The sequence below is a fragment of the Narcine bancroftii genome, chromosome 4 (genome assembly GCF_036971445.1).
Source record: "Narcine bancroftii isolate sNarBan1 chromosome 4, sNarBan1.hap1, whole genome shotgun sequence".
Taxonomy (NCBI): Eukaryota; Metazoa; Chordata; class Chondrichthyes; order Torpediniformes; family Narcinidae; genus Narcine; species Narcine bancroftii.
This window is the reverse complement of record NC_091472.1, coordinates 262,372,278-262,598,867: the sequence shown is the minus strand read 5'-3', so window position 1 is coordinate 262,598,867 and position 226,590 is coordinate 262,372,278. Positions and strand designations below refer to the sequence as shown.

The window sequence follows — 226,590 nt, the reverse complement described above, 5'->3', positions numbered from 1 at the left end:
GCACCGCCAGATTTTATCTGAAGTTATTTTTATACATTTTGGTTTGACCATGTAGAAATTACAGCACTTTTTATACATAGTCCCCTAATTTCAGAGTACCATAACGTTTGGGACATTTGGCTCCACAGGTGTTTGTGAGGACACAGGTATGTTTAATTACAGGTATGAGAGAGGTATGGAGATGATATGGTGTATTACCATCCCCTCAACATATTGCCTCATGCTGTGGATCATCAGAAGAATTTTCCACATTTACAGAAAGTGCATGTGACTCCTCCATCTTGTGGGAATCTGTACTGATGGATATTTTCATTGGCCAAGCCCTGGATTGCTTAAGGTGGGATGTGAGTGGAAAAAACAAATCTGAAAATCACTGTTTTAATCTTACCTGATTGACTCATTATGTGCACGGTTTCATAACTCCAAAGGAAATAGGCCAATGACCATTTTTCTCAAGCAAAATATTACAGTAAAAATTGGATCTAGACCAATGGTTCTCAACCTTCCCTTAATTAATTCCTTACTAATCACAGAGCACCTATGGCATAGGGATGTCTTAAGGTGGAATGTGAGTTTAGGGGGGCAGTAAAACTCTAATAATCCTCCACACTTTGGTGAATCTTGACCTGTAGATTTAACTGACTAATTATATTATTCTATTAATATTTTATTCTTAATTAAATTTCTTTATTATTTATTGAACAGTGGAATAATAATATTTCCAATAAACTCAGTAAGTTTAAAGGGAGTGTGAAAAACAAAGCCCCAGTACATTTCAAGGGATGATTGGTTAAACAGAAACAGGGGAGTTGCAAGGGAGTGTGGGAAACAACACCAGATAAATTTCAAGAGACACACAAAAGATAACAGACTCTGGAATCTGGAGCAAAAACAACTTGCTAGAGGTTGAAGAACTTCTTACATTTACAAGAAACAATCCCTTGAAGATATCTTCAATGGACGGATCTGACCTGAAACGTCGACCATTCTTTCTCTCCCACTGATGGTCATACATTCTTCCCATTGAGTTCCTCCAGCAGATATTGATTTTTGCTCCTTTTCAAGAAAGAATGGGAAACAGAACCAGATAAGTTTGCTGGGAGCATGGTGAATTTAAATGGAGCACGATAAATTTAAATAGAGGGTGGTGAATTTAAATGGAGCATGGGAGGAAAGTCAAGTTTATTGTCATCTGATTGCACACGTACAACCCGACCAAACAGTTTTTGGTGCAAAGCATGTAGACACACCACCAGACATAACACACATACAGACAAATAATACATATGCAAGCCAAGAATCCATTTATACAAATAAATATTGTTTCATGAATGTGAGAGTCTCAGATGGTTAGCATGAGCAGTTCCTTTGTGCTTCAGCATTCACACTGCCTCCAGGAACAGTGAAGAGTGGCAGGAAGTGGAAGTGAGAGGGAATCTGGGGACTGAGTGGAAGGGAGCATGGAAAACAGAGTTCAGGGTGAGCAGAAGAGAATGGAGGAGTCAGTCTCCCATGAACCAGATGCTGAATCATCAAGATTTCCGAATTAAAAACAGAAAAGGCTGGAAATACCCAGCAAACCAAGCCACATCTGTGGGAAAAGAAACAGAGTCAGAAAATAATTGGAGTTTTACCATTCAGTACAGGCCAAGCAATTAGTCTGTGCAATGCTGTTACGGTACCAATGAGCTAGGTTAAAATCCAGTGCTGCCTCTAAGGAGTTTGCATGTTCTCTCTGTGTCAGCGTTTCCTCCCACCATCCAGAAATGTATGAGGCTGTTAGGTTCATTGATCTAGGATTACTGTGTATATTTATGATCGATCATGTAATTTCATATTAGTTCACTATTATATTTTTCTTTAAAAGTACTTGTTCATCTGCAGCAAATAAGAATTTCAGTGTATTCTGTGTGTACATTGTGTGACAAAGAACTCATTAATTCGATGATGGTCATTATGTTAATTGGTGGCTGTGTATTACCACTTATTGTACATAAATGGTAAATAATCAAAATGGGAAGTTGATAGGCTTATGATGGCAAAAAATACAAAGATAGGTGGAGGAGCAGAGAATGTTGAGGTAACAGGAAAGCTGCAGAAGGACTTAGATAAGGAAAATGGGCAGAGAAGTGGCAAATAAAATGCAATATCGTTAAGTTTATGGTCATGCACTTTGGTAGAAAAAATAATGGGCAGACTATTTTAAAATGGGGAGAGAATTGAAAATCCCCAGATGTGAAGGGACCAGGGACAGTTATTCAGGATAGCCTGAAGGTAAACCTATGTGTTCAGTCGGTGGTGAAGAAGGCAAATGTAATGCTGGCATTCATTGCAAGAGGAATTGAATATAAGAGCAGAGATGTGATGTTGTGACTTCATAAGGCACTCGCGAGACCTCACTTTAAGTACTGTGAACATTTTTGGTCTCCTTATTTTTAGAAAAGATGCTGACATTGGAGAAGATTCAGAGGAGGTTCACAAGAAAGAATGATTCCAGAAATGAAAACGAGGAGCGTTTGACAGATCTTGGCCTGTTCTTGATGGAATTTATGAGAGTGAAGGGGGATCTCAATGAAACATTTTGAAAGGTGAAAGGAATGAACAGAATGGATGTAGAAAGGTTGTATCCCATGGAGGGAGAGTAGGACAGGGGTAGGCAACCTTTTAACATGAGCGGGCCGAATGGTGTGCCAGTGGTTGATGAGCAGGCCACCCTGATGTTACCATAAATAAATAGATAGATAGATAGCTAGATAAATGGAATAAATACGATGATGCATTTCAGGACAGGGCAGGCATCTTCTTTACAAAAAGCATGTGGGCGTCCAACCCAGAGAGAGGAAGTGCAACACTCTGAGAGAGAGTCCAACACAGAGAGGCAAATGATTGCAGAGAGACAGAGAAAAGGTGCATATACACACATAGAAAATGTCTCACAAACAGAAACAGAGAGAGAGAGAGAGAGAGAGAGAGAGAGAGAGAGAGGTCGATTTTCACAGACACAGGTCCCTCACAGAAAAGATGGGTCTCACGCAGAGGAGAAGGCTCTCACAGAGAGGGGGGAGAACAACACCATGAGAGAGGGAGAATGACATCAGAGGAGGGGGAGAAACTCACTGGAGCATCTCGTGCAGAGGGCGGATGTGTGTCATGCAGAGAGTGGGAGGAGTCTAGTGCAGAGGGCGATGAGGGGTCTCCAACACAGAGGGCAGAGAGGCTCACTAGTGCAGAGGGTGGGGGGGTGGCCAGTACAGAGGGTGGGAAGGGGATTTCAGTGCAGAGGGCAGGGAGGGGTCTCCAGCGCAGAGGGTGGGTAGGACTCCAGTGCAGTCGGGTGGGAGTATATCCATAACAAAGGGTGGGAATTGCAGGGGAGCTGTGCACTGAGGTGGAGCTCACACCAGAGTGGCGAGTAGGAGCCACACACAGAGTGGGGAAGCCATGCATCGAGGTGGAGCTCACACAGAGGTGGGGGGGTGGGGTGTGAGCTGCACACTGAAGTTGGTAACTGCACACAGAGTGGTGGGGGGGAGCCTTGCACTGAGCAACCCAGATCTGGCCCATGGGATGTAGGTTACCCATCCCTGGCCTAGGACAAAAAGTTACAATTCAGGATTGAAAGTGCGGCTACTAAAAAAGGAGGTGAGAAGGAATTATTTTAGTGTGAAGGTAGGAAGTCTGTGGAATTTGTTGGCAGAGGCAGTTTTGGAGGTTGCCATTGGGTGTTTTTAATGCAGAGATTAAAAGGTTCTTGATTATCCAAGTCTTAAAGGTCATGGGGAGAATGCTGAGCTGCAGGGCTAAGTAGGAAAATGTAGCAGCTCTTGATTGAATGATTGGGCAGACTCGATGGGCTGAATAACCTATTTCTGCTCCCATGTCTTATGGTCTTAAAAGCTAAAATGCGACAGGGAAAAAGAAGAGGGGGGATGTGGAACTAATGGGATTGCCCTGTTGAGATTCTCAGATGACAAGGAAAGGAAATGGACATTGACATGAAACTTATGGAAGTAATGCTACCTTGCATGGGAATTAGTTTCTGAAAGTCAATCCTTTTCTTGTTAGATGAAGCTGAATTTCTAAAATATACCACAGCTCCTTACTGTTTCAGAACTGAAGATACAAAAAAAATGCAGATGCTGAAATTTGATCTTTTTTGGAGATATAGCAGGGTAGTAGGCCTTCCGGGTTCGAGCCCATGACACCCAAATACATCAACTAACTTACAAATCCCTACGTTTTTTGATGGTGGGAGGAAACCAACGCACCAGACATGGGGAGAATGTACAAACTCCTGCCAGACAGCACTGGATTTGAAGATAGGCCAGTGGCGCTGTAACAGTGTTGCGCTAACAGCTATATTACTCATGCCACCCTATTTATTTATTTTTTTAAATAAAAACAGAAAATGCTGGAAACCCTCCTCCAGACCTGGAACCATGCCAGTGGGTTTTAGATGGGTCTGACCACCAAGCTAAATGATGGTTGACTTTAATACTTCAGACATGTGGACCAATCAAGCAGTGGCTTCTGCCTAATCATGCGCTGAAGGAACTTACAGATCCTTTCCAGCAGCACCCCTCCAGTGAAGAAATGGGAGAACAGCATACCTTTCTCAGCAAAAACCTAGAAATACTGGAGGAACTCAGCAGATCTCACAAAGTCTCTAGGGGGTAAAGATATTTAACCGATGTCTCGGGCCTGAGTTTCAGCATCATGATCAACCAGCATTCTGACAGACATAATCGCCCACTTGGCACCCTCCCCTTCAGCCACAGGAAATGGCAAACTTAAGCCCACCACCATTTGGGGCCCCAAATAGTCCTTTCAAGAGAAGCAACACTCCACTTATGTATCGTTGGGAGTTATTTACTGCATCCGGTGCTCCTGTTGTGGCTTCCTCTACATTGGAGAGAGTGGACACAGACTGAGAGATCACTTCACCAAGCACCTTTGCTCTGAATGCATCAGTGACAGGGATCTCCCAATGGCCAACCATTTCAATTCTGTGCTCCTCTCCCATATTCACATGTTTGTCCATTGTGTCATGTATTAGTCCCACCAAAACCACCCATAAACTGGAGGATCAACATGTAATTTTCTGTCTGGGACTCTCCACCCAGATGGCATTAGCATCAACTTATAGGGTAACCTCTCTCAGTTCTCCCTCCCTTCCCTTTCCCCTTCTTCTTCTTTCCTCCAGCTCTCCACCACCTTCCCTCCCCCACTGCTTGCAGGTGTGCACTTATTACCTCCTGCCTTTGGGACTGTGCTCCTTCCCCTGTCTCTCCCCTCCCACCACTTTGTTCAGGTGCCTGCCTACATTTTTCCATACCTTGACTTAGGGGTCAAGCTGAAATGTTAATTACGTATCTTTATCTTTGCTATATAAAGTACACTGTTTGACCTGCTGAGTTTCTCCAGAATTGTGATTTTACTTTAATAGAGTTGCTTTGTTTTACACTGTTGTTTTCAATATTGAAGCTGTACCTGGAACAAGAAAAGGTTCTGACCACGACCCAAGAGAGCTGAGCAACATGGAGGATGATTTTACAAATTTATTTAGAAACAGATTGAAACTATCAAAATTGTCTGTCATGTAACAGCTCTCTCGATGACCAGTTCAGTTCAACTGGAGTCCATGCGATAACTCATTACAGTGTTTGGTTTCACAGAAATTTTACAACTGAGTTATTAGCATAATTCACTCCTGGCCAATCCTGAATAAAACTTCCCTTCTTCTAGCAATAGAACACTTTAATAAGCTGTGATTGAATTTGTGACCAGATGGTGCAGACTCTGGGGGTTTTCTAAGTAATGAAAAACATTCCACTGTTTAGTGTTAGCTGTTGGAAGCAACATTGGGTGGTTGGAAATAAGGACAGGCTGATTAGCTCCCATAAGAGTATTTTATATGTAAAATATTACAAAGCTTTTTAGTGTTTTCTGAAGGCCACCAGGGAAGAAAGCAATCAAAATGAGAGCTGTAAACGATGTCTTGAAATCTCCTCCTTTTTTATTTTTACTGCAACTTCTAATGAAGATCTTTGGAAGGTGGAAGAAGCTAACCTTTTCCCACTACCAATGAAACCTGGCTCTGAATTTTTAATTTTGGTTGCAAATTCATCAGGAATGCAAGATCTTTCAGAAAAATCTGTGTCCACACTGTATCAGCGCAATAAAATTAATCATAGGACATAGAATATGGAACTTTGCACCATAGTACAGGCCCTTCAGCCCATAATGTTGTGCCAACTGTTATCAAGTCAAGTTTATTAACATCTGATTGTTTCGGTACAACCTGATGAAACAGCATTTTCCAGTGCAAATCATGCACACACAACTAGACATGATTCACATGTAGACAAACAATACATATGCAGGTCAGATAAATTAATACTTTATACAGATAAATTAATATTGTTTCATGAATATGAGAGTCTCAGATGGTTCATGTGAGCAGTTCCATTGGCCATACAGCATTCTCACTGCCCAAGGGAAAATAAAATTGTTCCTCAGCATGGTGGTGCTGGCTCTGATACACCTGTATCTCATTCCCAAGGGGAGCAGCTGAAAGATGTTGTGTGCAGGGTGGAAGGGGTCCTCAATGATTTTGTGTGGCCTCTTCAAGCAACAATCCTGGTAGATCACATTGATGGGGAGGAGACCCCAGTCATTATCTCTGCCTCTCTTATCATCTTGTGGATTGACCTCTGATCCATTTCTCTGCAGCAATCATACCACACTGTGATGCAGGGGCCAGGATGCTCTCAATAGCGATCCTGTAGAAGGATGGGTTGATGGTCACCAGTAGCCTGGCCCGCTTTTGTCTTTTCAGCAAGTGCGGTCGCTGTTGACAAGAGAGGAGATGTTGTCTGTCCACAATACATCACTAGTTAAGTGGACTCCAAGGAACTTGGTGCTCTCTGCTCTGCCCATTACAAATTTATTGATGTGTAGTGGAGAGTGGTCGCTTCTGGTCCTCCTGAAGTCCATGATCATCTCCTTAATCTTGTCCACATTGAGACTCAAGTTATTACTTTCACACCACACAAGAACCTAATCTTTCCTTATACCCAAAACAGTCTTTCTTTTTACATCTTGTTGTCTATCTAAAAGGCTTTTGAATGTCCCATTCCACCAGCTCCACCACCACGCCTGGCAATGCCATCCAGGCAAGCACCACAATGTGCAAAAAAAAACTTCCTTTGACATCTCCTATAAGCTCTCCTCCACTCCCCTTAACCCTATCTTAGGCCCTTATGATATTATATTCCTCTATGAAGACATCCCTTATCCTTTGTTGCTCCAAAGTGCAAAACCCTAGCTCTGTCAACCATGCTTTATAAGACATCCAGGCAGCATCCTGGTAAATCTCTTCTAGACTCTCTCTAAGGCATTGGTATCCTTCTCATTATGAATTGTGGAATCATACAAATCAACAACCTGAAAGAAGGCTATTCAGCTCATCTCAACAATGTTGGGTCTATTTGGGTTGCACAGTGGCCCAGTCATTGGAATTACCGCAACTCCAGTTCATCTTGTCTTCTGGAACTGCCTGTGCAGAGCTTGCATATTCTCCCTGTAACCAATTGGGTTTCCTCCATGTGCCTTGGTTTCCTCTCAAAGTGAAACACATACTACAAGTTGCTTATAAGGTGGAAGCGTAGTGGAAATGGTGGGAATGTAGTGAGAGTAGAAGTCAGGAAGATTGTGATTGCTCTGTGAGTTGGATGGAGTACCTGGCCAAGTATTAAAAATCTCTGCTGACTAACTTAACAATGTATTCATGGGTATCTTCAATATCTCACTCCAGCAGGGCATGGTACCCACCTGTTTCAAACAGGTGTTAATCATACCAGTGCCCAAGAAGAGTGTAGTAACCTGCTTTAATGACTATTGACCAGTAGCACTTAAATCAACAGTGATGAAGCGTTATGAAAGGCTGGTGATGAAGCAGATCAGCTCCTGTCTGAGCGGTGACATGGATACATTCCAGTTTGCCTATCGTAGTAATAGATCTATGCTGGGACTATACAAAGCCCTGGAACACCTCGACAGCAAAGATACATCAATCAGGATGCTCTTTATTGACTACATTTTGGTATTTAATACCATCATCTCCTCAAAACTGATCAGCAAAATCCAAGACCTGGGAGTTAACACCCCACTGTGTAATTGGATCATGGATTTCCTCACCACCAAACCATAATCAGTGAAGATTGGTAAGAACCTCTCCTCCACAATCTCCATCAGTACCAGAGCACCACAGGGCTGTGCTCCTAGCCCCCTGTTCTACTCACTTTATATATATGACTGCGTGGATCGGTGCGACAATAACACCTTCTGCAAATTTGCCAATGATTCTAGGGTAGTGGGTTGTATAAAGGAAGGGGATGAGTTAGCATACAGGAGGGAGATTGAAAACTTGGCTGAATGGTGCACCAACAAAAACCTTGCACTCACTGTCACCAAAACTAAGGAGCTGCTTGTTGACTTCAGGAAAAGTAAGCCAGTGATCATTGGGGGTTCAGAGGTGGAAAGGGTGACAAATTTAAGTCCTTGGGAGTCACTATCTCAGAGGATCTTTCCTGGAACCAACACACCAATGGCATCATGAAGGAGGCACGTCAGTGCCTCTACTTCCTCAGGAGTTTGCGGAGGTTTGGTATGACACCAGAAACCCTGGCAAATTTCTACAGAGGTGTGGTGGAAAGTGTGCTGACCAGCTGCATCATGGTCTGGTATGGGTACACCAATACCCCTGAGTGTAAAGCCATCCAAAAGGTAGTGGACACAGCCCAGGGCATTGTATGCAAAACCCTCCCCACTATTGAGTACAACTACAGGGAACACTGCGGTCAGAAAGTAGCAATAATCATCAAAGACCCTCACCACCCAGCATATTCTCTGTTCTCACTGCTGCCATCAGGAAAGACATATAGGCACCAATAGGCTTGCACCACCAGGTTCAGGAACAGCTGCTACCCTTCCACCTTCAGACTCCTCAACAACAAACTTAATTAGAGACTCATTTAAAGGATTCTTACTTTGCACTTTGCTGATTTTATTTTTGTTCTCTTTGTGTTGAACAGCCAGTTTGTTTATATTTGTTATTGCTTTACAGTTTTTTGTTTGTTTACATGTGTACATTCTGTATATTTTTTTGCATTACCAATTAGAGGTAATTCCGTCACGTCTGCAGGAAAAAGAAATCTCAGGGTTGTATGTGATGTCATGTATGTACTCTGACAATAAATCTAAATTTGAATCTGAAATCTGAATCTAAATTTGAAATCTGAAATAAACTCAGCAGATTAAATGGCTTCCTTCAACGTGATCAGGACATTGGGAAAATTACGTTGATCACATTTTCTGACTCTTGGTTACAGAATGTTACAGCTTTTTGAATGGATATTCAGATACTCTTAAAATATACAGGAGTGTTCCCCTTCTTTCACCTTCTAGGCAGTGAGTTCGAAATATTTACCATTTACTCAATGAAATAATCTTTTCTCATTTTACCTCAAATCAATCTATCATTTAACTTAAATGTCCTGCTTATGCTCTTTCTGCAAAAAGAATTAGATTCTCTGTTTAGTTTTTCCAGGCATCTTTTAAATTTAGATTTAGGACAATTTGTTCAGAAACATTTTCCAGCTGCTGTCATGATCTTATTGTTAGATGTTTTAATATAAGTAACACAAAAGCCAATTTGCACACAGAAATCCATGTAAACTGAAATATGATAGCAATCAGATTTTTTTTTAGTGCTTGTTGACTAAGGAATGTATATGACCAAGAAACCAAGGACAATCAAGGACAGTGCAAAGGTGCTGCAGATGGTACTAATTCATAGCCCCAAGACCCAGGTTCAACCCTGACCTTAGGTCCTGTCTCAGTGTAGTTTTCTTTTTCTCCCTGTGACCATGTTGATTTCTGCAGCTGCTCCAGTCTCCTCCATGTTCTGAAGATGTGCTGGTTGGCAAGTTTACTCTTATGTGACAAAATGGAGTTGATTGAAATATGAGTGAGAATAGGTTACAAGGAAATAAGTGAGTGAATGTGATTGCTTAGGAACTGACATAAATAAATGTTCCGAATAATCTCATATGAAAACATAAAGTTGCAGAAATTTACTTAAACCATGGTGTCTACAGACTTCCATTTTTTAAATTCTGAATGATCTCATTCCTGGTTATGAAAAAAATATGATAAAGGTGGCAACTCCATGTTTTTCAAAATACTGCATTATCTTTTACATCAAGCTCAGAGAGCAGGTGGGGTCTTGGCTGAACCTTCCGTGTCAAAGTCACTGATGGTGCAGCACCCTCTCAGCTATAAATAAAGTGCTGGAGAAAGTCAGGGGATCGAGGAGGCCAAGCAGGGAGGTGTGGAGTTTGGAGACAGCAGGTGAAGAGAGTAAGAATGGAGCTATGTGGGGGGAGGGGGGGGAGGGGTGAGCTGGAGACTGATAGAACCTTCTCACCTATGCCCCTCGTCTCCCCCACTCCCATATAGCTCTCAGTATCCCCCTCCTCACCTGCTTTTGCCTTATCACATGCTTGAATTCCCTCACCCCACCCCACCTCTTTATGCTGGCCATTTCCCTTGTTACAAACTAACAACTCTCTCAATTTTGTTATGGTCTAAAGAGATGTTATTAGCTCTAACAAAGGAACAGCAATGGCAAAAATTCACCAGACAATGGTAAATTCAAAATAATAGTTTTTTTTAAATTAAACAATAATAATATGACATTCCTTACTTATCTCTAACTTAAACTCTAAATTTAAACCCCTGCTATGCACAAATGTAAATATGTCTGTGTGTGTTAAATTCTCAAACTCTGAAAAGCCCATTTTAAAACTTCACCATCATTTTGGGCTTGCTTGAAGGTCTTAAATTTTGTTCAGAAATAATTGTAAAGCATTTTTCGATATCAGGCCTCTTTCCTCACAATTCTTTCAATGATTTGTCTTTCAGAGAGATTTTCCTTCATATGTGTGATTTCACAAACTCCCTCTTAACTTGCCTAAGAGTTCTGGAGTCTGTTTAATAGATGTTGGAATCTGTGTTCCAAATGATGAAACTTCCCTCTTTATCTTAAAGAGACATTTAGAAGTGGGCTAACTTATTTCAAAGCCACTTCTTCTGTGTTACCCCTTTCCAGGAGTAACATAGGCAGCTTTCTCCCCCTCTGCAGGAAATATTCCTGCTGGTCAGTTCTACATCTTAAAAGTACGGCAGGTTTTCTTCAACTGACCTCTTTGTCTCGTATTTCAATAATATATTTCTGGCAAATTTCTCATTTCTTTCTTTGAAGTTCATAATATCTTTTCCCACTGATGTGCTAAAAGCATCTAAGTCCATTTATGCCTCCATGATGTCTGCTCACATGAACACAAAATGGCTGTACATTTATATAGATGCTTCTGAGATATTGTTTTCAGTATTTCAAGAACCATCATAAATCCTTTCATGTCTTGGCTTCAACTTCAATCAGCAGCCATTCTATCTTTGCAAATGGCTCTCCATCTTCCATCTCAAAGAACCATGTATGGTTTAAAATGCTAATATGTTGTCTTTGAGCTGAAGCCAGCTAACAGCTGCAAAGAACCCTGTGTATCTGCATTATGTAAATGAGCCCTGTCCACCCAAAACAAACTTTTACTAAAATATATATACATAAATATAATCTTAACATTCGATTAATGATTAATCATTTGTCAACCTTCCCTTTGCCATCAGAGATGCTCCTCATTCCACTAATTTCCTACATCAGTTTAATTTTTGCTCTAGGGTACAGCATCTGTAGTCTCTTGGGTTTCAGTACTCTGTGCTGGAACACAATTGCCAGATTTAAGTTCTGTGTTCGTGCTTCTTCCTGACTCAAAGTGTGACCCAGAGAATCACAAGTAACAGTAACAACAGCTTAATGTGATGAGAGCAGGATATTGTGAAATATATCTTTAGGTGAGGGGGAAAAAGTTGTAGTTTAAAAGTACTTAATCGCATCCGCTCCTGAATACTTTTGCATTCTATGACTTGCTTGACAGTCACAAAGCAATCAGAAAATCAGGCATTTGTCATAATATCTCTTGAGACTTTGCCATCTTGCCCAGAAGAGGAAAGATTTCACATCCTTGGAAGGGAGAGTTGGCTTATTTAAGCCTTACCCCAAGGATCCTGATGACAGGTATACTTTCTCACTGCTTAGGACCAAGCACAGTGCCCTGATCTTGTGATAATCAGTGGTTCTCAGTTGTATCATTTTGTGACCTCTTGTCCTTTTCATATCAAGCCATAATTATTTGAATTAAATTGATATTGTTCACATAATCCCAAAGACAGAAATAAGCTAAAATTTGATCTTAAAAAATACAGTGGGGTAAACATCTCATAGTGTGTTGGATGGCTTTTGCACCAATGTAAAAAAAAAATGATGTCCTACAATTGATGCAAATCCTGCATAAAAATGACAGGCTCTGATGTGTTGCATTGAAATTAGAAAGGACCATTTAATAAGCTGGTTCTGATTGAAGGTTTCAGTAGCAGCCTGGGGGTACAGTCAGAAAATGAGAATCATGCTTAGCTCAATTACTTGACAGTCAGTCAACTTAACTGCTTGTCTGAGGAATATTTGCCTGTGAATATTTTTGAAGAGAGGTGACATTGTGCGCAACTGAGGCAGGACAGCAGGAATGTGGCATACAGGTACATGAAACATATATTCTCATTGTGAAGAGAGACAGGATGGTCCCTGAAATTGCATACAATGACCATGATTGCAAATACCAGAGGACATTGGTTTAAGGTGAATGGGAGGAAAGTTCAGAGGAGATGCCAGAGTTAGATTTTTACACAGAGAGCAGTGGGTGCCTGGAATGCATTGTTAGGGGGGGTGGTGGAGGCTGGTACAATAGAAACATTCAAAGGACTCTTAAACAGGCACATGGATGCAAGAAAAAATAGTTATGAGTAAGAGAGGGAAAAATTAGATTGTTGTGGAGGAGGTTTCTAAAGGTCAGCACAACGTGGTAGGCAGAAGGGCTTGTACTATGCTGTAATGTTCTGTTCAATGTACAATAAATCCATAAAATTTAAACATAATCCAGGTAATGCATCAGATTCTTGCTGTCTGTTCTTTATAATGATTTCAACATCTAGGAACAGACTATTGGGTGAAAAATTGCAGGTGCTGGAATCTTCAGCAAACAATGAGAAGCCAGAGGTACTCAATGGGCCAGGCAGCATCCATTAGTAGAAAGGGTCAGTCAATATTTTGGGTCGGGAATGGTGCATGGGTTGAGGCTGTCCCAGAGGAAGAAAATGTTTAGGTGTGGTCAAGGTGTGGAAAAAGGAAAGGGAATGAAAATGGTTGACATCTGCAGGTGTTGGATGAAGCAGTGGCCTAATCTATAACCCTGTTCTATCTCTGAACATTTCAACAGGAACCCTAGGTTGTGAGTGTCTACCACTTATAAAAGCCAGTTTTCAATTTTTAAATGGGAAGTGGTCTGGTTAAAGGAGAGATTGATAGAGACTGGTGCAAGTTGGCATTCAGGAAATTAATCTGGTAGAACATCCGTGGAAAAAGGACTGGCTAACAATTCAGGTTGAAAACTCTTTGTCAACCTAAACATTGGCTACTTCTTTTTGCAGAGATGCTGCTTGCCCTGCTGAGTGGTCCAGCACTTTCTTTATTGTTTCTGATTTCCAGACTTGGCATTTTATTGATTTTTATGGAAAGGAACAGGAACAACAATTAGCATTAGACCGGAAGTCAATACAGAGGATCATTAAAAGGACTGAGAAGATCACTGGGGTCTCCCTTTCCTCTATTGATGACATTTATATGGAGCATTACTTAAATAGGGCTCAAAGAATTTATTGAGGACCACTTTCATCTGGCTCATAGTATCTTTGACCCACTATCATCAAGAACAATGTACTGGAGCATTGAAACCAGGAATGCCAAGCTGGGGAATAGCTTCTCCCTGCAGGCTGTAATATTGATGAATAGTATCCTATAACTGAGTAAGTCATTGCAAACTATTAATATATATTATTTTAAATAATATATTTATGTATGTATGTATGCGGTTATAATGTAGTGTATTGTGTATGTATGTGCGTCTACAATGGTCCAGAGAAACATTGCTTCATTGGGTTGTGTAGGAAGTCAGATGATGATCAATGAACTTAAACTAAAGCTAAATTGAAGGTTCTGGGTGCCAGAGATGGAGAGGAGGGGAGACCGTAGGCATCTAGAGGTGACCAGTGACAGTGGGACAGAAGAGCTGAGACATGCAATTCTGCAGTCAACATTCAAGGGTTTCAAAACATTGCAAAATCTTTTGCAAATGGTTTAGATCAGTGAAGATATTCTCAATCCTAAATTTCTTTAGCTCTAATCTTACAGTTGTCAATAGATATGTCCACTTTAGGTATCTAGTATATTTCCCTTTTAAGAGTAGAATTGGCAAATTTATCACACAGAAGGAGTCCACTCAGCTAATTTACTTCATTGTAATATGTAACTGCCAAAATATTTGGCCTAGAAGTCAGCCTGAAGAAAACTGAGGTCCTCCATCAGCCAGCTCCCCACCATGACTACCAGCCCCCCCCCCCCCCCCCACATCTCCATCGGGCACAAAAAACTCAAAACGGTCAATCAGTTTACCTACCTCGGCTGCACCATTTCATCTGATGCAAGGATCGACAAAGAGATAGACAACAGACTCGCCAAGGCAAATAGCACCTTTGGAAGACTACACAAAAGAGTCTGGAAAAACAACCACCTGAAGAAACAGACAAAGATTAGCGTGTACAGAGCTGTTGTCATACCCACACTCCTGTTTGGCTCCGAATCATGGGTCCTCTACTGGCATCACCTACGGCTCCTAGAACGCTTCCATCAGCGCTGTCTCTGCTCCATCCTCAACATCCATTGGAATGACTTCATCACCAACATCGAAGTACTCGAGCTGGCAGAGTCTGCAAGCATTGAATCCATGCTGCTGAAGACCCAACTGCGCTGGGTGGGTCACGTCTCCAGAATGGAGGACCATCGCCTTCCCAAGATCATTTTATATGGCAAGCTCTCCACTGGCCACCGAGACAGAGATGCACCAAAGAAGAGGTACAAAGATTGCTTAAAGAAATCTCTTGGTGCCTGTCACATTGACCACCGCCAGTGGGCTGATATTGCCTCCATCCGTGCATCTTGGTGCCTCACTGTTCGGCGGGCATCAACCTCCTTTGAAGAAGACCACAGAGCCCACCTCACTGACAAAAGACAAAGGAGGAAAAACCCAACACCCAAGCCCAACCAACCAATTTTCCCTTGCAACCGCTGCAACCGTGCCTGCCTGTCCCGCATCGGACTTGTAAGTCACCAACGAGCATGCAGCAGACATTGACATACCCCTCCATAAATCTTTGTCCGTGAAGCCAAGCCAAAGAAGAAGAAGAAGAACATGTACTGAAATGCAGTGAGAAAGTTTGCTTTTCATGCAAGCCAGCTAGTCAACCCATACATAGTATATAAATAAAAATACAGGGCAGAGGGAAAAGTAGCAGAGGGAGAATTGTGTCCCTGCCAGTTGAAAATAAGTTATGCACCCTAATCCACCTTCCTGCGCATACTCTGTAGCTCTGTTGGATTTAGAACCATAGTACCAAAGACCACCACAGCATAGAAACAGACTCTTTGATCCATCTAGTCTGTGCCATACTATTATTCAGACTAGTCCCAGCCATAGCCCTACATACCCCTCCCATACATGCATCTATCAAATTTTTCTTCAAAGTAAAAAATGACCCCTCATTGACCATTTTAGCTGGTAGCTCATTCCACACTCTCACTGCTCTCTGCATGAAGAAGTTCCCCCTAATGTTTCCTTTCAACATTTTCCCCTTTCACCCTTAACTTTGAGAATCAAAAAATTGCAAATATTGGAAACCTGAAATGAAAACACTCTTGAGTTCAGGGCAGTATCCATCAAAGGTGAATCAGATTTAATAATTTGGCTTAAAGACCCCACTACTTCTAACCTTCTGAATGTTTTCTGAATTAAAACAAATCAGCACCAAGACCAATAAGATGATAAAAATATCCAGATTAATAGTTTCTGAATGCTAAAGATGTATGTTACTTGCACCTCATTGTTACTTTTAATAAAGTTGAGCATCCTAGAAATTAAGCACCATTGTCTTTGGATATAGATTCATTGTCTCAATGCATTGTTTCATTCTATGCTCCCTAGAAACTGGCACACTTCAAACTTTATAATTTGTCACTTTATTTTCATACTTAGTGCATGGCAGTCACTGGCAAGAACAGCATTAATTGCCTCTTTACGTCAAAAAAACATGATGAGGGGGTTAGAAAGCATGCACAGCCAGCACATTTTTCCTGTGGTGGCATTAGCAAGTAACAGAAAACATCCATTTAAGGTAAGTCGACTCTTAAGAGTGTGGTGTGCCTTCTTGAACAACCTCAGCAGTGGTTTGATGCAAGTCATTGGGTTGCAAAGCCAACTCAGTGAGACAGTCATCAAGGCATAAGATAGGAATCTCACCTGACTGACAAAATGGCCTGACACATGAATCCTGCTAAGATTGGAATTGCCTGTGGTGGTGAATAAATATAAGCTCTACTTCCTCAGAACAGGTCATGTCTGACACAGCACTCATTCCTATAAAACTGTTAATGGCCAGATACAAAATTAACCGCCTCTGGAATTCCAGATTTAGGATTCTAGTGTCTTTTATAGTCATATACATAAAATACACAAGATTTGTTTTCCTTTGTTGCCCTGTAAAGGCACATAAAGAGGTGTGTCAAGACAAGCGTCAAGATCAAGATGAGAAAGAGAAGCAAAAGAGAGGCCTTTTAGAGACATCGAGTGTCTGTTGATCCCACCACCTCCTTCCACTGCCCCATGCACTCTCGTGACATCAGTAGCTGCACAGGTCCAGTTCAGACCAGTCCAGTGTGAACCCAAGCTTGAGATGTCCAAGGCACGCTTCTTGTCCCCTGGTTCTGACACTCAATGTGATTAGGAAGCTGTCAGTGCCCAAGGCACTTCAGAAGTCTAATATCAAATTTTGTCGTAAATGAATTCAAATTCAGTTCCAGCCTCCACCACCATCTCTGGCAATGCATTTCAGGCTCCCACCGTTCTTTGTGTAAATGAGCCTAACTCTGTTATATCCCCTAAACTTTTCTTGACTTACTTTAAATGGATGTTTTCTGTTACTTGCTAATGCCACCATAGGAAAAATGTGCAGGCTGTCCATGCTTTCTAACCCCCTCATCATGTTTTTTTGCACTATCTTGTATTTATGTATAGTTTGATTTGTCTGGATTGTATGCAATTAAAGTGAAAGTGATAAACAGTTCATTTTAATTCAAAATTCTGGCTCAGGAAAATTGAAAAGTGTGTATCGACAGCTTAATAATTAAGTCACATGGAGATATGGATTGGAATTTCTGAGTTCACATCGGAATGCAGCATTCAAGGTTTATAATGTTATTCTGGAGTGGTTGATTTGCAATATTAATCAGTCTAAGCCTATATTCTCTTGATCTTAGAAAAAAAAATGGGAGCTGGTTATATTGAAATGTACAGAATTTTTAAAGGATTTAACAGAGTAGATGCTGAATCAATATATCGACTGGATGGAATGGTTAAAACCATGGTTCACAATATCACAATAAGAGGCTACTCATTTACCACAGAAATCAGAAGACATTATTTCATAGGGAACTGAATCTTTGAAATTATCTCCCTAAAATCCCATGGAGGATCAGTCACTGAATATATTCAAATCAGAGATCAACAGAATTTTAAATAGGAAGAGAACCAAGGGATACTGGGTTGTTGCAGTAAAATATCAGCTATATTTTACTGAATGGCTGAAGATGCAAGAAGGACCAAATTGCCTACTCATCCTATTTCTAATGTTGTTACCAGGTTTTCACATGGACATTATTACCCTTATTCCTTGTTAGACTTCACAAAGGCACATAGACAGGAGACCAACTATATCTATAAAGAGATGTATACTTAATCTAGGCTTGTACAGCAGCACCGTCATGGGTGGAGTGTGGAAGGGGGTAGATAAGTAGCCTTGAGTTTCGCCCTTTTTGCCCCATGATTATGTAAAAATTATGTGAAGTTAAGGACACATCCTCCAAACGATGGCACTGTTTAATTTTCTGCTCACATTACTGAGGGGCCAGTTTCCAGATGTCATAAAGTGATGAGGGATCAAAATAAGGAGAATGAACAGGCCCTGGGAGCTGTACTGAAAACAAAGGAATATGGCACAGAAAGAGCGGAAGGAGGCAAAATCAGACACAACCTCACCCATGACTTTCAGCCCCATTGCCCTCTGTCTCCAATCCATTATTACCAGAACACTCCCTCACATCTCATGCCTATGTACTAACTCAAAGGGAGGGACAAGGTTAAGGGCAGTTATGAGGAATAGAATGTGAGTGATTAACAGATGAGATTTAGGGAACAAAAGTTGCCCATGGCTTTGGAATAATGAGACAGAGCCAATTGACGAAACAATATTATGCATCTTTGATCTGCAGAGGATGAGGATAATGGGATAATACATTAAAACAATATAAAAATGAAGTGTGCATATTACACATATTATACATATATTTGTTGCATCATTTATTATCTACTAATTCTTAGGTCTGGTATTTCTGCGGTGGTGGCACTAATCAAGGTGACTCTAAATGTCCTGCCTGACATTTTCTACACTATTGATTCAAACTATTATTAAAATGCATGGTTTGTTACACAGTTTCCCAAAAACTTTTCCCAAATGACTTTGGTGGGGTGAAGGGGTGGAACACAGGTTGGAAGTGTCAAAGTATTTAGCATTTTACTGAAGAAAGATCACTGGAATAAGGTTACTTATTGCTTGATCATCCATCAGAGATAGATTTCTGTTGAATGAATAAGTTATATTAGTAAGTATATCATCATAATATTTCCATATTTATTATGGTTTCTGAATCTTTGCATGGTAAACGTATATCCCAGAATATTTCAGGTGTACTGCCATTGTGAGGTTACTACAATAAAACTCCTGGTATCCAACACCTATGGTGATTAGTAGATGCCAGATAAGTGAATTTTCCGGTTGCTAGAGTTTGCCTATAATAATTGGTGAACTAACAGCAAGGCACACCAAATTTAAACATCTGTATTTTTTACCAATTTATTTTTCACAGTTTTTTTGCCGTTTGCTTGAGGCTGCCAGTTGTTTGAATTCTGGTTGACAGTTTTTTACTGTAAACATATTTAACGTAGCTGTTTCCTACAGTGAGGAATAGATTTACCCTTTCTTATTTTGCAGGGATAAAAATTGGGCAATGGAATATGTGACATTGATAGGATTTTAGCCTCATCTTTTCAACCTGTAGGGTAAAAGTACAGTAAAACAAAAATAGTAGGCAAAGAGAATTATCTGAAGGAAACAGTTTTATTACGGTAGATGCCTTTTGTAGATATTCTTTTTAAAAAAGATAGAAAATAACATGGGAGTACAGCAGGTCAAAGTGGTCTAAAGTGCTGAGTGTGGCAGATGAAAGGGGAAGAGAAATTCCAAAGAATTCAAAAGTTAGAAGCTGACATCCGTAATGTGTAAATCCATCTGGTATCACAAAGTTAATAACGATTACATAAAAGAGGTAAGGGAAGCTTACGAATGAAGTAAAATCAAGTCAGGAACATCGACACTTGGAAGTATGATGTGGTAGCGATTAGTGAAACAGGCTACAGGAGGGATGTGACTGGCAGCTAAATATTCCTGGATTTAGTTGCTTTAGGTGTGATAGAACTGGGGTGGGGGGGGAAGAGGGGGTGGGCTTGCACTACTTGTTGGAGAAAATAACGGTGCTTAGGTGCAATAGAATAGAAGGCTCATCCAGGGAGGCTATTTGGGTGGAATTGAGGAATGAGAAAAGGGAAGTTACAATTATAGGGGTGTATTATAGACCACCGAATTGAGAACGCGAATTAGAGGAATAAATTAGTAGGGAGATAGCAGATATTTGTAATAAGCACAGGATAGTGATTGTGGGGGATTTTAATTTTCCGAATATTGATTGGGAAACCCATTCTGTGAAAGGGCTGGATGGGTTGGAGTTTGTAAAATGTGTGCAGGTACATGAAGGTACCGATTAGAGAGGGAGGTGTGTTGGATTTACTGTTGGGGAATGAGATGGGACAGGTGACAGAGGTATGAGTGGGGGAGTACTTCAGGTTCAGTGATCATTGTTTCATTAGCTTCCAGGTAATTATGGAAAAGGATAGGTCTGGGCCCAGAGTTGAGGTGTTTGAGTGGGGAAAAGCTAGGTTTGAGGAGATGCGAAAGGATTTACAAGGGATGGATTGGGACAATTTTTTTTTTCTGGGAAGGATGTAATAGAGAAATAGAGGGTCTTTTAAAGGAGAGGTTTTAAGAGTACAAAATCTTTATAAACCTGTTAGGTTGAAAGGTCAGGTCAAAAGTTTGGGAGAGCCATGGTTCTCAAGGGATATTGGAAACTTGGTTTGAAAAAAGAGGGAGTACTACAATAAATTGAAGAAACAGGGAAAAAAGATGTTTGGGTACTATATTGAATGTAAAAAGAATCTTAAGAAAGAAATTAGGAAAGCTAAAAGAAGGTATGAGGTGGCTATAGCAAGCAGGGTGAAAATAAATCCAAAGGATTTCTACAAATATGTAAATAGCAAAAGGAAAGTGAGAGACAAAATTGGTCCAATAGAGAATCAGAAAGAACAAATGCGTGTGGAGCCAAAAGAGATGGGGGAGGTCTTGAACAATTTCTTTTCCTCAGTATTTACTGAGGAGAAGGATATTGAACTGTGCAGGGTAAAGGAAGTAAAGGGTGTACATATGGAGACTATAGTGATTAAGAAAGAGGTAGTACTGGAGCTTTTGAAACATATAAAGGTGGATAAATCTCCAGGTCCTGACAGGATTTTTCCCAAGACCTTGAGAGAAGTTAGTGAGGAAATAGCGGAGGTTCTGGCAGTGATTTTTCAAATGTCATTAGAGACGGGTATAGTACCGGAGGATTGGCGTGGTTCCTTTGTTTAAAAAGGGTTTGAGGAGAAAGCCTAGCAATTATCAGCCTGTAATTTTGACGTCTGTGGTAGGTAAATTGATGGAAAGCATTCTTAGAGATAGTATATATAAGTATATGGAGGGACAGGGTCTGATCAGGAAAACTCAACATGGATTTGTGCATGGAAAGTCGTGTTTGACAAATCTTGTTGAATTTTTTGAAGAGGTGACTAGGAATGTTGATGAGGGTAGAGCAGTGGATCCTGTCTATATGGACTTCAGTAAGGCCTTCGATAAGGTTCCGCATGGGAGGTTAGTTAGGAAGGCTAAGTCCTTGGGTATTAATTTGGAGAGAGTCAAATGGATTCAACAATGGCTGGAAGGAAGGTGCCAGAGAGTAGTAGTAGATAATTGTTTGTCAGGATGGAGGCCGGTGACAACCAGTGTACCTCAGGGTTCGGTATTGGGACTATTGCTGTTTGTCATATATATTAATGATCTGGAGGATGTGGCAGTAAATTGGATTAGTAAATATGCAGATGATCCTAAAATAGGGTGAATTGTGGATGATGAAGAGGGTTTTCAAAGATTGCAGAGGGATTTAAACTGCTTAGAGGAGTGAGCAGAAAGATGGCAGATGCAGTTTAATACTGGTAAGTGTGAGGTGCTTCATTTTGGAAAGAATAATCAAAGCAAGACATATGTGGTAAATGGGAGGGCATTGAAGAATGCAGTGGAGCAGAAAGATCTAGGAATAATGGTGCATTGTTCCCTGAAGGTAGGAGTGCTTGTGGATAGGGTGGTGAAGAAGGCCTTTAGTATACTTGCCTATTTAAATCAGTGCATCAAATATAGGAGTTGGGAAGTAATGATGAAACTGTACAAGGCATAGATGAGGCCAAATTTAGAGTACTGTGTGCAGTTCTGGTCACTGATTTATAGGAAGGATATTAACAAGATAGAGAGTGTGCAGAAAAGATTTACAAAAATGTTGCCTGGGTTTCAGCATCTGAAATACAAGGAGAGATTGAGCAAATTAGGTCTTTATTCCCTGGAACGTATAAGGCTGAGAGGGGATTTGATAGAGGTGTTTAAGATAATGAGAGGGATAGATAGAGTTGATGTGGAAAGGCTTTTCCCATTGAGAGTAGGAGAGATGGATACGAGGTCATGGGTTGAGAGTTGACAGGCAAAGGTTTAGGAGTAACATGAGGGGGAACTTCTTTTCTCAGAGAGTGGTTACTGAGTGGAATGGGCTTTCGAGAAAGGTGGTGGAGACAGGGTCAATTTTTTCATTTAAGAAAGAGTTGGATAAGTATATGGATGGGAGGGGGATGGAGGGATATGGACAGAGTGCTGGTAAGTGGGATTAGAGGAGGGTACTTGGATCAGTGCAGACTAGAAGGACCAAATTTGTCTGTTTCCGTGCTGTAATTGTGATATGGTTATATGTTAATTAATGGAGATGATAGAAATTATCAAAGAAAAGTTTTTGTTGTGGAATTATCATAAACTCAGATGATTAAACAAGGAATTAAACATGATTTTGGACTGTTGATTGCAGTAAAAATGATTGTGGCCGAGGAGGCTGGTTGAGATGATAGACAATATGAGTGCAATATTTGTAAGGGACAACGTGAGGTCTGAGGATAATGATCCTTGTCAGGAGATGCATGGTGAAAGAATGCAACAATTAAAAAAAACTAATTAATGTGTAGACTGTAGCCTCCTCCATGTGCATCTTCTTCCCATTGAGGAGCATCTCCACTTCATTGTCTCTTCAGCACCCTCCAGGCCTATGATGTTATTCATCACAGCAAGCTATAATTGTCTAGTGAACCTGATCTGCAGTTTATTGCAAAACCCCTTCTGATATGTCACTGCAGTGAAAGCATCCAGTGAAACACAAAGACTACAGATGCTGGAATCTTGAGCAACATGAAAGAAGCTGGAGGGACTCGACAGGTTATGTAGCATCCAAGGAGAGAAAAGGAAAACCATACTTTTGGTTGGGACCCTCTTTGATTGCAGAAAAGGCATGTGTTTGAGCTTTCGTTGGTTATCTCAGTGACCACTTCAACGGAGACATGCATTGTGCTGTTCTGCTCCTTACCTATTGTCATTGTAATTTTTGGACCCATCGACTCTTAGAATCAATAAAAATTAAATAATGTTGTAATCTATCCTGAGGGGTTAAAATTATCCGTAGAGTTTTTTCTTAGTAACCACAAACCATCTCGGATGAATATTATTCTTAAATATGTTTAAAAAGTAAGAATTATTAAGGATATAATATGTTGGTAATAGAACAAATATGATATTGATGTGAAAGATTCTTTGTCTAGTAGTTGAAAGTGAGAGAGAGAGATTGGTATGAGAAACAGAGATTAATTTAGCTGGAGCTGTGATGATATGCCACACGAGTGATTGAGCTCTGCAGCATGCAAAAACATTCAGTGAGAGCGTAAAAGCCAGTGAAATGAAGGCATAGACATAGTCATAGGTTTGGGACATACACAATTAACAAATGAGATATAGGAAATAACAAAAAGATGGAGCGACATTCAATTGCAAATGATGTGGTACTCAACATGCATCAAAACAATGCCAAGCCTATGGAAAAGTCTGTAATGAGACAAAGGCCAGATTCACTATTCAAAGCAATGTTTTTTTAAAGGGTAACAAAACAGAAGTGAAATTGTACACAGTATAGATGAAAATGTCCTCAGTGGTACACTTTTCATTAGCATGAGAGTGCAGGAAGATTATAAAACAACAGATATTGAATGGCCAAGCATGAAGAGAGTGGAGCAGGACATTTGGACTATGTCAATGCATTCAAATGAAACAAATATTCCTTTGTAGTTGGACACAGGGGGAAAAGTTAATTTGATCTGTGAGCGCGAAATCAGGGCACTGAAGATGAACCATACATCCATGCAAATCCTGTACAGATCAAAGCCTATAATGGACAGAGCATCGACACGAAAGGTACATATAAGCAGATTGTAGCTGAAACAGAAAAAGGACGCAGTTCTACAGAAAGTCATCAAGAATCTGAATGAGAGTGGCCTAGAGGTGAATTACAACATTAGAGCTGAGCTGAGTGTTTTCAATGGGCTTCTACTCAGATAGAGCAGAATTATCACTCCTCAATCACTGCAACAAAAGATGCTGCAACATGGCCATCTTCCTTACCCATAATCCCCCTCGCTGCTGGAACACCAGAGCAGTTCCAGGAATGTGGGGGATTATGGGTAAGAATGGTGGCCTTTGGTCCTGCCCCAACTCTACTCCCCACTGGCCTGATAGCATTTGCCCACTGGCCCATGACAGCGTTCTGACTCCATGCTCACCCCTGCCCCACCAGCCCCCACATTGGCCTTTTGGAGACCAACACAGGGAATGAGAATGGGGAATGGACCATTTGACCAGGCAATTTAGGGTCCAGTGTGTAAGGGGGTGCAGGGACTCGCTACAAGGGTAGGATACGTGGGTCCCAAGCAGCCCCAGTTTGTAAACCCCTATTGACAGGATGGTTTCCAGCTGCGAGACCTGTTTGAAACATCACGCAAAGCAGATAAACAAACCCATGATAATAACTGACCTACCAGCAAAACCATGACACAAAGTTGGGACTGATTTGTTCCACATGGATGGAAATAATTTCTTGCTGGTTATTGACTATCTATCAAACTATCTAGAGATTGCGCTGCCACCTAATATTGCTTGTGTGATCAAATATATGAAATCGATCTTTGCAAGACATGGAATTCCTCAAATTGTCTACAGTAGGGGTCTCCAAAGTGGTTGATATCGACCCCCAGGGGTTAATGGGACCATCCAGGAGGTTGATAAATGCCAGGGGGGTAGATAAAGATTCAATAACATGGGGAGAGGGGGTGGATAACATTGGCCTCCCTTGCCTGTTTCAGCACAGCTGCCGCTGCACCCCTCCCCCATTCCAGCACATCCACCATGCCAAACTCCCCCCAAGTATGGGGTGGGGAGGCTTACCTCCATGAACAGTGCCCTGCCTTATCACACATGCACCAGCTCGTAGCACACAGCCTGTCGACCCAGGATGCTGCATTTAACAGATAAGTGCACTTTCTGCCCCTTAATTTGTCCTCCAATGGGGGGGGGGGGGTGTAGGGCCTGCACTCCCAAATGGAGGACAAAATAATGTCTGGCTTGAGGTGGCACCAGACAGAGGATAGAGGGCACTCCAGTCTAAAACTAGATTTCTGGCCACCTTAACTAGTCCCCCCCTGTCCAGCCTTACCCCCCTGTCCAGCCTTACCCCCCCATCCAGCATCCCCTTATTCAGCACACCCTGTACAGCCCCTCCAGTTCCCCACCCATCCAGCTCCTCCGAGACACCCCCCCATGACCGTGCCCTCCGCCCCATGTCCAGCGCCAGGATTCCATGACTGAGGGTCGATGATGGACCATATTTCCCTGAAGGAGTTGATGGTCTAAATAGTTTGAGGACCTCTAGACTACAGTGACAATGGACCATGCTACAGTTGTAGAGAATTCCAGAACTTTGCAGAGGAGTATGCTTTTGAAGATGTGACTTCAAATCCTCTGCATCCACAGTGAAACAGTAAAGCAGAGCCAGGAGTTGACATCATTAAACAATTGCTCAATAAATCACAAGACAGTGGCTCAGATCTGTATCTAGCTCTATGGAGTTACAGAGCTTCGCTACTTGAACACGGCATGTTACCCAATGGACTTCTGATGGGATGTAGACTATGCACCATACTTTTCTACTCTGCAGACCCAAACAAGAACAGAGATGTTGAAGATGTCGAACAGACATAAATGCATCTGCAATGGAGACAAAAAAGCGAACTATGACGAGTCAGCAAGAAGCTTAGGGGCACAGGCATAACATGGCACAGAGAGAGACTTAGATATTCCAACACTTGGGACAAAACAGGCTACTGTTCTGGAAGATGTAAATCCACTGTCCGAACAAAGGATGGCCAAATACTGAGAAGGAATCGAAAGAGCCTGTTGAAAATGCAAGAGACACTGCAGGAACAGACAAATTCAGAAGATCCAGTCTGCACAACAACAAACGAAATACCACCACTGCTAGACAGCAGTGGACCAGCAGAGTCAACACAAGCACCTGTGTTGAGATGATCCAATATTATCAAAGCACTTAACAGATTGAATCTCTAAAACAAAAAGAACTGCACACTTAAAAAGTTTGTGCTGCTGATATTTGTGTTAACATTCATGTTGAACTGTAAATTTAAAGTAATACTGTACCAATGTGTCACCTTGTTAGATTAAACATCTCAAGAAAAGAGGATGTAGTGATATTGTGCTAGTGACACTCCTGACGGCTAGAGTGAGTCAGAGATGAGTTTTTTTTTTTGCAGCTTTGGTTAGATTCAATATTCAAGATGCCTCCACACGGTCAAGAATGAATTCCATAGCTATTAAACTATAGTTGTTTTAAAAGAATCCACAGTTCATTATTACAATAAAAGAAACATCACACATATCACAAGTCCTGGAAATATTCATGGCATCTATCAGCATTGAGAAACAATGTGGTGACTACTTTAAGCTGGAGCATTCATTATTTCAGTTCTAAAGCAGAATCAAAACATTAGCATAACAGTCTTCATAGTTTTTGTCTGATACTTCTGATTAACTCACTTTGTTATTTTTGATTTCTAATACTTATACTTCCTTTGAGTATTGTAAATGATCATGATGGAAAATTAGTAATTTATTAAAATTATTGCAGTTTAATTAATCATCCTAATTACATCTCTTAGGCATTAAAATTTACATGTTTTAATCATGAAATTATATGCAAAACATGCATTATTCAAATGTTTTATTTGAAACACAAAAAAAATTCTGACAAATGGATTCAGGCATAAAAAAATTTCCTGAACATCAAAAAGCATGTTAAACTACTGATGCACAAGCTGAAAGACATTTAAGTTTGCAATTCCCACATCACAGTACTCTATAATGTTTGAGATGTAAGGTATCATGCAGGATGGAAAGTGACTTTCAACTTAGTGACTTGCAATCAGAGGGCACAATGATGTTTGGTGCTCAAGGTATAGGTTAACTTCGTTTACATAATGTGAAAATTATTTTAATTTTATTTATTTACTCAGAGTATGTGGACATCATTGGTAATTCTAAGATACACTGTCCACCCTTAATTGCCCTGAATTGAAAAGGCAATGAAAATCAACCAAATTGATCATTTAGGAGAAACACAAAAACTGTAAATGCTTAAATCTTGAGTAACCCACAAAATGCTGAAGGAAATCAGCAGGTCAGACTGTCCATGTTTTGTGGCCCAGGGGTGGGCAACCTTTTAATATTTAACATAGACATGCAGGGTGGTAACAGCCCATTTCAGCTGATGAGAGCGTACCGGGGGTATAGGTTAATTGAGTGGCACCTTCTCATGGGCTGAAATGGCCTGTTACCATTATGTATGTCTAAATTAAAATTAAAGGGTTGCTCACCTCTATCAGCAAGATCAGGTAAGTGTGGGAGATTGTAAAAACACAGTGCTGGAGAAACAGTGTATTTTATATAGAAAAGATAAAGATACATAACCAATGTTTCAGGCTTGAGCCCTTCAACAAATTATGGAAGACATTTCAGCAGGTGTCCAAACAAAATGGTAAGGGGTGAAGGGTGGCATGATCCCAAAGGCAGGAGGTAATAGATGGAGAATGGAGGGAGGGCATAGCAGCAAGCAGGGGGAGATGGGATGGGATGGCTGGGTGAAATGAGAGGAAGAGGGGTGGAGATCTGAGGGAAAGGAGGCAAGGGGAAGGGAGGGAGAAAGGTTAGCAGAAACTGGAGATGATTATATTAATACCATCTGGCTGGAGGGTGTTTGGAGGCTTTTTGTTTGGAAGCCCACTGAAATTTTTCTTTATTTTGATGAAGGGCTCAAGCCCAAAATGTCAGTTATGTATTGTGTGTTGGGAAGGGTATTATGTTCAGTGGGTTCACAGAGACAACTCTGGACACAAGTGTTACAATCACACGTGATTTTAATTAACAAACAGGAGACAAACAGGGGAGTACGTTAAACGGTACTCGATTACTATATATCTTAAACAATGATATAGACATCCACATCGGACCTAAGTTGGACTCCAAAGCAGTGGCCACTTATACACTACAAGCTCACACACTTGAGTGCACACTCTACTGAAAGGGACTTTCACACAGAATGGTTCCCCATTCCAACAGGGATGCAGCTCTCTGCAAGTATTGATCTATCAAAATACTATGACTCAGCTTCAGTGCAATGTACACCTTAACCCTGACACAACTGGCAATGTTGTCCACAGTAGCGACCTGGCGTGGAGCAATGTCCGGGGCTTGGACCATGAGGCAGAGAGAGAGAATGTGCCATGCATCAATGTTTTATACAGTTCTGATCTGGGCTTCAAGTCAATAATGACCCAGTTGATGTAAATGAGCCAATGGCAAGATGTGCATTAATGGATGCCCAGAGTCTAGCCTTCATGGACTGGTGATGTTACTTCCGAATATGTTTCAGTCAGGGTGGACGCATGACCGTCCACAATACACACATTCCAGACAGGCAGAGAGTCCACATTTCCTCCTCATACAACATTCCACCCTTCAGAAGTCACATTGCTCTGCAATCATTATAAAGATAATCAATAACTATATGTACATGTTATAACTATAAAAAAAAGAAAAGAAAAAAAAGAACAAAATAGATGTTAAAAAAAATGAAGCAGATCAATATATACAAGTGCCTTCTGCATGATGGACAAGGCATATAATCAAGTTAAATGACAATGACAATGTTTCACCAGCTTCCCTAACCAAACAGGGTCGCTGTGTTTCTAATGGAACACTGATCCCCAGTGTCAGAGGGGAGGATAGAGAAAGAAATCTGTCTGGTCACCGATTTGTGTGCTTAGTCTCTCCGACTTGTCTGGCAAATGTGAGCACCCTTACCACCAACATCTGCAAGCAGACAGTGTAAGATCATCCATCAGGTGCCAGAGCCCTGCCCTGGCTTGTACGTCCCATGCCTTGGCCTCACGCTTGAGCACTCCTTAAGCACAGATGGGCTTCACCGTGCTATCCTGTGGTGAGGCGGCGGGCAGGCCGGCAGACATATATCCAGAGTGTACCTGGGGTGCACCGATTTCCTGGTCTGTCGTCCGACATCAGGATGCCATTCCTGCTCGCATTCTCTTTAAATGGGCCAGAAGGAGTTGGGACTGCAAGATAGCCAATTTGTGATTTTAAATAAAAGCTCCTGAAGCACCCACCTCATGAGGTATTTGTTTCATATAGCATGGTAACAGGCCTTTTCGGCCCACGAGTCTGTGCTGCCAAATTTACACTCCATTAACCAACATCCCTAGTGTGTTTCAAAGAGTGGGAGGAAACCCTGGGAAAAAAGCATGCATTCATGGGGAGAACATATAAACTCCTTAGCGTGGGACTCAAACCCAGATTCAGTCCCAATCGATGGCGCTGTAAGGGCATTGTGCTAACCATTACATCAACCATGCTACCCTTGTCAGATTAAACAAAATTAAACGTTTCTTTCTCGTGTTTGATCCATGACACTCCACTTATAAACTGTAACTTTGAAAGAGTGAACAGAAACTCCAATTCCCTGAGTGTGCTTAAAGACATTATTACTACAGCTCATGGTGCCATTAAAATGAAAAAAAAGCAAAGGGTCCATTACAACAGCTGCACTTGGAATGTGCAGAACAAAAGATGTGGTCTAATATCCAATTATGAAGTTTCCATGTCAACAGCTGCCATATGTTTGCTTGAAAGTTCAATGCATAATAAGTGACACTTGTTCCTTGCTGGTTAAACAGGATGGTGTAGGCAGAAATCAATGATGAAATTGGAGCAGTCTGTTTTAATGAGCATTTTGTAGATCCTCACATTGAGAAGAAGAACAGCTTGAAGGGTAGTTTTCACCTGTTGGGGAAGGGGGGCTGGGGTGTTTCAGAGGGCTCAAAAGATAATTTAGTCAGTGGGGAGGTCTAGAGGGGAGACTGGTCCAGGTCAGAGTGGGGAGTGCACAAAAAGCTCTACCACCCCACGGGACTTACCCCCACAATGCTCACTCCAGTCTTTGTGAGTCACCGGCAGGGGGCTATCATCAAACTTTGCCTCAGCCCTGCAAACGTGACTGGATGCTTCCCGCTCACTGAACTCTAATTCCTCCAGGAGGGTAAAGGCTTCCTAGATGGTTTCCCTGTCACCAGTCCAATGAGGTGTAAAACCACCCCTCTAAGGTCGGGGCATGCGGAGCTGACTAAATAGCCCGCCAAGGCGCCAGTCACCTTTGTGCTCCCTGGAAAATTGTGCTCGTTGATGCCCCCATAGATACCCATGATCAGTGCCCACTCCCTAACAATCCATGTCCCTTTGCCAATCTTGTGTCACTGTGGCTGGCCATGTAGGCCCCATACTAGGAGGGCAGGGAGCCTGGCCTGAACCACAGTTACAACTTATTCCCATAGGGTGGTGCTATCATTGATCTCTTCTGGTGTCACCCGCGAGGCATTGCTGATCATCTGTTGCTCAGAAAGGTTGTCCAGGGTGCTCGCTTCCCAATGAGAGAGGGTGGCATTTGGGTTCCCCCCCCCCCCATCCCATAGCCATGGCAGCAGCATAACTAGGTGTTTGCCCAGCCTCTAGCTCATTTACCTCCTTGGTGGCACAGTCATGAATCTCCATTATCTCACAGTGATCACATTCGTACCCATTGGAGGTCCCCCATTTATGGCTACCTCCCTATTTTGGAGGGTGGGCAGGGTGATCTCATGGAAACTAGTGGGGCATGCAAAGGCACAGGCACGCGACGGGGGGGGGGGGGGAGAATGAATTTCGTAGGACTCAGTTTCCTCATGATCATCACCATGCATACACACATACCCATCCCTGAACCATGTGTCATTCCCCTACCCCTGCTGGACAATGGCTTGGATTTGCCTGGGTCAATCTGCCAGCCAGATCCATGAGCTGCTTGCAGCAACTGTGCTTCAATCAGCTTGGAAGCTGCCTCCAAGACGCTCATTCCTAGATTGGTCACTCCCACTTGGGCCGTCTACACTGCCTCCTGTAGTGCACAAAAGTCATGTTGCAGGGATTCAATCTCCTTATCTTTCTGGGCACCCTGGTTTCTTAAATAGGATATCATACCCCACTAGTGCCTACACTGAGATATCAGTAACCATAGGGCTCCCCCGCAATTCTCCCTGGCCTCGGTAAGCTCCAGTTCCTCTAGGACGAAACCATGTGGTTCCCTATTTTTGTTCTGCGGGGTCCAGCCTGTCAATCCAGTTGATCGACCAGCAAGTCATGGCTTACCAGCCACGCTGCCAAATGGTTGAGACCATGACAGTTGTCGGACCAGCTGGGGATTTTATATTCGGATCTTCAGGTTTCTTTCCTATTTTTGTGTTGCCTCCTGCTGTCTCAGTTGGTGAGCAGGTACATAATCACACATGCCCCCAACAGGACACACACACACAAACACACACTAGTTTTACGATCTCCCACATGGTTAATACTCCATATGTGTCCAGCGAAACTTTTTGAACTCTACTTGTTGCACCAGTTGTCGTTTTGGAAAGAGTATCAAGTTTGGCGGGTTTACAGAGAGATGAGTCAGGACAAAAGTGTGACAATCACACATAACTTTCATTAAAACACAGAAGACAAACAAGGGAGAATGTTAAATGTTGCTCGATTACTATTTCACTTAAGCAACAATATAAATTTTCAACTTGGACCTAGGTTGGACTCCTACTATAGTGAACCTATACTTGACATGCTCACACACTTGAGTACACACTGAAACAGGGTCTCTTGCGCACACACCTGGTTTCCTGTACCAATGGGGTTGCAGTTCTCTGCAAGTATTGATCTATCACAATACTACAACTCAGCTTCAGTGTAGTGCACACCTTACCAACAGCACATCCAGTGATGTCCATAGTAGTGACCTGGCGTGGACCTGACCAGGGCTTAGACCATGAGGTAGAGAAAGAGAATGTGCTATGCATTGATGTTTTATACAGGTCTGATTTGGGAATCTAGCTAATAATGCCCCAAAGTGATTTAAATGAGCCAGTGGCAAGGTGTGCACTAGTGGATAGCCAGAGATCAACCTTGATAGACAGTTGATATGACTTCCGAATAAGTTTCAGACAGGGAGGACACATGACCACCCATAATACACACATTCCAGACAGGCACGGAGGCCACATTTCCTCAACACACAATACGCATCTTTATCATTGCTATATAATTACATTATTTCCCCTACTGAGTTTCTCCAGTATTGTTTTTACTACAACCATGAAGACTTTCATGTTTTACTCATGTTTCCCTTCCTCCGGAGCGCACAAGGTGAATTTTTACTATATTACAGTAGTATCGCAATTATCTATTGAAAAATTCCAAACATATTACATTACAATACTTGAAAATTACATTTTTAGCTACCATAGTGAGATTCAAACACAAATTTCTGGATCAGTGGTTAAGAAATGTGGATGTTGTCTCAGTTACTAACCAAAATGATTTTCTGGCCATTTAATTTAAGAATATATAGCAATTGTTGAATTCCAAGTTTATCATGAGTAAAATATTTTGAAAATATCAATGGAACAGTGTAGGAGCAAATAAAAATACCACGCTGAGTTGGTGTACAAAACAACAGGTGATTTATTAAAATTGATGCACAGCAGGAGACCAGTCAAAGCTACTCTTCTAAGCATGGTTTTGGTACAGGTTTTATACAGAAATGTTATTAAAGTAAAAACACAAGAATGCTGGAAAAGCTCAGCAGGTGTCATCGCATTCATTGGAGGTAAAGATATTTCACCAACGTTTCAGGCCTGAGCCCTTCTTCAACTTGATAACTTAATTTTACTGCATTGATTACAGAATGGGAGGAACAAAGATATAGTTACTGGCAAAATAAAGGTTGATTATAGAATAGGATGCTCGATTATCCATTAGCTTAACTTTGTTTACCATGAGTCTAAGCTTCTGTACAACAATGGATGGATGTTATGATTGTAATTTACTTAACAATGAATCTATTTTCCCATTTCAGCAAAGAGTCCATGCCATATAGATGCTTCCGACACTTGGGTATTGGCTGTATTCTTGGACAGGTCTTTGATTCCTTGTTACCACATTAGCACAATCCATATCCCTATTTACTAGTTATAGACTATTCTTTCAGAATCAGAATCAGGATTTATTGTCATGAACAAGTCATTAAATTTGGTGTTTTGTGGCAGCGTCACAGCGCAAACATTTATATTATAACCATCTTTATGACAATGACTATAAAAAATAAAATAATAGTGCATAAAAAGTAAGGCAATGTCTTGGGTTCATTAATATTCAGGAATCTAATGGTAGCGAGGATGAAGCTGTCCTTATGGCACTGAGTGCTCATCTTTGGGCTCCGGTGCCTTTTTCCTGATGGTAGCAGAGTGAAGAGGCCATAGCCTGGGTGGTGGGGTCTTTGAGGAAAGAGGCTGCTTTTTTTAAGACACCGCCTCATGTAGATGTTTTCGATGGAGTGAAGTCTGGTGCCTGTGATGTCGCAGGCCGAGTTAACAACCCTCAGAAGTTAATTTTTGTCCTGAGAGTTGGTCCTTCCAGGCAGTGATGCAACCAGCCAGAATGCTCTCCATGTTACATCTGTAGAGTTTTATGAGAGTCTTCGGTGACTTACCGAATCTCCTCAGACACCTCACAAGGTATAGCCGCTAGCGAGCCTTCTTTGTGATCGCGTCAACTACAATACTGTTGTTCCCCTACATCAAACAAAATATACACTTTTAATATTTACCAATCAAAAGCATCTCATTGTAATAAATTATTTTTTGAATTGCGAATGTCACTTTGCATCACTGATTTGTCATAAACAGGAATGTGGTCAGGTAATTTGTTGGTTGATTAAAGAAGGGGTCTCTATTCTACAATGAGGGCTGCTGCAGTTATTAATATCCATGTACAGTAAGATCCCTGATATCCAGCAGCTATAGGGATTGATAGATGCTGGATAATCAAGTTTCCCATTTGCTTGAAACTCACTCTTACAATATATCCCCTCCTCCAAGTTTACAGATTAAGGCTTTTTAATATAATTAATAATATACTAATAATGATAAAGATTCTTTCTTACTAAGCAGGGATAAGGAGAGACTAAAAGAGCATTCCCAATGGTGAGAAGCATTAACCAGCTCTTCATCCTGGGTAACAGAAAAGCTGTTTCACACAACTTTAATCAAACATCTGCTGGAAGCAAAGCATGACCAAGGCCCTCTACTGGCTGAATATCTGCTCCCATCTTCAGCAAAGGCTTATCTGTTACTTCAGAGAACATAGTTCTAAGGAAGGACAGTGACACCGGCATGGATGTATTCTGATGCAAGTTTCAAGGCATTACATCACACCCATTGGTAATCGTATCTCAACCCATTTGGTGAAACATCCCCCTCCAGTGTTTTGACCTGTTAGAGGAATATAAATATAGATATAAATGTGTTCATTTGTCTCTCCTTTATGAGCAGCTCAACCTGCTGCTCACAGCTCCAGTGACCTGAGTCAATCCTGATAACCAATGCCATCTATGTGCAGTTTATGTGTTTTCGCTGTGGCCTCGAGAGTTTCCCCTGGGTTTGCCATTTTGCCTCCAATATCCTAAAAATGTGCAGGGTGTAGTGTTCATTGGCCACAATAAATTGTGTGCAATGTGCTGACGAGGCAGGGTTAATGGGCATGTGGTGAGAATGAAATGGGGTTGGGTAGGATTAGTGTAAATGTTGGTGCTTGTCAGCTCAGTCACAATGTGCAGAAAGTCTATTTCTATGCTTCATGATTATATTTTTAGTCTTGCAAACTATAAAATGAATTATTGATAGCAAAGAAGAACCACTTGCTCTTAATTATCTTTCTCCTAAGTATCCAGTAAAACTGTTGGTTTATCATATATGGTTTTGAACAGTGCATTAAATAACATTATAGAAATCTTCCATGTTTAGCTAGAATAAGGTGTGTTATTTGAAAGATGAGCTGAACAAGAAGATACTTTGTCGGATTTAAGTTTATTTTCTTGGAGGCAGTTCAGTGCTTATTTTATTTCGATCATGTGTTAATTATCTTCTAAAAAATTATTTGACCTAAACCACATTGTCGACTACAGTGTGCTTTATAGTAATCATTTTTTTATCACTTATTCCTTGCAAATAACTTATGAAATAACTGATTACTAAAGTTAGTTGGCAGAGATTACATTTCATGGACTTTATTATATCAGATAATTACTTTGAAGGTGATGAGCAAGATGTGTGTAATCTTGTGAAAAATGGCACAACCTGGCATAAATTTTTTCATGCCACTACTTAAGATGGAAACATTTTATCATCTTTTTATTTTGCTCATTTATTGTTCTCAGAATTCAAATATGGCTATTCTGGTGGTAGATCCCAGACACATTTATGTGGTTAGTAATCCATCACGGTCAATATGTCAGAACAGAAAGCATGAGTGATACAAAAATTAAGAATCATTTGACAGAAAGACAAACTTGGTACCTTTTGTAACTGCAGGATATCCCGTAACATGTACAGTCAATAAATATTATTGTAATGCTGGGAAAGTGGCAGTCAATTTATATGTGGTAATGTAAAGCCACATAATAAGTGTCAGAAAGTCTGTAGATTGCACTTAACTGTTCTTCAGGATGTTAAGAATATTTATCTTCTGAAACCAGGAGAAGAGAATAAGGAAAATGTGAATAAGCTGTTAGAGCTGTAAGCAACACTTTCAATGACTTATTGGCTTATGATTGCATTTGAATATAAAGAACTTTATTGAGAAGTTCTCTCAAGCAGCAATCATCAAGTGGCAATTCTGCCTCACCCACAGGAAAAAGAATCTCAGGGTTGTATGTGATGTCATGCCTGTACTCTGACAATAAATCTGAAATCTAAAAAAAAAGATAGGTTATGATCAGAAACTACATACCCCAGAATATAATGTCTACAGAAAAGATAGGGAGTTCAGTGTCAGAATCAGGTTTGTGTCATGAAAATTGTTGTTTTGTGTCGAACAAGGTGCAAAAATTATTATAAATTACAAATTTTCATTTCCATGTGATTCTATTGACCACCGTGGTGTCATCAGAAAATTTGTAGACAGCTCTTGAACTGTGCCTAGCCACATACTCATGGCTGTGGAGAAAGTAGAGCAGTGGGCTAAGAACACATCTATGAGGTATACCTGTGTTGATTGTCAGTGAGAGATGTTGTTACTGATAACCACTGACTATGGATTTTCCACTGATGAAATCAAGGATCAAGTTACAAAGTCCCAGGTTTTGAAGCTTGCGATCCAATACTGAAGGAATGATGGTGTTGAAAGCTGAGCTATAACTGATGAAAAGCAGCCTCATGTAGGCATTGCTGTTGTCCAGCTGATCCAGTGGAGAATCAATGAAATTGCATCTGCTGTTACAGTGGGCCCAGGTCATTGATTAGGTTTTGCTGAGGCTTTAGTTAGTAGTAGCCATAGTAAAACAAACATCAGTGATTAGAAAGCATAAAATGAGAAGCGTATGTTAAACTGAGATAAAATGCAAAGAATTAAGAAATGTTTAAATATTTTGCCTTTCAGCAGTTTCTGCAGAGACCCCTTATATCTCCCTGGGTGTTATTCAGAGATGAGAATAACTTTCTTCCACCCACTTCTGAAGAGTGGAAGATGCCTTTGTGTAAAATGGTGATGGAGTTTCAATTGCACACTGGGTATCACATAGTCTTGGCTGAAAGAGGTCTGGATATATGTCCATGTTATGTTTGTTCTTTCACGAAGAATGATTTGATTTGGGTTTAAGACTTAATCGACTTTATTTTCCTTGACCTGCTTCAATGGACATCCAGTGACCATGCCCGCGACTGCCTCATATATCACTTCTGATTTCTCCCCAGCAGTATAACTTGCATGCTGGGAAAGATAGTTCTTATTTACACATCTTTCCCCTTGAAAAAAATAAACAAACAAACACAATACTATGTCGACATAACGAAAGTATCTAAATTCCGTGGTCAGTCTCTTTCCAACAGTTTTTATCTGATGACTTCTGGCTTTAAGAAGTTGTTCAAGTTCATTAAGGGCATCTGCAAGATTCAGCTGAAGTTGAGAAATGTGTGATGTTTCTGTTTATCAGCAAGTTAATGAACAGTCACCAGTCACTGTTGATTTTACTGTTGCATTTCCTCAACATTATGATAGGTCACCAGATGCTGAGAAATCACTTCAGAGGAACTGCTTATGTGAGCAGAACTAACTTTAACTTCACGTAAAATATGATTTCCTTGTGCATCTTCTCGTTCCATCAAAAGCACCCTATTCTGCTGTGAAAGATGTAACACTTGCATTTTGTATCTCTGATACTCCCATTTGAGTAATGAAGCATGCTTATTCAACTCATCAATGCATATTTGTAAATAGCAAATTTCCTTCAAGGCATCTTCTAATTTAGCTGAGAGATTTGCCACAGATTTCTGTACATGTTCATATTCTTCATGCTGGTGCTTCAGAAGTGTAGCTTTCATCTCCACTTCTTTCATAGTTACATCAAAATATTTAATCACTCTTATTTTCCTGTTTTTCCAATACCAATTGATCATGGCTTCAACGTATCCATTACACAGCTCTGCAATCTTCATTCCAGGCTTCACAATCTCGGCCACAGCTGCTGCAGTCGGCAACATTGCTGTCAGTTCCTCTTTTGATAGTGTGGCGTACATAAAAAAATTGCATTTGTATACAAGTAAACAAACAGAAAAAAACAATGTAAAAAGTATAAAAACTACATCAATATTTACTTGTAATACCTCTTTCTATTGATAGAAATGATGTCTGCAATCATGCCAAACACTTGTTGAAATATTTGATAAAATAATAAAGGAGAAAAAAGAAAAAAACTAAAAACTACAAACTAAAATTAATCTAATCTAACCCCTCCCTGTAATCAAGGTTACCTTAATGCTTAATAATTAAAAAAAAAATCAATAATATGGAATCACTGGTGACCTCCAGAGAATCACTGGAACATACAGTAATTATTAGTTCTTCCAATTATAAAAAAAATTCTAAGAATTTCCTTCACAATTTCACAAATTGAAACTTTCCATCTTTAATATTATATTTAATTTTCTCTAAATGTAAATACGACCACTGAGTATGAGTGGGGGATAAATCACCTTTCCATTTCAATAAAATTGCATGTCTGGCTATCAATGTGGAAAAAACAAACTTTTTCCTGAGATCCTGATGAAAGTTTATCTGAATCACTAGAAAAACCAGACAGAGCAATTAATGGGCAGGATTCCAAATTTATCTTGAGAATTCTTGATAAGAGTTTGAAAAATATCTTTCAAGAATCTCTCTAAATTTGGGCACTCCCAAAACATATAAATCAGAAAAGTTTCAAAAATTTTACATTTCTCACATAATGCATCATATCTGCATAAAAACAAGATAATTTAAGTTTGGACCTATGAGTTCTGTGTACCACCTTAATTTGTAACAAGCAGTATCTTGCACAAAACGAGGAAAATCTGAAAATGCTACATTCAAGTATCGTTCCCAATCTCTTTTGATCCCAGACATGGGGACAAAATTTAAATCCAATAAATTATTATAAATACATGATGTTAATCCACCTGAAAATAAAACTGTATAATAACAGATCAAGAATTTTAGTGTTAGAAATATGTGGCAAATCCAAAAGCTTACAATGAACAGAATGTCTAATTTGTTAATATCTAAAAAGATTATTGGAAAGATTAAATTTAGTGGATAATTGTTTGAAAGAGGCAAAATTATTTTAAATAAAAAAGATCCTTGAAATGTTGAATACCTTTTCTATGCCATTCCTTGAAACCTACATCCAACAAAGATGATTGAAAAAGTTGGTTATCTGTAATTGGACTAACCAGTGAAAAACCATTAATTTCAAAGAATTTCCTAAACTGAGCCAAAATTCTCAGTTTATTTCTCATTTATTAATTATTTGATAATTTAGAAAAGGAAAATGGTCAAAAGAATCCTAAAATTGCCAACATAGAGGTTTTTTTGGTGAACTATACCCAGGAGGGGAGATTCACTGATTTGCCCAGATGTAGTAATGAAAGTAAATGATGCATATTTATCACCCAGTAATATAATCTAAAATATGGCAGTGATAATCCTCCATTTAGTGTGGTCTTTTGGAGATAGGTTTTATTTATACATGTATTTTCCCCCCTACCAAATATACATAGAAATAGCAGAATTCAGTCTTTCAATTAATCTCTGAAGGTGTCTGACGAGGTTGGGTATACAAATAATTGAATAGTTGGGACTAATTAGGGATAGTCAATGTGGCTTTGAGCACAGTAGGTCATGTTTAACAAATAGAGGTTTTTGTGGAGGTTGGCAGGAATGTTGATGAAGGAAATATTTTGTCTACATTGGCTTTAATAAGGCCTTTGACAAGGTTCCTCGAGGTGAGATGGGATTTTAATAACTTTTTTTCTTTTTTATTTGTATTCCAAATTGAGGAGAAAGGAATAATATTGTTCAATATGTTATAATGTTAGACATTGTATTGTGTATGGCAATATATTGATGTTTCTGTTTTTACTATTCAATTCTGTATTTTATTTTCCTCAGGTATTGTTTACTTATAATATGTATAATAAAAATATTGAAAAAGAAAGACAAGGTTCTTCATGGGTGGTTAGTCAAGAAGGTTCAGTTGCTTGGTATTGTTACGAGCCCAGAGGACCCCAAAACCCAGCAGCAATAGATATTCACTAAGACAAATGGTTACTTAAACAAAAGTTGCTTTTAATTATCTTTAAATGTGAAAATAGAATCAATCTTTAACTTATCACTATTGACTTACTTAACATAACTTAACCCACCTTCTAATTCCAAGCGTACGTATATGTAATGTTCAGAAAAGTTCTTTGGTTCACAGTTCAATCTCACTTCTCATTCCTCCAAGTTAACTGGTTGCAGGCAATTCATATTCTGTGCACAGAATTTAACATTTATAAAGTTCACCAGGCTTTGGTGGTTAAAAGGTAAATAGTTACTGCTCAGGAAGGTTCTTGTCAGTTTTTAGAGAGATTTGTTGTTCCTTTTTAATCAACCACTTCAGTGTCTTGCTAACGAAACCTGCCCCTTCAGGGTTCTCCAGATGATAACCTCTTTTTTTCAAGTCACCACAGAGTTCCTTTTTGTTTCTCTTATTCCAAGCGAAACATTCGACAGCCAGTCCTCTCCTCTTGCATGAACCACAAAGACTTTGACCAGGCCATCTTGCAAATGGGCTTTCCATAAGCTTGTCAGCTTGTCCTGTTCCAGTCTCAGCTATTTCTGCTGGATCTGTGTGTCTCTCTGTGTGTGTGTCTCTCTCTGACACACAGAGAAAAGCCTGTTTGACTCTCTCTGCTTGTAAAACCACATGACCCTCTTAGAACAGCAAGTTCTTTTCCAGACAGAAAGCGGCTCCGACAAAATCTTTTGTCTGTTACCTTTTGTGAACAACAATCCAAGAAGTCTCTTGAGCACTCTTCAAAGTTCTTGCAAAAGCTCTGAAGTCGATATGTCTAGCATTAGCAGAGCTCCAGTATTTCAAATAAGATCTGTTTTAAAATGTTTGTATGTAATCTACTCGAACAAACCTTTCCTAATTTATCTCTCAGAAACATATCTATATACTTTATATACATTGTCACAGTATTCATGTGAGTTATTAAACTGGATTTGATATTGGCTGAATGGAAGAAGCTAGAGAATGGTGGTGGATGATTACCTCTCTGTCTGGAGGCCTGTGACCAGTTGTGTGCTTCAAGGATTGGTGCTGGGTGCATCATCCATTTCAATGATCCAGCCAAGCTATTCACAATGGAAGCACTGGGGGCCAAAGCACATTTAAGTAATGCTTTGTTTCCTTTTCATTTCATACAGTCAGTGGGAGAGAAGTACGAAGAAACAAAAACTTGACTGCTTCACAGGGAAGGGGTCCAATAAACTTTGAGTAGCGTCCTAGGGAAGGCATAGTCGAAAAAAGGTTGAAAATGGCTGATCCAGATGATAATATGCAAATTGGATCAGCAAGTTTGTAGATGACATAAAGATTGAAGGTGCAAAGAATGTTTTTATATCTTGCAGAGGGATCTAGACCAGCTGTGAAAGTAGGCTGCAAAATGGCAGATGGAATTTAATGCAGACAGGTGTGAGGCATTACATTTTGGACGGAGAAACTGTGGTAGGACATACATGGAAAATGGTAGGGCACCAGGTTTTGCGATAGAATAGAGATGCATAATACCTTGAAAGTGGTGTCATAGCTAGATAGAGTTGTAAAGAGAAATTGTGGTATATTGGCCTTCATAAATCAAAATATTGAGAAAAGGAGTTGGATGTTATGGTAAAGTTGTAAAAGGCAAAGGCATTTGACTATTCTGTGCAGTTTTAGTTACCTAACTACAATAAGATTGAAAGATGAGAGAAGATTTGCTTGGATGTTACTGGGACTTGAGGACATAAATTACAGGGAAAAGTTAAACAGGTTAGGAATTTATTCCTTGGAGTGTAGAAGAAATAGGGGAGATTTGATAGAGGTATTCAAAATTCTGATGGGGATAGATAGATAGATATGGTAAATGGAAGTAGACTTTTTCCACTGATAGATACAACCCAGAAAACATGGATTAAGGATGAATGTGGAGACATTTAGTGGGTACATTAAGGGGAACATCTTTACACAGAGAGTGGATGGAGTATGGAATGAGCTGCCAGCTGAAGTGGTGAATGTGGGCTCAATTTTAGCATCTATGATAAAGTTGAACAGGTACATGGATAGGAGGGGTGTGAAGGGTTATGGAATGGGTGCAGATGAGTAGAACAGGCAGAATAATAATTTTGCACAGACTGGAAGGGCCATTGAGAACAGAGAATGTCCTGAGTGGTGCAGATACCTTGATGATTGCCACTGTTTTCTGACAATGGTGGGGAGAGTTTTGCCTGTGATGTACCAGGCTTTGTCCACTACCTTTTCCAGTGCTTCCACTAACCCATATTGGTGCCCCCATCACTGGCCATGATGCAGCAGGTCAGCACACTTTCCACTACTCATTTTTTGAAGTTTGCCAATGTTTCTGAAGTAAAGGCACTTCTCCACAAAAAATCCCTATTAAAACTTTAAAAGATCAGAAAATGGCTTTAGAAAGGAATAGTTGGACACATGCTAAAAGTTAGTTCTGGGATTCGTTCAGCGATACAACATAAAGTTTGGATTTGCATGATATCTACATTCTTTCATCACAGAGGTTTACTAGCCACAGGCTATCGCTTAAGACAGTAATGTCTCATTGAGCAATATATCAAAGTCATCCCATATGATACATTCAATTGTTATGGGTATGCTTGCAGTTAAAGTACTGCAATAGAGTAAAACCAACACTGAGTTCTAGGAACCAGATAAAACCAATAACCTAACATTCTATGCAGAGGATTTGGAGGAAATTTAGACATTTTTTATTTTAGCAAGTGCAATCATGTTTTGTTGGAAGATGGCACCATTTTATAGAATCATGAAAATCTATGCCACAGAAGGTGGTGGAGAAGGAACTGTTGAAAAAAACCGTAAAATTGCAGAGGGATATCGACAGATTGGGAGACTAGGCAAAAATATGGCAGATGAAGTATAATGTTGAGAAGTGTTCGGTTCTACATTTTGGCAGTAGGAATAAATAGGCAGAGAACTATTTGGAGGGGAGAAAATTCAGTCCTCGGAGGTGGAAAGAGACCTGGGCGTCCTCTTGCAGAGAAATCTAAAAGTTAATGCCCAGATGGGATTGGTGGTGAAGAAGGCAAATGTTCTGGTAGCATCCCTTTCAAGAGAAATATAGAAAGGTGTTAATGAGACTTTATGGGGCACTGGTGAGACCCCATTTGGAGTACTGTGTACAGTTTTGGGCCCCCCATCTTAGAAAGGAGGTGATGTTGTTGGAGAGGATGCAGAGGAGATTGAATAGGATGTTTCCCGGAATATAAGGGCTAGCGTATGAGGAGTGTTTGGCAGCTCTTGGGTTGTATTTGTTGAAGTATAGGAGAATGGGGGGGGGGGGGGGGGCGAAGGGGAAATCTCATAGAAACATTTTGAATATTGAAATGTTTTGACAGAGTGAATGCTGATAAGATGTTTCCCTTGATGTGTGAATCAAGGTCAAGGGGTCATAGTCTTAAAATTAGAAGTTATCCAATTAAAACAGAGAGGAGGAAGAATTTCTTTAGTCAGAGGGTCATGGATCTGTGGAACTCACTTCCACAATAAGCAGTGGAGGCCAGATCTCTGGGAGTATTTGAACAGGAAATGGATAAGTATTACATTAGTAAGGGTATCAAAGGATATGAGGAAAAGGCTGGAAATTGGAACTAGGTGTGAGCTTAGTGTAGAGTCACAGAACAGACTCAATGCACCTAGTGGCCTGCTTCTGTTCCTTTATTTTGTGATCTCGTGGTGAATGATAAACTCTCATTTAACAAAGCTATTAAAGTAGTGTATATGAATCAGTCTTGGTGGACTCACTACCTCTCTTTAGTCGATGTGAAGCCGCTTCTGATAAGCAAATATTGTGAATGTGACAGAGGAATCTGGGATCTGGGTCACAATACATCTCCCAAGTATTTGAAATTTAATGGATGACATTGATTTTCCAAGAGGATATATGGCATCATTCACACTTCCACATTTTAAAGGAGTACTGTTTTTTTTTAATATAAACACTTTTTACCTCCCCACTCAGATTAATCAAACTAAACCTGAATCAAGAACCTCCAGGTACTAGAATAATTTTTATCCAGCAGCTATCAGGCTTTTGAACCTCCCTGAATTACTCCAACTGTAAACTGGAGTTATTGAGTGCTAGTGATCTTCCTGACCATGAGAGGGAGTTGGAGTCTAGTTTGTTGAAACTCAGGGATTCAAGATGGAAGCTTTCACATTTTGTCTGTATTTTAGCTAATATAAGTATAGTTGTTTTAAAATAATCCATATTTCTTACTACAATAAAATAAAATTCATATGGTACCAGGAGTGGGGCAAACAGCAGGAGTGTTCATACCAGGAGTGGAAGATACACCTGGAATGAAAGAAACACCTTGAGTGTGTGGAATGTGTACAAGTCACTATCAGCAAAGAAATGGAAAATGTGAAGGCTCCTGATGCTGTAAATTAGACTGGAAATGTTGACCACAAGAGAAGGCTATACAAACAAAGATTAATGCTATAACTTCAAGCCATTGGATTCAATAGAAAATCTAATGCAGGAAAGATTGCACTGCTACTTACCATGGTTGGACCTCAAGAACAAGGGTTTTTGCGAGGCACAAGGTCAGGACAAGTTTGACAATGTTATTGAGAAGTTTGATGAACACTGTTCACCAAGGAAAATGAAATATTCAAGAGGTACATGTTATGCTCATGCACGTAGCTGCAGGGAGAGAGCTTTGATACTTTAAAAGAAAACGGATTTGAAATTAAAAGCAAGATTATGCAAATTTGGATAGCTGCAAGATTCAATGATCCGTGATCAAACTGTTTTCAGGGTTATTGATTAGAAAGTAAGAGATTATGTAAAGGTCAGGGAACAAATAGCGGGGGCACTGACAGTGATTTTTCAAAGATCACTGGAGGAGGGGATGGTACCACAGGATTGGAGGGTTGCAAATGTTGTTCCATTGTTCAAAAATGGCAGTAGGTGTAGGCCAAGTAATTATCGGCCAGTAAGTTTGACTTCGGTGGTGGGGAAGGTTATGGAGGGTATTCTTCGAGATAGTATATACGCATATCTGGATAGGCAGGGATTGATTAGGGGCACCCAGCATGGGTTTGTAAAAGGAAAGTCGTGTTTGATGAACCTTGTTGAGTTTTTTGAGGACGTGACAAAAAAGGTGGATGAAGGTAGAGTGGTGGATGTGATCTATTTGGATTTTAGTAAGGCTTTTGATAAGGTTCCACATGGAAAGTAAATAAGGAAGGTTCAGTCACTAGGAATTAGTAGAGAGATTGTGACATGGGTTCAGAGGTGGCTGGGAGATAGACAGCAGAGAGTCATGGTGGACAACTGTATGTCAGGTTGGAAGCCTGTGACAAGCGGGGTGCCTCAGGGATCGGTGCTGGGTCCCTTGTTGTTTATCATTTATATTAATGATTTAGAAGAGGATGTGGTTAACTGGGTAAGCAAATATGCAGATGATACGAAAATAGGGGGAGTGGTGGATAGTGAGGTAGATTTTCTTGGATTACAGAATGATTTGGTTTGTTTGGAAGAGTGGGTTGAAAGATGGAATTCAATGTAGACAAGTGTGAGGTGTTGCATTTCAGTAAAAATAACCAGAATAGGACATATACAGTTAAGGGGAGGACATTGAGGCACACAGAGGAGCAATGGGACTTGGGGGTTATAGTACAGAGTCCACTGAAGGTGGATTCCCATGTAGACAGGGTGGTTAAGAAGGCATATGGTATGTTGGCCTTCATAAATCATAGTATAGAGTATGGGAGCTGGGAGGTGATGCTGCAGCTGTTTAAGGCATTGGTGAGGGTAGGTTTGGAGTACTGTGCTCAGTTCTGGTCTTCAAATTATAGAAAGAATATAGATAAGGTGGAGAGAGTGCAGAGAAGGTTTACAAGGATGCCTGGTTTACAGCATCTGGATTACAGGAGAGATTAAGAAGACTGGTACTTTATTCACTGGAATGTAGACAACTGAGAGGGGATTTGATAGAGGTATTTAAAATTATGAAAGGAATAGACAGATTGGACATAAACAGACTCTTTCCCCTGAGGGCAGGGGAGGTTGGAACAAGAGGCCATGAGTTAAGGGTAAGGGGGCAACACTTTAGGAGAAATATTAGAGGTGGCTTCTTCACTCAGCGAGTGGTGGCAGAATGGAATGAAATGAACTTCCGAATGAGATAGTTGCATCAGGGACCCTTCAGTTATTTAAGAGAAGGTTGGATATGTACATGGAGGTGAGGGGGTTGCTTTTCCTGCTTTCTCTCCACTCTTGCCTTTATGCCCGGGCGCAGTAGGTCCAACCTTAACTTGCACCTACACCTCATCAGCATCTCCACAGTCTCTGAAGGGACTCATTTTTTTTCTTCTCTTTCTCTTCATGGTAGGGACGCCACATTATGGTGTGCCTCTTTGTGTGCCTTTATGGGCAAACAAAATTAAACATGTTTTGTTTATTTGTGTATGTGACCACAAAGGAACATTTGAGCCTCATATATTATGGGTTTTATAGATCTGGGAAGCTGCAGCAAGTATGTGGTATCTGTACATGTCAATAAATTTCATTCATTCATTGATTTTCAAACATTCCTTACTTCAGATTGCCAAAGGCTATGTCGGAGTACTGGGGCCATAATGAATTTTGTCATTGATGTCTGCCCTTGCTCAGAGGTGGCTCCTAGCATGTAAAGAATTATCCATATTTTCCAGGATCTTGATGAAGGCATTTATTATTTGAGATTTGGGGCAGTGATGAATCATGTGTGGACAGGGGGCAGGCACATTAAATCGGCCTGCTCTCTCTGATGCCTCAACAAATGAATCAATGATGACTTAAAGCTCCACCACTTTATATACACATGCATTGTCTGCGACTGCAGCTCGATGACTGATGTTGAAGTGTTCTTAGTTTTGCAGAGGTGGTGACAAAGGCTGAACAACTTTTGTGCATCCACTCTCCACTCCAGCTAAAGCTCACAGTAGTTGGTGTGTAGTATTGTGCTGAGTAAGATTTAGAAGGGGTTTGGAGTAATTACACTGCCTTGCTTGATCTCAACGTGCTGGAACAGGGTGTGAAGTGTCTTGATTTGCTTGTCTCAATATTGAAGATGAAGAATGGAAATTAAATATCATTGATGTGTGCTTCTGCAGCCATTCTCATGATGCTACATCACCATGAAGAGCATCTACCAAACACTTCGGCAAGTCTGATTATCTGTCTATACTTCTATTCCCAGCATACAAGCAGATGGACGATTAAAGCTCCAGTGGTGAATACATTGAAAGAATATTCGAGGGACGCAGAGAAATGCCTGCAGGACTGTTTTGATTGAGTGGACTGGACCATATTCATGGACCCATCCTCATTCTTGAATGAATTGGGCATGACTGTGACTGATTTCATCAAGACCTGAGTGGACGAGTGTGTGCCCATACCGTGAGAATCTTCCCCAGAAACCCTGGATGAATCAAAAGATTCACAACCTACTGAGGGTGAAGCTGATGGCAGATAAGACCGAGGATCCAGATCTAAACAGGAAGTTTAGGTATTTCCTATGTTGGCAGAAGGTTGGATCAGATACTATGCAGTAGAAAAGAGAAAAAAAGTGTGTCAGGGAGAGTCTTAGTTGAACAATTCCTCTCTCTGAAGGCACTGACTTCCTCTTTGTCATTGAACTTTGCTCTTGGCCCTGAGCAGGTGAGGAGGTTGTCATAAATGTAGCACAGTTTTATAGATAAGCATTGCACTCGCTTTGTCTTCAACAATTCATTCTCATAGATAGTCTGAGTCAGAAAATATCTACCCTGTGACTGCAACCTTCATGATCTTTAATATGTACCTTGAAAGTTTTGCCTCTAATCCTATCTCAAATGTCCAGTAATGCTTGTTATAGTTGATGAGCAAATAACCATGAAAATGACACAGTTTGATAAGATTTATTCTCTATTAACGATTGGCTTAAATCAGATAGTACGGGCACATGGTAACAATCTCCCACACCAAGGAGACCAAATTTGTCCTTGTTCTTGTTTCCCATCACAATAGCTTTACAGGTGACAATTAGATGTCATCATACTGAATGGGGGAGAGAAACGATGATTGCAAGAAACCAAATGCATTGTCACCAACCTACTTCCATCTTTCTTTGAATAGATTTGAAGGGGCCTTTCAGTGATCACTGGTATGACTAATTCTGACCGAGATAAACCTATCCAACTTTAGGCATTGCAAGTTATATTAAGACCAAATAAATGTAGGATAATGGCTGAAATAGGCATTAAAGTTTAGTTTAAAATATAAAAGAAAGTAGGAATATACAAAATATTTGTTCCCAACCTATTAACCTAGCATCAGTGAGTATCTAAATATGGGTCCCTTTCCAATTAAATTCATTATTGTTTTATCTCTTTGAGTGCAGATATGTTGGATTTAGACACTAATGAGTAACATACCAATATTGTATTTCAAACAGTCACATTTGCAATCTGTTCAGAGTGTTGAGATTACAATTCTGTGTGAATCCATTAACTTGACATTTGGAACAATTTGAGCTATTTACCACTCAAAGTAATGGGTAGCACATTTAGCACAACACTATAACAGTGCCAGCAACATGAGTTCGAATCCAGTGCTGTCTGTAAGGAATTTGTACACTTACCCAAGTCTGCAAGGGTTTCCTCCAAATGTTCTGGTTTTTGTCCACTATTCAAAATGTACTGAGGTTATATTTTTGTGCTGAAAGAGCCTGTATGTCTAAAAAAAACTCCATCTATCACTTCTCAACCGAGTTCAGCATTCCATCAACATCTCTCTGTAACCTTTGGCAAACCTCCAAAATATCTATAACATCACCAATCTTTGCATCATCCGCAAAGTTACTAATCCATCCTTCCACCTCTGCATCCAGGTCATTATAAAAATCACAAAGAAGTGGGGTCCTATAACAGATCCTTTCTGGAATACCATTGGTCACCAACCTCCTTGCAGAATACAAACCGCCTACAACCACCCTCTGTCTTCTCCAGGTAAGCCAATTTTTTAACGACAAAGCAAGGCCTCCTTGTATTCCATGTCTCCTTTCTTTCTGAATGAGCCTTGCATGGGGAACCTTAAAAAGGCCTTACAGAAATCTATGTACACTGAATCTACCACTCTATCTTCATCAATGTGCTTAGTTACATCCTCAAAGAATTTAATTCAGCTTATGATAATCTTTTGTTACTGTTTGAATTTTGGTGTTGGCTTTTGGCACATAGGCTTCACTGATGATCTCAATAAAACTCTGCTTATGAAGTATAGTGCCCAGGTGTCACATTTGTGGCCCGAAATGTGAAGTTAATAAAACATCAAACACAGGTTTTATCAGGTAAACTTCTCCGAGTCTTTATTCTCCAGTTTCCTTTGTCCTCCTGCTTGTGCTCTTATCTCTCTCTCATACCACGTGACTTCCGGTACATCTCATACATATTCATTATCATGACATCCCTCCTTTAATCAGAAATAAACTTTACCTTCACTTACCAATATCCCTCGGAAACATACAAACATCGTAACTAATGGTAATACTATAACTCAACTACATAAAATTTACTTCCTACAGCACTCATACATGCACTTTATGATATAAGATTAAAATACTGTCCAAAAGTTCTTATTAAAACTATGGCACAAAGTCTTCGTATTGTTTGAGCACTTTCCGGTTTCGTTTCGGCCTGCCTGCGATATTGTCGTCGCTTCTCGGTTGTTCACTCTCAGCATCGGAAATACTGCTCGCCACGGCTTCGGGTGTTTCTGGCGCTCTAGTCACTTCATCAGGAGTGCTGGTAACTGCCTCTGGAACATCATCAGGTCTCTCAGTTTCAGCATCTCGTATTGGCCTTTCAACCTCTTCGCTCGATGTATCTCTGGACTGGTACCTTTTTACACCTGATACATTTCTCTTATACAGGACTCCAGTCGGAGACTTGACTGTCACCATACTGCCACTTCTTGATACGACAGTATAGGGTTGATGGTAATAAGGTGTGTCTAGCTTACCACCAGTTTCATGCCTCACTAGAACATTATCTCCTGGCACGATGTCTGAGTACTTGGCTCCACGTTTCGAATCTGTGTACAGATTTGCTGCACTTTTCTTTTCAGCATCGTGGTCCCTCATCTTCTGGTCGTCTCGGATTTCCTTTATTTCCGGCATTTTTGTGTGGATTTTTCTCCCAAAAAATGCTTCTGCAGGACTTTTTCCAGTGGTTGCATGAGGCATTGCTCGATAGACAGCCACATAAGATAACAATGCTTCTCGCCAATTTTGTCCTTCAGCATGTGCAATCCTCAATCGTTTTTCAATGGACTGATTTTGTCTCTCTACTTCACCGTTGGCTTGCGGCCATTTCGGAGTTACTTTATGATGGTGGATACCTGTGGTCCTCATGTATTCCGCAAATGTCTCTGAAATGAATTGTGGACCATTGTCAGAGTATAATGTAACAGGTAATCCATATCTTGCGAATATCTCTGCTAACGCTTGTATTGTTTTTTCAGTGGTTGTGGACTTTAACACCACGTACTCATAGTATCTGCTGTAGTAATCTATCACTACCATAATTGATCCACCCGTCGGTAAAGGTCCAAGAAAATCAACAGCTACGTCGATCCATGGTCCTGTCGGGAGTTGCGTACTCCGGATCGGTTCTGGCGGATTACTCCTACTTGTGATTTGACATCCGTGACAAGTTTTAACAAATTTCTCTGCGTCTTTATCACAACTTGGCCACCATACCTTGGTCCTGAGGTTTTGCTTGGTACCAACAATACCTAGGTGTCCTTCATGCGCTAAGGATACGATCTTCGGTCTCAATCTTTGCGGTATCACCAATCTGCAACCTCTTAATACACACTGTACGATGCAACAAAGTTCGTCTCTAATGGGAATGTAAACCTTGTGAGTACACTTGTCCCATTGTCCACTCTGTATGCATTCTCTTACTTCCATGAGTTCTGGATCACGTTCGGATTCTCTCTCGACTTCCTTCGTAGTCACAGCTTTCGGTGTCGACTGAATAGCTACGAAGCGTACAAAGCTCTCTGTTTCTGTTCCCAATTCTGACATGGATTGTGGACCACCATCCTTCACCAATCTGGACAGTGGATCTGCAATGTTTGTTTTCCCTGCAATGTGGATTACTTTATATTTGTAGGGTTGTAGTCTGAGTACCCATCTTTCTATTCTGGCACATGGTTTGGATCTAGGTGCATAGATCACCTCTAATGGCTTATGATCTGTGATGAGTTCAAATTCAATGCCATATAAATATGCATGGAACCTCTCACAGGCCCATACAAGTCCGAGTGCTTCTTTCTCTGTCTGAGAGTATCTTCTTTCCACATCTGATAACGATCTGCTGGCATAGGCAATGATTCTTGGTCCTCCATCATGCATCTGGACCAACATGGCTCCTAAACCAACCGGGCTGGCATCCGCTATGACTTTGGTTGATGCCGCCGGATCGTAATATCCAAGAGTTTTTGCATCTGTCAGGCTTTGCTTCAATGCTGTGAACGCTTTCTTCTGCTCAGATCCAAAATGAAATGGTACGCCTTTCCTGGTTAGTTTCCTTAGTGGTTCTGCCACTGTAGCGAAATTAGGAATGAACTTTGCACAAAAATTGACCAATCCCAGGAAACTCCTCACCTCTGTTGCATTCTGAGGTGCACGTGCCTCTACAATAGCTTTCACCTTGGCCTCTACAGGGTTTAATCCTTCCCGTGTAAGTCTGTGTCCCATGAAGTCCATTTCTGACACACCGAACTGGCACTTGTTTCCATTCACGGTAAGACCTGCCTCCTGTAGTCTAGATAGTACACGCCTCAACCGTTTGTCATGCTCTTCCTTCGTTGGTGCATGGACTATGATGTCGTCAGAAATGTTGGCAACTCCAGGGATGCCTCGAATCACTCGATGGATTTCATACTGGTAGATCTCCGAAGCTGCATTAATTCCAAATGATAGTCTCTTGTAACGATACAATCCACAGTGAGTCACAAATGTAGTTACATCTCGGGAACCTGGATCCAGCTCTAATTGATGATAGCCCCATTTCAGATCAATTTTTGAGAATACCTTGCTGGTAGTTAGTTCTTGAAGTATTTCCTCCAATGTTGGTATAGGGTGTCGTTCTCTAATTATAGCTTCATTGGCCATTCTCATGTCAACACATAGTCTTATGTCACCCTTTGGTTTGGGCACAATCACTACGGGACTGACCCATTGTGTCGAATGTTCCACAGGTTCAATAATGTCTTGTTCGATCAATTCTTTAATTTTGGCTTCGACTTTCCCACGAAGTCCAAACGGAGTTCGGCGCATTGGTTGTGCCTTGGGTTTGACCGTTTCATCTACCGCTAGCTTCAATTGTCGACCTTTCAGCTTTCCTACTCCTTGGAAGACTGCGGGGAATTCTTGCTTCATATCCTCGTATGACTGAATTGAATTGACACAAGCTCCAATATGAAGTATTGCCAGGTCTTGCACTGTGCTTCTACTCAGCAATGGTTCTCCCCTCTCTTCTATGACCATAAACTCTGCTTCGGTGTACTTATCTCCAGCTTCAACAGTTGCAGTAAAACATCCAATGGTCTGCAATGGCTTGCTTGCTGTGTATGGATACAGTTTCTTGAAACACTTCTTTGAGATACATATGATCTTTTTTCTTTTCAACTTCTCCCATAAATGTCGATCAATCACATTACTGTCACTGCCTGAGTCTACAATGACCTGCACTGTCAATCCACCAATGATCACTGGGACCTTCTCATGATGTACTTCATTCAACATAAATTGGTAACAACTCTGTTCCTCCTGGGTATCATCATCGTCACCGTCTATCTGGCGAATGGTATCTTTCTTTCCAGGATACTTTCCTTTCCCCCAGGCTTTGTCTTTGGAAGTTGTACTCTTCCTCTTCTGGTCTGCATTGGACTTGCTTTTGCACTTCTTTGCAAAGTGGTCCTTACCTACACACTTTCTGAAAACTTTGCCTTTGGCCGGGCAATATGGGTCTTTTCCAAAGTGTCCTCGGTTTCCACATCGATAACACTCCACGTCCTGTGTCGGCGTATATCTTGGCTGATTATGGCGATGTGAGAGCCTCTTAATTTGCTGGCTTGAGTTGTCTTTCAGGGTCATGGTATGAAATTGCCCTTCAACAGCCTCTAATGCAGCAGCAATGGTTAAAGCATCGGTGAGTTCCAACTCACTCCCTCTTTCCAGTAGACGTCTTCTGAGTTTATCTAATCTGCAGTGCTGTACGACTTGATCCAGTAATTGGTTGTCCAAATCAGCTGGCATGTAATTGCATCCAACAGCTAGATGGTGTAGTCTCGTCACGCACTGAGCAATTGTCTGGCCATCTTCTTGTCTCGTTCTCCGAAACAAATGGCGTTGAAATGTAGCATTCAGTGTCACTACATAGTGTCTTCTTTGGCTTGGCTTCGCGGACGAAGATTTATGGAGGGGGTAAAAAGTCCACGTCAGCTGCAGGCTCGTTTGTGGCTGACCAGTCCGATGCGGGACAGGCAGACACGATTGCAGCGGTTGCAAGGGAAAATTGGTTGGTTGGGGTTGGGTGTTGGGTTTTTCCTCCTTTGCCTTTTGTCAGTGAGGTGGGCTCTGCGGTCTTCTTCAAAGGAGGCTGCTGCCCGCCAAACTGTGAGGCGCCAAGATGCACGGTTTGAGGCGTTAACAGCCCACTGGCGGTGGTCAATGTGGCAGGCACCAAGAGATTTCTTTAGGCAGTCCTTGTACCTTTTCTTTGGTGCACCTCTGTCACGGTGGCCAGTGGAGAGCTCGCCATATAATACGATCTTGGGAAGGCGATGGTCCTCCATTCTGGAGATGTGACCCATCCAGCGCAGCTGGATCTTCAGCAGCGTGGACTCGATGCTGTCGACCTCTGCCATCTCGAGTACCTCGACGTTAGGGGTGTGAGCGCTCCAATGGATGTTGAGGATGGAGCGGAGACAACGCTGGTGGAAGCGTTCTAGGAGCCGTAGGTGGTGCCGGTAGAGGACCCATGATTCGGAGCCGAACAGGAGTGTGGGTATGACAACGGCTCTGTATACGCTTATCTTTGTGAGGTTTTTCAGTTGGTTGTTTTTCCAGACTCTTTTGTGTAGTCTTCCAAAGGCGCTATTTGCCTTGGTGAGTCTGTTGTCTATCTCATTGTCGATCCTTGCATCTGATGAAATGGTGCAGCCGAGATAGGTAAACTGGTTGACCGTTTTGAGTTTTGTGTGCCCGATGGAGATGTGGGGGGGCTGGTAGTCATGGTGGGGAGCTGGCTGATGGAGGACCTCAGCCTTCTTCAGGCTGACCTCCAGGCCAAACATCCTGGCATAGTGTGCATTTAATGCATCTACCGCTTTCCGGTTCTCATCCTTTCTTCCAGTATTTAAAAGTGTCTTAAATGTTTCCCGAACTGCGCGACCAGCAGTGAAAAGAAGTAACGCCCTTCTCTGCGCTTTTTGTTCAACTGTACCGGTATCTAGAAATAGGCCACGACTGTCGGCGTAGGATTCAAATTCTTCCAGCCATGCCTTCCACTTTACACTTCCAGTGCTTGCATCACCCGTTGGGTCAAAATTAGCAATTCCACTATGTGTTAGAAAGTCACCGTCTGCCCCAGCCATGAGGAAATATTCCAGCCCCAAAAGTACTGAGCAAAGAGAAAATTCTTATCACCTTGAAGTTGTCTGTAAACCTCTGTAATCTTGTTTAGTCTTTAATTTTCTTCAAGCTTCTTTCATCCTCGTCGCCAATGTCACATTTATGGCCCGAAATGTGAAGTTAATAAAACATCAAACACAAGTTTTATCAGGTAAACTTCTCCGAGTCTTTATTCTCCAGTTTCCTTTGTTCTCCTGCTTGTGCTCTTATCTCTCTCTCATACCACGTGACTTCTGGTACATCACATACATATTCATTATCATGACACCAGGTACCTTATTGATGGCATTCAACAGTACAGTAAGATATAGAATTATCACATTTTGATACAGCTGAGATGCTAATCTAGATTTAAAAAATGTTATTTCCAACACTAGCCATTTTCTAATTCTAGTCATTTTAAATGCATGCTACCCAATTACACCCAATAAACCAAGAATCCCATACGTGTTGGAGGGTGGCAGGATACCAAAGCACCCAGAGTAAAACCATGCGGACCCACCTCCTCTGTTTTCTTTCATTAGCATCTGCGACCTGTCGCCCAACTCACATGTAATAAACCCCTTACGAAAAATGGCCAAACGAAAGTCAGAAAACAGGACCTTTCAAGACAGGTGGGAGGCAGACTATATGTTCATCATTTTAAAAGACAAACCTGTTTGTCATTGAAGCAAGTTGTTATTTTTTTTGACTTGTTGGCTTGTGAAAAAAAAAAATACATTTAGAAGGAGCTTAAAGGCTATAGAGAAATATTATTTTTTGAATATTTTATTTCTCATTTGTTAATGCTTCTTCTGGAAAGAGTTTAACCAAAACTATTGTTAAACATTTATTTTAATTAAAAAAAGTTTAACATTACATATGTTGAAAGAAGAGAAAACATGCAGATGTTGTTGAAAATTTTCAATAAATATTTAGTTTGGCCCACGACTTAGGCCAAGCTTTTAATATTGGCCCTCTGTGAATTTGAGTTTGACACCCCTGGGTTAGAACAAGAGATTAAATGCTAAAAACAGAAATTATGGATATCTGCAATAAAATCAGAACATTAGGGAAGTATTTAGCAAATAAATCAGGATCTCTGGAGAGATAAACAGAATTTACAATTTAGAAGAGAACAGTTCTGTTAGAATGTCATAACCTGAAATGTTAAGTCTGTTTCTTTCTCTCCAAAAGCTGCCTAACCTCCTGAGAATTTCCAGCATGCTGTTTTTATTTAAGATCAGTGAATTTCCTTCTTAGAAAAAAATACTAGTAAAGCAGGTGGGTTTTTAAACCAGTAACTACATACATACCAACACTTGTTCAACTGATTAAGTAATTAATTGAATTTAAATTCTTTTCCTGTGTTTTGAACTTTCATCTTTATATTTTTATTTTGGCCTTGCTAATTTAGAACCATCACATGACAATGTTTAACAAAAAGGAAAGGAAAAGTAGCAAAATTAACTCAGTATTTAATGAAAACCAAGACCAAAAAAACCCCAAATTTCTGAAACTCCTTTGATGAGATCTTCCATCTGAAACATTAATTCTCTTTTGTCATTGCTTCCAGCATTATCTGTTTTTAATCCTCATTATGAGCTCCTGTTTAATTTAGTGTGAGTATCACTTTAAGGGCTAATACCAGCTGCAGCCATACACAGCTGTGGAAAGACTGGGTGGCAATGACTAGTACTGACTGGGCCCAACTTTGGTACTTTAGAGAGGAGAAGAAACATTTGTTGCTTTTTCCAAGGACACAACTGGTGAGAGAGTCAAGTGGGTGAAACACTGAAGAAACTGAAAAGTATTGACCACCAAGCCATCTCATTGGTCACAGAAGTGGAGTGACTGTGTGAAAAAAAGGACAATTTGGCTGATTCTCATGGTCAGGAGGATTATTGAACCTCACTGTGACCAAAGGAAAGGTCACTCAGATTGACCCGTACCTGGGTTTTGGGTGAATCGTGGAAGTCAGCCGTTTCGTTTCCCCCATGCAAGAAAAAGGGTGGTGGGGGGGTGGTTGTGACAACTGTTCGAGCTGTAGCATTCTATGGTTCTAAAATATTGCCTTTGTGAACTTCTATTGCTGCTGGTCTGCGATGCAACATCCTTCATTGTTAAATTTAGATGACCAAAATCCATTTGGTGTCCACAACTTGAAGTTCTTCAAACTTAATTGGGAATTGCATTGGCATTGTATAATGATGCTAATAATCTTAATGAGAGTTTATTGTCATACACTTAAGTACAATCCACAGAATTCTTGCTTGCTACAACTCCACAGGTATATAAAATACACCAACAAAGTGGTTAGCACATCATTATTACAGTGCCAATGGCCTGTGTGTGAATCCAGTTTGCATGTTTTCCTCATGTCTGCTTGGGATTCCATCGGATGCTCTTGTTTCCTCCCACACTCCAAAAAAAAAACAAATGTACTGGATTTGTAGGTTAATTGGTATATTTTGGTGGCATGGGCTTGTGGATCAGAGGTCTGTTACGATGTCTCCAAAATTAAAATAAAATAAATGACCATGCTGAACATCTAAATGAAAAAAAAATGAAAGGTTTGCTGTATATTCACTCTTGCAATTAGTGCAAAAAATGGTTGGAATGTTGCATTGGTGGTCATGGAGTTGTGTTATATCCTGAATCCTGAGCTTTTGCCTTTGTGTCTAATATATCTTTAAGTAGAAAATCTCATCTTTTGAAGTTGGAACTGAAGTATATTATTGGCTCAATATATCAAGAGCTTTACATCTGCTCTATTTATAATTTGGACTGTTTGGTCCTGAAAAACAATCGTTGTCAAGTTGAACCCCCTTTTTGTCATTGAAATCACTTACCTTGACAATTCCTTAAATAAAGCAAGCGGAGATAAAAATGACTCCAGCTTTAAGCTCTGTGATTATGGCCTTCAGATCTGACATATTTCTCAAATGTGACAGTGGAGATCTGCAAAGATATTTTTCATCTAAGCTCTATTACATGCCAAGAATTGTTCTACTCTATTTCATTTACTCAAGTCTAACTCAGAAAATTGATGACACTGAATTTCCACAGAAACCCCAATGGCACATCAAGGTGATCAAGTTTCTCAAAGAAAATACGCAGAATGCTTTCAAAAGATTATAATGAAGCGAGGTCTTTTTAACTAATGGCACTGGTTGGTTTCTTGATACCTAAATGAGATGAAAATGATTTCATCATTGATGAAGTTTTTCAATGCAGTAATTTGCAATGAAGCATATAGAATGGAATAAACTTCATATAAATAGTTGGCATAGCAGTTAGCGATCAGTACCAGGGTTCGAGTCCTGCACTGTCTGTAAGTAGTTTGTCTGTTCTCCCTGCATCTGCATGGGTTTCCCGGGGGCTCCAGTTTCCTCCCACCCTTCAATATGTATCACGGGTTGTAGGTTAATTGCGTGTAATTGGGCTTCACGAGCTTATGAACTGAGAGAGCCTATATTCATGCTGTATGACTAAATTTAAAATTTAAATTTAAATATGCCATTCAACCCAACTGTTCAACACCAATAATTAAGTTTCCAGCAAGACCATGGTGAAGGTAGTGGTGACCACAAAACTATTTCAACACCAACCATCTGGATTCAAATATTCTCTATCTCCATGTTATTGATATCCTTCTCAGAGCTGGGTGACCACAACTTCACACACTACTCTATGTATGGTCTCACTAATGCTTTGTATAGCTGTATCACGAGCTCCCAACATTGGTTCCCTGCCTAGTCAAGGTGTGAGTGCCAAGTTCTGCGGGCTGCTGGATACTGGCTCATGGGAAGAAGATATTGGAATTGGAATTCGAGAGAGTGCTGAAGCAAGAAGGGCACCCAGATGGCTGAAGGCTTCCTGATCATATTGGAGGTTTGGATCTGGAGCTTCGGCTACTGATGGATTGTACAGGTGTCTGCATGACTACAGAGGCTGTGAGAGCATTGGATGCAAATCCACGGACACTCAGTGAGTCGGAAGGGACTTTCTTTTGCTTCTCTTTCTCTTGTACTGCAAGAGGTCTGGGTGACAATAATAGCATCTCTTTGCCTTACGGAAGGCAGGAGGAAATTTTGTGCAATATTACATATTCTGTACTATTACATGATAATAAAGGAATCTTGAATCTTGCATCCTGTGGAAAACTCATGTTTGAGCAATCCTTCACAGCACCTCTGTGATCTGCTGCTGCCTGATGAACAGAGGGCTTCCAGAGACAAGTTGAGTAGGACCTCCATTGCATAAAAGTTCCTGAATTCCCAACAAATACAGAAGGCCAAACCCATCAGTTTGCTGGAGTCCAGCGGTGAAGCTCAGGTCTGCTGTAGAACACCCTCATGGATTGTGTTCCAAACCAGATCTACTTCAGGCCATAAAACCTAAGTAACTTCATTGGAGGTTGTGGGGTCGTTGATCAAAAGCGAAGAGGAAAGGCAAATTCCTTCCTTTTTTTCGTCACTTCATCTTAGTTTACAAGACTCTTTCAAGCTTCCTTTTATAGTCACATGAAAAAAAAACATTAAAAATCTAACGTATGATATATTTAAACTTTTATCTGCCATAAGGCAGATAAAGAGGAACCATTAGCTTTTCCCAGCACCCCTTACATTTCGAGAGAATGAGAACCAAAAGAGAGTCCCTTCAGAGGCATTGATTGTCCATGGATTCACCTCCAGATCCTCCTGCAACCAAGGTTTCCCTTTCCTCTAATGACATCATTCACTGGGAGTGTTTCTTAGATAGAGATCAAAGAATTATTGAGGATCCCTACCATCCATTGTGCAGGATCTTTGACCTACTGCCATCAGGAAAGAGGTACAGGAGCATCAAAATTAGGCGGAGAAATAGTTTTTTCCCAAAGGTTGTAACCTTGGATCTCCTATAAATGAAATAAATAAATTATTCCAAAATATTTAATCACATTTATTTTATATTATGTTTTATGTATATATGCGATTATTATGTGGTGTGTAATTTGTGTCTATGAATGTACATTGTTTTGTCTGATTGTATATGTATTGCCAGATGATAATAAACTTGAGCCTATGAATGGAATGTTGCTGAATTGGAGTTTATTTAGTCATGGAGAGAGATTGCAGAATTTGCATTTGTTTTCCCTGCAGTTAAAGACTGAGACCTGATAGAGGAAAGTAAAACTATAAAAATATTGATTTGGAAGACAGATTTTTTTCCCCAAGCAGAGGTATCTAAAACAAGAGGACAAATATTTAAGGTGAGTGGAAGGAGTTTTAAAAGTGATCTGGGGGAAAGCTGACTGGTATGGAGGTGCCAATGCTCAGGCCAAGAGAAAAAACACAAGAGGGTTGTTAACTTGGCCTGCGACATCACTGGCATCAGACCACTCCATCGAGGACATCTACAAGAGGTGATGTCTTCTGAAAGCAGCCTCTAGCCTCAAGGACCCCCACCACCCAGGCCATGCCCTCTTCACCCTGCTACCATTGGGGAATAAGGCACAGGAACCTGAAGACGAGCACTCAGTGGCACAAGGACAGCCCCTTCCCCGCTGCCGTCAGATTCCTGAAGGATCAACAAACTAAAAACACTGCCTTACTTTGACTTGTTGTGGCCTATCTTTATTTATTTTTGTAAGATGGTTTGTTTGGAATGTTTGCACTATGATGCTGCCACAAAACAAAACATTTTGTGTCATGTTCATGGCAATAAATTCTAATTCTGATTCAGAGCTTCTCAAAAATAATATTTTTTAAATGATACAGCATGATGAAAATCCATTCTGGCCCATGAAACCTGTGTCACCGAATTAACTGACCAACCCCATTCATTTTGGAGGGTGGGAAGAAACCAGAGAACTCAGGGGGAAAAAAAACTCATGCAGATCACGGGGAGAATGTTTTACTGGCAGCAAGAGATTTAAGGCATCTTGGCAGACATGTGAAAAGCATGGCGTCGGTGAATATAAACCTAATGTGGGCAAGGGAGATTAGTGGAGATGAGCAAAGAGTGGCCATGGACACGATAGACTGAAGGGCCCGTTTAAGTGCTCCATGGTTCGATGACTCCATGTCTTTTTAAATCCAGAGCATAGATATAAAAGTTATAATATAGTTAAGTTGGACAGAAAAGAGATAAAGAACATCTGCAGGTTGGATGTTTGTCAATAAGATCTACACTGCTGTCCCTTTTTTTTGTTCTCAAACTGAGTATTGCAATACAATTAAGCAAGTCAGAGGCCTGGAGTCTCTCCAGTGCAAAGATGGAAGGAGAAAAGGGAATTTCACGATTGAATGTGATATTATTTGCTGTCGTAAGAAATGTTCTTGTCCTGCAGTGAAGGAGCAGCCTAAATATTTCAGTTTCTTGCCACCAATATTTGGAGACAAAGGTAAGAAAAAAAATCACTGTGTTAAGTTCATTTATAATAATAAATCAGTCTTTTTCCATGAGTTTGGAATGAGTTCAAAGATTGTTGTTCCTGTTCACAGGGGACAACAATTTAACGAGGCATACCATTTATAAAGATAGAACAGAGGCCATTACAGCAGCAGACAGGCTCATCAGCCCATGATTTTGTGCCACCTTATGTAAACCTACTCCACAGCAAACTAATTTTTCCCTATCTCACACCTATAACCCTCTATTGTTCCCTTACACCCATTTGCCTACCTAAGAGTCTTTTGAATGTCCCTATTGTACAAGCCTACACCACCACCTCCGGCAATGCATTCCAGGCACCCACCACTCTGTGTACAATGCTTACCTCTAATATATCCCCTAAACTTCACCTTAAACTGATGTCCTTTGGTATTTGCTATTGTCAACCCAGGAAAAGCCCTAGCTCTATCAAACTTATTCTCCAATGCAAAAAGCATCCTGGAAAATCTCCAATGCATCACTCTAAATATCTACATCTTTCCTGTAATGAGGCAGCCAGAACTGAGCACAATATTGTAAGTGTTGTCTAACCAGAGCCTCATAGATCTTCAACATCATTTCCATGGCTCTTGAACTCAATACCCTATCCAATGAAGGCCAACACAGCATACACCTTCTTAATTTCTCTATTACCTTGAAGGATCTATGTCTTGGACCTCAAAATCTCTCTGTTCCTCCACACTGTTAAGAATCCTACCATTAACCACATACTCTGCTTTCAAATTCAACCTTCCAAGTACATCACATTCACACTCCGCCCAACTCAGCATCGTCTCTTTATTCTTTTGTAATCTACAACAATCTTCTGCATGATCTACAACACGTCTGACCTTTGTATCACCTGCAAACTTACTCACCACCCCTCCACTTTTTCATCCAAGAAACTTATAAAAAGCACCAAGAGCATAGAAAATCCCTAAAGAACACCACTTGTCACCAAGCTCGGGGCAGAATATGTTCCAGCTACTACTATCATCTGCTTTCTTGGATTCCATGCCTCATGACTTTCTGAATGAGCCTACCACGTGGGACCTTGACAAATGCCTTACTTTCATCAATCTCCTTTATTACCCTCTTGAAAACGTACCATAATTAGATTAATGAGGCATGACACTGCGCTCTCAAAGCCAGGCTGACTATCCCTGAGAAGACTATGCTGCTCTAAAAGCTCATAAATCCTCTCCCTAAGAATCCTCTCCAATAGTTTTTTTCCCCACCAGGATTCTCCCTCTTCCCTTTCTTAAACAAGTGGAATACATTTGACACCTCCAATCTTCCAGAACCGCTCCTGTGGCCCGGGAGGACACAAAGATCACTGCCAATGCTCCAGCATTCTCTTCCCTCACTTTCTGTAATAACCTAGGATATATCCTGTCCAGTCCCAGCGACTTAACTATCCAAATAAAGAGGATACAACATTTCCTCTTTCATAAACTAGACTCCAACATATTCGGCTGCTTTACACTAACCTCACATTCACCATTGTCCCTCTTCTGAGTGAACACTGAAGCAAAGACTTAATTTAGGTCCTCCCCTACCTCTAGACACATGTTCTCCCCTTATCCCTAATAAGTCCTACTCTCACTTTTATCATTCTTTTGTTCTTGTTTTGTTTAACTTAATCCTACTTGCCAAGGTCTTCTCATTCCCCCTTCTAACTAAATCTTTTTTAAAATTCCTTCCTAGCTGCCATAGAAATTTCATGAGCCCTTTCTAATATATGCTTCTTTCTGAATAGATGTCCTACCTTTCTTGTCAAAATTGGCTCCTTTACCCTTCCTTATTTTCCCTGTCTCATTCAGATAATCCTATCCAGGACACTCTGCATGTGGTTCTTAAATATCCTCCATATTTCTGCTGTGCATTTCCCTGAGAATATCTGTTTCTACTTTACTCTCCCAAGTGCCTGCTAGTGGTAAATACCTCTTCCCAATTAAACACTTCCCCATTTTGTCTACTCCCATCCTTGTCTATAGCTATGCTAAAGGTCAGGGAGTTGTGGTCACTGTCACCAAAATGGTCACCCACCGAGAGGTCTGTCACCTGACTAGGTTAATTTCCCCAGTACTCGATCCAGAAAGCCTGCTCCTCTCATTGGCTTATCATCAGACATTTTGTAAAATCAAAACTTTAGGCTCTTTGTATGATTTCTTGTATCATTTGTGACATGATAGATGAGGTGATGGTAAATATAGACACATATAATTTAATTTAATATGGTAACAGGCCCTTGTAGCCCATGAGCCTGTGTCTCCAAAATAGACCAATTAAACTCCAATCCATGTACATTTTTTTAATGGGTGGGTGGAAACTGGAACCCCTGGAGGAGACCCGCATAGGTCATGGGAAGAATGTACAAACTCCTTACAGAGAGCACCGAATTCGAACCTGGATCACTGTTGGAGTAATAGCATTGTGGTAGCCACTATCCTAACCAGGCTGACCAGTGCTAACCATGCCACACACTTATAACTATTGTAGACATGTGGTTACAAGCTGACTGACTGGAAACTCACTATTATAGATTACTTGATATTCAATTAAAAAGGCGAAAAGTAAAAGGAATTGGAGTATGATTATTAATCCAGGGCAGTTTTGGTGCAGTGATGATCAGTGAAATGGAGGGAGAGTTTGGTGGAAGTCTCCAAATGATTGCTTATCCCACAGATTGAATTAAAAGGCAGATACTGGAAATCTGTAATAACAGAAAATGCTGAAAACACTCATCAGGTCAGGCAGCATCAGTGAAAAAATGTTTTGATTCATGTCAAACCCATTTCATCAGTTCTCTTTCCACAGATGCTGCCTGACCTGATGAGTGTTTTCTCAGCTTTTTCTGGAGTCAGAAAGATACCAGGTTAGTTCATTCCTGGGGAGGGTGGAGAGATTTACAAGGATGTTGCTAGGATTTGGGGGTTTGAGCTCTTGATAGGGGTTGAGCAGCCTAGGGCTTTATTCATTGGAGTGCAGGCGGTTCAGGAGTGGTCTCATTGATGTGTAAAAAAAGAGTGAGAGGAATACATCAGGTGAATACAAAGTCTTTTATCCAGAAAAGGGGAAATTGGTAACTAGATAACATACGTTCAAAGTGAGGGGGGGAGAGATTTAACAGGAACCTGATGGTAACTTTAAAAAAAACCCACAGAAGGTGGTGGGTGTATGGAATGGATGATTAGAGGAAGTGAATGAGGCAGGCACTATTGCAATTTTTAAGAAAAAAAGATGCATACGGTACATTGACAGGATTGGTTTAGAGGGATATGGACCTCACACAGGCAGATGGGACTTGTGTGGGTGGGACAATTTGGTCAGCATGAGCAAGATGTGCTGAAGGGTCTATTTCCACGGTGTATGACTATGATTTAATAACAAAGCAACAGCCTGTCACCAGGAGAGTCATAGCCAATGTGCTTGATTAAAGATGAAGTTTCTGCTGATTTTTCTTATTCAGAATAGTTAATCATTAAGAGCCCAACATTTTAGTTTTGGTCACTTAAATCTTACATTCATCATCTGACCAGCAGTATTCTGCAGTCATCTGAAGAACATGTCTGCCCTGCCAATGTCAAATTATACAGAGAGAATGTTGTATAACATCGAGAAAATGCTGAAGTACTCTACCCTCCAATCTTTACCTACCTATCATCTCTTACTTGTTAGCTTATGTACCTCCACCTTCCTCTTCCCCACCATCCCTCTACCCAACTTCATATTCAGGCATCTTCCTGATTTTTGACACTCCTAAAGGAGGGCATAGGCCCAAAATATCAAGTGCCTTTTACTTTCTATGGATACTGTGGCCTGTTGCGTTTTGCCAGCATCTGCAGATTTTCTTGTTTTACTTGATATCTTCTATACTGATTTTATACCATTGCTTCAGAGCACTGTCAGCTTTCATTGGCTTTGTTCCCATGCACAAATATGTGTTTAGGCTGTAAAAAGGCGTAATTTATAACATGTTAATATTAATAAAGGGATTTGCATTTTAATTCAGGAGTGTTTATCTTTGAAAACAGATTATTGGATTAAAAGTATCAGTTCTTGTTCATCTTGGTTATAAATGAGAAATAATTGATATTCTGCATTTGGGCATACGAATGAATTCGTGAGGAAATTTGAGAGTACGTTAATTAAATGACTAGGCCTATTTGTTCATTTGGATCCTAATGGATATGGATTTTTTATGACTACTGAAATGTTATTCTTGGGCTAAAATAATGAATTATACTTCCTTAATCTCCCTAGTTTTTGGCACAAGAGGCTTTGGCGAGCAGAGGCAAATGAGGTACTTGAGTATAAAAGTGCAGGAAAAATCTTAAGAGGGAAATCAGAAGGGCTAAAGGAAGACATGAGGTTTCTTTGGCAGATGAGGCGAAGGAAAATTCTAAAGGCTTCAACAAGTATATTAAGGGAAAAAAGGATAGTAAGGGACAAAATTGGTCCCCTTGAAGATCAGAGTGATCTACTATGTTTGGAGCCATAGAAAATGGGGGAGATCTTAAATGTTTTTTTTTGGATCTTTATTTAGCAGGGAACTGGAATAGAGTCTGGAGAAATGAGGCAAACATGCAGCAAGGAAATGGAGCCTATACAGAATAAAGAAAAGGAGATGCTTGCTGTCTTAAAGCAAATAAATATGACTAAATCTCCAGGGCCTGACAATATAGTCTCTCAGACCTTAAGGGAGGCCAGTACAAAAATTACAGGGGCCCTGGCAGATATATTTAAAACATTCTTATCCACAGGTGAGGTACTGGAGAATTGGAGGTTAGCTCGTTCAAAGAGGATCCAAACATAACACAGAACATTATAGGCCAGTGAGCCTGAGATCTGTAGTAGGCAAGTTATTAGAAGGTGTTCTAAGATCAAATAGATAAGTATTTGGATAGTCAGGGACTGATTAGGGATAGTGTTTACCAAATTTTATAGAGTTTTTCAAGAAGGTTACCAGGGCAGTTGATAAAGGAATGCAGTGATTTTATCTACATGGAGATTAGTAAGACCTTTGCCAAGTTCCCAAATAGGAAGTTAGTTAAGAAGGTTCAGTCACTCAATATTTATAGTAAGGTAGTAAACTGGGTTTGACATTGGCTTTATGGGAAAAGCCAGAGAGTGGTGATGGATGATTGTCTCTTGGAGTGGAGGCCTGTGACAAGTGGTATGCCTGTGGGATCACTATTGGGACCATTGCTGTTTGTCATCTATATCAAAGATTTAGAATGTTAATATAGTATATTGTGTCAGCAAGTTTGCAGATGACACCAAGATTGGAGGTGCAGTGAGCAATGAGGCAGGCTTTCAAAGCTTGAAATGGGATCTGGACCAGCTACAAAAGGGCATGTGGAATTTAATGTGCTGAGTTGTATCTTGGAAGGACAAGCCAAGTTAGGATATCCATGCTAAACGATAGGGCACTAAGGAATGCAGTGGAACAGAGGGATCTGGGAATAGAAATACATAATTCCTGAAAAGTGATATCACAGGTAGAAAGGCTCATAAAAAGAGTTTTGACATGGTTGCCTCCATAAATCAAAGAATTGAGTATAGGAACTGAATACTATGGTAAAGTTGTATAAAACATTGGTGAGGCCAAATTTGGAGCATTGTGTGTAGCTTTAGTCACCAACTACAGGAATGATATAAATAAAACTAGAAGAGTGCAGAAAAGATCTAACAGGATGTTACTAAGATTTGAGGAACTGAGTTGCAGAGAAAGGGTAAACATGTTAGGATTTTATTCCATTGAGTGTAGAAGAATGAGGGGAAATTTAATGCTAGTACACAAAATATAGGTGCATTCAAATAGAACAAATGCACATTGGCTTTTTCCACTGAGGTTAAGTGAGATAAAAACCAGATTACACAGTAAAAAGGGCAAAAGGAACATGAGGTGGAATTTATTCACACAGAGAATGGTGGGAGTGTGGAGGAAGCTGCCAGCTGAAGTTGTGAATGCAGATTCAAATTTAATATTGAAAAAAACATTTGGATAAGTACACAGATGGAAGGTGTATGATAGGACAAGGCAGAATAATAATTCAGCACACACCAGAAAATCTGAAGGGCCTGTTTTCTGTGCTGTAAGAAGTTTAAGTGGTCACATCTTCTGTTAAGAAGTAAATTCCTTTCAAGAACATCAATCAAATTTCCTTGTAGCCGAACTGCTAAAATTTCAAAGACTACCATTCTGTAGAGCCACAATATTTTCAACCAAGGGAAAGAAAACTTAGAACTCAAAATGTGATCAAATATTTTGATCATTCTACAAGAATTAATAACATTGTTCAGGTTTTCTATCGTACACTTCCTTACAATGTTAATGGAGATCATTTCAGCTTTTATCTATGGATTATCCCTGTCCCAAAAGTAATTTTCCATTTAACCATTTCTTGCAACACTCCCACCAAGAGCTCCCATCTACACTTGGGGCAATAAATCTACCTCGATTTTGGGATTTGGGAGGATACCACAGCACCTGATGGAAACATATGCCATCACATTAAGAATGTGCAAATTCTACATGAACAGTATCAGAGACTAATGATATCATGAAGAAAGCACGTCAGCACCTCTGCTTCCTCTGGAGCTTGTGGAGGTTTGGTATGAAATCAGAAACCCTAGCAAATTTCTACAGATGTGTGATGGAAAGTATGCTGACCAGCTGCATCACATGTCTGATATAGGGATACCAATCCCCTGAGAGGAAAGCCCTGCAAAGGGTAGTGGACACAGCCCAGCATATCACAGGGAATACTCTCCCCACCATCAAGAATATCTACAGGAATATGGTTTTTGGAGAGCAGCAGCAATCATCAAGGATCCACATCACACAGCACACCATCAGGAGAAAGTCCTGGGCGGCACAAGACTTGCACCGTCAGGTTCAGAAACAGTTGCAACCCCTTCACCATCAGACTCTTCAACAACAAACTCAATCAGGACTTTTTTTCTCTCAGCATTGTACTGTCAGTTTGTTTTCAATCTGCCCCCCTAAAGACACATTCCACCTTAAGTATCCCCTGTCATAAGTGCTCTGTGATTAGTAAGGGATTGCTTAAAGTGGTATGTGAGTGGGAAGGGAAGTTGAGAACAACAGTTCTAGACCTAATTGTTACTGAAATATTTTGCTTGAGAAAAAAATGATTTTGGCCCATTTCCTTTGGAGTCATGAAACCATGCACATAACAAATCAATTATGTATGATTAAAACAGTGGTTTTCAAACTTTTTTTTCTTTCCGCTCACCTACCACCTTAAGTAATCCCTTACTGATCACAGAACACTTATAGTATAGGGATTGCTTAAAGTGAAATGTGAGTTTAGGCAGGCAATTTTTAAACCTCTGATTTCAACTGTGAGGCAGCATCTGATCTCACTGTCCCATTGGGCTGCTCATCCATATCCCTGATCTACTTTCCCTTCCTAATCAGATAAACCTGTATGATATATTCAGTGGAATTATCATGACTTAAATGACATAACTATATATCCACAGATCAATTTGTGTTTCACAGTGGCCACCTTTCCACAATGTATACAATCCATTAATTCTATGTGAATTTGTATTTATCTTGATCCCTGATCCTCTCAATTTATTTGTCATCAAACTTCAGCATTGTCTCGTCAATCCTTAGATTAAAGATAATGAAAAGAATGTCTATCACAGGGCTGGGGTATTTTCAACAATTGAATTAAATGACCACATTCCTGGTTATGGATGACCTTAAAAATAAAGTTTTAAACATTAGATTTTTTGAGGTAGTGTTGAAAATTTTACATTCTAAACCATATTGAAGCCTGTGTAAAGCTGATTAGTAAATTTGCACAATAATTGTAAATCATTCTGAAGCAATGTCTATTGGTAATTATAAGCATTAATTAACTCGACAGCTGGCACAGAAATGTGTTATTAATGAATGTAATTAGATTGGCGACATATTTATCATGAACTGGGTACAGAATAATTATTGAAAGAAATTTAAAAAGTTAAATCTCAAAAATTCCATTTTTATTTAAAAATAGCAAGAGGGTCCCTGGGTCAGGCAGCATCTGTGGGAAAAAAAAATACAGATTAATATTTTGGCTTTTCATTAGGTCAAGACAAAGTTCAGAAATAAGCATTGTTTGTGTTCCAGAGAAGGATGAGGACTGGAAATAAAAAGATAGAGGCTGAGAGATGAAGACATTTCAAATGATAATGCTGTAGGAGAGAGAGCATGGAAAAGGCTTGCTAAATGCATTTAATAATATTATCTGATTGTAGTATTGTTACTTTTCCCCCCATTAAGTCTATATGGCAAAATGCCATGGGTGTTTTTTGCATTACTAACTGGGATGAATTTTTTTGCGAGTGATCTTGGAATCATAGTTGCTCCCTTTTCTTAATGTCTTCAGGAATTATCCTTAATCTTCATCTGCAGCCAACAATCTTTATTATAGATTTTACTAATAACCTCATTTTAAACTTATGGACTGCAATGCTAATACGTTTGAAAAGGTTTGTAAATTTACTATTCATTAATTAATCATGATTTATAAGAATTACTACTATTGATGGCTTAAAATATTAACTTGACACTTGTGAATGATGAGATTTAACTGTTGGCAATTCTTCTAATAAATGCAAAGCAGTAACAGGATAAAAATGGTGAAATATCGTAATCCAACCAATCAACATGCGATTCGTTTTTAATTGTCTGTGGCTTTTTGCAGGTGTTTACCTGCAGTCTAATGATTAGTTGATGATTTAAGTAAACCAGGAGGAAAATCTAATATGTACCAGTCAATAACTCTTAGTAAAGTTCAGATTTGTTGACTTTGAGAAGGGTTAACGGCCTTGGAAAATGCATTTTCAATAGACTGGTTTTCCTTTTTTAAAACCCTCTAGCATCACATGCAATTTTCTTCTTGAAATTTAGTCCAATTGATCTCATTAAGTTTCATCAGAGCCAGACAAAGTTTGGAAACAAACAACTGAGTTTAAAAAAAAAATCCAGATATTTGAAGGTATATGGAGACAGGCTAGTTTTGTCATCTCTCTTAGTAAATTAAATCTAAGCTTATTCCATATTTGTGACTCTCTGGAATTCCCATTCCAAGTGGTTTGATTTGAGACCTGTTCATCTCACACCAGAAGCCACATATGAACATTTCAATGCCTTCCTCTAGATCTGTGGGTAACTTGCACAACTCCATTTATAATCCATAGAACACTACAGCACAGCAACAGCTTCTTTGGTCCATTTGGTCTGTGCCAAACAATTATTTTGCCTAGTCCCATTGACCTGCACCCGGTACATAGCCCTTCATATCCCTCCCATCCATGTTCTTATCGAAAATGTTCTTAAATCTCAAATTGAGCCTACATTCACAATTTAAGATGGCAGCTCATTCTACACTCTCACCATTCCCTGTGAAGAAGTCCCTTTTAAATATTCTACCTTTCACCCTTAACCCATATTCTTAAACTCTTGTCTCACTTAAGTGGAAAAAGCCTGATTGCATTTAGTCTAACTCAGTGGTTCTCAACCTTTTTCTTTCCACTCACATACCACTAAGTAATGCCATCAGTGGTCTGTGTTTAGTAAGGGATTGCTTAAGGTGGTATGTGACTGGGAAGGGAAGGTTGAGAATCACTGCTATAGACCCGATTGTTACTGAAATATTTTGCTTAAGAAAAATTGTATTTGCCCCATTTCCTTTGGAGTTATGAAACCATGCACATAACGAGTCAATTAGGTACGATTAAAATAATGTTTTTCTAACTTTTTCTTTCCACCCACTTATCACCTTAAGCAATCCCTTACTAATCACAGAATACCTATGGCATAAGGAATACTTAAATTGGTATATGGGTGGAAAAAAAAAGAGTTGAGAACCACTGATCTAACTACAGCCTCATTATTTTGCATAAGGTTCAAGATCTACAACATGGAAATAGGCCCTTCAGCCCATTGAGTTTACACTGACCATCAATTACCTGTTTTACACCAATCTTACAAATATGACAGATTGCCAACCTTCATTTAAAAAAGTTAAATCACAAGCTAGAAGAGCAGAAGTAGGCCAATCGGTCCAATAGGTCTGCGCTGCCAGTTAATCATGAGCTGATCCTTATCATTCAGCTCCACTCCCTGTTCTTCTCTCTGTAAGCCTTGATGCCCTGACTAATCAAATACCTGTCAATTTCTGCCTTGCTTCCATTGCCGCCTATGGCAAATGAAAGTTTAATTCAAACTTAATTTGAAATTATATTAATGATGAAATAATTTGAATAAAATGAATATGGGAACCTCTGACTCATTGCTACTGTCAGAGTTCCCACCTGCTTCAAAAGGGCATCAATTATTCCAGTATCCAAGAAGAGTAGAGTGAGCTGCCTCAATGACTAATGTCCAGTAGCACTAACTACTATGATTATATGCTTTGAGAGGCTGTTCATGGCCAGAATTAACACATAACTACGCAAAGATCTGGACCTCCTGCAATTTGCTTATCGCCACAATCGTTCCACAGCAGATGAAATATTGCTGATACTCTCTTCAGCTCTGGCAAAAGATGTATCTCCTTCCATTATTTTAACTCTACTTTTCTCTAGACACTACTCTATTTGACATTTTGTAAGATTGTTGTTTATTATTGACTTGCCTGGATAGCACACAAAACTTTTCAATGGGCATGCCACAATTAACAATTCAATTCAATTGAGTAGTGCAAAACATAAATGCAATTCATTATTTTCATTGTTGGTCACGCTACTTCAAAAAAATTATTTGAAATGGAGTTTTTAGGGTAATTATTTATTTTGTATTCACGGAAAAAAAAAGTGGTGTTTTTACATTCCTATTGAGCAAATGTGAACTCATTAATTTACAACGCTATTGAGTGGCCAACTGTTCCTATTTTGCACTCTTAATTTCCCTCTTCCTCTTGATCTGGTGGTTTTTAATGGAAAGTTTTTATTCATGGGTTGATTGCATAACTTGAAGATATTGACTGAGTAATTTCATGGAGCGGAGTCCACCAGTCATTGATTATGTTCACATGATGACTTAGTTGCCAATCTAAATGGCATCTACAAATGATCTAGCTGTTGGTTCAAATCTCATAATAACAGCTTCATCTATGAGGATTTTAAAATAGAGTGATATGGAATTAATGCAGTAATATCAGTGGAGATGGGTAATGAATTGTTTAACTACAATTCTAATACCCTGCTCTGGTTTAGAGATGATTTGCTTTACAGCAGCAAGAAGCATGATGGTTAATGGTGCTATCTTGCAGCTCCAAGGATCTAGGTTTGATTTTGACCTTGAGTGCTGTCGGCGTGGAGTTGGCTTGTGTGTTACAGTCTCTTGACATCCAAAAGATATGTTGGTACAGACCTATCACCAATGTATATAGTTATAGTATCTAGAGTATAATGACTGTGCTTACAGCGATTGGCTGAGAGCTCAGCCACGCCTACTGTCTGGGCCTTAAAGGGTTGTGTCCCTAGCCAGGTCGGATCATTCCGGACTGGTCGGCCACCTGTGAAGAGCTCCTGTCTTTTGCTAATAAAAGCCTTGGTTTGGATCAACAAGTCTTTGGTTCTTTCGACGAGCTCTACAGTATGTAAATTGATTCCTGTGGATTACCATTAATAATGGTAAAGGGAATTGATGGAGAGAATAATTTGAAAATAATAAGGAAGGAGGAACGAATGTGATTACTCCCCTGAAAACTGGCTTAAACCCAATGGCCTGATTCACTGTTTTCGCTGCCATGATATGTTCAAGGGTAGTCAAGGATGAAAGTGCTGTCCACATGCCAAAAATAAACTTTAAAATTTCATCCAGATTGTCCTTTATCATCTCCAAGGTCTGCAAATCATGCTTTCTCCACTAAACCTGTTTCTTTATTACCCTATTATCTTTCCATTTTGGCTTGGCTTGCACCATCATTCATTTTGTTATTTAATCACTCCTGTTCTCCATCCTACACACATCAAAGAATTACAGAGGCTTGCACACAGGGAGGTGGTCCAACCTGCAATACTTGCATCGATTTTGCCAACCATCTCTTCAAAGTTGTTGCATGCAACCGCATTCTCCTGCACAGAACAGCATAGAACAGACCCTTCATCCTATCTTGCCTCTGCTGACCTAACTAATCCCATCTGTCTACACATAGTCACTCTATTACTGCCTGCAAATTCTTAAACATTAACATTTGATAGTGACCTACCTAGGAAATTCTTCCTGGCTCTGCCTGGTGGAGGATAAAGTGAGAGCAATCAAGGAGGTCCCAAGGCCAAAGGGCATCATGGAGTTTAGATTATTTTTGAGCATGGTGAATTAATATAGCAAGTTTCTTCCTGACTGCTCAAGGGTTTTTGCCCCACTGTACAAGCTGTTGTACAATAGGACCAAGTGGCAATGGAGTGAAGAGCAGGAGGAAGCTTTCAAGGATGTAAAAGAACTCTTCCACTCAGTGAAGCTGCTGGTTCACTATGATCCAGATAAGGAGAGCAAACTTTCATGTGATGTCTTGCTCAATGGAGTAGGTGCAGTTCTCTCACATCTAATGGAGGATCATTCAGAGAATCCTTTTGGTTTTGTTTCACATACCCTAATGGCTGCTGCAAAGAAATATTCACAGCTGGACAAAGAAGGTCTGGCCATTGTTTTTGGGGTCATACGGTTGCATCAGCAACTCTCTGGAAGGCAGCTATGCTCACCACTATACCACTGTCCCTGAACACCTCTCTGGTCATGCATTCACAATTTATATGGATCATAAACCACTGATGAGACTGTTCAGTAAGACCAGATGCATCCCACCTCAACTAGGATACAGCATTGAGCCCTCAAATTGTCAGTAGAGCAGGTGGGGATAATGCAGTCGCCGATATGCTGAGTAGTCTACCTTTACTGGAGACTCTGAATGCTACACAAGTGCCTCCAGATACGGTGTTTTCATTGGAAAGGCTATCAGAGACACCTGTAAAGGTGACTTGGATAAAGCAGTGGACAGAGAGGGACACAGTCCAGTCTCAAGTCAAGACTTTCCTTTTGCAAGGATGGCCCAAGATCATGGAAGGAGAGGAACTGAAGCCTCTGCCAAAAGTAAGACAGAATTGAGTCTGCAGGATGATTGCATTTTCTGGGGGGCGAGGGCCATTGTGCCTCCCCTGGCTGTTCAAAGATTGTGGAGGAAGTTCATGAGACTCATCCAGGGGTGTCTCGAATGAAAAGCCTTGCAAGATCCTATGTCTGGTGACCAAGAATCGATCAGGATCTGGAGGTCAATGTCACCAGCAGCTCCTTTGCAATGATGGGAGTGGCCTTTCCTCCCCTGGTCAGGCTACATTTGGACTTTGCTGGCCCTTTTATGGGGCAGATGTTTCTAGTAATGGTGGATGTGCATCCTAAATGGATAGAAGCTCACAACATGGGCATTCAACCATAGACAAATGCAGGCAAGTGTTTGCAGTCCAGGGTTGCCTGACATTCTAGTCACTTATACTGGCCCTAAGTTTACCATTGAGCTGTTCAGTGAGTTCAGAAAGCAGGATGGCATTCATCACATTTGGACGGCCCCTTTCAGCCTCAAATAGTTTGGCTGAGTGGGCTGTTCAGACAGTGAAGGAATGCCTGAAGAGGATGACTCTCTTAGCATCAGGCTTTCATGCTTCCTGTTCAAATACAGCCTTACACTGCAGACTACAATTGCACACACTCCAGCAGAGATGCTGAGGGGGCATAGACCCAAGTCAAGATTGGACCTGCTATGCCTGGACATAAAGGCAAGAGTGGAGAGAAAGCAGGAAAAGCAGAAGGAGGTACATGATCAACATGCATGAAAAAGACAGTTAAAACCAGATAACAATCAGTAATGGCTACCTAGGGTACTTCTTAAGCAGAATGGGCTGTCTCCTACGTTGTTAAGCTAACTGACAGATGTGTTTTCCGCAGACATCAGGACCATGTCCACTTGGGTCATACATACTCAGAGGCGAATAGTTCCATGGAGTTTCCAATGGTGAGAACATACTTCTGTAGAAGTGTGTTCCCCAGTAACTTTGCCAGAGAGAAGGAGATGCTGGCAAAGAGACCTGGGTCCTCTGAAGAGGATAGACATTCCCATACAGACACACAGACCCCTCCTATGCCCCCAAACACCAGATCCACCCAGAACACCTTAGTCAGCGGTGCCTATTGAGTCATCGAGTTAGTGCACAGATCACACCGCACTGGCAAACCTCTTGACAGACTAAATATTTGATTGGACAGTTTATTTTAGTAGACTGAGTGGGAATCTGCCAAGTTTAAAAAAAAATGTTTTTATATTATTCAAGTGTTGCTGAGATATTATTATATACACAAACTAATGTCACCATTTTTTCTTTCTATTAAGGGAATGTTTGATTCTGGGGAGGAGAGGTAGGAGAGGAGAAGTGTTGTAATATGAGCTGTTTTTAAAGTGAGGCTTGGAGGGGCTTACTTCCTTTCTGCCTTCCTTACTTCCTGTGCGATTTGTGTTCAGCTTGTAGGCCATGCTTTGTGTAAGAGGAGCAACCACAGAGGAAGAAGACAAGCCTTTGTGTGGGTGTGGTTTTGCTGTTCCAGGTAAAGTTTTTCTTTTGAGGTTGAAGTTAATGAATGTTTCTTTCTCAAAGTAGAAGTTTCCACAGCCAACATTGCTATATCCTGAAAAAAATAATAAATAAAAATGAATAAACTTTGATGGAGAGGTGAATGATGCCAGCATTCAATATTTGGTTGGCTGTTTGCTAGCAGAATTTCAAGGTTTAGAAATAGGTATCAAAATAGAATTGTTTGAATGACTCTACTTGATTCAGAATAGAATTCTGCTTTCTTCCAAATATTACTTCAGTGATTTAGCAATAATGCCTTCCAATTAGATTTCCTGCAATGCATAGATGACTCAGATAGTCATTGAATATTTGAAGGCAATGTTGGACTGATGCTGCTTGTGGTCTATTCTTATTTGTTATATTCCTTCATTCTAACTCTCGTGCCCTCTTTCCAATCAACTTTCAGAAGGTGAAGAGGATCAGATGTAAGGACAGAGGCTTTTCAGAATGGATATTTTGAGCAGTGTTGCTCGTTGTGGTTTTTAGAGAGATGGGAATGATATCTCAGGTGCTGTAAATTTAGCATTTATCTAACAGCTATCCGTCCGTCAGTGCACGTTGGCTATGGCAACATCATTTGTCAATCAACATTTATGCTTATCATGGGGTTTAATGAGGCTGTTGCACATTTTTTTTTCCTGTATGCTTTTAGCTTTTTTTTAAATATCCCACGTAAAAATGCAACACCTCAGTTTGTTCAAAACCCAGAATGATCACAGCAGTGTAATCATTACCACAGATCGATTAGTATTCTGCCAATGCTCACAAAACATTGCAGTGTGGTCTGTTCAGGATTTGAGATGAAGCAGATAAGCTGCCCTCACTTTGATTTTTCAACTGAGCCTAGCAATTTGTTGCAACCTTGTCATAACAGTAGTCTGTAAGATCTTTGAACACCGATCATATTCTGGAGTAGTGCTAAGGTGAGGACCTCAATGCAATTGCTCTCACTAAAGAGTTAGTGTTGATGGAATGCACCACCGAGTTCTGAAAGAAATTATGGAAGATGCCTTCACCAAAATTCTCTGGACTCTGGGCAGGTGTCACTGAAAGGCATCAAATGTAGCTCCACTGTTTAAGTAAGGATGAGGACAAAAGGCAGGTAACTTTTGACCAGTAAACTTAACAACCGTAGTCAGGAAAATAAAGCTTTATGCGATCATTTAAATAAAATAATGAGGCATTTGAATAGAAATTATTCAACCAGGCAAATGCAGCATTGATGCAGGAATTACTAACTAATTTACCTGAGTTCTTGGAGGATATAATGTTCAGAGTAGATAGAGGGAGATGGGTGGGAGTGATATACTTGGATTTCCCGAAGGTGTTCGATAAGATGCAACATAAAAAAGCCTGCGTGAGAAGGATGGATGGAGATGGGACAAGAATCGGGAGGCATAGCCTCAAGATTCAGGGGAGTAGAGATAGGATAAAAATTAGGAGGATTTGCTTCCCTCAGAGACAAGTGAGTTTATGGAGTTCTTTGCCGAGGAAGCAATAGAACTTGTCAGTTTAAAAATACGTAAAATGAAAACTGATAAATATTTGCATTGTACGAGAATTAAAGGTTGTGGAAAAAAAGAAGTCAAGTAGAATTGACTCTACAGCCATGATCTCATTGAATGGTAGATCAGGCTTGGTTGAATCCTGCTCCTTTTTCTTGAGTTCTTTGTTTTTAAATTTAGACATACAGCATCCATGAGCCTGTGCTGCCCCAATTACACCTAATTGACCTGCAACCCCCATATATATTGAATGGTGGGAGGAAACCCACACAGACACAGAGAAAATGTACAAACTCCTTACAGAGAGTGTGGGATTCGAACCCAGGTCCATATTGCTGGCACATTAATAGCAATGCACTAACTACTACACTAGCAGTGCTATTTATGTTCTTGTGATCTTCTTCCAGAATTAAAAAAAAAGATATTATCAATTAAATATAGCATTAAGGATCACTTCAAAACATTGCACAGTTTAATGAAGCGCATTTGAAAATGTAAGCAGTGTTGTAATTTTGGACATGTAACAGCCATTATCCACACAGAAAGATCCCCCCAAAAAGCAACATTGATTTAATCAGGTCATCAGATTTTGTGATCACAATTGAGGACAATGATGGACAAGACATTGGCGATGAGCCATTTTACTTCTTGAAAGGAGATTAATATCCATATGAGACAATACCGAATATCTTCTAGAAAATATCAGCAGAAGATGGTATCAGATTAAGTTTTTATACAAATGCTTCTGGAGTGGAATTTGAGCCTATAAGTTTCTGACTCAAACTTGTAAACTCTACCAGTTGCCTTTACAACAACACAATGAAACGAGGACCTAAATCAGTCACTTGATAACCAATTTAAATTTTTTGGATTTCTATTTTGTATGGTTTAATTTTTTAAAAATTTAAATCAGTGGTTCTCAACCTTTTTCCTTCTCCTCACTCTAAGGGATTCCTATGCCATAGGTGCTCTGCGATTAGTAAGAGATTGGCTAAGGTGGTATTTGGGGGGAAAGAAAAAGGTTAAGAACTGCTGATCTAAATCCTGAAACTCTGTTTTGAATTATAATTTTTCTTGTGAATTGTTAATTTCAAAAGCACTCTCAGTATCTTCTTAAAATCCTCCAGAGATTGGTCTGGTTAAACCTACTTCTGTTTGCTTCTATTGATGGTCAATCAGTACTATTTCCATCATAACTTCTCTTTTGCAGATTCACCTTGATCATGATATATGAGTCATTATTTACCTAATAGACTGTAACATTATGATTCACGTTAAATTATAATAATTATTAAACATAACTAAATTAGCAAACCGAGGGAGGACATACACAGTAAATGGTAGGGCACTGAGGATTGCAGAGGAGCAAAGAGATCTGAGATTACGGATACATTGTTCCCTGAAGGTGGTGTCCCAGGTGGACAGGATTGTTAAGAAAGTTTTTGGCATCTTAGCTTTTATAAATCAAAGTATTGAGTATAGGAGTTGGGATGTTATTTTGAAGTTGCTTTAGACATTGGTGAGGCCAAATTTGGAATATTGTGTGCAGTTCTGGGCACCTAACTACAGGAATAATATCAATAAAATTGAGAGAGGAAAGAGAAGATTTACTACAATGTTGCCAGGTCTTCAGGAGTTGAGTTACAGGGAAAGATTAAATAGGTTAGGACTTTATTCCTTCGAGCAAAGAAGAATGAGGGGAGATTTGATAAAGGTTTGCAAGGTTATGAGAGATATAGATGGAATGGATGCGAGTAGGCTTTTTCCACATATTGGGGGAGATAAATACGAGGTCATAGTTTTAAAGTTGAAAGTGAAAAGGTTTAGGGGAAAGTTTTTCACTCAGAGTGGTGGGAGTGTGGAATGGGTGGCCATCTGATGTGGTAAATGTGGGCTCGACCTTGAGCTTTAAATATGGATTGGATAGATAAATGGATGGGAGAGGTCTGGATGGTTATGGAGTGTGAGCAGGTCAGAGAGACTACCAAAATAGTGGTCAACACCGACTAGAAGGGCAGAATAGCCTGTTTTCTGTACTGTAGCATTCTATAGTTGAAATTACATCAGAACATTATGGTCAGCAGAAAGAGAAGGCTTTCATCTCATTCAGCAACACCAGGTTTGAAACATCACCCAAGAATAGAATGCAATTTCATTCTTTTTTTAAACTTTATTTATTTGTTCAAAAAAAACAAATAATATATGACATATACAGCAATTAAACATGAACATTTTTTTTATATATTAAAAAAAAAGAAAAAAAAGGAAAAAGGAAAAAAAAAATCCCCCCCTTCAGCCAACTCTCCCCAGGAGAGCCATAAAAAAAGAAAAAAGAAAGGATATTTAAAAAAAGTTAAATATACATATTAAAATCTAATCAATATAAATTGAAATGTAAATATTCTGTGTATAACAGCCACTTATTAATAAAAAAATATAATTATCATGTGAAAAATACGTAATTTTTCCATTATTAAGCAATATTTCATCTCATTATGCTATCTATTAATATCAATCATATTTGTATCTTTCCATGTACTAACAATACATTTTTTTCACTACGGATAAAGCTAAATATACAAAAGCAAGCTGAAACTTATTTAATCCCAAGCCTTTCAGAGGTTGCAAACCACCCAATAAAAATACTGTTGGATCTAAAAATATTTTAATCTTATACAGATATTCTAAAAACGATTAGATTTTCTTCCAAACAGATTGTATATGTATACATATACAAACATATACAAACAGCATGAAAAAAAGTTCCAACTGTATCACCACATCTAAAACACAGATCTGATTCATTAAAACCATATTTTTTAAATTTTTCAGGTGTCAAATATAATTGATGTAAAAAAAAATGTAATTAATCATTGCATAACATGCATTTATCAATCTAGTTACACTATCATAACAGATATCTAACCAATCCTCCAGAAAAAATAAAACCAATATCATAACCCTTCTCTGGTACCTTCATAAGAAAAGTCTCAAATTTAGTCATTTTAGGTAAAATCATCTCTCTACCAAATATACATTTTACCAAAGATCGAATTTAATAATAAAGAAATAAAGGATTCTTATCAATACCAAAATCTTCCCTCATCTGATTAAAAGATAAAAACTTACCCTCTTTAAAACAATCTCCCAAATTTTTCACAATGCAATAAACTTGATAGATGGCAAGTATTTCTGAATTTGAAATACATCAATTTTTATTTAAGTGGAATATGAATTTGTTACAACAATATAATGTGCCTATACTAAAATATTTAATGAAGTTATGGATAAAGAAAAATAAAATGATAGGTTCGAGGGGTAAATTATTTGCTTTGACTCCGTTGTGCAATTTCATTCATCAAACATGTTCTTTAAATTTTTGTGTAAACCTTCATTCAATATTTCTGGAGTAAAACACAAAAATCTACAAACAGTGTGATTACATCTGATTCAGATGTTGTCTGCTTTTTCCATACATTAAAAAAGGGCTCAGGCCCAAAACATCAATAATATATCTTTACTTTCCGTGGACACTGTGAGACCAGTTGAGTTTCTCCATCGTTTCTGCAATCAATATTACTGACCAGTGACTTCTTGCAAAATTCTTTATTTGATGTAATCTAACTTCTTTACTTCAGATTTTTGCTTAAAAATTATAACGTAAATGAATATAAATAAAAGTAGATCTTACACATTCAAAGAATTCGTAACAGTTTTAATTGTATGTTTGCTGGGAGATTTTCTAATAGACCATACGCAACTTGTCGCACACTAGAATTCTGATTCCAGACCTAAATTTTGTGCTACTTTACAAGGAAATACAGTCTGTACATTCATTTCAACCAGAAGAGTTCTTGAAATGATGACTCCCAACACACTCAAAATCAAAACCTCAGTTGTGTCCCAGGTGGACTATGAAGACTATGAAGACTTACTTGATGACTATGAAGAATCAATTATTTGTCAAAAGAAGACTTGAAGATCATTGGAGGTGATTCAAATAATCTAGAGCTGTGGGGACAGTCTAAATTATGTTGGCAGGGGCATAGGAACCAGTGTTAGGTCAGATGGAACAGTTGCTGTAAAGATGGATACAATTATGAGTGAGTCTATAAGGAAGGACAGGCAGTGGATAGGGCATAAATACAGACAGTTGGATAGTTTGAAATATGTTTACCTTAAAATGAAAAATATTAAGGATATGGGTGTTGAACAGTGAAATGGATCAGTATAGGGAGTTAAGATGTGGTGGCCATTACAGAGTCTTAGCTGACACAAGGGTTTGATTGGATGCTTGATGTTCAGGGGTTGAGATGTTTCAAAAGGGATAGGAAGGGAAGTTTTAAAAAAGTAAGTGGGATTATAATCTGGGACAGTATCAGAGGAAGGGAGCAATTGCTCTATTGGAATTATTCCATGGGACCCTAAAAATAGAACTGGGCCATTGAAGAGCAGATAAGTAAGCATGTTTTGGAAAGGTGCAAAAGTGACAGGGTTGGTTTTCATGGGAGACTCAGATTTCCCTAATATTGATTGATAGCTCCTTCAAGCAAAGAGTTTGTATGGGTAGAATTTTTTGCATGTGTCCAAGAAAGGATCCCTTCACAGTATGTGGACAGGCTAACTTGAGCAGAGGCCATATTGGATGAAGTACTGGCCAATAAATCTAGTCACGTGAGTGGGTGAGCACTTCACCGATAATGACCACAAATCCCTGATCTTTAACGCAGTTAGGGACAAGGATAAGAACAGGTGATATGACAAAGTATTTACTTAGGGAAGGGTTAATTACAATGGTATTTCACAGGAACTTGCAACAGTTATTTGAGAACATTTTTTGCAGGGACATGCATGATGTGAATGTGGAGGATGTTGGGGCACCACTTCCAAGGAGTGCTGGATAGATTTGAGACAAGGAAAGGCTGGGAACATAAAGGAACCATGGTTGACGTGAGGTTGAACATTTGTTCAAGAGGAGGAATGAAGTGTGCACAAAGTTTAGGATGGAAAAAAAAGGAGGCAAGATCTTGAGAATTATAAGGTAGCCAGCAAGAAACATAAGAATGGCCTTTGGAGGCCTGGAAGGGGTCATAGGAAGGTTTTGGCAAGTAGGATAAAGAAAACCCCAAGGTATTCTACACATATATGAAGCATAGGAAGATAATCAAAGTGAACACTTTCATGGGAAAACAGGAAATCGGTCCTGGAGGAGGAGAAGATGGGGAGGTCATTAATGAATATTTTGATTTTTGTGCTCACCAGGGAGAGGAACTTTAATGACTGAGAGGTCATTATGGAGCAGACTAATGTGCAGGAGCCGCCAAGTGAAGAACATGGTAATTGAAGGTTCAGAATGTTCACATCTTGAGAAAGAGCTCAGGCATGAAATGTCAATAATCTTTACCTCTTATTGGTGCTGCGAGACCTGCTGAGTTCCTCCAGCATTTCTATGTTTTTACTTGAAAGTTCAGAAAAACACCAGGATAGACAAATTCCTGGGGCCAGATGGACTATACCCCAAGGTTACTATGAGAATTGACAGAAGAGATTGCTGGGGTATTGATGATGATTGTTGCATCTTCCCAGACCACAAGAGTGGTATTAGAGGAAGACAAATGTAGAACCTATGCTCAAGGAAGGTTACGAAGAGAATCCTGGGAATTATAGACCAGTGAATCAGTGATAGACAAATTCTTAGCGACAGGATTTACAAACATTTGGAGAAGCATAGCCTTCTCAGGGATAGTCAGCATGAATTTGTGAGGGGCGGGTTGTGCCACACAAGCCTAATTAAGTTTTTTGAGGATACAAAACAGATTGGTGATCATAGAGCAGTGGATGTGATGTATATGGTATATAGTAAGGTGTTTGGAATTGGAGAAACTTGATTTTCCATCTAGGCACTTCGATGGCATGAACATAGACTTATCTATTTTTTGCTAGCCCACTCCCTTGTTCTTCATCTCTTCCCATCTGTCTTTCTTCCTTCCTCCAGCTCTCCAGCCCCTTCCCTCTCCATCCAGAGAACTATCCCCCTTCCCTTTGTTTGCTGATGTACCCTCCCTCCCTTATCCCCCTATTAACTCTTGCTTGTGTTCCTTCCCCTGTCCTTTAAACCATTTTGTTTGAGCACCTGCCTACATTTTGCTCATCCCTTGAAGAAGGGCTCAATCCTGAAATGTTGGATATTTATCTTTATCTTTTCTACATAAAGTACACTGTTTGACCTGTTGAGTTTCTCCAGTACAGTGTTTTTACTTCCAAGATTGTGTCTGCAGACTTTTATGTTTTACTCCTCTCTTCTCTCCCCTTCCTCAAGCAGGTATGTGCTACACATTGAGGACCATAACATGACTCCACAAAGAAGGCTGAATGCATGCAGAACTGTCATTTGTTTTCAGTGATCGATGCATTGTACATGTCATAAATATTTTTGCGCACTAAAATTGAATTCTCACCTAAAGTGCTTTCTGCTGAAGCAGATGACAAAATGCCATAGTTAATTCCGATCTGTTAACTTTCTTGACCATTTTGGTGTAATGTTATATTTGTAGTGTTGGTGTTTCTGTGGACGTGAATCCTTGATCATATCCACCTAAATGTGCTTTATCTTTTGGCTTTTGTTTTGGTTAGACAACCTACAATATTTTGCATGCAGTATGTGCCAGCAGAAGCTCTTAGCATTCCGTTTGTTCTTCTTGCTGTCATGTTTTGGCATGGCGACAGTTGGACCAGAATCCTTTTTGGCAGCTGTCTAGATTAATCGAGGTGGGAGAGACCGGGGTGATTGACTGTTTTAAACTCACAAAACCCTTGTTGAGTTGTTTCCCGAGAAATGTCCTTTCAGATGAGTGGTCGTCAAAACTCCCCTTTCCCTTTTCTAGGGGAACGAAGCGAGTGGCTTTCACAAAGCTTCCAGACTCTTTTGTCGGTCAGTCGAAATGACCATCACAATGGTCACGATGGGAAGTAAACAATTTCCCTTCAAAAGTGCCCTTTACTTTGGCCATGGTGAGATGTAATATGTTGGTCACATGGTTTCTGCACCTGTGTTCCTGGCACACTTCCTCTCTCTTCAGAAGTAGTGAATTTGCGTTCACACTGTCCCTTGTTTGTCAACCCACAATCTCCAAAGCTTGCAGGGTTTACAGCTTAATTTGTTCTCTGAGAGTGACATTCCCATTCAAATGAAAATGAACTGGAAGCACACAATACTGTGAAGAAGCACACTCCCACGTCCTCTATAATCTCATCCTATCTGTGTCTGAGGATGACAAGTGTGCTGCCTTCAGGAGAGTGAATCCAAGGAAAGCATTGGCCAGGATAGAGTACCTTCCCGAGTATTAAAGGTCTGTGCTGATCAACTTACCAAGGTATTCACGGGTATCTTCAATATCTCACTCCAGCAGGGCGTGGTATCCACCTGTTTCAAACAGCTGTCAATCATACCAGTGCCCAAGAAGAGTGTAGTAACCTGCCTTAACGACTATCGACCAGTAAACAGTAATGAAGAGTTATGAAAGGCTGGAGATGAAGCTTATCAGGATTTATTCCAGTTTGCTTAACGTATGACTGATGCCATCTCACTGGCTCTACACAAAGCCCTAAAACACTTGAACAGCAAAGATACATACATCAGGATGCTCTTAATCGACTACATTTTGACACTTAACACCATCATCCTCTCAAAACTGACCTAGGAGTTAACACCCCATTATGTAATTGGATCATGGATTTCTTCACTTCCAGACCACAATTAGTGATGATTGGTAAGAATGTTTCCTCCACAATCTCAATCAGTACTGGAGCACCACAGGGCTGTGATCTTAGCCCCCTGCTCTACTCACTTTACATCTATGATTGTGTAGCTTGGAATGATAATAACACCATCTACAGATTTGCTGACGATACCATGGTACTGGGTTGTATAAAGGGGTGGGGATGAGTCAGCACACAGGATGGAGATTGAAAACTTGGCTGAATGATGCACCAAAAAGAACCTTGCATTCAATGCCACCAAAATTAAGCTGATTATTGATTTCAGGAAAGGAAACACAAGGGTGTATGATCTAATGATCATTGGGGTAATTAGAGGTGGAGAGGGTGAGTAAATTTAAGTTCTTGAGTGTCACTATCTCGGACGATCTTTCTTGGACCCAACACACCAATGGCATAATGAAGAAAGCACGTCAGCACCTCTACTTCCTCAGGAGTTTGCGGAGGTTTGGTATGACACCAGAAACCCTGGCAAGTTTCTATGGAGGTGTACTGACTGGCTGCATCATGGCCTGGTATGGGAACACCAATACCCCCAAGTGTAAAGCCCTCCAAAAGGTAGTGGACACAGCCCAGGACATCACAGGCAAAATCCTCCCCACTATTGAATACATCTATAGGGAATGCTATCGTCAGAGAGCCGCAGCAATCGTCAGACCACACCATCTAGCACATGCTCTGTTTTCGCTGCTGACATCAGGAGAGGTATAGGTTTCACAAAACTCACACCACTAGGTTCAGGAACAGCTGTTACCCCTCCACCATCAAACACATAAACAGCAAACTCAATCAGAGACTCACTTAAGGACTCTTATTTGTGCACTTTATTGATAATATTTTGTTCTCTCTGTATTGCACAGTCAGTTTGTTTATATTTGTTATCTGCTTATGTTCTTTATTTGTTTACATGCTTACGCTGTGTGTAGTTAATTTTTTTAGGCAGTACAAGGACTGCCTAAAGAAATCTCTTGGTGCCTGCCACATTGACCACCGCCAGTGGGCTGATAACGCCTCAAACCGTGCATCTTGGCGCCTCACAGTTTGGCGGGCAGCAGCCTCCTTTGAAGAAGACCGCAGAGCCCACCTCACTGACAAAAGGCAAAGGAGGAAAAACCCAACACCCAACCCCAACCAACCAATTTTCCCTTGCAACCGCTGCAATCGTGTCTGCCTGTCCCGCATCGGACTGGTCAGCCACAAACGAGCCTGCAGCTGACGTGGACTTTTTACCCCCTCCATAAATCTTCGTCCGCGAAGCCAAGCCAAAGAAGACAAAGAAGAGTTAATTTTTGCACAACTAATCACTGATAATTCTTCCGCGCCCGCAGGAAAAAGGAATCTCGGGTTTGTATACGACATCACATATGAACTCTTGCAATAAATCTGAAATCTGAATTTGAAAATAAAGGTGGCTTGTATGGCATAGGAGTTAGCACAGAATCATGGAGCTGGGATTTCCAATTATTGGATTGTTCTAAACCAGTGGCTCTCAACCTTTTTCTTTCCACTCACCTACCACCTTAAGCAATCCCTCACTAATCACAGAGCACCTATGGCATAGGGAATACTTAAAGTGGTAGGTGAGTGGAAAGAAAAAAAGTTGAGAACCACTGTTCTAAAACTCATGTGGTTCAGGAATGGACTCTAGGGATGAAAGAATATTGTTTTTACCTCCTCTTGATTATATGTTCTCCAAAAACAGTATAGTTAATCCATAAACAACCCCTTCATGACTCAGTTTGAGAATAATTATAGAAGGCAAATTTAGGGCTGCAGGGTTAATGTAGTGGATAGTGCAACACTATTACAATGCCAGTGAATTGAACATGGTGCTATCTGAAATAAGTTTGTATATTCTCCCTGTGTCTGCATGGGTTTACCTCTGGTTTCCTCCCACCTTTCAAATCATAAGGGAGTTATAGGCTTATTGGGTGTAATTGGGCAGTACAGGCTCTTTGGCCAGAAGGGCATGTTAATGTGCTGTATGCCTAAATTTAAATGTAAAACTGTGAGCCTTTCCTTTTATGCCCATGTCCCAACAATAAAGACTATGTGGAGGCTATCAACTTTTGCTCAGATCTGACTCTCTAGATGCAACGCTCCCCGCACAACCCTTTTTTAAACCTCTCCAAATGTGGTCTCATTTAAATCTAACCTTCCAGTGTCCCACCTCCCATCAGCTCCTCAACACAATGCTTGATGCATTATTTCCTCACCATTAACATCACAACTAATTTTAATCATTTTATGATCGGTATTCAAATTCTGAGCTCTGAAATGTAACCCTCTACACCTTTACAATCATTATACAGCACCCTTTTGAAACTTCCTCACAATCCATCTTTTAAACCACTTTTTGATCATCTACCTTAATGTTGATTGGTCTCAAGTTGAGTTTGATAATGGTTTAATGAAGGAATTCTTTTTTATTTTTCACACTATGGACCATATTAACCAAAATACACACAAACATTTCCCTCTTGAATATACACAGTGTCATTTTCTCCCCCTTTCCCTCTCCCTTCCCTCCCTCCTTCCCACCCCCCTCCCTACCCACTAAATGTTCAACATATACAATAAACCCATTAAACAATGTCATCACACAATGAAAATAAACAAGAAAATTGTGTCATCTACTGTTACACACTGGGTCAGTTCATTTCGTCTTCTTCTCATTCTATCATTTTAGGGGGTGAAGGTTTGCGGTAGGCCCTCTCTGTTATGTTCCATGTACGGATCCCAAATTTGTTTGAATAATGTGACTTTATTTTTAAATTATGTGTTATTTTTTCCAATGGAATAAATTTATTCATTTCCATGTACCATTGCTGTACTCTCAGGCTCTCTTCTGATTTCTAAGTTGACATTATACATTTTTTTGCTACTGCTAAGGCTATCATAATAAATCTTTTTTGTGCTTCATCCAGTTTGAGGCCGAATTCTTTACTTCTTATATTACTTGGAAGAAAGATCTCTGGATTTTTTGGTATGTTGCTTTTTGTGATTTTATTTAATACCTGATTTAGATCTTCCCAAAACTTTTCCACTTTCTCACAGGCCAAATTGCATGTACTGTTGATCCCGTTTCCTTCTTACAGCGAAAGCATCTATATGATACTGTTGGGTCCCATTTATTTAACTTTTGGGGCCTGATATATAGCCTTAACAGAGAAATTCTTCAATGAGCTAAAGAAAATAATAAGGAAATTATTATGGAAAGGGGGGAAAACCGAGGATAGCGCTAGATAAATTAACAGAATGGTACAAACAAGGGGGCTTACAGCTACCAAACTTTAAGAATTATTATAGAGTAGCACAATTAAGATATCTATCAGATTTTTATCAAACAAGGGGAAAACCAGATTGGACCAGGTTAGAGCTAGATAAAATAGGGGAGAAGGTACCAGAACATATACTTTATAAGTGGGATGAAAAACTGGTACAATATAGAAGTTCACCAGTACTGCACCACCTGCTCAACATTTGGAAGAAGATTCACGTAGAAAGGAAAAAAAACAAATTACCAACTACCAAAATTATTATTGACGCAATCCCTTTCACAATAGATAACCTTTCCTTTAGAGAATGGGAGAGAAAAGGGATCAAAAGAATAGAACATTGTTTTTTGGGAAAAAACATTATCTTTTGAACAAATGAAGTACAAATACAGAATAACTCACAGTGCAATGTTTGCATACCACCAACTGAAAACCTACTTAAAGGACAAATTGGGAAGCAGGCTGAGGTTACCAGCTTTGAATATGTGATTACAGACACAATGATAATTAAAAGATTTATAACAAACATGTACATCAAGCTGCAAGAGAAAGAGAATGATGAAATAAGCTGTAAACCCAAACAAAAGTGGGAACAAGATCTAAACATAAAGATAAAAATATGAAAAATGGGAAAAGCTATGGTCCGGAACTATGAGAAATACAATAAACACGAGGTTACGCATGATACAATATAATTGGTTAATGAAGGAATTCTTAAGATTTAACATGTTGGATTTTTAGTCCCAATTCACTAGGTATCAAACCTGTCAACTTCTAAGTTTAAAAAAAAATTAGACATAACAGGCCCTTCCAGCCCAACAACCCTGTACATTTTGATGGGTTGGAGGTAAATGGAGTACTCGGTGGAAATCCACGCATACATGAGGGAACTTACAAACTGCTTATAGGATCCTGGGATGTTGATGCTGAAACATTTGATGGAATAGTTAGCATTATGGCTTGACAGTTCATTCGACAGTTTTGCTTTCTCATTAATGGATGGGAAGGTGGCATGTAGTAAACATATTCACAAGCAACAAAATGGAAATGTCTGTGACATTTCCATGACATGTCTCTCCATATGACATTTTCAGTAAAATAAATTAACTACATTATTGGACAGGAACAATTGATTGCTTCTTGTCAGGAAAAAAAAAAATGGTTTCAATTGATTAAAAAATACAATGTCTTTTTATCTAATGAAAAATCCTTTTGCTCTTTTTCTGTGGATCTTGCAGCTACGATTCCCTAGCCCTTCCCTTCCATCTTCTATCAGAGAGTTACCCTCTTTCCCATCACTCAGCTCTTTCTCTCTTCTACCCTCCCACCTGTATCCATCTATGACCTCTTATCTCTCAGCCTGCTCTACTCCCGCTGTCACTGCCACCCTACTCTTCTCTTCCACCCTCCCCCTAAATTTTTAACCAGATGCCTGTCTGTTTTTGCTTCTATCTGTCAAAAGGCCCCGACCCAAAACTTTGGTTACCCCTTTCTTCCTGTGGATGGTGTGGACTACTGAGTTTCTCCTCTCACACCCCACCACCTCCACATTTCTCCCAAAAGTCGAGGGTTAATTTTTACTCTTGGCACCAAAAACATTACTCATTGGATCAGGGAAAGGTCACTTGGTCCATCACCTCATGCTATAAAACTGAAGTCTCCTATCTATCTAAAATAGAATATTTTGGGTTCAGTGCTCCCAAATGAGTCTTACTATCTGACAAATATTTAGCACCCTGAGTATGAACATAAGATTATCTTAATAGCTGCAGCATGGTGAGCATTTCCATTTACTTAATTGTGTTTATTGACTCACTTGTGATAGCAGTTATTTTAATTTGAAGGCGGTAGGTAATAATGATAATTGAAGTCTTTCACTGAATCCATTCTGTCATTCCCAGTGCACAACTGCTCAGCTTCAATGAATAAACACTCTCTCAAATGCCTGGATGTTCAGTTTCATCAATACTAATGACTAAATGAGTCCAACAAAAAACAACAAATCCCTCTTTGGGGACCAAATTGACTTAGTTTCTTTTTTCATTCAATTCTATCTCTGGAAACAGAATTAAAATTGCTTCTTTGATAAATTCTGTCCATTTCAAAGCCTGTCCCAGTGAAGCAATCCTGCAACTTCCTTATCATTGAGGTAAAATCTTCAGCCAGAAATTGTCTCCCTATTTCTGATATGTGCTCACTACATGAAAGAAAATGCCAATTCATTGCATAAAAATGAAAAGTGAATAATAAAACAACTGTTGTGATAGTACAGATCTATCACCAATGTACATAGTGTATATAGTTACTGTATCTAGACTGTGCTTACAGCGATTGGCTGAGAGCTAAGCCACACCTATTGTCTGGGCCTTAAAGGGTTGTGTCCCTAGCCAGGTCGGATCATTCCGGACTGGTCAGCCACCTGTGAAGAGCTCCTGTCTTTTGCTAATAAAAGCCTTGGTTTGGATCAACAAGTCTTTGGTTCTTTCGACGAGCTCTACAATTTTATTAGCAAAAGACAGGAGCTCTTCACAGGTGGCCGACCAGTTCGGAATGATCCGACCTGGCTAGGGACACAACCCTTTAAGGCCCAGACAGTAGGTGTGGCTTAGCTCTCAGCCAATCGCTGTAAGCACAGTCTAGATACAGTAACTATATACACTATGTACATTGGTGATAGATCTGTACTATCTCAACTGTAAAATAATGTGCGATGTAAAACATGAAAGTCTGCAGATACGTGATTGAAGTAAAAACACAATGCTGGACAAACTCAGCAGGTCAAACAGTGTAATGGTAGCAAAGATAGATACATAACCAACATTTCAAACTTAAGCCTTTCCTATACCTTGATTAAGAGGTCAAGCCCAAAATGTCTGTCATGTATCGTTATCTTTGCTATATAAAGTATTGCATTTTTACTTCAATCACGTCTGCGGACTTTTTTTTTGTTTTACCACTGTAGCTCCGGTTCCTTGTTCAGCATGGATATGTTTCATATCCATTGCCAGAGGACGCACATGACATCACATACAACTCTGAGATTCTTTTGACTGCGGGTGAGGCAGAATGAAAACATTGGCAATGCTAAAAAGAGATACCAAAGATACATATGTAAACCAAAAAGAAACTTAAACAAACTGTGCAAAGTAAGAGTCCTGAAATGAGTCTCTGATTGAGTTTGTTGTTGAGGAGTCTGATGGTGGAGGGGTAGCAGCTGTTCCTGAACCTGATGGTGCGAGTCTTGTGGTATCTATACTCCCTGATGGTAGCAGCAAGAACAGAGTGGATCCTTGATAATTGCTCATTCTCTGTAGATGTTCTTGATGGTGGGGCGGGGGGAGGGAGGGGGTTTGCCTGTGATGTCCTGGGCTGTATCCACTAATTTTTGCAGGGCTTTATGCTCAGAGGTATTGGTGTTGGGCTAAAGGGTCTGTTTCTGTGTTGTATGACTCTATGCCTCTAATGGCATTGATTTAAAGCAGATACAATCAGTATGCTTCATGGGCAACATTAACATTGGGCTAGGGTGTGCTTCATTTCATATTTTATGGTTACATAAAGAAGCCCTATTATTTTCCTTCATCTTGTCAATGGAACCTGAACTAAATTTTTCCATTACTTCCTCGATCGCTCATTTGAGCTGTGTGGGTTCCAATTTCTTCCTGATCCTTTTACACTTCCTTACTATTCTGCACAACTTTAACTAAACCTTTAAGCTGGTGTGCTTGCTTCTAATTTTGCTCTGGCATGAAGCTTTGTTTTTTCTAATAACCCCATGAGTCTCTTTCAGGAATTTTATTGCATTTTTTTGGTTCAATGGAAAAATAAATATTTGCACATTTAACAGTCTGTGCTATCAGCTGAGATAACAATTGAATAAAGGAATATTCCTATGATATCACCCACTAAGACGGTGAGGAATGTACTCCTAGTCCAAATCGGCAGGATTCAAAGATTTAAGAGCAGCACAGTTGGTGTAGCAGTTAGCACAACGCCTTTACAGAGCCAACAATTGGGACTTTAAAATCCCGAGCTGTTTGTAAGGAGGTGTACATTCTCCCTGTGTCTGTGTGGGTTTTCCCCTGGGGCTAAGATTTCCTCCCACCATCGAAATGTACTGGGCATTGTAGGTAATTGGGTGTAAATTGGGCAGCGTGAACTCATGGGCCGAAATGGCCTGTTACCATGCTGCATGTCTAAATTTAAAATTTAACTTGTTACAACACAGGAAACATGATTTTACATCCAGCTGTTAAAAATTTGAAAGAGCAGTGCCGTGGCAGCTAATAATTTTTCTTGTTATAAAAAATGGTTACCGTGCTGTATGTCTAAAAAATTTAAAGACTGACTGCATACTGAAACAAGCCTGATCATTATTACTTTGATCAGCTTGGGAATAAATTAACTTTTGAGAAATGTTATCAATATAATTATCAAGACCATTGACAGATGAGCAGTCAACGACTCTGCTTGTCATGGTAAGATTGATATGCTTTTAATAATTTTTGAATATGTTTCAGGGCTTGTGAAATTCTGAGGCATTTGTCATGTTTAAGCAGATTGAACAGGTGTTAAGTGTGAAGTGTTTAACTTAAACGGTTGTCAAGTGACTTCTGGAGTTGAAACTTGGTGATTCCAGTTGGAAGCTTCGATGCTCTACAGTAGTGTGGCCAAACATTTTGGTTGTGGGCCACATGCAGAAAAATATAAGGAATCACAGGCCAAACAATATTATATCCAGCAATTTTCAAACAGTTACACGGGAAGAAAAACAATGTTTATAGACCAGAAATTCCCTGTGGATTTGAAAATTCATTTTTAAAATCAAAATAACTATACAACACTACTAATCAGTTTAACTGTTGACATTACAGTAGTTTATTGATGAGCTCACATACAGTCAGCATTTCTGTATCTGCTGCTCTTAAACTGAACTTAAATGAATACAATAGCTCTTGAAAACTCATTCACAATGTGATGCAAAATTAGAAGCTGGGTACAAAATAAGAACAGGAGAAAAGATCAAGAAAGGGGCAAGGCAGTCTCCAACATTCCTCCACAACTCTCAGTGCATACAATTCATGGCCCAAGTGTCCACCTTGTGATGCAATGTGTAAGCCTGTTAAAGATAGGCTATCAAAGTTAACAGATGGCTTACAAATCAAACAAACACACTTTCCCTTGACTTCTGTGAAAAGTACGCATTTTCCCAACGTGTCTGAAATTTTCAGCACTCCCTTGAGGTAGATGTTTTTTTTTAAACTGAGTTAAACATTTTTATCAACCAATGGTCAGTCTAGCTAGCAGTTGCTCAAAATGGAGGCGACACCTCGTGTTGAAACTAAAACATGCAGTGCTATTTATGGTTAGAGACCATATTTTAACAGGCCACTTAAAAATGGACAACTGGCCACAGTTGGCCCTCGACCTGTAGTTAGGCCATCCCTGCTTAACAGGGTTCTAAGCTTAGTCAGGAACTGGCTCCAGGCCCGAAATTCTTCCTGCTTATAAGTGTGGGTCTGGAAGAGTAAAGTACTGGGTTAACTGCATTCTAGGGCAGGTCAGGTTCCTTCAGCTGGATGAAACCTGTGGGATAAAGATATACACTATTCATATAATTTGAAGTTTCAAGTTAAATATGTTAAAACTTATTAAGTTATGTAAGAAGTTCATAAGAAATAGTGCAGGACAAAATATTTCCAACAAGATGAAACAGGGTTTCTCCAAACCATCATGTGCACACACATAATAAACACATTTATACATAAAAATATAATATTAGGGAAATATACATAAATATTTGGAATAATTTACTTGTTTCATTTATAAGAGACGCAAGTTTACAGGATCTTGTTTATCAATCTTACAGCCTGCAGGACTAAGCTCTTTCCCAGCCTGGAAATCCTGATTTAATGCTCCTGTACCACCTCCTCATGGTCAATGCACAATTTACCTGAATACACACAAGACTAGAATGGGGGCAGGATTATGCATACATAAGAACAAATAAAAGAGGAGCTGGAATAGGCCATCCTACCCATTGATCATGCTCCGTTATTCAGTAAGATCATGGTTTTTCTGATAATCTGCTCATTTTCACCTACCTGCCTTTTCCCCATACCTCTGAATTTCCCCACTATGTAAAAATCTATATTGTAGTGGCTACTATGGTAGAGCTACTGATAAAAGAAGCAATCACACACTAGGCTAGTCAACCAAAGACTGGTTTATTGAAGCTTTACAAGCGGCTTTTATTCCCTGCCTGTCCCGGGCTCCACGGGACAAGGTGGGACCTTGTTAAGGGACAGCTGCTTGTTAACATCCCGTGCCTTTCAGCAGGGGACCCAGGTGATCAACGTGCCGTCCCTCGGCACTCAGTACCGCTAGCATGCCAGGCCTTAGGCAAGTCTGTGCACTACACTGACAGTGTCAGTTCGCATTACCGTGCTGAGTGCCCACTCAGCCCGCTACCAGACGCTACCCACTCAGCCCGCTACCAGACGCTACAATATCACCTTATCTTAAAAATATTGAGGCCTCCACTACTTCAGTGAGCAGAAAATTCCATAGATTCACTGCCCACTGGGGAAAAACTGTTCCTCCTTATCTCTATTCTAAATCTACTTCCCTGAATTTTGAGGTTACGTTCCCGAGTGGAAACAATCTACCTACATCTTATCTATTCCTTTTGCAATTTTATGTTTCTAATAGCTCTCCTCTCATTCTTCTAAATTCCAGCGAGTAGCGTCTAAGATGACACAATCTCTCCTCATAAACTAACCCCCTCATCTCTGGAATTAAGCTGATGAACTTCTTCTGCGCCACCTCCAGAGCTACTACATCCTCCCTCAAATAAGGAGACTAGAACTGCATGCAGTCCTCAGATGCAGTTTCACCAGTACCTTGTACAGTTGCAGCATAACCTCCCTGCTCCTAAATTTAATCCCTCCAACAATGAAGGTCAACATTCCATTTCACTTTTGATAAAAGGTAAAATGTATTTTTCTCAGCTATGAACTACGTTGTTTATATATTAACAGCACATGTAAAGTGTTGTCAGAGGTTAGTAAAATAAATTTTTCTACAAGAAAACAAAGTGCAGATCAGGAAATTCACATCAACATTTCAATTTTAAAAAGCATAATATGTGTTAAAATGTAACTACAAACACTAAAATAAATGTTTTTTGGGAAATGTTAAAGCATTGTTTTCACATCTATGAACTGTCATGTTTAAATATTAATAGCATTTGTAAAACGTTTACAGGAGTTTAAAAATATACTTTACAACCAGAAAACAAAGCGTGGATACGGAAATTTGCATTTAAATTTCAATTTCATCAAGGATAAATAAATGCTAAAATGAAGCTGCAAACATTGAAATAAATGCTTTTTTGGGAAAAGGTAAAACATATTTTTCTCAGCTATGAACTATGTTGTTTATATATTAACAGCAAATGTAAAACGTTGTCAAGAAGTTAGAAAAAATAGTTTTCTACAAGAAAACAAAATGTAGATCAAGAAATTCTCATCCACATTTCCATTTTAAAAAGCATAATATAAATGCTAAAAATCCTTCTTGATAGTATGTTGCACCCTGCAAACTAAATTTTTGTGATTCATGTATGCACACATTCCCAAGTCCTGTGCATGGCAGCATCCTGCAATTGCTTTCCATTTCAATAATAATCTGATCTTCCATTTTTCTTTCCTTACAATTCTCTATGTGTTGCTATGCTGGAGAGGAGATAAACAAAGTAGCAAACTTGCCCCATTCATGATCTAGTGAGGTCCACTTGTATATTGATGAAGCTTGATTTTACGTCGGGTTTGGGATTTGCTCTATCATTATCAGCCATCTGTCAGAATAGCCTACTCAAGCTCATTAACTAAATTCAAACATGGATGGTTTCTTTGACTGAAGCACGGAAGAGTGAAACAACACAGAAAATAAGCATTTTTTTTTGTTAAAGTAAAAATTGAATCAGAAGTATTAACAAAATAATTTTATGGAATGGAAAACAATGCAAAGAACATATTAAATATTCAGGGGAAATAATGATTGTTTTCAGAGCACAATAACTTATAAGAGACGGGTGGCATATTCATCCATCTGTTCTGAACAAAAATGTAAGAAAGTGAAAGAGATCTGACCTTTAAAGGTTAGGGATACAAAAAAAAATTGACTGGCACATTAACAAATAGATAATATTAAAATATTTGGCTTTGGTGAAAATATCACTGCTAATTAAAACAGCTGTTTAGCCTTTGTTGAAGAGAAAAGGACCTTTGTCGGTTACTCAGTTACAGCCAGCGCTCCATGTCAATTTTCCTGCAAAAGATTATTTAACTCCTGCGATTCAGTCCTGCTTAAGATGTTTACACAGCTCTGAAGGTTGTTGGCACATGCTGACAGTTCTACAACCACTGGCCTCCACACACATGCATGTTTCCTTAAAAAGAGATCAGTGGGTTCAAGGGATCACTTGAAAAATGTCGGAAAATAGCTCATTGCTAAGATCTCAGATACATAAAACATGGAAGTGATTCCTTCTGCCTACATACCTATGCTTATCTCAGTTTCCAGTGCTCAACACATTGACATGTGTGCAGTGACCACCTCACTGACAAAAGGCAAAGGAGGAAAAACCCAACACCCAACCCCAACCAACCAATTTTCCCCTGCAGCCGCTGCAATCGTGTCTGCCTGTCATGCATCGGACTTGTCAGCCACAAACGAGCCTGCAGCTGACGTGGACTTTTACCCCCTCCATAAATCTTCGTCCGCGAAGCCAAGCCAAAGAAAGAGTGACCTTATATGAGAAACATTTTAAAAGATTCAAACAGTGAGTTCTTGATGCCTACCTCGTCGAGTGACAAAAATTAGTTCCTCAAGGCCATTCATAATATCTGACACTTGTCCTTACACCCGTGTCCCTGAGCTAACAGAAAATACTTCTTACCATCTACTCTTTTTGAGACCCTCATAATTTCACGTATCTTAATGAGATCAGTGAGAAGGCCAGATATGTGGCTTTTGGATCAGGCAATTCAGAAAGATCAGACACAACCTCCAGAAGGCTATTATCGACACAAAAATCAATTCCGGATGAACCTGAAGTCTCAGACAGACACTAGACAGCAGTCGCAGAACTTGCATGCCATCATATTCCATAAGGTGAAACAAGGTCACTAATTGTAATACAGCTCATCTGGACCAGGTCGATGCTTTCGCTATTTGCTTCAAAAGAGAAAACAGTGAAGTACCCTCAAAAGCCTCGACAGCCCCTGCCAGATCTGTGCTCCTAGTTTCTGAGGTTGAGGTGAATAGAACCGTCAAGAGGGTGAATCTTTGAAAAATGTCCAGTCCAGACAGTGTACTTGTCCATGTCCGTAAAACTTGCGTAAACCAACTGGCTGGAGTTTTTGCAGACATTTTCAATGTCTCGCTGGTTAAGGGCCCCACCCACTTTAAAAGGACATCCATTGTCCCGGTGTCCAAGAATTGCAAAGTGACTTGCCTCAGTGATTATCATCTTGTGGCACGTACACCTACCATGATTAAGTACTTTGAGAGGTTGGTTATGGAACAGATCATCTCCAGTCTCAGTATGAATTTGGGCTCAATTCAGTTCAATGATGATCACAATGGGTCAATGGTAGGCACCATCTTGATGCCTCTACACTCAGTGTTACATCACCTGCATCGCAAGAGCACCTATGTCAGGCTGTTGGTCATTGACTATAGCTTGACGTTCAACACCAGTAAATCATATGACAGAACTAAGGGATTCCAGTCATCCCCTGTGACTGGACTTCTTCATTGGCAGACCCCAGTCAGTGCAGATTGGCAACGTAACCTCCTCCTTACTGACAATCAACACAGGGGCACCCCAAGATATGTGCTTCACCCCCTATTCTATTCCTTGTTCATTCATGACTGTGTAGCCATATTTAGCCCCAATAATATCTATAAATTTGCTTCAATACCACTGTTGTTGGCCAAATAACTTGAAATAATGCCAGAGTAAAAGATGGAGATCAAGAATCTCAATTGGTGGTGTCAGAACAATCTTACTCTCAATGTTTCTAGGACCAAGGAGGGGAAGGGACTTTAAGAAGTGTAAATGAGGACTGCACACCTGTCTGCATTGATGAGTGAAAGTGGAGAGTTTTACTATCTTTAAGTTTCGGGGACTACATAAAACAGAAAACCTCTCCAGGAGCCAGCACATTGTGGCAACCATGAAGAATACACAACCACACCTATACTTTCTAGAAGTTTGAGGAGATTTGGCATGTTCCGGTTCAGATGTTGGTGGTGCAGGAGTGGCTGCAGTGGCTTCTCCGAACCTGATTCTACTGCATCAGTTAAGTCAGGTGCTGTGGAACAATTCTTAATTGATGAACATTGGATGGTAGACTGCTGTGGAGATGTGGAGCAGTGGAAATGAGTGAACTGTGAAGTTAGGTACAGACCTACAGAAGAAAGCTACGGGGCTACTGTGGTGATTGGGCCTCTATTGTGGGGATGAGACCTCCAGACTTCGATGTTGTTTGCTGCTGGTGGCCGAAGTGGAGGTGCTGTGGCATGCTTTGCAGCAGTGTGCCAGAGCAGGCTGCGTCATGCATCTGGCTGGGAGGATCTGGAGGTCTGTGTGCTCTACAGTGGAAGTGTCAGGGAGCCCAGAGCGGCTATGTCAAGTTCCTGGCCCAGAGGTTCTGGAGGCTGTTCCGTGTTGGTGAATGGAAGCCTGAGGCAGGTGGTGGGGTCACCGAGGAGGTCATTGGGTCTCTCTATTGCTATTGTGCCGAAGCTTGCAAGCCTGTGTGGCGGTTCTTCACTTCAAGCTACTAGACTTTTTAAAATCAAAATGCAAATTGTCTCCACTGTGACTACTGCCTAGTCTTTCATCTTTTACTGTACTGTTTGCACTGTTTTTAATTCACTATCGGACTTGTCAGCCACAAACGAGCCTGCAGCTGACGTGGACATTTACCCTCTCCATAAATCTTCGTCCGCGAAGCCAAGCCAAAGAGAGATGTAGCTCTGTGTAGATGTGTTTGAGCCACATGCAGCTTTTTTGTCTGGTGTAGGAATGGCGTAGTCTTGTGTTCTCTACATTGTTTTTGTGTAATCTCATGATGTGTTGGTAGCATAATGGTTTGGACGAATGTTATCTTGTTTTTTTACTGTGTACTGTTTACAGTCTGGTCTTAAATGACAATAAAGGTACTATGTCATATTGTATGTCATCGTGCACGATATCAAACTTCTACAAATGCACTATGGACAGTCTACTGATGAGTTGAATCACTGCCTGGTTTGATAATACAGTGCCCAGTGTTTCAGAATACTATAGAAGATTATAAACATAGCCTGGTCCATCAGAGACTCTGACCTCCCAGCATTGAATACATCTGTCTGAGGTGCTGCCTCAAGAAGGCCAACATCATAAAAGACCCTGGTCACAACTTCTTTACACTTGCGACTTTAAGCTGAAGGTGCAGAAGGTATATCTGGGTTCAAGATCGGTTTCTTTCTGAAGGTATCAGTATACTCTCCTTTTGACACCAATTATGGACTCATCCAAAGGCACACTAAGGAATGTTTGCACCATTGTAACTATTGAACTGTGTTTTTTAACTACCTGTCTTTTGTATTTATTAAAGTAAAACACGTAAGTCTGCAGGCACCACGATTGAAATAAAAACACAATGCTGGAGAAACTCATCAGGTCAGACTGTGATCTTTATGTTGCAATGATAAAGATGTATCACCAATGTACATAACCAAAGATATGTTACCAAGCCTGAAGCAATGGTGATGTATCTTTATCTTTGTTACATGAAGTACACTGACCAGCTGAGTTTGTCCAGCATTGTGCTTTTACTTTTGTATTTATTATCTTTTTAATTTAATTTAAAGTACACCATTGAGTTTGTTTTCAGTCAGCAAAATACCCATTTAGTTACAGAAAGTAAGGATTTTGGTGCATATGTATATTGCACAATAAACTCATTGTCTACACTTCGCAAAGGAAAGCAAACCAAGCAAATTCTGCTGGTGATTTCTAGCTTTTATCTGTTGTTGAATTCGACACGGTCTCCAGCTTGAACAGGAGCTAGAACCGAGATTTACAGTGGATTCTCTAAGCTCTGAAAAGTAAGCCTATTCATTCAAAAGGAGAGGGACAGCTGTGAAATATAATTTAAATTGATTTGAATTATGTATATTTTAGTGTATTAATTGCTTAAATGTGTTTTTAAATTATTCACTTTTAAAATATATTAATTGTTTTGAATTGTTTAATTGATCTTAATAGTTGATGGCATTCTGAAAAATCCAAGTTATTAACCATAGTAACTTTAATAATTTTAAAGATTGGGTTTGTTCGAACTTGCTCATTTAATGCTATTACATTGAACAAATCCTTGAATCTACACAGGTAAAGTCCCTGACAATTCAGAATAGCTGTGAGAGAGAACGATCCACCTCTGCCATCAAGCTCTGAGTCAAGGAGAGGCCTATGGTAATCTCCTGCAGTCCTCTAGAGCATTCAGGTTTCTTGAACTCTTTCCTTTTACAGATCCTCTATTCTGAATGCGGAACACTGTCTGTCTTTCCAGCTGCCAAGATAACATGCTGAGCTTTTCTTCCTTCATCACATTTTATGACCAATAAGTCATTATTTCTTGACAGGGATGTGGATGGTTAAATAATTGTGTCAGGTTGGTCATTTTGATCAGGCGCAGAATTCTAAAAGTTACAGTGCAGGAAAAGACCTTTCAGCCCATCAAATCTATGTTGGTTCTATATAAGAGCAATCTAGTTTCAGTTCCCTGTACTTTTCATAAGAACATAAGAAATAGGAGCAGGAGTAAACCATCCAGCCCATCGAGCCTGCTCCGCCTTTCAATAAGATCAAGGCTGATCTGATCATTGACTCAACTCCACCTACCTGCCTTTTCCACATATCCCTTAATTCCATTTTTATGTAAAGATCTATCTAACTGAACCTTAAATATGTTTAATGAAGTAGCCTCAACCATTTCTCTTGGTAGAGAATTCTGCAGATTCACTACTCTCTGGGGGAAAAACAGTTTTTCTTCACCTCCATCTTAAATCTACTCCCCTGAAGCTTGAAGCTGTGTCCCCTAGTTCTGGTCTCACCTACCAATTTTCCTGCCTCTATCTTACCACTATCTTTTCATAATTTTATGTTTCTGTTTAATTACATATCCAGATCCTGCTTGACTTTACTTCCTATTATGTTCTGACCCAAACCACTTGCAGTGTAAAATGTTTCTTTTCATGGAACCAAAGAACCCGACAGCAGAGAAACATGCCCCTTAGCTCATCTAGTCCATCCAAATTATTATTATGCCAAATCCAATTAATTTGCACCTGGACCATATCCCTCCATGCCCCTCCCTTCCAGGCACCTATCCAAACTACTCTTAAATGTCAAAATAGCATATTAATCCACTATTTCCACTGGGATCTCCTTCCACATCTAACCATTCTCTGCATGAGGAATTTCACCCTAATATTCCCCTTAAAATTTTCACCTTCCCCCCCACCCCCCATGTATCCTATTCTTGACTAAAAAAACACAATGCTGGAAAAACTTAGCAGGTCAAACAGTGTCTTTATATGGGGCTCAAGCCAGAAACATCGGTTATGTATTTTTATCTTTGCTATACAAAGGACATGGTTTGACCTGCTGAGTTCCTCCAGCATTGTGTTTTTACTTCAACCATGGTGACTGCAGACTTCTGTAATTTATTCCAAGTTCTTGACTCACCCAACCACCATTGAAAAAGCTTGCTATTTGCTATATCCCACATAATTTTGTACACCTCTATCAACCTCCTTTATTTTCTGATGCTCCAGTGAATAAAGTTCAAACTTATTCCACCTTTCTCTATCCTTGGAACTTTTCTCTGTACTATTTCAATCTTCTTGATATCTTTCTGTCATTACGGTGACCAAAACTGCACACTATATTCCAAATTTGGCCTCACCAATGTATTATATAACGTGAACATAACTCCTGTACTCAATACTTTTTTTTGTGAAGACCAATGTGCCAAAAGCTCCATCTATCTCACACTATCTGGCTGACTCTAGTCTGATGTCTGGTGTATGCCAGAGAAGGGTTGGGAAATAACAACTCAGCAGCCTGGGTCAACCATTTAAACAGGAAGTTGTGATCTATATTGAAAGAACATTTCTTAAATTCTAATTAATAGTGTAAAATATTTATAAAGCCTTACTTATCATAAAAATGTAGTTATCAAATATCAATGAAAGAGAAAATAGATGCTGAAGATATTTTAAAATCGTCTTAAATGAAGTGTTTCTGCAGGAAATCATCTTGATTTTACACAAAGATGGGGATCATTGAGCCCATAATACTTTAACTATCTTGTCAGTGGTCCACAACTTCCTTTGAATGAAAGTTCCACTTCCTAAGCGGAATTCGTTTAGAGGAATTTCCTCTAAATTCCTGATTATTCCATTTAAAGTGTTACTGTTTCCCTGGGCACAGCCAGGAATTGAGCACTAGTAATATGTATTTATTTTGTGGGTGAACATTTTAACTTGAATGTCTTAACATCATTCAATCCTCTTCCAGCAATCCTTAGTGAAAAGAGCCCCACCCCAAACCCCCAATGGGTTGACCCAGCCAGGTTTCACTTCCCTGCTCCTTGTCTGTGAAACTTGTTTAAAAAAGAACGTAGTGGAAGAATTTTTTAAAAATTTACTACATGGTAGAAGCTGATTCCAGCTATTTAAACACGTGCCACCCATTTACATACAATTGACCAACAATGTTTTGGAAGGTAGGAGGAAACCAAAGCATTCGGGGAAGACACCTGCAAGTCATGCGGAGAATGTAGAAATTCCTTAATGACAGCACTGGATTCGAACTCAGGTCACTGGTGCTATACTAGCATTATGCTAATTGCTACGCTAACCATCCCACCCTAAAGACAGCCACCACACTGTTCAAGATTGTCCTGGCACTCACTGAGCTATTAAACAGGATTATAGCTGACCTCCAGCTTCTCATTGTCTGTTCAGAGTATTTCTTTTAATGGGCAACTCTGCTGTGTTCCTCTGTTGAGATTAAACATATCCAATTGCTGTAAATTAGAGCGGACCAACCTCTTGAGGCATGATATAGTTTTTGATATAGTATTGGAACCATTAGCTGTTGCTCTCCAACTCTGTAGAGAATTTAATGGTATAATTAGAGGAGGCATTAAACATAAAGTATCACTTTATGTGGACAATTTATTGCTTTTTATTTCAAATCCAGAAATTTCTATACCAAACATACTAATTTTGTTTGATAGTTTTAGTTAGTTCTCGGGTTACAAGTTAAATTTACACAAGAGTGAACTTTAACCCTTAAAAGATATTTTTCCATTTAAAATAATGAAAGAGCATTTCATCCCCTACTCATGGTTACATAATGTAATGTCCTATTTAAGTTTAGAAAAAGTTAGATATAACATTAAAGATAGAAAGTTTCAATTTATGAAAATGTGGGGCCAATCCTTAGATTTTTTTTATAATTGGAAGAATTAACAATTATTGAATATTCCTGTGATTCCTTGTCTGTTCTCCGGAGGTTACCAGTGATTCCACATTATTGATTTTTATTTTATTAATTCAAAATGTAACCTTGATTAAAGGGAGGGGTTAGATTAGTGTTAGTTTTAGTTTTTTTCCTTTATATTATACGTTATTGCAATAACTGTATTGACTTTTTTTTGTGTGCGCTTACTTGGAAACAAATGAATTATTATGTAATTGTCAATTTTGTATTTACACTTAAGTTTAAAAAAAAGTATTTCTTTTAAAGTATCATTTCATACGGTTTGGGCTCTTCAGTCGTCTTAGTTGTTCATTGCCCATTCTCTGTTCTTTCCAGAACATTGCAACTTTCCAGAATACTCCAGATGACAACTATTTGATTTATGGATAGGTGGGGCTTTGAGGGATATGGACCAAATCCAGGCAAATGGGATTAGCCCAGAATGCCAAATTGGTTAGCATGGTTTATTTGGGCCATAGGGGTCATCTGGATGACTGCTGTAAGTCCCAAATGTGGTGAGGATGGTAGGTTTACTTCTTTAAAACATGTTAATGAACCAAAACAGCTTTTACAAAAATCCATAGTTGTCATATGTGCTGTTTATTCCAGCTCTGGTGCTAGTTAGGCTCTCATCTGCTGAGGTGAGTTTTAAATAATTGGCTCCAAGTCAACTATCCCATTTATCAATTAGCCTAATTTCTAGGCTACTGTACCAGTGTGGTGCAGGTTGCTTGAGATGGAGTTTAAGGCAGAGAAAATTGGAGCTTTGGTCATGATTTGGGGCATTCTAACCACAGGGAAAAGACAAACTTGCCTAGCATAATATGTACACAGATGAACCTAGAAAGGGCTTCTTTTCTGCACAGTGGGCTAGATCTCAAAAGGAACACAATTTCTGAGGAACAACAAGGAATATAATAAACAATGGGGACTGTAGATAAAAACGGAGCCTTTCAGCAGTTGCATATTTTGCCATTTATTGGACGTTCTATTCTCCTGTCTCTACTTAGATTATCATTGTTTCTTTTGCTCTGGTGCAAACAATTGCTGTGAGTTTAAGTATCTTTATTAAATGCATCTGCAAGTTTCCTTCAAACTGGAAGCCAGGAAAGATCAGCTCCTGGCAATGCTTAAGTTATTCTTCAAATCTGGGTCTATATTTTTGCATCTGTAATTCAAACATTAATATCCAATTTTTGGAATTATGGCTTCCTAAATAAAATTTTTCATGATGTACTGACAAATCCAGAAAACTTGGTCTACAAATTAAAGATTTGCCAAGTGGAAAACAAGGAGGAACTGTTTAGTCTTTCATGCAGGAGAATGCAATATCACAAATGTCTTTCAGAAATTCTACACTGTTAACTATAAGAAGTGAATAGGAATTCAACATTCTTGTCAACATTTATCCCTCAACCAATATTATCTGCATTAATAGTTATTGGTCATTCTTTCTACAGTCTTGTTTTGCACTTGCTGGATATTTCTTCTTCAACATGGTTAGCTAGCTATTTAGCAATGCTGTTACAGTGCCAGCGATTGGGACTGGGGTTTTTAAGGAGTTTGTATGTTCTCCCTGTGTCTGCATGGGTTTCTCCCAGGGGCTTCAGTTTCCTTCCACTGTTCAAAACGTTAACGGGTTATAAGTTAATTGGGCGGCACAGGCTTGTGGGCTGAAATGGCCTGTAACTGTGTTGTATGTCTAAATTAAAAAAAAAATTAACTGAGACCACTCTTCATAAATAATTCAAAGGCACTAAAGATCTTATGAAATTGTGGAATATATTGCACATCCTTCCTGACTTGTATTAATTTAGTGTTGTTTGTAGAATTTGAGAATCTTAAGTACTAACTTTTAACTCTCTCTAGGCCACTTAAGTGAGCAGCTGAGTAATTACCTCATGTAAAGATTATGTGAGTCTGTAGACCTATAATTACCTTGTTGCTTGTAATCGGCCACAAGCACAATGCCCCTTGATTAGTTCATATACTGATACTTATTCAAAATATTTTTTCCATGAATTAACCTTTCAAAGTTCTGGTGTGGTACAGGCAATTGCTAAATCTTTTGCTGGGTTCCTATTCAAGGTACATATGAAAACATCTTCCTTTAAATAATTCTACATAAATTGCTTGTTTTCTTTGAGATCAAAGTCTATCAAAGTTGTTGTTGAAACATTTAATCAAACAAGTATTGCATTTCCTAGTTGGTGCTCCATATCCATATAACCATTTACAGCACAGAAACAAGCCAGTTCGGCCTTCTAGTCCATGTCGAACAATTTCTCTCACCTAGTCCCACTGGCCCACATTCGGCCTGTAACTCTCCATACCTCTTCCATCCATATACCTATCCAATTTTTCCTTAAATATTAACATTGATCTTGCTTCTACCACTGTGTGAAGAAATTCCTCCTTGTGTTTCCCCTAAACTTTTCCCCTTTTACTCTCAATCTATGCCCTCTTGTTTGAATGTCCTCCACTCTCAATGGAAAAAGCCTATCCACATTGACTCTATCTGTCCCGCTTATAATTTTGAATACCTCTATTAAAAATCACCCCTCAATCATCCACACTCCAGGGAATAAAGTCCCAGCCTGCTCAACCTTTCCCTGTAACTCAAACCCTGAAACCCAGGCCACCTTCTCGTAAATTTCCTCTGTACTCTCTCTATACTGTTTTTATCCTTCCTGTAATTCGACAACCAAAACTGCACACAGTATTCCAAATTTGGCCTCACCAATGCCTTATACAACTTCAACATAACATCCCAACTCTTGTATTCTGTACTCTGATGTATAAAAGCCAACATATCAAATGCCTTCTTCAGCACCCTATCTACATGTGATTTAACTTTCATGGAATTATGTACCATGACTATCTGAGTAGGTAGGACCAATTGAATAGATGAATATCTGTCCTCACCATAAGCATAAGAATATAAGTTTCTTTCATAGCTAAGTTTCAATTTTACAATGATCAAAAGTTGTCCTTTGTTGAATGTAGTTGATAAATACAGCTTATTTCCATTCCACCAGCTACCAATGACCAGTTGTTCAATGCTTCGACTAACAGCTATGGAGAAATTATTCTTTAATTGTGGCAATTTTTTATGTGGGAGTTCTGGCTTTGTTGGGGTAGCAAGTCCTTAGTTAAACATTTGGGAGAATAGAGGTGAAGGTGCAATTCTGGATGTTAGTGCAATCAGGAACCCATCACAGGAGTGCCAAAACAAAGGGAGAAAGCTAGCATTGTTTAAATGTAAATATTTAAGCTGCTTGAGATGTTGAAGAGTTCCAGTGACATTGAATGATAGTAAAATCCCCATTATCCATAACTCAGGTAACCAGCAACCGGCAAAAAAGAATTGAGGAAGTAAATAAATAAATTATAAGATAAATAAAAATTTTAATTAAAGGTCTAAAATTTTTAACTTACGTATTCTCTGAAGTAACACGTCCAAGTTTGGCGATGGTGAGAGCAAATATTCAGCCAGTAGAGTGCCTTGATCCAGCTTTGCTTGTAGCAGCTGTTTGAATGAAATTGTGTTTGAATAAAATGATGTCGCCCAGGAAGAAGAGCTGGTTGATGCTGCTTGCCATTGGCTGCCTGTTTAGTAAGAGTCTTTATTAGTATGTTATTAAATATATTAGTAAGACTTTATCTTGGGGAAAGAGGTTAATTATCTATAACGTTTTTGTTTGTCTTTCGGATGGTTCCATAGGGATTCAGCGACAGTTAATTTTTTTCAATGAATATAACTGAAAATAATGTAAAATTATTTCAAATTTATATATTCATGCAAGTGAAGTTTGTTCAGTTTAATTACAGTGCAGTAATTTTGCCTTTAAACTGTTTATTCTCAATGATGATATATTAGTTAGACATTGTAGGAGGGAGCCTCAGGTAACCAGAAAATTCACGTATCTGCAATCTACAAATCCCCTTTGGTGCCAGATCCCAGAGGTTTTGCTGTAAATACTAATCCTTTGTTCAATGACCAGAAGCATACCATTGGCTCCAATGTGAACTATCCACAAAATGCATAGCAGATAATTGTCAAGTTACTCTAACAGCATCTGTTCACAAGTGCAAGTTTATACCGAGAAATACCACCAATATAATCACCTAATTAGTGAGAATAGATGACTCGGCAGGTGATGTGTTGTAGTTGGAAATTGTAGGTGGTAAAATTGACCATATCTGCTGCTAGTGTTGGTAGTTCAAGGTACTTTTAATCAAGATCAATGAAGTCTGAGTTACAAACTTTTTGACACCTCATAGAAGGCAAGGTATTGGCTGGACATGATATTCCATGAGGGAGTCATACCACTTAGATTAAGTATTTTCAGAATGATGAAGAGTCAGAGACACGGTGGTGTGATTGGCAGAGAAGTAGGTAGTGGGATCAAGAGGATTGTCCCAGAGGAGCCCCAGTCCTTCCACTTTTTTCAACAGGTACAATGTTGTCAAAGGGCTCAGGTCCAAAGTGTTGGTTATCCTTTACTTCCTATAGATGGTGCATGATTTGCTGCATTCTCCAACACATTCGTGTATTCCACTGTTCTCGTTCCCCATTTGGGTGATGATGGGGACTGTGGGCCTAGTACAGGGTGCCAGTCAAGGGGACGGGTGGGGGAAGAAAATAAAAATATATTATAATTGGGGAAACAGAGTCAGATTTCTGAAGGCTATGATGCATATCTGGTGTTGGGGTTAAGGACATCTCTCTGGGCTAGATAAAGATGTTGGAGTTGGAGGGAGAGGATTCACCTGTCATTGTCCATTATTGTTTTTAGACTGCAATGTTGAGAAAATACCAAAAAAAATTGGCATAATTACAACCATTGTGATTGTTCACAGTGGGCGCCTTTTTAGACTGCAAGTGGTTGGACATACAGTGGAGTGGATAACCGTCAATGAATTTTTCCGGTACGATTTACACTGCAGGCTTCTTCCAAAAGGTTTTAGGGGTCCTGCAGGATAAATTGCAGTGCAGAAATTGACTTGAAATTCCTGTACATTCCTTTTTGGACTGCCTGTGTAGTGGCAAAATTTCTTGTTCATGCCATTAAATGCCTGCAGTCTAAAAACCATGCTGTTACACACCAGTGACATAGTTAGAACGAGGAGGATTGTGAGAGGCTCAGGGCAAATTTGAAAAGCAGAATCACAAGGATGATGTTTCTGAATCATGTGAAAATTGGCAAAGGATAAATAGGATTAGAATCATAAATGTGTGGAATAGAGCTTTGTGTGTAGAAACTGATTTGGAACCATGTAGACTGGCACCAGTACTGTGGAAAGAGAGAGCACTTCCATTGGGTTGGGATTCACCTGAATTGTGTTGGGACCAGTGTTGTAGGCAGTGCTTTAACTAAATAAGAGCTGGGGGGTGGTGGGGGGGAGCATTCTGAGGATGGTATAATTAATCAAGGTGAAATGTGAGTGCGGTGGCACAAGATGGTGAAAGGAAAATTGACAAAGTGAAATATTCTGTGGCAGGAAATGTGAACAAGAGGAAAATTAAAATCAGGAATTCATAAAAACAATTAAAAAACAAAGCTCCCTCCCCCCTTCCATTCATTCGAGCACACGGAGTTGGACCAGCTGAAATCTAATGTGTATTAAAGCCTATCGTTCCTCACTCAGTCTTTGGAGTCATTGATGGTGGGTATCAATGATGTTGAAAAAGAACTGGCTACAAGGGAAAGGAGCCAGAATAACATTGTTAATCAAGGAAGATATCAGAGTGGCATTGATTCATGATAATAATGTTGTGGATAGAGGTGCCACAGGACTCACACCACCAAATTCAGGAAAAGCTGCACCTTCAAACTCCTCCACAAACTCAATCAGGGACTCATTTAAGGATCTTACTTTTGCACTTTATTTATTTTGTTTCTCTTTGTATTGCAGTCAGGTTGTTTACATTTATTTATTTGTTTACATGTGTACATTGCATAGTTTTTTTTTGTATTACCCATAGTGGTAATTCAGCCTCAACCACAGGAAAAATAATCTCAGGGTTGTGTGTGATGTCATATATGTACTCTGGCAATAAATCTGAAATATGAATAGTAATGTAGGATCCTACTGGATTGGAATCATGAAAAGCAGGGGAGAGAAGATACAGGTCTATATGTTACATTTGCCTCCAAAAGGTGACTACTCAAGAGGGTGGTGCACAAATGAGGATATATCTAGGGCATATTTGAAGGCAACTGAAATGGTCAGAGATTTTAATTTCGGTATTGCTGGGATAAATTAAATTGGCAAGGGTATTGTTGAAGAAGAATTTGTTTAATGTATCGGGAATTGGTTCTTCGATTATTATGTTGTGAAACCTATCCAGAAATAGGCTATATTGGATTTGGTCATAAGTTACAAGGAAGGATTTATAATGAAAATTCCCTAGGAGATAGTGACCACTATATGATTATCGTTGAAAATGAAAATGCTGGAGAAGCTCAGCAAGTCACACAGCATTCCTTATGCAGTAAAGATAAAGATACATAACCAATGTTTCAGGCCTAAGTCATTCATCAGGGCATGAGGTAAAAGCAGACTGGCACCTCAATAAAATGGTGGAAGAAGGGCAGAGGAGGTGAACATTGACACCTACAAGAAGTCATAGGTGGATATTGGTGTGAGGGCAGAGAGAAATAGCTGAGAGGTGATAGGGGGAGGGGATTACTCTTTGAATAGAAAAGAAAGTGAGTGTAGAGCTGGACAAAAGGAGGCAGAGCAATGGGGAAGACAGGGGAGTGCCTAAGTGAAGATGGAGAAGTTGATGTTAATGACATCTGCTTGCAAAGTGCCCAGAAGGAATATTAAGTGCTGCTCCTCCAATATACAGTTGGCCTTAGTTTGGTAGTGCATGAAGACATGTTGGTGTGAGAGTGGGAGATGGGTGGTCACTGGAAGATCTCTTCCATTGATGAGGACAGAGCACAGGTGTTCCCAGTCTGAGTCTAGTCTCTGCAATGTAGAAAAGGCAGCAATTAGAGTACTGGATGCAGTAGATGACTCCTGCAGATTTACAAGTGTTGCTGCACTTGGAAGGACTGTTTGGGGCCCCGAATAGTGGCAAGGGAAGAGGTGTGAGTTCAGGTGTAGCACTTTCTGGGGACCCAGGGGTAGGTACCAAGGGAATGATAGTGAGAAGAGATAAGCGAACGAGGGTGTCACAGAGGGAGCAGTCCACGAAGAAGGCAGAGAGGGGATGAAAGGGGAAGATTGAATCTAGTGGTGGGATAGTGTGGTACTTGACTTAAATTGTGGGGATAATATGTAGGATGCGGAGGCTAGTGGGGTGGTTGGTAAGGATTAGCTATTGTCGAATGATCCTGAGTTGATAAGGGAGCTGAAGGTAAGAGGACCCTTAGGAGGCAGTGATCAAAATATGATAGAATTCACCCCTGCAGTTTGAGAGGGAGGTTAAAACAGTTATGTCACTATTAGTATGGCGACAAAGTTGATTGGAAAGGTACACAATCAGGAATGACAGCAGAGCAGCAATTGCTGGAGTTTCTGTGAGAAATAAGGTAAGTGGAGTACAGGTACATTCCAAAAAAATAAGAAATATTTGAATGGAAAAATGACACAACTGTGGCTGACAAGGAAAGTCAAAGCCAAAGTAAAGGCAAAAGAAAGGCCATACAAGGAAGTGAAAATTAGTGGGAAGAGACTAGACTGAGAAGCATGTAAAAGCTTATATATAGCAACTAAGTTGGTTATTAGGAAGGAAAAGATGAGCTTTGAAAGGAAGCTAGAAAATAATACAAAAAAAAGATGCAAAAAGTTTTTTTTTAATCTATTAAGAATTATAAAAAAAAGCGAGTGGAGGTTGGCGGTAGTCCAGAAAACAGGGAAGATTTTGGGATCCAGCAGCAAAAGACAAAAGCATCAATAGGAAGTGATACAATTGATTTTGAGAAAAAAACCTTTTGCGTCAATTCAAATGTAACAGTCACTTCTTTTTAATAGAAATATAACATTTAGAGAATGAAGCTGGCTAATTAGAAACAGGAAGCAAAGAAACAGAAAATAGAAAAAAACATCCTTTAGTTAAGTGAAAGTGTGAGCAGATTAAATTAACAAAATCTTTGATATAATCTGGTCCTTGCTTCACCTGAGAGCTGCCCTTCAATCTTCATTTGAAAATGTTATATTCAAATACGTCCCAATCATTTTGTTCCTTTTTAAAATATATTTTTAAGTTTAATGTATAAATCCTACATACAGTGTCTTTAATAAAACAAATAACAGGTCATATCATATACATAGAAAACAAGCAAAACTACATTTAGACTATATCTTGATCTGAACCAGGGGTGGACAACCTTTTAAAAAAAAACTCGCATTCTACCTCAAATATCCCTCTGCCATAAGTGCTCTGTGATTGGTAAGGGATTGCTTAAGGAGGTATGTGAGTGGGAAGGGAAGGTTGCGAACCACTGTTCTAAATCCAAATGATACTTAAATATTTAGCTTGAGAAAAATTGTCTTTGGCCCATTTCCTTTGGAGTTATGAAACTATGCACATAACAAATCAATTAGGTTCGATTAAAACAGTAGTTTCCAACTTTTCCTTTCCACTTTTCCTTTCCTTTCCAATCTCATACTAATCACAGAGCACTTATGGCATAGGGAATACTTAAGCTGGAGAGTGAGTTTAAAATAAAAATTACCCATCCCTGATCTGTCTAATGATATGATCTCCAATTCCAGTCATTGAGGATGATCTTAAATCCAGTAGGTCAATATAAATGGATGATATTAATTCACCATGAACTGTAAGTCAAAAAATAATTTGAATATTTGAGATTAGATAAAAATCAGAACGCTTAGACGGAACAAAATGCTTAACTTATAAATATCTAAAAAATGTCTACTAGGAAGATTAAATTTTTAATAACTTTTGTTACATGATGTATACCATTCCTTAAAACCTGCAGCAAGTGCAAATGGTGGAAAAAAGATGTTTATCTATAATGGGAGTAGCAAGAGAGAAACTATTATAACCAAAAAAAAATCTAAATTGAATCCATATCAATATTCTCAACCTATTTTTCATTATTTGATTGTGTCAATTTAGAAAGTGAAAAGGGTAAAAAGGAACCTAAAATTGCCAACATAGATGACTTTTTAGAAAACTTCAGTTCCATTTTTACCCAAGAAGGGCGATTCATAAATATATCAAATGGTAACAATAGGAGTAGATTATGTATATTAATTGCCCAATAATAAAATCTAAAATTTAGAAGTGATATCCCCCCATTCTTTTTAGTCTTATGAAGATGGGCTTTATTTATTTGTGGTTGTTTTCCCTGCCATATATATGAACAAATAACAATTTCAGATGAAGACTGATACTCTATTCTTAGCTTGATTAATGATTCTTCATTTTGTGCAAGCCATTGTCTATACAATTTAAGGTGATACATACATCCAAACTCAATTATCTAATTTTTATGTAGATATTGATCCACTATGTGAAAAGTGTAAAATTTTTGAAGCTTCACTGATTCATATGTTTTGAGAGTGCCCCAATTTAGGAAAAAAAAATTATAATTTTTATCAATGATTTTTAAGATCAAAATAGAGTCATGCCCTTTAATTGTTTTGTTTGTTTTTTCTCGTGAACCACATATGCCTCTGTCTGCAGCCCAAGAGAAAATTTTAGCTTTTATCATGTTGATAGCCAGATAAACAATTTTAATGAAATGGAAAGATAATTCTTCACCTACCTATTCACAGTGGTTACATGTCGTAATGTCCCATTTAAACTTGGAAAAAATTACATACAACATTAAAGATAAAAATTTTCAATTTGAAAAGATATGGGGCTCATTCATAGAATACGATCATGATTGGAAAATTTAAGATGTTTGGATTCTCCGTAGATTCTCTGTCTAGTGTCTGAAGGTTACTATTTGATTCATGTCTTTACAACTTTTTAAATAAGGGAACTTTGATTAGAGGGAGGGGATAGATTAGATTTAGTTTTTTTTTCCTTTTTTAAGAATAACGTTAAATATTTTTATATATGATTATCATAGATCATATCATTAAATTAGATAGAACTTATCTTTTGTTTACATCAATGGATTGTCTAATGTAGTTTTACTTATTTTCTATCCAGAAGTATTTTTAAAGAAATATTGTTAATAAACAATTATGGACAGGTTTTGATTTACATTTATATTTAATTTGTGATATGTATATGATATGACCTGTGATCTGTTTTATTAGAAGACTTTGTGTGTAGGATATGTATGTTAAACTCAATAAAAATGTTAAAGAGAGTTGCCCCTCAAAATGCAGTAAGATTGAACTGAGACAATTCCCAATAACCATCATGACATGATCCTGCCTTTTGTATCTGGAAGTTGACAGGATGAGGAATTATTAACAACCAGTAAAAATCCAAACAACTATTCAAGTGTCCATGGCCCTATGAATAACAATTCCTCTGCCTCAAGATAGTACAAACAATTTTCTGAAACCTGAAGTGTGAAAATTTTCCAAGGATCTCAAGGATGAAAATGTAATGGATTTTCTGATGCATTTTATCCTTCAGAATACAATCTGTTTAAGGACCAGAAAATCTTAATGAGCTATTTCACTGTGAAAACAACAGAACTTCACTGGCTCGGATTTAATCAATTGCTGATGTTTTACTTAAACACCAAAAAGTAAGGGAATTATGTAAGCCCATGTCTTTGTAAGTCTGTATCTGCTGCTAGTTCTCCTGAGATAAATGCTTAAATTCATAACTTATCAGTATATTTTTGACTTTGGTTCCACTGGAATTTTTTTTCCAATTACACTGGACAACAAAGATTTTGCTTCCTGAATACATTTGGGTGTAGTTTATGAATTTTGGGCTGCTTATTACAAAGATCACATTTTAAAATTTCCTATCATGTACTGTTTTCTTGACAACCACAGAGCCCCAGTTACATCCAGCTGATTGACAACATGCTTCAAACAGTGCCACATGTCATTGAAATTTCATATACTGCATTCACAGTTGGACGTCTTCCCTGTTGATGTTGGTGCAGTCAGAGACAAACGTGGTGAAAGATTTCACCAGGATATTGTAACCATGGAAAAGCGGTATCAAGGCGACTGGAATCCATCAATACTGGCCAGCTTGCAGGACACTGATATGAGAGGCGTCAGATGCTGAGTAAAAATGAAAATCAGCAGGAAAACATTTTTTACGTCAGTTGAACTAACACAATGTGTCAGTGTCACTATGCGATTAAACAAGGTAAATTCAATAAAAATTAATGTTTCTCCAACTTTCTACATGATACAGCATATGTAAAATTAGCTTTGTGTTCAGATTCAAGTTGACTATCATAATCCCCATTTTTTTTTCCAGAAAGCAAAACTTTAAAAAAAAAATTGTCTTGTGTAATTCAACCAGTTTGAATCAGTTGGTGAAATAGCACAATGGTATTTTTCTTCAGTAATTTTACACCTGACAAGCTCTATGTTTGCAACGTAAATGCTGATTTTTGTATCATGAAGTTGCACAGCACAGAAACAGGCCCTTTGACTCATTCAATCCATACTGACCCACAAGTACCCTCTTACATGAATTCTATATGAATCCCATTTTATTCTCCCCACATTCCCTTCATCTTGAACTTCTCCAGGTTATACTACTCACCTATACCTTTGGGAAATTTATAATTTCCAATTAACCTACCAATCCACACAACTTTGAGATGTAGAACATACAAATTCTATATATTCATCTCCAGAGGAAAAATTTACGTTCAACTTCAAGTTTATTGTCACATATACAAATGTACATATTCATTTTGTGAGCAGTCCAGTTGATCAATCCATACAAAGACCATAGTAACACAGAACAAAGTACAAAGTTACAGAAAGGAAGTTAATGCTGTCTATTATGTATCTCCACCTGCTATGTTTGGAAAGTATCAGGTTTGGTGAGTTCATAGAGAGAAAAGACTGTACACAATTGTTACAATCAAATGTAACTATTGAATGCACAGGAGACAAACGGGAAAATGTCAAACAATACTTCATTACTCTATGACTAAACAACTATATAGACATTCACATCAAATCCAAGTTGGACTCCAATACCAGTGACCACCTATCTCCTTGATGGTCCAGCATGCATACGCACCTCACAGGCAGATTTTTAAACACACTCCTGATTCCCTGTATCAACAAGGATGCGGCTGTTTACAAGGATTGATCTATCACAGTACGATGGCTCAATGTAAATATAGTGCACACCTTACTAATGACTCCTTCAGCAATGTCCACAGTGATGACCAGGCATGGAATGATGTCTGGGACTTGGACCGAGAGAGAGAGCAATGTGATATGTATCTATGTTTTATATTATTCTGAGCTGGGAATCTGACCATGATGACACTGAGTCATTTAATTAAGCCAAAGGTATGTTTGCATTAATGGGTGGCCAGAATGCAACTTTAATTGACAGGTGATGTGACTTCTGAATAAGTTTAATACAGGGAGGTCATGTGACCCACCACAATCCATAGTGTTCCAGATAGGGAGGCCACGTATTTCTCCACAATCCACATATAACACCACATCAACACAATTCATGCAGACTGGGGAGCGAGCTCCATCTTCCTCCAGAAGTGCATGTCCATCACAAACATAATGAATAAAGGTTTCTTGACTGTAAAATCAAAGTGGTATGTTATAACTGTAAAAACTTCTAATATAATACAAATTAAGTGGATTGGTATATTCACGAGTGCCTTCCTTATGAAATATAAAGCCCATTATCAAACTCAATGGCAATACCTCACCAACTTCCCACACCTGACCAAACAGGGTTCTTATGTTTCAGATGAAGCAGGGTACTGTTTTGTTACCTAGGACGTGAGAATGCTATTTCATCAGGTTTAACTTGTCCAATCAGATGACAATAAACTTGACTTGACTCTGCCTTTCATAATTTTATACCTTTCTCTAAGATCCCTTGTTTTAAAAATAAATTCCAGCGTGTACTGTCTCAGACGACTCAATCTCTCCTCATAGGCTAACACCTTCATCTCTGGAATCAACCTGGTGAGCATCCTCTGCACTGCCCCCAAAGCCAGTACATTCTTTTTCAAGTAAGGAGACCAGATCTGTACTCCGTACAGTGTACAATGGTAAATAATGTATATGGATGTATGGCAGATGAGCTCAGATATAGAAAACTATTCATAATTAATATTTGGAAAGAACTGCAAGCAAATGATAAAGAGGAGTATGGTATGCAAGCCTTCACTGATCAGGGCATTGAGTAAATTTACAGTTACATAAATCTTTGGTTCAGTCACACTTTGAATATCATATGTACCTTTGGTTGCCCCAGAACAGGAAGGATGTGGATGTTCCTGTTAAATCTCTTCAGGTTCACCTTAAACCTATGTCCCTTTAATTCCTGATTTCCATCCTCTGGGAAAAATACTCTGCATTTACTCAATCTCTTCCACTCATGACAATAGAAAGAGGCAATTTGGCCCATGGAATTTCTGCTGGCTCACAGAACAATCCCAGTCCTCCAATATTTTTTCCTCTGTAACCTTTACCCATATTCTCTCATTTATCTACATACTGGGAGTAACATTGGGTGAGCAAAGAACCCACCAATATACATATCTCTGGGATGTGAGAAGAAATTATAACATCCAGAAGAAATCCACACAGTGGCAGGGAGAATGTGCAACCTTCACACAGACAGCATCACAGTGGATTGTCAACAAGGCCATCTCCCATCCATCGATAACTCCTCCTGCCTTAGAAAGGCAGCCAACAAATTAAAAGACATCCCATCTGAGCCACTCTCTCTTTATGGAGATTTATAAATATGAAATTCTGTACTGCCAGATTCAAGAATACTTTCTTTCCCACCATTAACAGACTTCTGAAAGAACTCCAAATGAGTAAAATGATTTTGCCTTCACTCCATACCATCTGATCTCTACAATGTATGAAATGTCAACTAGTCAGAATTAATGATGCAGTACAGTAGAAGGCTGTTCTGGCCCATGAAACCTATGGTGCCCAATTACACTCAATTAACTTTCCAACCCCATAAGTTTTTGAAGAAACCGATACATCTGAAAAAACCCCCCACCACATCGCAGGGAGAATGTAGAAGCTCTTTGCAGACACCCTGAATTCGAACCCTGAATGCTGGCACGATAATAGTTTTGGGCTAACCACAATATTAACTGTGCCATCTGCTCACAAAACAACCTCTATCATTGCAACTTGACAATGAACTTCAAATAAAACGTGAATGAGAGATTAAACTTGAACCTGGATCAGTGGCTCTACTAGCCCTAAAGCAACATAGCTACCAATTGCACCATTGTGCCACCATAGCTGTTCCCATCCAAAGGATCAAAAGCACAGCTTACATTCACATCAGGAGATGTTTGGTTATGTTTGAAAAGAACTACAAAATGACCCAGAAATTGCTCTTTTCATTTTAGACTCTCAAAAATGATAATTTTTCACCAAAACAATCCTTAATGAAAGGAATACAGAGTTGTAAATGCAGGCTTTGTAAAGGTATGAAAAAAAATCACAGAAATGAATTGCAAAAAAAGCATCTTATATGAAAATAAGTACAGTGCACAAAAGTGCTGGAGAAACTCAGCAGGTCATGCAGCCTCTACATTTTCTGCAGCACTTTTGTGCGTTGCTGTACAATCAGAGGATATGCAGATTTTCCTGCTTCACAATATTGAAGTATGTGTAAGGACAATAAGAAAGGGATAATTATAGGAAAGCATTGTGGTGAAGAGTTGACTTTTGGGTTGACAAGATGTGACAGTCAATATGTCCAAAATCTCGCAAGAAGATGCTTAATAATGGAAAGTTACAATGTATACAACATTCACACTAACCATCCGAGACTCTAATATTACTAAACAATATTTATATTTTATATATGTGCATTTGTCTAGTGTGTGTTTTTTTTCTGTATGTGTGTCATGCCAGCTTATGTGTTGGCATGTTTTGCATGGAGGACTGGAGAACACTGTTTTGTTGGGTTATACTTGTGCATTCAGATGATAATGAACTTGAATTCTGGTCTATTTTTGCTTTCTAAATGTAATCAATCAATCCCTTTCCCATATGATCATAAGGAATACATTTGGAAGTGGGCTGATCAGTTTGCCTGTTGTTATATTCAATGAAATTATGGCTAATTACATAACAACGTAAGAACAAAGCCATCTGGTCTGTTGAGCCTGCTCTCTCATTCAATGATCTCTTGATAGGCTCATCTCCACATACTTTCCTTTTCCTTATATCCCTTAATTCCCCTATTAAGTAAAAATCTATCTAACCTTGCCTTAAATATACAGTATTTACTGAGGTAACCTCCAATGCTTTAATGGGCAGAGAATTCCACAGATTCACCACCCTCTAAATATTCTCCCCTGAAATCTAGAGGCCATGACCCCTAGTTCTAGTCTTTGCTACCAATGGAAACAACTTACCTACCTCTATGTTATCTCTGCCTTTCATAATTTTATACCTTTCTCTAAGATTCCCCTCTCATTTAAAAAAGAAATTCCAGTGAGTACTGTCTCAGATGACTCAATCCCTCCTTATAGGCTAACACCCTCATCTCTGGAATCAACCTGGTGAGCATCCTCTGCACTGCCCCCAAAGCCAGTACATCCTTTCTCAAGTAAGGAGACCAGATCTGTACACCGTACTCCAAATGCAGCTTCACCAGTACCTTGCACAGTTGCAGCACAACCTCCCTGCTCCTAAACTCAATCCTTATAGCAATGAAGGCTAACATTCCATTTGACCTTGACAGTGTGCTGCACTTGTAAACCAACCTTTTGTAATTCATGCCCAAACACTCTCAAGCCCTTCTGCATGATAGTATACTGCAGTTGCTTGCTATTTAAATAATAATTTAATCTTCCAATTTTCCTTCCAAAGTGGATAACCTCACCTTTACCAACAATGTACTTCATCTTTCTGACCCTTACCCAGTCACTTAATCTCTCTATATTTCTCTGCAGAATCCTCTGCAGTTATCTTTCATCTCAGCCACTCTTTCTTATATATTCATATCCTTTGATTCTCTAAACATTCAGAACTTTATTGCTCTTTCTCTCTTGAATTTGTTCAGTGACCAAGCTTTCAATTATGTTTTTTTACACAGCAATCCTGTGATATTTCTGTAATGAAGACCCTCCAATATGCTGGCATTGGTCATTCACACTGGAATGAGCAAAATCTGCAATTTTCTGGGTCAGTGTACCTTTTTACACAGCATGCCAGCATTGCTCTATCAAAAGCGGTAGGATGTCAGCTGTATTGTATAACATATACGTCCAACATATCCTTCAAAGCAAAACAAAATGGCTCTTGACTTGCTTATGGTATTAGCAGTGAACATGTATAGCATTCTTGAGGCCAGCTAATTTCCTGCGCATCAAACATGAGTTCATGATGTGCAGATGGATGCAAAATCCATCCAAGCAACATATTAGTGCGATCAGAAATACTTTAGAGGAGAATGTGAAGAGAAGCAGGGAGCTGATTGAGACAGAAACACACATGGACTTTGGGTGCTGTAGACAAAGACATTTCCTTCTTGTGAGTCAATTCTCACTGCTGTTGGATAGAAAAATGTGGAGGGGAGAGAGACCACATGGGGCTGTGTTCTGGTCTAATGTCCTAAACAATTTTGATGAAGATGCGTGGATGGGTCATTTCCATATGCCTTGGGACACTTTTGACTTTGTATTGGTTTTCACTGAGCCACATCTGAGGTGCAAGGCAACAAACTGGCGACAACTTTCGGAACTTCGGCTAAGACTTACCATTGCTTTGTGGTGATATACTACCCTATGTGAATGTGGCCTCTGTCTGTGTGTTGGTATGCCAAGTTACAGGAACATTGAAGAGGGTCCTATTAAAGGTTACGGAGAGAAGGCGGGGACGGGGTACTGAACTTTAAGATCAGCCATGATCTCGTTGAATGGCGGAGCAGGCTCGAAGGGTCGAATGACCTACTCCTGCTCCTATCTTCTATGTTTTTTTTAAATGTTTTGTTGACCTGCAAAGTGGTGCATGACTCTAGGAGACAATGGACACATTTGCAGAATGGGGGTGTCCAATGTGTGCTGGTGCCATTGATGTCACATATATTCTCATCAGGCCCCCTCACCACCCCCCCCCCCACCCCATGAAGACCCACTTGCCTACTGCAGTAGGAAAGGCTGGCACTCTATTGTTCTACAGGTGACTGTAGACCACAACTACTGGTAAGGATCATGCCCTGAGTTACAATTATTGCTCTTTATTAATTAATTAATGTATCTATCTAAACATAGACCTATTTTGTTGTTCCAGCTCATAGATATGAATATGGGTTTGCCTGGGCATACCCATGATGCTTGAGTTTTAGCCAACTCATCCATCTACAGAAAAGCCACAGAACAAGGAGGGTAAGTTAATGTACCCCACTGTACAGTGATTTATGTGTCATTCTCAAAGATTGCATAAGCCACTTACGCATCTATATTGTTCTGCCTACAGAAATCCAAAACTATTAATGGAGTGGAGATTCCCATGCATCTAATTGGAGACCCAGCTTACCCACTGAGGAAGTGGTTGATGAAGGGGTTCACTAACTATAATGCACTCCATCAACCTTGGCAAGGATTGCAATGCAAAATGCATTTGGATGTCTCAAAAGTTACAGGAGGTGCCTGGCTAAGTGACATAGTTGCTACATGTTGTGTTTTACACTGTATAGGTGAGATCAATAAGGAACACTTCGTGCCTGAGTGGAACAATGATCTAACTGATCTCCCTGAGGAGCCTGATCAAGTTGCTTATCAGGGTGCATAAGCAATCTCCAGGTAATCTGTGAGGCAATTATGTACCTTCTGTAAGAAATTAAGCTAATAAATGACAGCTTTTAATAGATGTATCTAGTGCACCTGTCATAGAATAGTAGTGAACAGGAGACATGTAAACAAAAATAAAAATTTCTAATTCAATTGCATTTAACTTCTTACTATGATTCAAATAAAGAATCTTAATTCAATGCAATTAGCTATTCACAACTGTGCAATAAAACATACATCAATGACCACTTGTAATAGTTACATCACTGCAACAGCTGGAGGAGGGAGGAGGACAAGGGTGATTGAAAAGACTCATATGTCTTGTCTGCGTGTTACATGAGGTCACTCTGCTGTGGTGTCTGATAGCAATACTGGTTATGGGGTTGATTGTGGTACTGATGCATGGAAGTTTGTGGCAAGTGACATGGGAGGTTGATGCTGTCGTGCAGAGGATGACATGAGAGTCATCATGCCTCTCATGAGTAAGGCCTGGTTTTGTATTTCTTGCTGGAGATCTTTGAACATTTGTCCAAACCCTGCCATTTTCTCTGAGCGGGTACGCCTTGCGTGCCGCCATCTGTCTGCCTGCCTTGCGTGCCGCCATCTCTGCCTCTCTCTTCATCCGCTCCTCATGAGCTCTCTGCCGAATACGCTCTCTCTCGACATCCTCATGCTCCATTGAGTGAAACATCTCCCTCATTTCCTATACCTTGGTAGGTTTCGATCTTTTAGGGAGCTGGCACCCTGGAAAGCAATGGACCACAAGCTACATTAGTAAGACCACTCTTTACGGGCAGACATGCCTACAAAACACATGACAAAATGTGTTGATCATGAGAAGAAATACATTTTTACCTGGTTGATCTTGAGACACAGATGTTGTATTGTTTGACTCAGTTTCCATGCCTCTTGGGACCCCGGCATCAGGACTGCTGCTGGAGGAGTGAGAAGCATCTGGAACCACATCAGGGGATGATGGATCGTCAGTGTTGCTCCTTAGTGGCTACTGGGTGTGCTCAATGGCTTGTTCCCCAGATGGCATAACACATTTCAAAAAACAGCCAATCTAATTCCGACCCCCCCCACCACTCCATCTGTTGTGGTCATTTACCTGATGTTACTTCCTATGCAGGCATTTAAGCTTGCTAATCACCTGGAACATCGTGATTAAACCCCCTTTCTCTCATTTTTAATGCGAAACAATCTAATATCAGTCCATCCCTCACAGTGCCCGTAATGTGGCAGTTTATTTTGTTCTCTGCATGGATGCAGAGGAGCTCACGAATCTCAGAATCACTCCAGTTGACAGACATCATGGTCGAGGGATGCTGTTGGCTGTTTGATAACTGACTATTGGTTTCAAAATTTCAAATTTCGCGCTGAAATGGCTGCACATTATGTGTCATCAAACATCATCGCAATGACATATTAATTAGCCAAGTTGGTCCCGGAATGCCTGAAGTACAGTTTACACTGCAGGCATTCTTGGAATTTTACTAGATCCCTTTACGGTAAAAAGACAGGACTGCAATGACACCCCCATTCCATTTCTATGTTCCACATGTTCCGGAACAAAGGAGAAAATGTCCCAGAATGAGATGGCTGTGTAAAAAACATAAATATCTCTTGGTTAGAGAATTTACTATCTACCAGGTTAAGAAATTCTGCCTCATCACTATCTGGAATAGGTGATCCCTTATTTTAAAACTGCTGTCCATATTTTTGATTCCCCAGCCAGGAGAACTATTGTTCTTCATTCAACATCATTATTTTGTTTTTTATTCTATTACTTAGTATAAGGCCAATCTGCTCAATTTCTCCTCGTAAAACAAGCCTACTAATACTTCTCTTGCTTCATGCCTGAGAGGTCTGCAAATGCTTCACAAAATTTAAATGATTTAGTCATTAAAAAAAAGGAATAATGCAGAAGTTTGGTCATGATAACGACTAAAGGGCTGTTCAAGATTATTTATGTTGGAGAAGACAATAATTGAATTATAGAGAGGACAATAGGAGACAGGTGCAGTCTTCTTTCTCTGTTTTACTCTAAAATTCTCAGCAGGCAACTTTTTATTTCAGTTTGGGAGATATTCATCAGTCATTCAAGCCTTTTTCTTGCACTCTATCATGTTAACTAATCTACTTTAACTGGTACAAAGCATTCCAAACAAGAGATGATACATCAGATTGCTGCAATATCAAGTCTGTATATCTGCTTCCATCAACATTATGATGCTAACATTGCAAATCTGTAGTAAAACATCCATAAAAATAATTGAAAATTTAGACTGCTGTCTATCTGAGTTGATGCAAAATGCTGATTCCATAGGATAGGTAATGAGCCTCAGAAGGCAGTGTAACTCTGAACAACACTTTATCTGTGGAAATACATCTAAAATAAACACGTTATGACATTTGGTGCTACATCAACTTTGCATAAGCTAAGATACGATTGAAACACCAGGACTTTTACACTTCAAAACAATCGTAGCTCTTGCAGAAGCCGCATCTCAAGCCCATGTACTATTGGTAGCTGAAGTTGTTATTTTAGAATGGTGCTCAACAATTATAAATTTTACAATTTAGACAGAGAGCACGGTAACAGGCTCTTCCGACCCACAAGCCCATGCCACCCAGTTACACTTAATTCATCTACAACCCCTGTATGTTTTTGGAAGGTGGGAGGAAACCCATACAGACACTGGGAGAACATACAAATTCCTTACAGACAGCTGGCACAGTAAAAGTTTGGCACTAACTGCTACACTAACCTTGCCAGGCCATGTTAACCCTTATAGACTGAATTTATTAGGACAAGGCAACTTGTTTGTTTAAGGTGAAAAATTATTTTGTTGAAGATGAAAAGTGACATCTCCGATGAAGTGTCACAGATTTGAAACACTGTTCTCTTTCTCTCCCCAAAATATTGACTGGGATACTGAATATTTTCGACACTTTTGTTTGGATTAGCACACATAACTACCTTAAACATTAACACTAATTACAGGTCCAGTCACACACCCCATAACATACCCAACTCCATCTGAATATCTAACTGCTTCCAATCCCCAGCGCAAGCTAAATTTGACATCTGAATATCTAACTGCTTCCAATCCCCAGCGCAAGCTAAATTTGAATGAATTTTGAATTTGAATCATCTCAAAATATCACACACACACACAGACACACAGACACACACACACACGCACACAGACACACACACACACACACACACGCACACACACACACACACACACACACACACACACACACACACGCACACTTCAAATTTAACTTTATATTTATATGTGATTATTATGCACTGTAGCAGCGGCTACACTGCTAACTGAAGGATCGCACAACCAGATGGGTTGAGTTCAGTGAGCAAAACTGATTTATTGCAGGCTGCCTGGATGGTCTCATACTCCCAGCCTGGACCTGGCTGAGAACCATGCTGGGGGGCCTCAACGTCACCGGAATGTCACTTGGGTTGCCAAGTGCGGGCTTCTGAGCCCAGTGCCGAGGGCGGGAGGAAACCCCCGACAGCGCCATTTTGGCCAGCTGCCCCGCCGCGTGTGCGACAGGTGGGGCTGGTCCGCGTTCCAAATGGTGTACCGCCACACAGCCTCCCCCAGAAATGGCGCTAATGTCCTTTTTTGCTGGGCGGCCTCGCTTCTTGGGTTGGGCCACAACTACTGGCTTCGTGGGGTCGAGGTGGGCTGGCTTTAACCTGTCCACCGTAAACAGTTCCCTCTTACCACCGATGTCCGGTGTGAAAGTGGATCCTGAATTCTGGATGACTTTGTATGGCCCTTAGTATGGTCTTTGTAGAAGTGCTGTGGATGGGCCCCGCCTGATAAAAACATACTTGTCACATTTGTGGCCCGAAATGTGAAGTTAATAAAACATCAAACACAAGTTTTATAAGGTAAACTTCTCAGGGTCTTTATTTTCCAGTTTCCTTTGTTCTCCTGCTTGTGCTCTTATCTCTCTCTCATACCACATGACTTCCGGTAATTCTCATACATATTCATTATCATGACATCCCTCCTTTAATCAGAAATAAACTTTACCTTCACTTACCAATATCCCTCGGAAACCTACAAACATCGTAACTAATGGTAATACTATAACTCAACTACATAAAATTTGCTTCCTACAGCACTCATACATGCACTTTATGATATAAGATTAAATAGTGTCCCAAAGTTCTTATTAAAACTATGGCACAAAGTCTTCGTAACGTTTGGGCGCTTTCTGGTTTCGTTTCGGCCTGCCTGCGATATTGTCGTCGCTTCTCGGTTGTTCACTCTCGGCATCGGAAATACTGCTCGCCATGGCTTCGAGTGTTTCTGACGCTCTAGTCACTTCATCAGGAGTGCTGGTAACTGCCTCTGGAACATCATCAGGTCTCTCAGTTTCAGCATCTCGTATTGGCCTTTCAACCTCTTCTCTCGATGTATCTCTGGACTGATATCTTTTTACACCTGATACATTTCTCTTATACAGGACTCCAGTCGGAGACTTGACTGTCACCATACTGCCACTTCTGGATATGACAGTATAGGGTTGATGGTAATAAGGTGTGTCTAGCTTACCACCAGTTTCATGCTTCACTAGAACATTATCTCCTGGCATGATGTCTGAGTACTTGGCTCCACGTTTCGAATCTGTGTACAGCTTTGCTGCACCTTTCTTTTCAGCATCGTGGTCCCTCATCTCCTGATCGTCTCGGATTTCCTTTATTTCTGGCATTTTTGTGCGGATTTTTCTCCCAAAAAATGCTTCTGCAGGACTTTTTCCAGTGGTTGCATGAGGCGTTGCTCGATAGACAGCCACATAAGATAGCAATGCTTCTCGCCAATTTTGTCCTTCTGCGTGTGCAATCCTCAATCGTTTTAAAATGGACTGATTTTGTCTCTCCACTTCTCCGTTGGCTTGCGGCCATTTCGGAGTTACTTTATGATGATGGATACCTGTGGTCCTCATGTATTTCACAAATGTCTCTGAAATGAATTGTGGACCATTATCAGAGTATAATGTAACAGGTAATCCATATCTTGCGAATATCTCTGCAAATGCTTGTATTGTTTTTTCAGTGGTTGTGGACTTCAACACCACGTACTCATAGTATCTGCTGTAGTAATCTATCACTACCATAATTGATTCACCCGTCGGTAAAGGTCCAAGAAAATCAACAGCTACGTTGATCCATGGTCCTGTCGGAATTTGTGCGCTCAGGATCGGTTCTGGCGGATTACTCCTACTTGTGATTTGATATCCGTGACAAGTTTTAACAAATTTCTCTGCGTCTTTATCACAACCTGGCCACCATACCTTGGTCCTGAGGTTTTGCTGGGTATCAACAATGCCTAGGTGTCCTTCATGCGCTAAGGATATGATCTTCGGTCTCAATCTTTGCGGTATCACCAATCTGCAACCTCTTAATACACACTGTCCGATGCAACAAAGTTCGTCTCTAATGGGAATGTAAGCCATGTGAGTACACTTGTCCCATTGTCCACTCTGTATGCATTCTCTTACTTCCATGAGTTCTGGATCACGTTTGGATTCTCTCTCGACTTCCTTCGTAGTCACAGCTTTCGGTGTCGACTGAATAGCTACGAAGCGTACAAAGCACTCTTGTTCTGTTCCCAATTCTGACTTGGATTGTGGACCACTATCCTTCACCAATCTGGACAGCGGATCTGCAATGTTTGTTTTCCCTGCAATGTGGATTACTTTATATTTGTAGGGTTGTAGTCTGAGTACCCATCTCTCTATTCTGGCACATGGTTTGGATCTAGGTGCATAGATCACCTCTAATGGCTTATGATCTGTGATGAGTTCCAATTCAATGCCGTATAAATATGCATGGAACCTCTCACAGGCCCATACAAGTCCGAGTGCTTCTTTCTCTGTCTGAGAGTATCTTCTTTCCACATCTGATAACGATCTGCTGGCATAGGCAATGATTCTTGGTCCTCCATCATGCATCTGGACTAACACGGCTCCTAAACCAGCCGGGCTGGCATCCGCTATGACTTTGGTTGATGCTGCCGGATCGTAATATCCAAGAGTTTTTGCATCTGTTAGGCTTTGCTTCAGCGCTGTGAACGCTTTCTTCTGCTCAGATCCAAAATGAAATGGTACACCTTTCCTGGTTAGTTTCCTTAGTGGTTCTGCCACTGTAGCAAAATTAGGAATGAACTTTGCACAAAAATTGACCAATCCCAGGAAACTCCTCACCTCTGTTGCGTTCTGAGGTGCACGTGCCTCATCAATAGCTTTCACCTTGGCCTCTGCAGGGTTTAGTCCTTCCCGTGTAAATCTGTGTCCCATGAAGTCCATTTCTGACACACCGAACTGGCACTTGTTTCCATTCACGGTAAGGCCTGCCTCCTGTAGTCTAGATAGTACATGCCTCAACCATTTGTCATGCTCTTCCTTCGTTGGTGCATGGACTATGATGTTGTCAGAAATGTTGGCAACTCCAGGAATGCCTTGAATCACTCGATGGATTTCATATTGGTAGACCTCAGAAGCTGCATTAATTCCAAATGATAGTCTCTTGTAACGATACAATCCACAGGATTGTGGATTTCGGGAACTTGGATCCAGCTCTAATTGATGATAGCCCCATTTCAGATCAATTTTTGTGAATACCTTGCTGGTAGTTAGTTCTTGAAGTATTTCCTCCACTGTTGGTATAGGGTGTCGTTCTCTAATTATAGCTTCATTGGCCATTCTCATGTCAACACATAGTCTTATGTCACCCTTTGGTTTGGGCACAATCACTACGGGACTGACCCATTGTGTCGAATGTTCCACAGGTTCAATAATGTCTTGTTCGATCAATTCTTTAATTTTGGCTTCGACTTTCCCACGAAGTCCAAACGGAGTTCGGCGCATTGGTTGTGCCTTGGGTTTGACCGTTTCATCTACCGCTAGCTTCAATTGTCGACCTTTCAGCTTTCCTACTCCTTGGAAGACTGTGGGGAATTCTTGCTTCATATCCTCGTATGACTGAATTGAATCGACACAAGCTCCAATATGAAGTATTGCCAGGTCTTGCGCTTTGCTTCTACTCAGCAATGGTTCTCCCCTCTCTTCTATGACCATAAACTCTGCTTCGGTGTACTTATCTCCAGCTTCAACAGTTGCAGTAAAACATCCAATGGTCTGCAATGGCTTGGTTGCTGTGTATGGATACAGTTTCTTGGAACACTTCTTTGAGGTACAGATGATCTTTTTCCTTTTCAACTTCTCCCATAAATGTCGATCAATCACATTACTGTCACTGCCTGAGTCTACAATGACCTGCACTGTCACTCCACCAATGATCACTGGGACCTTCTCATGATGTGCATCATTCAACGTAAATTGGTAACAACTCTGTCCCTCCTGGGTATCATCGTCGTCACCGTCTATCTGGCGAATGGTATCTTTCTTTCCAGGATACTTTCCTTTCCCCCAGGCTTTGCCTTTGGAAGTTGTACTCTTCCTCTTCTGGTCTGCATTGGACTTGCTTTTGCACTTCTTTGCAAAGTGGTCCTTACCTCCACACTTTCTGCAAACTTTGCCTTTGGCCGGGCAATATGGGTCTTTTCCAAAGTGACCTCGGTTTCCACATCGATAACACTCCACGTCCTGTGTCGACACATATCTTGGCTGGTTATGGCGATGTGAGAGCCTCTTAATTTGCTGGCTTGAGGTGTCTTTCAGGGTCATGATATGAAATTGCCCTTCAACAGCCTCTAATGCAGCAGCAATGGCTAAAGCATCGGTGAGTTCCAACTCACTCCCTCTTTCCAGTAGACGTCTTCTGAGTTTATCTGATCTGCAGTGCTGTACGACTTGATCCATTAATGGGTTGTCCAAATCAGCTGGCATGTAATTGCATCCAACAGCTAGCTGGCGTAGTCTCGTCACGTACTGAGCAATTGTCTGGCCATCTTCGTGTCTCATTCTCCGAAACAAATGGCGTTGAAATGTAGCATTCGGTGTCATTACATAGTGTGCATTTAATGCATCTATCACTTTCCGGTACTCATCCTTTCTTCCAGTATTTAAAAGTGTCTTAAAAGTTTCCCGAACTGCGGGTCCCGCAGTGAAAAGAAGTAACGCCCTTCTCTGCGCTTTTTGTTCAACTGTACCGGTATCTAGAAATAGGCCATGACTGTCGGCGTAGGATTCAAATTCTTCCAGCCATGCCTTCCACTTCACACTTACAGTGCTTGCATCACCCGTTGGGTCAAAATGAGCAATTCCACTATGTGTTAGAAAGTCACCGTCTGCCCCAGCCATGAGGAAATATTCCAGCCCCAAAAGTACTGAGCAAAGAGAAAATTCTTATCACCTTGAAGTTCCCTGTAATCCTCTTTAATCTTGTTTAGTCTTTAATTTTCTTCAAGCTTCTTTCATCCTCGTAGCCAATGTCACATTTGTGGCCCGAAATGTGAAGTTAATAAAACATCAAACACAAGTTTTATCAGGTAAACTTCTCAGGGTTTTTATTTTCCAGTTTCCTTTGTTCTCCTGCTTGTGCTCTTATCTCTCTCTCATACCACGTGACTTCCGGTACATCTCATACATATTCATTATCATGACAATACTCTGCGGAGTACAGCTCACTGGGGACGTAAGATGCCCGTGTGCCATGTCTGGGTGGGCGTGGGGGTGTGAAGGTGTCCAACTGCTCCCGGAGCCAGGGAAGTAAACTGTGCGGTGACTGCTGGGGTTTGACGAACTCACCGGGCAGGTCTAGCTAGGCACCGTAGACCAGCTCGGCTAATGACATCTATAGGTTTTCTTTGGGTGTCGAGCAGATGTCCAGGAGCACCCAAGGCAGCTTGTCCACCCAGTCAGGGCAGGTGAGGCGGGCCATAAGTGCTGACTTAAGGTGGCAGTGCAATCGCTGGACTAGCCCGTTGGCCTGTGGGTGATAGGCCATGGTGTGATGTAGCTTGATCCCCAGCCTGTTGGCGAGCTGTGCCCAGAGTGCGGAGGTGAACTGGGCACCCCAATCACTGGTGAGGTGGTTCGGGATGCCAAACTGGACAACCCAACCATTCAGAAGCGCTTGGGAGTAGGAGTCCGTGGAGGCATCTGGCGTCGGGATCGCCTCAGGCCAATGCGTGGTGTGGTCTACCATTTGAAAAGGTAACAGTTACCTCGGGAAATGGGTAAGGGTCCAACGTTGTCCACATGTATGTGGCTGAACCATTCCTGGACGTGTTCGAAATCTTGTATGGGCACTCTGGTGTGCCTGTGTACCTTGGAAAGCTGGCAATGGGTGCAGGCTTGGTCCATTCCGCAATCTCCTTCTAAAGCCCACACCAGACAAAACATTTTGCCACCATATGGACAGTGGACCTGATGGAAGAGTGGGAAAGGTCGTGGATATGGTGGAAGATTTGCCTGCGCCATTGCTGTGGAACCACTGGTCACGGGGTTCCCATGGAGACATTGCACAGGTTGGTGCCCTCACCATGAAGAGTTGGTAGGTCCTGGAACCGCAGGCCCATGATGGCAGTCCTGAAGGCCCGCGTCTCCTCGTCGGACTTCTGGTCCTGGGCGAGCTGGTCGAAATCGAGGCCTGGTGTCAGCATGCAAATGGGCAGTCATGAGAGTGCGTCAGCGACCACGTTGTCTTTCCCCACCTTGTGCTGAATGTCGGTGGTGAACTCCGACAAGAAGGAGAGGTGACGCTGTTGGTGGAGCGACCACGGATCTCTTGCATAGCAAGTGCCTGAGTGAGGGGTTTGTGGTCGGTAAAAATGATGAAAGGCCTCCCTTCTAAGAAATAGCAGAAATGACGCACCACCAGGTACATGCCCAGCAACTCATGATCTAAAGTGCTATACTTGCGCTCTGGCGGGCGAAGAAGTCGGCTAAAGAATGCCAGTAGTTTCCACTGTCCATTCACCTGCTGCTCCAGTATGGCGCTGACGGCTATGGCAGAAGCATCGCCAGAGAGTGCCATATGCAGGTTGATGCGTGGGTGGACGAGCAGGGTAGCCTTCGCGAGGGCATCTTTCATGGCTTTGAATGCCCTGCTGGCCTCTGGAGTCCAGCTGATTGTCTTGTCTTTGGCCGCGATGGGGGCAAAGAGTGGCTGCATGATGTGCACAGTGCCTGGAATGAAGCGGTTATAGAAATTGACCAAACCCACAAACTCCTGTAGCTCCTTGAGGTTGTCTGGGTGTGGGAACTCCCTGACTGCAGTGACCTTCGTAGCGGCAGGTGTAGCTCCTTCAGCCGTGATGGTCTGGCTCAGGAACTGCATGACTCTTTCCTGAACTGGCACTTGGCTGGATTGATCGTTAGGCCGAAGTCAGCCAGTCGGGAGAAGAGGGTGCACAGGTGAGACTTGTGTTGTGCCCAGTCTCTGCTGGCAACAAGGATGACATCCAGGTAAATGAATATGAAATTCGAATCCCTGCCCACTGTGTCCATAAGGCGCTGGAAGGTCTGGGCGGCGTTCTTGAGCCCAAACGGCATGCGTAGGAACTCGAACAAGCCAAGGGGGGTGATGATGGCCATTTTGGGTATGTCCTCGGGGTGCACCGGGATTTGGTGATACTCGTGCACTAGGTTGACCTTGGAGAATACCCTCGCACCATGCAGGTTGGCCGTAAAGTCCTGGATGTGAGGGATCGGGTAATGGTCAGGTACTGTCGCGTTGTTAAGCTGTCGATAATCTCCACAGGGTGCCAGCCGCTGGAGGCTTTGGGGACCAGGTGGAGTGGTGAGGCCCAAGGACTGTTGGAGCGTCGAATAATCCCCAGCTCCTGCAGATCCGAGGACCCTTCCTTTGCTATCTGGAGCTTATCCAGCAGGAGCCGATGTGCCTTGGCATGGACTTGTGGGCCTTGGGTGGGGATGTAATGAAACACCCCGTGGCGTGGTGAGGCAGCGGAGAACTGCGGCTTGAGGAGGGACAGGAACCCATCCAGGATATGCTGAAACATGTCCTTGGGCGTCCTAGCTGTGGCCATCTGCAGCTGCTCTGTGCGGGAGGCGTTGAGGCAAACGGATTGGAAAGTACAAGCATCTACCAGTCACCTACCTCAAATGTTGACCAGGAGTCCATGGGCGAGGAGGAAATCGACACCCAGGATGGCGGTTGGCAGGGACAAAATGGTGGACCTCCACGAGAACTTCCTATGGCTGATCTGGAAGTGGACTTTCTTGTCTCCATATGTTTGGATCTTCATTGAATTGGCTGCCCAGAGGAGAGGTCCTTGAGGCCGGTTCCGGGACTCGATGACTGTGGCTGGGATAACGCTTATCTGGGCTCCGGTGTCGACGAGGAAGCATTGGCCACTGTCTGAATCCCGCAGGTAGAGAAGGTTGTGTTCTTGGCCTGCCACCGCAGCCGTTAACAGTGGCGGGCCTGCTCATTTCCCTGCAACAAGCAGGGCTGACGACACTTCTGAGCCTTGGTTCCCCATCGCTGGTGGAAGAAGCAGAGGCCTGAATGGATGGCTTGCTTCTGGTTATGCTATTTGAGGTCCCTGCAGGGGCCGGGTGTTCCATTGCAGCACTAGAGGAAGGCTTGGTGTGGTCATGCCCATGACTCGTAACCTGCTGGACTGCTGAGCCATCCGGGAATCTTTTGAGCCATAGTTCCTGAGCCTTTTGAGTGACATTCTTAGGGTTGACAAAGCTCTCCTGGGACAGTAATGGCGGCTGTCTTCAGGCAGATAGTCGAGGAAGATGCGCTCAAAGAGTGGGAAGTTGGTGTGATCACCCATGAGCTTGAGCATCTCGTCCATCAACTCGATTGGTGTTCTGTCCCCCAAGGTGTCGATGCGCAGCATCCGAGCAGCACGCTGGTGCCTGGAGAGGCCAAAGGAACTGGTAAGCACCCACTTGATGGTCCCGTATTTACCTTCCGCGGGTGGGTGCTGAACAAGGTGCAGCACTCCTTTGATGGTGGCTTGGTTCAGGGCGGCAACCATATGGTAAAACTTGGTCGAATCCGATGAAATCTGGCGGAGGTGAAACTGAGCCTCTGCATGGCTGAACCAGGTCTCCAGCTCCTGAAGCCAGAAGTCAGGGAGCTTGATGGGTATAGCGTTGATTGAAGACGTTTGAACCTGTTGGGGTCACCAATTGTAGCGGCGGCTACACTGCTAACTGAAGGATTGCACAACCAGACGGGTTGAGTTCAGTGAGCAAAATTGATTTATTGCAGGCTGCCTGGCTGGTCTTATACTCCCAGCCTGGTCCTGGCTGAGAATCATGCTGGGGGGGGGGGGGCCCCAACGTAACCGGTGCATCACGTGAGTTACCAAGCGCAGGCTTCTGAGCCTGGTGCCGTGGTCAGGAGGAAACCCCCGACAGCGCCATTTTGGCCGGCTGCTCCACTGTGTGCGTGATAAGCAGGGCTGGATCGCCTGCCTAATGGCATTCCGCCACAGCACTATGTATTGTGTGTAGATGTGTGTACACTGTTATCCTAAGAAATGCTATTTCGTTGTGTTATCTATGGACACAGAAGAACTTGAACTTGAACGAAGTTTGCTGTGATGTACATAAATGCATTGAACTGATGCAATGAGAGTTTTGCTTGATGCAGATGCCCAGGCCCATAAAACACACAATATATAATAACATGTAAGAAGAGAAGAAAGAAAGATAATATACAATGAAGAGGAAAAATAATAATAAATAACAATGTTTAAAATAAATCAGGTGATTGTTGGAAGTCTTGAAGTAGTGTAATGTTAAGAGTAATGCACGGAGCTTCAACTGCCTGATAGTTATTGGAAAAATAATTGTTCTTGAACCTAGAGGTGCTGGTCTCTGTACTTCCTGCCTGAAGATAGCAGTGAAAAGAGAGCATGGCCAGTGGGACTGGCATCTTTTATGATATTGGTTGCCTTCTTGAAACAGGGCCTCTCATAATTGCCACATCGATAGCATATAATCACAGGCTTGACCCCAGGTCTGTCTCTACACCTATGACTGTATGCCTAACCACATTTCTGAACTATTCTCCAGTACATTTTAAATTCCTTGCTTCTGAAATGTTTTTCTTTTGTCAGAGGTCTTAATTCCAAACTTCACTACATTGAGGATATCTATGAGGTGGTGTCTTAAGAAAATAGCCACTATCCTCAAGGATCTCCACCACGTAGGCCATGCCTTCTTCACTCTTCTAACATGGGAAAAAGGTAGAGGAGGCTGAGATAGAGCACTCAGCGGCACAAGGACAACTTCTTCCTCTCTACCATCAGATTTCTGAATGAACAATGAACTACAGCCACTACCTTCCTTTGTCTTTTTCTTTCCCTATTTTTATTTAAATGCAGTTTATAGAAACGATAGCACTGCTGCAAAACAACAAATTTCATGACTCATGACAATAAATTCTGATTCTGATGCAGGTATCTGATGTTGTTTCGTTGAGTACACACAGTACTGAGTAAACATACCAATAGATATTCCAAAGATCAGAAGGAAAGCTACAAAGTTTGATTTACCCTTGCTGGGCAAACTGATCATTGAACTGAGTGCAAATCAGACAATCGGAAATAAGCTGCGTGATTTACATTTGATTTAATTTGCGAAAATCCCTGAAGTCTATTGTGTCCAATATGAGTCATTCACAGATGAATTTGGATTCAGGATCTTAGAGAGAGGCATCAGGTGCAATAAGTTTTTCAGTTAAAGAGACCTACTTGAAGGAGATTCCCATTGCCCAATATTCTGTGATCGGTTTAGCCAGGTTCTCTTTTAATTAATGCTAATTCAAATCTCAAGCAAGAACAGGCCATTAAACTCCTTGTGCCTGCTCCACCTTTCAAAACATTCCGACTGATATTTTACCTCACTTTCCTTCACTAACTGCCAAATTCCTCATTCATATGCGGTATGCAACTATGCTTCAATCAATGTTTCACAGCACACGCGAATCAAGAGATTCAGACCATCTGTGGACTACTTATGCATCAATAAATATAACTGAAGTCATGACTAATTTTCCATTATAAGCCTTTGGTTTCCACTGCATATGTTTGAACATAGGAAGCGGAGTTGCCAGTGGAATTTGGCTAGCTAAATTGTTTCTTTACCTTTAACCAAGTATTTTTAATAGAAGTTCATATTTCCATGATTCTGTAAATGCACATGGTGGAATTCATGTTCAAAAGATCACAAGATCTTTTGCACGCTGGCCCATCAAGTCTGTTTCACCATTCTAATCATGAGCTGATCCATCCACCCACTCAGCCACACTCCCTGGCTTTCTCCCCATTACCCTGACTAATCAAATACCTGTCAATCACTGCCTTAAATACACCCAGCAACAAGTTCCACAAATTTATGACTCTATGACTAAAGAAATTTTTCCGCAACTCTGTTTTAAATTGATGCCCTTTTATCTTGTTTAAAAATTTCCAACCATGGGAAACATCCTTGTCACATCTTGGATGTTGCAATATTGTTCAAGCTGAGCCAAGAAATTTGGTGCCTATTAATTTTAGAATTATAAATGTGTTCAAAATTCTTGCCCAATTTATACATAATAACAAAGAGAATTCATTTTCCCAGACCATTTTCTACATAGATTCTCATCAATCTAAGACTGATGAGAAGAAACATGATGCATTTTTCTGCTTGTTTTGATTAAATGTTTTTCCCACTGTTGCAGCGAGCATCTGAATATAGGTAAATGTTTCAGCAGAAGCCTGGTTTTAATGTGTTTTCATTATGTGTAGGGCATCATGTCATGCTAAATTTAGTGTGAGCGTAGCAGACTGTATAAATAAATGAGATGTTGATTCATCCCACTGGGCAAGCCATCCTTTGGGATTGGCTCGATAACCTTTAGTAAGATTTCTCTTTTTCTCATTTTATAACTGTCTTTGCTTCTCAGTGTATTTGAGCGACGAGGCACAACGCGCTTTTTACATCTTACTGCATCATCCGTTACTATCATTCTGGGAGTTTTATTGCACCCTGTTTATTAGGTTTTTGTGTTCCAATTCATTGGTTCTTCAGGGAACATTTTGTTCTTTGTTTCTCCATTAATAAAACAGGATCGGAAACTTAAATGAGCCACCACATAAGCAATGTGACTCCAAGGCACTTGCCAGAGGCTGGATGTTCATCTGTGAATGACTCATCTTTAGATTGTAGGACACCTTCCCACATATAATGGAGGCAAGTCAGGAGTGTGATAGAACACTCTCCATGTTTGTGACTCTGATGGAACTTAAGTAGTTTCACATAATCTAATACAAAAGCAACCCTTATGCTGGTGTATAGGACGATCTCAGAATTTCCACCTAAAATGTAGGTTTAAACTGATACCATTTGCATAAGATGACCCCAAATCTCCACTAACCACAGACTAGAGAATGCTGTTAAGTGCAAGTCACAATATTTCAACACCACATGACACTGTAAAGGTTTTTAATTTTTTTAGCATATTTTAAAATAAACCACTATCGGTTCCTGTAATAAGGAGTTTAAAGCCTATACAGAGCAGATGTCAATCACACTAGGCAGATGGACCCAATGGGGTAACAGTGAGACTTTGTTCATAAGTGATAGGATATGCTCAAGATTATGTCGGAATGGGGTGGGGGGTACGAAGACATTGCTGCTGAGAGTCAGATTTTAGACCCAATGTATAAGATTACCCTTATTTTAAGGTGCTATCTTTAAGTTTTGGATTGTCCTGGATGCTGGCATAAATGACAGTTAGCACTTAGAATATCATATTATTTATTGCTGTGACTACAGCACATAACATGTGCAAAACACATTGCAAAAATAATGCCACTGCTTCTTTGACAGAATGTTTCAAATTCATGACCTTGAGGAATATGGGCAGCTGATACATGTAAATATTACCACTGCATATTACACATTATCATGTCCTTCGAGCAGAATTAGGCCATTTAGCAAGTCTACTCCACTTTTCAAATAATGGTTGATATATTTTTCATTTCAAACCGATTCTCTTGCCTTCCCCACGTAATCTTTGACATCTTTTCTAAGCAAGAACCTATCCATCTCTGCTTTAACTAAATCCAATGACTTGCCCCCAGTAGTCTGGGGCAATGAATTTCATAGATTCACCACCTTCTGGATGAATAAACTTCTCTTCAACTCCATTCAAAAGAGATATCCATTTTCTCTGAGGCTGTGCCTTCTCATCCTGGACTCTCCCCCTCTCTTGGAAATATATTGGCATGCAGTTCCAAATATCACTGGACAACAAAGATTTTGCTTTCTGAACACTTTTGGGTTTATTTTATGGATTTTAGGCTGCTGATCATGCAAATCACCTTGAAATGTTCCCATCAGGCACTTGTTTATTAGATATAACCTATTTCTGTTTTTACTGTCATATTTTAAGTCTACTTCAGGGACACAAAGCCAATGAAGTATAACATGTCATCAAAAATTTGGACTTCTTCCCTGCCGATCTTGGTAGAGTCAGTGACGAGCACGGTGAAAGGTATCACCAGGACATTGCAACCACGGAAAAGTGGAATTAGGGCAACTGGAATCCATCAGCTGGCTAACTATTGTTGGACAGTGACTCAAGAGGCATCAGAAGCTGAATACAAATGAAAATCAGTGGCAAAACTTTTTTAAACCAGTTGAACTAAAACAATGTGTCAGCATTATTAAGGAATTAAACATGCTAAATTCAATAAATGTTAATTTAAAATTTCTCTAACTTCCTACATTATACAGCAAATATTAAATTATCATTGTGTTCAGATTGAAGTTGTCTATCATAATCTCCAATATTTTTTCAGGAAGCAAAACAAAATGGTCCATTATATTGGATCTGCCAATCAGGGAGTACAGTTTCAGTAGTAGTTCAAAAAGGCAACTCAATTCCACCATTAGGGACTTGCCGATGAAGAGAAGATTTGGATCAATGGCCCGATTGCTATTCAGTCTAGATTCATGAACTGACGAAGATTAATTGGACAATGAACTAAAGCGCTGACTCAACACTTCTCTGGATTGAATGTCATATGCTTTTGCTTTGGTTGGTGCTTGATCACTGCTGTTGGATTTGGCTTTAGTACAAGAAATAGAGGGAGAAATTGTTGGAAATGCAACCAATGTTGCAGTAGTGGCAGCCCACGGCGTCCCGACACACAAGGTGGCATCTGAACGTCGTGATCCTGCTGGCCTATCCATGGCCGGCAAGCTGGTGATGTCATTTTTGCCGGAAGCGGCATAACAACCAGGCCCGTGTCAGTGTCCTGCTTTCACGGCCTACCATAGCACACCCTACAGAATCAACTGACAGGCTGAAGAACACTACAAAATACCTGGCAAGGTAACAGGCAGAATTAAATGAGGAGAGAGAGGCAAAAAGTGGAGTACAGATGATCCAGGAAGAGAGAGGGTGGATATGGAGACAAAGGTGATGATCCTCTGATGCTATTCCACTAGCAATGTTTGATAGGAATGCAATGGAATTCATCCCAAACCTACAGAGATTAATGAGTGGGTGTGAATAAGGAGATTCTAATGAGATCCAAAATCCAGCTGTTAACAAGATGAGAGCAATGGCTGAAGTGCAGGATACAATAGGTTTCCCATAACATCCTGCACCAGTGAGCATTCTAATGATGACCTTGTGTGTCTTTGCTTTTGAGGCAGTTTTAAGGAGGTGGTGACCGCAGGTTAGGGAGAACACAAAGGACACTCTGAAGTTTTGAATCATGATACGCCATTCCTCCATGGAACCGTTAGCATAACGGTTATCGCAATGCTATTGCAGCACCAGCTACCTGGGTTTGAATCCTATGCTGCCCTCTAAGGAGTTTGTATGTTCTCCCCATTACTTGTGTGGGTTTTCTTCAGGTGCTCCGGTTTCCTCCCACCCTCCAGAGTTGGTAGGTGTAATTGTGTGGCACAGGTTTCATGGGCCATAAGGCCCTTTTACTGTGCTGTATAATTAAAGTTAGAGATCAATGGCACCTACGGTAGTGTAGTTAAAAGCTCACACTTGACTGGAGGAAGAACTAATGCTTTTATTAGCTTACAACACAGAGGGGTTCAGGGTTTAGGCTGGAAACCAGGGTTATATATGGGCCCCCAGTGGGAGGGGCTGGGAGGCGGGACCAGTCATCAGTCCGGGACACCTCTAGTGAATCCTAGTTCACTACACCTACAGTAGTGAAAACTTTCCTGGAAAGTTTTTACCTGTGAGGTCAAGGTAGTATCATTAATGTAGATAAAGGTCTGTGATGATTTGGTGGGGCTATCACTTATGGAGATATTATAATATGTTGGAACAAGGACACTACACTACAGGAAACGCTTGTTAAATGTTCATGGGATGCTAAATTTGTCGTGCAGATTGAACATACATCATCTGTAATTCAATTATGTCTAGAGCAGCAGGGAAAATAGACACATTACAACAGCATATAGTTTGAACACAGGAGAGAGAGCACCACAGACCAAGTTAAGATCTATGAAAGCAAGCCCAAATTTGAAACCTCAGTAAAAACAAGCCTTGATTGTTGTGGCAATCACAAGGACTGCTTCACAGCAGCTGCATCGGACATACAGACATTTTTCTCTTGAATATATACAGTGTAATTTTCTCCACTTCCCCCCCTTCCCATTTATTCAAAGTTCAATCTATAAGATACATTAAACCCATTAAACAATGTTGTCACTTAATAAAAATAAACAAGAAATTTGTGTCTTCTACTTTTACATACTGGGTCAGTTCATTTCGTTGTCTTCTCCTTCAGTCATTTTAGGTGGTGGAGGTCTGTGGTAGGATTTCTCTATTGTGTTTCATGCATGGTTCCCATATTTGTTCGAGTACTGTGATGTTATTTCTTAAATTATATGTTATTTTTTCCAATGGAAGACATTTATTTATTTTTATGTACCATTGTTGTATTTTCAGGTTGTCTTCTAATTTCCAGGTTGACATAATATATTTTTTTGCTACAGCTAGGGCTATCATAATAAATCTTTTTTTGTGCTCCATCCAAATCGAGTCCAAGTTCTTTATTTCTTAAATTACTTAGAAGAAAGATCTCTGGGTTTTTTGGTATGTTGCTTTTTGTGATTTTATTTAATACTTGGTTTAGATCTTCCCAAAATATTTTCACTTTCTCACATGCCCAAATTGCATGTATTGTTGTTCCCGTTTCCTTCTAACAGCGAAAACATCTGTCTGATACTGTTGGGTCCCATTTATTTAACTTTTGGGGCGTGATGTATACCCTGTGTAACCAATTATATTGTATCATGCGTAACCTCGTGTTTATTGTATTTCTCATAGTTCTGGAGCATAGCTTTTCCCATATTTCATTCTTTATCTTTATGTTTAGATCTTGTTCCCATTTTTGTTTAGGTTTACAGCTTGTTTCCTCATTCTCCTTTTCTTGCAGTTTAATGTACATGTTTGTTATAATTTTTCAAATTATCATTGTGTCTGTAATCACATATTCAAAATTGCTTCCTTCTGGTAACCTCAGACTGTTTCCCAATTTGTCCTTCAAGTAGGTTTTCAGTTGGTGGTATGCAAACCTTGTATCGTGAGTTATATTATATTTGTCCTTTATTTGTTCAAAAGATAATACTTTATTTCCCGAAAAACAATTTTCTATTCTTTTGATCCCTTTTCTCTCCCATTCTCTAAAGGAAAGGTTATCTATTGTGAAAGGGATTAGTTGATTTTGTGTCAATATTAATTTTAGTAGTTGATAATTTATTTTATTCATTTCTACGTGAATCTTCTTCCAAATGTTGAGCAGATGGTGCAATACTGGTGAATTCCTATGTTGCACCAACTTTTAATCCCACTTATATAGCATATGTTCAGTTATATTCTCCCCTATTTTATCTAGCTCTAATCTGGTCCAATCTGGTTTTTCCCTTGTTTGATAAAAATCTGATAGGTATCTTAATTGTGCTGCTCTATAATAATTCTTAAAGTTTGGTAGCTGTAAGCCTCCTTGTTTGTACCATTCTGTTAATTTATTTAGTGTTATCGTCAGTTTCCCCCCTTTCCATAAGAATTTCCTTATTATTTTCTTTAGCTCCTTGAAAAATTTCTCTGTTAGGTGAATTGGTAATGATTGAAATAGGTATTGTATCCTTGGGAAGATGTTCACTTTAATACAGTTTATCCTTCCTATCAGTGTTAGTGGTAAGTCTTTCCAGCGCTCTAAGTCATCTTGTAATTTTTTCATTAATGGCTGATAATTTAGTTTGTATAGATGGCCGAGATTATTATCTAGTTGTATACCTAGGTATCGAATTGCTTGTGTTTGACATCTAAATGGTGATTTTTTCTTAAACTTTGTGAAATCCACATTATTCATTGGCATCGCTTCACTTTTATTTGCGTTGATTTTGTACCCCGATACTTCTCCATATTCCTTCAATTTCTTATGTCATTCTTTTATTGATATTTCTGGTTCTGTTAAGTATATTAAGATGTCATCTGCAAATAGACTGATTTTATATTCCTTCTCTTTTATTTTTATCCCTCTTATTTTATTTTCTGTTCTGCTAGTGGTTCTATAGCTAACACGAACAGTGAGGGAGATAGTGGACATCCCTGCCTTGTTGATCTGCTTAATTTAAATTGGTTTGATATATATCCATTTACTGTCACCTTCGCCAATGGTCCCTTATATAATGCTTTAATCCAATTAATAAATTTCTCTGGTAGATTTGTACCTCTGTAGTACTTTGAATAAATAATTCCATTCTACTCTTTTGCTTTCTCTGCGTCTAAAGCAACCGTCACTGTTGGAGTTTTTTTTCCTTGTACTGCATGGATTAAGTTAATGAACTTACAGATATTGTCCATTGTTTGTCTTTTTTTAATAAATCCAGTTTGATCTAGTTTTACTATTTTTGGTACACAGTCAGCCAATCTGTTTGCTAATAGTTTAGCTATTATCTTATAATCTGTGTTAAGTAGAGATATTGGTCAATACGATGCTGGTGTAAGTGGATCTTTCCCCGTCTTTGATATTATTGTAATTATTGCTGTTTTGAATGAATCTGGCATGTTTTGTGTTTTTTCAATCTGGTTTATTACTTCCAGGAGAGGAGGAATTAATAAGTCTTTAAATGTTTTATAGGATTCTATTGGGAGTCCATCATCTCCCGGTGTTTTATTGTTCGGTAGTTTTTTTTAATATCTCCTGTATTTCTTCTATTTCAAATGGTTTTATTAATTTATTTTGCTCCTCTGCAATTTTGGTAGTTCAATTTTAGTTAGAAATTCATCTATTTTGTCTTCTTTCCCTTCGTTTTCTGTTTGATATAGTTGCTTGTAGAATTCCCTGAAGTTTTTGTTGGTCTCTGTTGGGTTATATGTAATTTGTTTGTCCTTTTTCCTTGATGCCAATACCATTCTTTTAGTTTGTTCTGTCTTAAGCTGCCATGCTAGTATTTTGTGCGTTTTTTCTCCTAGCTCATAATACTTATGTTTTGTCTTCATTATGTTGTTCTCCACCTTATATGTTTGTAGTGTTTCATATTTTTTTTTTGTCTGCCAATTCTCTTCTTTTAGTTGTATCTTCCTTTATTGCTAATTCTTTTTCTGTATTTGTTATTTCCCTTTCCAACTATTCTATTTCCTGATTGTAGCACCTGGTGGTGCTGGCTCTGATACTCCTTTATTACTTTCACAATGGGAGCAGCTGAAAGATGCCATGTGCTGGGTGGAAGGGGTCCTCAAGGATTTTGCATGCCCTCTTCAGACAACAATCACGTTGATGGTGGGAAGAGACATTCCATTGATCCTCTCTGCCACTCTCATGGACCTATGGATTGACCTCCAATTCATTTCTCTCCACCAACCGTACCACTCTGTGATGCAACTGGCCAGGACACAACCGCAGTACATTGCTGGAGTGCCGGCTTATGTTTAAGATTCAGTACCTTGAGTGGTCTGAAGACCCACTCCTCTCTCTGAGAGGCCAATGAGCCACAGCAGACATGAAGCAATAATGTCCAAAACCAGATGTTAAAGCTACATTGTTTGCAGCTCCCATAAAAAAAGAAAAGAACAGTAAAGTCATGAATAGTTTGATGATACAACCAGTTATTAAGGTCTTAAGGTCAGAGTGAAACATTTCTGTTATTATGCAGGGAATTAGCAATCTTCACTCAAAGGTAGAATAGGTCAGTGAGTAAGCAGTGGAAATTGTTCAACAGAAGGAAAAGATTCAGTGAACACATCTCGAATATTTCCCATTGCAATTGAAAACTGATAACCAACAAAGAGAGTTCATAAGAGCAAAGGTGCAAGGATAGAACCAACAGAAGCTGGTAAAACAATTGTTTAAAAAAATGTGTTACTCACCCATTACATAATAAAAAATTATGAACTGCATCAAAGTTTCTCAGTGGAAAGTCTGACCTGATATTCCAAAGACTTTCCTCTGATCAACAATTGGCAATAAAAATCAGATGTTCTTTTCTTTAAAATGTGATTATTATATGTCATTTCTGTCTTTTGCTTTGATTGTGAATCTTCCTTAAATTTGCCCACTTGCTGAAGTTTGTCTCCATTCTGCATCTTTCACATACAATCAAGCAAGGTTTGATTTTATCCAACATATCCGAATCAGAGACAGAGCTGTTGCCACACAGCTCCAGAGACTTAGGTTTAATCTGGACATTGGGTTGTGCCTACATGCAGTTTGTATGCGTTCTCCCTGTGAATGAATGAATTTCCTTTGGGTACATTTGTTTCCTCCCACATCCCAAATATGTTTGAGCTGGTAGGTTAATTAGCCAATGTGCATTGCTCCTAATGACTGGAAATATCTAGGGGCAACTGATGAGAATGTGGGGAGAATAAAATACAGCATTAATGTACAAATAGTGAAAATAGGTAGTTGCTAGTTGCTGTGGATTCAAGGGGACAAAGGGCCTGCTTTCAATGTTGTATCAGACCCAATCATAGAGCATAATGATACAAAGCAAATCTGCACCATCATTCAAAGACTTTCCTGAAGTTTTCTTGTAATAACATGCACTGATATGTTTTCCTCCATTGTATAGCCCTTACCAGTTACTGTAAATATGAGGTTGGCCCACCCAGTAATGACTCATCCGTTAAGCATCCTCCCCTTTATCCCTGGCCATAAAGGTCGCGTTACCTCCTCCTTTTCGGAGTTCTGTACCTGGATCTGGGCCGTCCAAAGTCTTGTGTGCATTAAAGCCTATTGTTCCTGCAGCCTATGACACTGTGGTTATTGATAGTGCCTGTCAATTTAATGCACACAACAACACCTCTCTGGTAATGGAGAAATTGCTGCACCCTGATCGGTTGGAAGTGGACCCCCAACTCCCAGGAGCATCGGAATACTATGAGCAGTGGATCATAAATTTCTCAAGGCCGTGGCCGAATTGGTGGACTCCATTGAGTAAAAGCTGAAGGTCCTACAAGCAAGAGTCGGCCAGAGAGCCTTCCAGGCCATAAAGAGCTGTGCTACTTACACAAAGACGATGGTTGAACTCCGGATCCTCTACAAATCAAAGCTCAACGAGGTGTAGTCACACTACCTTCTGGCATCCTGAAAACAGCAGCCTGGTGAGTCGGTGGAAAATTTCCTTCACGCCCTGTTTGTGCTGGGAAAAGACTGCTGCAGTAGCCCCACGACTCTTGTGTCAATGGCCCAGTCCATTGAAGACTTGGTCCAGGATGCCTGTGTGTTGGGGTTGAGGCCCGATTACATCAGCAAGTGTCTTCTGGAAAAAGGACTAATTACCACTGAAATGGGCGGTGCAGTTGACCAGAACACTGGACTTGGCCCAGCACCATGCAGAATCGATAGCGAGAAAAAACAGGTCCACCACATGTGCACCACTGATGCCACCATCTTGGCCATTGGCGCCTGGAATTGCTAACCTAACCGCTGCACTGTGGCGACCGAGCACTTGAAGTGCTACTTCTGTGGGCAAGCGAAGCATCCGCGATGACTCTGCCCAGTGAAAGGTGCTACCTGCTCCGGCTGCAGTAAGTGGGGACACTATCAGCGGGTCAGTAAAGCCAGGTGCTCCCCATGAAGCAGCGCAGCTTGCACGACCGACGAGCAGGTCCCACCTTCACTTCCGTGTGCATGGCGAGTGGAGAGCCATCTTACCTGCCACAGCCCCCGACCTCCGCATGGACAGCACTGTGGCTGCCCGCCTCACTGACGTCACTTCTGTCTGGCTCCATGACTCCACCCCTTTGGAAGGCGCCACTTCCGTCTTCTCCCTTGATCTCAGCAGCGATTACCATATGGTCAACATTCAGGCTGCCACTCAGGGCCTCTCCACCACTGACCAGATATCGGATGGTTAGTGTGAGCAGTTCCTGTTATATATGTTATATCTTTGATTATGCTGAACCAGGCCAATCCTCATCTGATAGCACACTCCATAATGGAGATAGAGGTGAATGGGCACAAAATTAACTGTCTCTTCAACAGTGACAGTACCGAGAGCTTTATCCACCCTGACTTGGCCTGCAGACTCTCGCTCCTTGACTGGCTGACAAGCTGCTCCATATCAGTGGCTGCCAAGGACCACCCTATTTTTCACATCTCACCCCAATGGGATTCGTTATTAGAAATTGAGTTGCCCGGTACACCCTACCTAAAACACACTCCAACAGTGCCAACCTCCAACAAGGTACTGAAACCTCCCCTTCTAATACTTTTACAGTCAGCACCCTGGCACAGACAGTCTATTCCCCGCACACTCATATGGCCACTCCACCTCCAGACACCCATCCGGCAGCACAGGGGTGAATGTACTGATACGTTTTCCTCTATTGTACAGCCCTTACCAGTTACTGTATATATGAGGTTGGCCCGCCAACTAATGACTCATTCCTTAAGTGCCATCCCCTTTTTCCCAGGCCATAAAGGTGGCATTACCTCCCCCTTTCCGGCAGTCCTGTATCTGGATCCGGGCCAGCCAATGTCATGTGCATTAAAGCCTATTGTTCCTTCAGCCTATGTCTCTGTTGTTATTGATAAAGCCGATCATACTGTACTTCCACTTCAACACACTTTCTGGTGTTAATCGATAGGATAATTGGGAAAGTATTCAACCTGTAATCTTCCCAGTCCAGAACCAAGGTCAACTCAACCTCTGCCATTGAGGTGCAGTACACAAATGATGCTTTACACATGCATGCTACAAGGCTGAGCTTCAAGTCACTTCAACTCATTTATATAGCTTGTGAAAGATTTTCTTAGAATCTGAAGGTTGTCTATTAACCCTCTCTAAGAGTAGAGCAACAGTATAAGGATGACAGAGGTCCATTACGTGACCCCGAAAACATAAACCATTTTACTTTTCTTAGGTGTCAATCTTCAGTGAAAGAAAACAGTGTTAAAATTCATCATCACTTTGAATACATAAGAACAGCCTTTAAAATCTGACACTGAGCTCATGATCCATCAGGGAGTCGTAATCCTGTTCCCCTGTATGCACTTGAGATCTAGATTGTCCATGGGAAGCATCTCAATGTCACAACAGAAATGCTGTCTTACTACATCTTTCAAATTCATTGCTTGAATCAATGATCCAATGTTAAAATTCTTCTTTGGCTAACATCTCCAGAATTAAGCCCATAATTAATTTTGACATAGAGCTGTGTAACAGCCCCTTTTGGCCCACGAATCTATGCCACTTAATTACATCCAATTGACCTGCAGCCCGGAACGTTTTGAAGGGTGGGAGAAAATCCAAGAGGAAATCCAAGCAGACACGGGGAAAATGTTCAAATTCCTTTCACACAGCGGTGTATTTGAACTTGGGACACTGGCTCTGCAATGGCATTCTGCTAACCACTACACTAACCGTGTCACCCCTTACAGTCACTTCTAACCAAAATATAAGTCTGAAACAGAAGTTCCAAAAAGAAATTACCAAGAAGACTACAAGGATGTTGTCAAAACTTGCTTGCATAAGTATAACATCCCCAACAACTTGTGAGAGTCTCTGATCTGAGGCCACTCAAAACAGAGAAACAATATTCCAGTTGACATTGAGAATATTTCCAAGCATTGGGTAAATTCAGATGTCCAGTATAAATTGTGGAAGGAATACAACATTTCAAACACTACCTGTTAATCACCTCCTGTTCCATCAGTAGAAGAAACCACTGCTCCAACATGCATTTTAAGGGTCACATTAAAACGATGGGACTGAAATGGAATCAAGCCATCCTGAAATATGAGGAACTAGTTTTAAATGCTAGTTTTTGAGATGCTCTCTCTGGTTTCCTCCAGCTCATTGCTCCTTGCTGCAGATTCCAGAATCTGCAGACTTTTATGGTTTTGACATCGATGAACCTGTTGGGTATCTGTCGATATTTGCATGGCTTCTGATTTAACATGACCATTACTCTTCCTGTAGGGTTAATCATGTCACATTTTTGACTTCAAACCAAATTGTAAAAGAATAAACTTAGACCTTGAGTTGGACTGCTGCAAATGTGTGTGGCTCCTTCCTTCTGTTCACCCATACCATAAATCTATGGCTTGGGTTCCAGTCTTTGACAGGGATTTAACAAGACAAAGCCCAGACATTCTAGCACCTACACTTAACAATTTTATTTACTACACTTAAAGCACCAAATCTTTGCAGAATATGAGTCCTTTCTACCCAATGCAAGTGTATCAATGTTCACGGAGTCAATGCAGATAATAAATCTCACCTCACAGTCTCTCCTTCAATGCGAGTGATTCCTTCCTGATGTAGGTACATTGAAAATGCACTGTTGTTATGTGAAAAAATGCTCATAACGTTCAAACACAATTTTATATTTACTCGGATCCTTGAAGTCATAGTAAACTGTCAGGGTAAAACTCTTCTCATAAAATAAAATATAATATTTTTTATTAGGCAGACAAATATATTTTGAGGCAAGTCAATAAAAATAAGAAGGTGAATCCATTTTCAATGGATTTATTTCAAGAGGTGCTTAATTACGGCGTAAATTAATATCAAACGATGAAAGGTATTTTCCTAATACCACTGAATTTTTACAGCAGACGGAGAAGAAAATTGCTACAATTTATTTCATTAACTATTGATGCTTAAACTGATCTCATTGTTTCCGTTGAAAATTCTGATTGGAGGTATGTGGATATTTATGAGATGAGATCTTTTACCTGGTTATTTAAACTCTCATACTTTCACCGATAGGATTAATAAAAGCATTCAGGCTTTTCAATTGCGTTTCACAGACATAAGAACAAATGTTTGATATTTTAGAAATCAAAGCAGAATTTGACCATTCAATAAGAATCACTGTTAATCTTTTACCTTAGTAAGAATTTCTTGCATGATTTGTATCCCTTGATTATATAAAAAAAAATTAATCAATATCTGCCTTGAATATACATGACCTAAACTCTATTGCCTTTGAAAAAAATAGAGAAAAAAATAAAGATGTCAAACAACAATGGTCCCAGCCCTGATCCCTGTGGCACACCACTAGTCACAGGCTTCCAGTCTGAGAAGCAATCATCCACAACTACTCTCTGGCTTCTCCCCTTCAGCCATTGTCAAATCCAGTTCACTACTTCACCATGAATACACAGTGCCTAAAACATCCTGACTAACCTCCCATGTGGGACTATATCAAAACCTTACTAAAGTCCACGTAGACAACATCCACAGCCTTTCCTCATCAACTTGCCTGGTAACCTTCTTAAAAAACAACTCTATAAGATTGGTTAAACATAACCCCTCAGGCACAAAGCCATGTTGACTATCCCTAATCAGTCCATGACTATCCAAATAATTGTATATCCTATCTCTTAGAACACCTTCCAATAATTTACCTGCTACTGACGACAAACTCAACAGCCTATAATTTCCATAGTTACTTTTGGAGCCTTTTTTTAATTAACAGAATAACATGAGCTACCCTCCAAACCTCTGTCACCACACCCGTGGCTAAGGACATTTTAAATACTTCTGCTAGAGCCATTACAATTTCTACACTTAGCCTCCTTCAATGTCTGAAGGAATATCTTGTAATGCCCTGGGGATTTATCTACCATTACTTGCTTTAAGACAGCAAGCACTTCCTCCTCTTTCATTTGAACATGTTCCAGGACCTCACTGCTTGTTTTCCTTACTTCCCATGACTCTTGTGTATTTTTCTGAGTGAATTCTGAAGAAAAAAAAACATTTAAACATTTAACATCTCTTTCGGCTTCAAACAAAGCCGATCACTCTCAATTTCAAGGGAGCCAATTTTGTCCCTTTTCATCGATTTGCTCTTAATATACCTGTAGAAGCCCTTAGGATTTTCCTTCACATTGTCTGCCAAAGCAATCTCATGTCTTCTTTTAGCCTTCCTGATTTCTTTTTTGAGGTTTTTCTTGCATTTTTTTATACTCCTCAAGAACCTCATTTGCTCCATATTGCCTATACCTGTTATTCACCTCACTCTTCTTCTGAACCTGATCCTCAATATCATTCAAAAATCAAGGTTCCCTATGCCTGCTAACCTTGCCCTTGATCCTGACTGGAACATACAAACTCTGTACTCTCATAATTTCACCTTTGAAGGTCCTCCACTTACCTCGCACATCCTTGCCTGAAAACAACTCATCCCAATCCATGCATTCTAGATACTTGCTCATTTCCTTAAAATTGGTCTTTCTCTAATTTAGAAATTCAACCCAAGGCCCAGATCTATCTTTCTTCATAATTAACTTGAAACTAATGGTGTTATGATAACTGGACCCAAAATGTTCCCCTTTACATACTACTTTCACCTGATCTGTCTCGTTCCCTAATAGGAGATCGAGTATTGCATTCTCTCTAGTTGGTACCTCTATATATTGATTTAGTAAACTTTCTTGAACACATTTCACAAACTCTAAGCCATCCAGCCCTTTTACAGTATGAGAGTCCTAGTCAATATGTGGAAAGTTAAAGTCTCCAACTATCACAACCTTAGGTTTTCTGGAGCTGTCTGCTATCTCTCTACAGATTTGCTGCTCCAATTCTCATTGACAATTGTGTGTGGTCCATAATACAACCCCATGAGTGTGGTCATACCTTTCCCATTCCTCAGCTCCTCTGGTCTGTCCTGCCTGAGCACAGCTCTGATATTTTCCCTGATGAACAATGCCACTCCTCCCCCTTTCATTCCCCCTGTTCTATCACATGTAATGCAACAGAAACATGGAACACCGAGCTGCCAGTCCTGCCCCTCCTGCAACTAAGTTTTACTAATGGCCAAATGTCATAATTCCACGTGACAATCCAGGCTTTAACCTCGTCTGCCTTTCCTACAATGCTCCTTGCATTGAAATAGATGCACCTGAGAACATTTCCACCATGTTCAACCCACTGACTTCTAAATATGCATGCATGTAATTTTAACATCATCTTTTGCCTCCTCCACTCCTCTCTCTGCTCTGTTTCTCTGGTTCTCCTCCCTCTGCAAATCTAGTTTAAATACACCAGAGCAGCATTAGCAATACTTCCTGCAAGGATACCAGTCCCCTTTCAGATCAGATGCAAACTAACCTGCAGGAACAGGCCCCTACTTCTCTGGAAGAGAGCCTCCTATTTCGAATCTCACTAGCACATGTCATGGGAAGGAATCCTGAGATCACTACCCTGGAGGTTCTCTCCTTCAATCTAGCGCCTAACTCCCTGAACTCTCCTTGCAGGTCCTCCTCACCCATCCTACCCACATCATTAGTTCCTACATTGACCCACGACATCTGGCTGCTCACCCTCCATCCTGAGAATGCCGTGAACTTGATCTGAGATACCTCAGACCCCGGCACCAGGGAGGCAGCATACCGTCCAGGATACTCGATCTTTTCCACAGAATCTCTTACTGTCCCCTTAACTATGGAATCCCCTATCAATACAACTTGCCTCTTTTCCTCCCTTCCCTTCTTAGCAACAGGACCAGACTCCATGTCAGAGATGTGATTGCTGTAGGTCATCCCCAACAGTATCCAAAATAATATACTGGTTATTGAGGGGGATGGCAACAGTGGTGCCTTTCACTGCCTCCCTTTCCCTCACCTGACTATCTCTCATCGACCCTACTCCTGTCTCCTAGGTGTGATAGTATCCCTGTAATGCTTGTCTATCACCTCCTCTGCCTCCCAAATAATCCAGAGTTCATCCAACTCCAGCTTCAATTTCTTAACTCAGCTTATCAGGAGCTGGAGCTGGATGCACTTCTCGCAGATGAAGTTGTCAGAGATACTGCTGACTTCCCTGATGACCCACATTTTACAAAAGGAGCATTCACCTGCCTTGGCTGATATTCCCATAGAGTCAACAACTATGTGAACAAAATATATATCTATATACCTTGCCTGTGACTACCTGCTACATCCATTTTGTTCCTCGAATAGGGGTGGCCCTTTCTAATGAACTCCAACTATTCCTCACCTCTTACCTATTCTTGCAGAAGTCTGTTGAGCCAAAGCCTTACCACTCTGACTCAGCCCACTCCAACGATGACCACTCTCACTTTTGTCTTCAACTTTTGAACTCGAATTCCCAATCAACTGCTATCTGCGGATTCTCTCCTTTTTTAACCCTTTGTCTTCAACTATTGAACTTCTCTTTCCCTTGGACTGCAAGGGCCACCCAGCAATTTCTGATGATGGCAAATCTGTCTGCCTTACTGCAAACTAAAACATATTTCGTGCTAATATTACACCTGTTTTATTTCATGAGAATAAAGATATCTTGAAAGAAATCTTGAGGTCACAAGTATATTCTTCTTCCGGTACAGAGACCAAACCTGAAGAGGATAATCTAGCTGTGGTCTCACTTGTGCTTTATAAAGGTAGTTAAAAGAATTTCCACTCTTACATTAACTCGTCAACAATAAAAGCCCTAATTGCTTTTTTAGGTCTGCATGTGAATTTTCTGCGATTCATATGTGAAATCACTCAGAAAACTCTAAAGCCAACATCTTTCAATCTTTTTCCATTTCAAAACAACTTAATTTTTCTCATTTATTTCCAACCAAAATGATGCTTTTTTTTAGATTTTTACACATTATATTCTAGCTGCCATGTCCTTGCTCATTCACCTATCTCCTCCAGAAGCCTCTCTGGATCCTCAGGGTCAAACACCCATCTAATTTGATATAAACAGCAAACATGGATCTCTTGATGCCCTCAGAAAAATCACTGTTAAAAATTGGGAGCATCAGGGGTGCTGTCACCATTCCCTTTCATATTCCTTCTCAACCTGAGATTATTTATTCCTTATCTCTGTTTTCTGTCTATTAATAAATCTTCAAACTACACAATTACCATGCTTTATAATTTTACTTAACAACTCTTCCATGGCATTTTGTCAAAGGCTTTCTGAATTCCAAGTAAGCCATATTAATTGGTTCAGCTTTGCCTGTTCTGCAAGTTGAAATGTCAATAAATTCCAACAGATTTGCGAATATGATTGACCTTTTTTTGCAATCCTATCATTATTTTCCAAGTGCACTCTAACTAACAGATTCCAATATAATAATTTCCAGCATTAAGCAACTATATTAATGCAGGTATATAAATAATCAAAAAGATGGGTGTTAAGGAGATAGGATGCTGTAAGTATTGACAGGTTAGGAAATAAAATGTTTCTGGAGGTATCTGGGCTGAATACAGGCCAATAGGATTAGCTTGGCAGACACAGTCAGTATGAACAATTTGGGCTGAAGGGTCTTTTTTCATGCCATAAAATGCTAGATGGGTTGAAGAGGGTAAGGTGACCGCCCCCATCTTGACAACTTTTTACAAGAGTACAATCAAATTTCTTGTCTGGCTGCTATGTAGTATGGAAAATACAAAGGATCATGAAAACAGCCGAGAAGATCATTGTGGTCTCTCCTTCCTCTATTGAAGACATTTACCAAGACAATTGCTTAAATAGGGCTTAAAGAATTATAGAAGACCTTTTCCATCCACTCATTTTTACCCACTACCATGAAGAAGGAGGTACAGGAGCATAAAAAATCAGAACTGCCATGCTGGGAATAGCTTCTTCCCATTGGCTGTGAGATTGATGAACCTTATCCTGTAACCAAGTAAATTGTTACAAAATATTTATATATTTTTATATTAAATTATGTGATTATTATGTACTGTGTATTGTGTGTGTTTGCATGTGCACTGCGGTCCGGAGAAACACTCTTTTGTCAGGTTGTGCATGTACAATCAAATGAAAATAAATCTGAACATGAACAAACTAATACGGGGGATAGAGCTATATAATTTAATGCCTTCACAGATGAAAGTCACAGATAACAGAGTGATGAAAATCTGGAATGTACAAGACCAGAAATGGAGAATTGCTGAAATCTTTTAGCAGTGGGATAAATACTGGGAGGCTAATTTTATAGCAAGTAACAATGGATGGGGAGATAAATGAGACTATCTTCACCCAGAGGATGGTGGGTAACTTAAAATTGCCTCCTGAAATGGTGAAGGAAACAGAAAATCTAACAATTCAAAAGAGCATGTCAATGTGTTTTTGAAGAGCCATGACTTTTGAAGAGTCACTGAATAAGTTGGGGGGAGTTGAGATAAGATTAGGTTAGTGACTATTGATAGGTGGAATGAGTTGTATCAGTACTATAAATTTTACATGATTCCCTGATCTTTCATAATTGTGGAGGCTTTTAGAGTTGTACTGATACGGAGGCACAACACCATAAATAAAATTCCTGGCCAATATTCTTCCTAAAGCTTAAACTACAAAAGAAAGATTGAATGGGACTCAATGGTAACTGAGATGAAACAGAAAAGGGAGTTAATGTTTCAAGTCAATCAGAATTGGGAAAAGTTTGAGATGAAAGAGGAAGAGGAGAGGGGAGGAGACAAGCGGAAAGTCAATGAGAGATGGAGGGGAAGAGAGATGAAGTTACAAGGAGGCTATGTTGCTGAGTGAAAAAGGTGGTAGGCCATTAAAGAATACAAAAGATAGCCTTCCCACTCTTTTACTTTTGGATCTTATCAACCTCATTGCCACTTTATCTCCCCTGCCCTCAATCCAATCGCAGGCTGTGTCTTTCATTCTCTGCTTTTCCTTTTTCTCTGAATTTTAGTATCTGATTGATTTTGAGCAAAAACTTACCACATCTGTAGTCTCCCATTTACTCTCTTACTTCCAATGATAAGTAACTCACCCAAACTAATAACTCAATTTCTCTTCCAACAAATGCTGTGTGACCTGCAAAATAATTCCAGCATTTATTTCATTTCAGATTTATTACTTTGGGCCTATCATTGTATGGTATATATTGGGCATAATATTCCTTGGAAGCATTGCCACTGTCTGAATTGTCAGTGTATCAAAGGTTATGGGAAGAAAAGTTGAGTGGGAGAATGGAATCTGTCAGCTCATGATGGAATGGCAGAGCGGAATTGACATGCTGAATGGCCTACTTCTGCTCCTATATCTTATGGTTTTATAGTCTAACTTAGATTTGGCATGTAAGAATTTCCATGACATCTCCAGTGAAGCAATGACTGCAGAAGTAGGAGAAGCACTGAGGGAAATTCTAGATCTTCATTTCACACTGGGCGTACTCAACTGAAACAATCAGGAATGACCTTATTCAAACATACAGGATCCTGAGGATTGCCAGGATGGATGTTGATGTTTCCACTAAAAGAAGATCATACCAAAGGAAACATTCAGTAGCTACGAAATAAGAGACAATCTGTCAAAGCAGATGAGTGAAGAAAGAGTGTATAACCATATAACCATATGCAACACAGAATAGGCCAGTTTGGCCCTACTAGTCCATGCTGGAACAAATCCCCACTCTCCTTGTCCCACTGACCAGCACCTGGTCCATACCCCTCCAATCCTCACCCCTCCATGTAATTATCTAGTCTTTCCTTAAATGTAAATAATGTCCCTGCTTCAACCACCTCCGCCAGAAGCTTATTCCACATCCCAACCACCCTTTGAGTGAAGAAATTTCCCCTCATGATCCCCTTATAATTTTCCCCCTTCAATCTCAAACCATGGCCTCTGGCTTGAATATCCCCCTCTCTCAATTGAAAAAGCCTATCCACGTTGACTCTCTCTATCCCTTTTAAAATATTGAACACCTCCATCAAATCCCCCCTCAATCTTCTACGCTCCAGAGAAAAAAGCCCCTGGCTGCTCAACCTTTCTCTGTAACTCAAACCCTGACAACCTGTCAACATTCTCTTGAACCTTCTCTGCACTCTCTCTATTTTGTTTATATCCTTCCTATAATTTGGTGACCAAAACTGCACACAGTATTCCAAATTTGACCTCACCAATGCTTTGTACAATTTCATCATAACATCCCAACTCTTGAATTCATTACTCTGATTTATGAAGGCCAACATTCCAAATGCCTTCTTCTCTACTCTATCTACCTGAGAATCAACTTTGAGGGTACTGTTTACCATAACTCCTTTGTTGCTCTGCACTCCTCAATTGTCGACCATTCAATGTATATGACCTATTTAGATTTGCCTTTCCAAAATGCAACACTTCACACTTATCCATATTAAATTCCATCAGCCATTTCTCAGCCGACTCCTCTAGCTTTCCTATAACTCTTTTTAAGCTACGGTAATCTTCTTCACTGTCCACAATACCACCAATCTTTGTATCATCTGCAAACTTACTTATCCAATTCACCACCACTTCTTCCAGATCGTTAATATATATAACAAACAATAGTGAACCCAGGACTGATCCCTGAGGAACTCCACTAATCACCAGCCTCCAATTTGACAAACAATTTTCTATCACTACTCTCTGACACCTCCCATCCAACCACTGCTGAATCCTTTTTCACTACCTCCTTATTTATACCTAATTCCTCCACCCTTTTTCCTAACCCCCTGTGGGGAACTTTGTCAAAAGCTTTACTAAGGTCTAAATAGACAACATCCACAGCCTTCTCTTCATCAACCTTTTTCGTAACCCCCTCAAAAAACTCTATAAGGTTTGTTAAGCATAATCTACCCCTGACAAAACCATGCTGACTACTACCTATCAATCCATGTTCTTCAAAATATTTGTAAATGCCATGCCTCAGAACACTTTCCATCAACTTACCCACCACAGACGTCAGACTCACAGGTCTATAATTTCCAGGCATACATTTGGACCCTTTCTTAAACAGTGGAACTACATGAGCCACCCTCCAATCCTCTGGCACTACCCCCGTGGCCAGTGACATCCTAAATATCTCTGTTAATGGCCCCACTATCTGTACACTAGTCTCCCTGAGTGTCCTTGGTAATACTTTGTCTGGACCCGGAGATTTGTCCACCTCCTCGGTTATCTCCTCGGTTATCCTTATATGATTCATGACTCCCCACTATTTTTCTTTACTTCAACTGGTATAATATGTTTTTTTCCCTAATGAATACTGAGGAAAATAAATCATTTAAAATTTCCCCCATCTCCTCTGACTTTTCACATAGCCTGCCCTCCCTATCCTTATATGTCTCTTCCCGGGTGAGGACCTCATCCAGCTCTAGCGTTAAGGGCTGTTGAGGGAGCTGGATTCTTGGACTGAGCGGTTGGCACTGAAAAGAGATTGGAAGTGTTCTGACCATCGGTTGAGGATGGAGATCTTGTCGCTGAGGAGGACTTTGCCGTCTGAGCTGCGTAGCGGGCTTTGGACATGGGGTGAGGGGCTGTACACAGCCTTTAGAGCCTCGTAAAAACCCCTGAAGTCGCCAATGTCCGCGCTGAGCTGGGTTCGTTTGGTGAGGCTAGTCCACCACTCATTTTGGATCTCCCAGAGTTTGCGCTGAAGATGGCTGCATGCGCAATGGAAGGCTCGTTTCTTCTTTGGCCAGGGCGGCTTTGCAAGGTGAGCCTGGTGGGCAGCTCGCTTCTTTGCCAGCAGCTCCTGTATTTCCTGGTTGTTTTCGTCGAACCAGTCCTTGTTTTTCCTGGAGGAGAAGCCCAGTATCTCTTCAGTGGATTGCAGTATGACAGTCTTCAGCTGATCCCAGAGGGTTTCAGGGGACGAGTCCGTGAGGCGGATTGCATCCTCGAGCTGTCCTTTGAGGTTTGCCTGGAAGTTTCCTCTCACTTCGTCTGACTGCAAGTTTCCAACATTGAACCTCTTTCTGGGGGCTTTACTGTTCCTGGACTTTGGCTTGAAGTGAAGGTTGAGCTTGCAGCGAACAAGCCGGTGGTCAGTGTGGCATTCCGCGCTGGGCATGACCCTGGTGTGGAGCGCATCTCAATTGTCTTTTTCTCGCACCAGAACGTAGTCCAGGAGGTGCCAGTGTTTGGATCGGGGATGCATCCAGGTAGTCTTCAGGCTGTCCCTCTGCTGAAAAAGGATGTTTATAATGATAAGCTGCTGTTCTGCGCAGAACTCCAACAGGAGGTGCCTGTTGTCGGTGCACTTGCCGACACCTCACCCTGTACAAAAACAAAGGCTAGAAATCAGACTGCTCAAACTACAGGGGAATCACGCTGCTCTCCATTGCAGGCAAAATCTTCACTAGGATTCTCCTAAATAGAATAATACCTAGTGTCGCCGAAAATGTTCTCCCAGAATTACAGTGCGGCATTCGTGCAAACAGAGGAACTACTGACATGGTCTTTGCCCTCAGACAGCTCCAAGAAAAGTGCAGAGAACAAAACAAAGGACTCTACATCACCTTTGTTGACCTCACCAAAGCCTTCGACACCGTGAGCAGGAAAGGGCTTTGGCAAATTGTAGAGCACGTCGGATGCCCCCCAAAGTTCCTCAACATGGTTATCCAACTGCACGAAAACCAACAAGGTCGGGTCAGATACAGCAATGAGCTCTCTGAACCCTTCTCCATTAACAATGGAGTGAAGCAAGGCTGCGTTCTCGCACCAACCCTCTTTTCAATCTTCTTCAGCATGATGCTGAAACAAGCCATGAAAGACCTCAACAATGAAGACGCTGTTTACATCCGGTACCGCATGGATGGCAGTCTCTTCAATCTGAGGTGCCTGCAAGCTCACACCAAGACACAAGAGCAACTCATCCGTGAACTACTCTTTGCAGACGATGCCGCTTTAGTTGCCCATTCTGAGCCAGCTCTTCAGCGCTTGACATCCTGTTTTGCGGAAACTGCCAAAGTGTTTGGCCTGGAAGTCAGCCTGAAGAAAACTGAGTTCCTCCATCAGCCAGCTCCCCACCATGACTACCAGCCCCCCCACATCTCCATCAGGCACACAAAACTCCAAACGGTCAACCAGTTTACCTATCTCGGCTGCACCATTTCATCGGATGCAAGGATCGACAACGAGATAGACAACAGACTCGACAAGGCAATTAGCGCCTTTGGATGACTACACAAAAGAGTCTGGAAAAACAACCAACTGAAAAACCTCACAAAGATTAGTGTATACAGAGCCGTTGTCATACCCACACTCCTGTTCGGCTCCGAATCATGGGTCCTCTACCGGCATCACCTACGGCTCCTAGAACGCTTCCACCAGCGTTGTCTCCATTTCATCCTCAACATTCATTGGAGCGACTTCCTCACCAACATCGATGTACTCGAGATGGCAGAGGCTGATAGCATCGAATCCATGCCGCTGAAGATCCAACTGCGCTGGGTAGGTCACATCTCCAGAATGGAGGACCATCGCCTTCCCAAGATCGTGTTATATGGCGAGCTCTCCACTGGCCACCGAGACAGAGGTGCACCAAAGAAGAGGTACAAGGACTGTCTAAAGAAATCTCTTGGTGCCTGCCACATTGACCACCGCCAGTGGGCTGATATCGCATTAAACCATGCATCTTGGCGCCTCACAGTTCGGTGGGCAGCAACCTCCTTTGAAGAAGACCGCAGAGCCCACCTCACTGACAAAAGACAAAGGAGGAAAAACCCAACACCCAACCCCAACCAACCAATTTTCCCTTGCAACCGCTGCAACCGTGTCTGCCTGTCCTGTATCGGACTTGTCAGCCACAAACAAGCCTGCAGCTGATGAGGACATTACCCCTCCATAAATCTTTGTCCGTGAAGCCAAGTCAAAGGAAAAGGACCCTCCCTATCTACAAGGAGTCCAATTCTATCCCTCACTATTCTTTTACTTTTAATGTACCTATAGAAACCGCTTGGATTTATTCTTACTCTGCCTGCCAAAGCCTCTTCATGCCTCTTTTTGTCCTTTCAAATTTCTTTCTTAAGATTTTTTTCTACACTCCTTGTAGTCTTCTTTCAATTTCTCATCACCCTGCTGTTTATACCTCTTGCACACCTCCCTCTTTCTCCTAACCAAATTTATAATATTCCTCGAAAACCAAGGCTCCCTATGACTTCCAGCCTTTCCTTTGATCCTCACTGGGACATATCTATTCTGTACTCTCAAAATTTCTTCTTTGAATATTCTCCATTTTTCATTTACACCATTTCCTTAAAAAAATCATGTGCCACTCAATACTCCCCAAATCCATACTTATTCCTTCAAAATTTGCTTTTCTCTAATCCAGAACCTCAACTTTAGGCCCTTCTTTGCTCTTCTCTAAAACTACCCTAAAACTAATAGAGTTGTGATCTCTCGACCCAATTTGTTCTCCAACATTAACCTCAGACACCTGACCTATCTTGTTCCCTAACAGGAGATGCAGTATTACACCGTCCCGAGTCAGTTCCTCTACGTATTGATTAAGAGAACTATCTTGTACACATTTGACAAACTCTAGCCCATCCAGCCCTCTTACTGTATGGATATCCCAATCAATGTGAGGGAAGTTAAAATCTCCCATGATCACTACCTTATGTTTATTTCACATATATGCTATCTGCTTACAAATTTGTTCTTCTAATTTTCTTGGCCCATTTGGTGGTCAATAATACACTCCTATTAGTATCCTCATGCCTCCTGCACCCCTCAATTCCACCCAAACAGCCTCACTGGACGATCCCTCCAAACCATCCTGCCACCTCACGGGAGTAATGTCCTCCTTAACAAGCAGAGCAACTCCTCCCCCTTTTTTACCCCCTGTTCTATCACATCTAAAACATTTTATTCTGGAATATTTAGTTGCCAGTCCTGTCCCTCCTGTAACCAGGATGCCACAACATCATGATTCCAAGTGCCAATCCATGCTCTAAGCTCATCTACCTTGTTCACTATGCTTCTTGCTTTAAAGTACATGCATTTCAGAGAATGACCCTCACATATATTCCCTTTTGTACCTTTTACCTTAACCTCCATCCTTCCTTTGTTATCTTTATCATTCTTAACTAAGTGACCATGCACCCTAGACACTACTCGCAAAATCTGCTCCCCACCCCCCTGCCAAACTAGTTTAAACCCTCCCCACAGCTCTAGCAAATCTGCTTGCCAGGATATTGGTCCCCCTCCAGTTCAAGTGGAGTCTGTCCCTTTTGTACAGGTCCAACTTTCCCCAGAAGAGATCCCAATGATCCAAAAATCTTATCCCCTGCCCCCTGCACCAGCTCTTTAGCCACGCATTCATCCTCCACATCCTCCTATTACTACCCTTTGTAGTGCGTGGCACCAGGAGCAATCCAGAGATTACTACTTTAGAGGTCCTGTTTTTTAACTTCCTGCCTGATTCTAAGTATTCCTGTTTCAGGACCTCATCCCCACTTTTAACTAAGTCATTGGTCCCCACGTGGACCACGACTTCTGGCTGCTCACCTTCCCCTTGCAGAATTCTGTGAACTCGATCAGAACCTTCAGTTCTCATCAATATCATATCACTTATTGATCTTCTGTGGAGATAATAAACAGCAGCTTGAAAAATAAAGGTGAGTTCATTAAATTGATAAATAACCTTTTTTAAACATGATGCTCAATTTCAATTAAATATTTTTATCCTGCCTTGGCAGTTTGCATGACATACATTAACAGTTCATCTTTCATTAGAACATTTTGGAAATCATTTACTTTCCACCCCATAGAATTGGTGACCCATCCCCTGTAACTCTAAATATAACACTATTTCTGAATGATGACTCCCCACTGCCCATTGCTGGCTTGCTTCCATCATTTGAAATCCTAGCAATCCAGAGGGATATTTAATTCCAAAATAAGTCAAGTGACATCCTTCACTGTCGACACCAGATGGTCGGTTCGTGCTAACAGATGTAAAAAGGAGAAATCTGAATATTCCCCCACTGAGTCTTTACCCCAAGGTTAGTCTTCAGGCTCTTCTTAAGGAGGGGTACAGATTGCAAAGTGCATACAAACAAATTATTGAGGCAGATTATACTCCAATATTAAATATTTTAGGTATGTTTTATTTCCTCAGTTGGCATGCTACAAGATTCACAACCTTCAAAGTAAACTTGCTTTATTGTGTGGTCATTTGTACAACAAATTAAGGCAGCAGAAAACAAGGTCATCCAAAATTCTGCTCTGAGTCTCCTGACTCACAGCAATCCCATTCACCCCTGTGCTTTGTGACCTACTGGTTAGGAAATGCCTCAATGTACAGAGTGAAGAAACAGGTTTGAAATGACGTTTAATCTGTCCCTTTCTCCCAGTTAACTGCCAGCCTCATGACTCTGCTAATATGTTCACCCTCTGATCATTAAATAATTTAATCATCCCTCGACTGCCAAGGTCTCAAATTCTTTGTTCTCACTGAACCTCTCTTCCTCACTACTTTGTTTCCTTGTTTAAAGAAGCTTCTTAAAATCTGGCACATTTTAAGCAAGTTAAATTTTGTTCAATAATATACCTTGTAAATATTGCAGTAGTTTATTTAACAAGGTAGTTCATGGGAAACAAGTAGGTGTGAGGCATCTGGATTTAAAATGCATTTGATAAAGTATCTCATGAAAAAATTGGATTGGGTGCAACATATGAGATCAGAAGACAGATTACAGATTGGAAATCAAATACATTAATTGTCTGGTGTCAGAGGAATCAGTGCTGGATCTGTAGTTACTTATTATTAAAATTAATGGTTTAAATGTAATGACAGTGTGTCACATCTCAAGATTTGTTTATGATGCAAAGTGTGAAGGGAAATTGAACTCTGAGGGGGATGTGAGGAGTTTGAGAGAGGTATATACTAGTTAATCAAGTGGAGAAGAATGATGCGGATTCAATATTAATGTGGTGACTGTGAGGATGTGTAATTTGGTGGGGAAAATGGGAAATTATTGTTCAAGGGTTGAAAGATCGGCAAATGTTAATACACAGAGAGAATCCTCTGTGTGTTAACATTTCTGATTTTTCAACCCTGAGACATGAAACTACAGAGAAATCAAGGAAAACTGAGATGATGGAAATCCAAAGTAAAAGCAGATCATGGTGGTAGCTGCCAGTATGTCAGATTTACAATTCTGACAAAGGTCCTTAACCTGAAACATTAAATCTGTTCTTCATTCTGCAGATGATCAGTTAAATTTTCCAGCTTTTTCTGTTTATTAAAAAATTATTTTAAGGGCTTGCAGAAAACAATTAGTACAAATGGTACATTATCTTTTTCTGCAAGAGAATTGAAGTACAATGTCAAGGAACTATTGAAGAGAGGTGCAATGTTTAAAAGAAAAGGGTGGTAGAGTTTTTTTAAAAAGGAGAGTGGTAGGTGTTTGGAAAATGTTGCGGCCATAATGGTAGAAGTTGTCATGTTAGTAGTATTTAAGAAATGTTTTTAGATCAACATATCACTATACAGGGATAGAGCACTGAGGATCATGTGGAGGCAGAAGAGATTTAGTTTAATTTGGTATCATTTATGGCACAGATATCATGGGATGAATTGCATGTTAGTATGCTGCACTGTTTGATGCTTTATGTTTCAAATCCTTGTTAAGAGTATTGAAGGGTTGAGACCTCATTTGGAAACATGGTCTTTATACTTGCCTTGGAGTCAGGATGGTTTAGGTTCACAAGACTGATTCCTAAGATGAGGGAACTGTTCTATGAGAAAACATTAAGAAAGACTTGCCTTGGCTAATTGCACTTAGAAGATAGTGGATCTCACAGAGTCATAATCAATTCCTTGAGGAATTGACATAATAGATGTTGAGGAAAACAAACCTTAGCAGGGCAAACAGCGAACTTTATACAGCAAAGATAAAGTTTGGGTGAAAGAGATCAAAGTTGGGAATATATAATGGATCAATGTGGAGATCAGGTGATAGACAGTAACAGGGGGTAGGAAGAGAACAAATCTAAGAGGAAATCAGCAGATAAAAATAGAGTTTACAATAATACAACATAAAACTGAAGGATCTATGCAAATATACATTGCAGTTGAATCAAAATAGATTGAGGGGTGATTTGATATAGATATTTAAAATTATGAGGTGGACAGATAGAGTCTGATCAATATAAAAGATGACTGACTGGCACCTGAATATTGCAGAGTACCTAACACTTAAGAAATCAGGGAGCTAGGAAATAGAGAGGGATAATCTAAACAGAGGAAATAAGGATGTTTTGGGTGGAGGTAAGAAACAGTAAAGGAAAAAAAGACACAAAGAAATAGTGTACAGGCTGATTAAGTAACGATACCATAGGACAGGGTATGGATGATGAAAATGGGAGATTGTTAGCAAGCTGTGGCTAATATAACATGAGATTTCTATCTACATAAAGACTGGGTAAAACAAGCAAATGGGCAAGGAGTTTCATTGCACCACATAAACTGCTGCCAACCGAAAAACTGCATAATATTATACAATGAAATATGAATTAAATCTCTGCATTTCAGGCATAGCATTAGTATCATGGTACATCTGGAGATTACATATGGAACAATGAAATTATTCATGAGAAAGAACAATCATAAAATGATTGACTTACGTTTAGTATGAGGAAGGGAAGAATAGGTCTAAGATGGATAAATTAAACTTCAGAAGTACAATTATGATGGCATGAAATCGGAACTCACTACGGTGAATTAGCAAATAAGGTTAAAGGAACAGTCAATCGAGATGCAGTGACATTTAAGGGGGTCCTTCAGAATATACAGAACAGGTACATTCTAATGAGAAATAAAAATTCCATGGATGAATTCAAAATCTGAAGTTAATGAACAATATTAAAGGAAGTATGAGATTAAAAAACCATTTAATTGCTCAATGATGAATGGTATGTGAACAGATAGAATAATAAAAAAAAAGGAAAGAATGACAAGTTAGCAATAAATGTAAAATCATATAAAAAAGTATATAAGAGGGTGGCATGGTCAGAACAGCAGTTACAACACTAGCAATTGGGACCAGGGTTTGAATCCCATGCTGTCAATAAGGAGTTTGTGCCTTCACCCTGTGCCTGCATCGCTTTTCTCTGGTTTTCTCCCACCATTCAAAAAATGTACTGGGGTTGTAGGTCAATTGGGCAGCATGGGCTCACGGGCCAAAAGGGTCTGTTACCATGCTGTTTGTATGTCTAAAAATATTCAAAATAAGAGGAAGTTGAATTGTGGAAAATAAGGAGATAAAAGATGTGTTGAACAGGCATCTTGAAGCAGTAAAAAGGATTCAAGTACCATTCTAGAAATAGCTATAAATTAGGAATTAAAAGGGAGGGGGTATCTTGGGAAAATTACAAGCACTGAAGATTATTTTAAATGTCCATGAAGTGTTCTTCACAGAAGTAAATCTTCTATCACTACTTGACTCTCCTGTGTTAATTATATAACAATTACAGCACAGAAACAGGCCAGTTCAGCCCTTCTAGTCTATACCGAATACCTTCTCCCACCTACTCCCATTGTCCTACACCCGGCCCATAACCCTCCACACCTCTCTCGTCCATATACCTATCCAACTTTTCCTTAAAAATTAAAATTGAATCTGCATCTACCTCTTCAGCAGGAAGTTCATTCAACATTCCCACCACCCTCTGAGTGAAGAAATTCTCACTCATGTTTCCCCTAAATTTTCCCCCTTTAATCTCAATCCATGTCTCCCCCACTCTCAATGGAAAAAAACCTATCAACATTGACTCTATCTGTCCACCTCATAATTTTAAATACCTACATCAAATCACCCCTCAATCTTCTATGCTCCAGGGAATAAAATCCCAGCCTGCTCAACTTTTCCCTGTTACTCAAACCCTGAAACCCAGGCAACATTCTTGTAAATCTCCTCTGCACTCTCTCTATTGTGTTTATATCCTTCCTATAATTCAGCCATAAAAACTGCACACAATATTCCAAATTTGGCCTCACCAACGTGACATCCTAATTCCTGTATTCAATATTCTGATTTATGAAGGCCAACATGCCAAAAGTTTTCTTCATCCATGATATCTACATGTGACTCAGCTTTCAGAGAATTATGTACCAGAATTCCTAAATCCCTTTGTTCTACTCCACTCCTCAACTACCTACCATTTAACATGTATGACCTTTGCTGATTAGTCCTATCATGGTCTTCCCATGGTTATGCATTTCAATGTTATTGACTTATACAGTGAAACCCTATTATAACTCAATCGTATGGATCCATAACATTTCATTGCAAACAATGCAGTGTTGTGCTAAATTGGGGTTTCACTGTATTTCCCTGTTTAATTTGCATATCTACATCATTTCCATTTCTCCTTTTCGTGGAACATCCCGTTTTTCTGTCTGCATTTTAAATCAATCTGGGAGCCCGATGGCCCTGCTACTGCCGAGAACCCAATGCCTCCACTCCTGCTGGGAGCCCGACGCTCAAGTCCAATGACTCATTGCGTTATATTCCAATTCACATTAAATCAGGGCATGTAAAATTGGGGTCGCACTGTAAGTACCTTCTGAGATGACCAAGTAAATGTACTCAGTACAGGGGGGACTTTGTGGAATGGTCACTAAACTCTGGTCTTGCCGGTAACATCTACATCCCACAAATGAAGATGAAATCTAGGTCTATATTATAAGTAAGTAGGTTAGCTCAGAGTGTAGACATCCTTCTTTACATGCTTTTTTTTTAAGAAGTCTGGGAGATTTGGCAGGTTGTTGAATATTCTATCAAACTTCTACAGGAGCACTATGGAAAGTACAAGGACAGGTTGTGCCACAGCCTAGTTTGGTCATTTATGTGCCTAGGAATGCAGAAGGCTGGAGGGAAGTAAACATAGCCAGGACCGTCAGAGGCTTCAACTTCCCATCCATTGAATTCATCTGTGAGGCATTGTCTCAAGAAGGCAGCCAACATTTATAAAGAATCCCCACTACCCTGATCACAACCTCTTCTCAAGGATCCCTTCAGGTAGAAGGTACAGAAAGCAGAAGATCAGTTCCTCCAGGTTCAAGGGCAGTTTCTTTCCAACAGCTTTCAGGCTCTTGTTGCATAAATCATGGACTGTTCTGATGTCATTAAAGGACTACCTACACTATTGTAATGCCACATTTTTTCTTGTACTATGGAAACTGTGAATATTTATTAGATATCCATTTTTCTACTTATTATCTCTTCAGTTTAATTTAATATATACTATTGTAATTTTCTTGAACAAAGTACCTGTTCAGCTGCAGCAAGTAAGAATTTCAACACATATGTACATTATACCTTCTTTGGCTTGGCTTCGCGGACGAAGATTTATGGAGGGGGTAAATGTCCACGTCAGCTGCAGGCTCGTTTGTGGCTGACAAGTCCGATGCGGGACAGGCAGACACAGTTGCAGCGGTTGCAGGGGAAAATTGGTTGGTTGGGGTTGGGTGTTGGGTTTTCCTCCTTTGTCTTTTGTCAGTGAGGTGGGCTCTGCGGTCTTCTTCAAAGAAGGTTTCTGCCCGCCGAACAGTGAGGCGCCAAGATGTACGGTTTGAGGCGATATCAGCCCACTGGCGGTGGTCAATGTGGCAGGCACCAAGAGATTTCTTTAGGCAGTCCTTGTACCTCTTCTTTGGTGCACCTCTGTCACGGTGGCCAGTGGAGAGCTCGCCATATAACACGATCTTGGGAAGGCGATGGTCCTCCATTCTGGAGACGTGACCCACCCCAGCGCAGCTGGATCTTCAGCAGTGAGGACTCGATGCTGTCGGCCTCTGCCTTCTCGAGTGCTTCGATGTTAGGGATGAAGGCGCTCCAATGAATGTTGAGGATGGAGCGGAGACAACGCTGGTGGAAGCGTTCTAGGAGCCGTAGGTGATGCCGGTAGAGGACCCATGATTCGGAGCCGAACAGGAGTGTGGGTATGACAACGGCTCTGTATACGCTTATCTTTGTGAGGTTTTTCAGTTGGTTGTTTTTCCAGACTCTTTTGTGTAGTCTTCCAAAGGCTCTATTTGCCTTGGTGAGTCTGTTGTCTATCTCGTTGTCGATCCTTGCATCTGAAGAAATGGTGCAGCCGAGATAGGTAAACTGGTTGACCGTTTTGAGTTTTGTGTGCCCGTTGGAGATGTGGGGGGACTGGTCGGGAGCTGGCTGATGGAGGACCTCCGTTTTCTTCAGGCTGACTTCCAGGCCAAACATTTTGGCAGTTTCCGCAAAACAGGACGTCAAGTGCTGAAGAGCTGGCTCTGAATGGGAAACTAAAGCGGCATCGTCTGCAAAGAGTAGTTCACGGACAAGTTTCTCTTGTGTCTTGGTGTGAGCTTGCAGGCGCCTCAGATTGAAGAGACTGCCATCCGTGCGGTACCGGATGTAAACAGCGTCTTCATTGTTGAGGTCTTTCATGGCTTGTTTCAGCATCATGCTGAAGAAGATTGAAAAGAGGGTTGGTGCGAGAACACAGCCTTGCTTCACGCCATTGTTAATGGAGAAGGATTCAGAGAGCTCATTGCTGTATCTGACCCGACCTTGTTGGTTTTCGTGCAGTTGGATAACCATGTTGAGGAACTTTGGGGTGCATCCGATGCGCTCTAGTATTTGCCAAAGCCCTTTCTTGCTCACGGTGTCGAAGGCTTTGGTGAGGTCGACAAAGGTGATGTAGAGTCCTTTGTTTTGTTCTCTGCACTTTTCTTGGAGCTGTCTGAGGGCAAAGACCATGTCAGTAGTTCCTCTGTTTGCGCGAAAGCCGCACTGTGATTCTGGGAGAATATTCTCGGCGAAACTAGGTATTATTCTATTTAGGAGAATTCTAGCGAAGATGTTGCCTGCAATGGAGAGCAGCGTGGATATGAAAATACCCTCATTCAATACTGTGGAGCGACTTAATTAATTTGCAGAGTTAGTGATATAGGAAGAAGATATGAAGGAAATGTGATCTCTGGAATTGATGGATTCCAAGAACATGGTGGGCAATCATGATTATAAATATTTCTTTGTGTGGCAGGTAAATGCAGAAAGGGAATGATTGGATCATATATCCATTTCCATGTCACAATGCATTATTTTAATAGAAGTATACTGTGGTTTATAGAGTCAATAACATTTGCATCTGACCTTTTTTAAGCCTGTGAAAAATGTTAAGTTTGTCTTTTTAATTGTTTCTTAACAGTGTTTTCACTGGTATGTTGGAAGTGATAATGTCAGCATTAATGAATTGTTTTATATGGAGCTGATTAAAAAAACAACACAGTTAGATAAATTGCACACGACTCGAGTGACCCACATTTTCATTCTGAGAGCTTATGTTGAAGGCTTGAGTGTTTGCAAATATTCGGGTAGCTATTTTTCAATGATATCTTATCAGTATTTGTGTACTTTTACTGTGAATGGGCAACTCTGTTAAAGCTAGCTTTGCAGTGAATCCCATGTTATATCCAGATCAATTAGTGGTGAATGAGTCAATCGAGAGCCATATAAAAATTATCAAAGGCTTCCAATGGAACTATATGAATTAGATTTATAAATGGCTCATCTCCAATCGCAAGATGTTTAGTCAATATTTCCTTTGTTCAATTCAGTGAATGATAATTATAGCTAATCATAGCTTCTTTTAAAGTTTGCTTTTAGACAGCAGGACTGCTTAGAAATAAATTATATTTTTGAATCCATTGAACAAAATTAGCACCTAAGGGTTTTTATTCAATGAATTATTTAAGTTTATAAATATAAAAAAAACATACATTAATTGTACCTATAGTGTGGCATTTTGAACATTATTTAAGATAATGCTTCTATATTTGAATGATCCTAATGTTAAACATTTTTTATCTGATGATATTACTTTAATAGGCTGAGTAAATGGGGACAAATTTATTTTTGATTTGTAGTGTAAAATCATTTGTAATATATTGGATAAATTCTGCAACTTTGATTTCATTCTTTTCAATGGAGTCATAAAGTTGGACAGCACAGAAGCAGACCTTTCAGCCCACTCCCTCAATGCTGACCATTACACTTACCAATACTAAGCCCATTTACCCACCGTTGGTTTGTAACCTTCTATGTGTTTTTGTCAGATATACAGTACTGTAACAGGCCAATTCAACCCTACAAGTCCTTGCCGCCCAATTTACACCCCATTAACCAACACCCTGGTATGTTTTGAAGTATAGGAGGAAACTGGAGCCCTATCGAAACCCACATAGACACAGGGATAACTTACAAACTACCTACAGACAGTGCAGGAATCAAACCTAGACCCAGTCCTGATCGTTGGTTCTGTAAAGGTGTTGTTTTAACCGTACTGCTGCTTGGCTAGTCAAATTCTTGTCAAGATGCTTCTTAAAAAGAAGATTCTTGGAGAAAGTTATGAGAACACAAACCGCTCCTCATTAAGAGCTCAATAGTGTATAGGGTCAAGAACATTAAATTCCTGGCTGTCAATATCTCTGAGGAACTTCCATGGAGCCTCCATGTCAATGCAATAATAAAGAATGCTCGTCAGTGGCTACATTGAGGTGTTTGAGGAGAATCGGTATGTAACCAAAGACTCTTGAAAACTTCTACAGGTGTAGAAGTGGCTAGTTGCATCGCTATCTGGTGAGGAGGTGCCAACACTCAGTACAAGAAAATTCTCCAGAGGGTTGTTAACTTGGCATGCGACACATAACCATATAACCGTTTATAGCATAGAAACAGGTCATGTCGGCCCTTTGAGTCAGCGCCGATTCACTTGAACAACTCCACCAGCTTCCCCCTCCCACTCTCTGCCATAACCCTCCAACCCCCTCCACATCCATGTACACATCAAACCTTGTCTTAAATGACAGAAGGGATCCTGCCGCAAACTATTTCTTTTGGAAGATCATTCCATTCTGCACACACTCGCTGAGTGAAAAAGTATCCTCTAATATTTCTCCTAAAGTTGTTCCCCTAATCCTTAACTCATGCTCTCTTGTTCCAACCTCCCCTGGCCTCTGAGGAAAGAGACTATTAATGTCTAGTCTATCTATTCCTTTCATAACTTTAAATACCTCTATCAAATCCCCTCTCAGCTGTCTGCGTTCCAATGAAAAAAGTCCCAGTCTCCTTAATCTTTCCCTGTAATCTAGATGCTGTAAGTCAGGCAACATCCTTGTAAATCTTCTCTGCACTCTCTCCACCTTATCAATATCCTTTCTATAATTTGGAGACGAGAACTGAGCACAGTACTCCAAACCTGGCCTCACCAATGCCTTAAACAATCACAGCGTCACTTCCCAGCTCCTATACTATGATTTATGAAGGCCAGAATTCCAAATGCCTTCTTAACCACCCTGTCTACATGGGAATCCACCTTCAATGATCTCTGTACCATAACCCTCAGGTCCCTTTGTTCCTCTGCATACCTCAATGCCCTCCGCTTAACTGTAATATGTCCTATTCTGGTTATTTTTACCGAAATGCAGCACCTCGCACTTGTCTACATTAAATTCCATCTGCCATCTTTCAGCCCACTCTTCCAAACAAACCAAATCCTTCTGTAATCCAAGAAAACCTTCCTCACTATGCACCTCTCCCCCTATTTTTATATCATCTGCATATTTTCTTACCCAGTTAACCACATCCTCCTCCAAATCATCAATATAAATGATAAACAACAAGGGACCCAGCACCGATCCCTGAGGCACCCCTCTTGTCACAGGCTTCCAACCTGACAGAGAGTTGTCCACCATGACTCTCTGCTGTCTATATTCCAGCCATCTCTGAACCCATGTCACAATCTCTCTACTAATCCCTAGTGACTGAACCTTCCTTATTAATCCTCCATGCAGAACCTTATCAAAAGCCTTACTAAAATCCACATTTTTTTGTCACCTCCTCAAAAAACTCAACAAGGTTCGTCAAACATGACTTTCCCTTTACAAACCCATGCTGGGTGCCCTTAATCAATCCCTGCCTATCCAGATATGCATATATATTATCTCGAAGAATACCCTCGATAACTTTCCCCACCACCGAAGTCAAACTTATGAGCTGATAATTACCTGACCTGCTCCTTATGCATTTCATAAACAATGGAACAACATTTGCAACCCTCCAATCCCATGGAACCACACCCTTCTCCAGAGATCTTTGAAAAATCACTGTTAGATCCCTGCTATTTTCTCCCTGACCTCCCTTAACGTCCTGGGAAAAATCCCATCAGGACCAGAAAGCTTATCCACCTTTATTGACCCTAGAAGTTCCAAAACCCTCACTTTACTAATCCCTATCCTCTTTATGACTAAGCCATTTGCCTCACTTATCTCATATAGCTCAATGTCCCTTATCCTCATGAATACAGATGAGAAAAAATTGTTCAATATTTCTCCCATCTCATATGGTTCCTCACATAGTCCACTGGTCCCATCATCCAGTGGACCAACTCTATCCTTAACCTTCCTTTTACTGTTCATGTATCTGTACCTTAGGATTCACTTTTTTCCTTATTAGCTATGTATCTGTACCTTAGGATTCACTTTTACCTTAGGATTCACTTTTACCTTATTAGCTATGGACTCCTCATACCTTCTTTTTGCCTTTCTAATTTCCCTCTTAAGGTTCTTCCTACAATCTAAGTAACGTTCATACATCACCACAATCCCGTTTCTTACATTTAGCATAGGCCCCTCTCTTGAAAACCTTGGCTCCCTTGAATCTTTTGTCTTGCCTTTTGGCCAGACTGGAACATAAATATCCTGTTCTCTCAAAATCTCATCCCTAAATGCCCTCCAATTTTCTTCTACATTTTTTCCGGCAAAAAGATCAGCCCACACAACTCTCTGCAAATCCCTTCTCATTTCTTCAAATCTGGCCTTTCCCCACTCGAAGACCTTCAATTTTGGACCCGATCTATCCCTTTCCATAATTAAGCTAAAGCTAATGGACGCATGATCAATGGATCCAAAGTTCTCTCCAATGCTCACCTCCATCACCTGCCCTATTTCATTTCCAAACAACAGATCTAACACTGCTCCCTGTCTAGTGGGCATTTTAACATATTGTTGCAAAAAGCAATTCTGAACACATTGTATAAATACTAAGCCATCCTGCCCTCTTATTGACTGTGTTTTCCAATCTATGTGTAGAAAATTGAAATCCCCAACCAATACCACCTATTTCTACTACACATCCCAGCTATTTCCTGGCCCATTTGCTCTTCTAGTTCCATTTCCCCATTTGGAGGCCTATAATATACCTCTATAATAGTAACCTCGCCCTTCTTATTTTTTAGTTCTACCCACACTGCCTCCCTCGATGAGCCCTCCAGTCTATCTTGCCTCAGCACCACTGTAATATCCTCCCTGACAAGTAATGCCACACCTCCCCCTCTTACTCCACCAACTCTATCACATTTAAAGCAGTGAAATCCGGAATATTTAACTGCCAGTCACAACCCTCCTTCGACCACATCTCGCTAATGGCCACAACATCATAATGCCACGCGTCAATCCACACCTTTAGCTCATCCAACTTCCTTACAACACTCCTTGCGTTAAAATAAATACATCTCAGGAATCTCCCACATCCTACCTTCTGCCTATCATCCTCTCTACCATTCTGACATTTGTCATTATAGCATCTTTTTATTACTTCCTGCTGTTCCTCCCTTAAATCATTTAAATATGCCTCTTTCCTTTGCCTACAAACCCTCTCCCTGCTGTCCTGCCTAACTTGAATCCCTGTCCCCAACCATCACAGGAATCAGACCGCACTCTATCAAGGCAGTGTTTTGTGATAGCAGGCTCTATCTTCAAGGGCTGCCACCACCCTTTCCATTCTGCTACCACCAGAAAAAAGGTACCTGAAGGTGCCTGAAGATGACCACTCAGCGGCACAAGGACAGCATCTTCCCCACTGCCATCATATTCCTGGATGCTTGATATATTCCCATGATCTACAATTGCTGAAATATCTTTCGTCCCCATTCCAGAAACACTGCAGTGGGACCCCAATAAGAATTGACTGAGCATTCCAATTTACTCTCCATTAATTTCATGTGATTAGGTGACTCACCTTTTAATGGGCAGGCATTTTCAATATCTTTCTCGACTGATTTGAAGAATGCTCTGATAATTCTCGCTCAGGTTGCATATTCAGGTAATTTCTGAGATATAATTGTATTTCTTGTTGCTCTGAATGGGTAATAACAATCAATCAAAAATACTGGCAAAGTCACCAATGGTAAAAAAAAAATCATTATTGTCACATTTTTATATGCAATGGACCCTATTACATTCTTATGCCTTGATCATAAACTTTTTGATAAGTGTGTCATTGAATCTATTATTATGTTAGAATGCAAATCACTCTTCTGGCCTCTGGTATCAGACCTATTTACCAGAGAATAATTGACATTTTATTTTACAGGGATGAAAGTTATACACTATTGGAAATGGATTCCCAGACTGGTTACTTCACATAGAATATTACAGCACAGTATAGGACTTTTGGCTCATAATATTATGGCGACCTTTATAGATCTACTCAGCAGTCTAAACTTTCCCTACTTCACTCCCATAACCCTTCATTTTTCTTACATCCATGATCCTATCCAAGAGACATTGAACATCTCTATTTTACCAGCCTCCACCACTACCTCCAGTAATGCATTCCAGCCTTTAATTGAATAAAATCTCATGTCACTCTTTCCACTGCTACTGAATTTAGATCAAGTAAAACAGAAGTTGCTGCTTCAGTTATGAGTTCGGAGTGACTGATTATGATCCAATCTTACCCATATTAAAATAGTCTAGGGGTGCATAATATTCCTTAATTCTTCCATACAAAGTTATCCCTAAACTCCATGACCTTGGAGTCAGTATTTATTTCTGTAATTATATTCATGACTTGCTATCTGCACATTGCAATCAGTGAGGATGGGAGACAGCACCCTCTCCCCTCAAGGTTGAGCACTCAGCCTCATACTCGACTCCCTGTTCAATCATGACTGTGTGACCAAACACCGCTCCAACTTCATCAATGACACCACCATTTTTATCAACGTCACCAGAACAACAACCTTTTCCTCAAATATCACCAGGACCATAGAGCTGGATGTAGACTTCCAGAAGGGGGGCAAGGTTCACTTCTGGGTCTGTATCCACAGTAAAGTGGTGGAGATAACAGACAGCTTTCAGATCCAAGGAGTAAACATCTAATCCAATTCCACTATTACAATGACCACCAGTAGTTTTGCTTCAGAAACCTGAGAAAATTTGGCATGTCACCAGCATCCGTTGACAACCATTGAAAGTATACTTAAAGAAAGGTTAAATATATTTTAACATAATATGGGAAATAAGGGATACGAGGAAAAAGACAGGTAGATGGAGATGAGCCTATCATCAGATCAGCCATTGAATGATGGAGAAGGCTTGATGGGCCAGATGACCTACTCCTGCTCCTATTTCTTATGTTCTTACTTCTATTTGTTTTTTTCCTTCTGCTTTAAGTTAATTATACTAAAATTGTTGTTAGTATGTTCCATATACTATATATTGGAAGCTTCATCAAGTAAGACTTTCATTGCATCTGTTCATTGTACTTATGCGTATGACAATAAACTCAATTGATTGATTGATTCATTCAGTCAGTCATTTTTTTTTCAAATTGGCACCATAGTACTTGTATATCCTTCAGTCTAGTACATAAAACATAGAACAATACAGCACATGATGTTTTGCTGAACTATATTAACCTATTCCATTGTCACTATAACCATTCCCAACCTTACAGCCCAAAACCTGCCATATTTCTTACATTTATGTGTCTATCTAAGAGCATTAGCAATGTTTATCTTATGCCAACTTCTACCACCACCCATGTCAATGTATTTCAGACACCCACCACTTTCTCTGTACAAATATACCTCTGATGTCTCCCCTAAAATTTCCTCCACTATGTTAAACAGATGTCCTCTGGAATTAACCATTGCTGCCCTTGAGAAAAAGGTGATTGCTGCCAACCCTTTCTATGCCTCTCATAGTCTTATGCACCTTTATTAAGTTGCCTTTTATCTTCTGTCATTCTAAAGAGAAAAGCCCTACTTGTCACTTTTTCTTTGTATGACATATTCTCCAATCCAAGCAACATCCTGGTAAATATTCTCTGTACCTTCCTTAAAGCTTCCCTGTCCTTCCTAAAATCAGGTGGTCAGAGCTGAACTAAGTGTACTGCAATTGATGCTAACAATGTCTTCAGCACCTTGGAGAGTCCACTCGTAGAATCGGTGACCAATTCAGAGGTCATCTCTATTCAGTCAAGTGGCTCTCTTTATTTCTCCATTCTGCTCCCATACTGACATATCTGCCTGTGATCTTTTGACTGTTCTAACAAGGTCTCATGAGTCAACTGCATAAATTGCAGCGTTCAGGTTTCAAAATGAATTTCAACAATTTGGGGTAATTTAATGTTTCTGCTTCTATCAGAAATGACCAGTTCAGTTGAAGGTTTGGTACCTTTGACAAGGTGCTGCCTGTTAGACTGGTTTGGAATGTCAGATCACCTAGGATCCAGGATGCATACAAAATTGACTTGATGGTAGGAGACAGAGGGTTGTAGTGGAGGCTTGGTAAACAGATTAGAAGCCTGTTACCCATGTGTGCCACAGAGATTTATGCTGAGTCCACTGTTGCTTGTCATCTATAACTTAAATGACAACATAATCAACATGATTAAATTTGCAGAAAGCACCAAAATTGGTGGTATAGTGGACAGTGAGGATGGTTATCTATGATTACAACAGAATCTAGATGAACAGGGAAAATGATCGAGGTATGGTGGATGAAATTGGACCCAGGAAAGAGTGAGGTGTTGCATTTTGGTATGTTAAATCATGGCAGAAATTACATGGTGAATGGAAGGGCCCTGTCTGGTGTTGCAAAACAAAGAGACTTGGGGTACAGTTCCATGCAGGTGGAAACGCATGTACTGTTTATAAGGTGATGAATTCTATTGTAAGCTTTTCAAAGCACCGGTTTTCTTGATTATTATTAACTCAAAAATATCTGCTTCCAAGTGACCACAATGTCAGCAAAAACAACTTACTCTACTGAACACAAAGATAATTTCAGATTTGCTGTATCGTGTAGGAAGTTGGAGAAACATTAAATTAATTTTTATTGAATTTAGCATGTTTAATTGCCTAATGATGTGGATAGTTTGTGTTAGTTCAACTGTCCTAAAAATGTTTTGCTGCTGATTTTCAATTGTACTTAGCATCTGATGCCTCTCATGTCAGGATCCAACAATAGTCGGCTAGCATTGATGGATTCCAGTTACCCTGAGACCACTTTTCCATTGTCACAATGTCCTGGTGAAACATTTTACCATGTTTGCCACTGATTGCACCAAGATCAGCAGGGAAGAAGTCCAAATGTAAATGCAGAAAATAATCTTTCAATGACATGTTGAACCTCTTGTTATGCTTGAAGTATGTCAGGAAATCACAGAAATAGGTTATACCTAAAAAGCAGTATGAGATAAAATAGAAACATAGAAACATAAAAGATAGGAGCAGGAGTAGGTCATTCGACCCTTCAAGCCTGCTCCGCCATTCAACGAGATCATGGCTGATCTTAAAGTTCAGTACCCCGTCCCCGCCTTCTCTCCGTAACCTTTAATACCCTTATACTGAAGAAATATATCTAATTCCCTCTTAAATATATTTAATGAACCTGCCTCTACTGCCCTCTGTGGCAATGAATGCCACAGATTCACCACCCTCTGGGTATAGAAATTCCTCCTCATCTCGGTCCTAAATGGTTTGCCTATTATCCTCAAACCATGGCCCCGGGTTCTGGATTTTCCCATCATTGGAAACATCCCATCTGCATCCATTCTGTCCAGTCCTGCCAGAATTTTATATGTCTCTATGAGATCCCCTCTCAATCTTCTAAACTCCAGCGAGTACAATCCCAATTTGCGCAATTTTTCCTCATAAGTCATTCCTGCCATTCCAGGTATCAGCCTGGTGAATCGCCTCTGCACTCCCTCCATTGCAAGAACATCCTTCCTTAGATAAGGTGACCAAAACTGCACACAATACTCCAGGTGTGGTTTCACCAAGGCTCTGTACAGCTGCAGTAAGGTATCCTTGTTCCTAGACTCAAACCCTCTTGATATGAAGGCCAACATACCATTTGCCTTTTTAACCGCCTGCTGTACCTGCATGCTCGCCTTCAGAGACTGATGTACAAGTACCCCTAGGTCTCTCTGCACTTCCCCATCTCTTAATCTATTGCCATTCAAATAGTAATCTGCCCTCCGGTTTGTATTACCAAAGTGGATAACCTCACATTTATCCACATTGTAGTGCATTTGCCATGTATCTGCCCAGTCCCTCAATTTATCCAAATCACACTGGAGCTTCCTGACCCCCTCTTCTGTGCACACAACCCATCCTAGCTTAGTGTCATCTGCAAATTTGGAGATATTACATCCAATCCCCTCATCCAGATCATTAATGTAAATTGTGAACAGCTGGGGTCCCAGTACAGATCCCTGTAGTACCCGACTGATCACCGCCTGCCACTCAGAAAACGAGCCATTTATCCCAACTCTCTGTCATCAGATGCTAATCCACATCAATACTTTTCCCCCAATCCCATAGCCTTGATTTTGGAAGCCAGTCGTTTATGCGGAACCTTATCGAAGGCCTTTCGGAAGTCCAGGTACACCACATCCACTGGCTCTCCCCCATCTGTTTTACCTGTCACCATCTCAAAGAATTCCAATAGATTTGTCAAGCACGATTTACCTTCTCTGCTAGTCATATGCTCCGTTATTACATCCTTAATAATGGATTCCATCATTTTGCCCACTACTGATGTAAGGCTCACAGGCCGATAATTCTCTGCTTTTTCTCTACCCCCCTTTTTAAATCGTGGGGTAACATTAGCTACCCTCCAATCCATGGGTACTGATCCTGAGTCTATCGAGTTCTGGAAAATAATTCTTAAAGCATCTGCTATCTGAATGGCCACTTCCTTGAGTACCCTAGGATGTAGATTATCAGGCCCTTGGAATTTATCTGCCTTCAATCCCATCAATTTCCCCAAGACCATGTCCTTAGAGATACTGATTTTTTTCAGTTCCTCCCTTGCATTAGTCTCTATGTTTCCCAACATCCTTGGGAGGTTATTTGTATCCTCACTTGTAAAAACAGAACTAAAGAACTAATATTTTAAGGTGTTTTTTTTGTGAACTGCAGACCAAAATCCATAAAATACACCCAAGTGTTCAGGAAGCAAAATCTTCATTGTCCAGTGTGATTGTTCTCATGTAGGAATGCAAAGGGAATTAAAATTGAGCTGGAGAACCATAATATAAATGCTTAATAACATTAATAGAAATAATACTGATAACCAATCTTATTTATTTCAAGAAATGAATCAGAGATGCAGGGCATGTGATCAGCAACAATATGAACCAATTTTCATTTAGCTATGTAAATACAGTTAGAGCAGGGATTTTAGGTTGAACGCTACACATTAGTTTAGAAATTGTAGCATTTTGGCAGCTGCTTAATTGTCTATAAAAATTCACTTAATATTTTTAATTCATGAGCTGTCTATTGCTTTCACTGTATCTCTCAGTGTTTCTATCATTCAATTAAAGTATAACTGCAGGTCTCAGGAGACTTACAATTCCTTCTAACCAAATATGATGGATGGATTGGGGATTATTCATCATTAATGAATTATGAAAGCACAAAAAAAATACTGGCAGGCATTGTTATCCTAATAAAGGTAGAATGGAGCGATCGCTGAAAATTTGACATGCCAGGCAATTTAGTGATACATTAAAATTGACTGTATTCACTGAAAGAAAATTTGCACTTATTATATTAATGTTTGCTTTATCTATTTATAAGAATGAAAGGATCAGAAATGCAAGTTGTGTGTCAAGACAAGAAGTAGAAAATTTTTCACTTTCAGATTCACGGTGAAGATTATTAAGCCAGAAATGCGAAGTGAATGAAGGTTATCCGTGAGATGTGAGATACGTCCACTGGATCCTAAAAAAAAATCATAGAATTATAATATCATAGATGAAGGGCATTTGTTCTAGTGTGCCTATTCTGGATCTTTGCAGAGCAATTCTGTAGTCCAAAGAATTATTACTGTTCAAATATTCATCCTATTACCCTTTGAAAGTCTTGCTTGTTAATTTCCATCACCTTTACAGGCAGTGAATTACAAATCATACTCACTCTGCATGAGAAAATCTTTTCCAACTATTTCCCACTCTCTTAGAACAAGAATGCTAAAGCACAGAAAATAGACCATTGGACCCTTCTAGTCTGATCTGACCACTATTCTGATAATCCCACATGTGCTCCAATTCCATAACCCTCCAAACCTCTCCCATCCATGTATCTAGCCAATCTATTCTTAAAATTCAAGATCAAGCCCACATTCACCACATCATTTGACAGCTCATTCCACACTCCCATCACTCTCTGAATGAAGAACTTTCCCCTATTGTCCCCTTAAACTTTTCCCCTTTTGGCTTAAACGATTACCTTTTGTATTTATCTCCTGTAATCTAAATGGAAAAAGCCTACTTGCATCCACTCTGTCTATACCTCTCATAATCTTGTCAACCTCCATCAAATCTCCCCTTTTCTTCTTTGCTCCAAGGAATAAAGTTCTAACCTGTTTAATCATTCCCTGTAACTCAACTCCTGAAGACCCGACAACATGCTAGTAAATCTTCTCTGCACTCTTTTAATCTTATTGATATCCTTCCTGTAGTTAAATGACCAGAACTATACACAGTATTCCAAATTTGGTCTCACCAATGTCTTAAACAACTTCAACATAACATTCCAACTCCTATACCCAATACTTTGATTTATAAAGGCTAAGATGCCAAAAGCTTTCTTTACAATCCTTTCCACTTGCAACGCCACCTTCAGGGAACAATGTATCTGCATTCCCAGATCTCTCTTCTGCACTCCTCAGTGCCCTACCATTTACTATGTATGTCCTTCCAAATGCATCAGCTCACACTTGTCCGCATTAAACTCCTTCTGCCATTGTTTTGCCCATTCTCCTAGTTGGTCTAGATCCCTCTGCAAGCTTTAAAATTCTTCCTCGTTGTCCACAACACCTCTTATCATTGTGTCATCAGCAAACTTGATGATCCAATTTACTACATTATCATTCAGATCATTGATATGGACAACAAGCAACAATGGTCCCAACACAGATCACTGAGGCACACTCCTAGTCACAAGCCTCCAGTCTGAGAAGCAATCATCTACTACCCCTCTCTGTTTTTTCCACACACAGCCAATATTGAAACCAGTTTACAATCTCTCTATGGATACCTAGTGTCTTAACCTTTTGAACAAACTTCCCATGTGGGACCTTTTCAAATGCTTTACTAAAGTCCATGCCGACAACATCCACAACTTTTCCTTCATCTACCTTCTTGGTAACCTCCTCGAAAAACACTCCTAGATTCATTAAACACAAAATACTACGCACATAGCCATGCCGACTGTCCTTAATCAGCCCATGGCTGTCCAAATACTTATATATCCTATCTCTCAGAACTCCTTCCAATAATTTACCGATTATTGACATTAGGCTCACCGGCCTATAATTACCTGGTTTATTTTTGGATGCTTTTTTAAATAATGTGACAATATGAGCTACTCTCCAATTCAATGGAACCTCACCTGCAGCTAATAACATTTTGAATATATCTATCAGAGCCCCTGCATTTTCTACACTAGACTCCCTCAGGGCCTGAGGGAATATCATATATGGTCGGGGGATTTATCTGCTTTTATTCGCTCTACGGCAGCAAGCACCTCTTCCTAAATCTCCATATTTTCCATGACACCTGCTTGTTTCTCTTCCTTCCTTATACACTATGCCAGTTTCCTGAGTAAACACTGATGCAAAAAAAATCTGTTTACGGTCTTCCCCATTACTTGAGACTCCACACATAGCTGACCACTCTGATCCTCTAAGGGACCAATTTTTTTCCCCTTACTATCCTTTTACTCTTAGTATACTTGTAGAAAACCTTCAGGTTTACCTTCACATTATCTGTTAAAGCAACCTCATGTCTTCTTTTTGTCTTCCTGATTTCCTTCTTGAGTATTTTCTTGGATTTTCTATACTTGTTAAGTACCTCATTAGCTCCTTGTTGCTATACACCTCCCTCTTCTTAACCAGATCACCAATATCAATTGAAAACCAACGTTTCCTAATCCTGTTAACTTTGCCATTAATTCTGACAGGAACATGCAAACTCTGTATTCTCAAAATTTCTTCTTTGAAGGCCATCCACTTACTTAACACACCCTTGCCAGAAAACAACATATCCCTAAACAACTTATCCCTATCGACTCTTCCTAGATCCTTTCTCATTTCCATAAAATTTGCCTTCCTTCAATTTAGAATTCCAACATGAGGACCAGACTTATCTTTTTCCATAATTAATGAAGCTAGTGACATTATGGTCACTGAGTCCAAAATGTTCACCGGCCCATATGTCACCTGACCTCTTGTTCCCTAATAAGAGATCAAGTATTGCATTCTCTCTCCTTGGTACCTCTATATATTGATTTAGAAAAATTTCCTGAAAACATTTCACAAACTCTAAGCCATCCAGTCACAGTATGGGAGTTGCAGTCAATATTTGGAAAATTAAAATCTCCTAGTATCACAACTTTCTGCTTCTTACATTGGTCTGCTACCTCTCTACAGATTTTCTTCTCCAAACCTCTCTGACTTTTGGGCAGACTATAATACAACCCTATCAGTGTGGTCACACTTTTCCCATTCCTCAACCCATATGGCCTCTGTAGACAAACCCTCTTGTCTGTCCTGACTTTGCACAGCTGAGATATTTTCCCTGACTAGCAATGCCACTCCTCACCCTTTCATTCCACCCCCACCCCTCTCCCTCAATCACTTTTGAAGCAACGGAACCCCAGAATGTTAAGATGCCAGTCCTGCCCCTCCTGCAACCAAGACTCGCTAATAGCAATAATGCCACAATCCCAGATGTTAATCCATGCCCTAAGATCATTATCCTTTCTAACAATATTCCTTGCATTAAAATAAATACACCTGAGAAAATTTCTATCAAGTACAAAGCTTTGAATATTGTCTATACATGAAGTCCTCGCATGACCTTTATCCTCCTCCTTCTTACTAACTGCTTTAACATTCTGATTCCACTCCCCCTGAAAAATCTAGTTTAAACCCATTGGGACAAGACTTACAAATCTACCTGCAAGGATATTAATCCTTTTCCAGTTCAGATGCAATCCATCCGTCGGTACAGAACAGAGTCCATTTGAATTAAGCAAGTCTATAGATGCTGAGATCGAGAGCAATAAACAAATGTGCTTGAGAAACTTAGCAGGTATAAACCATATATATCTGATAAAGGCCCAGTCCTGAAACATAGGTTACCCTGACTTCCTATAGATCAGGGGTTTTCAAACCGCCTTCCTAAACTCACATTCCACATTAAGCAATCCCTATGCCATGTCCTCTCTGATTAGTAAGGGATTGATTAAGGTGATATGTGAGTGGGAAGGGAAGGTTGAGAACCACTGCTCTAGACCCAATTGTTGCTGAAATATTTTGCTTGAGAAAAATTGTCATTGGCCCATTTCCTTTGGAATTATGAAACCGTGCACATAACAAACCAATTCGGTATGATTAAAACAGTAGTTTTTCTTTCCACTCACATACCATCTTTAGCAATCCTTTACTAATCACAGAGGACTCATGGCATAGGGATTACTTAAGGTGGAATGTGGGTTTAGGGGCAGTTTGAAAACCACTGCTAGAGATGATGCGTGACCTGCTGCTAGAGATGATGCGTGACCTGATGAGTTTCTTCAGCATATTTGTTCTTCGCATCCTCTGCCTATTGCTTCTTCAGTCCTTTTTCCTTAAACTGTCTGCTAATGGGAATACCATCTTTCCATTTACCTTGTCTAAATCATCAAGATCTTGTGCACCTTTCTGCAATTTCACAGCCTTCTTTGGTATATGGGAAACAACCCATGGTTCAACATCAACACAGAGAGAAAGTGTTAATGGAACCCAGTGGGTCAGGCAGTATCTATGGAAACCATTAGACATTGACAATTCAGACTGAAAACCCTCTTTAAGGAAAAGTAAGAACCAGATAGGTGACAAAACAAAAAGGGTGGGGGGAGAGGGAAGAAACATGGGCTGGCAGGAGATGTGAAAACAGATGTGAGAAAGAAAAATAGCTAAGAGGTGATGTGGGAAGGGTCAAGTACTGAGAAAGATAGGAGAAAGAAAGGGAAGGAGGATGGAAGTGTCAGTGATAGGTAGGTAGGTGAGGTGAAGGAGGGGAAAGAGTAGGAGGAGGGCCAGAGAGATAAGGGAAATGGATGATTGGAGGGAGGAGGGGGTGTGGACAGTTGAGGCACATGTAAATTGAATGAACAGCAATGAGTCAGCTTCAACATCAACCTTCAATTTCCATTAACCCCCTTTTTCTCCCCACCCTGCTTTATTTCTCGAGCCCAAGGAAGAATAAACACACCAATTGGCTTCGTGGGCACACACAGTAACTACAGCTGCTGGAATCAGGACTAAGTAGCAATCTGCAGGATGAGCTTAGCAGGTTGAACAGCGACAGTAAGAGATAGACTGCTCACAGAACCCTGCTCACTCTACCTTTTATAATGTGACAAATCAACTTAGACTTAAATATCTTCACTATTCAACCTAAAATATCCTCTCATTTCAATTTGCTTCATTAGTATTTGCCTTCCTGTTGGCAGTTGATCCAACAGTGATTTTGTATTTTGCAAGTTCTGTCAACCAGAAAATAAGATTTGTATCGTTCCTTAATCAATTGGCTCACATAGACAAATTGATGACTTGTAAGGGTCAGCATAGGTCAAAATGATTAAAATGTGCCTGGCTTCCAAATGAGCACTAAATACTTAATTATGTGATTTTCATTTCTCATTCGGCAGTGCTCTGTCACACTTACCATAGTTACAAGAACAGATCAGAGATTCTTCACTGTTTTATCAAATCCTCTGCATCATCTACAGATGCACATGTCAGAATGATGATGGAATATTCTCTATTTTTCCAGATGAAACACCTCCAATACATTCAAAGAAGCCTATTTTAATTATATCCTTTCATGAGCCTAAATATTAATTCTCTCCATCACCATTAACCTGTGGCTGCAGTGTGTATCATCTACAAAATTCTCAACAGGCTACTTAGTTAGTATGTGACTTATGCCATCAAGATGAACAGTACAGCAGTCAATGGAATACCATCAGATGTTAGTTTTCCTTCTGGCATGACCTGTAAAGAAGTCACTGTTCTACATCATTACTGAGTTTAGATTCTTGAACTCCTTATCCACAGAAAAGATGGCCTCCCTGGAAGGACTGCCATAAAAGGCTCAATTCAACATCGCAGAGTCAGAGAGAAATAGCATGAATACTGTACCAGCCATCAGTCACACTTTCATACCAATTTGGGACAGGTCCCATTTTATTCCCCTCACATTCCCTCATTTCTTGGGTTTACTGCTGGAATGGATGAGCTGCGCTGTGCAGTGGTTATGGGAGCACAGGAGGCAGGACAGGGATGCTCAGATGTCTCTGAAGGAACTCTCCTTCTCTTATTGGTGGGGGCACCAGGCTGGAGCTGCCTTTTAGTGTGCCAACATGGCAAATAAACATTTTAAAAATTTGTCTATGATAATAAGGGATCTAGAACCAAGACCTTCAAGTCCTCTAACCTGCATACATGGACCAATTAACGGATGGACCTGCATGTCATTGGGTTGTGGGAGGAAGAAGGAACATCCAGAGAATACTGGCATGGTGACAGGGAGAACTTCCAAACTCCACACAGGCAGTGTCCAAGATCAAGGTGGTACCCATGAACTTCCAGACTGGCAACTGCATGGTGTAGGAGGCAGTAGTTAGGTGCTCTGATCAATTTTAAATATTTTCCACTGAATTAATCTTTAACCAAAGTGGCTTAAACTTGGTCCCTTCAATATTTAATATAATTGCTTTTGAAAATGAAAACAACCAGAGAGATAAAGCTGCTAAAAATGGTAAAGAGGAGACAACACATTTGACTACACACTTTGTTTCAGACATGTTGAATAAACAAGCATGGGAGATAACACAAGAAATAACTGCAGCAGTAAAGAGAGTCAATGAGAGATTGATTCTAAGCTTGAAAGAGTCCTACAATCAATGTCAGCAATTGAGGATCATTTGGAAACTACGGAGGTTGGTTTGGTGTCTGTTAATGACTGTATAGATAAATTAGAAACTTAATGTGAAGCAATGTCTGCTGACAATTTCAAGTTAGCCTCGAAGGTGGTCGATTTGGAGAAAAGGAGCAGATGCCAAAATGTTTGGATCTTGGACTTAAACGAAGATACTGAGAAAGGCAAGCGAACTGATTTATTCTTAAATTTACTGGTGGAAGTGTTTGCAAGAGAGTTGTGTTTGCAACTTAGCCCAAGCTTGATAGTACATATCAGTTTCTATTTCCCAACGTGAACATCATTCACGTTTGGTAATTCTTCATTTACTTTACTATCAAGAGAAGAATTGTGTTATTTGTGAAGCTCATGGGAATAGAAATTTGAAATATCAGGATCAACAAATTAGAATTGTTGAAGAATTTTGCTTTGAAGTTATGGTGATGTGGAAATAATATAGAGATATACAAGAAAGGATTTAGACCTGTTTTTTTTTATCCAGCCTGCCTGCAGATCACCTTGGAAGATGGCCATAATGAAGTTTTGAATTCAATGGATCAAGACCGTAAAGTTTTGGCTGATTCCGTTTCAATTTCAAGTTTGATATGAACTAATAGTCTGTGTCTGAAGTTGTTCTCATCTTGAATTTTTTTTTTGTTAGGGGGAAGTCTGCTCTTTTCTGGTGTTAATTGAAGGGTTAATTGACTTAATAATTACTTGTATTTTTTATTTTAACTTTGTTTATTTAAAATATTTTGTTTTTCTTTGATGTTAAAGATTTAAATAGATTTTATTAATCTTAATTTATTAAGGTTTACAGTATTCACCTATATTGATTATTAATTTATTAATACTGAAAGTGATATGTTGTTTATTATTTGACCATGGAAAAGTAGGTTTGCGCATTTAGTTTATTATATGACCAAGGGAAAATGCAGTCAGCATTGAAATAAAGTATACGTGCTTAATCTAATTTAGGTTTGGAAAATTTTATAATAATCAAATATACATTATAGTGTTCATGTACTGAGCTTGGAAAGTTAAATGTGGATTTTTATAGTTTAAGGAGCCTTTTTTTAATTACTCGTGATTTGATATTATTATGAAGGGGGCACCCATGTCTCTGACACCATGAGGCTCTGGCTCCACTGGTTGCACCTCTTGTCATCCCTTAAGGAGGCCAATGGTCTTGCCAATGGCATCCATCTTCCAAAAATGAATTTTTAAATAATCATGATTATCTCTTTAGGACATTTTAAGTTTACCAGACAGATTTTAAACATTAGAGTTTATTGCCAAATTCATAAATACAATGTAGAGAAACTCTGGCATCCCTACTTATTGCAGCCACACAGGTACGTACTGTAAGATACACCAACAACAATATAAATTAAATTCAAACTAGCATCTTTCTAAGAGCTCCCAGTTTCTGCCATTCAGCAATTTTTATCTAGCTCAGTGGTTCTCAACCTTTTTTCTTTCCACTCACATATCACTTTAAGTATTCCCTGTGCCATAGGTGCTCTTGATTATTAGGGGATTGCTTAAGGTGGGATGTGGGTGGAAAGAAAATGTTTGAAAACCACTGTTCTAATTGTACCTAACTGACTCGTTCTGTTCATGGTTTCATTACTCCAAAGGAAATGGGCCAATGACAATTTTTCTCAAGCAAAATATTTCAGTAACAGTGATTCTCAACCTTCCCTTCCCACTCACACATCACCTAAAGCAATTCCTTACTAATCACAGAGCACTTATGGCACAAGGGTTACTTAAAGTGGTATGTGAGTGGAAAGAAAAAAATGTTGAGAACTACAGATCTAGCCAATAATCATCCTCTCTTCGAAGGAAGTTATGTGAGAGTCTCTCTCACTGCTCCCCATTTACACTCCCAGCTTCTCTACAGCTCTATGACATCACCTCCTCCATTTATTCCCTCTTTTTCTTTCTATCTCCTCTTTGAAGGGTGGAGAGAATCGCTTGCTAAAAGTAGAGAGCTCATTAAAGTGCCTGTTGGCTCACTTTCTCAACTACATCTACTTAATTTCTGGCCTTCACCTTGCAATATTCATAGATATGTTAGGAGTATTGTTTAAATGTGCAGGTAACAGGCACAAATGCCAACAAAACATCCTTCACTAAACTTTTGAATTAGCAATAGGAATAGGTCATTTGGTCCTTTGTGTTGTCTTACTCTTCAACAGGTCATGGCGGATCTACTGCCATAACACTATTTGAGCTTCACACACCCTTTCAGGGAAGAGAATTTTAAAGATTTATCAGCCTCTGCATCCAATAAAATCACCTAATCTCAAATCCATGTTGACTTTACAGTCTGTTATGAGCCCAGAGGACCCATAAACTCAGTAGCAATAGATATTCACCAAGACAAATGGTTACTTTAACAAAGGTTGCTTTGCATCTTTAAATATGAAAACAAAAATACACTTTAACTTATCATTAACTAACCTAACTTAACCCTCTTCTAATTCTAAGCACACATGTAAGTAATGTATATGTAAGTTCAGAAAAGTTATTTGATTCACACTCCAATCTCAATTCTCAATCCTCCAAGTTCACTGGTTGCAGGCAATTCTTATACTGTGCACAGAATTTAACATTTATGAAGTTCACCAGGCTTTGGTGCTTGAAAGGTATATGGTTACCACTCAGGAAGGTGGTATGTTGTTCGCTGGACACCCACAACTGATTCCTTGTAACTAGCCACTTCTGTGTCTTGCCGAAGAAACTTGCCCCATCAGGATTTTCCAGATGATAACCTTTCTTTCAGGTCACCACAGAGTTCCTTTCTGTTTCTCTTATTTCAAGTGAAACATTAGGCAGCCAGTCCTCTCCTCTTGTATGGACCACAAGGGCTTTGACCAGGCTGAACTAAGCACTCACAAACCTGTCTTCCAAATGGGGTTTTTCCACAAGCTTTCCAGCTTGTCCTGTTCCAATCCGAGCTACTGTTGCTGGCTGCAACACTGTAGAAGTGAATTCTCTCTCTCTCTCTCTCTCTCTCTCTCTCACAGAGAAAAATCCTGTTTTTTCTCTCTCTGCTTGCAAAACCACATGACGCTCTTAGAACAGCAAGTTCTACTCCAGATGTTCTGATGAGTTCTTTCATCTGTTGCCATTTTGTAAACAACAATCCATTAATGAAGTCTCTTGGGCACTCACCAAAACCTTTGCAAAGGCTCTTGGAGCTGGCCTGTCTAGCACAAGCAGAGCTCCAGTATTTTTAATAAGATCTGTTTTAAAGTGTTTGTATGTGACCTACACTAAAAAAACCTGCCCCAATTTATCTCCCAAAAACATCTATAATCTGTCATAAGACTCATGATTCTTTTAAAGATCTCCTGTTTAAAACCTTCATCATGGATTCCATCATCTTTCCTGCTATTGTAATTTGGCTAGTGATTTGAAGATTTACTTTTTTTTCCAACTGTCCAGCATATGGCACAATCACATTGTCTGAACTTTATCTTGTTGGAGCAGTCTTTCATATTTAAAGTTAAAATCATGCAAAAAAACTGTGTTCAAGAAAAGATATGAGCACAAGAGAGAGAAATGTAAACAAAGAAAGAAATGCAAACAAACTGACTGCACAATGCAGAAAATAAATATTTAGTAATAAATAATATGCAAAGTAAGAGGTCCTTAAATCAGTGTCTGATTGAGTCTGTGTTTAGAGTCTGATGGTGGAGGGGTAGCAACTGTTCCTGAACCTGATGGTATGAGTCTAGTGGCATCTGTACTTCTTTCCTGATGGCAGTAGCAAGAACAGATCATGTCCTCGGTGGTGTGAATCCTTGATGATTGCTGCTGCTCTTCGATGGCAATTTCCATGTAGATCTTCTCAATGTGGGGAGAGTTTTGCCTCTGATGTACCAGGCTGTGTCCACAACCTTTTACAGTATTTACCTCTGTTTATTGATTCAGTTTATCTTTTTAGCTAATCTGTCAAAATATTATCACACTTCTCAAATGGTATTTTGCATATCCTTATCATCAGTCCTATGCATAGAGAGAACCATCTAATTTTTACTATACTCTTACCTTGGGTCATAGGTTCTCTCACTACCTGAATAGTGATGCAGTGTAATATTTTGGTTGGCTGATATCTGTAAATCATGGACTTTGTGCTGATTCTCAAGCCCACATGAACAGTTATAAATTTGGATCAGACTACTTCCCTAAAATGATAATGATAATGAGTTTATTGGCATACACACAAGTAAATTCTTACTTACTGCAGCCAAACAGGTACATAAGATCCACCAACTAATGTAGTAAACATTAAATTACCCAGTATGGAAAGAGATAATAAATATACTGTAAAGAAGAGATAGATAAATAAATATTCAGTTACAAAAAAAGTGGTGTTTCAATAGTACATTCAAGTCTTTTTAGGATCCAGGTGTAGTTTGTGATTAGAGTAGTAAGGGAAGGTTCAAGAGTCTGATCATCATTAGATAAAAACTGTTCTTGAACTAGAAGTTGCTGGACTTCTATACCTTCTTCCAAAAGGCAGAGCGAGAAGAGGTTGTGAGGGGGTTCCTTTATGACATTTGGGCCTGGGCGTAAACATACAGATGTCTGAATTAAAGGGTAGGGGGAGGAGAGGAGATGAGGAGAGGAGGGAAGAAGGGGAAGGAGGAGGTGCACAGACTAACAGATGGGAGTGTAGAAGAGGGAAAAAAAACTTGAAAAGCGATACTGCTCACAGCCCAAGCTTACTTCCTCACCAAGAAACTTGGTTGCCATTTCAAAGTTGTAGACTTCAGAAAATTTGCGAGCATGATATTGTTCAAATATATTTCATTGATTATTAATTATGACCAATTGACAGAGTAGGGTCTAGCATCAAAAGCTTGATGTATTACATTAGACCAAATGTAGTCCAGTGAAATTATTATGAAGCTGATTAGCTTCTGGAAAATTAGCATGTTAATCTAGAATCACATTAAAATAGTGATTAACTGTGATTAATGGATAGCCCTCATTATAATATGTTTTGGACATCTGGAGGATATAAATTCATTTCCTTTCTTTAGAAAGCATCCAGATGGTTATCTGCCCTTGTTTCTGATGGAACAGACCATGGTTAAAAGATCAACGATCCAAAGCTTTTAGCAATGTGTAAGGTAGCTAATGAATTTCCTCAGTGGCCAAGATGAAATCTTAAACTGAAAGCCATTTGAGCCAATAACAAACATTGCTACCAATGAACATATTGAAGTTTGGGAGTCCTATCACATCTCAGTAACTATTAAACAACTTACAGGAGGATGATGCTCCAAGAATATTCACATTTTCAATAAGGCAAGACCAGACACGCAAGTACTAAAACATTTATAACCATGGACAAATGGATCCTCACTAATTGGTCTCCAATGAGACTGCTCTAATTCATCAGTAAAGTGATGGAAGCTGTCATTGACAATTTAATCAAGCAGCAATCATTTTCAAATAATTTACTCACTGGTACCTAGTCAGAGTTTCACCTGGATCAATTCACCTTGGACCTCATCACAACCTTGGTCTGAACTTGGATCAGAGAGCTGGATTTTAAAATTGAGGTGACAGTAACTAGGCATCAAGGTGGTCTGATCACATGAAGCCAATGTTGGAGTCAGACGTCACACAGAGATCATTGTTATCATCAACCTGACAGGAATTCCTCAGAACAAAGTTTTTGGCCCATCTATCTTTAACTGCTTCATCAATAACCTTCTTTCCCTCATAAAGTTGGAAGTAGGGCTGTACATTGATGATTCCAATAACATGCAATTCTGTTTGAATACTTCAACAAATAAAACAGTTTATGACTGCATGCAACAAAACAAAGAAAACACTAAGGCATGGACTGATAAGTGCCAAATAATAATTATGATATTCTCAGGGTGTGATGATGTTGAGCAAGAGAGTGCCTCTCAAAATACTGTTAACATTCAATGCTATTAACATCACAGAATCATACACTGCCAATATCCTGGGGTTCACCTTTGACCAAAACCTCAGCTAGACCAGACATATATCCCTTGCTACCAGTACAGGTCAGAGGTTAGGTGTACTGAGAAAACAGACTCCTCTTCTGGCATGCCAAGTTCTTTGGATCCTCTACCTGGCACCTTTCAGGAGCATGAATGGATATTGTCCACTTGCCTTAGATGTGTGCAATATCAACAGCTCTCAAGAAGCTTGTTATCATTCGTTCTCCATCAACCACCCTAAACATTTTTTCATTGCACAATTATGTGGAGGGGGTGTTTGCTATCTGCAAAATACACCACAGTATATTCTGGCAGCATCATCCAAACCTGTGATCTCACACACCAAGGAAGAAGAAGAGGATGTTGACCCACCACCAAAGGCCGCCTCCATTCACTCAATTTCCTGGTCCATCTTTGTCACAGGGTCTAAATCCTGAATTATTCTCCTTGACCACACCATCTTTTGCCCAGGGTTTAAAATAGTGATTCTCAACCTTTTTGTTTCATTCACATACCACCTTAAGTAATCCCTTACCAACCACAGAGCACCATAGAAGATTAATCAGTTTTTTTAAGATTACCTAACTTTAGACCTGATCTAGTCACAAGGGATGTATGTCTGATCCAGCTCAAAGGTGAACCCCAGGATATTGGTAGTGATATTCGAGGGAATGGATTAATATAACTGTGTGAAGCAAAGGGGATTAGTTAAACTGTAATCATGGTTGGGCTGGACAACATGAGCTGTTTAATGTTCTATGTTCCTGTGGCTGGACACCATTAGGGCCTCAGATGTTTCCTATAGGAAGATTTGAACCCACTGGCTCTAGCCTTGAGCTATTCTTCAACTTACAGGGCAGTGCAGCCCATAACTTCAGCTGCACTTGACTGTTAGCTTTGTTCTTCAGTAGCAGCAAAAACATGAAATTCAAAGTTCAAAGTGATTGTCAGAGTACACAGATATAACCCTGAGATTCTTTTCTCTGTGGGTCAGGTGGAATTTCTAAATTACTGAACTGTAAACTGTACTCAAGAAGAAAGAAATGTAAATAAACTGGCTGTCCAAAAACTACAATAAATCATGAGCCAAGTGAGAGTCCTTAAATGAGTCTTTGTATTAGCCTGTTGTTCAAGAGTGTGATGGTTGAAGGGTAGTAACTATTCCTGAACCTGGAGGTATGAGTCCTGTGGTACCTATATCTCTTTCCTGATGGGAAAAGCAAGGGTGCTGGGTGATGTGGATCCTTGATGATTGCTGCTGCTCTCTGACAGCAGCGTTCCCTGTAGATGTTCTCGATGGTGGGGAAGGTTTTGCCTGTGATGTCCTGGGCTGTGACCACTACCTTTTGCAGGACTTTATGCTCAGGAGTATTGGTGCTCCCATACCAGATCATGATGCAGCTGGTTAGCACACTTTCCATAACACATTGGAAGAAGTTTCCTAAGGTTTCCAATGACATAATGAACCTTGGAAAACTCATGAGGAAATGATGGTGCTCAGAAATGAAGTCCAATATTGTGTGTTAAATCCAGACACTCAATCAGGCATGTCTTATTCAAATGTCATCTATTTAGTGTTTTTTCTTCCATTTTCTTGTATAGGGTTAGTAGCTTAATTGGCTACATGGGTGTATTTGGGCCACACTGGCTCATGGGCTGGAAAGGCCTGTTACTGAGCTATATCTCTAAATTTATAGCAAAAGCACCTACTGTTACTTTGTTCAATTTCTTGATTTGAATGACCTACAAGTTCAGATTTGTGAAGGACAAAAAAAAAACTGATTGGATGAAGGGTGAGTGGGAAAACGAGGAAACACTTTTTTTACTTAAAGGGTGGGAGGGGTTTGGAATTCACTGCCTGGAAAGAAGATAAACACAAAAACTCTTCATCTCATTGACCAGCAATGGAAAGTGAACTTGAAGCACTGGGATCTGCTAGGCTACTGACCTGATGCTTTAAGGAGGGTTTAGACTGAGAGAACTTTATCAACCAGCATAGTTATGATGGTCCTAATGCTTATTTTCTTTACATCATCAGTTTTCCCTGATTCCATCCTGTGGAACAACTTCTACTCTACACCCTGGGCTAAAAATATGATCTTGGCCACTTGTCATTAGTAAGTGTACAGTACAACTCTGATTATCCAAAATCGGATTTTCCCAAATCCTCAGACATTCAATTTTTAAAAAAAATTGGATAAATGAGGATATCTGAAACAAATCAGTAATCCTCATTTATCCAAAATTTTTTGGAGCTGAACTTACTGGCAACAGTGGACCTTGGGCTCCCGGCAGCAGCAGAGGATCTTGGGCTTCCGGCAATGGCAGCAGCAGACCTCGGGCTCTGGCGGGGGCAATGGACACTTCAAGTTCCCAGTGAGGAGCGTGACCATATGGCACCCAGCATGAATGGGGCCTTGGTGGGGATGTGTTAGTGATTGGGAGTGGCCAGTATATTTTTTTGGTGAGAATTAAATATTATTTTAATGCCTAAAAATCCTTAACTCGTTGTTTATTGACAAGTGATTTGCTGTTGCTACTGGGCTGTTTTTTAAAATATGACCAGTTCTCCGAAAAAAAAATGTTTATCCAAAATAGGCCCAGTCCTGGCTATTTTGGATAATTGGAGTTGTTCTGTATATAACATCTAATGTGCATTTCTCACCAAATCCAAAATTCATTGCTACTAATGTACTATGTGCTCAGCTGTAAAATGGAGGGAGATTAATTTCCAACCTGTGAAATGAAATCAATCAGTCTGGTCAAATGTGAAGAAAGAATAATCCTGAGTAAAAATCCTTCTGTTCTCTTAAAAAAATGTCATAATCACTCTAAAATGTGTCATTGTCATAAAATTTGTTTTTTTTTATTCTGCCCAAGCTTGAGAGTTTTCAATGCTAATTATATTAATGATTCCTCTGGGTACATGAATTTAAGATGACAGAAATTTGTGATGAACCTAAATTGTGGATTCATTACATTTTCCAAAACCTATCACATATGCATAAACACTATGTGGCAGTATTCCTGAGCCAAGCACAATATGAAAGTCAGAGAGTCACAGAGTCACTCAGAACAGAACAGGTCCTTTGGCCCAACCAAGTTGGCATTTTGGGATGGTCCCATTTTCCTGCATTCATTCCTATCCATATAGTATATCTGTCCAATTGTCTTATGGAAGTCCAGCACCTCCAGGTACAAGAGCAGTTTTCTTTCAATGGTTATTAGGCTCTTGAAACTCCTTTGGCTACCCCTACTGAATTCATCTTTTTTTACTGTACTACTTTAATTGTAAATATTTAATATCCATCAATTTTTATATTATTATTTCTTTCCTTTTGATAATTTAATGTATACTTATGGAATTTTATTTTTCCAAAATACTTTTTTGGCAGCAGTAAGAATTTAGTGCATATGTACTTTGTACTAATGTGCTCATTTCCACAGTTTCTTCTGGCAGCTCGATCCAGATACAAATAACCCTCTGAATGAAAAGGTTATCCCTCAGGTCCCTCTTATATCCTTCCTCTTTCACCTTGAACCTATGCTTTCAAGATTAAGAATCAAATACTCTGAGAAAAAGAGCATTCACTTTATCCATGCCCCTTAGAAACTTTGATACATGTACCCCTCAGCCACGTAAACTGCAGGAAATGAAGGCTGAGCCTATCCAACCTCTCTGTATAATCCAAGCCCTTTAATTCCACCAATCTCCTGGTGAATCTAATCTGCACCCACTACCAAATTATTGATGTTGATCTGACAGAAAAGTGACCAGACTGAACACAGTGCTCCAAGTCTGTTCTCACCAATGTCTAATCCATCTGAATCACGACATCCCAACTTTTGAACTCAATACCCTGTCCATTTTGTATCTTGAAGATTTGCATTTTCTACTGCATAGCACAGGAAGCCAGCTCAATCTTATTAAAGTTAACTGGGAGTCAATAGAGAAGATGTAAGATCACAGAAATGGAGAATCACTGCTCAATTTCATCATCTTCAAATTTGTCACATTAATTGTTTTCATTTTTGGAAAGAGGCAGTATCTCTAATATGAAATAAATGTTGTACATGGGTTGCATGTTTTCTCAAAATCTTTCAAGGAAATCTCATCCTAACTTGGAACTCCACTCAACTCTGGATCACCTCAAAAACAGCAATTCACCCTACAGCTTGGCTTTAAATACCATATTCCCTCAGTGCTGGTCAAGAAGGGGAAAACTCTAGGCCTTTGCACTCCCCTCTGCAACTGGATCCTTGACTTTCTCATCAGAAAACCACAGTCAGTATGAATTGGAAACAACATCTCCTCCTCACTGACAATCAAATAGGAACACCCCAAGAATGCATGCTTGACACACTGCTCTACTCATTATACACACACGACTGTGTGGCCAGGCACAATTCCAATGTATTTACAAGTTTGCCAATGCCACCACAGTTGTTGGCAGAATTGCAAATTGCAATGAGGAAGCGTACAGGAGGGAGATAGAGCAGCTCGTTAAATGATGTAAAAAAACAACAACCTTGCTCTCAATGTTAGCAAAAACAAGGATATGTTTGTGGACTTCAGGAGAAAGTCAGGGAAACATGACCCAGTCCTCACTGAGGGCTCAGTAGTGGTGAGAGTCAAAAACTTCAAATTCAAGGGTGTCACCATCTTTGAGGATCTGTCCTGGATCCTCCATGTTGATGCAATCACAAAGGCGGCTTCCCAGAGGCTATACTTGTGAAGTGTCTGAGGAGATTCGGTATGTCACTGAAGACTCTCGTAAACTTTAACCAGGGTACCCTGGAGAGCATTCTGGGTGGTTGCATCATTACCTGGTATGGAGGTGCCAACTCTCAGAACAAGAATAAGCTCCAAAGTGTTGTTAACTTGACCTGTGACATCATACACAATAAACATCACTCCATAGAGGACATCTACATGACGCGGTGTCTTAAAACAGCAGACTCTATTCTCAAAGATCCCCACCACCCAGGCTACACCCTCTTCATTCTGCGACCATCAGGAAAAGGGTACAGGAGCCACTCTATTACAGAGCCAGTGATCTTTATTCAAATCAGGCACATTCTATTTGTTCATTCTTCCTGTGGTCATGTGGATTTTTTCTGGGTGCTCTGGTTCCCTCCAATGTTCCAAAGATGTACTGGGTCAGTAAGTTGATTTGTCACCTGCGTGTATTTGGACAATGTATGCTTGTGGGTTGGAAAGGCCTGTTACCATGATTTATCTCTAAATTTTAAAATATAACTTTGACCTGCTTCATATTTGCCCAAGCAACCCAAAAATCTATCCAGCTGACCTTTGCTACAAGCGTGCAAGGTGATATGGACTGATACTGTATTAAAAGAAATGAAAAAAAATACACCACAGTGAAAAATGAAATTCTAACACAAGTTGATTGTTTGGACCCTTCTACCTACTCCATCCTTCTCTTCCTCCCTCCCTCCCCCCAAACCCATCGACGTGATCTAGCGGGATTGTTGTCTGCAGAAGGCATGCAAACTTATTGAGAACCCCTTCCATCCCATATATAACATCTTTCAGCTGCTCCCGAAGAGATACAGGAGTATCAGAGCCAGCACCACCAGGCTGAGGAACAGCTTCTTCCCACGGGTAGTGAGAATGTTGAACGACCGAAGGATCTGCTCCCACTAACCATCGGAGACTTAAAACAATATTAATTTACAAAACAATATTAATTAATTTATTTGGATATATAAATACTTGTCCTGCAAATGTATTATTTGTCTGTATGTGTGTTATGTCTGGTTGTGTGTATGGATGTTTTGCACCGAGTACTGGAGAACGCCATTTTGACAGGTTGTACTTGTGCAATCAGATGATAATAAATTTGACTTGACTATCCATCACAAACTAAGTTCATGGGTTCCTGTCATCAAAGCTCAACGCTGGATCCCAGAAACTTTGATTTCTCTGCTAACTCAATTCAGTTTCTCATTATTTTCTTCCCCTCTCATTCATTAACCATACACCTTCTCATCCTATCTGATCTAAGTACTACATGTTGTCTTTTTGCACAATAGTACAGGTGGCCAAAATGTTTGGCCTGGAAGTCAGCCTGAAGAAAACGGAGGTCCTCCATCAGCCAGCTCCCCACCATGACTACCAGCCCCCCCACATTTCCATCGGGCACACAAAACTCAAAACGTTCAACCAGTTTACCTATCTCGGCTGCACCATTTCATTAGATGCAAGGATCGACAACGAGATAGACAACAGACTCGCCAAGGCAAATAGCGCCTTTGGAAGACTACACAAAAGAGTCTGGAAAAACAACCAACTGAAAAACCTCACAAAGATAAGCGTATACAGAGCCGTTGTCATACCCACACTCCTGTTCGGCTCCGAATCATGGGTCCTCTACCGGCACCACCTACGGCTCCTAGAACGCTTCCACCAGCGTTGTCTCCGCTCCATCCTCAACATCCATTGGAGCGCTTTCATCCCTAACGTCGAAGTACTCAAGATGGCAGAGGTCGACAGCATCGAGTCCACGCTGCTGAAGATCCAGCTGCGCTGGATAGGTCGCGTCTCCAGAATGGAGGACCATCGCCTTCCCAAGATCGTGTTATATGGCGAGCTCTCCACTGGCCACCGTGACAGAGGTGCACCAAAGAAAAGGTACAAGGACTGCCTAAAGAAATCTCTTGGTGCCTGCCACATTGACCACCGCCAGTGGGCTGATAACACCTCAAACCGTGCATCTTGGCGCCTCACAGTTTGGCGGGCAGCAACCTCCTTTGAAGAAGACCGCAGAGCCCACCTCACTGACAAAAGGCAAAGGAGGAAAAACCCAACACCCAACCCCAACCAACCAATTTTCCCCTGCAACCGCTGCAACCGTGTCTGCCTGTCCCGCATCGGACTTGTCAGCCACAAACGAGCCTGCAGCTGACGTGGACTTTTTACCCCCTCCATAAATCTTCGTCCGCGAAGCCAAGCCAAAGAAAGAAACAGGTGGTGAGAGGGAAGTGGGGGGGGGGGGGGGGTGGATTCAGCATGTCAGACAGTCAATTTGGAATGGAATAAGGAGTATTCATTTATCCTCCAGTCATATCATTCAACAATCGAACCCCTGGCTGGGGAAAAAAAAATCCTTTTTTAAGACAACAACTTTTTCCTGGTAAAATTCTAAATGACTGAAATAGTATGAAAACATTTAAATTGTTGTGTAGCAACTGTTTTGCAGTGCAAAATGAAGAATGAGAAAATGATCAGACATAGTCAAGTCGAAGTTCAGTAAAAATCATTTTCTCAAACAGTCGCACGCAGCTTTTTAAAACCCTGCGCGTTCCAAATGACATCATTGATATGTGACATCGTATGTCATTCGGAACCTTCCGAGCTGGTTCAATTAAGCCTCCGATGAGCCACTAGAGTGGTAAATTTCATACTGATAACCACTGAATTGTCTCTTTTAATATCCATGTTAAAATATTTACTTGAAGTTCTCTTCCTCTTTTAAAATACTGGAGTTGGTATCAAAATGTCATGTGATTTTCCAGGGTCTCTCTGAGAGGAGAATCGAAGGAGATGCAAGTACAGTTGAGGAAGGTATGTAGCCGCATGCTTTGCCATGTTTGCAGTCTATTTCCATTTCACCTGTGTGTTAAGTAAACATATCCATTTATCATAACAGATTATTTCTTGTATCCAGAAGAATGCCTTTGTAAAATGCATTGCATCAGCATCGAATTTTCTCACAACACGTTCCAAGCATGTGACTACCTCTCTTCAGGTGGATAAGGTTAATAACACCCATACATTATCATCCACTCGCACCAAAATGCTGCACAGCAACACCAGTTTGTATAGCCATATGATGCACGGCAAAAAATAACCTAGAATCCTCAGGCAAACTCATAATCTCTCTTAGCTAGGAAGACAAGGGCAGAAAACATAAAACACAAACATTTGAGGCCCCAAACAGTCCTTTCAAGTGAAGCAACACTTCACTGGTGTATTCATGGGGGTCATCTACTGCATCTGGTACTCCTAATGTGGTCTTCTCCACATTGTTAGGTCTGCTTTGTTCATGAATGAGTGAGTCAAACACCAGACTGAGTCGAAATCAAGGTTCTTTGTTCTTTATTGCCGGATTGTAACACTTGCAACTAACAGTGTTAGTTGGAGAAGGCGCATTCTGCCGTTATCAGCAAGTGGTGTTTTTTATATACCTTAGGATACGTACTTAGTAAATTATCATACCATGACATTGTCCAATGAATAAACTGTTGCTATCCTTCTCTGCTAGTTTCCTGCACATCAATTTGTCATCCCCACTCTTATCTTGAGAGTACAAGGTCACAACTGCATCTTGTTACGGCCCAGCACTGGGTGACTCCTTCTACATTCCCAGCTCATGATGTTTTTACCTAACAACATCGGGGAAACTGATGCTGACTGGGTGATCGCTTTTCTGGGCACCATCACTCTGTCTGCATCAGTAACAGGGAACCAACCATTTCAATTCTGCACCCTTCTCCCATGCTGACATGTCTGTCCATGGTCTCATGTACTGTCACACCAAGACCACCCGTAAATTGGAGGAGCAACACTTAATTATCCATCTGGGCACTATCCAACCAGATGGCATTAGCATTGACTTCTCTGATTGCTGTTAGCCTACTTCCTATTCAATGTTTCCTCTAATTTTTAATAGTCAGTGTGCGCAAAAATCTTATGTTATGCTTTTTTTTCTGTGACAAAAGAATGCGCACACTGAATGCCTGTGCAAATATAAACTTGGAATTGGTTCAAGATAATTTTGGCACAGCCTTTGTCTCATGGCTAGTAAAACTGTATGGCATGTTTTAATATAATACAAGTATGATTAACTACTTGTTTAACCAATTAACTAGTTAACAGAAACAACTAGCTAAGAGATTATTTTCAGTAAGTCTAATTATTAATTACTGCATTATTTTAGGTACTAACCTTTTGTACTCACATTAATTTCCTTTGTTTGCTGGTCGCAAGACACATGTGCGTGTGCTCACAAGCACAAGGCCTAGAGGGAACAGTATTCCCATTCCCCCTCCCTTCCCATTCCCTCTGTCTTCTTTCCTCCAGCTCTCCATTCCTTTCACCCTCCATTCACAGAGCCATTCCCCCTTCCCCTAAGCCCTCCTTTATCCACCAATTACTTCCTGTCTGTGGGATTGTGCATCTTCCCCTGCCCCTCCTCTCTCTCCCCCCCCCCACCTTTTTGTCATATTTTGATGAAGGGCTCAAGCCTGAAATGTTGGTTATGTATATTTATCCTATTTATATAAACTAAACTGTTTGACTTGGTGAGTTTCACCAGCTTTGTGTTTCTATTAAAGGCAGAAAAAGCACAGGAATGCCACCATATGCAAGCTTTCCTCCAAGCCATCATCATCCTGTCATAGAAATCCCTGTATATCACTGATCTTTCACCATTGCTGGGTCAAAATCCTGGAACTCCCTCCCTAACAGAATTGGGTAACAACACCTCAAGGATAGGTCATGAAGGTTGCTCACTATTACCTTATCATGGGTAATTAAGGATGGATAATTGAATTCTAGCTCAGACTTTGAAGCTGCATCCCATGTGAAAATAAACAGGGGTTGAGGTATGGAAACACCTCCGCATGTACATAGATTGTGGTGACATGGAAATTGTATTATCGTTACTTCCTCATTACTAGATCCAAAGCCTAGGTCATTCAGCTTCACCACAAGATTGCAGCATTCCAAGTCGGTGGCTCACCAAGGGCATTTAGCCACAAGGTTAGCTTAGCCCAATGCTATTACAGCACCAGTGACCCTGGTTTGAATGCAGTGTGGTTTGGAAGAAATTTGTACATTCTCTCCGTGACACCATGGGTTTCCACTGGGTGCTCCAGTTTCCTCTCACGTTCCAAAGTTGTACAGAGTTAGTAGGTTAATTGGTCACATGGGAGTATTTAGGTGTTGTGGGCACATGGGCCAGAAGGGCCTGTTATTGTAAAAACATTTTTTACAAATCTACCAATTCCCAAAACTACCTCAAATACACTTCTTCACACCCAGTCCCCTGTAAGGATTCTATTCCTTTCTTTTAATTTCTCTGTCTCTCTGTCACATCTGCTTGAAATTAGGTCTTCCAGTCCAGGAATTTTGTTTTTCAGCTTCTTTTTGTTTTTCAGCTTGGTTTGCCTCATATTGTTCTCTCTGCAACTCAAAGTTCCATTTCTCCTTTTCTTCCAAAACCCTCCTTTTCTCACTTTCCTCTTCCACTTTTCTCCAACTCCAATTGCAATTCAAAAGATCTAACCTCCAGAAAATTATCTAAGTCTTTCTCAACAAATTTTCCCTCACCTATATAATATTTCACTATAATCCTCTGTATTTGTATTTTGCTCATCCAATGCTTGACTTCAGTCAACTTAAATGCCTTAGAAATAATCATCAGTTCCTCTTTTCTCTTGCTCTGCAGCTCTGCAGGTGATGGTTGTGACAACCATCCATTGCTGTTGTCTTTCCACACAAACAAGCTTTAAATTAGCTTGAAAAAAAAACAATTAACTAATAAATTACAAAAAAATCCAAAAGTTTAAGATCCCAAAACTCCAATTTTCAATCCAAAAGGATGAGCCCCCAAAATGTTATGAGCCCAGAGGATCCCAAAACCCAGCAGCAATAGATATTCACCAAGACAAATAGTTACTTAAAGGTTGCTTTTAATTACCTTTAAACATGAAAACAGGATCAAACTTTAACATCACTATTAATTTAGTTAACCTAACATAACCCTCTTTTCATTCTAAGTGCACGCGTATATAAGTTCAGAAAAGTTATTTAATTCACAGTCCAATCTCACTTCTCATTCCTCCAAGTTCACTGGTTGCAGGGAATTTTTAGACTGTGCACAGAATTTAACATTTATGAATTTCATCAGGCTTTGTTGTTCGCTGGACACAAACTGATCTCTTCTAATCAGCCACATCAGTGTCTTGCTGAAGAAACTTGCCCCATCAAGGTTTTCCAGATGATAAATTCTTTCTTTCAGGTCACCACAGAGTTTCTTTTTGTTTCTCTTAGTTCAAGTGAAACATTAGGCAGTCAGTCTTCTCCTCTTGTATGGACCACAAGGGCTTTGAACAGGCTGAACTAAGCACTCACAACCCATCTTCAAAGTAGGATTTGTCCACAAGCTTGCCAGGTTCCAGTCCCAGCTGCTGCTGGTGAACTGAATTCTCTCTCTTCCTCTCTCAGAGAAAAAAAACTGTTTGACTCTCTCTGCTTGCAAAATCACATGACCCTCTTAGAACAGTAACCTCCACTCAGACAGACTGTGGCTCCAAACCTAATACTCCAAATTATTTCATTTGTTGCTTTTCAAAACAACAATCCATTAGTGAAGTCCCTTGGGCACTCCCCAAAGCTTTTGCAAAGGCATTTGGAGCCAGCCTGTCTAGATTGAGCAGAGCTCCAGTATTTTAAATGATGTCTATTTTGAAGTGTTTGTATGTGATCTACATATCTCCCAATATACAATATAAAACACAACATATTCTGTCACAGTAAACTAAATCTTTTCTGCCGGCACGTGATCCACACCAATTCTATTCCCTGCATATTTGAATGTGCATCTAAAAGTCACAAAATATTAGGATCATAACTGTTTCCAGTTTCCCCAGAAACCTATGCAGACATGGGGAGAACATACAAACTACTTGCAGACAGTGCAGGATTTGGACCCAGGTCATTGGCACTGTAATAGCATTGCACAACTAATCATGACACAATATAAAAGACCAGTTCAGTATCCAAACAATAATTGTAACCATATTAGTCATCTTTCCTTCCACAGGAACAAAAGAACTGTGGATGCAGGAGTATTGAGTGAACAAAAAGGAACTGGAGGAACTCGGGCTAGGCAACATCCATGGAGAGAACTGGACAGTCAACATTTCAGTTTGGGACCCGTTATCGATAAACGATCCTGAACAAATCAATGACTAACAATTTGTTCCAGTGGATGCTGTCTGACCTGTTGAATCTCAGAGTTGTATGTGATGTTGCGTATGTACTCTGATAATAAATCTGAAATCTAAAATTTGAAACTGAATCTTAATCCCTTTAATTCATCTTTCTGATTGTCAACCAGAAGGAAACCAGTTATTGAGTTTGGAAAAATGAATCATATCCTTAGTCTGCATGCCCTCCACAAGGTTCAATTCAATTGACAGTAACAATGCTGTTTGGTAACTGTTTCGTCTGACAATTATTTCACTCTCATGAATAGTCTAGGCTGTTGCTGCTTTCCTCTCAAATGGACTAATAACGGATGACAATAGCTCCAACCTGACGAGAGACAGAATTTTCACATCAAGGCTTGACAAGCCAAGTAACTATGCCATCAGGGCCAAGGGCTTATCTGACAGGCACAGCCCAGAAAAAAAGAATTGCACCAGATTCCACATTCTGCTAATAATGACTGGGTATATCTAATTGTACTGAGAAGCAGAGATTTATTTTCTTCTTGGCACTTGAACAATTATCAACTACACACACACTCACCATGTCAGACCTTACTTTTAAACATTCATTCATGGACTGATGTCCCTTTGCTCTTATTTTGATTGTCTTGTTGACATCCTAATCCTTGTAGAAGGCTTTTACTTCTTCATTTTTCAAAGGCTAATTTTGAATCTACATTAAACTGATAATCAATAGATGCAATAATCGTTGGTTAATTTGTAGAATGTTGGAGTCACTGGCATAACCAGCTTTTATTGCCCATCCATAATAGATCTGCAAGAAGCAGTATCATCTTGTGGTGCAGGTACTCCCAAATAAGGACTTCCAGGATTTGGTTGAGCAACAATTGAAAATAGAAATTATTTTCAAGTCAGGACAGTACATCTTGAAAGGGAACCCATGCATCTTGTTTTTCCAGGTGGTGGAAGCATTTAATAGATGTTACAAAGACTGTAGAGAGAATGAACATTTAGGACGGTGGATGGTGTGTCAGTCAAACAGCCGTTTTATACTGGATAAGGGAAAGATGATACCATCTGACCTGCTAACGTAGCTGTGATATGTACAAGGGTCTTGGTCCTGTGGTCCTAGGATTGAATTGTGGTGAATGTACTGAAGCACATTGCAATTCCTGACTGTGTTTGAAAGCTTTCATTGTATATCTGTACACAAGCAGCTATTGAGACTTGTTGGAAACCAGTCATGCCACCTATCATGAATAATTGTGTAACTTTTCTGTTCAAGATTCATTATTTCAACAACACGACAGCCACACAATAGGTTTATGACAGTGTCTTATCTGCAGCAGAAGATATAACACTAGAATACATTTTAGAGATTGAAATAAATCTGCATCTTTTGGTCATGATGAATTAACAGCAGAATGACAAAGCATTCTGACAGCTGTTCACACTGACCTCAGTCCACATCCAAATCTTAATTTCATGACTTGCTGAATAAGTAGGACTACTCTGGGATGACTGCAAGAAAAAACAAACTTGAGTGCCCTTTGTTTGAGTGACAGCTGAGACAAAAGCAGGCAGCCATGGTGGAATATCATTTGTTATTGATGAATGCTGATCATCAAGAATTACCATTGTGAAATTAACCAAATTAAATAATATATACAAAAACTTGCTAAACTTCCAGGACATGCATCATCCATCAGACAAAAAGCAAATTCGAGCCCAAGCCTGAAATGCTGGTTATCCTTTACTTCCAATGGATGCTGCATGACCTGCTGAGTTTCCCCAGCACATTGGATAATACTGCATACGCAGGCTTGAAAATGGAAAAGCAAAACAATTTAAGGCTCCAGATTCCAGCATCTACAGTCCATATGTGTCTGTATTGGTTGAGGGTAAGTTGCTCAGGCCTTTCCTTGTGAATACTGAAAAATAAATCATTATTTATTACAGTCCCCAATCCTTATTCTTGCTTTATGTTATAGGGGGTGGGGAAGATGGGGGGGGAAAGGGGGAAAAATTCACTGTTTATATTTTAATGATGAATGTTTGTATATATTGTTATTGAAATGATTCATAGTGAAGTATTAAATAAAAAAATTATAGAATAAAATAAAATCGGTGTCACCAAAGGTCAGAAAAGGCCAGAAAGCATCAAGCACCATGAAAAATGCAAACCAACTCTGGAAAAAGGATTGGGCACTGTAATTATATTTTAAATTTTCTTAATCTATGCAATAAGATGAGTTAATGAAATTAAATTGTTACAGGCTATATTATAGTTTATATTATATATAAATATGTCTTCAAAAGAGATAGTTTGAGAGGGTTCAGTGTAGGTCACTTCACAAATGGAGTAACAAAACACATCTCATTTAAAATGCAAGAGCTTTGCTGCAGCTAGACATTAAAGCACCAGTGATTTTTGCAAAGACAATGGAACTGCTTTGGAAAGAATTTCAAAAGCAGGTGCAAATGAAAAGTCCGGGCTCAAGTGCTAATAAAGATCTTTCAAGGATTGGGTTTGGAGGTTTGGTTTTTACAAGCAGAGAGAAAGCAAAAGAAGTCAGTTCTACAGTAGCTTTTGAGGCTACAACATGGCAAGCTGGCAGGCTGGGTTGTGATTCTGAGTTCAGCCTGTTCAAAACCCTTGTAGTCCTTACAAGAGGAAATGGCTGGTTAGAGTGTTTCTCCTGAAATAAGGAAACAAGAGGAACTCTGTGGTGACCTGGAAGAAGAGGAAGAAGTTTCTTCAGCAAGACATTGAAGTAACCGATCGGAGTAAATCAATTTGTGTGTGTCTAACGAGAAACAAATATCTCTCTGAAATCATCAAGAACCTTCCTGAGCAGTAACTATTTACCTTTAAGCACCAGAGCCTGGTGAAAATTCATAAATGTTAAATTATGTGCACAGTGCAAGAACTGCCTGATACTGGTGAACTGGTAGAAGTGAGAAGTGAATGTCTAGGCTATTAAAGCAAAGAACTTTCCTGAACATGTATACATTAAATACATGTGCGCTTAAAATTAGAAGGGGGTTAAGTTAGGTTGATCCTGTTTTTATGTTTAAAGAAAATTTTGTTTAAGTAACCATTTGTCTTGGTGAATTTCTATTGCTGTTGGGTTTTTTGGGCTTGTAACAGGATGTAGGATTTGCATCAAAAAGAGAAGTGATGGAATGGCTCAGCTGGTTGCACAGCTAACTTCAGCAAATGACTGATAATCAGCACAAATTTAGGAAAATCCATGCTATCCAGGGGCAACTGAGTAAGTTTGACTGGTGAAAAATTAATGTAAGTAGTGAATTTTTTTGTTGGATATTAGGGGTGATGAATTGGTTCTAACATGGAATTTGATGCATAGTGTATGTGTCCACGTGTGCTGAGTGTGTTAGCAATGGCTGCTGCAAGTATGCTGAGATGGTAGGTCCAGATGACAGTGAGTGGGTAACAGTGATGTGATAAAGTTTTAATTGTTTTTGGAACCAAATACTCCAGTCAACAATTTTATTTCGTTCAGTGCAACACTCGGTCAGCGACAGGAAGGACCCCTGTCTCGACTCCCTTAAAGTGTCATTTAAAGGTTAATTACTTTCTCATTTCTGATAGCTGCACCTAATTGTTTTCTACGGTTCTTTTTGATAAGATGAAGTCTATGAAAGTGGTATGGTTGGATGATGGCAAATTTTCTTAAAGAAAATGCTGGAAACACATAGCAGTTCAGGCAGCATCTGTGGAAAGAACAGGGTGAAGGTTCTAGATTGATGACCTTTTATCAGAACTGAAGGATTTTATCCTGATCTCGAGTCTGCTCCATCAACTCATTGCTTCCAGATGAAATGCATTAATGGACATACCATTTGGAAAAATATATGAATGAATGTATAACCAGAAAGAATGCACAACTGGGCAATCTGGCAGTACATCGAGGATGGCAAAGGTGATAAAAAGGGATTTTATTCTGAGGTTTTGTCCACCCTGGGACCTTACGCTGCAAGTCAGCTCTCTGAATCTCAGCAAGCAGGAATAAACAAGGTGACTGCACTTTAGTAAGGAACACTCCATTAGAATCTGCTCTGTGTTCCAACCTCAGTACTAGTCTCAATGGATGAGGGTAGCAGCAACACAGTCATTGTTTGTCAAGGAGTTCACAGACATTAACATCTATGCAATGTGTTTGTTCGAGATAAGAAGTTTGGAGATCAAAAACCTGGAGATTTCTGTCAATTGTTGCAAGAGACGGGTCCATAATGTTGCCTCCTCAGAGGAAGATGACTCAAAAATAATTTTTCACTAAACTGTAATCAGCGAAATAGAGGCTCGGTCAGTGCAAATAAATCTCAAAATAAATGAAATTTGTCTTGGATAACTGATTATACAGGAACAGGAGAAAATGGGAAGCACAACAGGCTCTTTGGACCCTCAAACCTGCCTCACCATTCAATGTGGTCATGGAACATGTGCCCAAGCCTTTTCTGTACTAGTTTTGCATAATCCTCACTTCTCTCATCTTTCAAAACTTTCATTCTCTCCTCACTCAGTAAGAATCATGTAAAACAGAATTTAAATTTAAACTCCAAAGAATTCTTCCATTTTGATGCATTAAGAAGAAAAAAAAACTATGTTCCCTTTTGACAGCTGCCTGTACCATTGTCACCAGCGATTATAGGAACAAAGTCACCCTCCAAGGCAGACAAAGCAGTGTGCAAAAAAAAGGCTGGCATCTTGTGAAGGAAAAATATGGCAGAGGAACTGCTGTATTTTGTCCAACTGTTGCACAATCCTTCCCAAACATTTTGACCTGTGTTCTGAGTGGCCCTGAGCAAAGTTCACACAAGGCATACAGAGCTCAGACCAATGTGCTCTGCTACAGATACCGACTGCACAACAGATTGATCTGCAGCCCAATGAAGACTCAAAACACTGATGTCCCCAATGAAAGACTCTGGTTCATGTTTGGTTGGTGATTTGGTGCAGAGATTAATCATTGTTTTCTTTCTTTGGCTTGGCTTCGCGGACGAAGATTTATGGAGGGGGTAAAAAGTCCACGTCAGCTGCAGGCTCGTTTGTGGCTGACCAGTCCGATGCGGGACAGGCAGACACGATTGCAGCGGTTGCAAGGGAAAATTGGTTGGTTGGGGTTGGGTGTTGGGTTTTTCCTCCTTTGCCTTTTGTCAGTGAGGTGGGCTCTGCGGTCTTCTTCAAAGGAGGCTGCTGCCCGCCAAACTGTGAGGCGCCAAGATGCACGGTTTGAGGCGTTATCAGCCCACTGGCGGTGGTCAATGTGGCAGGCACCAAGAGATTTCTTTAGGCAGTCCTTGTACCTTTTCTTTGGTACACCTCTGTCACGGTGGCCAGTGGAGAGCTCGCCATATAATACGATCTTGGGAAGGCGATGGTCTTCCATTCTGGAGACGTGACCCATCCAGCGCAGCTGGATCTTCAGCAGCGTGGACTCGATGCTGTCGACCTCTGCCATCTCGAGTACCTCGACGTTAGGGGTGTGAGCGCTCCAATGGATGTTGAGGATGGAGCGGAGACAACGCTGGTGGAAGCGTTCATTGTTTTACTGTGAGTGGAAAAGCACAGATTTTAATTTCTATGCTTTAACACCAGATTCAACCATGAATGCATATCATGGTGAATATTGATGATAAGGAAAATACAAATTTGCCTGAAAAGACACAGTTCAACATTCAGAATTTTAATTTAATTTAGCAGTACAGCAAGGTAAAATGCCTTTCCAGCCCACAAGCCCATGGTGCTTAAATATAACCATGTGATCGATTAAACTTCTGATTCCCAAACTCCTTAGGAAAGTGAAAGAAATCCACAGAGCCCGGAGGAAGCCCACACTGACATGGGGAGAACGTACCAGCTCCTCACAGACAATGGCAGATTTGAATCTGGTTCACTGGCACTGAAAACGCTATATTAATTGTGCCTCAAGCAAATAATGAGTAGGAATTCAATCTGAAATGCTGTAATAATGGCAAAAAAATTGTGCAGAGTAATTGCATAAAAAATTTGATTTCCAGGCTTCATTTTATGTTCATTTTACCTTGATTCATTCGAGACTATCCACCTTTGTCTTGATAAAGGTTCCCAACCTGAAACATTGACTGACCATTTGTACCCAATTATGCAGCATAATCCATCGAGTTCTCCCAGCAGCTCATGCTAAAGATTCCAATTCCTGCACCCTTTCTCTATTCATTCTATCCTGTCTATTTTAATAGTTAGATGGCATATTGCAGCATAATAGGAGAGCCGCTATTCTAGATTAGTATTGTCAGGAAAGGTGAGTTACGTTAGAGGCTCTGAATTAAACTTACATCAGTGCTCACCTGGAGCACCCAAGATGTGTAAGACTGCCTTAATTAGAGTAAGAACAGTTAATGGATGCAGGAAAATGTAGTTCTGGGAAAGAGCATCTTTGCAGGATGAAAAGTGACCAGAACTACTCTGTGGACGGTTTGTCTACTTTGGATTTCACTTCCCTAAGTTTGCTAATTTGAGACATGAGAGTTCCACAGTGTAAGGTTGATGAGGGCACTGGACTGAGGTGCCTGCTTCAGGGCAAACAAAGGACAACAGATTTTGTGTACATGACAGTAAAAGAATCTTGCATCTTATATCTAGGGAACATGTTGCCTTCTTTCTGTGGCAGTTTATTCTGGCTCCTGTGTTTGGTCCAGCAAAGAGTGCCAAATGGGCAAATCTGACAGTACAACTTGTAGCTCTCATGTACAACTCAGACAACATCTGTGCAATTTGGATAATCCAACATTATTTTGCTACATTAATTTTGGAATACCAATAGTGTGCTGAGACAATATTCCTGTTTCCTAGCCATACCAGGAGGAGATCAGGAACATTTGGCAGACAATACTGCCTCAACTTGGTATGATGTGGCCGTCGCTTGGTGGGAGATCCATGCAGGATTGTTGTGGAGCAGGATCAGAAGAAAGATACACAGTGGAGGAAATCTACACACCTCTAATGGTGGGGTCACTTGTAATCAACTAGAGATGTGTAGGATCAATGGAAACTTGATTGTGTGGATTTCTTGCCCATAGAAAGCAGAGGGTGGCCATAGATGGACCACATTGTTCCTGGAGGTCAGTGACTAGTTGCATTCTGCAGGAATCTGCTCTGGCACTCCTGCTCTTTGTCATTTTCAACATGTCTTGGATGAGGAAGTGGAGGGGTGGGCCACTAAGTTTGCAGATGATACAAAGATTGGAGGTGTCGTGAATACTGTGAAAAGTTGTCGTAAGTTACAATGGGATACAGACTGGATATAAAATTGGGCAGAGAAGTGGCAGGTGGTGTTCAATCTGGAAAAGTATGAAATGATGTAATTTGAAACGTTGAACTTGAAGGCTAAGTCCATGGTTAACAGCCAGAATTCTTAACAGTGTGGAGGAATAGACATCTTTGTGTCCAAGCCCACAGATCCCTCAAAATTTCTGTGTAAGTTGATACAATGGTTAAGAATGTATATGCTGTGCTACACTTCATTGGTCAGGGGATTGAATTTTAGAGCAGCTCTAAAACACTCTGGTTATACTACACAGAATTCTAGTCACCCTTTATAGGGAGGATGTATATGTTTTAGAAAAAGTGCAGAGATAATTGACCAGGATGTTGCCTTGATTGGAAAACATGAGTTACAAGCTAGGTTTGTTTTACCAAAAATGAAGGAAGCTGAGGGGTGAGCTGATATAGAAAATTATAACGGGTGGATAGTCTAAATCTTTTAGCCAGGGTAGGTGAATCAAAACAAGAGGACATTCTTTAAGGTGAGATGAAGGACTTTAAAGGGGACTTGACAGGTTTTTTGTTTGTTTTTTTACACACAGAACCATTGATATCTATAACCCACTGAAGAGGAGGTGCTGGAGTCAGATACAATCACTGTGTTTAAGAGAGGTTTAGACAGACACTGAAATAGGCTAAGCTAGAATGATGCAGACCTCATGGAACAAATATGTGCTAAATGCAGATGGGCTAAGAGATAGGAATGGAATTGGTGGGCCAAATAACTGTGCTTTGATTCCAGTGCTCTGAAACTAAAGTAACTTTATTCTAAAATTCTCGCGCATTCATTACTGACAATACAACGTGATTTTAACTTGCTTTCATACATAATCAACTTTAAAAAAATGATTTCAAATTCTTAATTTTTTTTCTGATTAAACTGGATTTTACAGCTATTTGCATCTTTTATCAAAGGTAAGCCTGTTAAGTACAGTAATCATATTTATAAAGGAGCTCTACTTGTTAAATCCTTGGAAATACATTTATTCCTCTGCTCTGTTATAATCTCAATAGACTAGTTAAATGATTATGTTCTTAAAGATCCAAGAACATGAACTCTTTAAGATCAATCCTCAAAAGGAGTTTTGTTATTGTTACTACTGATAGTGAACAAACTTGACTGAAGGTCAAATCTTGTCAGATGCTTTTGCATTCAATAAGACCAGTGTGTGCTTCATTTCCCTACCCAAGAGACAAAATGAAAAGATGGACTTGCATTAAAATAGAATCATTCACATCCCATTCAGAACCTCCCAAGATGCTCAATAGGCAAAAAGCCTCATCGTCTTTATAAGATGAAAAGCAACCTATTTGTAGCAAAGAGCAATGGCTAGATCATCTGCTTCCAGAATGCCAGCTAATGGATAAATATTAGTCATTAGGGATAATTTTGCTGCTCTTCTTTAAACAGGATCTCTCATGTTTATTGAGACAAGGGACCTTGGTTTAACATTTCATCCAAAAGAAAGCACCTTCAATGGCCTGGCATTTCTACAAAACTGCACTGGAGTATCAACTTGGATTTTTGTTCTGAATATTTGGAATGGAACAAAGTCAATATAGGTACCTTCTGACTCAGAGGTAAAGATCTCACACACTAATGGAAAGAAGGTACAGGTGGGGGTTAAAACACTTTGCAGGGAACAAATAATGGTCTTTGCTCAACTTTATGTAATGTTTTATAACAGTGCCTCAGAGTGCAATGTTCAAGACATCTCCCCCAGGAGGTCCAGAATGATAGTTTATAAAACTGTGTGACCCATTTTCCATCATGCTGTTGACATTATAATTTACACTAAATCTTTGCAAAGGCATCTGTGGTGTCCAATGAATTTGGACATGGGCTTATCTGTCACCTTTAATTTTATTTAATCTGTGGAACAATTAGGTAACAATAGCCCCATGTGCTAAATTCTTGGTTACCAGGCATCATCCACTGAGACAGTCAGAATATAACCGAGGAACAAATAGAAAATGGCAGCATGGTGCTAACTTGTAGTCAAATTTTCACAGAGAAACAGACATGGCATTTGTTTAAAACTCAAAATGTTACAGTTGCTGAAATATGATCAGAAAATGAAGAACAGGTCAGACAGTATTTGTGGACAGAAAGGGTCATGATATTTGTTCAATCTAAAGATAAGTGGCAAATTTTGTTTGGTTGTGGTTTAATAATAAGGGGCAAGACATTTAGGACTGAGACGAGGAGAAACTTTTTCAAGCACAGAGAATTGTTGAGGCCAGTTCATTAGACAAATTCAAAAGAAAGTTGGATCTGGCCCTTATGGTTAAAGGGATCAAGAAGGATAGAGAGAAAGCTCAAAGAGGACACTGAGGTTGTAGGATCAGCCATGATAGTATTGAATGTTGGTGTAAAGTCAATGGACTAAATGGCCTACACCTGTAATGGAAGATTCTAACCGGTTTTTTTAAACTTGCAGCTCTGGGTTCTGCAAGGCTGAGAACCTGCTTGTGTTTGAGAATCAGCAGACACAAGCTAAATTCCACCAAGGGGCCAGAGATGCTGTTATCTGACGAAAGGACATCTGTGTACCAAGAACATTTAATCTTCCTGCTTGTTTTGGTCACAGACTGTCAGAGGCCTAGCCTTGATGCAAAATAAACCATTGTATTCAAAGTGATAAGCTGAAAATTATGTTATTCGTTAATAGCCTAGCATGCTAGCTTGCTTGCTTATCTTTCTTGCTGTGCTGGGAATAGGTGCTTGGGTAAGCAGTTTTTGGGTAATATAAGTCATGGTCCCGCTGCTGAAGTTTGAGAATTTCTGAGAGATGGCAACATCTCTCAGCAAGAAGAAGAACTTCTGGAGTCCAGCCAATGTCCCGGTCAGGGGAGGTGGAGAAGCTGCTCCCGGCGCCCTGACAACCTATTACAAGTGTGCAGTCGTTGCTTCGCTTCGGCAGTTGGGACCAGTCCAAGCGTTGATAAGTATAGTTGGGAAGGGCTTGCATATTGTAGTGTGAAATCAGCTTTTGAATTTGTAATAAACATTTGTATAAACTGAACTGCTCTCAGTGTGTGTGTGTCTATTTTCTTTTGGTAGCTCAAACACTGTGACCAATCTAAAACTAACAAAATGAGAGGTATAAGTTTACTCAAGACAACACCTGTACCCAATTTATTTTTTGCAACTAATTTCCAATTTCCATCCACCATCCCCACCCCCCCCCCCCCATCCCATTATCCTGATTAAACTTAAATAAAGGCCAATATTATTGGAAAAGAGCACAATGACCAATTAACTAATCATGACCAGTCATGTTCTTTCATCCCTTTGTCTCTAATATCACTATGCTCTAAATATCAAGATTAGAAGATGATAAAGGGAAGGTGAATGCATTTAGAATTGTTACATTTACAATGAAATCTGAAGGACAATGTAAAACAAAGTGTTTTGTTACAGCCAACCCAATATGCCCTCCAACATAAATCTTCAGGCCAGAATACCACAAGGAGCAGAGCATTCTTCCAATGTCTCAGCCAAAACATGACACAACACTCTTTGAAGTATGGTATCTAATTCAGGTCATTACACTTGTGAAAGGACCAGCAATTCCAAAGAGAATGCAAATAAAGCTTATGAGATGTCAGCTTAGTCAGGAAAAAACGAGCCTATCTCCTGAAAGTAGAGAAAAGAATGAATAGCGATTGCGTTCCAGCATAATATTTGGTCTGTGAAATGCATCACTCCAGATCTGAAACACACACTGATACATAAATGTGGATCTCTCTGTCCTTGAAAATAAAACTCAGAATCATACTGCTTTGAATGGGGAATAAATAACAATTTACACGACAGTGTGTTGATATTTCATTGATATGCTCATTTGCTTCATGTATAGTCATAGCGAAAACAGAATTTTCCAACATCTTTTGATTGCCACTTGCACAAAGTAACACTAGCTCAGCAAGATGATAGGCAGAAAGACTATTAGAGTTTATAAATTGTTCCCATGTTGGTACTCGAAACAGTAAAAGCATTTTTTTTTCTTAATTGGATTTGGTAATATTTCATTTTAAGAGATACGTGCAATCTAGATGCAGCAGCAAACCTGCATTATGGTGAATTATGTGCAATGTATGTTTGTGTATTAATTATTAATTAGAGTAATGTTCATAACATTAAACAGACTAATTTTATATTGCATGCAATGATAACTTTTGTGTAATCTATCATCTATAATATTGATTCAAAATGACGATATACTGAATTCAGATCCAAACTACTTTATCAATTCAATGATTAACCAACTGTTTCTGTTAAGTGTTAGCTTATATTTATTAATATTTGGTATATGGGAATCTCAGAAAAGATAGCCTTTAATGCCTTTCTCAAATCCTGATGAACAATGGACTTGATGGACTAATTCAACAGTCTTTTAGAAGTCAACTGTAGAGCTATGGGCCTGGTGTTACACAAAGACCAGACCAAGTCAGGTCAACAGATTTCTTGCCCGAAAGGATGGGAACAAAGCACAATGACAATCTGAAATTTCACCATTCACCACACCCAATAGCAGCTTTTCATTCCAGCCCTTGTATCAATAACGTAGTGATTAGTGCAATGCTATTGCAGAGCCAGTGTCCAGAGTTCGAATCTGGCGCTGTCTGTAAGGAGCTTGTCCATTGTCCTCATGACATACATGGGTTTTCACCTGGTTTCAGGTTTCCTCCAGCCTTCTAAAAACATATAGGATTGATAGGATAATTGGGAGGCCTTCAATCAGTAAAATTATTTTAAAAAATCCCCAGCTATCATTATGGGCTTTAAACTCATGTTATTAGATTATTAGTCTGGACCTGTGTATGACCAGCCAAAGAACCTAGCTGACATCCACACTTTTTGATCGCATCATTTAATCAAAATAATTTCTAATTACAGAAATCCCTGTTCACATCAACTATCTAAACAATTGGTGAAGAAACATTCACAAGATGCTGGATGGACATGAGGGCATAAGTTATAAGGAGAGCATGAACAGGTTTAGACTCATCCCCTGGAATGAAGGAGGCCGAGAGATGGCCTTACAGAGGTTTATAAAAGTGATGGATGTGAATAGAGAGTCACATTTCACCCCCAGGGCAGTGGGATCTAATACAAGAGAGCAAAAGTTTAGAGAGTGATAAGATATGAAAGCCATCCAAGGTGCAGGTGTTTCAAACAGAAGGCAGAAGGTTTTGAGGGATAAGGGCCAAACAAGAACAAATGGGATTAGTTGGTCAAAATATTTTTCTCCCACTAATGCTGCGTGACCTATCAAGTTCCTCCAGCAGATTGTGTTTAGCATCAGTACTACTTTATTAGGAAAGACATATTTCAATTCAACCTAAGTGATGCTGGTTAAGGTGTCATTGTCTTGTCAAATGCAGTTTCAGGAGGGAGAATGAGCAGCCAGATGTCATGGACCACATGGGAACCAAAAGCATAGATAGGAGTAGGGATGTGGTCCTGAAATTGGAATATAGAGATATAGGAACAAAATTGAAAAGCAGGACCTCAAAGGTGGTTATCTCTGATTGCTTCCTGTGCCACACTCCAGAGAGGGCAGAAATAGGAAATTGTGGCAGATGAATGCATTGCTGAAGAGTTGGTGCAGGGGACAGAGGTTCAGATTTATGGATCATTAGGATCTCTTCTGGAAAAGGTATGGCCTGCACAAAAAGATGAACTACACCCAAACTGGAAATGGACCAATATCCTGGCAAGTATATTTGCTAGAGCTGTTGGGGAGGGTTTAAACTGGTCTGTCAGGAGGGAGGGAACCAAAAAGTGAGTGCAGAAAATTGGGCAGAAGATCAAAAGAATCCCTAATGTTTTCTGAGTTTGTGAGGAAGAACATCCAGGGACGAAACATAAATGTAGTCAGCTGGAGGGTTTGAAATGTGTCCATTCAACACTAGGAATATTAGGAAAAAAGAAAATGAATTTAGAGCGTGGATCAGTACATACAACTATGATGTTGTGGCCATTATAGAGACTTGGCTGGAGGAATGGTAGTATTGGCTGATGCAGGTACCGACCGAGGTTTAGATGTTTCAGAAGGAATAGGCTGGGATCTAAGAGAAGGGTGAGTAGCATTACTGCTCAGGGAAGCATCACAGCTATCAAAAGGGAGTTATGCTACAGAGGGAATGTCTACTGAGTTGAAGTCAGAAATAGGAAGGGAGCAATACTGTAAATGAAATAGTCTACAAGTCCCCAAATAATTCTCATGACACAGATGAGCAAATATACAGCCAGCTTTTGGAATGGTGCAGGAATTCAGGATTGCTGTTATGTGAGATACAACTTCACTAATTTCGACAGGTAGTTCGTGACTGCAAGGGGGATAGATAAGGCTGAACTTATTAGATCTGGTTGATGGACAATGCCATTGCCATCACCCGCCATCTATCCCTCACCCACCTGGAAATAAGGACACACATGTTCGAATGCTGTTTATTGACCTTGATTCAACATTCAACACAATCATACTTCAGTACCTGATAAGGAAGTTGAGCCTCTGTGTCTAAACACCTCCCTCTTCAATTGGATTTTGGACTTCCTGTCAGGAAGACCTGAGGCAGTTTGGATGGAAAACAACACTTCCAAGACCATAACACTGAGCATGGGGGCCCCCAGGGCCGAGGGCTTAGTACATTGGTTTTCACTTTGTTGACTCATGACTGTGTAGCAAAACGCAGCTCAAACAACATAATCAAATTCATTGATGACACAACCGTGGTGGGCCTTATTAGTGAGAATGATGAGTCAGCGTACAGAGAAGAGGTGCAGTCACTAACAGACTGGTGAAGAGCCAGAAACCTGTATCTGAATATTAATAAAACAAAAGAGATGGTTGTCAACTTCATGAGGGCCCAGGGGATTATTCTCCACTGTCCACTGATGGCTCTACATTTGAGGTTTTTAAGAGTATCAATTTCCTTGGAGTGCACTTAGCAGAGAAACTCATCTGGTCCCTTAACACCAGCATCATAGCCAAGAAAGCCCAGCTGCATTTCTAGTTTCTGTGAAAGCTGAGGAAAGTTCATCTCCCACCCTCCATCCTCATTACATTCTACAGAGGATGTATTGAGAGCATCCTGAGCAATTGCATCACCACCTGGTTTGGAAACTGTACCACCTCAGACTGCAAGACCCTGCAGAGAATAGTGAAGTCAGAAGAAAAGATCATTGGGGGTTCTATTCCTATCATGACAGATATCTACAACACATGATGCACACGGAAAGCAATAAACATTGTGAAGGACTTCACACACCGCTCATGTATACTTTTCTTCCTTCTGCCATCTAGTTGGAAGTACCATAGCACTAGGGCCCTTACATCCCAATTGGGAATAGTTTTTTTTTCCCCAAGCCATCATGCTCCTGAATTCCCAGAACATATGTGGATAGTGTATCATGGACTTTTATTGTATGTCTAAATAATTAAACTTCTATTTTAACTTATATTTGAGCAAGTTTGCTCCGTGGTACTGGAGAAACATTATTTCATCTTTACAATGCATGGTATGAACAACAAATAAAGGAGACTTGACTTGAGAATGAAGGTCGGGCCATTAATGAATAAGAGAGGCAACTTGTCCCTGGAAGTGGAGGAACTTGGAAGGTCTAAATGAATACTTTCCTTCAGTATTCACAAGAGAAAAATACCTTGAAGAGGCTGAGGTTGGAACAGAATAGGCTTCTGTGTTCTACAATGTTGAGATTAATGAAGAATAAGTGTTGAATCTTCTTAAAAACATTAAAATTGATAAATACTCCAGGCCAGAAGTTGCAATGCAATGAGGGAAGAGATAGCAGGGGCAGTAGTGATGATCTTTCAATCCTTTTTAGCCACAAGGGAGGTCCCCCATTTTAAAAAAGTTAAGAAGGAGAATCTTGGGAATCATAGACCAGTGAGTGTTACATCAGTGGTGTGAAAACTATTAGAGAGGATTCTTAAGGATAGGATCTGTGAGCATTTGGAGAAGTACAGTCTACTCCAGGATAATCAGCATGACTTTGTGAAGGGAAGGTTGTGCTTCATGAATCTAATTGATATTTTGAGGAGGCAGCAAAATAAATTGATGATGGTTGGGCAGTAGATGTAGTCTATATGGATTTTAGCAAGGCTTTTGACAAGGTTCTCTGAGAGACTCGATCAGAAAGTCTTGAGGCATGAGATCCATGGAACTTTGACTGTGTGGCTAAAAAATAAATTGGCATGAATGTAGAAAGTAGAGAATAGTAGTGGATAGAAAGTATTCTGCCTGGAGATCAGTGACTAGGGGAGTTCCACAGGGATCTGTTCTGGGACCCCTGCTCTTTGTGATTTTTATAAATTACCTATGGTAGATGAAGAGGCAGATGGGTCAATAAGTTTGTGGATGATTACGAAGGTTGGAGGAGCTGTGAATGGTGCTAAAGGATGTTGTAGGCTACAAAAGGATATAGACAGATGTAGAATTGGGCAGAAAAGTGGCAGATGGAGTTCAATCCAGATAAGTGTGAGGTGATGCAATTTGGAAAGACAAACCTTTAATGGTCGGTTACTTAAGAATATGGATGAACAGAGGAACCTTGGGGTTCATATCCATTCATCTCTCAAGGTTGGAACAGAGGTTAAAAGGATAGTTAAGAAGGTCTTTGTGATGTCAGACTTTATTAATAGGGGGGATTGAGTTCAAGAATCAAGAGGTCATGTTGCAACTTTACAGATCTCTGGTGAGACAGCATTTAGAGTATTGTGTTCTGTTCTAGTCACCATAAGAAGGATGTGAAGTCTATATAGAGCAGAGCAGATTTACTAGGATTTTGCCTGGACTGGAAAATAAGTCTTATGAGGTGAAGTTAGCAGAGGTGGGACTTTTCTCTATGGAGTGAAGAAGGATGAGAGGAGACTTAATAGAGGTCTACAAGATTCTGAGAAGCATAGATAAGGTGGACAGCCAGTATTTTTTCCCCAAGTGCAGGAAGAGGAAACAGCAGAGGACATATATACAAAGTGAAGGGAGGGGAGTTTAGGATAGACATCAGGGGAAGCTATTTTACACAGAGTTATGGGTGTTTGGAATGCTTTGCCAGTTTTTGTGGTGGCACCTGAAACATTAAGGGCATTTAAGACACTCTTGGACAGGAACATGGATGGAAGAAAAATAGAGGGTCACAAGGTAGGGAGGGTTTATATTTTTTTTTAAGAAATATACAGGTTGGCACATTATCAAGGTCAGAAGGGTCTGTACTGTGCTGTAACATTCTATGTAGGTGGCTAAAAACAAGTGATTGCATAAGTAGGTTCTTCCAGTTTTTTGCAGTGACAACAGTTTTACTAGCACTTTTACCTCTGACAGGAGCTTGACTGTTTATTTTTTAATTGTATGGAACCAATACTCAAGTCGGCACTAAACAGAATGATAAAGACATCAGTTCCTATCACAAGCTTTCATTTCTCAGAGAAAAATGATGATTGAGTGCACCGAAGTAGCCATTTGGGCTCTATTACCTCCTCACCACAATTATTCCCTTTGTGTACAAGTGCTTTGTGACCACTAGCAACTCATAACTGCACACATTTTCAATTACCTGTAAAGTCGTATGCTCTCCCAGTCTACTTTGCATTACATTTTAGTAACAATTATGAAATAGAAAACGGTCTTTGTGGCCACAAGTCGCCACATGCAACTCTATCATCAATAAGGTAATGTAATTGGGCATTAAATTGCTTGATGTCAGACTCTAACTGAATAGATTTTACAGCAATGCTATGATTCTGCCAAAAAAAGGTGGGCATCAGATTGGCCATCCATTTAACAGTCCAGCTTCTTTCCATTGATACTTAGCATCAACACTTTTTGAAGAGAAACATACAAGTTTCAGAACCAGAAATGACACAATGATTGTCATGTATGACATTTTTTCTTTCATATAACATCATATTTTAAATGTCTGGTCTCGTTCCCAATGTGCTGATTCTGTCAAATACATGTTAACATTGCACCTTTTGATTAAATGTGATGAGATTTGCTGGACCCCACCATCAGGTATAGGAATTGGTGATGTTACAGGAATTTTATGAGGTGACATTGTTTGAAAGGATTCCTGTCCATAGCCCAATCTTTTGAATTCATTCTGCTAAAGTCATATCCAGAGATGGCAAGGAAGGGTGGGGTGGGGTAGGGGGGTGGGGGGGGAAATATATACACCTAGTGTTCAGATATAAATCTAAAAGAATCAGGGCAAGTTTTTCTATTGTTTCTTCCACTTTTTTTTGTTGCTCATAGTTGGCTCAAAAAATTAGCATTTCTAATAGTTGTTGGTAAAACATGGCAAAGGGTTCTTTGATTTGCTGAGTCCATGCTGGCCAACAAATATTCACACTCATCTGACTTTAATCCCATTTTAATGATAATGCAGTACATTTCCAATTATTCAAAACGCTAGGGACCAGATGTGCAGGGTGCCAGAGTTCATCGGAGCACCACTCTGACACCTAGGGAGCAGCTCCCGCACCTCATGGAGCCATTCCAGTCACCTCATGGGGTGCCTCCTTATCACAATATTTGGTGAGCTCCAGCACCTAAAAAATTAGCACTGCACCCATGTGGATGTGTATTGGTTAACTGCATTTTCCAGATATCTGAAAAATGGCTTTAACCAGCCCAGTTGAAGCAGCAGAATACTTGTCTCGGCCGTCACTGATACCAACACCTCCTCACCGCCATCACCGAACCTGCCTGGGAATCTGAGGTCCCTGACACCTCTCCACTGCTGTCGCTGAACCTTCTCAAGAGCCTGAGATCCCACTCCAATCCCCACACTTCCCCACCACCATTGCCAAACTGAACCAGGAGCTCAAGGTCCCCTCTCCGATCCCAGCCCATTAGCAGCAGTATAATACTTGTATCAGCGGTTAAAACAACAACAAAGAACAAGGGAAGGTTTTTCAAATATGAAATAAAGTTTAGTTCTTACCAAAAAACTTGATCTCTGGAACAGCAAACACTAGAATATTTGCTCGATGGCTTTTTCCATTTTTTCCAAGGTAATCAGCATGTCAGAGTCCCACCTAAGTACACAAAATCTCTGTTGGAATCAAAAAGACGCCAACAGTGCATCAGAGTCCAATTTGAGTATGGCAGGAATTTTTAAAAAAATCAACTTTTTAACCAACTTGTGGTGTCATGTTGCCATCAATGTTTTTTTGCGGATAACAGATTTTTGGTAAAGTGGTTTTCAGATAATGGGAAATGAGCTATAATGTTAATGAGTTTATTGTGGTGCACAATGTACAATAAATGTTCACCTGCTGCCTACTTTATAAGGAAAAAAAAAAGTATGCATTAAGTTAAATTTAAAAAGAGATTATAAAAAAGATATTTTTCAGTTACCATTGTGCAAGAAAATAATGGCATTTGTGGTGTTGGAGCAGTCCATGATCAGTAAAGAAGGGGAGGTCAAAAGGCTGATAGCTGTTGGAATTAAACTGTTCTTGAAACTAGAGGTGCTGGTCTTCACATCCTCATCAACTCTCTCAGATTTTACTACTCACCTGGAGACAATTTACAGTGGATAATTAACTTAACACTGACATGACTTTCCAATGTGGAAGGAAATTGGAGCATCCAGAGGAAACCCATCAAGGGAGAATATGAGGACTCCACAGAGACAACGCCCAAGATCAGGATTGAATCTGGGAAGGTCTTGTGTGACATTAGCTCTACCAGCTGCAATATTTTAGCCTTTCATCCCTCCATATGCTCTGGTCTGGAGTTATCATTTCACGAAAAGGGCAATTTGCTTCACCTGTGCTTCTGTTAATGGTCTGCTTCATATAACTTGATTTGGTGTTTGTTTTTTCTTTGTTATGATCACTTCTGGAACTGTCAGGAGTGCAATATTACACATGGAAATAAGCAGTGATGTGTGAGGCATTGTAGAACAATCATATCATATTGGAAGATAAATTAATTCCCCTCTTGACAGAGCAACTGGACAACATGGAGATTATCAGAAACCAACGCTACAGACTGAATTTTTAAATCAGGAAAATCTGTTCCATGTTGCCTAGCTCAAAAAGAATGCTATTCATGATCCATCACATTTTAATAATACTGGACAACAATTTTGTTTCTGGAATACTTTTGAGTATAGTTTATGGATTTTGGGCTTCTGATCACAAAAAATCACCTTAAAAATTTCCTATCATATACTGGCATTTAGCTATAACTTTTTTTGCATTCACATTTGAACTTCTTCCCTGCTGATCTTAGTGCAGTCAGTGACAAAAATGATGAAAGGTTTCATGGAAAAAGTGGTATCAGGGCAACTGGAATCCACCAATGCTGGCCGACTATTGTTGGACATTGACATGAGAGGTATCAGATGATTAGTACAAACAAAAGTAAGCAGCAAAATATTTTTTAGTTCAGTTGAACTACTGCATCAATTTGACATTAAGACGTGCTAAATTCAAAAAAACTTAATTTGATGTTTCTCCAAATTTCAATGTGATGCAGGAAATCTGAAATTATCTTTCTGTTCAGCCTGAAGATATCTATCATAATCCCCATTTAATTTTCAGGAAGCACCCCTTTGGAAAAAAAGGTTGTCCAGAGTAAATTACAGTTTGTGGACAGTGTTGAAAATGCCAGCATTTATTTCTTATCCCTGAATGCTCTTGAGTGGAAAGTGGTCCTCTGAATTTTTTTTTTACTCTGCTATTGTTTCATCATAGAAAATGACTGTTTCAGCAATTAAACTATAGAGTCAGTATTAAGACAAACTTCTGCAGAAAATATTACATTTGTGAGTTATCAAACAATCAAACCTATATTTATTTGATGCCTTTAAAAATTGTTAAAAGAGCATTCTAAGTAATGGAACTATAGTAAAGTGTAGTCACCATGGAAAAACATAGCTGGCGGTTTACCTGAGATGAGGTTTCACAAACAATAGACTATTGATTATGAAAATATGAAATAAATGAACATTTTGGAAACTCTCGTCCATGCCGGGAAACATCTATTGAGAGTAAGAATTTAGAGTTAACAATTTAGAATTAATGATTTTTCATTTGAGCAGTTTAAGTCAAATCAAGCTTATTGTCATCTGACTGCACAAGACAAGACAGCTTTCTCTGGTCATCGGTGCAAGGCATGCATACACATGACCAGATGTAGCATACATGCAGACAAACTGTACATGCAGGATAAGTGTTCATTTATAAAATAAATAAACATTTTTTGCTTTATAAATATAAGAGTCTCAGATGGTTAGCATGAGTAAGTAGTTCCTTTGGTCATTCAGCTCACCCTACTATTTCTTAGCCTGTGGTGCTGGCGCTGATTCTCCTATATCTCTTTCGTGTTGAGAATGGTTTGCTGTTTGTGGGTGGAAGGGTTCTCAAGGATTTTGTGCATCCTCTTCAGAAAATGATCCCTGTCGATCATGGGGGGTGGGGGGGGGAGCTCTCTGGAATGGTCTCCTATACATTTCTCTGCAACAACTGTACCACACTTTGATACAGCTGGCCAGGACACTCTCAATAGATCTTCTATAGATGGTTGACATGATGGTGACCAGTAACAATGCCTGCTTCAGTCTTCTCAGGAAGTGCTGTCACAGTTGCACCTTTCTGACAAGTGAGGAGATATTGTGTGTTCCTGATAGGTCAACTTGGTGCTCTCCGCTCTCTTCACTGCAGAGTAATGGATGTACTGTAGAGGGTGGACATTCCTGGTCCTCCTGAAGTCCACGATCATTTCCTTCACCTTGTCCAGAGTGAGACTCTGGTTGTGGCAAGATTTTCTTTCTACAAATGCAACCTGGTCTGGTGAGCTCTGCCAGTAATATCTCTTTTTAGATCAATCTTTGGATAAGTTTCAGTAGGGATAGTATTTGGATCCTCTGCGACATGTTGAAAGTTTTAATTGAATTAGCTTTTTGTTTTTATTTACTGCATAAAATAAATGTTATATGATGTATTTTTCATGCACTGGTGTCACATTTATTGCAATGTTATTTATTTATTTATTATTTAATGTAATACATTATTCCTGAGAAATGTTAGTTTTTAAAAAAAACCCTGATGACAGTAAAGGAAATTGGAATGTACTTAGTTCCTTGTTCAAGTCTGTGTATAATTACTTTAGTCTTCATCCCTCTAAGATTGACATCATTTTGTTACTTGGCATGTCCAGATATATAATTATTCAAAAAATCATAAACATCACAGCAAATTAAATTGTGAAGTTACAGTTCCAAAAGAGAGTAAGAAGTGACCCCCCCGAAAAAGATCTGTCTCAATGGTGTGATCTATAGTTAATGAGAAACATGTTGTACAATTTCAAAATTAATGTTAATAAATGTAATGAAAAAGATATTTATTATTAATAAATGCATATATTATTCATTCATTTATCTATTAATTATTTATAAAAGTCTGCCAATTCCAGTCCTAATTGGTGTATTCATGATCAATGCTCACACTACAATTTCAAGCTACTATTTCTGAAAACATTTTTATCTTGAGTTCCAATGGCAATTTATTCAGAAATCCACTGTTGGGTATAATGCAACTGACTTTACTGCTCCACGTGGAAAATAGGAATGAGTCTAAAATTGTTCAGGCATACATTCTGTGCTATTATAGGAGAGAAATATTCTGACAGAACTTTTTAGTTTCAGCCATCCCTGATAACACGCAGAAAGAAATATACTCACCTGTTGCAGATCAGTAAATGTCAGATTCCTGTCCTGACTTTGAATGGTTGCACCTCATGTGGCAGCAGGACCTTGCATCCTCTGCTGCTATCATGTGGCACTCAACTTTGGCAAAACCAAGGAGATAATTGTGCACTTCAGGCAGAATTCAGGAGAACATGAACCAAACCTCATCGAGGGCTCAGTAGTGGGGAGGGACAAGACTTCAA

The 226,590-nt window shown here is 40.1% G+C and overlaps 1 long non-coding RNA gene across 1 annotated transcript; it reads right to left on the bottom strand.

Annotated features, from left to right (window-relative positions):
- Positions 1 to 69,126: 69,126 nt before the first annotated feature.
- Positions 69,127 to 222,722, bottom strand: LOC138760111 (uncharacterized). Its single transcript, XR_011355424.1, has 5 exons — positions 222,632 to 222,722; positions 174,094 to 174,212; positions 107,406 to 107,576; positions 75,645 to 75,850; positions 69,127 to 69,209 (listed from the first exon to the last, which is right to left on the bottom strand). It is a non-coding gene; the product is annotated as an uncharacterized lncRNA (long non-coding RNA).
- Positions 222,723 to 226,590: the final 3,868 nt, after the last annotated feature.